At 45.7% G+C, this 282,332-nt stretch overlaps 11 protein-coding genes across 16 annotated transcripts in view; 4 read left to right on the top strand and 7 right to left on the bottom strand.

Annotated features, from left to right (window-relative positions):
- The window catches only part of ENG (endoglin), a 46,644-nt gene extending 41,972 nt beyond the window's left edge, over window positions 1-4,672 (top strand). The window contains exon 15 of the mRNA XM_087704626.1: window positions 2,777-4,672. Within this exon, the coding sequence (XP_087560752.1) occupies window positions 2,777-2,895 (119 nt within the window). The 3' untranslated portion in view covers window positions 2,896-4,672. The remainder of the gene's footprint in view (window positions 1-2,776) is intronic.
- Window positions 4,673-5,054: 382 nt separating this feature from the next.
- FPGS (folylpolyglutamate synthase) lies at window positions 5,055-43,177 on the bottom strand. Of its 3 annotated transcripts, none has more exons than XM_087704628.1 (15): window positions 42,165-43,177; window positions 26,221-26,349; window positions 24,233-24,286; window positions 22,928-22,992; window positions 20,372-20,486; window positions 19,160-19,237; window positions 18,104-18,165; window positions 16,641-16,743; window positions 14,252-14,329; window positions 13,446-13,593; window positions 13,137-13,238; window positions 10,332-10,482; window positions 8,996-9,071; window positions 8,799-8,865; window positions 5,055-7,435 (listed from the first exon to the last, which is right to left on the bottom strand). In XM_087704628.1, the coding sequence occupies exons 1-15, from the start codon at window positions 42,195-42,197 to the stop codon at window positions 7,008-7,010; spliced, it is 1,689 nt and encodes a 562-aa protein (XP_087560754.1). In that variant the 5' UTR covers window positions 42,198-43,177; the 3' UTR covers window positions 5,055-7,007. The 3 variants fall into 3 exon arrangements, with proteins under 3 accessions (XP_087560754.1, XP_087560753.1, XP_087560755.1); XM_087704627.1 differs by lacking the exon at window positions 42,165-43,177 and adding an exon at window positions 38,725-38,868; XM_087704629.1 differs by lacking the exon at window positions 42,165-43,177 and adding an exon at window positions 26,497-26,730.
- Window positions 43,178-45,548: 2,371 nt separating this feature from the next.
- Window positions 45,549-61,269, bottom strand: CDK9 (cyclin dependent kinase 9). Its single transcript, XM_087704625.1, has 7 exons — window positions 61,054-61,269; window positions 59,341-59,422; window positions 55,117-55,207; window positions 53,161-53,327; window positions 50,727-50,898; window positions 49,601-49,749; window positions 45,549-46,911 (listed from the first exon to the last, which is right to left on the bottom strand). Exons 1-7 carry the CDS (start codon window positions 61,248-61,250, stop codon window positions 46,546-46,548), a joined length of 1,224 nt encoding a protein of 407 aa, XP_087560751.1. The 5' UTR covers window positions 61,251-61,269; the 3' UTR covers window positions 45,549-46,545.
- A 10,499-nt stretch (window positions 61,270-71,768) lies between these two features.
- SH2D3C (SH2 domain containing 3C) lies at window positions 71,769-115,125 on the top strand. 2 transcript variants are annotated; one of them, XM_087704619.1, is made up of 11 exons: window positions 71,769-71,891; window positions 83,981-84,020; window positions 99,273-99,401; window positions 100,867-101,315; window positions 102,227-102,351; window positions 104,221-104,786; window positions 108,562-108,677; window positions 108,903-109,074; window positions 109,645-109,756; window positions 110,632-110,838; window positions 113,895-115,125. In XM_087704619.1, the coding sequence occupies exons 1-11, from the start codon at window positions 71,848-71,850 to the stop codon at window positions 114,068-114,070; spliced, it is 2,136 nt and encodes a 711-aa protein (XP_087560745.1). In that variant the 5' UTR covers window positions 71,769-71,847; the 3' UTR covers window positions 114,071-115,125. The 2 variants fall into 2 exon arrangements, with proteins under 2 accessions (XP_087560745.1, XP_087560744.1); XM_087704618.1 differs by lacking the exons at window positions 71,769-71,891; window positions 83,981-84,020 and adding an exon at window positions 89,001-89,125.
- Window positions 115,126-116,832: 1,707 nt separating this feature from the next.
- TOR2A (torsin family 2 member A) lies at window positions 116,833-124,582 on the top strand. Its single transcript, XM_087704624.1, has 5 exons — window positions 116,833-117,123; window positions 117,402-117,667; window positions 119,212-119,387; window positions 122,132-122,259; window positions 124,338-124,582. Exons 1-5 carry the CDS (start codon window positions 116,955-116,957, stop codon window positions 124,580-124,582), a joined length of 984 nt encoding a protein of 327 aa, XP_087560750.1. The 5' UTR covers window positions 116,833-116,954.
- A 376-nt stretch (window positions 124,583-124,958) lies between these two features.
- Window positions 124,959-154,256, bottom strand: TTC16 (tetratricopeptide repeat domain 16). 3 transcript variants are annotated; one of them, XM_087704622.1, is made up of 14 exons: window positions 152,352-154,256; window positions 149,571-149,755; window positions 147,207-147,297; window positions 145,835-145,975; window positions 144,620-144,720; window positions 143,344-143,473; window positions 140,714-140,928; window positions 137,406-137,653; window positions 136,578-136,719; window positions 131,973-132,138; window positions 130,477-130,610; window positions 129,196-129,349; window positions 127,419-127,560; window positions 124,959-125,094 (listed from the first exon to the last, which is right to left on the bottom strand). In XM_087704622.1, exons 1-13 carry the CDS (start codon window positions 152,394-152,396, stop codon window positions 127,429-127,431), a joined length of 1,884 nt encoding a protein of 627 aa, XP_087560748.1. In that variant the 5' UTR covers window positions 152,397-154,256; the 3' UTR covers window positions 124,959-125,094; window positions 127,419-127,428. The 3 variants fall into 3 exon arrangements, with proteins under 3 accessions (XP_087560748.1, XP_087560747.1, XP_087560746.1); XM_087704621.1 differs by lacking the exon at window positions 124,959-125,094 and adding an exon at window positions 126,891-127,138; XM_087704620.1 differs by lacking the exon at window positions 124,959-125,094 and having other exon boundaries at window positions 126,891-127,560.
- Window positions 154,227-160,466, top strand: PTRH1 (peptidyl-tRNA hydrolase 1 homolog). Its single transcript, XM_014062248.2, has 5 exons — window positions 154,227-154,411; window positions 156,138-156,357; window positions 158,119-158,218; window positions 159,486-159,531; window positions 159,945-160,466. The coding sequence occupies exons 1-5, from the start codon at window positions 154,322-154,324 to the stop codon at window positions 160,179-160,181; spliced, it is 693 nt and encodes a 230-aa protein (XP_013917723.2). The 5' UTR covers window positions 154,227-154,321; the 3' UTR covers window positions 160,182-160,466.
- Window positions 160,467-161,231: 765 nt separating this feature from the next.
- Window positions 161,232-175,625, bottom strand: CFAP157 (cilia and flagella associated protein 157). Its single transcript, XM_087704617.1, has 9 exons — window positions 175,031-175,625; window positions 172,298-172,569; window positions 169,733-169,886; window positions 168,182-168,449; window positions 166,839-166,969; window positions 165,164-165,314; window positions 163,213-163,397; window positions 162,174-162,330; window positions 161,232-161,404 (listed from the first exon to the last, which is right to left on the bottom strand). Exons 1-9 carry the CDS (start codon window positions 175,162-175,164, stop codon window positions 161,246-161,248), a joined length of 1,611 nt encoding a protein of 536 aa, XP_087560743.1. The 5' UTR covers window positions 175,165-175,625; the 3' UTR covers window positions 161,232-161,245.
- A 511-nt stretch (window positions 175,626-176,136) lies between these two features.
- Window positions 176,137-200,356, bottom strand: CERCAM (cerebral endothelial cell adhesion molecule). The gene is made up of 13 exons (XM_087704616.1): window positions 200,091-200,356; window positions 192,020-192,130; window positions 190,928-191,045; window positions 190,254-190,388; window positions 188,717-188,921; window positions 187,105-187,224; window positions 186,187-186,263; window positions 185,968-186,074; window positions 185,533-185,665; window positions 183,690-183,817; window positions 182,141-182,344; window positions 177,557-177,819; window positions 176,137-176,451 (listed from the first exon to the last, which is right to left on the bottom strand). The coding sequence occupies exons 1-12, from the start codon at window positions 200,330-200,332 to the stop codon at window positions 177,567-177,569; spliced, it is 1,833 nt and encodes a 610-aa protein (XP_087560742.1). The 5' UTR covers window positions 200,333-200,356; the 3' UTR covers window positions 176,137-176,451; window positions 177,557-177,566.
- Window positions 200,357-244,924: 44,568 nt separating this feature from the next.
- Window positions 244,925-262,145, bottom strand: URM1 (ubiquitin related modifier 1). The gene is made up of 5 exons (XM_087704615.1): window positions 262,080-262,145; window positions 257,945-258,015; window positions 247,949-248,030; window positions 246,397-246,445; window positions 244,925-245,679 (listed from the first exon to the last, which is right to left on the bottom strand). The coding sequence occupies exons 1-5, from the start codon at window positions 262,139-262,141 to the stop codon at window positions 245,611-245,613; spliced, it is 333 nt and encodes a 110-aa protein (XP_087560741.1). The 5' UTR covers window positions 262,142-262,145; the 3' UTR covers window positions 244,925-245,610.
- A 7,063-nt stretch (window positions 262,146-269,208) lies between these two features.
- SLC27A4 (solute carrier family 27 member 4) overlaps window positions 269,209-282,332 on the bottom strand; it is a 29,010-nt gene continuing 15,886 nt past the window's right edge. The window contains exons 5-14 of the mRNA XM_087704614.1: window positions 281,362-281,520; window positions 280,241-280,310; window positions 280,003-280,094; window positions 279,224-279,333; window positions 275,889-276,098; window positions 274,217-274,343; window positions 273,875-274,012; window positions 272,231-272,395; window positions 271,018-271,164; window positions 269,209-269,547 (exon numbers count right to left, since the gene is read on the bottom strand). Coding sequence (XP_087560740.1) covers window positions 269,390-269,547; window positions 271,018-271,164; window positions 272,231-272,395; window positions 273,875-274,012; window positions 274,217-274,343; window positions 275,889-276,098; window positions 279,224-279,333; window positions 280,003-280,094; window positions 280,241-280,310; window positions 281,362-281,520 — 1,376 coding nt within the window. The 3' untranslated portion in view covers window positions 269,209-269,389. The remainder of the gene's footprint in view (window positions 269,548-271,017; window positions 271,165-272,230; window positions 272,396-273,874; window positions 274,013-274,216; window positions 274,344-275,888; window positions 276,099-279,223; window positions 279,334-280,002; window positions 280,095-280,240; window positions 280,311-281,361; window positions 281,521-282,332) is intronic.

Here is a 282,332-nt window from a genome sequence, read left to right as displayed (position 1 = left end):
AGCCCCTGAGATACTGGAAGACTGCTATCATGCCTCCCCTGGTCCTTCTTTTCATTAAACTAGACATACCCAGTTCCTGCAATCGTTCTTTATAGGTTTTAGCCTCCAGTCCCTTAATCCTCCTTCTTGCTCTTCTCTGCACTCTTTCTGGAGTCTCCACATCTTTTTTACATCGTGGCAACCAAAACTGAATGCCGTATTGCAAGGGTGGCATTATTACCAAGGCCTTATAAAGTGGCATTAACTCTTCACATGATCTTGAGTCTATCCCTCTGTTGATGCAGCCTAGAACTGTGCTGGCTTTTTTGGCAGCTGCTGCACACAGCTGGCTCCTATTTAAACAGTTGTCCACTAGGACTCCAAGATCCCTCTCCCAGTTGCTACTGTACCACCTCTGCTGTACCTGTATAATATAAGATGACCAAGAAGGGCAGGAGGGTTAGAGTAGCCATCTTTCCTGGCCTCACTGTTAGGAAATTTCTCCTTGATTCCAGGTTGCGTCTCTCCTTGATTAGTTTCCATCCGTTGCTTCTCATCCTGCCTTCTGGTGCTTTGCAGAATAGGATGGCCTCCTCTTTTTTTATGGCAGCCCCTTAGATATTGGAACACTTAACAGATCCATGCAGATTCCCACTGACTACCGAGGGCTTTCATGTCGCCCCCAGTCCTTCTTTTGACCAGGTCTTGTTAATGATATCTAGATGGGTCGTGACATATCTCCTAACCAGCAACTCAACCCAGAGAGCACCAAGGATGCTGTCAGCCTCTTCTTCGCTTGCTTGCTATCGGCTGCCATAGAAACGGGGAGGGGGGGGGGCTTGAGGTATTTGGAATGGGAAACTTATGGTGCTGGAGGAGTTATCAGAAGGGAGTTTGGTTCTCATCATCTTCTGCCCACGCCTGTATTTGGACTTGGTCAAGGTCAACCGTCTCTGCATACCAACCGAATGAGGGTTTTGAAGATGCACCCCACATGACGCCTTTGGGAGTTGCAGATTGGCCATTGGGTTGGGGTGATTAGGGGGGGGTGGAGGATGCTGGGTAAACATTTGATATGTACTTGTTTGCTCCTTTTTGGCTCAGATCTTGCTTTCCTTTCGCTGCTTTTTTTTCAATTATTTTTATTTTTAAACATTAAAAAAAAAATTCTCATCCATTACATATAGCATGTCGTTTGATTACCAGTATTTTTGCATCCATATTCTCAATTACATTTACAATCACAGATTTTCCATCTAATATAACTAAATACCTCACTTTCATTGTACAACGTATATTCAATTACAATTAATATTTTTTTTCTTTTCAATAAAACTAATTCCCTTACATTCTTGATTGTCTGTTTAATAACAATATACCTTTATATAATCACTTATCCATTCTGAATATTTTTACAATATAAAAAGGATTTACCACCTATTTATATTTGTGTATCACTGTTTTCAATTGCTGTATAATTCCACCAATCAACCATCGAGTATGCTTATGTTCATTATTGTCCTTGTACATCATACATTCAAACTAAGATGTTATTCCTTCATTTTTCAACAAGGTATTCTAAATAGTCACTTCATATATATACCAATTTTTTAATTACTTCCTTATTAAAATTATTTATCAACAAGAAGATATCTTTATAATATATACTTAGTGTTATGCATTATATCACCAATCCTCTATCAAGTATACATAAATTCATTGTTATCCTTATCCATTTTAAAACAAAAAGTTATACATTATTCAATTCATATCTATATCAGTCTTTCATTGTATCGTTATTAATCTATTTTACAGCATAATTGTATTATCACTTAACTCCTTCAATTAAAACATAAGTAAAACATTTTTCATTTCCAGTTTCTTTTTCCCAGCCACTGATAAAAAAAGTCCCATATCTTATAAAATTGCTCGTCTTCTCGTTCTCTAATTTCAAATGTCAATTTACTCATTTCATCGCTGCTATCTTTTCATGGCCAGTAAAAGTATCTTTAATTCAACAAACAATGAAGCTGGGAGGTTTCTTTCTTGGTTATTGAAGGAGGCACGCATGACAGGCGCTACAATTCTCCCCACCTGGTCCTTCTCCTAACAGCCCACCAGGGGTGGGTTCCTGCCAGTTCTAACCTCTTCTATAGAAGAGGTTCCACAAATCTACAGTGCTGTTTAGAACCGGTTCCAGCTCCCTCCCCCCGCCCGTCCGCACATCATCAAGATGAAGAGCGAGAGGAGGGATTCTGGGAGTTGAAGTCCACAAGTCTTAAAGCTGTCAAGTTTGAACACCCCTGGGTTTTTTTTTTCTAAAGGGTTAGGGGTGCAAGCGTCTTGTAACTTGACAGCTTTAAGACTTGCGTAATTCAATGCCAGAGTTCCTGAGCCAACATGACTGGAGGAAGAATTCTGGGAGTTGAAGTCCACAAGTCTTAAAGCTGTCAAGTTTGAACACCCCTGGGTTTTTTTTTCTAAAGGGTTAGGGGTGCAAGGGTCTTGTAACTTGACAGCTTTAAGACTTGCGTGCTTCGAATGCCAGAGTTTCTGAGCCAACATTTTGGTTGCTAAGCAAGAGCGTTGTTAAGTGAGTTTCACCATATTTTACAAGTTGGCCACGCCCACCCAGTTACATGACTGGCAAGCCACTCCCACACAGTCACATGGCTGGCAAGCCACTCCCACAAAGCAGGTCACACCTACAGAAGAGGTTCTAAAAAAAATTTGAAACCCACCACTGCAGCCCACTCATTATTATTATTTTTTTGGTGTGACTTCTAACCCATTCCAGGTCCCATCACCAAGACCCAGCCGGCCTCGGCGAACCCGCCTGCGTCGGAGAGCAGCAGCACCAACCACAGTTTGGGAAGCACCCAAAGCACCCCCTGTTCCACCAGCAGCATGGCATAGCGCCCTGAAAACGGGGAAGCCGCAGGGACTTCTCGGAGGGAAAGCGTCAGGACGGCAAAGCAGTTGAGTTCCAAGGTTGGCGAGGAAGGATTCAGCTCCAAGACAGCGGGACTTCAGTTCCTTCCTCTTCCTACATCAGCAAAGTTGGGTCTTTCCAGCCAGCCCCTTCAAAAGCTACTTCTCGGAAACTACTGGGACAGGTTGAGGGGCACAGGGGTCCCACCCTCTTACTCTGGGACTAGCAAATGTGTCCACTGGTGGCCGAGGCCTTCAAGATTGGACTGTTGGATTAGACTCTTCTCGTGTTTAGGTATCAGGTGGTGAGTGGGAGACGCTAATGGACTTTTGCTAATTTGTTAATCAGCGCGGTAGCTAACCCCGCTTCCAAAAGAAACCAGGGTGAGCTAGGTTTCAGGAGGTTTATTTTGTCCCCAGGCTAATTGTTCTGAACCGAGGCTTCCCGAGAGCATGAAGCAAAGTCCTTGTCCGGACCAAAAAAAACCCGTTCTATTAATTTCCTGTGCATTCTGGTCATTGACCTCTAGCAAAGTCTTTCCAGGGAGGATTTATGGCCACAGACCTTATCTGGCTTGGAGAGCTGCCAGGCGGATCTCTGCAGAACTTGGCAAGGAGTCTCGGAAAGTCACGAACCAATCAAGCGAATTAATGGTCTCCCGCAAACCCCACTCCCCTTTTGCTCCTCTTTTATGCCCTCTGGGAAAGGCCATTCATTGTCCACCTGTGGCCTTATTCCCAAGTCAACCCCTGTTCTTTAGCTGTTCCCTTCGTCTGGCAGCTCTGTGCATGTGCACACTGGGAACAGGCTCCAGCTGTTCTTCTGCCTCACTGATCTCCGACTCCGAAGGCAGCTGATAACTGGCATACGGCCCTGGTCCCCTCTCTGCCTCCAACACAGAGCCCTCATCAGAGCCTTCCCCAGACTCCAAGACTGGCCCATCTTCCTCCCCATCCTTCTCACTGTCCGAGTCTGTTGCCAGCTCTGTTGGTGGGCCACAACACTAATAACCCTGGAGACAAAAGTATTGTCTGAATCAGGAATCCCCGTAAGATTGAAAAGAGTTACCTTCTCATGGATCTTTTCTCCAGCTCTCAAGGTCCCACTTTGATGGTCGGGTGGTGGGCCAGGATTTTGGGCCATCAGCTGCAGAGGTCTTCCGTGGGCCACCAGACCCAGATAACACCAGGAATTTCCTTCCCCTTTTCTGTTGGATTTGAAGTTGGCCTTCGAGAGGGATGCTCCCGGTTGCCCCCAACTCCAATTCCCATCAACTGTCAAGACCGCTGGGCATCGTGGGAATGGTTGGCCACCTGAAAAATATCCACTTGTATCCCTCGCCACAACTTTTCAAGTTTTAGAAGAAGCCAGAGTTGAGAGCAGAGGGCTAGACTAGAAGGCCTCCAAGGCCCCTTCCAACTCCGTTATGCTGTTAAGTCAAAAGAGTTAATTTAACTCACATCTTTCAGCCCCCTCCCCCCCCCCCAAGATAATGGAAAATCACATCCCTGTATTTTTGGCACTTCCGCACCCCCATAGGTTGGGATTATACAGCATTGGCCACCCGAGAATTAATCCAAATTATACATACTTCAGCCAGTGTGAAAAGAGCTAAGAGGTTTTAGCATTCCTCCTCGTTGTAAAAGGACTCCGGGCCACCTCTGTTCTCAAAGACGTATAATTGTACGTATATAAATAACTACACATAGAATATATTTTGTAAACTGTATACAGGGAAATAATACTGCGCCTTACTCACCATTGTCGGTTCTCGTTGTTGTTATTTCAAACTCCTCGGAGGGGCTAAAACAGGATCCCAGAAGTCATTAAACTGGGGGTGGGGAGATCACAGGGGAAACTGGGTCCCGTCTGCCAACGTCCTGCCAGATGCCTATTTCCGATCAACACCAGGAGCTGCTCCAGCTGCAAATACAGATGCTGGAAAGCAGGGGAAACTTGCCTGGGTTTGATTGACAGATGCAAATAAGGGCACCTTTTTTTTGCAGCCAGCAGACCTATTTTGCATACAGCAGCCTTTTGTCGCCCCCTGTTGGACGCTTTTAAAATTGCACGTCAGAAGAAGCAGCTCAACGGGTCAATTCCCGTTAAAGTATGAAACACATATGAACAGATGAGCCAAGAATTCCAATTTGTCAGGTTTAATTTATTCATTTGGAGCATTTTATTCACTTGGAATCTGAGTCTTTGTCAGTTTCTCCCCCACACCCTTTCTCCCCGTTATTCTAAAATTTATTCTTAGTCAGTTTTTTTTTTTTTTACAAAGAACACTCAAAGGAGAACAAATTAAGACTTTTAAAAATTGTAAACAATGTAAAACAAAACCACCATTTTCTTCGATAAATTACTTTTATAAATTCAGCATGATCTACGCTTCCTGCTGCTTGGCTGGGGGAGTGGGAGGAAGGGGGACAGGAAGAAGGAGACCCTCGGACATTAAGGAAGCAGGAAAATTATTATTATTATTTTTAAAATAACAGTCGCCATCTGTTCAGTGTGCTGAGGAAGTCACAAGATCATCCCACCCACCCACCCAGGGGGGAAAAAAACAACAACCCAAAATTGCATCAGTGCAAGACACGTTTCCAGTTAAAGGGCTTGCAAATTCCAGAGGGAGTTAAAACAGGCAGTTTGCATGCTCCATTTGCAAGATGTTTGGAGAATGTTAAGCCCAGCAATCACCTGCTTCGATACGAGGCTTGTTTGCATATCTTGAAATCCTGGAAAAGAAATTTAAAACCACCCTAGAAGGGGGAGGCCAAGGGGCTGGGGGCAGGGGGGGAATTTAATCCCCACCTTTATGCAATTTGGAAAGGCAGGCAGCTGCTTAAAGAGGATTTCATCCAAGCTTAGCATCCTTCTTTCGGAGGGGGGGGGGATTCACTAGATTTGAAGCAAAATCCTAAAGAGAAATACAAATGAAGCAGGGCAGGTTCCCTGCAAGAATGGAAAATAGAAAGAAAGAGAGGGAGAGAGGGAGAGGGAGAAGGGAGGGAGGGAAAGAGAAAGGAGGGACAGAGGGAAAAAGAGGGGGGTGAGTGAGTGAGTTAGAAAAGGAAGGAGAGCAGAGGAAAAAGGAAGCTGCGCTAGGAGGAGACTCTATGGTGGGGGGAACTGGACTTCTGGACTTCAGCAGAGGGAAAAGGACGCTGAGCTAGGAGGAGACTCTATAGTGGGGGGACTGGATTTCTGTCGGCTCCAGAATTGAACGGAGAGCTTCCGGTTGCGGCTCTTAGAGTGTTTAAAGTTGCCAACCGCTACCCAAGTTATTGAGATATCAAAGAGAGCTTTGGCAGCTCATTGGAAGAACACAGTGATTATTTCTCTCCCCCCCCCCCCCAAAAAGGCACTTAGATCTCAAGGGGGAATCAGCCCACCCTCAAAGCCTGTCTATGCCCTACTGTGGGTGGGGCTGAGCCTGCTCTTCTGGACTCCAGTCTGTGGCAGGCATCAAGCATGCAGAAGCATCGTACCCTATATGACTGGTCCCTTTGGATGTCCACCACCCCAAAACGAGGTCCAGAAGTAGAGACGGGGAGCTCAAAGAGGGGACCGTTTGTGACAAGTGAATAGCAGCATCCTGCAAAAGGTAGCCCAACGGATCAAGGCAGCGAGTGATAAAAACGGGGATGGAAAATGGAGAGGGACGTCGACGGGATGCGGCGAATGAGGGAGATGAGAAGGCACGTGGGAGTCTCGGAGGCGTGGTGGCTTGTATCGTGCCTCAATTGTGCTGAGGAACATCAGGTGTGGAAGCACCCTGTCCATTGCTCGAGGCTGGAGGAGATGGTTGATCCCAACAAGGAGGTCCCCACTTGGTTACGAGAAGAAGGACCATGTCTCCAAGCTTGTGGAGCAGCCGGCCTCAAGTGGTTCAACCATCAACGTTCAACCATCATGCAGATGGCCACCAACCACAGTTGTCCGGAGAACCGTTTGCTTCGGTCGAGGATTCAACCCGGATCTCCCAGGAATGGTGTGGCTGGACATGCCTTGTGGTGCCAAGCCACGAATAGGAGCGAGACGTCTAAGTCTCTGCCGTCCTATCCACGTTGGCAGAAGGTGGCGTCCCATGGGCCTACTGAGAAAGGTTAGGGTCCAGCAGCTTCAAGACGCCCCCGACCAGGTGCAGACTGCCCGTCACGAGGACACGAATGGCCACGGCTTCCTTGAGCAGAACGGCCCCACTGCTGGCCACGGGGTGCTGGTGGAGTCCCTGGGGTACCAGCGCCGACAAATTTGGGTCCCGGCCTTGGGTGATCCATTGCAAAGCATGCGAGATGCACGGGAAAACCAAGGAGTTGGAATTGAGTGGGCGGGCGGAGGAGGCAGCGAAGATCGGGGGGCTGTGAAGCAGGGGTTGCTTCAGCCAGCCCCCCACCTCGGGCAAGACGGGGAACCAAGGGTCCTGCGTCAACTTGGCCTCCATCAGCCGATTCCAGTGGTTCTGGTTCTGAAGGCAGCGGGTCAGGACGTTCTCCAAGGTGACGTTGAAATTCTGCTGATCTGCAGAAGATTCCGGGGGGAGGGGGGAACAGGGAAGGCAAGAAGTCAGAACAAGGCCCCCTCCTCACTTCTCCCAGCCCGAGTATTTTGCAAATAATGTCAGGAAGGCCACAGACCAAGGGTGTCAAACTCACAGCCCGGGGACTGCATCCGGCACACAGGGTGCTTAGATCTGGCCTGCGGGGCTGACCTGGGAACAGCAAAGGACTGGCCCGTGATGCCTCTGCCAATGAAAATGGGGTTCGGGAGGGCTGTGTACGCCCTTCTCGTGCTCCATTTTTGCTGGCAGAGGATTGCAGGATGCCGTCGCAGCTGAAAACAGAGCTCGGGAGCTCATTTTCGCTGGCAGAGCACTTGGGCCACCAGAGGCGCCCCCAACACGAGTGACGTCGAGCTGGCCATGCCCACATCGTCCCCCTGAGTTTAAACACAACCCTGATGCGGCCCTCAATGAAATACACCCGTATCATAGACCGAGGGCCCGTTCAGTCCTGACTTAGAATAACTTTTATCACGTTGAATGTACACTAAACGGCACTCATTAAAATGAAATTTCCTTGCCTACAGTGCCCAAAGGGTCACCACCTCGCAACACACACTGCATAAATGTCAGGGGCGGGTTGCTGCCGGCATTACTGCCGGTATGGCACGCAAAAAACTTTGCGCGAGTGAGCAAAGCTTCGCACACGTGCGCATTTGCATCTAAAAAGGTCTGTGGATGTGCACCTTAGAAAAGAAAAATTAAATTTCTGCAATGAAGATTGCTCTGCGCATACAACCAATTCAGGGGCGTGGCAGCCTAAGTTACTACCTACTCAGCTGAACCGGTAGGAACCCACTTCTGGTAAACATTGACAAAGTAAATACTGTATTTTTTGGAGTATAAAACACACCTTTTTCCCTAAAAAAAAAGAGGCTGAAAATCTGGGGGTGTTTTATACACTGAATACAGCATTTTTTGCCTTCTGAAACCCCGCCTCCTTCACCAAAATGGCCGTGCAGAGCCTTTAGGAGGCTTTCAGAGTGTTCCTGGGGGCTGGGAAGGGCAGAAATGAGCAAAAAAGGGCCATTTTTTTGTTCAATATTGCCCCCAGGAGCACTCTGTAAGCCTCCTAAAGGCAATGCATGCCCTTTTTTTGGGGGGGGGAAAACAGGCCTGTTTTCGTGAAAAACGGGCCATTTTTGGGAGGTTTGTAGAGTGCAAAACCTTTTTTTAAAAAAATTTGCCTCTTCAAAATCATGGTGCGTCTTATACTCCGGTGCGTCTTATACTCTGAAAAATACGGTAAATAAATCCAAAACCAGGCATCTAGCCACATACGATACATTATATGATGGGAAGAAAGCTCCCCTCAACACCCACCTGCATTTCCCACCGTCGACACCTCGGTGTAGTTGGGGCAGAAAACCGCGTAGTCAAAATGGCAGGGCTGCAAAAGAAGAAAGGGCAGAGAAGAGGAGGAAACCAGGTTTAGGGTGGTTGTCCCGTCTGGTGAGCCATCCTTAAGGAATCAACGTGCAACCTTGGAGGGACGGGGAGGTTGAGGAAAATCCGCTCACCAGCAAAAGTTTCAGCAAAGCCGCCGTATCCCGATCCCCGGTTACGTTGAAGAGCAGCACTCGGACTTCGGAGCCGCTGTAAGTGCAGGGAAGAAATGGTTACTTTATCAGCCCTTCTCTGCATTTCTTCCTTTCTTATCTCTTCCTTCACTACTTCCTTCCTTTCCCAACTTTCCTTCCCTCCCTCCCTCCTTCCTTCTTTGACCCGTTCCCTCCCTCACTCCTTCCTTTCCTTCCATTTTCCTCCTTCCTTCCTTGCCTTTCTTCCTTCCCTCAACTCCTTCTCCTTTCCTCCCTTTCTTTCCTTCCTTTCCCAACTTCTTCCTTAACTCTTTCCTTCCCTCCCTCCCTCTCCTTTTTTCCCTCCCTCATTCCTTCCCTTGCTCTTTCCTTCTTTAACTCCTTCCTTCCTTCCCTTCCTTTACTCCTTCCCTCCCTCTCATCTTTTATTCCTTTCTTAACTCCTTCCTTCCCTCCTTAACTCCTTCTCCCTTCGTCCCTTTCTTTCCTTCCTTTCCCAACTTCTCCTTAACTCTTTCCTTTCCTCCCTCCCTCTCCTTCCTTCCCTTCTTTTTCCTTCAACTCCCTCTTTCCTTCCTTCCTTCTCTTTTTTCTTCTTCCTTTCTCTCTTTCCCTCCATCTCCTTCCCTCTTTCCTTCCACCTTTTTTCTTCCTTAACTCTCTCTTTCCTTCCTTCCCCCTTCCTTAACTCCTTCATTCCTTCCCCCTTTCCTTCCTTCCTTAACTCTTTCCTTCCTTTCCCAATTTCTTCCTTAACACTTTCCCTCCCTCTTCTTCCTTCCCTCCTTCCTTCCACCCTTTTCCTTCCTTAACTCCCTTTCCTGTCTTCCCTCCTTTTCTTTCCTTCTCTCCCTTTTCCTTCTTTCCTTCATTCTTTCCCTCCCACCTTCTCCTTTCTTCCCTCTTTTCTTCCACCCCTTTTTTCCTTCCTTAACTCTCTCTTTCCTTTCTTCCCTCCCTTCCTTTCCTTCCCTCCCTTCCCTCCTTTTTTCCTTCCTTCCTTCTTTCCCTCCCTTCCTCTCCTTCCTTCCCTCTTTCCTTCCACCCCTCTTTTTCTTTCCTTAACTCCCTCTTTCCTTCCTTCCTTCCCTCCCTCCTCCTTCACCACGAAAAAGTCCTGCTGTAATGCAAAACTACAGCCCAGAAATGCAACCAACTAGGATACCCCGATCCGTTTTGCAAAGTTATTTCCGTAGCTGAGGATTTTCGTCTCTCTTCCCTCCTTAAACCAGCTTCAGAACAGAGGTTTTACACACACACACACACACATACACACATACACACACACACACACACACACACCACCCCTGCTTACTCTGTAGGTTTGTCTTCATTCAGGGCTGCTTGGCGAAACCAGCGGACGCAGGCCTGCATACTGCTGGTGGTGTGGGCCCCGTCGATATACCACGTTACCGGACCGTGGTGAAGCACCTGATTGCGCCCGAGCCACACGGCTGCTTGCAGGCCTGGGAAGCAAAGCAAAAAAAAAAACCTCTGCTGAGAACTTTGCAAGCTTCCTGATCAGGAGCTAAGTTCCTAGCCCTCATGATTCTGGAGGGAATCTGCTAACGAGATGGGGGACGGAATCTGTTTTTTTTTAAAAAGAGGGTTTTCTTTGGCGTAAAAATGAAACAAATATTGAAAGTCTTTTATGTTGTGGTCCTTTTGTCTCCTGCAAAGTTTTTGTGTTGTTAACCAACATCACGCTAAGCTATGAATGGTGGTTCTTTTTTGTTTGTAAAAAGTTTTTTTACGTTTCCTTTCAAATTCATTTTTAGATATACCTTCTTATAAATTGTTATTGGTACCAATTTCTATTCTATTCCTTTCCAATTTGTATTCCAATTTGTATTCTATTCTATTATTATTCTATTCTATTCCAATCCATTCCAATTTCTATTCTATTCTATTATTATTTTATTCTATTTTATTTTATTCTATTCCAATCCATTCCAATTTGTATTCCAATTTCTATTCTATTATTATTCTATTCTAGTTTATTCTATTCTATTCCAACCCATTCCAATTTGTATTCCAATTTCTATTCTATTCTATTATTATTCTATTCTATTTTATTCTATTCTATTCCAACCCATTCCGATTTGTATTCCAATTTCTATTCTATTATTCTATTCTAGTTTATTCTATTCTATTCCAATCCATTCCAATTTGTATTCCAATTTCTATTCTGTTCTATTATTATTCTATTCTATTATTATTCTATTCTATTCCAATCCATTCCAATTTCTATTCCAATTTCTATTCTATTCTATTATTATTCTATTCTATTTTGCTCTATTCTATTCCAATCCATTCCAATTTGTATTCCAATTTCTATTGTATTCTATTATTATTCTATTCTATTCCAATCCATTCCAATTTCTATTGTATTCTATTATTATTCTATTCTATATTATTCTATTCTATTCCAACTCATTCCAATTTGTATTCCAATTTCTATTCTATTATTATTCTATTTTATTCTATTCTATTCCAATCCATTCCCATTTGTATTCCAATTTCTATTCTATTCTATTCTATTATTATTGTATTCTATTCTATTCCAATCCATTCCAATTTCTATTGTATTCTATTATTATTCTATTCTATTCTATTCCAATCCATTCCAATTTGTATTCCAATTTGTATTGCACTGCATTGCATTCTATTCTATTCATACTTTAAGCTCACCCAAACCCTTGATGATACAGCTTTGAACAAGCTATTAAAAATCACTTTATTAAAAGTTTGGGAAAGGCCAGACTGTCACGTCTCTCCCCCATGATTTTAAGCCGCATAATTTGAGTCTTTCCGTTCCTACTCCCTCACGCCACTCTGCATCCCTCAACGGATGTCCTTGGTGGGGCCGAGCCAAAAGAAGACTCAACACTGTTGCTTTGTTTCACCAGGAAACGGTCCTTCTGCCTGGGCTGAATTGATGAATTAATAAAAGTCAAGGACAGGGAGGGAGGGAGGGGCAGGAAATAGGTCAGGAGGAATAGGTCAGGGGGCAGCTTTGGGGTGGAGGGAGGGAGGAATGGGGAGAGGAGGAGGAGAAGGAGGAGGAGAAGGTAGATAATCATGAGAAGGAGGAAGAGGTAGATAATAGAGAGGAGGAGGAGAAGGAAGAGGAGAAGGTAGATATAGTGAAGAGAAAGAGGAGGAGGTAGATAATAGTGAGGAGGAGAAGGAGGAGAAGGTAGATAATAGTGAGTAGGAGAAGAGCGAAGAGGAGAAGGTAGATAATAGTGAGGAGGAGGTGAAGGAGAAGGAGGAGGAGGTAGATAATCATGAGAAGGAGGAGGAGGTAGATAGAGAGGAGGAGAAGGAAGAGGAGAAGGTAGATAATAGTGAGGAGGAGGAGAAGGAAGAGGAGAAGGTAGATATAGTGAGGAGGAGGAGGAGGTAGATAATAGAGAGGAGGAGAAGGAGAAGGAAGAGGAGAAGGTAGATAATCATAAGAAGGAGGAGGAGGTAGATAGGAGAAGGAAGAGGAGAAGGTAGATAATAGTGAGGAGGAGGTGAAGGAGAAGGAGGAGGTAGATAATAGAGAGGAGGAGAAGGAGAAGGAAGAGGAGAAGGTAGATATAGTGAGGTGGAGGAGGAGGAGGGGGAGGAGGAGGAGGTAGATAATAATGAGGAGGAGGTGAAAGAGAAGGAGGAGAAGGTAGATAATCATGAGAAGGAGGAGGTAGATAGAGAGAAGGAGAAGGAAAAGGAGAAGGTAGATAATAGTGAGGAGGAGGGAATATATAACAAGAAAGAGAAGACAGATGAGGAGAAGACAAATGATAAAAAACATCAGGTAGATAAGAAGATAGATGATGATGATGAGGAAATATATAACAAGAAAGAGAAGAGAGATGAGGAGGAGGAAAAGACAGATAATAAGAAACATAAGGTAGAGGAGGAAGGAGGAGGAAATATATTAGAAGGCAGAGAAGAGAGATGAGAAGGGGGAGACAGATAAGAAGAAAGATAAGGTAGATAAGAAGAAGAAGATAGAGGAGGAAGAGGAAATATATCACCAGAAAGAGAAGGCAGATAAGAAGGAGAAGAAAGACAAAAGAAACCAAAGGAAGAGAAGGAGAAGATAGATCACAAGAAGGAGGCCCCATACCTTGTACCATGGGCTGGTCCAGCTTAAAAGCAGGAGCCAAGCTGGGAACCCTCTTTGATGGAGCTTCAGAGGTTCGCCACGGGTCCTTCAGCTCACCGGCATCTGAAAAAGGGAACTATGAATCTAAATAAACCAGGGATCTCCTTTGTGCCTGCCTCCATCAAGATGCTATGGGTATTTTCTCTCCGTGGGGTATCAGCTTTCTCTCCCCATCTCCAGCCCAACTTGGAGAAACCGGGATGACGATCGAGAAGGGTGGGCAGGAGGACACCTTGCCAAGAACAAGCGTCCGTGTATGTCTCTCCTTACCCAGATACCCACAACGGCCCAGCCACGAGCGGGACAGCTGAAGGGCTAACGCTGCGTTGGATCGCTGATGGTCGCCGGCTAAACCGAGTTGAAGGAGCTTGCCGTCGTCTTCGAAGGCATCCAGGTCAGGGCAGAGAAAAAGGGGGCACTGCGGAAGAGAAAGGGGGACCCAGGAATGATTTCGCTCCATAGAAGAAGCTCAGGCTAGGCTGTAAGTTGAAATTAAAAGATGTTTATTGAAATGAAGTGATAAATACCGTCAACATAAAATGGAGCCCGCTCAGAGGCCGAAAGACACCGTGTAAACGAGATGAAGAATGTGGAAGAGAGGAGGGAGGTAAGGGGAAGAAGAGAGGGGTTAGGAGAGAGGGCAGAGGAAGAGGAGGAGAGAAAAAAGGAGTGGAAAGAGGAGAGGAGAAGGGGAAGTAGAGAAGAGAAGGACAGAGGGAAGAAAGGAGGTAGGGAGGAGGAGGGGCCATTCACCGTCCACTTGTGCCTTTACTCCCGAGTGGGCGCTTTTTCCTTAGCTGTTCCCTTCTCCTGGCCACTCTCCGCATGCGCACACTGGGAACAGGCTCCAGCTGTTCTTCTGCCTCACTGATGTCTGACTCCGAAGGCAGCTGATAACAGGCATACGGCCCTGGTCCTCTCTCTACCTCCGACACAGAGCCCTCATCCGAGCTTTCCCCAGACTCCTGGACTGGCCCATGCTCCTCCCCAACCCTCCTCACTGTCCGAATCCGCTGCCAGCTCTGCTGGCAAGGCCACAACATATAAGAACATTGATAGGCACAAGGCATCCTTACCTGGCATTCTTCAGCTCTCTGTTTCAAGACTTCTAACGGCCTCTCCGGTTGCGGTACTGTGAATGCTGGCACACCGGGCTGAAAAGCAGAGCAGGACATTTAGAGAAGTGTTTTACGAGGCCGAAGAGGAAGATTTTTCTGCTCCCGTAACAGGTAAGAGGACTCCTGATCACCTGGGGTTTGGACTACTGCAATGCACACCCCTTGGGGCTGCCCTAGAAAACTGGACTCTTTTGAGTATCCTATTGTCTGTGGGACGCCCAAAGACTTTTTGATGGAGGCGGTTTTGACATTTTGTAAGCAAATGGATAAAATATTAGCTTCTTCTTCGTTTTTTTTTTAGAGTGCACCGTAGCTAATGCAAATTGTGGTGTTTTTCTTACGGTACAAACTTTAAAAGGGCACTTAATGTAATTAAAGATAAAAGCTCCTCTCGCACATATATGCTAGTCGTTCCTGACTCTAGGGGGCAGTGCTCATCTCCGTTTCAAAGCCGAAGAGCCAGCGCTGTATGAAGACGTCTCCGTGGTCATGTGACCGGCATGACTCAACACCAAAGGTGCACGGAACACTGTTCCCTTCCCAACAAATGTGGTCCCCATTTTTCTACTTTCATCTTTACGTGCTTTCGAACTGCTAGGTTGGCAGAAGCTGGGACAAGTCACGGGAGCTCACTCCATTATGCGGCGCTAGGGATTCGAACCGCCGAACTGCCGACCTTTCTGATAAACAAGCTCAGCATGTCAATTCCCCCCCGTTGTCATGGTAGAAAGGAGAGGGAGTACGTTCCATAAACCCTGTCAGCTGAAGTTGCATCTCAGGGTTACTGCAGCCAGTTTGGGAGGGATGCATCTTATAGGGTAATGTGATTTATGACACAAGACAAGCTTAGCCAGTGAGCCACCCTCTTTAATATAATTAGGTGCCTTCAAATTGCTTCCTTGAAATTGAAAATTGCAGTCACATCTTTCTAATTATGTAATACAGTAGCTAAAGTAACAATTTATTATCCGTGTGTCAGGCCTGCAGTTATATTCCTTTTCAGGATCTTTAGCCTGCCACACTCTCTATTATTTCATTATGCTATTTCATTAGTGTAGTAATTGGGAGGGGAGAATAGAAAGGAGTAGAATGGTGGAATGTGTTGTTGTTATTCCTTTCTAGAAGCCCAAGGTCATCTTTTGTCTCCGCACCTCTGCACCTGACCGGAACTAGATGGGTGAAACGCCAGCGTGGCTGAAGAAGATTGGACCATGTGATGGATTTATGGGTGTGGGGATAAGATCATGAACTTTAAACTGGGTGAAATCCCAGGAAGCTTTTAGATTTGGGATTTCCACAGATGTGCCAAAATGTCTGTCTTATTAAATTGGAACTTTAAGGATAGCTCTGCCTTGGACTCTGATTTAATTCTGGATGATATTTGGAAGGCTGACAGTGTGTTTCTGCACACCCATATCTCCACCCAATGCAAACTCCAGCCATAAATATATATTTTTTCACCCAGGCTGTGCAGCAATACCAAATATTAAGGATCTTGTTCTACTTATGTTCTATTTTACAGGCAGCCTCGACTTACGACTGCGATGGGGCCTACAATCGATGCCGCTAAGCGAGGCATTTTAGTGAATTTTGCCCCCATTTTATGGCCTGAAGTCGTTAAGTAAATCGTTGCCGTTGTTAAAGTTAGTCACACAGTTGTTAAGTGAATCTGGCTTCCCCTTTTGGTCACAAAAAGGGACAATGCAACTGTCATAAACACAAGTACAGTTGCCGACCGTCTGAATTGCGATCAGTCACATGGACCATGGGCATTCTGTGACGGCCATAAGTGTGAAAAATGGCCATAGGGCACTTTTGTTCTGTGCTGTTGTAACTTCAAACAGTGACTCAATGAACTGTAGTAACTAAAGGTATCATCATCCTCTTCTTTTAACGACCCTATAATCTCTTGTGAGATGGAGTCGGGGCAACTGAATGGAGCTGAGTGTTTCCTGGCCAGATGCCTTTCTTGTTGCCGATGAGTAGTTTTGTTCGGCAGATAAATTCTCCTTGTGCCGAGAGAGAGAAATATCTGCCTCTAACCTAGGATTGAACTCACAGCCTCCTGAGGGTGAGGCGAGAGCTCCCCCTCTAGGCCACTCCAAGGACTACGTGTACATTATTCATAGTTTATAGTCCATGAGCACAAAACATGCAAATGAGGTAGAGAAAACTTCTGGATCTTTTGAAGAAATTTAAGCCAGGGTCAAAACTGCTTATTCGATTTAGAAGGATTTTCTAGAGTCATCGGAGAGCCAAGAAGTGTCTTGTCCTGCTGCTCACGCCCATCTTAATAACACGAAGGCAGAGGGAAGAAGATTCCTCCCTCCCCCCTCAAGGATCTTACCTTGAAAATGCCGCCTTTCTGCCAAGCTATCTTCTCGATGGTGTCTCCCAAGATGCTGGTGTGATCAATGCCCAAGGAGGAGACCCCACACACTATTGGCTTCCTACAACAAAGACAAAGAAAAAACGGGGGGGGGAGATCTAGAAGACTCAATCAATCAATCAATCAGAATCAATCAGGTCAAAAGGGCCCAGCAGAGATGATACGACCTCGGGAAACAACTACTGAAGGGGAAACTGCTGGTGACCTTCTACCGCTGCACCATAGAGAGTATTTTAACTTACTGCGCCTGTGTCTGGTTGGCCAATTGCACAGGGGCAGATAGGATGCGCTCCAGAGGGTCAACGTCATTGCCCAGAGGATCATGGGCGGCCCTCTCCCCTCTTTGGAAGAGCTTCAGAGCTCCCGCTGCCTTAAGATAGTTCATAACATCCTTAAAGATCCATCTCATCCTGGGCACCCTTTTTTTTTTTTTGAACTATTACCTTTTTTTTTTGAACTATTACCACCTGGCAGCCGGTACCGGATAATAAAAACCAGAACAAATAGGCTGAAAAACAGCTTCTATCCCAGGCCAGTAACTATGTTGAATTCTACGGTATAGTGAAATATGAATGCGATATCAGGGGTTTTCAATTTCATTTATATAGAGTGTGAAGGATGCGTGTTTGTGCTTTTATTTTTATAGTTATAATGTACGCTGAAGACGGCATTTAATTCCTTGTACGATGTGCAATGACAATAAAGTAAATTTAAGCTAAAGTAAACTGGAGCTGGAAGGGACCTTGGAGGTCTTCTACTCCAACCCCCTACCCAAGCAGGGGACCCTATCCCATTTCAGACAGGTGGCTGTGCAGCGTCTTCTTATAAAACCTCCAGTGATGAAGCACCCATAAACTTCTGGTGGCAAGCTGTTCCACTGATTAATTGTCCTCGCTGCTAGGAAATTTCTCCTTAATCCCAGGTTGCTTCTCTCCTTGATTAGTTTCCACCCATTGTTTCTTGTCCTGCCCTCTGGGGCTTTGGAAAATAAGTCGACCTCCCTCTTCTTTCTGGTAGCTCCTCAAATACTGAGATACTGCTATCATGTCCCCACTGGCCCTTCTTCTCTCTAGACTGGGCAAGCCCAATTCCATGCAATACATATTCTTCATATGTATTGGTCTCCAGGACCTTAATCATCCTAGTTGCTCTTCTCTGCACTCTTTCTAGAGTCTCAACATCCCTTTTTGTGATGCGGTGACCAAAATTGGACGCGGTATTCCAGGTGCGGCTTTACTGAGGTTTTATAAAGGGGTACTAATACTTTCAGTCTCCGAGGAGGGAAAGTGAGATTCTTGACATGGTCCTAGAAAGCCTTGCAGATGTCCACCAAGCACCAATCCTCTTTTGAATAGAGAGGGAAACCCACCCCTTTGAGGGCTAGCGATGAAGCCCTCCCCCCAGACGTCCAACCTCCATACCTGACAATGTTTGTGCAATCGTAGGCGCCCCCGATGCCAACTTCTATAACCGCCAAGTCAACCTGGGAAGAAGATACAAAATAGGTCATGGTCTCATTGGCTAAGAGAGGTTTGGGTCCTCTAGATTGTAGATTGTAGTTACTTCGCTGGGTGAGGATATGGGAATTGCACCCTGTCATATTTTGGTCTTCAATAATGAGCTAATTTATTGAAACCCAACTAGGATCAGTGTTGTGGCGAGCTGACAGAAAAGTCGGACAGTGAGGAGGCTGTGGAGGAACATGGGCCAGTCCTGGAGGCTGAGGAAAGCTCAGACGGGGGCTCTGTATCAGAGGCAGAGAGGGAGCCAGACAGCAGTGAGGCAGAAAAACAGCTGGAGCATGTTCCCCATGTGCGCATGTGCAGAGCTGCCAGAGGACAAGAACAACTAAGAAAGCAGGGTCGACTTGGGAGTAAAGCCTTGGAGGTGATTGGCCCCTCCCATAGGAAACAAAAGAGGGACGAACGGGGAGGGGGCTTTTGCAGGAAACCGTTCGTGTCAAGAGTGGAAATTTCTATTTGTAATTATAAGAGATTTTCTGCCAAGTTGGCTGTGTTTGGAAACTAATGATCTGTCAGCCCTCCAAGCGAGATAAGGTTCGTGTGGATAAACACTCCTTTGAAAGACTGTTTGCTAAAGCCTGGCTGACTGTGAATGAAAGGAATTCACAGTCGTGTAAATAAAAGGGGTTTAGCCGGGACCAAGATTCCGCTTCGTGCTTTCTAAGGAAGCCTCAGTCAGAACAATCACTTCAGAGAGAGCCAGAAGTGAGATTTTATAGGGTTGACTTCTAAAGGGATGGTCCAAACGGCTTCTCTATCAAGAGAACGACATGGAAGCATCAAGTTTGGGTTCAACTCAATTGGAGGGTTGAGAGTGTCCAGGGTGGGTTCCTTGAGAATCTCCAGAGGTTGGACTCTGCAGATCGTCAACCTCTGAACAATCACGATGACCCCTTACTCAAACACATCTATCTTTCCCAATTTTATAAAAGGGACTTTTGAAGTCCAACATACCTTCTCCTGCAGGAAGACATGGAAAGCCATGATCGTAAGGAACCGGAAGTAGGCAGGCATGGAAGCATGATGGGAGTCCTGAGAAGACCACAAAGGGGGTTAGGAGGATTGGCGTCAGGCCGGCAGTTATATATAATAAACTGATTATTTATTATGCGTGTGTCAGGCCTGGAGTTATATTCCATTTTAGGATTTTTGGCCTGCCACACTCTCTATTATTTTCCTATGCTGTTTCATTAGTGTAGTAGTTGGGAGGGGCGAATAGAAAGGAGTAGAACTGTGGAATGTGTTGTTGTCATTCTTTTCTAGAAGCCCAAGGCCATCTTTTCTCTCTGCACCTCTGCACCTGACTGGAACTAGATGGGTGGAAATGTCAGCGTGGCTGAAGAAGATTGGACCATGTGATGGATTTATGGGTGTGGGGATAAGATCATGAACTTTCAACTGGGTGGAATCCCAGGAAGCTTTTAGATTTGGGATTTCCACAGATGTGCCAACATGCCTGTCTTATTAAATTGGAACTTTAAGGATAGCTTTGCCTTGGACTCTGATTTAATTCTGCATGATATCTGGAACGCTGACAATCGGAATTGGAGCAATGGACTATCAAGACCTCAAACCAGGGGTGAAATCCAGCAGGTTCTGACAGGTTCTGGAGAACCGGTAGTGGAACTTTTGAGTAGTTCAGAGAACTGGCAAATACCACTTCTGTCTGGCCCCAGAGTGGGGAGGGAAGGGGGGGATTTTGCAGCATCCTTCCCCTGGAGTGGGGAGGGAATGGGGGATTTTGCAGTATCCTTCCCCTGCCATGCCCACCATGGCACACCCACAGAACCAGTAGTAAAAAAAAATTGAATTTCATCATTGCCTCAAACCCACCTCCCGTTGGTCACTATCAAAATCTAGGCTCAGTCTAAATGAACCTCTTTTGATTTCTGGAATGTGCTCACCTCAAAGATTTACAAATAGTTGAGCTTCTCCTAATTCCTAAGCTAGATCTGGGGGACGGAGATGGTGATATTCTTTTTATCCACCAAGACAGAAAGCTCAGGAAAACATTGGAAAAACTGGAGTGGGGGGTGGCTTTCTCCATTGTGCTCGTCCCTTCCTTGTCCCTTCCATTTCTTCGTCCCAACCCCGCCATCTCATCCCGACCACCTGTGCTTGTTGGCTTCTTCGATGGGATTCCTCATCAGGTGACCCCAAACATACCTTGGTCTCCTCCAAGCGGTTATACACCTGCCAGAAGTATTTGCTAAAAAGCTCTTGGCTGATTGGCTGACCGTTAATCCGAATCCTCTCGCGGACTTGAACCAGATGAGGTGAACTTTGGGGCGGGGGGGAGAGAGAAAGAAATCAGAGAAACAGGATTACTTAGATCAAGTTTTGAACGACTCTCACGCCAGGATCGGAAGCAGAAATCCCGGAGCGATGAAGGTATTTTGTACAATGTAATGAAGTCAGGAAAAACTCCATCTGTACTGAGCTAGGCTTCCCCAAAAAACAGGAGGCAGATTCCTGGTCCCAACAAAACCCCTTTTATTAAACAAATGTGAATTCCTCTCATTCAGCCAAGGCCTGGCAAAGAGTCTTTCAAAGGAGTATGACCACAGACCTTATCTGCCTTGAAAAGCTGCCATGTAAATATTTGCCAATTGAGGTGCTGTGCAAGGAAAGGCTGGGCACAGAGTCCCTGAGATTCACGGACAGATCTTCACACTCCTGAAACAAATCTAATAACCGAAAGAACAAATTGTTTCCTGCAAAAGCCCCCTCCCCCTTTGCTCCTCTTTTATTCCCTCTGGGAGGGGCCATTCACCTTCCACCTGTGGCTTTACTCCTAACCCCGATTTCTCCACTGTTCTTTTCTTCTGGCAGCTCTGCGCATGCGCACACTGGGAACAGTGTGACTCCGAAGGCAGCTGATAACTGGGCATACGGCTCTGGCCCCCTCTCTGCCTCCAATGCAGAGCCCTTGTCCAAGCCTTCCCCAGACTCCAGGACTGGTCCATCTTCCTCCCCAACCTTCTCACTGTCCGACTCTGCCGGCCACTGGCAGGCCACACCACCACCAACCCATCGCTCAGCCAGTTTTGAAAGCAGGATTTTATAATACACTGAATTCTGTTTATCTTCCGGAAATCAAATGAGGATTAATAACAATTCAAGGTACAATTAATGCAGTTTGAACTTTGATTTCAAAAGGAAGCAGAGCTTTTGAAGTACTGTAGCCCTGTGTGTGCATTTTATTTCTTTTTTCAGAGAGATTGTGCCAGCTGAGACCAAAGGCCTGCTTAGTTGGGCACCCTGTTCACCAGCTGGAAAAAAATCAAGAATGCCAGGAAACCGAAAAAAGTTTCCAGAGACGTAACTGCAACAACTGTGCAGAATAGTTTTTCCTTTTCCAATGTAATACTATCAAAAATGCTTGTTATGTTTCCATCAGTTGGATAATTGGGAAGTTTTAAAAATGGAATGAACAAAAAAAAGGGTGTGTGTGTGTGAGGAGATGAAAAGGGGAAGGAGAAAGAGGAGAGAAAGAAAATAGATGAAAAGAAAATAGAAGAGAAGAGGAGGAGAGGGAGAAGAGGAGGAGGAGAAGCAGCAGGAGGAGAATGAGAATGAAGAAAAGAAGGAGAAAGAGAAGGAGGAGGAGCTGGTGGTGAAAGAGGAGGAGAAGAAGAGAAGGAGGAGGAAGAGAATGAAGAAAAGGAGGAGGAAGAGGAGGAGGAGGAGGAAGAAGAGGAGGAGCTGGTGGTGAAAGAGGAGAATAAGAATAGGAGGAGGAAGTAGAGAAGGAAGAGAAGGAAGAAGAAGAGGAGGAGGAGAAGCAGGAGGAGAATGAAGAGAAGGAGGAGAAAGAAGAAGAGGAGGAGCCGGTCGTGAAAGAGGAGGAGAATAAGAATAGGAGGAGGAGGAAGAGAAGGAGGAGGAGAAAGAAGAAAAGGAGGAGGAAGAGAAGGACAAGGAAGAAGAAGAAGAGGAAGAACTGGTGGTGAAAGAGGAGGAGAATAAGAATAGGAGGAGGAAGTAGAGAAGGAAGAAGAAGAGGAAGATGAGAACAGGAGGAGGAGAATGAAGAAAAGGAGGAGGAAGAGAAGGAGGAGAAAGAAGAGGAGGAAGAGGAGCTGGTGGTGAAAGAGGAGGAGAATAAGAATGAGGAGGAGGAAGAAGAGGAGGAGGCGGAGAAAGAAGAAAAGGAGGAGGAAGATAAGGAAGAGGAAGAAGAAGATGAGGAGGAGCTGGTGGTGAAAGAGGAGGAGAATAAGAATAGGAGGAAGAAGAAGGGAAGGAGGATGAAGAGAAGGAAGAAGAAGAGGAGGAGGAGCTGGTGGTGAAGGGGGAGAATAAGAATAGGAGGAGAAAGAAGAAGAGGAGGAAGAAGAGGAGGAGGAGCTGGTGGTGAAGGAGGAGGAGAATAAGAAGAGGAGGAGGAGAAAGAAGAAGAGGAGGAGGAGAAAGAAGAAGAGGAGGAGGAGAAAGAAGAAGAGGAGGAGGGAGAGAAGGAAGAAGAGGAGGAGGGAGAGAAGGAAGAAGAGGAGGAGGTGCTGATGATGAAGGAGGAGGAGAATAGGAATAGGAGGAGGAGGAGAGGTAGAGGAGAAGGAGAAGAATAAAGAGGAGGACGGAGAAAGACCTGCAAATAGAAGGAGAATGACTGTGGCAAAAGAAAGCAAAGATAAACCCAAAACACTGAATTTCTAGCTAATTTTCCAGTTGGCACGGAAGATAATTTAAGTCCCCCAAGCAGCCCACAAGGACATTTACCTGTAAAAGCCGGTCTTCAAATTGTAGTTGCGCAGAATGCGTTCCGTGAAGGCGCAGGCCGAACCCTGATGGGTTAAAAAAAAGGGGGGGAGAAGAAATATCAGGCCCCCCCACTCAAACCAGGAAGGAATTCAAGCTGCCCACCATCTGGGCCAGCCTGGTTCCCCCTGAACAGCTGAATCAAACATCGCAAACCAGGATTCTGAAAATTGGGCCAAGGGAGGGGGGGCTTGAAGGGGCCACGAGGGCCGTAAGGTTGCCGACCCCTTCACTTCATACCCTGAATTAGTTTCTAAAACTAGTTTCGTGGTCGATTGCCAATCGTCTTCTCTCGGGTTCTCTGCCAGATGTTGTCCCTTCCAGATATTTTACGTGGATGGAAAAGTGGGCAAACTTTGGTGCCAAGGAAGGGATTGGGGAATTATTCTCAATCAGTTTGGAAAATGTCTTTTGATGCTAAAAACGGCTCACTGGAGCAATGTTGTTTCCAAACTGTAAGGACTGAATGGTCCTTCCTTCTTTCCTTCCCTCCCTCCCTTCTTTCTTCCCCTTTTCCCTCTCCTTATTCCCTTCCGTTCCCTTCTCCTTTTTTCTCCCTTCCTTTCTTCCTCCTCTCCTTCTTCTCTTCCTCTTCCTTCTCCTTCCTTCCTTCCCTTTGTCCCTCTTCTGCTTTCCTTTCTTCTTCCTCCTTCCCCGTTTCCCACCCTTCCTTTCCTTTCCCGTTTCCTTTCTTCTTTCCTTTTCTTTTATCCTTTCCTTCCTTCATTTTTTCCCTTTCCTTCTTTCCTTTCCCTTCTCCTTCCTTCTTTCTTTTCCTCATTTCCTTTCCTTTTTCCTTTCCTTCCTTTCCTTTCCCATCCTTCTTTCTTTTCATTTCCTTTCTTTCCCTTCCCTTTCCTTTCTTTCCTTTTCCTTTCCCTTCCTTCTTTCCTTTCCTTTTCCTTTTTTCCTTTCCTTTTCTTCCTTTCCTTTCCCTTCCTTTCTTTTCCTTGTTTTCTTTCTTTTCCTTCCCTTCTTTCCTTCCCTTCTTTTCCCTTCCCTTCTTTCTTTTCCTTCTTTCCTTTTCCTTTCCTTCCTTTCCCTTCCTTCTTTCCTTTCCTTTTCCTTTCTTCCTTTCCTTTCCCTTTCCTTCTTTCCTTTCTTTCTTTCCTAACCTATCCTATCTTATCTCCTTCCCTTGATATATTTATTTGAAACACTGCAATGCCCACAATCCCGTGCTGGGATTATCACAGACGTCATATTTGTTGTTACTCATCGCTGATAAAAATTTAAAAAGTCTTCAACCCTCTCCCCTCCTCTTACCTTGCCCTTTGTCCCAGTAACATGAATGACGTTGAGTTGATCCAGGTCTTCAACCTGCCGGACAAAACCCCTGTTTAGTTTTTGCTTTCGGCATCCTTACCCCGTCGTACCAGGAATCCAGGGTGAGTAGCCCTCACCCTGCCTCCGCTCCTCGTTTCTCCCCCCCCCTCAAAAGCACGAGACCCTCAAAAAAGTGGGTTTTGAGAATGCTTCCGGAATGTTCACCAGCATGCTGGAAATGTAACCAACCACACGGAATGCATTATCATAAGTGACGGATGCGGACATCTGCAAAAAAAATACTGGGCGAAAGAAAAAGACTGGCTCGGAGAGATTACTATGCACCAAATAGAACTAAAACCGGAACTATTTTTATTAGGAATAATTAAGAGGAAGTATGAGGAAAAAAATGTAATGAAAAAAATTAAGCACCTAATTCTACGTGTACCGTATTTTTCGGAGTATAAGACGCACCTTTTTCTCTCAAAAAAAGAGGCTGAAAATCTGGGTGCGTCTTATACACCAAATACAGCTATTTGTTTGCCTCCCAAAACCCCTTCACCAAAATGGCCGTGCAGAGCCTCTAGGAGGCTTTCAGAGAGCTCTTAAGGGCTGGGGAGGGCAGAAATGAGCAAAAAACGAACCGTTTTTTGCCCTCCTCCAGCCCCCAGCAGCACTCTATAAGCCTCCATAAGGCTATGCACGCAATTTTTTTGACAAAAAACAGGCCGGTTTTTGCTCGTTTTTGCCCCCCCCCCGGAACACTCTGCAAGTCCCCCCAAGGCTATCCCTGCCTTTTTTTTAAAAAAAAACGGGCCCGTTTTTGCGAAAAACGGGCTGTTTTTGGGAGGTTTGCTAAGTGCAAAAACTTTTTCCCCCCTTTTGGAAAGCTCTTCAACAGATTGATGAGAATTATGTTGATCAAGTGCTGTGCCAGCAGAAACGAAGTCTTAGGTGCTGCAGATTGCCAGCGATTTTCTTCTCCAGCACATGGATAAATACACCTGGAAACATCTACCTACCTACCTACTCTCTCTCTCCCTACCTATATACTGTATTTTTCTCTCTCTCCAGCTCTTTCTATTTCTCTCTCTCCCTCCCTCTACCTACCTACCTACCTACCAAACTCTCTCTCTCTCTCCCTACCTATCTACTGTATTTCTCTATTTCTCTCTATCCCTCTACCTACCTATCTACCTACACTCTCTCTCTACCTACCTACCTACTGTATTTCTCTCTCTCTATCCCTCTACCTACCTACCTACCTACCTACCTACTCTCTCTCTCTCCCTACCTACCTACTGCATTTTTCTCTCTTTCTGTCCTGTCTATTCCTCTAATTTGCTTCTTCAAAACCTTGGTGTGTCTTATATTCTGGTACGTCTTATACTCTGAAAAATACGGTAATTACGGCAAGAATCACATACGGACAAAATTGGAAAAATAAACATAAGCCAACAGAAGAAAACGTGATTAAAAAAAATATCGGAATGCGCTGAAATGGACAGACTCACAAAAGAGCTAAAAGATGAAGAAGAATCCGAATACTACTTAGTATGGGAATTGGCTAGAGGAAAGCGGGGAAAAATAGGAAAGCGATAAAGGGAAGAAAAAAGATCAAGAGACCATAAAATAAATACAAAACCGCAGAATTAACAAGAGGGAAAAAATATAAGATCGACTCTGTATAAAAATAGTACAAAATAAGAAATATAAGGCAATCAAAGGTATATAAAAGATGTAATGCATGGAATTGATGAGATAAAAGTTATATAAAAATACAGTATGTATAGATAGAGACAGACAGACAGACAGACATAAGACATATATGTATAGATAAAAGAAATGCAATGGATATGTAAAGGATGTAGAAATGTTGCAAAGATGATATAAGTGTATAAATAAAATTAAATAAAAATGTGGGTTTTGCCCACCCCAGGAACAAGGAAAGCCCCCGCCCCAAATTAAAAAAAATAAAGCTAATTTACCTTCAAGCCGGTCCGTTCCAAAAACCCAGCCATGGCCTGCAACTGGAGCTGGGGGTCTCCCCGCTCTCGCTTCACCTGTTCCAGGTAGCTGGCATTGGTCTGGAGGGTATTCAGAGTCCGAATAGCATCCTAGAATTGCAAACAGGCAGACATGAGGGTTTTTTTCCCCCCCCGCCGGTCCTTCCGTTGGAGAAAGGAAGCAAAGCTCCTCTTGAGAATCTCTCAAACCTTCCCTAATCACCGCCTCCTCCATCCCCCCCACCCAAAAAAAGACACCTGAAATAGGAAGAAATCGGCTTGGAATTCCCGTTTAGTTGTGCACACAACCGTCTTTTCAGAAGGCGGCAAAGCGTTGGGAGAAAAATTCTGCTTATTGCAAGATCCTCCCTGGCAGATTTTGGGGGACTCCATGGCTAGAGTGCGAGCTGCCTGCGAGCCAGCCCCGCTGGACATTACTAGCCGACAGAGTCCGTCCATCGTCCTGTCTCTGTGAAGGTTGTAACCCCAGAGGGGGGGGGGAGAGAGGGAGATAGCTTTCCTTCCCCCTCTGAGCAAACACAACCCTTGACAAACATCTAAGAGGAAAGGCAGCAGGGTTCCCGAACGCCCAGGAAATGGGCCATGTGATAAACCTTGAAATTTATTTGAATTGGGTTTTACGGAGGTTGAGCTGAAAAAATGGAGAAAGTCATAGTGTGTGCAAGATTAATGCATGCACCAAGATGGGAAGGGAAGGGAAGAGGAGAGGAGAGGAGAGAAGAGGAGAGGAGAGGGGAAGGGAAGAGAATTACAAAATAGTAGAGCAGTGTTATTCGCTGGCTGGGGAATTCTGGGAGTTGAAGTCCGGACATCTTCAAGTTGCCAAGGTTGAGAAACACTGTAGTAGAGGATAGAATAGGATAGGATAAAAAAATAATTACAGAATAGAATACAATAGGATAGAAAATAATTATAGAATAGAATAGAATAGAAAATAATTACAGAATAGAATAAAAAAGAAAATAATTAAAGAATAGGATAGGATAAGATAGCATAACATAACATAGCATAGGATAGGATATAAAATAATTACAGAATAGAAGAGGATAGGATAGAATAGAAAATAATTACAAAATAAAATACAATAGGATAGAAAATAATTACAGACCAGAATAGAAAATAATTACAGAATAGAATAAAAAAGAAAATAATTAAAGAATAGGATAGGATAAGATAGCATAACATAACATAGCATAGAATAGGATATAAAATAATTACAGAATAGAAGAGGATAGGATAGAGTAGAAAATAATTACAGAATAGAATACAATAGGATAGAAAATAATTACAGACCAGAATAGAAAATAATTACAGAATAGAATAAAAAAGAAAATAAATACAGAATAGGATAGGATAAGATAGCATAACATAACATAGCATAGGATATAAAATAATTACAGAATAGAAGAGGATAGGATAGAATAGAGTAGAAAATAATTACAGAATAGAATACAATAGGATAGAAAATAATTACAGACCAGAATAGAAAATAATTACAGAATAGAATAAAAAAGAAAATAATTACAGAATAGGATAGGATAAGATAGCATAACATAACATAGACTAGGATAGGATATAAAATAATTACAGAATAGAATAGAGTAGAATAGAATAACAGAGTTGGAAGGGACCTTGGTGGTCTTCTAGTCCAACCCCCTGCTCAGGCAGGAAACCCTACACCACTCCAGACAAATGGTTTCCCAACATCTTCTTCAAAACTCCCAGTGTTGGAGCATTCAAAACTTCTGGAGGCAGGTCGTTCCACTGGTTAAATGTTCTCACTGTCAGGAAATTTCTCCTTAGTTCTAGATTGCTTCTCTCCTTGATTAGTTTTCACCCATTGCTTCTTGTTCTACCCTCAGGTGCCTTGGAGAATAGCTTGACTCTCTCTTCTTTGGGGCAGCCCCAGAGATATTGGATGACTTCTATCATGTCTCTCCTAGTTCTTTTCATCAAACTAGACATACCCAGTCCCTGCAACTCTTCTTCATGTGTTTTAGTCTCCAGTCCCCTCATCCTCTTTGTTGCTCTTCTCTGCACTCTTTCTAGAGTCTCCACATCTTTTTTACATCGTGGTAACCGTATTCTGTGATGCCGTATTTCAAGTGTGGCCTTCCTAAGGCATTATAAAGCGGTATTAACATTTCACGTGATCTTGATTCTCTCCCTCTGTTGATGCAGCCTAGAACTGTGTTGGCTTTTTTGGCAGCTGCTGCACACAGCTGGCTCCTATTTAAATGGTTTTCCACTAGGACTCCAAGATGCCTCTCCCAGTTATTACTATTGAGCGAGGTGCCACCTATACTGTACCTGTGGATTTCGTTTTTCTTGCCTAAATGTAGAACCTTCCGTTTTTCGCCATTGAATTTCATTTTCAATGGTGTGACTGGGAGAATCGTGAAATAGCCAGAGGAGAAGATGGGGTCGCAAAATCGATAGGGCTTTGTGGTAATAGCGACGCTGACCAGTTGGATCAGGAGGAAAATGATGAAGATGTGTGTGAAAAGGTAGAAACTTTATTTGGGCATTTTGTGGAAAGACGGAAAGAGGGAAGGGGAGATGTGGGGATTAGAAAGGGTGGAAGAGGAAGGAGAAAGAGATGGATGGCAATGAATTGATGGAAGGAAGGGTGGAAGTTATAAGTCTGTTTTTTTCTTTTATTTACCGTATGCTGTTTTTTTCTTAATCTTTTTTTTAATCCTGTATACTTTTGTGTACTTTTATGCACTGAGGAAGGAAGGAAGGAAGGAAGGAAGGAAGGAAGGAAGGAAGGAAGGAAGGAAGGAAGGAGATTGATGGATGGATGGATGGATGGATGGAGAAAAGATAAGAGGGAGGGGTGGAAGGAGAGAGGGAGGGGGAAGATGAGAGAAAGGAAGGAAGGGGAAAGAGATGGATTGATAGATGGAAGCAAGGAGGGATGGAGGGATGGAGGGGAAAGATGAGACGAAGAAGGGAGGGAGGTGGGGAGGAAGGAAGGGGAAAAATATGGATGGATAGATGGAGGGAGGGGAAAGATGAGAGGATGGAAAGAAGGAGGGAGGAGGGAAGGAGGGGAAAGAGATGGATGGATAGATAAATGGATGGAAAGAGGGAAGGAGGCAAAAGATGAGAGGAAGGAAGGAAGAGGAAGGAAAGAGGAAAGAGACTGATTGATGGATGGAGAAAAGAAATAGGGATGGAAGGAGGGAGAGAGGGGAAAGATGAGTGGAAGGAAGGAAGGAGAAAGAGACAGATGAATAGATGGATGGATGGAAGTGGGGGGGAATATGAGAAGAAGAAGGGAAGGAGGGAGGGAGGGGAAAGAGATGAATGAAGGGATAGATGGAGGGAGGGGAAAGAGATGGAGGGATAGATGGAGGGAGGGAGGGTAAAGAGATGGATGGATGGAGGGAGGGAGGGAGGGAGGGAGGGAGGGGAAAGATGAGTGTAAGGAAGGAAGGGGGAAAAGATAGATGAATGGATGGATGGATGGATGGATGGATGGAAAGAAGAAGGGAGGCAGGGGGAAAATGAGAGGAAGGAGGAGAGAGGTGAAACGGATGGATGGATAGATGGATGGAAGTAGGGGGGAGGGAGGCAAAAGTTGGAAGGAAGGAAGGAAGGAAGGAAGGAAGGAAGGAAGGAAGGAAGGAAGGAAGGAAGGAAGGACAGATGAAGGAGAGTTTCCCTCAAAGTACTCTTACCACACAGGGGAGCTAAAATGAGAATTTCCTGACTGAAATGCCGGAGCTAAACCTCAGGAATAAAACACAATCCGTGTAAACACCACACTTTTGCGAGGACTCGCATCTCACAGCAGAAAAGAGCTCAGAGTTGTGCAGACCAAGAATCTGGACTTTTCCCAAAGAGATTATCAGCCGGGTAAATGTTACATCCTCACATACAGGCTCTACGCTGAAAGCCAAGAAGGGAAAACCTTGGGGGGGGGGGGGGGACAATAAAATTTGATAACGGGACTCGAGACTCAAAATTCCTCCCACCTTCTCCTTGGACAAAGGGGCTGAGTGCTAAGCAACCTGTTTTTTTTTTTTTTTTCTGAAACGATTGCCATAATCCTTCCTGGATTTCATCTTCCCAAAAACCTTGGCGGATCAGGAGACGGAATCGTGAAAATATGCCCTTGGCACGAACCACCAAGGTGTAATTTTCCCAGGTAGGGCCGGATTCCTTGCTCCACGCTCCCAACAGAAGGACCGAAAAACATTTCTGGGAATTTTGTCGGTGCGAAGAAAGTTTATGCTTTGGAAACAATCAAAATCCAGACTCTAACAAAAGGGCCAGGAAAATATTGACAAAGGTGTTGCAAAAGTGGCTGGTTTTTGACAGCAGAGCTGGTTCATTTAGGGACACGGTACTATGCCTGAAAAGTTTCTGGTTGTGGCCCGCCAGCGGCCAGCAGAGATGGTGGCACATTCGGACAATGAGGAAGTTGGGGAGGAACCTGGGCCAGTCCTGGAGTTTGGGGAAGGCTGTGACGAGGGCTCTGTGTCGGAGGCAGAGAGGGGGCCAGGGCCGTCTGACAGTTATCAGCTGCCTTCAGAGTCAGACATCAGTGAGGCAGAAGAACAGCTGGAGCTTGTTCCCAGTGGGCGCATGTGCAGAGATGCCAGACAAAGGGAACAGCTAAAGAACAGGGGTCGACTTGGGAGTAAAGCCACAAGGGGACAATGAATGGCCCCTCCCAGAGGAAATAAAAGAGGAGCGAAAGGGGAGTGGAGTTTGCAGGAGACAATTTGTTCACTTAATTGGTTCGTAAATCTCCAAGACTCCTTGCCAGGTTCTGCAGATATCAGCCTGGCAGCTCTCCAAGCCAGATAAGGTCTGTGACTGTAAATCCTCCCTGGAAAGACTTTGCTGGATGTGAACAAGGGCCGACTTGGGAGTAAAGCCACAGGTGGATGATGAATGGCCCCTCCCAGAGGAAATAAAAGAGGAACGAAAGGGGAGTGGAGTTTGCAGGAGACAATCAGTTCAATTCATTCGGGTGAAGATCTGCTCCTGACTTCTTGCCAAGGAATTGCTGCTACAGCGTGGAGTTTGGGAAGATATCAGCCTGGCAGCTTTCCAAGCCTGATAAGGTCTGTGGTTGTCAATTCACCCTTGAAAGGCTGTTGGCTGGGACTTTGCTGGATGTGAACGAGAGGAATTCACAGGAGCGTCATAAAAAGGGGCTTGGTTGGGACAAGGGAGTCTTTTTCGCGATTTGGGTTAGCCTACGTCAGGACATTTCTGATGCCTGCACGCGCAAAAGTCCTTTGCACCATTTGTGCGTTGTGAAATGTGCACAAACAGCTGGAGGCGATCCACGGGCGCCTCCCACAAGGTGTACAAAGTGTCCTTTCACAACCGAGACCGCAATCCAGTTGTTTTCCCAGAGCCGGATCTGCCTGTTTGGATTCGTATCCAGAGCTAATTTGATCTTCCCTTCGTGTTTAGCAGTGTTGCAATCTGTTCGAGCGCCAACAGGATTTGTATTGATTTTCAGCCAGGCAAACCGGGAACGCAGGGGTTGGGGAGTGGTTTGGCTTTCCAAGTTACTAGTCCTCAATTTATGAACCCAATTCCACCCTTAAATTTCTGCGTTTCTAAGAGAAACGCTGGCTAAGTGGATTTTGCCCCATATTACGACGGTTCTTGCCACTTTTTTTGTTAAGTTAGTAACACAGTTGTTAAGTGAATCTATTTTGCTTTATTATTATTATTATTACTTTGATATTATGATGATGATAATATCAAAGTAATAATAATAATAAAGCAAAGTATAATTCATATGATGATGATTACTCTGTTGCATTCCACGTAGGCTGAGACTATACACTGGAGGGAAATTCCTTGTGTGACTTATCACACTCGGACAAATAGAACACAGGTAGTCCTCGACTCACAACAACTGAGCCCAAAATTTAGGTTGCTAAGTGAGATCTAGTCTGGTTTTAGAGCAGCTATTTGCAAACATTTTAAAGATTTTTCCCTTGGAATGCAGACCGGTGGCTCTACAACCCAATACAGGGAGTCCTCGACTTCCGACCACACAATTGAGCCCCAAATGCCTGATGTTAAGTGAGACATTCGTTAGGTCTCGCCCCATTTTACAACTTCTCTTGCCGCAGTTGTTAAGTGAATCATTGCCGTTGTTAAAATTAGTAACACGGTTGTTAAGTGAATCCCGCTTCCCCGCGGACTTGCCTTGCCAGAAGGTCGCCCAAGGGGAAATCACGTGACACACACACCCCGCGGTACACTGCAACCGTCATAAATACGAGCCAGTTGCCAAGCGCCTGGATTTTGATCCGTCATAAGGGTGAAAAAGCGGCCACACGCCACTTTTTTTCACTGCCGCCGTAACTTCCAAATGGACGCTAAATGAACTGTTGTAAGTTGAGGACTATCTATACACCAAGAAGTGGGTGCTTTGCATCTTGAAGTCACAACCACGACCCCTCCCCAAACACACAGGAAGACACTAACCGAATCCCACTTCGACACAATATTTTTGCAAACGTCTCTAAGCTTCATGTTGTCCCTTCCTTCTGGAGACCAAAGGCAGCTACTAGTGAATTTCTCTTCGTTTGATGCCCACAATAATACCATAAGATTGATGAGGCCAGAATTATTTCTACTAGGGATCCCAAAAGAAAAACATGGCAAAGGTGGACTATATTTACTCAAGAGTAGTAACTGGGAGAGGGATCTTGGAGTCCTAGTGGACAACCATTTAAATAGGAGCCAGCCGTGTGTAGCAGCTGCCAAAAAAGCCAACACAGTTCTAGGCTGCATCAACAGAGGGAGAGAATCAAGATCACATGAAGGGTTAATACCACTTTATAAGGCCTTGGTAATAATGCCACACTTGGAATACGGCATCCAGTTTTGGTCACCACGATGTAGAAAAGATATGGAGACTCTAGAAAGAATGCAGAGAAGATAAACAAAGAGGATTAGGGGACTGGAGGCTAAAACATATAAAGAAGGATTGCAGGAACTGGGTATGCCTGGTTTAATGAAAAGAAGGACCAGGGGAGACATGATAGCAGTCTTCCAATATCTCAGGAGCTGCCAAAAAGAAGAGGGAGTCAAACTATTCTCCAAGGCACCTGAGGACAGAACAAGAAGCAATCGGTGGAAACTAACCAAGGAGAGAAGCAACTTAGAACTAAGGAGAAATTTCCTGACAGTTAGAACACTTAATCAGTGGAACAATTTGCCTCCAGAAGTTGTGAATGCCTCAACACTGGAAGTCTTTAAGAAGATGTTGGATAGCCATTTGTCTGAAACAGTACAGCCTAGGCGGACTCCAGGGGATGGTAGAGGACAGGAAGGAGGAGGAGGAGAAGGAGAAGGGGAGGAGGAGGAGGAGGAGGAGGGGGGGAGGAGGAGGAGGAGGAGGAGGAGGAGGAGGAGGAGGAGGAGGAGGAGGAGGAGGTGGTGATTGGATGGAGTTACCAAAGCAGCCAGCAAGAGCTTCAATGAACTCCAGAGGATGGGAGAGGACAGGAAGGCCTGGGGGAATGTTGTCCATGAGTCAGACACAACTTCGCAACTAACAACAAGTAGGCTGGCAGAACACAAATGCAGATAAAAGATAAATGCAGATTTATAATAATCTACTCCAGCCAGCTGGCCCTTGCAGATTTTGGGCAGAGAAGGGGCTTAACTAGACAGGATTTGAGGGGTGGGCCTGAGCTAAAAATAAGCCGGATGGAGAGGGCAGTGAGCGTGCAACAGGATGTTCCATTTCTAAAACACGGAAGCACTTCCATTCAAGACGCACATGGGTTATTACACTGTTTTTGCGTGCAAAATTGTGTCAATACTGTATTTTGCAGGGCTGCCATTCCTGCACCTATCTCTTGGGCCAATCCTTAATGTTTAATTTTAACATTTGGGATCCAGGGCTGCACAACTGCTGCTGGGTAAGACCCTCACTTAAACCCCCCAGATCTCCGAGGCAACTATGGGTTTTAAACAACGCACATCCTTTATTCCCCGTGTCTTCCCGAAGTGCAAAGCTATGGAAAGAGATTGGAAGGATGCAGACTTTAGGAAAGGGAAGAGGGGAAAAAATGCCTTTGGGTTTTTTCTTATTGCCTCTGGGAAAAAAACAAAAACAAGCAAATATTTTTGGAATGCCGTTTCAAAAATTCTCCTGCAGGGGAGAAAGCTATTCACAAAACTGCCAAACTCTGCTCGATGTAAATAGAAAAGAAAGCCTCTCACCTCCATTTTTCCGGCTTGTCTACTTAAAAAATAAAAAATAACAGCATGAGGCCTGAAGGGGAAGGATTCTTTGCACCAAAAGAAACAAGAAAAGAAAAAAACCTGCTCGGAAATCAGCCCTGCTCTCTTGCACACGCTTGCATGGATGCCCTGGGGGCCTGTACATTTTTTCACACGTGGTTGGATAGTATTTCCTGGAAAAGCAGCTTAGTGGGCTGGAGGCGGGAGAATGACTGAGCCAGTCATTTCACGCTCAAAGTTGCTCAAAGTTGCTTAATCGCAAAAAGGAGCAAAGGAGGAGGAAGAGAAGAAGACAACGAGAAAAGAGGAGGAGGAGGAAGAGGGGGAGGAGGAGGAGGAGAAAAAGAAGAGAATGAGAAAAGAAGAAGAAGAGGAAGAGAGGGAGGAGGAAGAGGAGAAGGGGAGGAGAAGAGGAGGAAAATGAGAAAAGAAGAGGAAGAAGGAGAGGAGGGGGAAGGAGGAGGAGGAAGAGAACGAGAAAAGAAGAAGAGGAAGAAGAAGAGGAGGAGGGGGAGGAGAGAAGGAAGAGAACGAGAAAAGAAGAGGAGGAGGGGGAAGGAGGAGGAGAGAAGGAGGAAGAGAAGGAGAAAGGAAGAAGAGGAAGACGGGGAGGAGGAGGAGGAGGAGGAGGAGGAGGAAGAGAATGAGAAAAGAAGAGGAAGAAGAGGAGGGAGGGGAGGAGGAGAGGAGGAGGAGGAGAAGGAAGAGAATGACAAAAGAAGGAGATGAAGATGAAGAAGAAACAACAACTTGGGAAAACTTTAATCTTCTTCCAAACGGCATCAGGAAGAGCCAGGAAGGGGAATAAACAGATTATGCAAGATGAAAGAGATTGAAGATTTTAAAAGATGTCAACATTTGGGAGGAGAGGAAAACCAGAGGCGTTGGGGTAAGGTGAGGACAACTTTCCAGGTTTGGGGGGGGGCGGGGGGGGGGCAGGAAACGGCTCCATATTTCTGCAGGCAGGAATTTTAAAAGCTCTGAGGATGGGTGGTTTCTCAATTTGATAAGCTAATAAAATAAATAAAAACCGTGGTAATAGAAATTCCTTTGAACACAGGCCTGCACTGATAGGCCTTTTATTTTTATTTATTTATTTGCATCTTGCCTTTATTATGTATGCAAACATAAAGAACACGTCCTTCTCCTATTTTCACCATCACCACAACAACCCTATGAGGTGGGTTGAGCCAGAGGAACTTGCCCAAAGGAGCTGCCTTTCATGCCTAAGGCCAGACTAGAACTCCGAGTCTCCTGGTGACTGGCCCAAAGTCACCCACCTAGCTTTCATCTCTAAGGCCAGACTAGACTGGCCCAAAGTCACCCAGCTGGCTTTCATCTCTAAGGCCAAACTAGAACTTCCAGTCTCCCGATGACTGGCCCAAAGTCACCCACCTGGCTTTCATGCCTAAGGCCAGACTAGAACTCACAGTCTCCCGGTGACTGGCCCAAAGTCACCCAGCTGCCTTTCATCTCTAAGACCAAACTAGAACTTCCAGTCTCCCGGTGACTGGCCCAAAGTCACCCACTTGGCTTTCATCTCTAAGGCCAAACTAGAACTCCAAGTCTCCCGGTGACTGGCCCAAAGTCACCCAACCTGGCTTTCATGCCTAAGGCCAAACTAGAACTTCCAGTCTCCCAGTGACTGGCCCAAAGTCACCCACCTGGCTTTCATCTCTAAGGCCAGACTAGAACTTCCAGTCTCCCGATGACTGGCCCAAAGTCACCCACCTGGCTTTCATGCCTAAGGCCAGACTAGAACTCACAGTCTCCCGGTGACTGGCCCAAAGTCACCCAGTTGCCTTTCATCTCTAAGACCAAACTAGAACTTCCAGTCTCCCGGTGACTGGCCCAAAGTCACCCACTTGGCTTTCATCTCTAAGGCCAAACTAGAACTCCAAGTCTCCCGGTGACTGGCCCAAAGTCACCCAACCTGGCTTTCATGCCTAAGGCCAAACTAGAACTTCCAGTCTCCCAGTGACTGGCCCAAAGTCACCCAACCTGGCTTTCATGCCTAAGGCCAAACTAGAACTTCCAGTCCCCTGGTGACTGGCCCAAAGTCACCCACCTGGCTTTCATCTCTAAGGCCAGACTAGAACTTCCAGTCTCCCGGTGACTGGACCAAAGTCACCCAGCTGGCTTTCATCTCTAAGGCCAAACTAGAACTTCCAGTCTCCCGGTGACTGGCCCAAAGTCACCCAGCTAACTTTCATGCCTAAGGTGGAACTAAAAACCCCAATCTCCTTGACTTGGTTTGGAGGTTCTAGCAGGGGAGCGCAGCTATCATATACCCTTGACCGAAAATTGGTATACTCCTTCTATCTGGGATGGTCGTCCTCTTCCACCGAGCACACAGCTTCGGCACATGGAGCGGTGAGGGAGGAAGGACACCCGCCTAGCCAGCCAGATCAGCCGAATCAACCGTGGCGATCAATGGGGTGACAGATGTCGCAGCCAGATCGGCTTCACATCCACCCCCAGTCTCCTGGTGACTGGCCCAAAATCACTCAGCTGCCTTTCATCTCTAAGGCCAGACTAGAACTCCCAGTCTCCTGAGGGCAGAGATAAACCTCCAAGTGCTTCAAAGACACCCCCGCTAAGAGAAAGAAAAATTTCAGAGCACGGCCCCCAGAGATGGAAGACTACCAGTTGTTCCCATTCCATCACCATCAGCGGTGCATTTTTAACTCTGGAAATCCATCCCTACTCCCACCCCATTCCCAGGGTGTCCATCCCCAATTGCATGGCTAAAAGTCTCTCCAGATTCTCAGCCCTCCAGGTCAAAAATCCAAGAAAGAACAAGGAGAAAAACCAAGGAAATCCAGTTGCCTCCTGAAAAAAAGCCCCTTTGGGACAACCATGGCCTGGAGGGCTGAGAATCTCTACAGATTTTTAGCTACACAATTTGGGATGGAGACCCTTGGAATGGGGTGGGAGGAGGAACGGATTTCCAGAGGGAAAAAAATTGCAGACTTACAGGAACCATTTGCACCACTCAGGTGACCCTGAAGACACAGAGAAAACTCCAGGTGGCCTCAAGGACTCTTTCTAGAGCAGTGTTTCTCAACCTTGTCAACTTGAAGATGTCTGGACTTCAACTCCCAGAATCCCCCAGCCAGCATTCGCTGGCTGGGGGATTCTGGGAGTTGAAGTCCAGACATCTTCAAGTTGACAAGGTTGAGAAACACTGCTCTAGAAGGATGCAAAGGACCAGCTGTCTGCAAGGAGCATCAATCCTTCCAATCCCCACAGTCATCCAGTCAGAGCTGAAGAAGCTTCTTGGATGAGAAGCGAAATGTTTTCAAAAGAAAACCAAGGAAGTCCATTTGCCTCCTGAAAAAGCACCTTTGGGACAACCATGACCTAGAGGATTGAGAATCTCTACAGACCTTTAGCTACACAATTTGGGATGGAGACCCTTGGAATGGGGTGGGAGGAGGAATGGATCTCCAGAGGGAAAAATTGCAGACTACAGGAATCTTTTGCACCACTCAGGTGACCCTGAGGACACAGAGAAACCTCCAAGTGGCCTCAACGGCCCTCTAAAAGGATGCAAAGGACCAGCTGTCTGCAAGGAGCATCAATCCTTCCACTCCCCGCCATCATTCGATCAGAGCTGAAGAAGCTTCTTGGAGGAGAAGCGAAATGTCTTCAAAAGGAAAACAAACCAGTTGCCTCCTGAAAAAGCATCTTTGGGACCGCCACAACCTTGGATGACGGAGAATCTCTACAGACCATCCCTGGAGGGTTTTAAAAAAATAAGACTGGACAACCATTCGACGGGGATGGTGCGAGGTCTCCTGCCTTGAGCAGGAAGGAGGGCTGGGGTGGACTAGAAGACCTCTGAGGTCCCCTCCAGCCCCAAGGTTGTAAACTAACACTGAGCCCATTCAGCTTTTGCCAGGGAAGGAAAAGTAAACAGTAGAAAGAGAAACAGGATAAGAAAAACGCTACTCGTTGCAATTTTGTTACTCATTAATGAGAGGGAGGGCTACTCCTGCTTTGCAACAGGGAGGAGGAGGAGGAGGAGGCTCTACAGCGCAGCGGAGATTTATTTATTTTTTTGCATGCGTGCATTTCTCCCAGCCACGCACCCCCCCTCCCGCCCTGTCCTAGGCGAAGGCGCAGGGTCTGCGCGCGATCCTAACACGTGCGCCGGCTGACGCAACCCCGGCGGAGGGTTTCTTTCCTCCGCCTGGCTTTATAAGCATCTCCGCAGCTCACCTGATACTCCATCCTGGGCGCCCGGGCCGGACGGGCACTGAGCCACCGCCGCCAAGCCCGGGAAGCGGCTGGCCGAGCTGCTGCGGGCGCCGGTTGCAGAACGAGCGCCAGGCACCAAGCCCGGAGCCGGCGTGAGCCCATGGCCAGCTGAGTGACGTTAGCGCCGGCCCCGCCCACCCCGAGGAGGAGGAGGCGGTGGCTGCACCGCCGGCCACGCCCCCGTCTCGCCGCCTTCTTTTGTGCGCAGGCGCCTGTAGGTAGAGGTGGGGAAAAGGGACGCCCTCGCGGCCATCTTTGGCAAGGGCAAATTCCCTCTCTCTATATACAATGCCAGCTGGGTCCGGTAGAGATAAAAAGAAGAAGCAAGAGGGATTCGCAGCTTGTGGGCTCACTTGACAAAATAAGAGTTGGGACTAGAATAGAATAGAGAACAGAATAGAGAAGAAAATAGAATAGGAATAGAATAGAATAGAATATAGAACAGAGTAGAATAGAAAATAGAATAGGAATAAGAATAGTATAGAATAGAAGAATAGAATAGAATAGGAACAGAATAGAAAATAGAATAGGAACAGAATAGAAAATAGAATAGGAATAAGAATAGAAAATAGTATAGAATAGAATAAGAATAGGGATTAGAATAGAATAGAGAACAGAATAGAATAGAAAATAGAATAGGAATAAGAATAGAAAATAGTATAGAATAGAATAAGAATAGGGATTAGAATAGAATAGAATAGAGAACAGAATAGAATAGAAAATAGAATAGGAATAAGAATAGTATAGAATAGAAGAATAGAATAGAATAGGAACAGAATAGAAAATAGAATAGGAATAAGAATAGAATAGAATATAGAACAGAATAGAATAAGAATAGGGATTAGAATAGAATAGAATAGAGAACAGAATAGAGAAGAAAATAGAATAGGAATAGAATAGAATATAGAACAGAGTAGAATAGAAAATAGAATAGGAATAAGAATAGTATAGAATAGAAGAATAGAATAGAATAGGAACAGAATAGAAAATAGAATAGGAACAGAATAGAAAATAGAATAGGAATAAGAATAGAAAATAGTATAGAATAGAATAAGAATAGGGATTAGAATAGAATAGAATAGAGAACAGAATAGAATAGAAAATAGAATAGGAATAAGAATAGAAAATAGTATAGAATAGAATAAGAATAGGGATTAGAATAGAATAGAGAATAGAATAGAAAATAGAATAGGAATAAGAATAGTATAGAATAGAAGAATAGAATAGAATAGGAACAGAATAGAAAATAGAATAGGAATAAGAATAGAATAGAATATAGAACAGAATAGAATAAGAATAGGGATTAGAATAGAATAGAATAGGAATTGAGAAGAGAATAGTTTAGAGTGGAATGGAATAGAATTCTTTATTGGCCAAGTATGATTGGACACACAAGAAATTTGTCTTTGGTGCAGAGGCTCTCAGTGTACACAAAAAGACAAGATACATTCCTCACGAATTGCAAGATACATTTAATGATAGTCATAGGAATAGAGTAGAGTAGAATAAGAATAGGGAATAGAATAGAATGGAATGGAATGGAATAGAATGGAATGGAATTGTTTATTGTCCAAGTGTGATTGGACACACAAGGAATTTGTCTTTGGTGCAGAAGCTCTCAGTGTACATACACCTTCACTTAATGTACAACACTTAATGATAGTCATCGGGCACAACAATAAGTAATCAAATCATCAATCAATCAATATAAATCATAAGGATGCAGGCAACAAAGTTACAGCCCAGTCATAAGTGGGGGGGAGATGGGTGAAAGGAACAATGAGAAGACTATTAGTAGTAGTGATCTTAGAGGTCATCTAATCCAACCCCTGACCCGAGCAGGAGATTGTATGCCATTCTGGCCAAATAGTTTGTCCAGTCTCTTCTTTTCATCAGATGCAGACTTTGCCAAATCTGATGCTGAACTACAACTCCCAGCCTCCCTATGGGCTGGCTGTGGAATTCTGGGAGTTGAAGTCCACAGGTTGCCAAATTTGAAGATTTGCCCTGCCTCCTTCTGCCAATTACTTCCCTGCGACCTATAAGATCCCATAGACTAGGCCTCCTCCGCATTCCATCGGCCAGCCAGTGTCGGCTGGCAACTACAAGGAGGAGGGCCTTCTCAGCAGTAGCCCCGACCCTTTGGAACGAGCTCCCCGTGGAGATTCGTACCCTCTCCACCGTCCAAGCCTTCCGCATAGCCTTGAAGAACTGGCTCGCCCGTCAGGCCTGGGGATAAGGATCGTTACCCCGCCCGAATGATGAATGTATGTTGTCTATTATTTTATTATATGTTGTTATCTTAATGTTGTATTCCCCCCTTCCTGGTTTTGTGTGAGCCGCCCTGAGTCCCCTCAGGGAAAAGGGCGGCCTACAAATGCTAATAAAACCTAAAACCTAACTTGTTAAAAATTAGCTCCTCTCACCTAAGAGGGCAGGGTACACAATGTGAAACACAACAGGAGTACAAAAAGAGATCACAATTTGCAGCCCGAGGCACAGAGATCGACTTGAGTTCAAAACCCGTATTTTCCAGTTAAGTCCACCCTGCAAAGCAAGGACACACAAACCTATGCCCCCCCACCCCGCCCACCTATACACACTGTCCCCACCCCCCAAGATACTTGGATCAGCCAGTTCTTCATTCTGCTTTTTTTGTTTTGCTTCTAGTGGCGAGACAAAATTTAATTTTTTTTTTAATTAAAAGTTTTAAAGTGTTTTACAATTATATACCTTCCCTCTCTCCCCCCTAACCCATATTCCCTCCCACCCTCCCCCCACGACCTCCCAGAGCAAATACAGGGTGTAAATATTTAGCAACCATATACTAAGATAAACTAACTTTAGCATCGTCCCTCGCTTGTACTTTAACTCCCCTTTGGTAAACTTTAGATAAGTTGTAACATTCCTTGCTCGTTCATTCATAAGCTATCTGGAGTTTCTTAGTCCCATATTTATTTTGAATGTAATCAATCCATCTTCTCCATTCCAGCTTGTATTTCTCATCTGAATAATCTTTGAGATATGCTGCTATTTTAGCCATCTCTGCTAAGTTTGTTACTTTTAAAGTCCATTCTTGAATAGTAGGCAATTCTTCCTTCTTCCAGTACTGCGCCACCAACAGTCTTGCTGCCGTTGTTAAGTTCAGAATCAAATTAGTCTCTATAACTGTACAGTCTGTAATTATACCTAGCAAGAATAACTGAGGAGTAAACTTTATCCTCTTTTTTTGAGAATATTTTGCATAATCCACCATATTTTTATCCAAAATGCTTTAACCTTTTTACAAGTCCACCATATATGATAATACGTAGCATCAGCACAATTTAATTTCTAATTTCACTTTATTGCACAGGAGGCCCTTTACTGATCTAGGAGGTAGGAAGAGAAATATCCCATACCTGCAGGGAGGGTTGGATTTTTCTGCTTTCCATTATGGAGTTGCAAGAAGAACGTTTCGACTTCACTCACTTGGCCCAGCCGCTTTCCCGGGGTGGTCTTTGGTCGAAATTAAACATTAACAGCCCAGCGAGTTGTGTGGCTGCCCTGCACCTCACATCCCAGAAATAAATACTTTCAACGTCTACCTTCAAAATGATGTTATAAGGAGATATAAAGGGGGAGGGGGTAAACATAACTAGGGTAGACTAGCAAAGATAAGGGAATTAAAAAAATGATACTAAATTATATTTGGGTTGGCGGAAATACCATCCCAAGGAAACATAAACTGAGTTTTGAAATATACACCAACAATAATAGAAAAGGAAAGGGAGAGAGGAGGAGAGAATGAAAGGAAGACAGGGGAAAGAAGAAAGAGGTAAGGAGAGGAGGATGGAAGGGAGAGAAAGAAAAGGAGGGTAGGAAGGGAAAGAGGAAGAGTAGGAGTAGGGGAGAGGTAAGGAAAGAAGGAAGGGGAAGGAGAGGAGGGTGGAAGGGAGAGAAAGAGAAGGAGAGCGGGTAGGAAGGGGAAGAGGAAGAGCAGGAGTAGGAGAAAGGTAAGGGAAGAAGGAAGAGGAAGGAGAGGAAGGTGGAAGGGAGAGAAAGAAAAGGAGGGTAGGAAGGGAAAGAGGAAGAGTAGGAGTAGGGGAGAGGTAAGGGAGGAAGGTGAAGGAGAGAAGGGTGAAGGGAGAAAAAGAAGGAGAGAGGGTAGGAAGGGGAAGAGTAGTAGGAGAAAGGGTAGGGAAGAAGGAAGGGGAAGGAGAGGAAGGAAGGAAGTAGAGAAGGGAGGGAGGGAGGGAGAAAAGAAAGGGAAAAGAAGGTGGTGTTACAACAGGTGGAAGGGATGGCAAATAAAGCAACCCAAACTGTATATTATAACCTATTAAATGAAATAATAAATGTGTAAGAATGATAAATGTAAAGAAGAACAATCATGTGAATGTATACTTAAAATGGTATGTAAAAAAAAATCTCTTTTAAAAAAATCATATGACATTATAGAACAATGCATTCCAGAACAACTAGGCACAAAGGCAGTCCCCCCCACCATGGCATCTCTCTGCTAAACAACTAATTCACACCACACCGCCAAACTATTTACTAAGACTGTTACTATTATTTCTCTCATCCTTCCTAGTACCAATCTCCTCCCACTTATGACTATAACCTCATTGCTTGCATCGTTAAGATTTATATTGTTTTACTTAGCTTCCTAGTATGATTTTGGTTGCTTAGCCTGTTTCCCCAAAAATAAGACCTCCCCGGATAATAAGGCCGATCGGGGGTTTTGAGCGCATGCACTAAAATAAGCCCTCCCCGGAAATATTGCAAACACAGCAGCAGCCTAGAGGTGACCATGCTCGCCACCTCCTGCACATCAAAAGTAATAAGACCTCCCTGAAAATAAGGCCAAGCGCTTATTTCGGGGGTCAACATGGTATGTACACAGAGAGCTTATGCAGCGAAGACAAATTCCTTGTATGTCCAATCACACTTGGCCAATAAAGAATTCTACTCTACTCTATTCTATTCTTCTTTGTTCCAATATCTATTCTATTCTATTGCTTTTCATTTAGACACACACACATTTTATAATTTTAAATACAAATAGAACAAACAGTACATATAAATCTAAATACACACACGGAAACCTTTTTTCCCCTTATATTTCTTCTTCTATAACAATTATTCCAATTGTTCCAACTAAGATATACAATATATTCCAATTGTTCCAACTAAAAGATATACAATATATTCCAATTGTATCCTCCAAAACAACATATATTCTTGAGTAGGTTTATTCCCTTTACCTTCCACCGACACTGATTTTATAAAAACAAAAAAACCTGTATGTCATTATAATTGTTTGCTTTAATCATCCCTTTTCTAAATTTAATTTCCGTTAATTTACCATTTGTTGCCATGCTCCAAATTTCATTATACCGCTCATTTCTTTGAATATCCCCGTGTCTGTCCACAATATTTAGCCATCACTAATCTAGTTGCCGTTATCAAATGTACAATCAATTTCATTTTTGTTTCATTTATATCCTCTTTTTCCACCTTATTTTGTTGTTCTATTCTATTGTTCTGTTGTTGACAAAAAGAAAATAAAAAAGTAGATGTTGTAATATAGTTCCTTGTGTAGGTGTGTGTCCTCCATGGCCTAGTTCATACTAGGGCATGCAGAGCCACGCTGAATCACACAGGAGAAAACAAACTCCTAGAACGCCATAACATCCTGATAGGGCATAACATAACATTCTGAAATGTGCCCTACCATTGACGTCCAGGATTTGACCATATATAGACTGAGCAGATTAGAAATTGTACTTTTACAGGCTGTTTTTATTCACATGCTATTGCTCCTCCTGCCTTTGTCCTATCTCAATAAAAGGGGCTCTCAGACCCCAATCTGGGTCGCTCCATCTCGAGAAAGTTCGTGTCCTGTCTTTTCTCAACATTGGTCTCATGGGCGAACCACGGGAACGTTACATTCTATTCCTTATTCTATTCTACTGTTCTGTTCATTCAATTCTAATTCTACTCTATTCCTTATTCTATTCTGTTCTATTGTTGTTCCATTCAATTCTAATTCTACTCTATTCTAATTCTACTCTATTCTAATTCTACTCTATTTCTTATTCTATTCTATTCTTATTCCATTCCTTATTCTATTCTATTCTTATTCCTACTCCATTATTCTATTCTATTCTTATTCCTATTCCATTCCTTATTCTATTCTCATTCCTATTCCATTCCTTATTCTATTCTCATTCCTATTCCATTCCCTATTCATATCATTCTAATTCTATTATTCTATTTTAACCAGGGTTTAAAAGCGACTTTACTTTTCACCCACTTTGGGGAAGCCACGTTGAGCCCTGCAAGAAAACTTCCTAGAAGCTCCGAGAAAAATCAAAACCGCGCCCGCCCATTTAAAAGAAAAAAAGCCTGTGTGTTTTGTTTGTAAACGTGTGTATTTTCCAGCCAGTTTTGTGAATGGCCAATAATAACCACGCCGGGATTCCCAGCCTTGTGTGTCGATATTTATCTTTTGCACACTGCGTTGAAAGAAACTCACAAACAAGCCATTGTAAACAGAAAGAATTAATGGAGTTAATCATTGGCTTGGCAGTTTCTCTGGATATTGGATTTTTTTACAACGGAACAAAATAAAGCCACTCATGATTGTTTTGGTTTTTTTCATAGCTTTAATTTTATTATATATATATATATATATATATATATATATATATATATATATATATATATATATATATATATATATATATATATATATATATATATATATGCACACACACACATACAATATATATATATAATTTTTTTTGCAGTTCTTCCAGCTTCATTTATTACTTTCTCCTTTTCTCCCGGGGCTAATTCACATTAAATGATCCGTAGGTACTAACTCCGAGGCTTTGCAGTGGGGGTTGCGATCCCCCCCAAGCAGGTAATAAATGCGTCCATTCGCATGCAATTCATTTTGAGGAAGATTTCGTCCCAGTGTCGAAAAGAGGCAAACATGATAAAAAAACGGTTCGATCCGCAGAATCAAGAGTCAGAGGAACTTGAAATGGGGAAGGAAAGGAAGGAAGCCAGCAAACTTCGAAGGACCGCCGATGGTTATTATTATTATTATTATTATTTTCTTCTTCCTTTCTTTTTTAAATCAGCCTCCTGCAAGAGAGCTAAGTTTCCGTTAGGGGGCGGGAAGCACGTCAAGGATTTTACTATCCCCGGAAAAAGGGGTCTTTCTTTTTTCTTTTAAAAAAAAGGGGGGGAAACAATTGCAAAATGAAAGCGAGAGGTAGGGAAGAAAAAGAAAAAAATAAAGCAGAGTCTCTCCATGTTGCAAAGAAACAGGCCTTAAGCGAACACCAGGATCATTTCAATGGTCACCGATGTCCAGCTAAATTCTCTGGCCCGAGAGGGCGGGCGGGATCTTGGCCGGAAGACTAGGAATGGGAAGGAAGCACCTATTTTTATCGGATTCCCTGCCCTTCTTCTGCCACGTCTCGTCTCCCTGCAGAGAAATACGAAATTGATTCGGGCCAGCCTGCCTCCCTGGGAGTAGAATGGCGAGCCACACTCTCTCTGCCACAGCTCTGAGTCCAGGGTAGGTCCTTGCAGAGTCTTCCCGTAAACTGCAATTTTCAGAGACCCGGAAATCGTCCGAATCCGACTATTCCCATTGTTCTGTCGCCCCTCCACTCACTCCCCCCAAAAAAGAAAGAAAGGGGGACAAAAATCATATTTAAAAAAAAAAAATCTAAGAAACCACAATGCGTTAAAATCTCCATCTCTCGACACAATTCGGATTCAGAAGACCCGGTCGAATTCCGTCTGATTGGTCGCGGCGGGGTTCCTGCCCTGATTGGCCGGCTGCTGGGGCATGTGCCCGCCTCTCCTCCTGGGCGGGGCCAAGTACTCGAACATGGACTGGTTGTGGGTGGAGAGCATGTTCTTGAGATCGGAGGGCATGGGGTCCGACCAGAAGAAGTCGTGGTTCAGGGCGTCGTCGCTGTCGATCCGCTGGGCAGGATCCAGCACCAGTAGCTTGTCAATGAGATCCAGGGCGTAAGGATCTTTGACGTAGGCCTTCAGCCGCTCCTTCACTTTGCGCTTCTGTCCCTTGGGGAGGTCCAGCTTCTGGTAGAGCTCGTATTTGTCCACGTTGGGCCAGACCTGGAAGAAGACGTGGAATTAAGAGATGGCCAGCATGTAGCGAAAAAAGGACAAGGGGGAGACACGATGCCAAGTTTCCAAAAGATGCCCTAATTGAGTCATGAGCCTCAAGCCAAGTTTCAAAAGAAAGCCAGTCATTTATTATTTATTATTATAAAACCAAATGCACAGGTACAGTATAGGTGGTACCTTGCTCAATAGGAGCAACTGTGAGAGGGATCTTGGAGTCCTAGTGGATAACCACTTAAATAGGAGCCAGCCGTGTGCAGCAGCTGCCAAAAAAGCCAACACAGTTCTAGGCTGCATCAACAGAGGGATGGAATCAAGATCACGTGAAGGGTTAATACTACTTTATAAGGCCTTGGTAAGACCACCCTTGGAAAACGGCATCCAGTTTTGGTCGCCACGATGTAAAAAAGATGTGGAGACTCTGGAAAGAGTGCAGAGAAGAGCAACAAAGAGGATTAGGGGACTGGAGGCTAAAACATATGAAGAACGGTTGCAGGAACTGGGTATGTCTAGTTTAATGAAAAGATGGACTAGGGGAGACATGATGGAAGTCTTCCAATATCTCAGGGGTTGCCACAAAGAAGAGGGAGTCAAACTATTATCCAGGGCACCTGAGTGTAGAACAAGAAGCAATGGGTGGAAACTAATTAAGGAGAGAAGCAACTTAGAACTGAGGAGAAACTTCATAATTTGTTGGCAGCTGCCAAAAAAGCCAACACAGATCTAGGCTGCATAAACAGAGGGATGGAATCAAGATCACGTGAAGGGTTAATACCATTTTATAAGGCCTTGGTAAGGCCACACTTGGAATTCTGCATCCAGTTTTGGTCACCATGATGTAAAAAAGATGTTGAGACTCTAGAAAGAGTTCAGAGAAGAGCAACAAAGAGGATGACGGGACTGAAGACTAAAACATATGAAGCAATGCTGTTGCCCCAGTCCAGCTCCATCACATTTCTTCCACAGAAGGGAGAGAGAGAGGGAGGGGGAAAAGAGAGAGTAAGAGAGAGAAAGAGAGAGTGGGAGGGAGAGCGAGAAAGAGGGAAAGGAAGAGAGGGAGAAAGAGAGAGGGAGGGGACAAGAGAGAAAAATAGCAATAGCAGTTAAAAGAAAGAGTGTGGAAGTGAAAGAGAGAAAGAGAGGGAGGAGAAAGAGAGAGGGGGAGGAAAAGAGAGAAATGATATTACAAAAGTTTTTCTTTTTTATTATTGCTAAACGTAATTTCAAAAGCAGGGGGGAAAATGAAGGGGCATAAAAGTGCATTTATCAAATTTTTCTTAGAACAATTAGCTGAACTCTGTCTTGTTTATCATTATTTTAGGTAGTAAAACCTCATTATTCCCGATTAAATTGCCCTGTTGGCACTTTACAATAAATAAGTGGGTTTTGGGTTGCAGTTTGGACACTCGGACTCTTAAAAGGTTTGCGATCACTGATATGAAGAATGGTTGCAGGAACAGGGTATGTCTAGTGTGATGAAAAGAAGGACTAGGAGAGACATGATAGCAGTCTTCCAATATCAAAGGGGCTTCCCCAAAGAAGAGGGAGTCAAGCTATTCTCCAAAGCACCCGAAGGAACAAGGAACAATGGATGGAAACTGAACAAGGAGAGATTCAACCTACAAATAAGGGGGAATTTTCGGACCGTGAGAACAGTCAACAGAAGTTGCCTTCAGAAGTTGTGGGAGCTTCATCCCTGGAGGCTTTCAAGAAGACACTGGACTGCCATTTGTCGGAAATGGTGTAAGGTCTTCTGCTTGGGCAGGGAGTTGGACTAGATGACCTACAAGGTCCCTTCCAGCTCTATTCTGATTGATTGATTGGTCAACCGGGGAAATAAGGAATTTTCTGACAGGGAGAACCATCAACCAAAGGAACAGAAGTTGCCTTCAGAAGTTGTGGGAGCTTCATCCCTGGAAGCTTTGAAGAAGAGACTAGACTACCATCTGTCAGAAATGGTGTAGAGTCTCCCTTTCAAGTCTGTTTAATCTATTTATCTAAATTGCTTGAAGAAGCACCCAAAGGCAAGACAAGGAGCAACAGATGGAAACTAATCAAAGAGAGAAGCAATCTGGAATTAAGGAGAAACTTCCTAACAGTGAGGACAATAAACCAGTGGAACTGTTTGCCACCAGACGTTGTGGGTGCTTCATCAATGGAGGTTTTTAAAAAGAGACTGGGCAGTCATTGATCTGGAATAGGATAGGGTCTCCTGCTTGAGCAGGGGGCTGGACTAGAAGACCTCCAAGGTCCCTTCCAGCTCTGTTATTCTGCTCAGCTCAACTTCCAAGATTCAGTTGGAAATCACAAAAAGAGGTATGGGCACAGCCCCTGACGTTGCTAACCGAGACATTTGTTAAATAAATGTCCCATTTTACGTCCTTTCTCGCCACAGCTGTTTAAGCGAATTGCTGCAGTTGTTCAGTTACTAACATGGTCGTTAAGTGGCTCCCCCACTGACTTGGCTCCTGGGAAGGTCGTGACCGTGGGGACAGAGCAACCGTCATAAATACGAGTCAGTGGCCAGGCACCTGGATTTTGACCATCGGGATGCTGCAATGATCATAAATGTGAAACTTAAACCCGAAGTCCTTTTTCCCCAGGGCCATTACTTCGAACGGCCACTAAACGGATTGTAAGTTGTAAGCCAAGGACCGCCGGGAGTTTTGTCGGTTCTCACCTCGGGGGTGATGGAGCCGCACAGCTGGCTGATCAGCGTGAGCTGGTGCTGTTCCGTGTTGCCTTGCATGATGGGGCTCCGTGTCCACATCTCCGCCATGATGCAGCCGCCACCCCAGAGATCGATGGGGGGCCCATAATCGCGTTCTCCTTAAAAAAACGAATGCCAAGTTAATTTTCCTCAAGGGAGACGCCAAAAAGCTACCGTATTTTTCGGAGTATAAGACACACCCTTTTCCCTCAAAAAAAAAAGAGACTGAAAATCTGGGTGCGTCTTATACACGAAATACAGCATTTTTTTGCCTCCCGAAACCCCTTCATCAAAATGGCCGTGCAGTCTCTCTAGGTGGCTTCCAGAGTGCTCCTGGGGGCTGGGGAGGGCAGAAATGAGCGAAAAATGGCCCATTCCCCACCCCCAGCAGCACTTTATAAGCTTCCTAAAGGCTATCCATGCCCTTTTTGTGACAAGAAACAGGCCATTTTTTGCTAGTTTTTTGGGGGGGGACCCCCCAGGAGCACTCTACAAGCCTCCTAAAGGCTATCCATGCATTTCATTTCATTTTATTATATTTATATGCTGCCCTTTTCCCCCGAAGGGGACTCATGCCATTTCTTTCACACAAAAAATTCCAGAAGACCAATACGCCATCAGTCAAAGGCCCATAACTGATGAGCCAGCCCAGCCACATGGGAACTGAAGTCTCACATGGCGCTCCAGAAGGCTTGATACTCCATCAGTCCAAGGTCCGTAACTCATGGCCCAGGCCAGCCATATGGGAACTGAAGTCTTACACGGAGCTCCAGAAGATAGATACGCCATCAGTCCAAGGCCGGTAACTCATGAGCCAGCCCAGCCACATGGGAACCGAAGTCTCACATGGAGCTCCAGAAGACCAATATTTCATCAGTCCTAGGCCCATAACTCATGAGCCAGCCCAGCCACATGGGAACTGAAGTCTCACACGGAGCTCCAGAAGACAGATACGCCATCAGCCCAAGGCCCGTAACTCATGAGCCAGCCCAGCCACATGGGAACTGATGTTTCACACGGAGCTCCAGAAGACTTGATACTCCATCTGTCCACAGGCAGAGGAGAAGAGCCCAAAAGTTGACCGACTCCTTCTTACCGAGCAGCAGTTCTGGTGGACGGTACCACAAAGTCACCACCCGGTTCGTATAGCGGTTCGGCTGGCTGTTCTTGGCCAAGCTGAACGCTCGGGCCAAGCCAAAATCGGCCAACTTCAAGACGCCGTCCCGTGTGATGAGCACATTGGCGGCTTTCATGTCTCTGTGAAGGATCTGAGAGGGGGAAAAAGATGGGAGAGTTTAGTTTAGTTTATTGTTACTGCATACAAGAAGCTTAAATGCCGTCTTCAGTGTACATGATAACTATAAAAATAAAACACAAAACACACCTCCTTCACATTCTACACAACTGAATTGAAAACCCCTGATATTGCATTCATATTGCACTATACCGAAGTTACTGCCCTGGGATAAGAATCTGTTTTTCAGCCTATTTGCCCTTGTTTTTATTGTCCTGTACCGGCTGCCAGATGGTAATAGTTAAAAAAAAAAAAAAAAGGGTGCCCAGGATGAGATGGATCTTTAAGGATGCTTTGAACTTTCTTAAGGCAGCGGGAGCTCTAAAACTCTTCCAAAGAGGGGAGAGGGCCACCCATGATCCTCTGGGCAATGACGTTGACCCTCTGGAGCGCATCCTATCTGCCCCTGTGCAATTGGCCAACCAGACACAGGTGCAGTAAGTTAAAATACTCTCTACGGTGCAGCGGTAGAAGGTCACCAGGAGTTTTCCATCCAGTTGTTGTTTCCCAAGAAGTCTCAGATCGTATCATCTCTGCTGGGCCCTTTTTGACCAGGGCTGCAATGCGAGTATCCCCAGATCAGGTCCCCTTTTTATGACAACACGCAGAAACTTAAAACAGGCCACTTGCTCCACTCGGTCTCCATTGCTAAACAAGGGCTGGGTGTCTGATCTATTCCTTCTGTAGTCCGCTATAAACGTTCCTTGGTCTTATTGGGGTTAAGGACCACATTATGTTGTCCACACCATGAAAGCAACTGATCCACCTCATCTCAATAGGCAGACTCATCCCCAACATCCCCCGGAGGTGAGTCCCACCATTGTTGTAAGGTAAAGGTCAAGGTTCCCCTCGCACATCTGTGCTAGTCATTCCCAACTCTAGGGGCGGTGCTTATCTCTGTTTCAAAGCTGAAGAGCCAGCGCTATCCGATGACATCTCCGTGGTCATGTGGCGGGCATAACTAAACGCCGAAGATGCACGGAACGCTGTTCCCTTCTCACCAAAGGTGGCTCCTATTTTTCTACTTGCATTTTTGACGTGCTTTCGAACTGCTAGGTTGGCAGAAGCTGGGACAAGTCTCGGGAGCTCACTCCATTACGCGGCGCTAGGGATTCGAACCGCTGAACTGCCGACCTTTCTGATCGACAAGCTCAGCGTGTCAACTCCCCTACATTGTCATGGTAGAAAGGAGAGGGAGTACATTCCATGCACACTGTTGGCTGAAGTTGCATCTCAGGGTTACTGCAGCCAGTTTGGGAGGGCTGCATCTTATAGGGTAATGTGATTTATGACTCAGACTGAGGGGAGGGAGGGAACAGGGGTAAAGTTCAGAAGAAAATCAAACAAAGCACAGGCTTGACTGCGAACAGATCTTGCCTAATGAATACCTAATAAAACACTGGTTTTACACTAAAACCTTGACTCGATAATGATGATGAAATGATGCTCGTTTTTGCCCCCCCCCCCCGATTACTCTACAAGCCTCCTAAGGGCTATTCATGCCCTTTTTTGGGGGGGGGGAAACGGGCCCAGTTTTGGCGAAAAACTGGTTGTTTTGGGGAGGTTTACAGAGTGCAAAAACTTTTTTTTTTAATTTGCCTTTTCAAAACCTTGGTGCGTCTTATACTCTGAAAAATATGGTAATTAGGGCATCCTTAGGAAATTTGACACAGCGTCTCAGCCACTGAGCCACCACCAACGTCCCTTTTACCACTGTTGTATCGTCTGCAGGGTTCCACCACAAAATCGTGCTCGACGAAAGCGCGCATTTGACGTCATCACAGTGCGGCGAAAACATCGCGCTGTGATTGAAAAATGTAAAAATAAAGCTAAAACCTTACCCTAACCCCCCCAAACCTAACCCTAAACCTAACCATTAACGTAACGCTAAACCTAACGCTAACCCTTAACCTAACGCTAAACGTAACCCTAACGCTCTAAACCTAACCCTAACCCTTAACCTAACCCTAACCCTTACCTTTATGTGAATCGGCTTGCTTTAATTTTAATTTTATTTCAATTTTTAATTTTTTTCGTCGCGCTGTGATGACGTCACATGCGCGCTTTCGGCGAGCGCGATTTTGTCCTCCGCGGTTTTGACGGGTCACGCGTCTGCAGATTTAGTAGTAGCTATTACTACTAACAGAATTGGTTGTTGTTTTGTTCAAGGAAAGACCAGGCCAGATTTCTGGGGTCTAAGAAGTCTGAAAAGACACACACACACACACACCCTCACCTTATTCCGGTGGATATAATAGAGGCCATTCAAAAGCATCTGCATCACTTTCTTGATCTCGGAGAGCGTGAACTTGACGTGAGCGTTGCTGAGCAGGCCAGCTAGGTCGTGCTCGCAGAAGTCGAAAACCAGGTAGATGCTACCTTTGCAACGATTGTAGGGAGAGGCTGCAGGGATGAAGAGAAAAACCATTTTAGATTTTATCCGTTGTTCCAGTGGCTGGGGAAAAAAAACCTGGAAATGAAAATGTTTTACTTGTCTTCTAATTGAAGGAGTTAAGCAATAATACAATTATGTTGTTAAATAGATTAGTAACGATACAATGAAAGACAGATATATCTATGAATTGAATAATTTAGAATTGTGAAAAAGCACCTTGGGACAACCATGAGCAGGATGGGGGAGAATCTCGACAGACCAGGGGGTGTCCAAACTTGGGAACTTTAAGACTTGTGGACTTCAACTCCCAGAATTCTCCCAGAATGAGATGAAGAGTGTGGAAGGGAGGAGAGAGGTAAGGGGAAGAAGAGAGGGGTTAGGAGAGAGGGCATGGGGGGAGGGGGAAGAGGAGGAGTGGAAAGGGGAGAAAGGAAAAGGAGAGAGTGTGGAAGAGAGGAGGTAAAGGGAAGAAGAGAGGAATAAGCATGGGGGAAAGAGGAGGAGAGAAAGAAGGAGTGAAGAGAGGAGAGAGTGTGGAAGAGAGGAGAGAGGTAGGGGAAGAAGAGAGGGATAGGAGAGAGGGCATGGGGGAAGAGGAGGAGGGAAAGGAGGAGTGGAGAGAGGAGAGAGTGTGGAAGAAGAGAGAGGTTAGGAGAGGGGGAGAGGAAGAGGAGGAGAGAAAGAAGGAATGGAGAGAGTGTGGAAGAGAGGGGAGAGGTAAGGGAAGAAGAGAGGTATAGGAGAGAGGGCATGGGGGAAGAGGAGGAGGGAAAGAAGGAGTGGAGAGAGGAGAGTGTGGAAGAAGAGAGAGAGATTAGGAGAGGGGGAGAGGAAGAGGAGGAGAGAAAGAAGGAATGGAGAGAGTGTGGAAGAGAGGGGAGAGGTAAGGGGAAGAAGAGAGGGATAGGAGGGCATGGGGGAAGAGGAGGAGAGAAAGGAGGAGTGGAAAGGGGAGAGAGGAGAAGGAGAGAGGAAGGGGAAGTAGAAACAAGAAGGATGAAAGAGGGAAGAAAGGAGGTGTGGAGGAGGAGGAGAGAGGGAGAAGATAGTGGAAAGGGGAGATAGGAGAAGGAGTGAGGAAGGAGAAGTAGAGAAGAGAAGGATGAAAGAGGGAAGAAAGGAGGTGGGGAGGAGGAGGAGAGAGGGAGAAGAAAGTGGAAAGAGGAGATAGGAGAAGGAGTGAGGAAGGAGAAGTAGAGAAGAGAAGGATGAAAGAGGGAAGAAAGGAGGTGGGGAGGAGGAGGGGGGAGGGAGAAGAAAATGATGGAGAAGGTACAAATACGACGTGTGGAAAACAGAGGAGCCAATAATTTTTTTTGTGGGGGGGGTCGGTGGTAAGATGAATTGATGTTAATATTTAATAATACAAAATAAGTTGGGTATGTAAGAGTATACATGTAGTTATGTGTTATGAAAATGAAAAAATAAAAAAAAACTAGCTGGGGAATTCTGGGAGTTAAAGTCCATACATCTTTAAAAGTTTTCAAGGTTGAAAAATGCTATATCATTTCGGCACTGAATACCCAAAACGGAACGAGCACATATGAGCACATGACGTGCGCCAGAGTGCTGGAAACCCGAAAACCAGATGGCTGGCATGCGCATGCCTATTTTTGGGCATTTTTTCAGGCCATTTTTAGGCACCATGAAGCCAATTAAATCCGATTCGGATTTAACAAAAGTTTGATTGGAACACGCAGTTCTCTTCCCTTGCGAACCCTCTGTTCAACGGACACTGGACTCTTTTAATTATGTTGGCAGATAAAATTAAGCCCTAGCAAGTTTGGAGAAAATTACCTTTTGTCCGGCAAATTTCGATGAGGTTGACGACATTTTCGTGTTTCAGCAGCTGCAGGATTTTAATCTCCCGTAAAGCCGTGATTGGAAACTAGGAGAGAAGAAAGAGATGGATCATATTTGCACGCAAAGCAGGGTCGGAAGAAATTTCCATCGGGGTTCAGTTCCAAGTGGGGGAGGCGGGGGGGGGGGAGACACTGGAAATATGGAGGCTGCTTGGAAAGATGGTGTAAGGGTGATCGGGATCATGTGGCTTGAGCTCCTGAACAGAAAAGATTGAGAGATTTGTTTTATTTATATGCCGCCCTATTCCCAGGGGGACTCAGGGCAGCGAACAACTCAAAAGGGAAAGGGAACACAAAAGTACAATACAAGTAGTTAAAATAGCCAAGAGTCACACAGCCACACAAGTCGAGAGGGGGAGGGAACTCATCAACCCCAGGCCTGCCAGCACAGCCAGGTTTTAACAGCTTTTCGAAAAGGTGATACATGCTTCAATGTTGGTGGAGAAGAAGGACCGACTGAGATGGGTCTCATCCTCCCCTCCCAGAGCCCATCATCCCCTACGATCCCATCTCCCCATCCCAGAGCCCATCATCCCCTACGATCCCATCCTCCCCTCCCCTTGCAGGGAGCAGCAGAGCCTTCTCCCTTCGGCGTCACGTGGATCCCAGCGGGGCGGGGCTCCGAACTACGCCTCCCAGGCTGCCCCTGGGTTTTGAACCTCATGGGGCACAGGAAGAATATCCTGATTGGTTGCTCTCAGAGGTCATTGCTAGCTTTGGTTGAAACTTGGTGGGTGGTGCAATGAAGGGCAATGAAATGGGGTCGTTCTTTGTTATGTAGAATAGATTGGCTCAGGCCTTAATGGTCCATTGACAAAGGGGGGGGGCTACCAAGAGTGAATCTGTTTCCTGCCTTTCTCCATTTCTTTTTTTAAAGTTTTTTTTATTTTTAATTTTCAAAACAAACACAACACATAAAATCTTCCTTTTTTACATACTGTAGAAAGTGCATCAGTTGGTTACAAAAGACTTTCGTGCATCTCTTCCACAGTCATCAAGCATAATTCATATTAACTCAAGTATTTTAACTCCGATATTTATACATGTTACCGTCATCATATCTCCAGTTTCATTTGACTATAGTTTAAACGTCCTTCATCGTAAAATATACCAAAATTCAATACATAACCACATACTGGCATTTCATTTACTATTTCTAAAATCCTCCAATGACACTAAATCCTTATGTCCTATTCTAGCTAAACATCCATAATATTTAATAACAAAGTTTTCTATCCTTCTTTCCAAATCACTGTTTACAATTTACATCTCATTTCCTTATATTGTACCTATACATACATACATACATACATACATACATACATACATACATGTACCTTATTATCATTATCCCTCCTTTATTTGACTGTATCCTGCATCATATTAATTTTTGCCCCTAGTAATCAAGACTTAACTGAATCTAACTTAATTCTTTTTTAAAAATTATTATTAACTGTTTCCTGCCTTTCTCCATTTCTCATCCAGGTAAATACAATATTCTACCTTTTAAATATTTCTTAGGATATTTCATTTTTCTAGGACAGGGAAGGGGGAGTTTATTATTATTATTTTATTTATTATTTATAGGCCGCCCTTTTCCCTAAGGGGACTCACTAACTTCCTTCAGCAGGAAGGGGGGATCCTATAGCTAGAGTTTTAGGCTGAATCATAACTGGGGGGACAGACCTCACCATCATTTCAAGCTGGGGAAAGAAGTCTTTCAAAAGAGAGGATTCAAAAGGAAGCAAAAATGCCTCCAAGGGCAGCTAAATCATCCCACAGATAAGCAGGGATTGACCCAGAGCAACCATTTGGTAAACAATACCCCAATCAAGGAAATTCAGACAATGGAAGGGTAAAGAAAAGCCTTATCAAGAAACGAACCAACACTGATAGGGCAAAGCCACCAGTAGATAAACAAGAGAACAAACACACACACACAAACACAAACACACACACACACACACAAACACGTTTCTAAGGTAGCACTGATGATTTTGTCTAGTTAGGCAACAATAAAAAATTGTAAGACAATCCCACTGGACTCTCTTAGTTTTTCCTTGAAGACATTTCGCTTCTCCCTCCAAGAAGCTTCTTCAGTTTTGACCGAATGGTGGAGAACGGAAGGATTTAGACGAACCGAAGAAGCTTCTTGGATGAGGAGTGAAAGATCTTCAAAGAATTAACAGGAAAGCCCAATTGCCTCTTGAAAAAGCACCTTTGGGGACCTGGATGACTCCGTAGACATCTGCAAGAAAACGACCAAGGGCCCCACAATGCTTGCTCACTCCAAAGGAACTATTTAAAATGGAATCAATTCTATTTCTCCTCTACTTAAAGCTCGCAAAAAAACCATAATGGCAAGTCCCCCTAAATCCCAGTTGATTTGGTCACTCAGAGGAGGAAATGAACAGGGCAGCTACAAACACATACCATATTTTTTAAGAGTATAAGACGCACCTTTTCCTCCCCCCAAAAGAGGGTGAAAATCTGGGTGTGTCTTATACACGGAATACAGCATTTTTGGGGGGCCCTAAACCTCACCCCCTTTGCAAAAATGGACGTGCAGAGGGTTTGGGAGGCCTGGAAAGTGCTCCTGGGGGCTGGGGAGGGCAAAAACGAGCGAAAAAAGGGCCATTTTTCCCTTCGTTTTTGTCCCCTGCAGCTCCTGGGAGCAGTCTACAAGCCTATGCATGCCCTGGTTTTTTTTTTTGCAAAAAATGGGCCATTTTTTGCTCGTCCCCCCCCCCAAGCCACTAGAAGCACTTAGCAGGCTTCTCAAACTCTCTGCATGTCCCGTTTTTCACAAAAAATGAGGCGTGTAGCGGGTTTGGAAGGCCTGCAGAGTGCAAAACCTTAAAAAAAAAAAAACCTCTTCAAAATCTTGGTGCGTCTTTTACTCTGAAAAAATACAGTAATCAGCTGCGTCCTCAAAGGTTGGGAAGAAAGGAAACCAGACTTGCAATCCGAGATAGTACATCGGCTGGCCAGGTTTACGCATTTTCCTGGTATGTTATTAAATCCGCACACTACACTAACCCCTATCCTTTCTGATCAATGAAACGCTCCGTCAAAGAATCCATTGCAAAACAGGGGTTGATTTAGGCAGGTTTAAGGGGTTTAATCAGGTTTTAGGCGTGGCAAAATTAAAAAGGATAAGATCTGCTAAGTGGCACAAGCCAGATCAAAGTAACAGAGCTGGGTGGGGGTTTTTTTGAAGACGTTTCATTACCAAACTAGGTGTTGCATCAATTGGGCTGGAAGAGTGGAGTTTGTGGAGAGAAGGATGGAAGAGAAAAGAGAAGGAGGAAGGGCTAGAGGAGGAAAAAGATGGAAGAGGAGAAGGAAGAAGAGGAAGAAAAGGGCTGTGAGGTTGATGGTTTTCTTGAAGACATTTCATTACCAAACTAGGTTATATCATCTGGGCTAGAGGAGTGGGGTTTGTGGAGAGAAGGATGGAAGAGAAGAGAGGAGGAGGAAGGAAAGAGCTAGAAGAGAAGAATGGAAGATGAGAAGGAAGAAGAAAAGGAAGAAAAGCGTTTTGACCTTGGTGGTTTTCCTGTAGACATTTCATTGCCAAAATAGGGTTACATCATCTGGGCTAGAAGAGTGGGGTTTGTGGAGAGGAGAAGGATGGAAGAGAAAAGAGAAGGAGGAAGGGCTAGAGGAGGAAAAAGATGGAAGAGGAGAAGGAGGAAAAAGAGGAAGAAAAGGGCTGTGAGCTTGGTGGTTTCCTTGCAGGCGTTTCATTACCAAACTAGCTAACATCATCCGGGGTTTGTGGGGAGGAAAAAAGGATGGAAGAGAAGAGAGGAGAAAGAAAAGGGCTAAAAGAGCGGGGTTTGTGGAGAGGAGAAGAAGGATGGAAGAGAAAAGAGGAGGAAGAAAAAGGGCTAGAAGAGGAGAAGGGAGAAAAGAAAGGGCTGTGAGCTTGGTGGCTTTCCGGTAGACATCTCATTACCAAACTAGGTTACAGCATCAGCGCCAACAGTTTTTTTTTTCAGATTCCCTGAAAGCTTCTGCCCTTAAATCTGCCACTCTGCCCCCTTTCTCGGAAGAAGCACCCCAGTTTTCCCTTCACAGTTTCTCTCATTGCTTATTCCACCCAGATTTGGCAGGGGGGCACGGAGTGTGTCTGAACCCCGAGACTCTCACTCACCCCCTCTTTTTCATTCTCCATCAGCACTTTCTTCAGCGCCACCTTCTTGCCCGTCTGCCGATGTTTGGCTTTGAAGACTTCCCTGCAGAGAAAGCCGAGGAGGGAAGGAGTTAAGAGGGGAAGCCGGTTAGGGCCAGGGATTGGCAACCGGCGGCTCTGGAGCCGCATGTGGCTCTTTCGTCCCTCTGCTGCGGCTCCCTGCTGCTCAAATATATGCGACACAACCGCCAATGTGCGACAATCACTGGCACGAGATTTATTGAGCTTTTCGACACCCCGGGAAGGCCAACCGTGGTTAAATCCAAGAAAATAAAAGTTCCAGAAGAAAACAGAACTTTTAATTCAACTATAGATGCCAGTTTAGTGGCCGCTCAGGAAATAGTCAGCTTCTGTGGCTCCCGGTGTTTTCTTTGGTGTGGGAAACGGGTTCCAATGGCTCTTGGAGTGTTTAAGGTTGCCGACCCCTGGGTTAGGCAAAGGGGGCGGGTGGGGGGTGGAACTGGAGGGTGCCCTTGCCATGCCCCGATGGCCGGGAGTCGCCGGGAACGATAGGTTGGTGGGACACGGGAGGGTGGAGAAGAGCCACCGGGTTCCATCAGCCTCTGCTCTGGAATCTCCGTTGCTGGGAGACCAGCAACGATGGCAAAGCCTGGGGGCTGCTGGGCCCACAAGCAGGAGGACAGGACAGAGGACCGGCTGGCGGAGCTCGTGAAGTCCCTCTCCGTCCATGCCAAGATTTAGGAGCTCGAGGTGGGGTGAAAAATGGGAAGGGGAGGGGCAGATCGAAGGGCAGCTCAGATCAGAAAGGTCAGCAGTTTGGCGGTTCAATCCCTAGTACAGGTCTCCTGCGGGAGCAGGGGGCTGGACTAGATGATCTCCAAAGTCCCTTCTGACTCTGTTACTGTTTGCTGTTTACAGGCCATGCCAGGAGGCGGCATTTAAGGTCTGTAACCCAGGGTTGTGTGTTTGTGTCTGTATTTGTGTCTCTCTGTATTTGTGTCTCTGTGTGTGTTTGTGTCTCTGTGTGTGTTTGTGTCTCTATGTGTGTTTGTGTCTCTATGTGTGTTTGTGTCTCTGTGTGTTTGTGTCTCTCTGTGTATTTGTGTCTCTGGGTGTGTTTGTGTCACTGTGTGAGTTTGTGTCTCTGTGTTGTTTGTGTCTGTGTGTATTTGTATCTGTGTATGTTATGTTTGTGTCTCTGTGTGTGTGTGTGTTGGGGGAGGATTAAAAGGAGGAAAAGGATGGCCAGAGTGCCAAACCACAGGGGGAGAAAATGGGCAAAGGGCGACTAAATTCCCCCCCCCATTCATTTCAGCTTCCTGTACTACAACCCCCATCATCCTGAGCCGGGACGTTTTTCCCACCCCCCCAAAAGACGGCGGGAAGGGGCTCCCCAAGGCGGATGGGGGGGAAGGGAGGGAGCCCATGCTCCAAGTGGGAAGGGCGCTCCTGGCCGGCCGGGAGCGATGGGTCTCCATTCCTGCCCCATGCAGGAGAGCCCCCACGGGGCGGCTGTGCCCCATGGGACTTGGGGTGCGCCTCCCCCCCTCTTCCCCGCGAAGCCGAGCAGGCGGCGCCGGGCAGAAGGTGGTGGTGGGGAGTCTGCAGTCCGGCCGGGGAGGAGGGGGCCGGTAGTCCAAGAGGGGCCCAGCGGGAGGGGTCGATGGGCTGTGTAGTCCCCCCAGCCAGCCACGTGGGAGGGCGAGGCCTTACCCGAAGGTGCCCTGCCCGATCTTGGCCAGCTTCTCGTACTTGGAGACCTCGTCGCAGTAGGGGCACTCGGCCGCGTCGTACTGCTTGGCCATGGCGCTCCCCGGAGCCGCCCCAAAGCCCGACGCCCCCCGGCAGCCGCCTCCTTCCCCCGAGCGCGGAGGGGCGCTTCCGGCTGCGCTTCCGCCCGGCCGCTCCATCCCTCAGCCACTTCCGGAGCCGCGGAGAGGGGGGAAAGGGCGGGGCCGCCGCGGGGCAGTCTGGGATGCGTAGTTCGGAGCCCCGCCCCGCCGGGCTCCACGTGACCTCGAGGGGAGGAGGCTCCGCTGCTCCCTGTGAGGGGAGGGGACGGGAGGATGAGCTCTGGGAGGGGGAGGATGGGATCGTAGGGGATGATGGGCTCTGGGAGGGGAGGATGGGATCGTAGGGGATGATGGGCTCTGGGAGGGGAGGATGAGATCATAGGGGATGATGGGCTCTGGGAGAGGTGGATGAGATGGGAGGGGAAGATGGCTCTGGTAGGGGATGATGGGCTCTGGGAGGGGAAGATGGGCACTGGGAGGGGAGGATGGGGATTGTAGGGAAGGATGGGCTCTGAGAGGGAAGGATGGGATTGTAGGGGATGATGGGCTCTGGGAGGGGAGGATGGGATCGTAGGGGATGATGGGCTCTGGGAGGGGAGGATGGGATCGTAGGGGATGATGGGCTCTGGGAGGGGAGGATGGGATCGTAGGGGATGATGGGCTCTGGGAGAGGAGGATGGACTCTGGGAGTGGAGGACGAGCTCTGGGAGGATGAAATGGGAGCGGGAGGTTGGCTCTGGTAGGGGAGGATGGGCTTGTAGGGGATGATGGGTTCTGGGAGAGGAGGATGGGCTCTGGGAGGGGAGGATGAGATCGTAGGGGATGATGGCCTTTGGGAGGGGAGGATGGGATTGTAGGGGACGATGGGCTCTGGGTGATGATATCATAGGGGATGATGGGCTCTGGGAGGGAGGGTGGGTTTGGGGAGGGGATGGGCTTTGGGGGCTTGGGATGGGATGATGGCTTCCAAGGAGGAGGATGGGCTCTGGGGTGGAGGCTTGACCCTCCCTCCTCCTTTTTGCAAGGAAATAAGCCTGAAACAAAAATTTCCTCAGCTCTCCAAGGATGGATTCTTGCAAAGGTTCCTGCCCTTGGGGGGTGGGAGGGGGATTGGAAAAGTTCTCATCCAAAGTTGCCCACAAACTGGCTTTTTTTTGTATACCTAAATCTAAGAAGGATTAAATTTACGGTCTTTCATTTAACATTGCTGAAAAATCCTTTTCTTTCTTTCTTTTTTCTTTCTTTTTTTCTTTCTTTCTTCCTCCCTCCCTCCCTTCCTTTTCTCTCTCTCTCTCTCTTTATCTGTTTCTGTCTTCATTTTTCTTCTTTCTCTTTCTTTTACTTTTCTTTCTCTCTCTCTCTCTCTTTCTTTCTCCTAACCCGACTCCTTGTCTCTTGAAACATGGTTGCAAAAAATAATAATAACAATAAAAAAAACTTACACCCGATTCCTGCTTGGGAAATAACAACCATAAATTCAGGCTGCTACTCTAAAAATAACAGTGGATGGGGAAACGAGGGAAAGCAGTAGAAAAAACACTGACTCTTTTTCCTAAAAATAAATAAATAAAACCTCTCTTGTTAAGTTGTTTCCTCTTATGAACCCAATGAGGAACAGAAACATGTGCAATGCGGCTTCTCCTTTTGAGTCCGTTTTGTTAAATTTTAGCCCTGGCACGAGGCTGATTTTTTCTCGGGCCGTTTTGTGTCTCCTGCGCTGGGAAAGGGGAGAGTTTGTTCTCCACCGAAGATTAAGGGATTGGGTATGCTGGAGAATTCCAGAATTCAACCTCCCTCCCCTGCAAATTCAAAGGCATTTGGTTTTGTTCCACTCTGATTTCCATTTTTTTTAAAAGAAAAGCCTTTCGAAAATCAAGAGGGGGAAATAAAAAAGAAGTATGAGAGATTGGCCGGGTGTATCTTCTTTTTTTTTTTAAATATAAAAAGTATTTTATTTTTCAACATATAAACATTGCATCTTTTGTTAAACCCTGGGTCGCCTGGGTACAAATATCTGGACCACAGCTTTCAGCATTTACAACATCATTCAAATTAATTCTCTAATTTTAAAATTAAAAAGGGACGTGGTGGCCCAGTGGCTAAGACGCTGAGCTTGTCGATCAGAAAGGTCGGCAGTTCGAATTCCTAGCGCCACGTAACGGAGTGAGCTCCCATGACTTGTCCCAGCTTCTGCCAACCTCGCCTTTCGAAAGCACGTAAAAATGCAAGGAGAAAAATAGGGACCACCTTTGGTGAGAAGGTAACAACGTTCCATGCGCCATCGGCATTGAGTCATGCCGGCCACATGACCACAGAGACGTCTTCGGACAGCGCTGGCTCTTCGGCTTTGAAAGGGAGATGAGCACCGCCCCCTAGAGTCAGGAATGACTAGCACAGATGTGCGAAGGGAACATATAGCTTTAATCTTAAAATTGAAGTATATTAAACATTATTAGCCTATTCATATTCCTCTTAACATATCTTCTAATAAAAATGCAATCATAACATAATGCTAAATTATCATCTTGTTTATACCTCTATCTTAACATATTTTCTACTCTTCTCTAGTCTTCTTCCCTTATTTTCAATTTTCCTTTCCCCCCCCCTCAAAGGTAAAGGTTCCCCTCGCACATCTGTGCTAGTTGTTCCTGACTCTAGGGGACGGTGCTCATCTCCGTTTCAAAGCAGAAGAGCCAGCGCTGTCCGAAGACGTCTCCGTGGTCATGTGGCCGGCATGACTCAACGCCAAAGGCGCACGGAACACTGTTCCCTTCCCACCAAAGGTGGTTCCTATTTTTCTACTTGCATTTTTACCTGCTTTCGAACTGCTAGGTGGTCAGAAGCTGAGACAAGTGACGGGAGCTCACTCCGTTACGTGGCGCTAGGGATTCGAACTGCCTAACTTACTGATCAACAAGCGTCTTAGCCACTCAGCCACCGCGTCCCACTATTTCTCCAACCATCGATCGAATACTTCCCATATCGTATAATCATTCAGTTTGCTCTTTCCTCTTTAATTATTAGCGTTCATCTATTCGTTTCTGCACATTCTCATATCTTCCTGACGTGCAGCCCCATATCTTGTGCAAATGGGGAGGAAACCCAGCACTAGAGCAAGCGAGGGAGGCGTCGGTGGGTGGGTTGGGTGAGTTGTGGGGAGAGGAAGGGAGGCAGGACAACTGATGACACAATCATTTGCAAAACGTCTCCTGGCCGGGGAGGAAGGAAAAAAAATGGCTGAGAGCCAGAAGAAGAGATGTTTTAAAAGTAAGTGTGGGGGGAAGAAGGCAAGCAGGTTTGGGGGCTGAGTCATCTGGGGGCAGGAAATACCCAGGGAAACCAGGTGGCCCATGTGCACAAGTAGCTTGCACAGATGCTGGTTGGAGGGACACAATTAGGATACCTGCATTTCCCACACACACACACGCACACAGCAAAACTCCTAGATATCAATTAATCGGCCAACTTTCCCCCCCCTATTGTGTGAATGTCCAAGACAGGGGAAAAAAGAGAAGAGAAGGAGAGTTAGAGAGGGAAACCCCCTCCCTCATTTTTGCAACTTTGGGGATAATGCAAAGGACTTGGGTGGGCTGGGCTGCAGCTGGAATTTTCCCTGAAATTTGGTAGCTGGATTGCCAGCCGCTGCTTTGATGGAGCGAGAGAATCAATCCAGATTTAATCGTGCTGCATTTAGGTCGGTTCAAGTGTTTTAAGATCGGCTAGCCAAGCCGTTTAGCGGGGGTGAGTGAGCCACAGTCAGGATGTTAGGAGGTAAGTTTCTAGCACTCATGATTCTCGGGAGGAGCTGTCAGGTTTGGGGCTGGGCTGCTGGGAAGGGGGGGGAAAATCAGAATAAATTCAGCTCTAAGATGAATAGTTATCTAGGCAGCAGTGCAGAAAGGATTTACGATTGGGTCCAGTATTTACAGTTTCCAGTTGTTTTTTTAAACTTTATTTCACAGCCTGGGTCCCGTGTGTGTGTGTGTGTGTGTGTGTGTGTGTGTGTGTGTGTGTGTGAGAGAGAGAGAGAGAGAGAGAGAGAGAGAGAGAGAGAGAAAGAAAAGAGAGAGAAGAAAGAGAGAAGAGAGGGAGGGAGAGAGAGAGAGAGCTACAGCAGTATTTCTCAATCTTGTCCACTTCATGATATCCTGGACTTCAACTCCCAGAATTCCTGCCATCAGCAGGGGAATTCTGGGAGGTACATTCGTACCATATTACTGCCAGATCGCTCCTGTGCCGCTGCGCGCAATGATGCAGTGCAATAAAAATTATTCTGCGCTGAAGCGAAAAACAATGCCAGGCTGGCCACGCCACCCGGAGAACCAGTTCAGGGGCGTGGCCAGCCAGGGGCGCAGACGGTTCCAGCCACCCACGGCGCTAAACCACTACCGCTTCCGCAGAAATGCTCCAAACCGGTTGGAACCCACCACTGATCCATACACCTTCAAGTGGATGAGGTTGAGAAAATGCCCAGATAGTCCACATTGTTCCGACGAGGAGTTGAGTTGAATGGAGAACCTAGAAAGGACCTGCCTATGGTTGTCCCAAAGAGGCTTTTTTATTTTCAAGAGGCACCTGGACTTTCTTGGTTATCCTTTGAAGGTGCTTTGCTTCTCATCCAAGAAGCTTCTTCAAGAGCTGAAGAAGCTTCTCGGATGGGAAGTGAAACCTCTTCAAAGAAGAACCAAGAAAGTCCAGGTGCCTCTTGAAAAATAAAGCACCTTTGGGATGAGAAAGAATCTCTCTTCCATCGAATCTGATGCGTGGCTGATCTTTAGCCCGATAACGATGACCTTGTAGTAGCTACAACAGGGCGGAGGCCTTGCACTTACTGAAAGCAGGTGTCAGCTGAAGGAAGCGTGAAACGGGAAACTCACCCCCCCCCCACGCAGGAAGTGGGCAGAAATTTATCTTCACAGCATGCGCCTCGCACGCTATTCGTGCCCCACAATCTCTAGGCACTCTATAACCCCAAAACAGTGGCTTCCTGTTGTGTTGAACAAACACCCACCCACCCAATCCTCCACAGCTCACTGGGGTTATGGAGTTTAACTCCCAGGGAGGATGATGGCCTCAATCTGGGATGAGCTGGTCAGATCTTATGCTCATCATATGAAGCTCAGAAGTGTTGCAATGTTCTTTATTCAGCCAGCTGAGCTTGGCAGGATTCATAACAATGATTTCAGAGGGTTTTAAAAATTAGAATAGAATAACAGGGGTGGAAGGGACCTTGGAGATCTTCTAGTCCAACCCCCTGCTTAGGCAGGAAACCCTATACCATTTCAGACAAATGGCTATCCAACATCTTCTTAAAGACTTCCAGTGTTGAGGGATTCACAACTTCTGGAGGCAACTTCTGTTCCAGTGATTAATTGTTCTCACTGTCAGGAAGTTTCTCCTTAGTTCTAGGTTGCTTCTCTCCTTGGTTAGTTTCCACCCATTGCTTCTTGTCCTGCCCTCAGGTGCCTTGGAGAGTAGCTTGACTCCCTCTTCTTTGTGGCACCCCCTGAGATATTGGAAGACTGCTATCATGTCTCCCTTCTTTTCATTAAATTAGACATACCCAATTCCTGCAACCGTTCTTCATATGTTTTAGCCTCCAGTCCCCTAATCCTCTTTGTTGCTCTTCTCTGCACTCTTTCTAGAGCACATCTTTTTTGACATTGGGGTGACCAAAACTGAATACACGCCAAAAAACTACATTTCTCCCCTTGGGATTTGATAGATAAAAAAGTTGGGAAAACAAAGCATGAAAACAAAGCAAGGTTATTGCGTGCATCAAGATCGAAAGATTTCTCAATACGTTCGAGAGAGGGATCATTGGTGAAGATAATTGTACTGGCTAAAGTGATTAGATTAACCTTTCATTAGGAAAAAAAAAAAGACATTATCTACATTTATTGGTGGCTGGAAAACCCCATACGGAATTTTTGCGGGGGGGGGGGGAAATGAACTCACAATCTCTGGTTTTGATGATTCTATAAGATAAATTATAGAAAGAAGAAGAGTCACAATGTCACTTTAGATGTAAGTTGGCCATTCTTCCCATAATGCTGTAAAGATAGAAAAAAACATCTAAAGAAGGAACTTTCTTTTCTATTTTTCCTTATTTATTGATTTCATTTGTTTCATTTGTTTCATGTTTCATTTGTTTCATTTGTTTCATTTGTTTCATTTATTTATTTATTTATTTATTTATTTATTTTATTTTATTTATTTTAATTATTTTAATTATTTTATTATTTATTTTATTATTTATTTATTTATTTATTTTTTATTTTATTTATTTATTTATATTTATTTATATTTATTTATATTTATGTTATTTATGTTATTTATGTTATTTATGTTATTTATGTTATTTATTGTTTATTTTATTTTATTTATTTATTTTATTTATTTTATTTATTTATTTATTTATTTTATTTTATTTATTTATTTTATTTATTTTATTTATTTTATTTATTTTATTTATTTTATTTATTTTATTTATTTTATTTATTTATTTATTTATTTTATTTATTTATTTTATTTATTTATTTTATTTATTTTATTTATTTTATTTATTTTATTTATTTTATTTATTTTATTCATTTTATTCATTTTATTCATTTTATTCATTTTATTCATTTTATTCATTTTATTTATTTTGTTTTACCAAGCATGTATGAGAAAACAAGTATAAGTATGAATATAACATATATACATATAGAAAGAGTGCAGAGAAGAGTAACAAAGAGGATGAGGGGACTGGAGGCTAAAACATACGAAGAACGGTTGCAGGAACTGGGTATGTCTAGTTTAATGAAAAGAAGGACTAAGGGAGACATGATAGCAGTCTTCCAATATCTCAGGGGCTGCCCCAAAGAAGACGAAGTCAAGCTATTTTCCAAGGCACCTGAGGGCAGGACAAGAAGCAATGGGTGGAAACTAATCAAGGACAGAAGCAACTTAGAACGAAGGAGAAATTTCCTGACAGTGAGAACAATTAACCAGTGGAACCACTCGCCTCCAGAAGTTGTGAAAGTTGTGAAGATTTGAGGAGGTAACAACGGAGTCGGGTAGAGCATTCCACTCTGTTGCTGAAGTTGTATTTTCTGCAATCGAGTTTGGAGCAGTTGACCTTGAGTTTGTATCAATTGTTTGCCCGTGTGTTATTGCAGTTGCAGCTGACGTAGACAGGTAGGACATTGTAGAGGATAATTTTGTGTACTAAGTTCAGGTCAAACCGTAGGCCTGGTTGCCCAAGTCCAAAATTTCAAGCCTCCTCCTTTAGAAAGAAAGAAAGAAAGAAAGAAAGAAAGAAAGAAAGAAAGAAAGAAAGAAAGAAAGAAAGAAAGAAAGAAAGAAAGAAATTCTTCCTTTAGCCAATTTGCTCCTGATTTTTACTCTTCAACTTTCAACAAAACTCTTATTCAAAAAAAAAAAAAAAAAAAAAAAAACCAGGCTAATTTTCTGCATCCTGTTCAGCAGAATTTTTTTTAAAAAATCACGGTAGGAAAAAGAGAGCTGAATCTTTGGGAGGGAGGAAAAAATTACCCCGACAATGTGCAGCTTGTTCCCGATAATGAAGAATAATAGAAATAGGTTCGGGGAAGCTTGGGAAAACACACACACAGACATATCTTGCAAATATCAGCGGGGGTCGTTCCTGGGAAGTCAATGACCCCCTTTCTTGTTTTGATTTCAGAATTTCTGAAGCTCAAAGGGTTTGGGAGCCTGAGTAGCATTCCTCGCAGCTTCGGCTTCCGCAAAGGCTCCGTAGCCCCCCGACTCGCCGAGACCCACGCAGGGGGGTCGCTCTCCTCCAAGGGCTTCCTGACCTTCAGCTTCGAGATTACCCAAGACGACTTGGGGGCTGGGCCCAAAAGCCCGTCACATTATGCCTGCTCCAGCCACATGTTCACCCACATGGGCACCATGCCCAGGGGCAGCACAAGGCAGAAGGTTGAGAGCCGTGGGGCAGAGAAGGCCTCGGGGCCAACGTTGCCGAAGGCCACGGAACTTGGAGACGTGGCAAGGGTACTTACTCCGCAGGCAGGTTCTCCAGGAGAAGGAGCAGAACCCAACAAGAAAGAGAGATCGTCTTCTATAGTCAACGTTGGTCCAGAAGTGATGGTCCAAGCTGAGAAGTCCTACCAGCGTTGCCTTGAACCTGGAGAGATCTCCAGCCCAGGAACAAAGGAGAAACCAAAGCAGGTAGAACGGAAGTGTCTTCAAGGAACAAGTAGACCCCTTGAAAGGGCTCAGGATGACCTAGAAGTCTTCCCCCTAAGTCCCTCTCACTATGCCCAGTCTTGTGACGCTTACAGCCACCTGGGCACCATGCCGAGGGCCCGTGCTGGGCAGTCCAAGAAGTCCACCAAAGAAAAGCAGCCTCAACAAGACCCCCAGAGAGATCTGGCCACGGAAGCAATCCTGCCCCACGAGGAAACAGCCACGGAGGCCACAGACCAAGGGACTGAAGAGACAACCTTAGAAGAGGACCAAGAGCAAAGGTGAGATAGGAGTAACCTTGTTGGAAACCAAGGGGTTGGGTGAATGGTCCATCCCTCATTGGTTGTGTTTGTGTAGATGTGGATCTAGCTTCCGTTTCAAAAATCCCTTGCTCTGCCCGCCCCGCCCCCGCCCCCCCCCCCCCGCGCAAATTATGGCCAGGAAAGTCCTCTAAATCAGTGTTTTTCAACCTTGGCAACTTGAAGATGTCCGGACTTCAACTCCCAGAATTCCCCAGCCAGGAATTCTGGGAGTTGAAGTCCGGACATCTTCAAGTTGCCAAGGTTGAGAAACACTGCTCTAAATGATAGTGTATCTTTGTTCTGATCGAGGCTTACCAAGAGCCTGACGCAAACTTCTTGTCCAGGCAAAAAAACGTATTATTAATTTGCTGTGAATTTTGCTCATTCACATCCAGCAAAGTCTTTCGAGGGAGGATTTACGGTCACAGACCTTATCTGGCTTGGAGATCTGCCATGCCGAGATCTGCAGAACTTGGCAAGGAGTCTCGGAGAGTCACGAACCAATGAAGCGAACTAATTGTCCCCTGCAAACTCCACTCTCCTTTCGCTCCTCTTTTATTTCCTCTGGGAGGGGCCATTCATTTTCCCCCTGTGGCCTTACTCCCAAGTCGACCCCTGTTCTTCAGCTCTTCCCTTCATTTGGCAACTGTGCATTGTGCACACTGGGAACAGGCTCCAGCTGTTCTTCTGCCTCACTGATGTCTGACTCCGAATGCAGCTGATAACTGGCATAGGGCTCTGGCGCCCTCTGCCTCCGACGCAGAGCCCTCATCTGAGCCTTCTCCAGACTCCAGGACTGGCCCATCTTCCTCCCCAACCTCTCACTGTCCGAATCTGCCGCCAGCTCCCCATGGCCACTGGCGGGCCACAACACTAGCTTCCATTTCAAAAATCCCGCACTCCCCCCCCCCCCAAATTATGGCCAGGGAGGTCCTCTAAAGATAGCGATATCTCAACCTCAGCAACAGGTGAGGACTTCTCTGCCTGGGGAATGCTGGGAGTTGAAGTCCACTTCCTCTTGAAGTTGCTCAATTCTAGGTAGCCGTTTGCCTGCTTACTGAACTCATCGGCCGCCAAAAGAAACCAGCCCTCCTTCTCCGAAAATAAAACCTCCCCAGCTAATTAGCCCCAAAGGGGCTTTTGAGCTCATGGGCTCAAATAAGCCCTCCCCAAAAATATTACAACACAGCAACAGCCATGAGGTGACCATGCTCACAGCCTCTTGCACCCCAAAAATATTAAGACCTCCCCAAAAATAAGGCCAAGTGTTTATTTTTTTTTTTGTGGGGAGGGTGTTTCAAAAGAAAATAAGACCCAGAAGGAGGCCATTATGTCAGGCAGATGACGGCGGGCGGGCGGGAGACATTGCAATGAGTTGAGAGAAACTCAAGGGACAGAACCCAACCCTTTTGAGCCGAGGTGGCGCAGTGGTTAGAGTGCTGTACTGCAGGCTACTTCAGCTGACTGCAGTTCTGCAGTTCGGCTGTTCAAATCTCACCGGCTCACGGTTGACTCAGCCTTCCATCCTTCCGAGGTGGGTAAAATGAGGACCCGGATTGTTGTTGGGGGCAATATGCTGACTCTGTAAACCGCTTAGAGAGGGCTGAAAGCCCTATGAAGCGGTATATAAGTCTAACTGCTATTGCTATTGCTATTTTGGGTGATGGAGAAAAGAGGGTCAAGGAACTGGGCAGGAGATTTTTTTGTCAAAAGTTGCACACACAAAAACGAACTTGTCCTCAGCTGCCCCAGTGTAGCTGGTGCTTCCACGCTCCAATTCCGTGATCTGCGGGGTCTTCTCTTGCCCTCCTCTGACTCCAGAGATGGACTATCCAGCCTGCTGAGAAACTGTCTCACATACAGAAAGGAGGTGGGGGGTTGTGTAATCTCAGGAGAGTGGGATCCGAGAGGGTTCCAGATCCAAGCGGGACTAGGAGTAGGAATATCCTCTCAGCTCCCAAACTCCGCTGGGCTGCGCATTCCAGAGGAAGAGGGAGGGCCGGGGATTTTGGGAGGAGGAGAAACTGAGGCCCGGAGGGAGGAAGGGAGGGAGGGGCATGGATGGCCAAGGCTGGCAGTGCAAGAGGAGACGCAGCAGCTGGACGGAGGGGGGCAGCCGGTTTGGCAGAGTGTGGAGAAGATCCCCACCTCCTCCTCCTTCCCTCTGGGGTGCAACCAGGCAAGGAGAGAAGGTGATGGCTGAAGTGGGGATGCAATGCCCCAACCTGGACTCCACCAGGTAAGGCCGGCGGGATTCGTTTGGCCAGGATTTTGCGTTGGTTCACAATCTCAGGGCTGGGTTCGCTTCTTCAGGTGTTGTTCTGGAATCCCAAGTTAGGTAGACGCAGACTCACAACATCATAAGCAGAGGCCTGGCACGATTTGCAATTGTTGCGATGGTACGACAGCAATCCTGGTTTTGCCCATTGAGCTAAACTGTGTGCTGCTGCTGCTGCTTCTTCTTCCTCTTCTTCTTCTTCTTCTTCTTCTTCTTCTTCTTCTTCTTCTTCTTCTTCTTCGTCTTCTTCTTCTCCTCCTCCTCCTTCTCCTTCCTTCTTCAACATAACTCTTCTCCTCCTCCTCCTCCTCCTACCCCTTCTCCTTCCTCCTCCTCCTCCTTCTTCTTCATCTTCTTCTTCTCCTCCTCCTCTTCCCACTTCTCCTTCCTCCTCCTCCTTCTTCTCCTACCCCTTCTCCTTCAACATAACCCTTCTCCTCCTCCTCCTCCTTCCTTCTTCAACATAACTCTTCTCCTCCTCCTCCCCCTTCTCCTTCCTCCTCCTCCTCCTTCTTCTTCTGCATCTTCGTCTTCTTCTCCTCCTCCTCCTACCCCTTCTCCTTCCTCCTCCTCCTCCTTCTTCTCCTACCCCTTCTCCTTCCTTCTTCAACACAACTCTTCTTCTCCTCCTCCTCCTCCTTCTCCTCCTCCTCCCCTTCTCCTTCCTTCTTCAACATAACTCTTCTTCTTCTCCTCCTCCTCCTACCCCTTCTCCTTTCTTCCTTCCTTCCTCTTCCTCCTCCTCCTCCTTCTAACTATGGGGTGTCAAGTAAGTGACATTAGCCAGATTGTAAACCAAGGTTTGCAAGCTACAAGAGCTAGGTTCTCACCGGTTATGTTTTTTCAGGACCAAAACGGCTGGGTTTGCAGATCATGCTAACGAAGCCAGTAATCGTGGTTTACGAACCACAGGAACCAGGGTTACATGCCAGGTTCGAAATGAAAGCAAGCAAAGATTTAAAATGTTGTGGTCTCTTTTTCAGCATTTAGCTTTCCAACTTTTCAGATGCTTTTCCGCTTTTCAAATATTCAGAAAGTTTCTTGACGTCTTGGTTTTATCTCTTTAGGCCGCTGTTTTTTTTAATTATTATTATTATTTCTTTTTTTAAAAAACATGTAATTCTTCTTTTCTTTTTTTCACCCTCCTTTTTGCGTGCGTGCGTGCATGCGTATGTGTGTGTGTATACAGAGTTTAATCAAAGGACCCAATTGATTGCTTTGGGAAGAGAAACTAAGTACTCTCAAAACCGTTTGGGGTTTTCCCGTCGGCACAGAGAAAAAAGCTGTGAGGGTTTTTTTTTTCTAGAATATAAAAATAAATAGAAAAAAGTGGTGAGTTTAAAAAAAAAACACAGCCATTGAAAGAAAGAGGCAGTTGTTTTGATGGTCAAGACACAGAGCAAGGAAATTGGAAGGACCCAGTATTTTTCATCCTAATAACGATGTGTTTGAATCAAATGGATTCCTCCATAACAGCTTGCTTAGAATGCTATAGTACCTTATTTTTAACAGTGGCTAATAAAAATCGATGGCTCAGGGGCGAAGACACTGAGCTTGTCGATCAAAGCCAGCAGTTTGGCGGTTCGAATCCCTAGCACCGCGTAACGGAGTGAGCCCCCGTGACTCGTCCCAGCTTCTGCCAACCTCGCCTTTCGAAAGCACGTAAATAAATGCAAGTTGAAAAACAGGAACCACCTTTGGTGGGAAGGGAACAGTGTTCCCCGCGCCTTCGGGAGTTGAGTCATGGCGTCCACATGACCACGGAGACGTCTTCGTACAGCACTGGCTCTTCGGCTTTGAAACGGAGATGAGCACCACCCTCTAGAGTAGGGAACGACTGGCACAGATGTGCGAGGGGAACCTTGACCTCTTTGATAACATTGCAGCTGTTTCTATGACTGAAAATAGCCGAGAGATGCAGGAAATATGGCATCTTACCTTGCTCTTACTCTTGGCACTGTCTTGCAAGGTATACCTTCAAAACAACCCTGTGAGGGAGACCAGGCTCCCCCCCCCCATTGCGGGATTATAACCCTGTTTTTTTCCCCCTGTTTGAGCTCAACCCATTAACTCTCTCTCTCTCTTTTCTCTGACCTTTCCTAATATTTGGTTAGCTCTGTGTCTCAATCTGACATCCCTAAGCAGTGGGAAAATTGCAAAAATCCTAGTTCAGTCCCATTGCTTTGGGGTAGAATTCCAGCCTCGCCTCGCTGGGGACGATGGGAGGTGTATTCCAGTAGTAAGAGCTGGGAGTATACTCCTTGGGAGTCCAGTTGGGATAATTCTTCAATACTTTTATTTTCGTTCGTTCAGATAAGTTTAAAGACAAGTCGACTCCTATAAAATCAGCCTCTGGGGTTTGCAGGACAGATTTAGGCCTTCTGGCGGGGGGGGGGGGTACACAAGCCCACCCTGGTGGTCTTTTGAGCCAAAAAAGAGGATATTTTAAGAGGATATTTTAGCATCGACACATAATATTGTGCCCTAAAACAAAATGGATTGTATTTTGAAGGGCAACGTTTCAAGATTGTAAGGAAGTATCTTGGCTTAGCAGCCACGCTTGGGCTGACCCCTCCCCGGAGGGCCCATAAAATCCCCCTGCCCTTTGACCGGCCAGGAAAAAATAGTCATCTTCCTTCAAAAATTCCCACCATCCTTTCTTTGCCGAATTACCCGAGCTGGCTTTGGCGTGGGAATCCGACGCTGGCTGAAGACATCTGCAAGCAGTTAGAAAGCCATACACACACACACACACACACACACACACACACACACACACACAGACATATATATATATATATATATATATGTTCATGTATATATGAACTGCCTAATATGTAAAAACAGCCCAGGTTCAAATCCCAGTAAGGGTATGGCTAGCTGATGAGAGCTAAATAGCTTGAAATAGATCTATACTAGTCTCCCTTTATTTATTTATCAGCACAAATGCAACACACACAAACATCTTTTGGGATAGAATCAAGATCACATGAAGGTTTAATACCACTTTATAAGGCCTTGGTAAGGCCACACTTGGAATACGGCATCCAGTTTTGGTCGCCACGATGTAGAAAAGATGTGGAGACTCTAGAAAGAGTGCAGAGAAGAGCAACAAAGAGGATTAGGGGACTGGAGACTAAAACATATGAAGAACGGTTGCAGGAACTGGGTATGTCTAGTTTAATGAAAAGATGGACTAGGGGAGACATGATAGCAGCCTTCCAATATCTCAGGGGTTGCCACAAAGAAGAGGGAGTCAAGCTATTCTCCAAAGCACCTGAAAGGCAGAACAAGAAGCAATGGGTGGAAACTAATCAAGGAGAGAAACAACTTAGAACTGAGGAGAAATTTCCTGACAGTGAGAACAATTAATCAGTGGAACAACTTGCCTCCGGAAGTTGTGAATGCTCCATCACTGGGAGTCTTTAAGAAGATGTTGCATAGCCATTTGTCTGAAGTGGTGTAGGGTTTCCTGCCTAGGCAGGGGGTTGGACTGGAAGATCTCCAAGGTCCCTTCCAACTCTGCTGTCGTATTGTATTATATTAACAAATGCGGCAAGAAAAGTTGTAAACTTGCTTAACAAATGTTTCACTTAGCAGCATCCATTTTGGGACACAACTGCGGTCCTAACTTGAAGGCTGTCTGTCTATGTATTTAATGTAAAGGTTAAAAAAAACATAGATTATTTGGAACTTTAATTCTTTATCTTTTCCTTGCATGGGAGTCTGGGGATGGAAGATTTGAGGAAGGGTTGGTTCAGCAAGACTTAAGATGAGAAGTTAGGAAGGAGGTTGGGGGGTCTTAAGGGATCTGCAGCTGGGAGATTTCTGCTTTTTTTAGATTTAGTCCCCGGTTGCTCTCAAAATTCTTGGTTTCCTGCCCAGAATCCCCTCACCCTCCCGCCAGATTTGCAACCCTGAAAGAATTTTTCTCACGGTCCCCTCTCCCCCTCACCCCATCCGCCGACCCTTCGGCTCCCAAGCCCGTCTTCGTTTGATACTCTGGGCTGGGTGGAAAACTTTACGGGCAACTGGGGTGGGGTAGAGGCTCCAAAAAAGGCCCATCGAGCTCGGGATGAGGTGATAGCGGCAAACAAAATTGAGGGGTGTGGGTGAGAAAAAGAGCCCTTAGGGGTTTTTTTTGGGGGGGGGCGAGATCACGAAGGTCTCCCTTGTGCTTTGCAGATCGGTTCCCACGCTTCCGATGTTCTTTGGCAGCTGCAAACGTTTTGCAACCTGCTTCAACTCTTATCCACCAAACTCAACAGGGCATTTTGAAATGCTTAGCATGCAAAGCGAATCTGGCCTTTCGTGACAGGAAGAGAGGGGGGGGGGATAAACCATGGTTAGCGAAAAACCAGGATATCGTTGTCTACAAACTGGCGCTTCCCTCCGGCTCCCCCCTCCCTTCCCCCTGTGGTTGGGCTGGCAGAAGAGGCTCTCATAATTTAAGCATTTCGCCTCTGAATGAGTCACCGTTTTGGGTCTCCTGCAAAGGCTCAGCAAAGAGGCATATAAAATCTGAAAAAGGCCCTTGGGCAAGGAGAAGAAGACAGGTCTTTGTGGATGGTGGCCTCCCCTTCCCTCCAGGGCAGATTCGATTAACAGAGTTGGAAGGGACCTTGTAGGTCATCTAGTCCAACCCCCTGCTCAAGCAGGAGACTCTACACCATTTCTGACAGATGGTAGTCCAGTCTCTTCTGAAAGCCTCCAGTGAGGAAGCTCCGTGAAGCGGAATATAAGTCTAAGCGCTATGGCTGTGGCTGTCAATGCACAGGCTGTATCGAGGGTAGGCACAAATGCCCATTTCAGCAAACCATGGCTTAAGTATGATGAATGGCCTCCATTGAAAGACCTCTGGTAGCTCTTAAGATACATTTTGGTATGTATCCATCAATGAATATTTCCTCTTGTTTTGAGCTGCCTTGCTTTCTAGTTAAGAATACATGGAAAGTTTTTTCAGCAAAGTTTTTTTCCCCCTTGTGCCTTGAAAAACTAAACAATGACATCATCACATTAACAGAGTCCTGGTGGGATATTTTGCTCATAATTATGTATCACCGATTGTGCTATTTTCAAGCCTCGGCATTCATCTCTTCCTATGGAGAATTCCGAGCATGAATCTGCTTAACAGAGTTGGAAGGGACCTTTTAGGTCATCTAGTCCAACCCCACACCCCGCCCAAGCAGGAAACCCTACACAAAATGCCTCGCTTAACAACAGAAAGTTTGGACTCGATTGTGGTTGTCAGTCGACGACTTATCTGTATTGTTCCAAAAATAATATGAATCTCTCCTGGGCGTTATTTCATTCATATGGCTTGAATGCAGTGATTATATAGAAGCAAAATTGGTCTGTTCTTGTTTTTGAGGCAATTCTAAAAAAAACAAAAAACGATACGGACATAGATTAAGAGATTAACAAAGTTGGAAGGGACCTTGGAGGTCATTTAGTCCAACCCCCTTCACTCAAGCAGGAGAACCTACACCATTTCTGACAAACGGCAATCCAGTCTCTTCTTGGAAGCCTCCAGGGATGAAGTTCCCACAACTTCTGAAGGCAACTTCTGTTCCATGGGTTGATTGTTCTCACTGTCAGGAAATTCCTCCTTATTTCTACATTGAATCTCTCCTTGTTCAGTTTCCATCCATTATTTCTACTCTGGTCTTTGGGTGCCTTGGAAAATAGCTCGACCCCCTCCTCTCTGTGGCAGCCCCTCAGATATTGGAAGATGCTATCATGTCTCCCCCTGGTCCTTCTCTAGACTAGCCATGCCCAGTTCCTGCAACCATTCATCATGTGTTTTAGCCTCCAATCCCCTCATGGTTGCTCTTCTCTGCATTCTTTCTAGAGTCTCAGCTTCCTTTTTTTATAGTGTGGTGACCGAAACTGGATGCCGTACTCTAGGTGTGGTCTTAGATAGACTGCCTCTGAATGTGGAGGCTCTAAAGGAGCTAATGGCTGGCGTGAGCTAGCAGCCGCAGGGTTAGGATAGTTGGGTTCATCTTCACCATTGTTCTAAAACATTTTGCTATTATTATTTTCTTGCTATTTTACTATCGATCCGTGTATTTTTAGCGAGAACGATGGGGACACAGAGCAGAAAAATACACGTCCTTTCCTAAGAGGAATTATTGCTATAGTAATCATTAAAATAACATGGGCTGAGATCATTCCTCCAATGAAGGTGGTGTGCTGAATATTTAAACAGCTGGTGCATTGCCAGCCTTCCAATTCGAACCAGTCTCCCAATTTATCTCCCGCATCCACAAGGTTAGGTTGCCTAACTTTGGACTCAGTTTACCACTCTGGCCAAAACCAGATGAAGGAAGATCCTTAAGGTTTGGGGGGGGGGGGTTTCCTTCACTTATTAGAAGAAAAAGGATGTCAAATGTTCCTTTGCTGGAACTGCAATTCTCTTCTCCCCCCCCCCCCTTTCCTTCTTCGTTTATAGCCTGACGAATTGAGTTGCAAAAGTCATTTGCTGGATTGTATTCAAGAGGGCAGAAGGGATGGCTGGTCGGTTTCAGACAGAGAGACTGGGAGCAAAGAATATAAATTAGCTGATAAGCTGAGGATAGAAGGGAGAGGTTAAGGGAAGATTAGAATAGACTAGGCTAGATTAGGCTAGATTAGATTATAGATTGGATTAGGACTATGGACATAGAATAGAATAAAATAGGATAGGATAGAAAATGGAATGGAATGGAAAGAATGGAATGGAATAGAATAGAATAAGAATGGAGTGGAGTGGAATGGAATTAGAATAGAATAGAGAATAGAAATCAGAATGGAATAGAATATAGAATGGAATGGAATAGAATAGAATATAGAATGGAATAGAATAGAATAAAAAATAGAATGGAATGGGATGGAAGATAGAAATGGAATGGAATCGAATATAATAGAATGGAATTAGAATAGAATGCAGAATGGAATGGAGTGGAATAGAATAGAATATAGAATGGAAGAATAGAATATAGAGTGGGATGGGATGGGATGGAATAGAATAGAATATAGAATGGAATGGGATGGAATAGAATAGAATATAGAATGGGATAGAATAGAAAATAGGATGGGATGGGACGGAAGATAGAAAATGGAGTGGAATGGAATAGAGTAGAATAGAATAAGAATAGAGAATAGAAATCAGAATGGAATAGAATATAGAATGGAATGGAATTGAATAGAATGGAATTAGAATAGAATGTAGAATGGAATGGAGTGGAATAGAATAGAATATAGAATGGAATAGAAAATAGAATGGGATGGAATAGAATAGTATAGAATATAAAATGGGATGGGATGGAAGATAGAAAATGGAATGGAATAGAGTAGAGTAGAATAGAATAGAAGAAGAATAGAAGAAGAATAGAATAAAATGGAATGGAATGGAATATAGAATGGAATGGGATGGGATGGAAGATAGAAAATGGAATGGAATAGAGTAGAGTAGAATAGAATAAGAATAGAAAATAGAAATCAGAATAGAATATAAAATGGAATGGAATAGAATAGAATATAGAATGGAATGGGATGGAAGATAGAAAATGGAATGGAATTGAATCGAATACAGAATACAGAAAAGAATACAGAAGAGAAATCAGAAGAGAAGAAGAGGTAGTCCTTGACTTACAACAGTTCATTAAGTGACCATTCAAAGTTACAACATCAATGAAAAACGTTCCTGATGACCCCTTTTCACACTCGTGACTGTTCCACCCTCCCCATGCTTGCGTGATCAAAATTCAGACTGTTGTAAACTGTCTCATGTTTACAACGGTCACAGTGTGCCAGGATCATGTGGTCCCCTTTTGTGACTTCCTTTCACAACAGTCAATGGATAAATGTGATTCAGAGACAGATTAACTGAGTTGGAAGGGACCTTGTAGGTCATCTAGTCTAACCCCCCTCGCCCAAGTAAGAGACCCTGCACCATTTCTGACAGTGGGCAGTCCAGTCTCTTCTTGAAAGCCTCCAGGGATGAAGCTCCCACAACGTCTGAAGGCAACTTCTCTTCCTTTGAATGTAGAATAACAGAGTTGGAAGGGACCTTGTAGGTCATCTAGTCCAACCCCCAGCCCAAGCAGGTGACCCAACACCATTTCTGACTGAAGGCAGCCCAGCCGCTTCTTGAAAGCCTCCAGTGATGAAGCTCCCACAACTTCTGAAAGCAACTTCTGTTCCACGAGTTGATTGTTCTCATTGTCAGAAAGATTTCTCCTTGTTTCTAAGTTGAATTTCTCCTTGTTTAGTTGGTGACTGCTTTGTTTTGGTAGCTGTCCCGATTCATTTAACAACTGTGTTACTAGCTTATCAGCTGAAATGAATCACTTAACAACTGTGGCAGGAAAGTGGCAAAACTCATTTAACCAACATAATTTTTCTCGTTTAACAACGTATATTTTGTGGTCGTAAGTCAAGGTCTACGTGTATTTTATTTGGCCAAATGTGATAGACACACAAGGAATTTTGTCTCCAGTGCCATCAGCTCTCATTGTACATGCAGAGTATTAATAATTATTATACCAAAACAATAATAATAACAATAATGATAGTGATAATAGGAGGCAGTGGAACAGATGAGAAGGACAAAAGTAATACCATCATACTACATGGACAAAGAGACATATGGATAAATAAATGTAAATATATTTCAATTTATGTTTCAACATACTTAGAGAAGGGGAGACATTTACAAGCAGAAAGAAGAATGTTGAACTCAGATGGGAGGCTGAGTGGAGCCGACAGAGAAGGGCCACGGATAAAAGAAAATTAGTTAGGCTGTAAAAAGTTTCCTGCCCCAGAAAAAAATCTAACCTGCACTGTGGGCAGGAAAAATATGCCCTAATATTTAGCCACATCCTACTTCTTGATGGAGAAATCAGCCTAAAGGGGAAGAGGATGAAGACTAACCATTTCCAGCACAGGAAGCCCGCCTGGCTGCTGACCCCGAGACCCTCCCGGCTATTTTCGTCCCTCTTCTCCAGCCCCACCATTTCCGTCCTTGCAAGATGGGCCTTGGTGTTCCTGCCGTGCGTGGGGGAAACAGATGGGGCGGGGAAGCAGCGAGGAAATGGGTGGGTGCGCCCATCGATGTAATCCTCGTTTCCTCTCCGGTCCTGGGGGACAGGCAAGGGAAACAAACACGTGTTGAATCAAAGCAAAAAAGACACACACCCCCTCACACATACACACCATTGTCATGGCCAAACAGCACAGCACAGCTGTTTACAAAGATTTTAAAGGCGCCCGCAGCCAAAAAAATAAAAGCCAACACAATCCTAAATTGCGTTAACAGAGGGAGACAATCAAGATCATGGGAGGTACTAATCCTACTCTATAAAGCCTTAGTAAGGCCACACCTAGGATACTACATCTAGTTTTGGTCACCACACAATAAAAAAGAGGTTGAAACTCTAGAAAGAGTGCAGAGAAGAGCAACCAGGATGATGAAAGGACTGGAGGCTCAAACATATGAAGAACAGTTGCAGGAACTGGGCATGGATCCTCTAGGGAAGAGAAGGACCAGGGGAGACAGCATCTTCCAATATTTGAGGGGCTGCCACAGAGAGGGGGGGGTTGAGCTATTCTCCAAAGCACCCGAAGGACAGACGAGGAATAATGGATGGAAACTGACCAAGGAGAGATTCAACCTGGAAATAAGGAGGTATTTCCTGACAGTGAGAACAATCAACCCATGGAACAGAAGTTGCCTTCAGAAGTTGTGGGAGCTTCATCCCTGGAGGCTTCCAAGAAGAGACTGGACAGCCATTTGTCAGAAATGGTGTAGGTTCTCCTGCTTGAGTGGAGGGGGTTGGACTAAATGACCTCCAAGGTCCCTTCCAGCTCTGTTAATCTCTTAATCTATGTCCGTATCGTTTTTTTGTTTTTGTTTTAGAATTGTCTCAAAAACAAGAACCAACTTTGCTTCTATATAATCACTGCATTCAAGCCATATGGATGAAATAACGCCCGGGAGAGGTTCATATTATTTTTGGAACAATACAGACAAGTCCTCAACTTACAACCACAATCAAGTCCAAACTTTAAGTTGTTAAGCGAGGCATTTTGTGTAGGGTTTCCTGCTTGGGTGTGTGGGGGGGGGTTGGACTAGATGACCTACAAGGTCCCTTCCAACTCTGTTAAGCAGATTAATGCTTGGAATTCTCCATAGGAATAGATGAATGCCGAGGCTTGAAAATAGCACAATCGGTGATACATAATTATGAGCAAAATATCCCACCAGGACTCTGTTAATGTGATGATGTCATTGTTTAGTTTTTCAAGGCACAAAGGGGGGAAAAACTTTGCTGAAAAAACTTTCCATGTATTCTTAACTAGAAAGCAAGGCAGCTCAAAACAAGAGGAAATATTCATTGATGGATACATACCAAAATGTATCTAAGAGCTATCAGAGGTCATTCAAAGGAGGCCATTCATCATGCTTAAGCCATGGTTTGCTGAAATGTACATTTGTGCCTACCCTCGATTCAGCCTGTGCATTGGCAGCCACAGCCATAGCGCTTAGACGTATATCCCGCTTCACGGCGCTTTACATCCCTCTCTAAGCGGTTTACAGAGTCAGCATTTTGCCCCCAACAATTTGGGTCCTCATTTGACCGACCTCAGATGGACGGAAAGTGAGTCAACCTGGTGCCGGTCAGGATCGAACTGCTGGCATTGGGCAGAGTTAGCCTGCAATACTGCATTCTAACCACTGCGCCAACACAGCTGATAGATAGATAGATAGATAGATAGATAGATAGATAGATAGATAGATAGATAGATAGATAGATGATAAATATACAGTAGATAGATAAATAGAGAGAGAGAGAGAGATTGATTGATATAGATGGATGGATGGATGGATGGATGGATGGATGGATGGATGGATGGATGGATGGATGGATGGATGGATGGATGGATGGACGGACGGACAGATAGGCAGACAGACAGACAGACAGACAGACAGACAGACAGATAATGGATAGATAGAGATAGATAGATAGAGATAAATAGAGAGAGAGAGATAAATAGATAGATAGATGATAGATAGATAGATAGATAGATAGATAGATAGATAGATAGATAGATAGAGATAGAGATAAATGGATGGATAGAGAGAGAGAGATAAATAGATAGATAGATAGATAGATAGATAGATAGATAGATAGATAGATAGATAGATGGATAGATAAATGGATAGATAGACAGACAGACAGACAGACAGATAGATATAAATAGAGATAGAGAGATAGAGATAGAGATAGATAAATGGATAGATAAATGGATAGATAGATAGAGATGAACAGAGATAGATAGATAGATAGATAGATAGATAGATAGATAGATAGATAGATAGATAGATAGATAGATAGATGGAGATAGATAGATAGATAGATAGATAGATAGATAGATGATAGATAGATAGATAGATAGATAGATAGATAGATAGATAGATAGATAGATAGATAGATAGATAGATGATAGATGGAGATAGATAGATAGATAGATAGATAGATAGATAGATAGATAGATAGATAGATAGATAGATAGATAGATAGATAGATAGATAGATAGATAGATAGATGATAGATAGATAGATATGGATGGATGGATGGATGGATGGATGGATGGATGGATGGATGGATGGATGATACCATAGATAAACAGACAGACAGAGACAGACACACCCTGGTTTAGACACCATGGCACTAAACCAGGTCAGTCTAGAAAGCTCTGAGGACCCCTTTCAAAGGAACAGGTGCAGGTAGCCAGTGATGAGCTTTCAAAGAGAGGTGGTGATGAGGCAGGTGGCATATAATTTTAATAAGTAACATAAATAAAGTGTTGTCTAAACAAGATTTTTCAATATTCAAAAGCAGGTAAGTGTCACAGTCACACATTTTGTCTCCTGCAAACTGTAGCCTGTCAGTTTCCAGTGGGCTTATTTTAGCAATATTTCTAATCCTTCGCCGAAGCTTCTGCTAAATTGCTGGTATTTTGACTGATTTCTGCCCTTTTCTAACAATGCTTTCTATTTGTAGGCATCCTGATGGATTAGGATCTTCGAGCGAATACGTTAAGGTAGGGAAACCATCTCTCTTTCCTTTCTCCTCTTTTGGTTACCCTCCGATTATAAGGGATATGAATCTTATTGAGGCCCCCAAAATGTGTTCCTTGCAAGAATTGAGCCTTAGATGCTCGCACCTCATTTCTTCAGCTTAAAAATATTTTGCGTTTTAAGACCCACTTGGGAGATTTTAACCCGTCACGATAGACAGCAAGATGTGCCCTCATGCACTATTTGGCTGAATAGATGTGTCCTGACCTAGGCTTCCCTCAAAAGCCCGAAGCAGATTCCTGGTCCCGATAAAACCCCTTTTGTTAAAACGAATGTGAATTCCTCTCGTTCCCATTCAGCAAAGGCCTGGTAAACAGTCTTTCAAAGGAGTATTTATGACCACAGATCTTATCTAGCTTGGAAAGCTGCCATGTAAATATTTTCCAAACGCAGTGCAGTGCAAGGAAAGGCTGGGCACAGAGTCTCCGAGATTCACGGACAGATCTTCACACTCCTGAAACGAATCTAACAGCCAACCGAACAAATTGTTTCCTGCAAAAGCCCCCTCCCCTTTTGCTCCTCTTTTATTTCCTATGGGAGGGGCTATTCATCGTCCACCTGTGGCTTTACTCCCAAGTTGACCCCTGTTCTTTAGCTGTTACTCTACTGTGAATTCTGCTCATTCACATCCAGCAAAGTCTTTTGAGGGAGGATTTACAGTCACAGACCTTATCTGGCTTGGAGAGCTGCCAGGCCGATATCTGCAAAAGTTGGCAAGGAGTCTCGGAGAGTCACGAACCAATGAAGCAAACTAATTGCCTCCTGCAAACTCCACTCCCCTTTCACTCTTCTTTTGTTTCCTCTGGGAGGGGCCATTCATCGTCCACCTGTGGCCTTCCTCCCAAGTCAACCCCTGTTCTTTATCTATTCCCTCCGTCTGGCAATTCTGCGCATGCGCACACTGGGAACAGGCTCCAGCTGTTCTTCTGCCTCACTGATGTCTGACTCTGAAGGCAGCTGATAACTGGCATACGGCCCTGGCCTCCTCTCTGCCTTATCAGAGCCTTCCCCAGGCTCCAGGACTGGCCCAGGTTCCTCCCCAACCTCCTCACTGTCCGAATCTGCCGCCAGCTCTGTTGGCAGGCCACAACAATATGTTTGCTGATTCTGTGAGGGTCACAATAACCACAACAATTCAGGCCACAGAGCCACAATCCTGACTGAAGGATGACAGAGGAGCCATATATTTTTCAGAAGGAAACAAGGGCAGGGTGGGAATGAGGATGGCAGATAGGAAATGCTGATTATTGCAAAGAGAGGAACCGAAAACCGGGCAAATCTGTGCGGAGATAAAATGGATGCAACCTAGCCGAAAGCCAGTTTCTTTTGCAGCTGGTTCCTACAAAGGGCACCAAAATAAATTTTCAGCGGGCATAGACGGCTTCTGCCTCTGGATAGGAAGGCGCCATGCTCGGAGGCTGCCAAGCGTCAAGCAGAAGGTGAGAATTCCTCTCAAACCACTTGAGTCCCTGCCAAACATTCTTGCTGACTGACATTGCCTTCCAACGCAGCTGCCACCTGGGTCCCCCCAAATGAGATGCTAAAAAGCATCTCTGCTTTTTAGCAAGGGAGAAGCAAAGTGTTGTGTCCCGCTGGCAGCCAGTGGGGCTGGAAACGGAGTCGGACAGTGAGGAGGTTGGGGAGGAACATGGGCCAGTCCTCGGGGCTGGGGAATGCTCTGACAAGGGCTCTGCGTCGGAGGCAGAGAGGGAGCTGGACAGCAGTGAGGCAGAGGAACAGCTGGAGCCTGCTCCCAGTGTGCACATGCACAGAGCTGCCAGAAAACAAGAAGAACTAAGAAAGCAGGGTTGACTTAAGAGTAGAGTCAAACCTTGGAGGTGATTGGCCCCTCCCAGAGGAAACAAAAGAGGAGCGAATGGGGAGGGGGCTTTTGCAGGAAACAATTCGTTCCTTCGGTCGTTTCAAGAGTGGAAAGTTCTGTTTGGGCCTATAAGAGACTATGTGCCAAGTTTTGCCTTGCCCTGCGTTTGCAAACTTAGTGATTTGGCAGCTCTCCAAGCGAGATAAGGTTCGTGTGGATAAATATTCCTTTGAAAGACTGTTTGCTAAAGCCTTGCTGACTGGGAATGAGAGGAATTCACAGTTGTATAAATAAAAGGGGTTTTGCCGGGAACCAAGACTCCACTTTTTAAGGAAGCCTGGGTCAAAAGGGCTGAGGGAACATGGCCGTTGCCCTGAGGAGCAGAGGGTCACTCTGCAGAGTTAAAAAAAAATGCCAAAAAGCTTGGAAGGGGATGATGGATGGCTCAGGCTGAGCCTACCCCCTAATGGGACACAGATGGCCCTGGGATATTAGGCAAGGAAATTTACAATTTCAATTTAAATGGGAAGGATAGCCAGCCATTTGCAAGCCGGACATTGGGAACGAAACCCCCAAAGCAACGGAGGGAAATGGCGGTGCTTAAAGAAGCTAAGTTATGCATAGCATTTTTTCCAGCCATGGTGCTGGAGAAGACTCCTGCAAGTCCCTTGGACTGCAAGGCCATTCAACCGGTCAGTCCTAGAGGAGGTCAACCCTGACTGTTCTCTAGAACAGTGTTTCTCAACCTTGGTAACTTGAAGATGTCCGGACTTCAACTCCCAGAATTCCCCAGCCAGCAAATGCCAGCACTGCTCTAGAAGGCCAGATCCTGAAGAGGAAACTCAAAGACTTTGGCCACCTAAGGAGAAGGAAGAAAGACTCCCTGGGGAAGAGCCTCATGCTGGGAACGATAGAGGGCAAAAGAAGAAGGGGACGGCAGAGAAGGAGGTGGATGGATGGAGTCCGGAGGATGGTAGAGGACAGGAAGGCCTGGAGGAAGGTTGTCCATGGGGTCGCGATGGGTTGGACATGCAACTAACAACAAAAGAAATAATCCTCAGGATTCATGAGAAGTAATTCCAAATATTTTGTGCGGCCCAAGGAGGAAGACAGCCACAAAAGTCCCACGCCTTTGGAAGTGGCAGGTGGATAAAAGGGTTTTCCGTCTTGTTGGCTGGAACAAGCCATAGATTAAACAGAGGTTGTTCCACTCTTTGTAGCCCACCTCCCTCCCCTTCCCCAAAATATGAGTTTTACTGAATTTTGTACACAGAGGTTAAACTTCCGTGGTGGCAGTTTAGACACTAAGCAGGGCAGAAACAGGATTTTATCATCCACCCATCAGCCAGCTGATAAAAGCTGTGTGAAAACATAAAGGTAATGGTGCCCCTCACACATTTGTACTCGCCATTCCCGACTCTAGGGGGCGCTGCTAATTTTCCTTTCAAAGCCTAAGAGCCAGCGCTGCCCGAAGAGGTCTCTGTGGTCATGTAGCCGGCATGACTCACCGCCGAAGGCGCACGGAACGCGTTTCCCTTCCCACCAAAGGTGGTTCCTATTTTTCTACTTGCATTTTAAAGGTGCTTTCGAACGGCTAGGTTGGCAGAAGCTGGGACAAGTCACGGGAGCTCATTCCGTTAGGCGGCGCTAGGGATTCGAACCACCAAACTGCTGACCTTTTCTGATCGACAAGCTCAGCATCTTCAGCCTTTTAGATGCTGAAGTTTTGGGGATGGGAGTAATAAAAAAATATTCTGATTTTAAATTGGGCTCTGATCCCATAATCCTGATTTCTGTCCTGTTTCAAATGCTCATCATCCGTTCCCCCCAAAAGAACCATGAAGAGTCGTTGAACTGCGGTGCGCCCATCGCTGCATCTGGCTGAGGATGATGGGTATTAACAGCCCCCACCCGGCTTCAGAAAACTTGGAAAGAAAGACGCACGCCTATGCATAGCTTGTCCAGTTGGGCCACAAGCCCTAATTGAACATTGGGGCAGAATGTGCCAGAGGCTGGAAATACTAAAAAAACCCTGCTTGGAGAGATTAAAAATTATCTTTAATGCACCATTGTCCAGAATCAGCCAAGGTCAAACCTAGGATAAATTCAGCATTAAGTTAAATGCCTGGCAGTAGGTGAAGGATTTAAAGATTGCAGTCGCCGTTGCCAAAGCCCTAGCCAGTTCTGCAGCCGCTCCAAATCGGGCGCGACTCACTTAACAACCACACTGCTTAGCAATGGAAATCTGGGCCCCGATTTGTGGTCATAAGTCAAGGATTACCCACAGTGTTGACAAATTACTTGTCCCAGCTTCTGCCAACCTAGCAGTTCAAAAGCAGGTAAAAAATGTAAGTAGAAAAATAGGGGCCACCTTTGGTGGGAAGGGAACAGCATTCCGTGCACCTTCGGCGTTGAGTCATGCCGGCCACATGACCACAGAGACGTCTTTGGACAGCGCTGGCTCTTCGGCTTTGAAACGGGGATGAGCACCGCCCCCTAGAGTCGGGAACGACTAGCATGTATGAGCGAGAGGAACCTTTAAAGACAAATTTATGGAGGTAAGAAGTTGCTTTATATCCACATGGATGCTTTCTGGAGCCCGCAGCCAGATTTAATCCCCAACCAGGACTGCCTTTTAGACACCGGTGGTGGGTTTTGGCCACGGCGAGATCTTGCCCCAGCACCAACCTTCCCGTGACCAAGCTTCTCCAATCCAAGTTTCTCCGGCTGCAAATATCTGGTTTAAGAGCAGGGAGGTTGTGTGAATGCATTTGAGTCTGGGAGAGGCAGAGGGAGGTCAACCCTCTGATGGGCACCAGGGGGGGTCAAGGGCAGGTGGGAAACAACCCCCCCCCAAAAGTGGGGGATGTGACTGAGGTAGGGTTTTATTTATTTTTTTTGGGGGGGGGAGATGCAAGACAAGAAGCAGCAGGGATAACGAGCCCAGTTTGGGCTCCAGGTGAAGGGATGCTGGGGTGGGGTGGGGTGGGGGTAGGGGACCCCCGGCTGCCCGCCACCACCCCCGGCGCCCCCCTCCCCATCCTTAGGCTCCGCCCCCGCCCCGCCCCCGCCGAAGGATGAGGTAATGTGGGAAGCAGCTGAAGTGAAAGCGCCGCGGCTGCAGAAGCGGCATCTCCAGCCGGGGTGCCCGCGCCGGACGGAGCCATGACCGACCGCTGCAGCCTTTGGAGCGCCTTGTCGGCCGCCGCTTGCTGCTTCTACCGCGGCTCCTTCATGCAAGTGCAGGTGAGGCGGGGAAGGGGCAGGCGTGGGGGAACCCCCCCCCCACTGCCCGGCGCAGGGCAATCCAAGGGCTGGAAGGTGGCTTTCTTGCGCGCGCCCCCACCCCTCCCCGCTTGCCTTGGCACAGAATTGGGGAAGGGGCTGCTGCTGCTGCGGATGAATGGATGGATGGGGAAGAGAGGGGCGGGGGTCGCGGGAGCATGCCGCCCTCCTCCAAAGGTCCGCCGGGGCTCGCTTTCTCTTTGTGTTCCTGCAGGAGCCGGCAGCCCCGGAATCCGGAGGAGCCTGGGTGGGGAGGGGGCGTCGCGCCGGAGCCGCTGGGTAGGTGGGTGGGCGGCCGGGCGGAGACTTCCATCCCGCGGAGGGGGATTCCCCGCTTCCCAGGCGAGCTGGAAAGGCAGAGAGTAATTTGGGGAAGGGGAGCGGAGTGGAGAAATCGCATCTCCCACCCGTGTTTGGGATCCAGGTGGAAGCAGCGCACCTTGGGGAGGGTGGGGGGTGTCTCTCCTTTGGGAGGTAGGGAGGGGGGGCTTTTATTTCTGGATGGGGTGGGGTGGGTTCATTCTTGGAAGGAAGAGGGGAGGGCGCTGAGTCCCTGCCCCTTGGTCAGCATCTTTCGGCATGTGGAAAAAACCCACCCACCCACTGGGTAAAAACCGGCTGCCTTCAGTCATCTCCAGCCTGAAGGGCCCAGACTACATCCCCCATCCTCCCCAGCCAGCAGAGAGGTAATGCTGGAAGAAGGTGGGGTTTCCCCCCCCCCCTAACCTCAGCCACCTGCTTGGCCTTCCAGAAGGCGAGGGAGTGAAAAAAAAGTGAGAAGGGGAAAAAGGGGGAGGGTGATTTGGGTTACAGAAGCAGGTAGGAGGGAAACACATACATATATACCAAAGTGTACACACACACACACACACACACACCCCGCTCCTCTTACTTCTGTGCAGAAATATGAGGTGGGTGGGGCAGTCCCCCCCCCTCCTGTCATCCTGTCTATGGCGGAAGTGTCATCTCTCTCTCTCTTTCTCTCTCTCTCTCTCTTTCTCTCTCTCTCTCTCTCTGGACAAGGTCTGGTTGCAGAGATCAAAGGTCAGGACTCCAATCTCCCCCACCCCAGGGCAGCCGAGATTGATGCTTACCCCATACACACCCACACCAGCCCCCAGCCCCTTTCTTTCTCCTGGCTGCAGGGGAAGAGGAGAAATTCGCCCTCTGGAAGGATTTACAAGCAGGGACAAGAATCATAAAGGGACAGAAAGAAAAGAGGGGATAGATAGGTGGGACTACAGTTCCCATGCTCACTCAGCGATGGGAGTTGTGGGCCTTGCGTCTTCGGAAGGACCTGAAGCCTGCAAGCTATGAAAGAGAAATCCATTCCTCCATCCATTCTATCTATCCCACTTATCCATTCTATCATACAGAGATTTGGCGCATGAGCCCCTTAAAAGAGGGGGGGAAAGAATTAAGGCAGTAGACCGATTGGGAAGAACAGAAAAGATTGTGTGAGTTCAACACAGAGGAAACCCCTGTGTGTGTGTGTGTGTGTGTGTGTGTGTGTGTGTGTCCCAATCCATCATTTGCCTATGATGTCATTGCCAATGCAGGACTCCGAAATTTGCATCTTGCCATCACTCAGCTGGGCTGCAGTTCATCCTCCGTTGAATGATAGCTGTCTCTTTCTCCTTTTAACGCCCTGGTTTTCCGTTTTGTGTCCCTTCTTTCCTCGGGGGGGGGGGTCTAGAAGGGGATTTCGGCTCCCAACGGCACTCCCCACTATTGCACACCCATATGTCCCTCTCCTTCAAAGGGGGGGCTCCGGTTCAGGTAGAACCTCCCCTGCAAGGGAAGAGATGCTTGAAAGAAAGAAAGAAAGAAAGAAAGAAAGAAAGAAAGAAAGAAAGAAAGAAAGAAAGAAAGAAAGAAAGAAAGAAAGAAAGAAAGAAAGAATCATCATTTAAGGTTGCAATCAACAGCAAGGAGGGAAATGATTTTCTACACCCACTTCTTTCCTGACTTTGGCGTTTTCTTAGTCATGCTAGGCCAATGTGTGAAAGTAGCCGAGTGGGAATTAGCCGGCATGATACCATCCAGATTTTTAAAAAGGGGAGATTACTGAAAGGAGCAAATAAACCTGGTTTAACTAGGAGGGGCCGTCAAAAGCAGGATGGGGGCAGTTGAAGGGAGCCCATCGGAACTGTCCGTGGTGCTTAAATGTGTTTTATAAAACCAGCTAAGTTGGGAAATTAAAAGAGTTTGCTGGAGATTTGGAGGACTTGAAGAAGATGGTTTGGCTCAACCTCCGTGGAGTTTCCACTGAGTTAAGGGTTTGCATGGATGCATCTCCTTGGAAATAGTTATGGAAACCTCTTCTTCTGGGTTTGTTTCCCCCCCCCGCCCCCCAGTTCTAAGGTTTGGGAATTTTGTTTGTCAATCTCCCCTTGAAGTATTAAAAGGTAAAGGTTCCCCTCGCACATATGTGCTAGCCGTTCCCAGCTCTAGGGGGCGGTGCTCATCTCTGTTTCAAAGGCAAAGAGTCAGCGCTGTCCGAAGACGTCTCCGTGGTCATGTGGCCGGCATGACTCAATGCTTGAAGGCGCATGGAACGCTGTTCCCTTCCCACCAAAGATGGTTCCTATTTTTCTACTTGCATTTTTTAATGTGTTTTCGAACTGCTAGGCTGGCAGAAGCCGGGACAAGTCATGGGAGCTCACTCTGTTTACATGGCACTAGAGATTTGAACCGCCGAACTGCCAACCTTTCTGATGGACAAGCTCAGAAAAGAAGGAATCGATGAAGGTGTGGCAGGGAAGAGAGAAATAAAATTTCTCCTGGATTATTCTTTTGCTGACAGTGGAAAGGAACTGGGCTACCACCTATAATATTTTCATTATTTTGCTACTTTTTTGGCTTCTTGGCTTAGAATCTCAGCAGGAGAAGGTTGGAATCTCAGCAGGAGAAGGTTTCACAACCTACAAATCTGGTTGATGTTTTATTTAGGAGAATAGGTACAATCTCAGGTATTCACGCAAACCGTCTTTGAGGTTAGAGAAATAGGAGATAATAGGTTTTTGGCTGCTTCTCTTCACGCAGGCATTCGTCATGCCGTGGTGAAGGATTCTGGGTTCAGATTCAGCCCCCGTTTTCTTCCATTCTTGGCATTTCTCTCTGGGAAGCTTATAGCCATCCCACGTTGATCACATCGGAAAATAGGCTGTTCCCGCTCATCTGCTCCACATCTAACCATCCGCTGTCCTTGAAGTCAATCCAGATTCGATCTTGGGAGCCCCTTGATTTCTTCCATTTTATTCATCAGGCAATTCAGATGCTGATTTGCTTGGGAAGAATTTTATTCCGACTTTTTATGTCCTCCTGAAAGGTGGACGGTTTGATATTTACCAGGTTTAAAACTGGATATTTGCCATTTCCCCCACCCATCCCCCTTCTTTAACAAGCCACTTTCCAACTCGGCTTGTCGGAAGCCAGTTGGGAAAGTCGCAAATGACACCGACACAAGTACATGTCGAACGCCCAAAATGTCAGTCATGTAAGCTGTGGGGTGTGATGCTGGGATGGCCATAAGCGCGAGGACCTGCTGCAAGTCGCTTTTAGCTTGCAACTGTTCATTTAGTGACCGTTGTAAGTCGAGGATTAAGTGTAGAGCTCCCATTAGAACAACGTATCCCTCTTCTTTATTTTATTTTTTGCATCCTCTCGCTTTCCTCTCTGCAGTCAGAGATTGGGGTCTCAGAGCCCCACCCACATAATTGCAGGATGGGGGGTCCCGTTTTAAACATTGGGACCTCTGGGATCAGCTGGGATCCCTCTGTGTGCCGATACCTCCAACAGTCGTGGGTGATGTGGATTACGAATAGATTGGTCGAAGCTTTATTTCCCAAACTGGATTCTCACAGACATGGGCCGCACCTATCCGGAGCGACACGCCGGGGACATGCCCCCCCCCCAACTCCTCGGCTCTCCACCTGTTCTTGGAGTGGGGGTGGGGACAGAGCTATCTTCTTTGCACACATCAAATGTGTCTGGTCGCCCGCCTTGATGAACTCTGCGTGAATGAGACTTGGTGTGTATGGGTGTGTTTTAGCTAACAGCAGCATCCTTGCCTCTCTCCACCAATGGCAGCGCAGCCGGTCTTTGAAACAATTACATCATTGGCAGCCAATGGGAAGCCAGGGACGGGATGCAGCATTTAAGAGCAGGGGAAGGGATGGAGAAAGAGAGAAAGAGGGAGAGGGAGAGAGAGAGAGAGAGAGAGAAAGAGAGAGAGGGAGATACACATGTTTGGGACACATTAAAAAGCAAGCCCTCTTTCTCTAGCTGAACTTCCATGGGAGTCATTTAATCAAAGGGATTTTGAACCCCTGGCCTGGGTCAAAGGCAGTTGGGCCCCGTGGAGCTGAGACATGACATCATTGCCTCCCCCCCCCCCCGCAACCAGGAGAGGCTGGGGAGAAATGGAGAGGGTGGGATTGTATGCTTAAGGCTCAGGTGTTGACCAGCTAGGCAAAACTCATCATTATGCAGAAAGGTTTCCTATCTAAATCTGTCCTCATTATTCATTACCCCAGCGGGCTTTGCCCACAGAGGGGATTTAACCCTTTGTGGAAGGCAGCCAGTTTGTTGAAAGCTTTCTCCCTCCACGACTCCAAGAAAGCTGGACCTGACATTTCTTCCTCTCGTTTTGCTCCCCATAACCACTCCCCATGGGGGAAGGGATGGCACAACCTCCGCCCTCCCCCGATTAAATCCGTCCTTTCCAGGTTGGCACCCGGCATACGAAAGCAGTGGCGTTATTATCACTTGAAGTGTTGGCGCTGCTTTATAATACCCTGGAGAAGACCACACACCCAGTTTTTGGCTGCCAGGATAGATAGATAGATAGATAGATAGATAGATAGATAGATAGATAGATAGATAGATAGATAGATAGATAGATAGATAGATAGATAGATAGATAGATATATATATATATAGAGAGAGAGAGAGAGAGAGAGAGAGAGAGGGAGGGATAAAGATAGATAGATATAGATAGATAGAGATAGAGATAGAGATAGAGAGAGACACAGACAGACTCTGGAAAGAGTGCAGAGAAGAGCAACCAGGATGATTACAGGGGAAACATAGGAAGGACAGTAGCGGGTTTGTTTAGTAGTTTAACTAGGCAAGTCAGGGGATGCGGTAACTCAGTGGCTAAGATGCTAATCGTCGATCGGAAAAGTTGGCAGTTTGAATCCCTAGCACCACATAATGGAGTGAGCTCCCGTGACTTGTCCCAGCTTTTGCCAACCTAGCAGTTCGAAAGCACATAAAAAATGCAAGTGGAAAAATAGGAGCCACCTTTGGTGGAAAGGGAACAGCGTTCCGTGCGCCTTCGGTGTTGAGTCATGCCGGCCACATGATCACGGAGATGTCTTCGAACAGCGCTGGCTCTTCAGCTTTGAAGCGGAGATGAGCACCGCCCCCTAGAGTCGGGAACGACTAGCACATATGTGCAAGGGGAACTTTTACCTTTAGTAGTTTAACTCAATTAACTCAGCCTTTGACATAAGTGACATCAAGTTGGCCATGTCCATCCAATCACATGACCACCAAGCCACGCCCACCCAGCCAATGGTTAGGCAATCCATATTAGTGGTCTGCAGGATTTAAAACTATGAATTTAGTGGTCCCTGAGGAGATTAAAAAGGTTGGGGACCCCCGGTTTAGAGTTTTGCTGCTTGAGCAGTGGGGTTGGACTGGAAGACCTCCAAGGTCCCTTCCAGCTCTATTCTGATTGATTGAGCTTGCACTGCCAATGTCACAAGATGCCCATATTTTCATCCGCAGAGATTAGGACTGGGTGTAGCGTCTGTCAAGTAGCTTGGACAGTGACAATAATTGCTCCAAAGCCTTCCAGAATCCGGGGTGAGTTTAAATTGGCTTGGCTTGGTCCAGCATCTTAAAGCTTCCCCACAGGGATTGGAGTAGTAGGAAAAAATAGAAGGGGAAGAACTTTGCGTGTGCTCAGCATTCTCTCTCTCTCTCTCTTTCTCTCTGTCTTTTTCTTTTTTTCTCTTCCTTCCTTTCTTTCTTTCTCTCTCCCTGTCTCCCTTTCTCTCTCTCTGTCTTTCTTTTTCTTTCTCCCTCTGTCTTTCTCACTCTCTCTGTCTCTTTCTCTGTCTCTTTCTCTCTGTCTCTCTTTCTCTCTCTATGTCTCTGTCTCTTTTTTCATTTTTTCTGTTTTTCTCTCTCTCCCTGTCTCTCTGTCTCCCTCCCTCTCTTTTTTCTTTTCTTTTTTTCTTCTTTTCTCTCTCCCTCTCTCTCCCTCCCTCTCTCTTTCTCTCTCTCTCTCTCTCTGTCTCCTCTCTCTGTCTCTCTCTCTGTCTCTTTTTCTTTCTCTTTCTTTCTCTCCCTCTTTCCCTCTCTGTCTCTTTCTTTTTTCTTTTTCTTTCTTTCTCTCCCTCTCCCTCTCCCTGTCTCCCTCCCTCTCTCTTTCTCTCTCTCTCTCTGTCTCTCTCTCTGTCTCTTTTTCTTTCTCTTTCTTTCTCTCTTTCCCTCTCTGTCTCTTTTTTTTCTTTTTCTTTTTCTTTCTTTCTCTCTCTCCCTGTCTCTCTGTCTCCCTCCCTCTCTCTTTCTCTCTCTCTCTCTCTGTCTCTCTCTGTGTCTCTTTTTCTTTCTCTTTCTTTCTCTCCCTCTTTCCCTCTCTGTCTCTTTCTTTTTTCTTTCTTTCTCTCTCTCCCTGTCTCTCTGTCTCCCTCCCTCTCTCTTTCTCTCTCTCTCTCTCTGTCTCTGTCTCTTTTTCTTTCTCTTTCTTTCTCTCCCTCTTTCCCTCTCTGTCTCTTTCTTTTTTCTTTTTCTTTTTCTTTCTTTCTCTCCCTCTCCGTCTCTCTGTCTCCCTCCCTCTCTCTTTTCTTTTTTTCTTTCTTTCTCTTTCTCTCTCCCTGTCTGTCTCTGTCTGTCTCTGTCTGTCTCTTTCTCTCTCTCTTTCTCTGTCTCTTTTTTTTCTCTCTCTCTGTCTGTCTCTCTCTTTCTCTCTGTCTTTTGGCTGAGAGGCTCATCTTCATGGGGGATTTTTCAGCTGAATGCACTCAATTGACTAGCTAATCGCAGCACTGAGACTCGGAAGGCACTCGGCGGTACCTGCCTTCCCCCTCACGCCGTCGGGATGGTGTTAATTTCCCACGTCTTTGTAAATGTATCCTCATGCCTGTGAAAGAAGCATTTGCACACACAAACCCCTGGCCCAGTTCTTGGCAAACAGGGTGGGATCCGTTCTGCGAGCCACGCAAAGACCGTCTGCCCAGTTTGTTTCAGCCCTGTTGGCTGGTTGTAGGAAGATTGTGAGCCAGGAAACGGTTTTGTCGCCAAAGGTGAGAGAAACCAGAGCCGGGCGGCAAACAATGAAAAAGAATTTCTTGGAGTGATGTCATCCCCCACCAATTCTCTCCTTTTAAATCAGGTGGAAGTTGGGGCTGTTGAATTGTTGTTGCTCTGTGGAGGTATCGCCTTAGAAATGACCTTCCCAAAGTTGTGGGTTTGGGTTTGAGCAGCTCTTCTTTGAGCCAAATATCAGTTTGGCTTATTACAACGCTAGTTGGAATACGGGGCTCCACTATGCTCGGTCTTGATAAATTGACACTTATAGCTTTAAAATTAATGAGTAGCTTCTCCTCTCCCCTTCTCTCCCTCAGGCTGGCCCCACAGAGGCCTCTCCTATCTTATCCCCTTCTCTCCCTCAGTCTAACTCCTTAGCATCAGAGCATTTTTCAAGTGGGGGGGGGAGTAGAATATCTAAACTGGCAGCCCTCAGGCCAGATGAGTCACGCAATGCCCACACCCAAGTGGCAGTTGGAACAGAGTTCTTTTCAGGTGGGGTGGGGGAGTAGAACATGTAACTCCTTAGCATTAGAGCATTTTTTCAGGTGGGGAGAGGGAGTAGAATATCTAAACTGGAAGCCTGCAGGCCGAATGAGTCACACACCGCCCACGCCCAAGTGGCAGTTGGAACAGAGTTCTTTTCAGGTGGGGTAGGGGAGTAGAAGTAACCCCTTAGCATCAGAGCATGTTAATAATAATAATATAAGAAATACTAATGATCTGATGGTCATTTCGAAAAATCCTTTCTTAGTGTGAACACCTAGAAGCCAAGAGGAACATACGTGCCAAATTTCAAGTTTGTACACTTTAAGATTCTGGAGATTTCATGATGATGCATGAGTGGTATTTCTCTCACACACATATTGCTAACACACACACACACACACCACATTCACAACGTAGGGTGGCACCCATCTCTAAATCCATGCACAGTAAACGACATATGGTTGCGAGGAAAATTCAATTGCATTAACATTTTTTTAAAGAAACCTCCTACAAATTCAGAAAAGGAATTTGTAAAAAACACAGAGGCTGTTTAGAAAAAGACCCCCAGATAGCAGCCGGGGGGAGGAGGGAATTTAAAGGCAGAAAATGGTGGATATATATTTTTTGGGAGGAGCAAAGCAGGAATAAGCTTTAAAAACTTCGCCATCAAGATTGTCAATCAATCAGGAGCCCTCCTGAGATAGGAGCCGAGTCCCGCTTTCTTCTCTATACTGGGAGGGTTTGCCCCTAGCTCTCCGCGATCAGGAGAGCAGGGGAGGGAAGCAGCTGCTGCAATAATTGGTCAAGCGAGGTGGAGGGTACGTGTGTGGTAACCTGCTGGGTTTGCCTGCCGGCAAAACGTTGGCTATCCTCCATCTCTCTGGAGATGCTCGGACTGCATCGCTGTCTCCCCAAATAACCGACTCTGTGCTCGGAGAAGCAGAAGGACGGATTGTGTCGTCCTGCGGGAGGGTTACCACGGAGGCAAGGGTGACAGCAGCCTTCAGAAAGAGATGCGTCCTAGGCTTCAGCTGCCAGCCACAGGGCTCCCAATGAGCACCAGCCGTGCCCTGGACAACCGAGCAGATCTCCGCCGCTGACCGCCTGCTGCCAACCGGCCCTTCGCCGCCCTCGAAAGCACTTCAACAACTCATGTTAGCTGATGGGCCCGTTTCCCTTTGGCTGCCTTCCCAGTTCGCAGGGAAGCACGGCTGCCACGCAGGCACGATTCAGGCATTGCCTCTGTTTGTGCTGAACCGAAGGGCTGGGAGAAGTGGCACCGTTGGTCTGCTGTTTGTTGGCAGCTTCCAATGAGTTTGCGCCAGGGGTGAAATCCAGCATGTTCTGACAGGTTCTGGAGAACCAGTAGTGGAAATTTTGAGTAGTTCGGAGAACCGGCAAATGCCACCTCTGGCTAGGCCCAGACTGGGAATGGAGATTTTGCAGTATCCTTCCCCTGAAGTGGGGAGGGAATGGAGATTTTGCAGTATCCTTCCCCTGGAGTGGGGAGGGAATGGAGATTTTGCAGTATCCTTCCCCTGGAGTGGGGAGGGAATGGGGATTTTGCAGTATCCTTCCCCTGGAGTGGGGAGGGAATGGGGATTTTGCAGTATCCTTCCCCTGGGGTGGGGAGGAAATGGGGATTTTGCAGTATCCTTCCCCTGGGGTGGGGAGGGAATGGGGATTTTGCAGTATCCTTCCCCTGGAGTGGGGAGGGAATGGGGATTTTGCAGTATCCTTCCTCTGGAGTGGGGAGGGAATTGGGATTTTGCAGTATCCTTTCCCTGGAGAGGGGAGGGAATGGAGATTTTGCAGTATCCTTCCCCTGGAGGGAATGGAGATTTTGCAGTATCCTTCCCCTGCCACAGCCACCAAGCCACGCCCATAGAACTGGTAGTAAAAAGAATTGAATTTCAATACTGGTTTGCGCGGCCTTCTTGTCTTAAAAGTGCCATGAAAGAGCTCAACACAACCTGGTTTTAAGTCAAAAACATGGTTTGCAGCCAAGTTAAGATTGCACAGCGTTCCCCGAGCAAAGCAAGTTACTTGTTACTCCGGTTTTCCTTTAAAAAACAAACTCTGCTCTCTGATCAGGCTAACTTTGAGGAATCAATCTACTCGTTCCTTTTCTCCTACTATGCCTTTTCAGTTAAAAAATCAATCCATTTTTCTTCAAAAGCTTCTATTTGGAGATGCCACAAAGCTATCACTTCAGGGTGGCTCAAATTCACAGCTCTCCCCTTTCATTTGGGGCGGCTGATTGAAAAGTCCCTTTTCTTCTTCTTTTTCCCTGCAGTTCTCCAAGGAGAAGTACATCCTCGACTCCTCACCGGAGAAGCTTCACAAGGAGTTGGAAGAGGAGTTGAAACTCAGCAGTTCCGACCTCAGGAGTCACGCCTGGTATCATGGCCGTATCCCCCGGGAGGTGAGAGCTTCTGGCTGAGAAAAACCTCTGGCCAACATGGGATCAGAAGTTGGGTAGATCAAGAGAAGGGAGAGGAACCACTACCCCTGGGGGTTACACCGGTGTCCCTCAACTTGGGTGCCTTAGATGGGTGGTACAAATGGAAGAACGTGTAGTTGAATCACTCCAGGTTAGGAAGGCTGAAAGTATGTAAGCAAACGACTGCATCCCATTTTTATTTATTGTGCGGAGAAAATAATTGTGTGAGGAATGCAAGGTGAGCTAAAAACGCTTTGGAGATGAGAGGGTCACTGCTGGCTCATAGATGGGGCCTCAGAGGGACCCTCTATATTCTTGGGGTAACCTAGGATGCACCTCAATATTGGAGGCAGATACCCAGGGAGAGGCCCTTTTCCATGTTTCCAAAACCGAAGCAATGTACCAAATGCCTCTTTTCCCACTTTCTCTCCAGCGTTAAACAGTAAAGTTTTCCCCACACATGCATGCTCGTCGTTCCCGGCTCTAGGGGGCGGTGCTCATCTCTATTTCTAAGCCAAAGAGCCAGCGCTGTCCGAAGAGGCCTCCGTGGTCATGTGGCTGGCATGACTCAACGCCGAAGGCGCACGGAAGGCTGTTCCCTTCCCACCAAAGCTGGTCCCTATTTTTCTACTTGCATTTTTACGTGCTTTTGAACTGCTAGGCTGGCAGAAATAATGGGAGCTAACTCCGTTACGCGGCGCTAGGGATTCAAACCGCCGAACTGCCGACCTTTCTGATTGACAATCTCAGCGCCTTAGCCCCTGAACCACCCTGTTCGCCAGCATTAGGGCCAGGTTTATATTCTCTGCAGATGCTCAGATGCCCTGCTGCAATCTTTGCAGCCATGCCCTGGCACTCAGAAGACTAAATAGGGCTAGCTAGGTTCCTCGGATAAAACCCGAACACTGGATTATTATTTTTTTAAATTTACTCATTCATTTGTATTTATACTTATTAATCAAGTTGTGACCCGTGTCACCAAAGCGATTCTGAGCAAGTAGGGCAGTTTTCCAAGCAGGACACTCACTTCTTCATACCTCCCTCTGGATTGATTTATTCTTTATATATTCATTTTTTAAAAATTGCCCAATGCTGGAAACAAAATAATACCCTCTCGGATGAATTAGTGATTAAAAAAAACCTTTGGATTGTGCAGAGACGGACAAATTAACACTGAAATTAAAAGATAAAGAAGACTCGGAATATTATGAAATTTGGAACAATTGGTACAAATGGCTGCAAAACAAGAATAAAATTAATTAATCCATTATATATAAATATATATAGAATTGTGTATAAAGGTGTGTAAATACAGAAGCAAAATATTATATACATGTACAGTTATGATGACATAACAATTTTGATGTAATGACTGTAAGGTGTTGTAGAAGGGGAAAAATAATTTAAAAATCTGCTAAAAAATAAAAAAATAAAAATTCCCCCCCAGGTTTCAGAAAGCTTGGTGCAAAGGAACGGGGATTTTTTAATCCGTGACTCGCTCACCAGCCTGGGTGATTATGTGTTGACTTGCCGCTGGCGGAACGAACCCCTCCACTTCAAGATCAACAAAGTGATGGTGAAATCGGGCGAAGGGCGCACCCACATCCAGTACCTCTTCGAGCAGGAGAGTTTCGACAATGTCCCGGCCTTGGTGCGCTTCTACGTAGGGAACCGTAAGCCCATCTCGGAACAGAGCAATGCCATCTTCTACTGCCCCATCAACCGCACCTTCCCGCTGCGCTATCTGGAGGCCAGCTACGGACTCTCCAACGGGAAGCACAGCGGCTCCCACAGCCACTCGGGCCACAAAGGTGGGCACATCAAAAGGAGGAGCATCACCATGACGGACGGGCTGACCGCCGACAAGATCACAAGGAGCGACGGATGTCCCACCAGGTATCAAAATCTCGGGAAAAACTCCAACTACATCTCAGAAGGGGGGGGCTTGGCAAATTGTACGGGCGGATCTTAAGTTTTGCAATGGGTTTTTTTATGCCAGTACCAACTTGTTGTGGCCCGCGGAGCCGGTGGCAGACTCAGAAAGTGAGGAGGTTGGGGAGGGACATGGGCCAGTCCTGGAGTCTGGGGAAGGGTCTGATGAGGGCTCTGTGTCGGAGGCAGAGAGGTGGCCAGAGCTGTATGCCAGTTACCAGCTGCCTTCAGAGTCAGACATCAGTGAGGCAGAAGAACAGCTGGAGCCTGTTCCCAGTGTGTGCATGCGCAGAGTTGCCAGACGAAGGAAATAGCTAAAGAACAGGGGTCAACTTGGGAGTAAGGCCATAGGTGGACGATGAATCCTCCCAGAGGAAATAAAAGAGGAGCAAAAGGGGAGTGGAGTTTGCAGGAGACAATTAGTTTGCTTAATCAGTTCATGACTCTCCGAGACTCCTTGCCAAGTTCTGCCGAGATCGGCCTGGCAGCTCTCCAAGCCAGATAAGGTCTGTGACTATAAATCCTCCCTTGAAAGACTTTGCTGGATGTGAATGAGCAGAATTCTCTGTGAATTAATAAAAGGGGATTTTTGTGGGGAAAAGGAGTTTGCTTCATGCTCTTGGGAAGCCTCGGTCAGAACACAATTGAGGAGGTTAAGCTGGAGAAAGAACCCTTTGTTAATTTAACTCAACCAGATTGGAATTTCTGCTTTTCAAGGAAATGGAGTTTTCTAGGTTTCGAAGTAGTTTTTCATTTCCCCCCCCCCTGAAGCTACCCATGAAAGCTGGGTTTCGTGCAGCAGGCCCTATGTGATAACTCTGCTCAATTCTTTGGGGTGGGAGATTTTCATCCATTTTAATCTCTTTCGCATTTAGTGTCTCCTTGCCGCATCACCGGGACATCATTCGGAACTGCGCCGTCAGCGTGGATCAAATACAAGACCTCCACTCTCCGATGTCGCCCATCGCCGAGACCCCAGCCACTCCAGCTTATAGCACTGGTAGGCAGGGCATTGTCCGAAGCGGGGAAAAAACAATGGGTTGTGTGAATTTATTTAAACCCTGTGTATAGGTTTTAAAAGGGACTGCTTGTAAGTTAATTTAATAGGGGGCGCAGTGGCTCAGTGGCTAAGACGCTGAGGCTGTCGATCAGAAAGGTCGGCAGTTTGACGGTTTGAATCCCTAGCGCCGCGTAACGAAGTGAGCTCCCATGACTTGTCCCAGCTTCTGCCAACCTAGCCGTTTGAAAGCACGTAAATAAATGCAAGTAGAAAAATAGGGACCACCTTTGGTGGGAAGGGAACAGTGTTCCGTGCGCCTTCGGGCGTTGAGTCATGCCGGCCACATGACCACGGAGACGTCTTCGGGCAGCGCTGGCTCTTCGGCTTTGCAAACGGAGATGAGCACCGCCCCCTACAGTCGGGAACGACTAGCGCATATGTGCGAGGGGAACCTTTCCCTTTATATGTTTTAAACAATATAAAATAGAGGCTTCAAAGATTCAGATCAAAATGCAGTGGCTGCGACTGCATAATATCCCTTCATCCGATTCCTGAATTTTCTAGCTTTGTGTCATACATCCAACTGCGGGAATCCTCCTTTAACTACAGTGGCAAAATATGTGTGTTGTGGGCAAGCAAGACACAACTTCAACCCTTTTGTGATCTCGCAGGGAAGAATTTTGTGGCCTCCGATGTTTCAACACCCATTTTGTTATTTTCCTTTTCGTTGCGGAAAGCGTCTGTCTTGACCACAAACACAGCTGGGGGCTTACAGGATGCTGAACCACAAAGGTTCTAGCTAAAGTTCAGGGTTTTGTTTTTTTAAAGCTTGTGAGAATGTGGCCTCCAGGTTTCCTCTGACCCAGATAAACCCCTTGTTTTAAAGATGCAGGCAAAGTATTCCCTCCCAGGGGAGCAGGTTGTGATGAAATAAATTGTAATCATCGAAAGGTAACTTGTGAGACGTCATTCTGTTCTTCAGAGGCTTTAATTTTAAAATGCGACTTAGACCAGCCAGCCTTTTCCATTGGATATTCTTGAGAAAAAGAACAGATATCATGCAGGAAATGTGATTATCTTAAAAATTAAGATTTGAATGCTCCAGTTCTGTGTCTTTAAGCATGCCCTCCTTAGCTCCTCGGCCATCTGCATTTATGAAGATATAACATTCATAACTTTACTAGCTGAACTGACTCCTCCATTCATTTTCGTGTTTTCTTTTATTTACATAACATAAAAAAATTAAATTTCCATCAAACAGTGTGTGATCTGGGTACAGTTGTTCTTAAGCAGGCATAATCCAAATGCTTTGCTGTGGTATTCATGACTTCAACATATATATTTAATAATAATATTTAACATTATCTTCTTTAAAAGCTCTCGATTTTAACATTTCCTCTTTTTAATGTCTAACTTCTGTTTCTGTTGTATAACCATCGATAAAATATATCCCACGTCAAAAAAAATGTTCAGTTTCTTCTTCTTTATCCTTCATAGTAAGCGTTAGTCTATCCATTTCTGCGCATTCTAATATTTTCTTAATTACACACTCATCTGACGGGACCTCATCATTCTTCCATTGCTGCGCAAATGCAATTCTGGCTGCATTTAATAAATCTTTTTGAAGATTTTTGAAGAGTCCTAATTCTCAGAACTACTTAATGCACTCAGCTAGTAGCAACACCACTTTTAAGCTGACGTCTCAGGCACAAAGGCTCCCCTTCCCCGGTGCAAAATATGTGTTTCGATTTCACATGCACACACTCTTTTCCAAAAACTTGCGCGCTGAGCCGTTCCTGCAAGGTTGAGGGCTTGCAAATCTTCAACTTGTGGGACAAACAAGCTTTTCTGCTTCTTTATTTTTTGCAGTTACTCGTCTCAAGCCACAAGGTGGCAACGGTGCCGCCCCGTCGTCCCCGGTCATCCGACGCTCCAGCGAGCCGCAGCTCTGCCAGGGGAACGGCAGTAAGAGTGAGCTGTCCGACAGCCCCCACTCAACCCCTTCCCACGGATGCTCCAGGGCCTCCCCTTCTCCGTCTGCCAGCAGCTACAGCGACCCAGATTCAGGACATTATTGCCAGCTTCACCCGCCATCCCCGGTCCATTGGGACAGGCCGACGGCCGACAACAACAAGGGGATGCCTACCAAAAGCTACGTGGAGAGGCTAAAGGGGGACGAATGCCAGCGAGGGTTTGTCCTGAACGGCTCTGAAGGAGAAGCAGGGTGCAGAAAGAGGCTGGAGCAGGACATGATGGGTTTTGTGGTCCCGGTGGTGGAAAGGACATCCACGTTCAACCCCGCCTTGTTCCACTCCTTGCTTATTCCGGGAGAAAACAAGCCTCTGGAAATGATGGTGCTGAAGAAGATCAAGGAATTGCTGGCCGAAGGGGATGCCAGGACTCTCGCCAAGCATATCACCCACGTGGATTGCCTGGTACGGGAATGCGAGAGCAGAGGGAGGGTGTTAAGGTTGCTCGATAGGAATGGGGATGTGTCAGGGTTCCAAATAGCATCCAAAAGTAAATCAGAGTCCAAGGCAACGTATTGCTCAAAGTTCCAATTTATTAAGAGAGCCACGTTGGCACATCTGGGAAAACCCGGATCTGAAAGCTTCCCAATTTTCCCCACCAAGTTGAAAGTTCAAGATCCTGCCCCCACACCCACAAGTCCATCCCATGGTCCAACCTTACACTGCCATGCTGGCAGCTTCCACCCATCCAATTCCGGTCAGGTGCAGAGACAAAAGATGACCTTGGCTTTCTAGAAAGAATGTTGTTATGGCTACATATCATCTAACTCTGTACAATCCCACCTCCCATTTTTCCCACAATAGAAAATGCATAATAGAAAGTATGGCAGGCCAAAGACCCAAAAGAAAACATGGCTGCAGGCCTGACAGGATGTTCAGGTCTGGTTCTTTTCACAGCCAATCTAACTGTGTCAGACAATCCGCTTGGTCGCCTCTCAGTGGGGAGAGTTCCAATTCAGTCCTGCTCAGAAAGACATCGGGCGAGGAAAAAACCCACGAGATTCCTAGAGAGAAAGGATTGCACGAACCCAGCAAGGAAGAAGGGAGCAAATCTAGGCCAGATAAGAAATACCGTATTTTTGGAGTATAAGACGCATCTTCCCCCCCCTAAAAAAGAGGGTAAAATTCTGGGTGCGTCTTATGCACTGAACACAGCATTTTTGGCCTTCCGAAACCCCACCCCCTTTGCAAAAATGGATGTGCAGAGGGTTTGGGAGGTCTGCAAAGTGCTCCTGGGGGCTGGGGAGGGCAAAAACAAGCCAAAAAAACGGGGTTTTTTGCTCGTTTTTGCCCTCCCCGGCCCCCAGGACCATTTCCAGAGGGGAAAAAAACGGGCCTTTTTTGCTCGTTTTTGCCCTCCCCAGCCCCCAGACCTCCCAAAGTCTATGCATGCCCTGTTTTTTTTTTTTTTTGTTTTTTTTTTTGCAAAAAATGGGCCCGTTTTTTGCTAATTTCCCCCCCCCCCCAGCCCCCAGGAGCACTTTGCAGGCCTCTCAAAAAATGAGGCGTGCAGAGGGTTTTGGAACCCTCTGGCCGGCAAGATTCAACGCCGAAGGCGCACGGAACGCTGTTTCTTTCCACCAAAGGTGGTTCCTATTTTTCTAGTTGCATTTTTACATGCTTTCAAACTGCTAGGTTGGCAGAAGCTTGGACAAGTAACGGGAGCTGACTCCATTACGTGACGCTAGGGATTTGAACAGCTGAACTGCCAACCTTTCTGATCTTAGCCACTGAGCCCCTCCCTGAATCAGAAGGGATGATAAATCTCCGATAAAGCCAATTGTAACGTCCTTCTCCTTTCTCAATCTTCCTGTTACCGGCTAACAAGAGATATGAAGGGAGGTCGGAGGGAGGTTCATTTAACATAATCCTTATTGTCCCCTGGGGTTCTCTCCTTCCCTTGTGATTTTGCAGTGCTAGTGATGTCATCTTTTCACTTAGTGACGTCATGCTGTGTGTTCTTCCAAGGTGAGAGGATGAGACCACGTTTGTAACTGAACCGAGAATGTGAGTCACTCGGAGTTGTGTATGATTGGAGAGAGGTGTAAACGGGTTTCCCGATGGAGGAAGACATCCCAAATAAAGGGTGTCATTGTCAGGATTGCAAAGAGAAAAAGGAAGCAGACATTTTTTTTTCCCCAGCCTGTCTCATCCATGATTTGTGGCCTGCAAATTTACTTTTTAGCACTCAGAAAGACAAAGCAGGGGCAGGAGAAGAGGCAATCAACTTCAAGAAGGATCACAGTCATCCTTCTGTCCTCCCTTTCTTCTTTTGCCCTCCATCGTTCCCAGCATTAGGCTCTTCTCTACTGAGTCCTCCCTTCTCCTTCTCCAGGCCTTCCTGTCCTCTACCATCCTCTGGTGTCCATTTAAGCTCACGCCGGCTGCTTCGGTGACTCCATCCAGCCATCTCATTCTCTGTCATTGTCTTCTTCTTCTTCCTTCTTCCTTCTTCCTTCTTCTTCTTCTTCTTCTTTTCTTCTCCTTTTCCTCCTCTTCTTCTCTTTTCTCCTCTTCTCCACTATTCCTTCTCCCTCTCTTTCTCTCTTCACATTCCTTGATTGTTGTTGTTGTTAGTTGTGAAGTTGTGTCTGACCCATTGCGATCCCATGGAAAACATTCCTCCAGGCCTTCCTGTCCTCTACCATCCTCTGGTGTCCATTTAAGCTCACGCCGACTGCATCGGTGACTCCATCCAGCCACCTCCTTCTCTGCTGTCCCCTTCTTCTTCTGCCTTCCATCTTTCCCAGCATGAGGCTCTTCTCCAGGGAGTCCTTCTTCCTTCTCATCTGGTGGCCAAAGTCTTTGAGTTTCCTCTTCAGGATCTGGCCTTCTAAAGAGCAGTCAGGGTTGATCTCCTCTAGGACTGACCGGTTGGATCGTGGCACGACAAAACCGCGCTACGCAAAATAGCGGAGATTAAATCGCGTCACTAAAGTCGCGACGTCATCACCGCGCGTCATCACCGCGGGGACAACAGCGCGGTGACAGAAGGGCGTTCTACATGCTTCGTTCTTTGCCTCCAAAGGTAGCCCTCCTCCTCCAGCTGACAGCGGCAGTGGGCACGGGGCAAAGTGGGCTGCCCAGCAGCAGCAGCCTGCGGGAAGGGTCCAGCACAGCCACGGGGGGCAGCAGGAAGCCCGCGGGGGCCCTGAGCAGGGCCGCCGACGCTGGCGGCGGAGGAGGACGCAGCAGCGGCGGCGGCTGAGGCTCTCCCGGGGCCGGCGAAGCGGGCTTGCCCGGCAGAGGCAGGCCGCCCTCTTCTTCCTCAACAACATCTCCTTGGATGGGTGGCCGCCGCCACCGGGCAACCCGCTTCGCCGGCCCCGGGAGAGCCTCAGCCGCCGCCGCCGCCCGCCCTGACTCTTCCTCTGGGGGAGCCGCCGCCGGCGGAGGCCGCCCGTCCAAGGAGATGTTGTTGAGGAAGAAGAGGGCAGCCTGCCTCCGCCGGGCAAGCCCGCTTCGCCGGCCCGGGAGAGCCTCAGCCGCCGCCGCTGCCGCGTCCTCCTCCGCTTCCTGCTGCCCCCCGTGGCTGTGCTGGACCCTTCCCGCGGGCTGCTGCTGCTGGGCAGCCCGCTTTGCCCCGTGCCCGCTGCCGCTGTCAGCTGGAGGAGGAGGGCTACCTTTGGAGGCAAAGAACGAAGCATGTAGAACGCCCTTCTGTCACCGCGCTGTTGTCGCGGCGGTAGGGTCGTTTTTTTCTTAGCGCTTCGGACGCCGCGGATTTGCCTCCGCACTTATGTCGGTGCGGATAAGGGCATCACGGTTTTGTGGTGGAACCGGTTGGATGGCCTTGCAGTCCAAGGGACTCGCAGGAGTCTTCTTCTCCAGCACCAGAGTTCAAAGGCCTCCATTCTTCGGCATCCCCATCTGCAGTGATCTTGGAGCCCAGGAAAGTAAAGTCCCTTCAAGGGGCATAGAGACTCTTGATCTGGGTCAATAGAACAGAGCAGGAAGGAACTTTGGTTCCCTTTTGCTGAAGCAATTTTTTTCTCGCTACGATTTGACTTGAGAGCCCTCCTGGCAGTATGAAAGCATGGAAAGGCGAGATAGGAAAGGGAATTTATTGCAGTCATTAAGGATTCCTGTTTTTTTCCATTATTCTTTGCGGAGGCTTTCCCCTCTCTCCATCCAAGGACCAGGGTGTGGAGATTAAACCCCTCTGTCCTCTTTGTTGCAGGTTGCTAGGATACTGGGGGTTACCAAGGAGATGCAGAGGCTCATGGGAGTCAGCTCAGGGATGGAGCTGCTCACCCTGCCCCACGGACATCAGCTTCGACTGGATTTGTTGGAAAGGTAAGCGTTGACGAAGCAAAAAGAGGCAAGAAGTGATGGAGAAAGTGGGGGGGGGGGAACAGATCTGCAAAGTGCATTGCCATCTTCTTAGATGAAGACTTTGGCGATTCGAACGGAGCTTGCTTGCAAGTTTCTAGTCCTCGATACCCAAAAGCACTTGAAAACATCTCGCCGCACGGGATCCAGCCAGGACTACAAAACCTGATGGCTGCTTCTTCCCGTTAGGTTCCACACAATGACCATCATGATCGCGGTGGATATTTTGGGGTGCACAGGAAGCATGGAGGAGCGGGCCTCTCTTCTCCACAAGACCATTCAGCTGGCCGCCGAGCTGAAGAGCACCATGGGCAACATGTACAGTTTTGCCGCTGTGATGAATGCGTTAGAAATGACCCAGGTAATTGTCAGCGCCCGCCAGGGAGGAAAGCTTCCCAAGAATGTGGAAATCTGATGGGGACCCAGAGTAAAAATCCTGGAACATCTTAGAGGAGCTCTGCCTAATCTTCACCTAAGTCACCATCATCTTTTAATGACACCATAATTCCTTGCAAGGTGGAGTCCAGGCAACTGAATGGAGCAGAGTGTTTACTGGCTGGATGCTTTTCTTGTTGCCAGGGTGGAGTTTTGTTCAGCAGATATATTCTCAGTGTGCCGAGAGAAATATCTGCCTCTACCTAGGATTGAACTCACAGCCTCCTGATTGTGAGGGAAGAGCTCCACCTCTAGGGCCACCACACCACTCTAGTCTTCACTTGTGTCACTCCAAATTCTTATTTTTCTCCCCCCACCTCCCAATGGCGAGCTTATTCTTGAATGGGCCTCTGAGGACAAGACCCTGACACCCTCCTCAAATGCTATCTGCTGGGTTGTGCTTTGGGGCCCCCAGACCAGAGGCATCATTACACCTTGCCAGGTTAGTGTCGTTGACCCACAACTGGCTATTTCCCCTTATTTCTTTGTCCTTCAGATCTCCCGCCTGGAGCAAACCTGGATGGTTTTACGCCAGCGTTACACAGAAGGCGCCATTCTGTACGAGAAGACGCTGAAGCCATTTTTAAAGAGCCTCAACGAAGGAAAAGGTGAGCCAGCAGCTTTGTGTGTACAGATTTTTGCACACAAGCTTGATGAGCGAACTCCATTCTTCAAGGAGTTCAAAGAATACATTTGCAAGGAGCAGAAGTTTTACATTTCTTCACCGTGCCTCTTAATTATGCACATGCACGCACATTCCCCTCTTTTAATTGTCAATTAGAGCATATAGATATATATATATATAAAATAAGGGTAGCCCTTAATTCACTGGAGAAAGCAGGGTAGAAATGCAATCAAGGTATTTCTTAGTTGAAATGAAATTATGGAACAGTCCCTTTCTTGTCTAGTAACCAGTGGATTTAGGAGTCACTAACGTAGACCTTAAGTTATAAATTTTGGGAAATGTTGCAACTGGGAACAATTTAGAGGGGAAAAATATACATTTGTATCTGAAGAGGTGAATTTGTAGCCACTTAGATCAATAAGTCAATAGAAGTATTAAGAAGATCTCATTCCCCATCCTGTCCATCTCTTAGTTCTGGTTTCAGTATAGTTTTAAAATCTTCAATCGGTGTCGTTTTAATAGTTCCATTTATTTTTCTACTTGTTTTGCAAGGCGCCTAGAATCCCCAGTACAGGGAAGATGGGTGGCATAAAAATTTAATAAATAGAGGCAGAATGTGCCTCTCTTCCCCCAAATCTTTCTTCAAATGTTGCCTCCCAAGCCAGTGTTACAGATGAAGCCTGACCAGAAGGAGACAATCTAAAGGCAGTTAGCATACCGTACCTCCAGTTATTTTATATCTAGAAAGCCCCAAAGACCATCTAAAATTTCGAGAAGCAGAAGCTCCCATGGAGGGAAGCTGAGCCTGTAGAATAGCTGTATGACTTGGACAACCCTCCATCTCTTTTCTCCTCCCAGAAGGACCATCCTTATCAAACACCACCTTCCCTCACATCGTGCCTCTCATCACTCTTCTGGAAAGAGACACGGCGCTGCCAGACCACCCTGAGCCCTGGGAGAACCTGGACAATAGTGTGGAGGTGGTTATGGCCCATCTGGACGCAGCGCGCATGGTGGCTCACCACGGGGGACTCTACCACACCAACGCGGAGGTGAAGCTGCAAGGTATGCCATACGGGCGGAAGCCCAAATGTGGGGGATTTTGCAGTATCCTTCCCCTGGAGTGGGGAGGGAATGGAGATTTTGCAGTATCCTTCCCCTGGAGTGGGGAGGGAATGGGGATTTTACAGTATCCTTCCCTTGGAGGGAGGAGGGAATGGGGATTTTACAGTATCCTTCCCCTGGAGTGGGGAGGGAATGGGGATTTTACAGTATCCTTCCCCTGGAGTGGGATGGGAATGGAGTTTTTACAGTGTCCTTCCCCTGGAGTGTAGAGAGAATGGAGATTTTACAGTATCCTTCCCTGGAGTAGGGAAGGAATGGAGATTTTACAGTATCCTTCCCCTGGAGTGGGGAGGGAATGGGGATTTTGCAGTATCCTTCCCTGGAGTGGGGAGGGAATGGAGATTTTGCAGCATCCTTCCCCCTGCCATGCTTACCAAGCCATACCCACCAAGCCACATCAACAGAACTGGTAGTAAAAAAATTTGAATCCCACCATTGGACTGCAATGCACAAAGGAACAAAACACCGATGGTGGAGGGAGAGAAAGGAAGGAGGGGAGAAGTCCTAGAGGAGGTAGCTGGGCATTTCCGAACAGCTAGAGATAATATAAAGCCTGCTCATTGGTAAGAGAAAAAGCAAAATTATGGGGCGTTTTGGAGTATTGCAGGAAAGGTTTGGCTGTAAGAAAACGTCTCAAACTGTAATCAGTTTGATAGGATTTCACAATCGCTAACTTTAATGTGATTTTATATATTTATGGCCCGGAGTCATCTTGCGGCAAAGATGGGTGGCGAACAAATTTAATAAACAACTTCAATTTTGTAGCTCAGCCTAAACAAAAGTTCATCCAAGAAAGAAGAGGGGCATCACTGCATACAGACCCCCAGAGGAAGCAGTAAAGCAGAAATGCTTGCGGCAGAGAAAATATTTATAAAAAGTTTGAAAAGGAGAGAAATGTTTGGAAGAGATGCCTTGTTAGCCGCTAGGGGGCATTCGTTTGCCAGGATCCAGATAGAAGTGTGCAAATCCTTTCATAGGAGTTTGATGCTGCTTCCGCACACCTAAAACTACAAAATGGTTTGTTTGTGAACCAGTTGTGGCATACAAACTATAGTTAATGGGTAGGTATGTGTCAGCAGTGGCAGTTGAGTCAGGGGATTGTGTTGTGAGGACACACAGCCGATCAGCTTAATTAGTGGCGTAAGCTCTATTTACAGCAATTAGTTGATTAGCCCATAGGCCAAATAAGAATAGAGTTCTAGACACAAATTATTAATAAAATCCTACTCCGAGTTGCTGATATTCCTTTGAATAGGGACAGGTAGCGTATCAGACGAGACATGCGGAACTTTCTTTCCCAAACTTTTACACTGCAAGGATATATTCTAATGAACTAACACTGATTTTTTGGCTCCCCAGCAAACATGCTTGTAAAAGATTATTGTTAACCTTTGAGCCTATTATTTCTTTCATCGCTTGAAAAACCTTTCTAAAGAAATATTGTATTCGGCCAATATGGGTGTTTTATACTACCCAAATGCAGCTTGTGCTAAAATCTGGGCAGAGAGCCAAGACAGCAAGGGAGGCCGATTCCAACTTTGGGATTGCTAAACCATTAACAGCCAAATAAATATTTCCCCGATTAGCAAGGATGATAGTAAAAGAGAGAATTCAGATTTACTTAACACAAAGTTCTAATTTATGGAAGATGGGGAAGAATTAATCCATGAGTTGCCACCCTTTTTTGCCCAGGAGATCAACAGCTGATTTTAAAGAAAATCGGAATAAATAGTTCAATGTTGAAATTGGTAACTAATGCAATAGAAAGTTTGAATACTCTGCTCCCCTCTAGCTGCTCTATTGTTGTCTGCTATTATCAAGGTCGGCATTTGAAAGCAAATCCCCAATGAATAAAAAGAGAAGGCGTGTTACTCCAAAACAAAACAAAAAAAAGATACACAGTGGGATATAACAGTACAAGTCCAAATTAACCATCCAGTACAACGAGATAATAATGATTAATGAGTCCTAAGTCTTAGATGAAAATACAGGGGAATACTAGCAATCAAGATAAAGACCAACAATTACAACTGGTGAGGAGGAATATTGAACTTTACAATAATTGTGCTTACACAGGAAGTATAGTCAATATTGATTCAGCTCCAAAAATAAGGCGGCCTTCAATAGCTTTATTTATTCCCTAGTCAGAATATCCCTAGTGAGAATATTTATTCCCAAATCAGAATATCTTGCTTTCAGGAGTCCTACGCAAATTGTGACTTGGAACATAACTGACTGGAAGGAAGGGGTTGAAAGTGGACTATATAGTGAGTTTCTTATCTAAATTTGATGCAATAGCCATCCAGGAAACCCAGCTAACTGAAGAGGACGAATCAGTACAACTTCTGGGGCTTTCGGGGATGGGCTTTGCCCACCAAAAAACAAAGGATAAAGGGCAACTTTCTGGTGGGTTATGTGTTTCTATCCAACAAGAATTGCAATGCCAGGGAGAGAAACTATATAATGAAGCTCAGTTTTCGTATTTTTTTCTTAGCTGTGAAATTTAGATACGAGGAATTTGGAGTAATATAAATGCATACATTCCTCCAAACACATCCCTGACTATTGGACATGTTTAGAAGTAATACAAGATATATCCATACTGTATCCTCAAATCCATAATTATATTGCTTGGAGATTTTAATGCTAAATTAGGTCCACCTTTGCATGGGTTTGCTCAAAAGAAAGGATTCCCAAAGGAATTTCTTGATAATCAGAAGCTAATTGGTGGCTTTCTGGAGACAACAAAAATAATGCTGTTGGTCTGCTCCTATAATTTTCAAAGGTAATCTTCAAATTTTGGGAAGCAAGGATAATAACAATATATACCCTTATATATGCCACTCAGCCCACTCAAGGAGAGTGCTAGATCTCTTCTGTGTGGAGATAAAGTTGACCTCAGTTACCCATACATTTAAGGTGATGAACGTGAACCAAGAATCTAAAAATGTAAACTTCTCCAGCAGGATTTTAATTGTATTCTTGTCTCCCTGCAGGGTTCCAACCACAAGCAGAGCTTTTGGAGGTCTTCAGCACCGAATTTCAGCTCCGTCTCTTATGGGGAAGTCGGGGGGCCGAAAGCAGCCAGAGCGAGCGCTACGAGAAATTTAACAAGGTCCTCACCGCCCTGTCCCACAAATTGGAGCCAGCAGTGCGTTCGAGCGAGCTGTAGCTGGACAACAGCTTTCTGGCAACGGGGAGGGGGGGGATCTCAAGCGATGGGACTGTTTGACCGAAAGGGAAGCGGCTGAGCCCACCCACCCCCAAAAGGGCCTTTCCAGCATGAAATACTGATAACAATCACCAGGTTGACTTTGTTCCTGCAAAACTTGATAACGACTGAGTAACTCCAGGAGACCATGGCTGATCGTGCAAACCAGGGAAGACAATGCACTGGCCAAGCATGCTAGATAGCAGCCATGCAGATTCGTATTGAAGATCTGCAGTGTGGTTCACGAAAGAGGCAAAGCTTCAGAGTTAAAATTCACGACTGGTTCATAGCCAAGTTTCCTGCCCGGGTTTGATGCCTCACAGTGGGGTTTGAAATCAAAAGTGCAGGAATCTTCTCCCTGCTCCTTCCATTATGTTGAGATCCCCCTGTTCTCCGTCACCATGAATTGGAATAGAGCGATTTCCAACCAGCTTTGAGGGGTCCAGTGGGGCTGATCAGGGTTTGTTTAATTCCCCAAAACCTCAGAAGGACTTGGGTGACAAGGCACACCCGCAGGCAGCAAGACAACTCCCAAATTTAACTTTCCTATTTTCATGGGCATCTCTGATCATCACCAACATTCATTCTACACCCAACTTAATCCATCAACTATAAGCCGCCCAGCGTAGACCCATGACAAGATAGATAGTAAATAAATTTAATAATACATTTTAAACAATCAGGTAAAGTTTGGCCACTGCCATCTTTCTTTCCAGATATCCAAAGCCTCCAATTCCAGTCCTTTCATTGATGCCAAGTAACATTCCTTTATTTTCTTAAAGCCTCTTTTTTTTAACTTCCTTTCATGTTAATGCAGGGAATGAGGGTTGTTTTGTAAATCTTTAAAAAATCCATATGGGGTGTACATGTACGTATAAATATATATACATATGTATTCAGGTCTCATGTGTAAATAATTGACATTGTTCTTTTGGGTCTTGTAAATGAATGTACAGATACAATGGAGTGTGTTTCCTCAATTCTTGCATACAATAAACTTTTATGCTTTTTTTCTTCAGAAAGGGTTTATGGTGGAGTTAAACACACTTTCTGACTGCTGCATTTGTCTTTTTGAAATGAGCTATAAAATTATTTTGGGAAGAATGGAACAGTGCACTTTTTAAATAAGAACACATTGGAAAATGCAATTTAGGCACATGGAAATAATTGTATCCAATAAGATCGAGGATAGGTTGTTTTAGGACTGTATGCCCTGCCTTTTCGGATATCAAACCCCTTTTTATGTCCTAAAAACAAAACAAAAAATGCTTATCTTTCTTCCCAAGCTTGAGCTTAAAAAGAGTAGCTTTCTTTAAACACAATGGAGCTGACTTTTGAGTAAAACTACATAGGATGAAACTGGAAAAATGCAAATTTATTGTCTAAAACCTAGATTTCCATTTTTAAATTAGCAATATAGCTCAAGAATGGCCATTGTTTCTTTAAAAAAAAGTGCTTCCAAATTATTGAAGAATACCACAGAAAGAAATGTGAAGATGGGTCAATATTAAGAAAAGCTTATTTTACACAAGTAGATCTGCTTAAAATTGGCAAAACAAAAACAAAAAAACCAGCAAGCATAAAATTTTGTTTTCCTCCCCAGAGTGAAATTAACCAGAAAAATCCAAGCAAGCCTGAAAGTGACTAGAAAGTGAAATAAACTCCCCAGAAATTGACTAATCAAAATGGAAATTAACTACTTTCCACTTGAAAATTAATTTCTAATGCTAAATTCTACTAATTTCTGAACCAAAATCAGAGATGGGTTTTGCTGGGCATTTTGCATTTGATTTGGCATTTCTTAGGGTTTCTCTTGGTTAGTTTTGATCCTGGCTTGTTTTTGGTTCAAACATCCCCTTTTTCCTCCCCATTTTCACCCCATTTTCTCCCTTTAGCTTATTTTTCTTCTTTCATTTGTATCTGAATTGCACTTTCAAGCTGATTTTTCATCCATTTCCCCACCAATTTCTCCTCCATTTCTAAATAAATACCACATTTGTCTACATTTTTTAACCAATTCCTCTCCACCCTTCTTTTGAAGCCATTTTTCCTTTTAAAATTCATTTCTTTTCTCCTCACTGCCTCCTTTCAAATTCCTGCCTCTTCTATATTTCAATATTTTCCCAAACATCTCGTAAATATCTTGGGGTTTTTTTCTCTCTCCCCCCACCCCCATTTCCCTTGAGATATTTTTCCCCATTTCCCTTCCTCATAACTTTATTTTTCACGCCAAACCCATTTTTTCTCATCTATTGCCCTTGCCTAAAATAAATTTAAATTAAATTTTAACTTCCCAGCCACCCAAACTCATTTCCCCCCCCCATTTTTCTTTCAAGCTCCTTTCCCTTCCTCTTTGCTTTAAACATTGCTTTGCATGTTTTTTATTTTATTTTAATTGCTTTTCCCTCCTTCAAATTTCAGTTCTCCATTGGCTTCCTGCCGCGATAATATTTTATTTATATATAAATGTATATATTTATTTTTAATATATATTTATTTCCAATTTCCCCCCTCAAACTATATTAAACTATATTAAATATATATACATTTATTTTTAATATATATTAATTTCCAATTTTCCCCCTCAAACTATTTTATTCCCGCCCATTTTTTGAAAGAAAAAAAAACCCGGGAACGGTTGGGGAGGCGGAGCCTATAAATACCTCCCCATAGGAAGCCCCGCCCCTGAAGCCCCGCCCCCTCGCTCAGTGGCGGAAGCGGGGAATTTTATTTGCTCTCCGCCTGCGAGCACGAGCCGGGCCGCGGGGCAGGCCGGGAATAAGGCCGCCGCACGCGGGGACGCGGGAGCGCGCTTCCCGACCCTCTTCGCGGGCGGAGAGCCAGCATGGAGAGGGGCGGGGGCGCTTTCGCGGGAAGGCGGCTACCGCTCTTGCTGTTGCTGCTTCTGCTGCCTCTGCCCGGGTTGGTGCTCTCGGGCTCCCCCTGGTGGCCGGGCGCCTGGCATTGCAGCCTCTCGGCGTCCTGCGAATGCGACTTCTTGCCGGATTTAACGGGTGAGGCTACAAGCGGATGTTGTAGTGGTGGGAGCGTCCGCTGGGGGGCGCAGAGAGGCGAGTTCCCATATATCTCAAGTTTGAAGCTTCTAACCATTCCAATTGCACCTGTCCTACCTCGTAGGGTTGTTGTGAGATCCAAAGTGGTTCGATTTATGGGTTCTCTTTTGGGGGGTGAGGATCAGTCCTAATTTTAAAGCCCGGAAAGGGGGCATTAGGGACACAGAAATAGGAAGCTTGGCATTTTCTCAAGCCTTTCTTTGTCTTCCTCCTTCCAGGTCTCGAGTGCGAATTAGCCCTGCGCCTTGTAGGGCAGCCTCTGGCCAGGCAGCTGCTCCTCCAAGGCCTGAAGAACTTCGTGCAGGACCCTGAGCCCGCCAAGCCCTTGGTCCTCTCCTTTCACGGGGCGACAGGCACCGGAAAAACCTACCTCAGCTCCCTGCTGGCCCGGCACCTCTTCCGGACAGGTCTCCGGACTCCTTACGTCCACCGCTTCTCCCCGCAGGTTCATTTCCCCCATGCTGACCGTCTCCAGCAATACAAGGTAACAGAGGTTGGGGGGAGTCCATTTCCCCCTGCCCCAAATCGCATGCGAACCCTTTCCTTTTTTTTTTTTTGCTTCTGTGGACACAACAGCCTTGCGAGGCGGTACTTCAGCAAACTCTGGTCTCTGCCGTGGTATGTTTTGCGGCCGGTTAGCCAAAAAAGATGGCTCAGTGTGTTGAGCCTGTGGATCGGAAAGGTCGGCAGTTCAGCAGTTCGAAACCCCAGCACCGCGTAACGGAGTGAGCTCCCTTGACTCGTCCCAGCTTCTGCCAACCTAGCAGTTCGAAAGCAGGTAAAAAGTGCAAGTAGAAAAATAGAAACCACCTTTGGTGGGAAGGGAACAGTGTTCCGTGCACCTTCGGCATTGAGTCATACCGGCCACATGACCACAGAGACGTCTTCGGACAGCGCTGGGTCTTCGGCTTTGAAACGGAAATGAGCATCGCCCCCTAGAGTCGGGAACGACTAGCACCTATGTGCGAGGGGAACTTTTACATTTACGAAACCAGTAGTCCTCAACATCTGACTGCAATTGGAACTAGATTTCCATGGCGAAGCAAGGCGTAAGAGTGGCCCAGTGTCGGACACGACTGAATGGATAACGTCATCAACAAACAAGGCAGTTTTTAAAGGAGTCGCATCTGATTTTACGATCTTCCTTGCCGGGGTTCTTAAGCGTGGCCCTTGCCATCGTTGAGTGAATCACATGGTTGTTAAGCGAATCTGGCTTTGTCCCCTCCTTGATTTTGCTTGCCAGAAGCCAGCTGGGGAGATTCAAAACGCAGTTGTCATACATGCCAATTGCCAAGCAAGTAAATGTTTGATCGTGGAGAATCTGTGGGGATTGCTGTGACCGTTGTAAATGCGAGGGCTTTAAATCACATTCTTCGGTGCTGCTGTAAATGTGAATCCAGGTACTTCTTGACTTATCACGATTGAGCCCCCAAATTATGGTGGCTAAGTGAGACAGTGGTTAGGTGACTTTTGCGATCGTTTTACAATCTTTCTCGCCTCCGTCGTTAAATCAGTCGTGCTCCAGTCGATAAGTGAATAACCCGGTTGTTAAGTGAATCTGAATCCCCCCCACTGAGTTTGCTGGTAGATGGTTGCAAAAGGGGATCGCGGTCATAAATATGAATCACTTGCCAAGCGTGGGAATGTTGATCACATGATCCAAAGTCGTAAGTGTGAAAAACGGTTGCAAGTCACTTCTTTCCGTGCCGTTGCATCTTTAAACGGACACTAAATGAACTGGGTTGTAAGTTAAGGACTTACCTGTAATTGCGAAAAGTTGGTCCGACGAGGTTCTGCTTAATAGATCTGCCAAGAATTTTTAAGACGGGACTGAAAGGGGGAAACCTATCACTGTAGGGCGGCTTCCCCTGGGCGTGGATGATGGGATCTGGAGTCCCCCCGCTTTGCTTATATCCTGATGGGGCGGTTTGCGAGCGCGTGAGCGCCTTTCTGTTTTTGCTATCCTTTTCCAATGTCGGTTCTTCTTCATTTTTGTCCTTCATTTCCCCCACCCCTCTTCTGCCTAAGGGCGATCTCCGAAGTTGGATCCAGGGAAATATCACCCAGTGTAGCCGGTCCCTTTTCCTCTTCGACGAGATGGACGATCTGCAGCCGGGCTTGATCGACGTGGTGGCCCCCTTCCTGGGATCCTCCTGGGTGGTCTTCGGAACCAACTACCGGAAAGCTATCTTCGTTTTTATCAGGTAATGGGGGGGGGGTTAGACACAAGGCTGGGGAATATGGGAGAGGTAGTCAGTCGATCAGTTATTCAGTCAATCAGGATAGAGCTGGAAGGGACCTGGGAGGTTATTTAACAGAGTAACAGAGTCGGAAGGGGCCTTATAGGTCATCTAGTCCAACCCCCCCCCCCCACCCGAGCAGGAGACCTTACACCATTTCTGGCAGAGGGCAGTCCAGTCTCTTCTTGAAAGCCTCATTGATGGAGCTCCCACAACTTCTGAAGGCAACTTCTCTTCCTTTGAATATAGAATGCCAGAGTTGGAAGGGGCCTTGGAGGTCATCTAGTCCAACCCCCCCACCCCACCCAAGCAGGAGACCCTACATCATTTCTGACAGAGGGCAGTCCAGTCTCTTCTTGAAAGCCTCCGATGATGAAGCTCCCACAACTTCTGTTCCATGAGTTGATTATTCTCACTGTCGTGAAATTCCTCCTTATTTCCAGGTTGAATCTCTCCTGGATCCGTTTCCATCCATTATTCCTTCTCTGGCCTTTGGGTGCTTTGGAAAATAGCTTGATCCGCTTCCTCCTCTCTGGGGCAGCCCCTCAAATATTGGAAGATGCTCTCCTGTCTCCCCTGGTCCTTGTCTTCACAAGACTAGCCATGCCCAGTTCCTGCAATCGTTCATCCTGTGTTTGAGCCTCCAGTCCCTTCATCATCCTGGTTGCTCTTCTCTGCACTCTTCCCAGAGCCTCAACCTCTTTTTTATAGTGTAGTGACCAAAACTGGATGCGGTACTCTAGGTGTAGCCTTACTAGATCTTCTACTCCAACCCCCTGCTCAGGCCCCTCTTATCACGTCAGACAAGTGGCTGTCTAGATTCTTCTTAAAGATCCCCAGTGATGGAGCACCCTCAACTTCTGGTGGCAACTTCTGTTCCACTGGTTAATTGTCCTCCCGGTTAGGCAGTTTCTCCTTAATTCCAGGTGGCTTCTCTCCTTGATTAGTTCCCATCCATTGTTTCTTGTTTTGCCTTCTGGTGCTTTGGAAAATAAATGGACCTCCTCCTCTTTGTGGCAGCTGGAATTCTTCTTCCCTATTCCTGCAGCCGTTCTTGGTATGTTTTAGTCTCTTTAATCCTCTTAGTTGCTCTTCTCTGCCCTTTTTCCAAAGCCTGAACATCTTTTTCGGTAACGTGGGGACCAAAACTGGATGCAGCCTTCCAGGGGTGGCCTAAGGCTTTAATAATTTAAGAATAATAATTTAACCAATCTGGTTGTATTTATTTTGTACAATGGCAGTAAAGACTATACTACTAATAAAGCGGTACTAATACTTTCACGCGATTTTGATTCTATGCCTCTGTTTATACGAGGCACGCGGTGGCTCAGGGGCTAAGATGGCTGAGCATGTCGATCAGAAAGGTCGGCAGTTCGAATCCTGAGCGCCGCGTAACGGAGTGAGCTCCCATGACTTGTCCCAGCTTCTGCCAACCTAGCAGTTCGAAAGCAGGTAAAAAGTGCAAGTAGAAAAATAGGGACCACCTTTGGTGGGAAGAGAACAACATTCGATGTGCCTTCGGGAGTTGAGTCATGCCGGCCACATGCCCACCGAGATGTCTTCGGACAGCGCTGGCTCTTCGGCTTTGAAACAGAGATGAGTACCACCACCCCTAGAGTTGGGAACGACTAGCACATATGTGCGAGGGGAACCTTGACCTTGCAAAAATCATCAATTGATAACTAACTTCTGAAGGGCTGGGTTTAGTCCCCTTAGTCCTTCTTTTCTCTCGACTAGCAAAAACCCAAATCCTGCAACTGTTCTTCCTATGTTTCAATCTCCAGGCTTTTAATCCTCTTAGTTGCTCTTCTCTGAACTTTTTCCAAAGTCTCAACATCTTGTTCGGTAACGTGGGGATCAAAACTGGATGCAGCCTTCCAGGGATGGCCTTACTAAGGCTTTATAAAGTGGTACTAACACTTCGTGTGATTTTGATTCTGTGCCTCTGTTTATATCACCAAAGATTGCGTTAGCATTTTTGGCTGCGGCCGCACATGGCTGGTTCATGTTTAAGGGATCGTCCCCTGGGACTCCAAAGTCCATCCCCAAATGTTCTGACTCCCCTTCGTCCTACACCAAAGCACGCAGAGGCAAAGATACTTCAAGGATTTATTAACACACAGACAGGACTTTGGCAGCAATCTAGCACAGACTGACCTTGGCAGCAATCCAGCCTGCCAAGCTAGCCATGAGAGTTCTCCAACTTTAGTGAATACGTTGACACCTGCAAAGGGGCGTGTGCAAAATCATTCCTTTTATAGTCTTGAGAGGAGCCTAATTACCACCAGCTGAGTGCAATTATCTCCTGTAACTGCGTAATTGCTCCTTACGCCTATTAGCTCTTCGCTGCCGGGCATCCAGGAACAACTTCCTTGGCTCCTCCCCACTGCTCCAATGCATGACGTCAGGATCACACTCCCTTGGCTCCTCCCCTCTGGTCCAAGGCTCAGGCTCCTCCTGGTGGCCAACCAGCCTCTCTGTGCCCTGCTTGGAGTCGGAACCTTGTCCAGGGTCATCCTCCAGAGCCGACTCATAGGGCCCCTCGCTGTCGGAGTCTGGTGGCAGGTCCAACGGCTCCTGCTGGGCCACAACACCCAAGTGACTGTTTTTTGAGCCAGGTGTCGCCTAATCTGTACTTGTACCTTTGGTTTTTTCCTGCCCAGGAAAAAATCCACTGGGCTTCAGCTGTTCTCCTCTGACCATTTTAGCAATATAGGAGCAGAACACATTAACCAGATGGCTTTGGAGCTCTGGCGAGACCGAAAAGACCGCGAGGAGGTCAGTCACCAGGACTTGGAAGCGTCCATTTCGGAGGCCATTTCTAAAGACTCCCGAAGTGAGTATCTTGGGACGGGGGGGGACTTCCAGTCTTGGTGGGTCGACTGGGATCTTAAAAAAACTTCCCCAGGCAGAAGGCAGGGAGAGAAAAAAACTCCGATCCATTCTGAATAGAGGTAGTCCTCGGATGTACGACCATGATGGACCCTGCCCATGAGGGCGGTCACAAAACGGTGACTAGGACAATATTAGAATGTGCAGAAATGAACAGATTGACTTTGTCAATTGAAGAGAAAGAACCAACCGATTATTATACAATTTGGGAATCTTTTCACTGGTGGTTAGAGAATAGGCATAAGAATTAATAACAAAAGAAGTATAGAAAAAATGTATTAATAGTCAATATAACTAATGAGAGTTAAATAAATTACAGTGGGATTGTTATAATATTCAATACTTTTTTTTGAAAAGTTTCTTTTATTTTAATTGGACAAAAACACAAAAAAAGAATCATCCTTCGTTACATCTTGTAGAAAGCGTGTCGATTGGTTACAGATAACTTTCGTGCATTTCTTCCACAGTCATTACTTATAGTTCATATTTTTTTTTGGGGGGGGGGTGTCCGACGAGAGGAGATGGGACATAAACAGTAAATGATTTTTAGCCAATTATAATAACAACAAGGAAATGTCAATGGACATTGTTTAACAATATATACATGCTATGGTATTGGCTAAAGTGACTTGGATATAAATTCTAAACAGTGAATGGGGGGAGGGAAGGGGGGGAGGTTTAGAAACTTTATTAATTGACTTTTACTTAAAAGATGTCATAAAGGTGTAATGTTATTGGAAGATTTTTTGAAATAGCTAATGAATGCCATTATGTGGTTGTGTCTTACAGATCTGAGGTAAAAACATGTTCAAATAATTTTAGTCAAATGAGAATTGTGGTACATTGATAGTAAAACATAGCAAAGGTTTTTGATTTAAAGGGTGTAATCTAATATGAACTATAAGTAATGACTGTGGAAGAAATATTCGATGCTTAAGGTGTTGGAAATTAAGCTAAAATGGGATTAAATGATGATTAAGATTGTATATTTTAATGTTGGCACAAAATATTTATACCCAGACGACACACTGGTTAACGGAAAATGCAAAAGCCCTGCACCCCTACGCATATGCGCCCCCCCCACGCATGTGTGACTTACCTGCGCTCCCTCATGCATGCGCGTGCAACCCCACCGTGCCCCATTTTGGGCTTAATAGGCAGTCTCCTGGGACCAAAAATCATCCGGGGGGCCGCGCCATTTTCCCCACAATACCCCCTGTGCATACATGTGACACCCCCATCTCCCCCGCACATGCACGCACATTTCCCGCATGCTCCGCCCCGTGGCAGAGACCCCAAAATCAGCTGGGTGGCGGGAGGTGGCATGCATGCGCGGTGGAGCTCAGCTGGGGCGACACATGTGCCAAGGTTCCCCATCGCAGCTCTACACCAATGTTATGGTTTAAAACCTGAATGAAGCCTTGAGAGTCCCTCAAAAGGTACTTAAAGGAGATCTGTAGATTAACAGCGTTGGAAGGGACCTCGCAGATCATCTAGCCCAATCCCCTGCCCAAGCAGGAGACCCTACTCGTCAATGATACGATTTAAATCTTGAATGAAGCCTTGGAAGTCTTTAGATCGAACAAAGCAGAGGCTTGACTGTCTGTCAGTCTTCCTAAAAATGCCCTCATTGATTCATAAGCATCATCGAGTCAAGTTTCTAATACAAAACCAGCCATTTATTAGGAGCTCCCTTAGGCAAGATCTGTTCGCAGTCAAGCCTCTGCTTTGTTTGATTTATCTCTGAACTTTACCCCTGTTCCTTCCCTCCCCTCAGTCTGTGTCATAAATCACATTACCCTATAAGATGCACTCCTCCCAAACCGGCTGCCGTAATCTGAGATCCGACTCCAGCTGACATGCGTGGAATGCACTCCCCGCCCCCCCTTCTGTCCCCATGACAACACTGAGAGTTGACACCGTAATCTAAGGACCCCCGAATCAAACACAGATAGAAATTTGGGGTCCCCCATGCCCGTTCAGTACCGTTTCACCCTTCGTCCTTCTTCACGTCTCTTTCAGATGGATTCCGGGGATCCAGGATCCTTGAGCAAAACCTGATCGACGTCTTCGTGCCCTTCCTCCCTCTGCGACGGCACCACGTGAAGCAGTGTGTGGTCAGCGAGATGTCCAGCCAGGGTCTCCCCCCTCGCCCGGAAGTAGTGGAAAGCGTGGCCGACAGCTTTTCCTACTTCCCCGAAGAGGAAAAAATCTTCTCGTCCACCGGGTGCAAAACGGTGTCTTCCCGCATCCCGTTTTTCCTATGACCCCCCCGTTGGGTCAGGCGTTTTCGGTCCAGAATGGAGCTTACGGTTTTCTTGTAAGCGAAAACCCCTTTGTGGGTCACGGAAAACAGCCGTTGGACTGAAGGACTTAAAGACGGGGCCTTTCGGAAAAGCAAAGAATGATGCTTTGGATCAAACGTTTTCCTCTCCTTACAAACGACTCAGAATCTGGATTTTTTTAACTCAAAAAAAAAGAGAGAGAGAGAGAGAGAGAAGATTGTGTGATGCATTTTACATGGGGAATCTCCTCTGCTTTTAAAACATGGTTTCTTGGGAGGTTTTACAGGTTTAGTGCAGTTGAATGAATTCGTTTTTCTGTGGAGTCTTAAAATCCTACCTCTCAAGTCAAGGATTATTCTGTGATTTTATTTTGTTTTTATCCAATAAGCTGTATGTTAGGATTCTTAATTCAGGGATGGGGTGTTGTTATTTTATTGCAGGGGAATTCCTCGGTGGTGTCAACCAGAACGTGATGGAGGCTGAGATGCAGGTTGCTGTTAAAAAGTTACACAAAACACAGCTGCTTTTAAAAGATGTCACATCAACAACAGGATTGTTATTCTTTTAGGTTCAAGAACACACCAGCTAGAGAGATAATCTTTCTTTCTTTCTTTCCCTTTCTTTCTTTTTCTTTCTTTCTTTCCTTTCTCTCTTTCTTTTCTTTCTTCTCTTTTCTTTCTCTCTCTCTTTCTCTCTTTATGTCTGTCTTTTTTCTTCTTTCCTTTTTCTTTCCTTTCTCTCTCTCTCTGTTTCTTTTTTCTCTTTCTTCTCTTTCCTTTCTCTCTCTTTGTCTCTTTATGTCTGTCTTTCTTTTTTCTTTCTTTTCTTCCTTTTTCTTTTTCCTTTCTCTTTCTCTCTTTCTGTCTGTCTTTCTTTTTTCTCTTTCTTCTCTTTTCTTTCTCTTTCTGTCTTTCTTTCCTTTCTCTCTCTCTCTCTCTCTCTCTCTCTCTCTCTCTCTCTCTCTCTCTCTCTCTCTCTCTTTCTTTTCCCTTTTGGTGCAGAGAGCAGAATGGCCAACTTGAATAGTTAAAAGAGTCAGAATAATATATTGAAATCCACTCTTTCTTGAATGCAGTTACTGTCAGGGTTCCAAAATAAAATAAGAATCCGAGGCAAGAGATTCCTCAAAGTTCCAATTTAGAGAGCCATGTTGGCACATCTGGAAAACCGGAATATGAAAGCTTCTCGATTTTCCCCCACCCAGTTGAAAGCTCAAGATCTTGGCCCCCACATCCACAAGTCCATCCCATGGTCCAATCTCCCACTGCCACAGATTCCTCCCATCCAGTTCCAGCTAGGTTCAGAGACAAAGTCGACCTTGACTTTCAGAGAAGAATGTTGTTATGGCTACATATCACCCAACTCCACATGATCCCCCTCCCAGTTTCCCACGATAGAAAGTGTGGCAGGCCTTGAAGTCCAACAAGAAAAGATGGCTTGCAAGTTTGACAGCTACCCTGTTTCCCCAAAAATAAGAACTTACTGAAAAATAAACCCTAGCATGATTCTTCAGGATGCTCATAATATAAGCCCCCCCAAAATAAGCCCCAATTAAGGTCAACCAGACAGATGCATTTAGTGCCATATTTCCTCGAATATAAGACCTAACCAGAAAATAAACCCTAATGCATCTTTTGGAGCAAAAATTAATATAACATCCAGTCTTATTTTTGGGGAAACACAGTAGTTTTAAAAGGCAGGGAAGGTGAGAAGTAGCGATTTATTTTACTTTTTAATCATGGAAATGTATGGTGGCTGAGCGAAACTAGGCCATTGCGAGGCGTGTCGTCCAGATTCGAATCCACGGCCCACAAAAATTTGGGACCCATTTTAGAGAAAGATGGGAGGGCAGATCTCAAAAGAATCTCTCAACTAAAGGTAAAAGGTCAAGGTTCCCCTTGCATATCTGTGCTAGTCATTCCCGACTCTAGGGGGTGGTGCTCATCTCCGTTTCAAAGCCGAAGAGCCAGCGCTGTCCGAAGACATCTCCGGGGTCATGTAGCCGGCATGACTCAACTCCGAAGGCTCACGGAGCGCTGTTCCCTTCCCACCAAAGGTGGTTCCTATTTTTCTACTTGCATTTTTTACGTGCTTTCGAACTGCTAGGTTGACAGAAGCTGGGACAAGTCACGGGAGCTCACTCCATTAAGTGGCACTAGGGATTCGAACCGCTGACCTTTCTGATCGACAAGCTCAGCATCTGAGCCACCGCGTCCCCAAGCTCCTCCTTATTCTGGTTTAGCACTGGACTGAACGAAAGCACAATAAATGTGAAAAACCTGGACATACCTTAAGGTCTTCGAAAAGTTTGCTTTATTGAAACAAAAAGCAGGGAAAGCACAACTTTATATACCAAGCCTTTCCCAGAGTCTAAATATATATATAATGCAACAGAAGTTAGTTGCATTTTTCCCGCTTGCAGTTTTCCAATATTCCAAGCAATTATTAGGGGGAAAAGATTTATTCCGGTGGTAACTTGCTTCATCCCGCTGGGTAGACTTTTCCCTGGAGGTGTGTGAGCCACAAGTCACTCAGGGCCTTGAAAGGAAGGAGGGATGGCATCACACTCCCTTTCCAAGATTTCGGGCTCTTGGTTACAAAAAAACGAAATCTCTTAGCCGAGCAAAATCAGGCCAAGGGATCCTAAATCTTTTCGTGGTGAATCCAGATTGTTTGGGTGGTGTTAAGCCAACAAGGCATTTGACTAGAGAAACCTGTTCGCTTGATTCCCTAGAAATTCAGGATATTTTTGGGAGAAAAAGCAAGGGGGGGGGGAGTTCGATCCCCAGGCAATGCTTTGGACAGGCCTAAAACTGACCGACGCCTTCTTAGGATTTCCTCCAGCAGTACGGTTCCTTGGGGCACTCCTTGGGAGGCGGACGAGAGCAGGGCTCTACCCAGATGGTTTTGGATTCCAGAGTTGGCTTGTTTTGACGGGTTTCGTTCAGCTCTTCGTTTGCCTGCGAGACACACGGGACAAGTTCGACTCAAACTGGAGGCAGCCGGCAGGCAGCAGAAGTAGCCTGCAGTACTGCACTCTAACCACAGTGCCACCACAATAGATAAGAGAGAGACAGAGAAACAGCAATAGCCCTTCAATTTATATATTGCTTTACAGTGCTTTACAGCCCTCTCTAAGCGGTTTACAGAGTCAGCCTTCTGCCCCCCAACAATCTGGGTCCTCATCTTACCCACCTTGGATGGATGGAAGGCTGAGTCAACCTTGAGCCGGTGAGAATAGAACTGCTGGCAATGGGCAGAATTAGGCAGCAATGCTGCATTTTAAACACGGTGCTACCATGGCTCTTAGATTAGATGGATGGATAGACATATATGCCACTTTACAGTGTTTTACAGCCCTCTCTAAGTAGTCTACAGAATCGGCCTCTTGCCCCCAACAATCTAGGGTCCTCATTTTACCCACATCAGAAGATGGAAGGCTGAAACAACCCTGAGCCAGTGAAAATCAAACTGCTGGCAGTGGGGATTAGGCAGCAATGCAACATTTTAAACACTGCCACCAAGGCTCTTAGATTGGATGGATGGATGGATGGATGGATGGATAGATAAGTAGGCAGGCAGACAGACATAGATAGCAATAGCAGACTTATATACCACTTCACAGTGCTTTCCAGCCCTCTCTAAGCGGTTTACAGAATCAGCCTCTGGCCCCCAACAATCCAGGTCCTCGTTTTATTGACCTCGGAAGGACAGAAGGGACTGAGTCAATCTTGAGCCAGGGAGGTTCGACCTGCTGGCAGTGGGCATAATTAGCCTGCAATGCTGCATTCTAACCACTGGGCCACCACAGCTCATGTGTTAGAATTGTTGGCCTCTTGGCTTTTGAACTGGGCAGGGGTGAGACCTCACAGCCTCCAGGCAGAGCTAAACTCCGCTGGCCACACCCTTTCTTCTGTGACTCATAGGGTTGGAAGGGAGCTTGCTGACCATCTAGTCCAACCCCCAGCCTTATACCATTCCCGGGCAAAAACTTTTCCGAAGGGGTGGAAAGTTAATCTTTTGTGGATGTTTTCAGCTGCAAACAACTGGATGAAAAGATACAAGAGTAAATGCTGATCCAGTTTTTGTAGTAGCTGGATCGGCGACCCTCTGCAACACGGGGATGGTTCTCAGAGAGCTATGAAAAGCCCCCAAGTCAACTTCCAGGAACCACCTTATGGGAAAGATGGACGGCATAAGCTTTTAATAAGTAAATGAATAAAATGTCTCTCACGAGATCGGCACACTTTCTCTCCTGCTCTTTCTTCCATACTGAAGCTGTCTCCGACTTCAGCAGCTTTGATGGCTGCCTTGCAGCCGCCGGAAAAAAAGGCTTCTACTGGATCAACCAGGGACTTTGCAATGTCCCTGGGATCAGCAGAATGTGCCTTTCTCTGTCACCGTCTCTACGGGACGATTTAGGTCCAAAAGGACCGTCCAGCGGCAGAGATATTGACGGTGATCTTGGAGTTGCAAGATCATGCGTCGTACCACCGCAACGTCAGCCCCACCTTCCCCTCTCCAGTCTCCCGGCATAAGCTTTTAATAAGTAAATGAATAAAATGTCTTGTTTTCCTTCCAAGGGGTTGAGATACCTGGTGTGAGCTTTGCTGACATTCAGCCAGTCTCTTTTGCAGCTTTTTTTCTTCACAAACCTCCTCCTCCTTGGCCACTGACGTCTCGGCCTGCTGGTTCACAATCTGAACATACTCATTGGTTGGGGGTTCGGATCCTGCGGATTTCAGAGGCCTGGGAGGTGGTGGAAAAGCAGAGAGAGAGAGAGAGAGAGAACAAGAGGGAAGAACGTGAGAGGGGAGAGAGGAAGATGAGAGGGGGGACAGAATGAGAGAAGAAAAAAGAAAGAGGAGAGAGAATGAGGGGAGAGAAGGAATGAGAGGAGAAAAGAGAGAGAGACAACAAGAGAGAGGAAAGAAAAAGAGGAAAAAAGAGAAAGAGGAGACAGAACCGAGAGAGAAGAGAGAATGGGAGAGAGGAAAGAACGAGAAAGAAAAGAGAAAAAGGGGAGAGAAAGAACAAGGAGAACAAGAGAGAGGAAAGAGAGAAAGGAAAAAAGAGAAAAAGGAGACAGAACAAGAGAGGAGAGAGAAGGAGAGAGAGGAAAATATGAGAGGAGAGACAAAGGAGAGAGAATAAGGGAAGAAAGAAAGAGGAAACAAAACAAGAGAGAACGGGAGAGACAGAAGAGAGAGAGGAAAGAATGGGAGAGAAAGTATGAGAGGAGAGACAAAGTGGAGAGAGAATAAAGGAGAGGAAACAGAACAAGAGAGGAGAAAGGGAGAGAGAGGGGAGAGAGAAGAGGGAGAATAAGAGGGGAGAGAGAAAGAGGAAAGAAAAGAAAAAATGAGAGAGAGGGGAGACAGGAGAAGAAAAAGAATGGGAGACAGGAGAGAACGAGAGAGAGACAGACATGTCTCCATGGAAGCACCATGGATGCTTCTAGAAAAACGTCTCGCAGGAGATTGGCGGGGCAGACTCTGCCAAACACGCTTAAAATTATCCTCGTTCTGTATCAACTGGGTGTTATTAATTGGGCTGGCCTTAATTAAGGGACAGTGGGACTGAAAAGGAATGCAAGGCACCCACAGGGACCGAGGCAACGCAGAGATAAACAGGGCTCGTGCGCGGGGGAATCTCCCGGCTTCCAGACTATAACTCCCATCTGCTCCGGCAGGGTTGCAGCTTGTACTGGCCCGAAAGAAGGAAAGAGTTCCGTTCTCCCAACTGAACGAGAAGTTCCCGGGTGCCAATAAGAGAAGGGGAAAATGAGATGAGGGAGACCCCCCACCCCTCCAAAAACCCCATGTTTGGGTCTCCAGAAAATAATATAAACCTCCCCAGGGATTTCGATTCAATACCTCTGCAAGGCTTCCCCCCCGGGAAAAGACTTCAGTTTTCGATCCAGGAGTGTTTTGGTAAGATCCCCAACTTTGCTGCCGAGGAGGGATTCTGCGCTCTCTCCAGGAAAGAGGCTGGCCATCAAGCTCCGAACCTGGAATTAATGTATATGTATATTTAAGTGTTATGTCAAAGTACCTGGTATGCTCAAATATGGGAGGGAGCATACTGCTTCCCTTTTACCTTTCAGCTCCACCCTAGGAGCCTTCCAGGCAGGGAACCATTTTTGTGTTGCATTTTTGCTGATAAATAAATAAAGGGAGACTAGTATAGATCTATTTCAAGCTATTTATCTCTCATCAGCTAGCCATATCCTTGCTGGGATTCGAACCTGGGCTGTTTTTACATGTTAGGCAGTTGTATAAGCCTCTAAGCCACAAGCTTTCCTCCCCTATCAGCTGAGCCAAGGAAATAACACTTAATTATTTGACATACACTTAATTATTTGACATAACACTTACTTATTTCCTTGGCTCAGCTGATAAAGTGGGGGAGAGCTTGTGGCTTAGAGGCTAATACAACTGCCTAACATGTAAAAACAGCCCAGGTTCGAATCCCAGTAAGGGTATGGCTGGCTGATGAGAGCTAAATAGCTTGAAATAGATCTATACTACTCTCCCTTTATTTATTTATCAGCACAAATGCAACACACACACACACACACACACACACACACACACACGTATGTTCCTCTTGGATTCTAGGCGCTCGCTAAGAAAGGATTTTTCGAAATGACCGTCAGATCATTAATATTTCCGATATTATTATTAACACACTCTGTCTTTTAGTTCTATTGTCATTTTGTCCATCTCTGCACATTCGAGTACTTTTCTAATTATTTAAAGATTAAAACATTCAATAAAAACTATTTTTAAAAAATATATTAACACACTGATGCTAAGGAGATAGACATTCTACTCCCTCTCCCCACCTGAAAGGAACTGTTCCAACTGCCACTTGGGTGTGGGCGTGGCCAGTGTGTGACTCATCCAGCCTGCGGGCTGGGAGTTTAGACATTCTACTCCCATCTGAAAGGGAGAGAAGGGGATGGGAGAGGCTCAATGGGCCAGCCCATTGAGGGAGAGGAAGGGGGATAAGAAAGGAGAAACTTCTGTCTCTCCTTTAGGACCGGTTTTTCACACTTATGACCGCTGCCACGTCCCCGGTGGCCATGGGATCAGATTCAGCCGCTTGGCAACTGACTCCTATTTATGACAATCGCGGTGTCCTGGGTGGCAGTGTCACACAATCCCCTTTTGCGACCTTCTGACAGGCGAAGGAAGCCAGATCCACTTAATGGCCGCGTCACTCATTTAGCAACTGTGCAGTGATTCCCTTTGACAACCATGGCAAGGAAGGTTGCAAAACGGGGGAAATCCACTTAGCACGCTTCTCGCCGAGCAAGGAAAATTGGGGGCACGATTGTGGCCGTAAGTGGGAGACGGCCTCGACCCACCTCTTCCTTGTTGGGGTTCAGCAAGAGGGCGCTGATCATATCTTCTTTAGCTCCCAGGAACTCCTGCAGAAACACGCGAGTCTTGGCCCTGTTCAGATAATACTTCACTTCCCATGGATCGTTGTCCACAGCAGAAGAGAAATGCGTTTCAGCCAGCAAGAATTGCCTGGAAACACACCCAAAGAGACAGAGGCCAATGGAGGGTTTCTTTACAAGATATGCTATGAACAACAAGTTACCAAGAGAAACCCATATAAGATTTATTAAGAAAGCAATTAGCGCACAAATACTACAAATGGCAAGAGAGATAAGATTGCACCAGTGGTGGGATTCAAATAATTTAACAACCGGTTCTTTGTCCTAATGATCAGGTGGGTAGGCGGGGCTTAGTGGTCATGCGACCGTGTGGGCGTGGCCAACTCAACATTACTCAGGTCAATGGGCGCTTTGCCTTAGCTGTTACAATTTAATAAGGGTTAACCGGAGAGGCAGTTTCTGTAAGCAGGGCAATAAAGATTAAGCTAGAAAGAACACCAGAATGTTTCCTTCCTGCCTTCCTTACAGGATTAGCCCTGGAAAGCAGGGAAAAAAACAAAAGAAGATTTCTTCCAACAACCGGTTCTCTGAACCTCTTAGAAAGTTAAGAACCGGTTCTCCCGAATAGGTGCGAACTGGCTGAATCCCATCACTGGATTGCACTATTCCTGGAAGGATACAGGTTGATGCAATGAAATGGCACAATAAAAATTAAGTTAAATTTAGAGTATTATGTATAAAATAAAAGTAATAATAGTTATAGTCAAATAAATGATTAACGATGATAACAATGCATATATATTATGGGAGGAAGCTAATCCCAGTAAGGGTATGGCTTACTGATGAGAGCTTAATAGCTTGAAATAGATCTATACTAGTCTCCCTTTATTTATTTATCAGCACAATTAAAACACAAATATAACAAAGGCAACAGTAAAAATATTGGGTTTCTGTCATGATGGACTCTTGTGACGAGTCGATTGACAGATGATGGAAGCAGTTAGCTTCCTCCCATAATTGGGGCTTACCAGGGGTTGTGACACTAAATATATACCTTCTTCCCTGGCTTCAGCTGATAAGGAGGAGACCTGTGGCTTAATGGCTAAGACGTTTGCCTAAGATGCAATAAAGCACAGGTTCGAATCCCAGTAAGGGTACGGCTAGCTGATGAGAGCTAAATAGCTTGAAATAGATCTATACTAGTCTCCCCTTTATTTATTTATCAGCACAAATACAACAAAATGTAACAAAAAGGCAACAGTAAAAATATTGGGTTTCTGCCTAGATGGTCTCTTGTGACGAGCCGAAGGACAGAGAATGGAAGTAGTGATCTTCCTCCCATATTTGGGAATACCGGGGGTTGTAAAAGAAATCTAATAGATACCTTTCACCCTGGCTTCGCTGATAACGGATAAGAGCCTGTGGCCTAATGGCTAAGAGGTCCGCCTAGTATGTAATATAGCCCAGGTTCAAATCCCAGTAAGGGTATGGCTAGCTGATGAGAGCTAAATAGCTTGAAATAGATTTATACTAGTCTCCCTTTATTTATTTATCAGCACAAATACAACAATATATATATATATATATACACACACACACAAGATTGATATGAAATTTTATACTAACTGTGAGGACTATGGAGAGGATGCTTAAAAGCTTTGTTATTAAAGATATACAATTTTCTATAGAATATAATATAAAGATGTAATATTATTGGATGATTTCAGGATGATGTTCCTGATTTTTCCTGGCAGTTAGAACAATTAATCAGTGGAATAATTTGCCTCCAGAAGTCGTGAATGCCCCAACATTTTAAGAAGATGTTGGATAGCCATTTGTCTGGAATGGTATAGGGTTTCCTGCCTAGGCAGGGGGTTGGACTAGAAGACCTCTAAGGTCCTTTCCAACTCTGTTATTGTAGAGAATAGAAAATAGAATAGAATAATTAAATAGAATAAGAATAGAATAGTAGCATAGAATAAATATGGAATAGAAGATAGAAAATATAATAACAATAACAAAATAAAATAAAATAGAATAAAATAGTGGAACAGCTTGCCTCCAGAAGTTGTGAATGCCCCCAACACTGGAAGTCTTTAAGATGTTGGATAGCCATCTGTCTGAAACGGTATAGGGTTTCCTGCCTAGGCAGGGGGCTGGACTAGAAGACCTCCAAGGTCCCTTCCGACTCTGCTATTGTATTGTATTGCATTATATTGATGTAATGAAATGCCATAATATAAATTTATTTTAAATTTAGAATATTTTACATAAAAAGGATGTAATAATAGTTATAGTCATATGAATGTTTAATAATCATAATAATTGTATACATATATATTAGGTTGAGGATATGAGATTTTATGGAATTGCAAGACGATTGTGAGGAAGCACAAAAGCTTTGTAACCAATCAACCTACTGGAGGTAACTGGAGGATGGCTTTTGGGTTTTGTGTGTGTTTACGTTTGTTTATTTTATGTTTATTTAAAAATAAAAACGTTTATTTTTTTAAAAAAGAGAAAGACAGTGGCAGGTTAACAGAGTTGGAAGGGACCTTGGAGGTCATCTAGTCCAACCCCTCCATCCTGCCCAAGCAGAAGACACTACACCCGGGATGAGGAACCTGTGGCACGGAGAGCCCTCTCCGCAGGCATGTGAGCCGTCGCCCCAACTCAGCTCCATCGCGCGTGGGCACGCGCTTCCCACTGGTCAGCTGGTTTTCAGGTCGGGGGGGCGCATGCGGGAGTCACACACGCATGTGTGGGGGGGTGGGGCAAATATGCGGGGTTGCATGTGCATGCGTGGGGGCGCACATGCATTGCATTATGTATTATCTATATTAATATATTATCTATCTTATCTATCTATCTATCTATCAATATATCTATCAATGTATTTATATTAATATATTATCTATCCATCATCTATCCATCATCTATCTATCAATCAATCAATCAATCTATCTATCAATATCATCTATTAATGTATTATCTATATTAATATATTATCTATCATCTATCTAGCATCTATCTATCTATCTATCTATCTATCTATCTATCTATCATCTATCTATCAATATCATCTATCAATGTATTTATATTAATATATTATCTATCCATCATCTATCCATCATCTATCAATCAATCTATCTATCAATATCATCTATTAATGTATTATCTATATTAATATATTATCTATCATCTATCTATCTATCTATCTATCTATCTATCTATCTATCTATCTATCTATCTATCAATATCATCTATCAATGTATTTATATTAATATATTATCTATCCATCATCTATCCATCATCTATCTATCAATCAATCTATCAATCTATCTATTAATGTATTATCTATATTAATATATTATCTATCATCTATCTATCATCTATCTATCATCTATCTATCATCTATCTATCATCTATCTATCTATCTATCTATCTATCTATCTATCTATCTATCTATCTATCATCTATCTATATCATCTATCAATGTATTATCTATATTAATATATTATCTATCCATCATCTATCTATCAATCAATCTCATCTATTAATGTATTATCTATATTAATAATCATCTATCTATCAATATATTATCTATATTAATATATTATCTATCTATCAATATCATCTATCAATATATGATCTATATTAATATATCTATCCATCATCAATCAATCAATCTATCTATCTATCTATCTATCTATCTATCTATCTATCGATCGATCTATCTATCAATATCATCTATTACTGTATTATCTATATTAATAATTATCTATCTATCATCTATCTATCTATCTATCTATCTATCTATCTATCTATCAATATCATCTATCAATATCATCTATTAATGTATTATCTATATTAATAATCATCTATCTATCATCTATCTATCATCTATCTATCATCTATCTATCTATCTATCTATCTATCTCTCTATCTATCTATCTATCTATCTATCTATCTAATCTATCAATATATTATCTATATTAATATATTATCTATCTATCCATATCATCTATCAATATCTATATTAATATATTATCTATCATCTCTCTGCGGGGGCACACGTGCATTGCATTATGGGTGAGAGTGTGCGCACACGATCAGCACGCAGAGACGTAAAGAGCAGCCATCCCTGTTCTGCCCCATTCTTGACCGCTGGCTGTCCACTCTCTTCCTGAATCTCGGTCCCAGTTGTCTGTTTTGCAGGACTGTGGCGAAAAGCGACGAGGAAGAGGAGTGAAATTGGGCAGGACCAGGCTCTGAAGATGATCTACAGCAGTGTTTTTCAACCTTTTTTGTGCAAAGGCACACTTTTTTCATGAAAAAAATCACGAGGCACACCACCATTAGAAAATGTTAAATTTTTTTAACTCTGTGCCTATATTGACTATAGGCGGGTGTTTTCCCACGGCACACCTTATACTATGTCACGGCACACTAGTGTGCCGCGGCACAGTGGTTGAAAAACACTGATCTACAGACGGACCACCTTACGGGACAAGCGTTCCCCTCCGAGGAGATCTGGCCACCAGGCCTCCTGACATAATCCCGGCCTACTTTTCGCGGAAGTCTTGCAATCCGGTCTCGTTGGAGAGCCAAGCGATGCGATGCCGGAGTTTGGGGTCTAAAGGACACAGCTCTAAAGCTTGCTGGTAATCCGCCTTGGCAAAATTCAGCTGGCCCAGTTTCAGAAAACAGTCTGCGGGAGAGAAAGAGAGAGAAACATCATGCGTGCTAGAAGGGAGGGCAGGTGAGGAGGAAGAGGAGGAGGAGGAGGAGGAGTACGACGACTATGGGATCCTCATTCCTCCCTGAGCTTGGTGGTTTCTTGCAGACATTTCATGACCCAACTAGGGAACATCATCAGTACTAGAAGGGAGGAAGAGCAGGAGGAGGAGGAAGAGCAGGAGGAGGAGGAGGAAGAGGAGGAGGAGGAGGAAGAGGAAGAGAGGAGGAAGAGGAGGAGGAGGAGGAAGAGGAGGAGGAGGAAGGACTATGGGATCCTTGGCGCTCTCTGAGTTTGGTGGCTTTCTTGCAGACGTTTCACGACCCAACTAGGGAACATCATCAGTATTAGAAGGGAGTGGAGTTTGTGGTGAGGATGAGGAGGAAGAGGAGGAGGAATGTGTGGTCCTTGTTGTTGTTTTTAGCTTGGTGGGGTTTTTTGGCAGACATTTCATTACCCAAACTAGGTAACCCTGAGCACTGATGAGCTTACTAAGTTGGGCCATGAGATGTCCACAAGAAAATAAGCCATGCTCAGAGACCAACAACTCCTCCTCCTCCCCCCACTCTCTTCTAGCACTGATGACGTTACCTACCTGGGTCATGAAATGCCTGCAACAACAAGGGGGGGGGGGAAGCAGAGGCGTCTTCTCCACCTACCCCCTCGGTTGATGTAGAGGCCGAACTCGTTCTTCTCCCCTTTGATCGCCTTGTTGAGTAGCAACACCGCCTCCTCGTAGCAGCCCTTGAAGTAACAGTGGACAGCAAAATCATTGTAGCTCAGGAGCACCTGCTTCTCGGCCTCGCGACGCACCTCGCTGGCCTCATCGCCTGGGCACAGCTCGACGGCCTTCAGGTAGTCATCGATGGCTGCGCTGAAATCCTTCAGCCGGCGCAGGAGGGTGCCTCTTCCAGGGGTTGAAGGGGAAAGCAAACCAACAGAGGTGTGAATCCAGGGGCTTCGCAACGATTTCCGTGACCCGACAAATGCGCGCACGACAAAAGCGCACTGACAAAACTGCGGCGCGAAAACCGCGATGTCATACACGCGCCCACAACAACCCGCCGACAAAACCACGCCCACAAAAGCACGATTTCAGTTAAGGTAAGGGTTAGGTTCAGGGTTAGGTTCAGGGTTAGGTTTAGGGTTAGGTTTAGAACTCGCGGTTATTATTTGTTTGTTGAAGGCGCGCTTTTGTCGGCACACTGTTGTCGGCGCGCTTCTGCGCTCATTCGTTGGCGCGATTTAGAACTCGTGGTTTTCTCGCCACGGTTTCATCGGCGCGCTTTTGTCGAGCGCGCATTTCTCAGTGAACCATGATTTCTACTTCAAGGGAAAATTTCAACACAGCCCCGCCAGAAGCAATTAGCTTCCTTAAAGGTAAAGGTTCCCCTTGATAGTCATTCCCGACTCTAGGGGGCGCTGCTCATCTCCCTTTCTTTTCTTTTGGAATTTTTTTTATTGTTTTAGTTAAACAAAAACACCCACAAAAAAAAGAATCATCCTTCATTACATCTTGTAGAAAGCGTATCAATTGGTTACAAATACATTCGGTGCGTTTCTTCCACAATCCTTACATTTGTATTTGTATTTGTATTTGTATTTATTGGACATTTATAGGCCGCCCTTTTCCCTGAGGGGACTCAGGGCGGCTTACAATCAAAAAGGAAAGGGAGTGTAGGACAATACAAAAGAAATGTGAACAAAAATAAATTAAACAGTAAAACTCAACATGTAAAACTTACATATACTTCATTCAAATTGAGTTGCATATTTTAAATCAAAAAAGAAAATTTATGTGTTTTACTATCCTTGTACCATAATTCTCATTTAATTACAATTATTTAAACATGTTTTTATCTAGAATCATTTGTATTTAAAGACACAACCACCTACTGGCATTCATTTGCAGTTTCAATAAACCTCCAATAACATTACACCTTTATGACATATTCTAAAACAAATTCAATTAAGTAAGATATCTAAGCATCCCCTCCCATAACACACCTGTATGTATCATTAAATATTATCCATTAATATTTCTTTGTTATTATTGTAGTTGACTAAGAATTATTTACTGTTTATCTCACCTCTCCTCTCCACAGGCCCACACGAGATTATACCTTTATAACCATCTTTATTTATTAATAAGATTTATAGATCTTTTTCCTCAGTCCCAAATTGGTTAGTTACGTGTTAACAAGATAGACATTAAAATCTAAAACAATCTAAGAGTGTTCATCTCCGTTTCAAAGCCGAAGAGCCAACGCTGTCCGAAGACGTCTCCGTGGTCATGTGGCCAGCATGACTCAACGCCAAAGGTGCATGGAACACTGTTCCCTTCCCACCAAAGGTGGTTCCTATTTTTCTACTTGCATTTTTTACCTGCTTTTGAACTGCTAGGTTGGCAGAAGCTGGGAGAAGTCACGGGAGCTCACTCCGTTTTGCGGCATTGGGGATTCGAACCGCCGAACTGCCGACCTTTCTGATCGACAAGCTCAGCGTCTTAGCCCCTGAGCCCACCGCATCACTTTAGCTTCCTTACATATCGAATTATAACATCTTCCCCCCCACCCCCCACTTATAATGATCTTGTAATCCCTTGCATCAGGGTGGAGTCGGGGCGACTGAATGGAGCTGAACATTTACCGGCCAGATGGCCTTCCTGACGCCTAGGTGGAGTTCACAGCAGATATTTCCTCTTTGTGCCCTGAGAGAGAAATATCTGCCGCTGCCTAGCATTGAACTCACAGCCTCCTGATGGTGAGGTGAAAGCTCCACCTCCAGGCCACCACGCAACTTAATAATTGAATTGGAACATCTGTGGAATTCTATCGCTCTTTATTATGGCTATTTTATTTGGTTTTCTATAAATTTAATATTTTATCTCCTGTATTGTTCACATATATGAGAACAAGACAATATAGTATATGTATGTACATAAGTATGTGTGTGTAAATCTATCTATCTATCAATCATTTATTAATCTATTATCTAGTAATCGATCCTCTATTTATATCTAGCTAGCTATCTGTATCTATCTATCATCTATTATCTATATTAGTCTATTATCTATCTATCATCTATTATCTATATCTCTGTCTATCATCTATATCTATCATCTAATCTATTAATCTATCATTATATCTATCATTTAATATATTATCTATCATATATTATGTATATCTATCTATTAATCTATTATCTATATTAATATACTTTGTATCATCTATTATCTATCTATCTATCTATCTATCTATCTATCTATCTATCTATCATCTACCTACCTACCTATATCATCAATTTATCATCTATTAATCTATTATCTATATTAATATATTATCCATCATATATTATGTATATCTATCTATCTATTAATCTATTATCTATATTAATATACTATGTATCATCTATTATCTACCTACCTACCTACCTACCTACCTACTTACCTACCTATCTATGGTATCATCTATCTATCTATCTATCTATCTATCTATCTATCTATCATCTATCTATCTATTATCTATCATCTACCTACCTACCTACCTACCTACCTACCTACCTACCTACCTACCTACCTACCTATATCATCAATTTATCATCTATTAATCTATTATCTATATTAATCTATTATCTATCATATATTATGTATATCTATCTATCTATTAATCTATTATCTATATTAATATATTAAATGCTTTTTTTAAACTACTTATTCACCCGAACCGGTAGTTTAAAAATGCTTTAAAAAGTTTTTTTTTTAAAAAAGTTCCAACAATCAGCTGTGCAACAATCAGCTGTGCCGCACGATCATCGAAATTTATTTTTTTTTACTTCTTTTCGCATCTTTTAACTACCAGTTAGGGCAAACTGGTAGTATTTTTTACTACCAATTTGGGCGGACCGGCCTGAATCGGTAGCATATCACCCCTGTGAAGGGGATCGGGCTAGATCGGCCCCCAGGTACCTGAAGAGGAAGTACTTTTCATCCAAGGGGTTGTAGTTGATGGCTCGGTTGATCTTCAGCAAGGCTCCCTTCAGGTTGCCTTTGATGGCCAAGGCGACGGCGGAGTCTTTGGACCTCTCCGCCTCCTTGGTCATCTTCTTCAAGAGAAGCCGGGCTTCCACGTGGTCTGGATCCAACGCCAGGGCCTCCTGGATGTTGCAGAAACAGCAGCTGGCCTTGGGAGGAAGCAAAGCAGACGCTGTTGTGGGCCGCTGGCAGCAGATTCGGACAGTGAGGAGGTTGGGGAGGAACATGGGCCAGTCCTGGAGTCTGGGGAAGGCTCTGGTGAGAGCTCTGTGTCGGAGGCAGAGAGGGGGCCAGGGCCGTCTGACAGTTATCAGCTGCCTTCAGAGTCAGACATCAGTGAGGCAGAGGAAAAGCTGGAGCCTGTTCCCAGAGAGTTGCCAGGCAAAGGGAACAGCTAAAGAACAGGGGTTGACTTGGGAGTAAAGCCACAGATGGACGGTGAATGGCCCCTCCCAGAGGAAATAAAAGAGGAGCAAAAGGGGAGGGGAGTTTGCAGGAGACCGTTAGTTCAATTCATTCGGGCGAAGATCTGTTCCTGACTTCTTGCCAAGTAATTGCTGCATGGCATTTAGAAGATATCGGCCTGTTCCCAGTGTGCGCATGCGCAGAGCTGCCAAGAGAAGGGAACAGCTAACGAACAAGAGCCGACTCGGGAGTAAAGCCACAGGTGGACAGTGAATGGCCCCTCCAATAGGGAATAAAAGAGGAGTGAAAGGGGAGTGGGCTTTTGCAGGAAACAATTCGTTCGGTCGTTAGCTTCGTTTCAGGAGTGTGAAGATCTGTCCGTGAATCTCAGGGACTCTGTGCCCAGCCTTTCCTTGCACAGCACCTCATTGGGAAAATATTTACATGGCAGCTTTCCAAGCTAGATAAGGTCTGTGGTCATAAATACTCCTTTGAAAGACTGCTTGCCAGGCCTTGGCTGAGTGTGAATGAGAGGAATTCACATTCATTTAATAAAAGGGGTTTTGTTGGGACCAGGAATTGGTCTCCTGCTTTTTGGGGAAGCCTAGATCAGGAGAGACGCTGCCATTCTTAGGGGAATCACCAGGTAGGTGGTTAAAGGGATTCAAATCCCCACCCCACCCCCGAAATGTCTTGTAGGAGGACACCGCTTGGGAAGGTTGCACGTGGTGACCACATGACCCCGGGACAATACACACCAGGTGCCAACACACCTGAACTTTGGCAGTAAAGGAGCATCTTTGTAGCTCAGGGTAGACATGAGAGGTCCTTGTTGATCTCTTGAGCTGGGTGGTTTTCTTGCAGGCGTTTCATGACCCAGCTAGGGAACATCATCAATGCTAGAAGGGAGTGGGGTTTGCTCAGAGGAGAAAGGAGAGGAGGAGGAGGAGAAAGAAGAGGAGGAGGATTGTGGGGTCCTTGGTGCTCTCTGAGCTTGGTGGTTTTCTTGCAGGTGTTTCATGAGCCAACGTTATCAGTGTAAGCATCACTAGCGCTGATGATGTTCCCTAGTTGGGTAATGAAATGTCTGCAAGAAAACCACCAAGCTCAGAGATCATCAAGGACCCCATAGTCCTCCTCCTCCTCTTCCTCTTTCTCCTCCACCTCCTCCTCTTCTTTCTCTTCTCCTCCCCTCTTCCTCTTTCTCCTCCTCCACCTCCTCTTTCTCCTTCCTCCTCATAGCAAACCCCACTCCCTTCTAGCACTGATGATGTTCCCCAGTTGGGTAATGAAATGTCTGCAAGAAAACCACCAAGCTCAGAGATCATCAAGGACCCCATAGTCCTCCTCCTCCTCCTCCTCTTTCTCCTCCACCTCCTCCTCTTCTTTCTCTTCTCCTCCCCTCTTCCTCTTTCTCCTCCACCACCTCCTCTTTCTCCTTCCTCCTCACAGCAAACCACACTCCCTTCCAGCACTGATGATGTTCCCTAGTTGGGTAACGAAACATCTACAAAAGAAAACGACTCAACTCAGAGAGCATCAAGGACCCCACAGTCCTCCTCCCCGTTTCCTTTCTTCTCCTTCTCCTCTTCCTCCTCCTCCTCCCGACAAACCCTATTCCCTACTGACACTGGTGATGTTCCCTAGTTGGGTCACGAAAGGTCTTGCAAGAAAACCACCCAGCTCAGAGAGCACCAAGGACCCCACAGTCCTCCTCCTCCTCCCTTTTTTTCCTTCCTCCTCCTCCTCCCAATACCCCACTCTCTTTTAGCACTGAGGATGTTACGTAGTTAGGTAATGAAACATCTCCAAAAACCCCACCAAGCTCAGAAAGCCCCAAGAATCCCACAGTCTTCCTTCTCCTCTTCCCCACATCCTCCACCCTTCTAGCACGGGTGATGTTACCTATCGGGTCACGAAACGTCTCCAAGAAACCCCCTCCCCAGCTCAGAGTGCACCAAGAACCTCCTCCCCTGGACTTTGATCCCAAACTGGAAGGGGGGGATGCCACAATGGCCTCAAAGTTGTAAGTCACTTTTTCCAATGTGATTTTGCATTGTCAGTAAGCGAACGGTCGTAAGTTCAAGGACGACCTGCGTGTCACTAACGGTGCGGCGGAGAGAACGATTCCCAGAGGAGAATGGGGGCGTTTTTTTCACCTTCCCAAAGTGTTCAAAGAGACGAGCCCTCAGGACGAAGAGGTCGGCGTTCTCCTTCTCCATTTCCACCTCCTGGTTGACCATCTGAAGGCAATCGTTGAATCGCGTCATCGCAGCCAGGCAGGCGATGCTGACGGATGAAAAAAAAGAGGAGACTTTTAAGGTTTGACTGACGTTTGGAAAAGATTCGCTGAGGATTCAAGGATGACTCAGCCTTCCGTCCTTCCAAAGTCATTAAAATGAGGTCCCAGATTGTTGGGGGCAAGAGGCTGACTCTGTAAACCGCTTAGAGAGGGCTGGAAAGCACTGTGAAGCGGTATATAAGTCTAAGGGCTATTGTTATCTTCCTTCCTTCCCATAACTCTGCCCACTGCCAGCAGTTCGATTCTGACTGGCTCAAGGTTGATTCAGCCTTCCATCCTTCCCAGGTGCATAAAATGAGGACCCAGGTTGTTGGGGGCAAGAGGCCGACTCTGTAAACCGCTTAGAGGGGGCTGGAAAGCACTGTGAAGCGGTATATAAGTCTCCTTCCTTCCTTCCCTCCATGAGCCGTGGTGGCGCAGTGGTTAGAATGCAGTGTTGCAGGCTAGTTCTGCCCACTGCCAGCAGTTCGAATCTCACCAGGCTCAAGGTAGAGTTAGCCTTCCATCCTTCCAAGGTGGGCAAAATGAGGATCCAAGTGGCATATAAATCTAAGTGCTATTGCTATTGCCCTTCCTTCCTTCCTTCCTTCCTTCCTTCCTTCCTTCCCTCCCTCCCTCCCTCCCTCCCTCCATGAGTCATGGTGGTGCAGTGGTTAGAATGCAGTACTGCCGGCTGCTTATGCTGACTGACTGCAATTTGGCAGTTCGAGTCTCACCAGGCTCAAGGTGGACTCAGCCTTCCGTCCTTCCGAGGTGGGTAAAATGAGGACCCAGATTGTTGGGGGCAAGAGGCTGACTCTGTAAACCGCTTAGAGAGGGCTGTGAAGTACTATGAAGTGGTATATAAGTCTAAGTGCTATTGCTATTCATACAGGTGGAGTTGAGGATATTCTTGGAAAGGCCCCGGTTCCTCCCCAACCTCCCCACTGTCCGAATCTGCTGAAAGCTCCAATGGCCACTGTTGGGCCAGAAGAGGGGCTTCTCACATCAGTCGTGCTTTGATAGAATGGCATTTTAGAATTCCCATTCTTTTTTAAGAATATTAATTGCCTGGTTGATCATCCTGTTCTTAGAACTTTGGGAAACAAATTCGAGGTGTTTTTTTTTCCAATGCCCCTAAGCCCCTTGGTTACCTCCTCATGCGGTAGAGCGTGTTCTGAGGCTGGAGCTCGCAGGCGTGAGTGAAGGAGTCGAGGGCATCGAGGTAAACCTTCTGCTCATACAGAGACTGGCCCTGGTGGGGGAAGGGATGATGGGCGTCGTAAGGAGGCGGCTGCAGAAAACAGCCCTCCTTTCTTTTCTTCCATCCACATGGAAATCTCAACGCCTTTATTATTACGCCAGATAATAATAATAAAGTAGCATTGACTTTATAAATATGAGATAGTATGAACTGTGTAGCCTGAAAAGGCGAGGCATGAGGGTAAGGAAGGGAGAGAGGAAAGGGAAGGGGGTAGGAAGGAAGGAGGGAAGGAAGGAGGGAAGATGGAGGCAGGAGGGAAAGGAAGAGAAGAAGGAAGATAAAGGAAAGAGGGAGGGAGGAAGGAGGTGAGAATGAGAGGAAGGAAGGAAAGGAGGGAGGGAGGGGAAGGCAGGGAGAAAGGGAGGGAGGAAGGAAGGAGATGGGAATGAGAGAACGGTAGGAAGGTAGGTAGGTTGGTAGGTAGGTAGAAAGGAAGCAAGGAAGGAAGGAGATTGAAATGAGAGGGAGGGAAGGGAAGGGAAGGGAAGGAGGGAGGGAGAGGAAGGGAGGAAGGATGGAAAGAAGGAAGGAAGGAAGGAAGGAAGGAAGGAAGGAAGGAAGGAAGGAAGGAAGGAGTTGAAAATGAGAGGAAGGAAGGAAGGAGGGAAGGAGATGAGAATGAGAGGAAGGAAGGAAGGAGGGAAGGAGTTGCGAATGAGAGGAAGGAAGGAGGGAAGGAGATTGAAATGAGAGGGAGGGAAGGGAAGGGAAGGGAAGGGAAGGAGGGAGGGAGAGGAAGGGAGGAAGGATGGAAAGAAGGAAGGAAGGAAGGAGTTGAGAATGAGAGGAAGGAAGGAAGGAGGGAAGGAGATGAGAATGAGAGGAAGGAAGGAAGGAAGGAGGGAAGGAGTTGCGAATGAGAGGAAGGAAGGAAGAAGATGGGAATGACAGGTTGGGAAGGAAGGAAGGAAGGAAGGAAGGAAGGAAGGAAGGAAGGAAGGAAGGAAGGAAGGAGATGGGAATGAGAGGGAGGGCGGGAGGAGGGAGGAGGAAGGAAGGAAGGAAGGAAGGAAGGAAGGAAGGAAGGAAGGAAGGAAGGAAGGAAGGAAGGAAGGAAGGAAGGAAGGAAGGAAGGAAGTCTTTCCAAGAATATCTTCAACTCCACCTGTATGAATACAATGAAGGCCAGGTGTTCTCGGATCTCCTCCTTCGGCGCCATACGGTAGACCTTCCGAAGGTGCATGGCAGCAGACTGGAAGTCGCAAAGCTGGAGAAAGGCTTCCGCTTTCTTCTCGTAAAGTTCTCCCTGGGGAGAAGAAGAACCCACGATGGGCCTTCGGAAGCTCCTTGGCTTTTGGTGCTCCAGCCTGGGGAATTGTGGGAGTTGAAGTCCACCCCTCTTAAAGTTGCCAAGGTTGAGAAACAGTGGCCTAGCGCCTCCACTTCTAACCTGGCTCATGAATACTCAGAATAGACGGGTAATCCCATCCCAATAGTAGAACTAGAATAGAATAGAATAGAATGGAATGAAATGGAATGGAAAGGAATAGAAATGAATAGAAATAGAAAAATAGAAATAGAATAGAATGGAATGGAACGGAATAGAAAAGAAATAGAACAGAAATAGAAAAGAATAGAAATAGAAAAATAGAAATATAATAGAATGGAATGGAATGGAAAAGAAATAGAAAAAGAATAGAAATAGAAATAGAAATAGAAAAGAAATAGGAATAGGAATAGAATAGCAGAATGGAATGGAATGGAATGGAATAGAAAAGAAATAGAAAAGAAATAAAAATAGAAATGAATAGAAATAGAAATAGAAAAGAAATAGGAATAGGAATGGAGTAGAACAGAATAGAATAGAAATAGAAAAGAAATGAATAGAAATAGAAATGAATAGAAATAGAATAGAATGGAATCAAATAGAAAAGAAATAGAAATAGAAATAGGAATAGGTATAGGTATAGAATAGCAGAATGGAATGGAATGGAATTGAATAGAAAAGAAATAGAAATGAATAGAAATAGAAATGAATAGAAATAGAATGGAATGGAATGGAATGGAATAGAAAAGAAATAGAAATAGAAATAGAAATAGAAATAGAAATAGAAATAGAAATAATAGAAATAGAAATAGAAATAGAAATAGAAATAGAAATAGAAATAATAGAAATAGAAATAGAAATAGAATAGCAGAATGGAATGGAATGGAATAGAATTCTTTATTGGCCAAGTGTGATTGGACACACAAGGAATTTGTCTTTGGTGCAGATGCTCTCAGTGTACATAAGGAGAATAAAAGATTAATAACATTAATCAAGAATAAAAAGGTACAACACTTAGTGATACAAAAACAATATAAATTGAAAGATACAAGCAACGTGGCCATAGTCATAAGTTGGAAGAGCTAAATACCAGGAAGGAAAAGAAGATACCTGACCCCGGCCGCACAGCACCACCAACGGTGGATCATTATCATTATTTATTTATTTTATTTTTTTGGCTGAGGTTGCCAATCTCCATCCCCACATCTACCTTGTTGGGATCCAGATTCAGAGCCTTGGTGTAGCAAGTGATGGCTTTCTCCCATTCCCCTTGGGAGAAGTAGAGATGACCTTCTTGGCAACTGTAAAAGAAAAATATCCAAAAGGAAATCACAGGGGTTGAGACCGGAGGCCCATCCATCTCTTGCCAACCCGAAGCATCTTTAAACATTGGGAAGAAGAATTAAAGACCAACCATTTGCCTATCTAGACAGAAGCATTCAGTTCACATGGAGTAAGCCATGTTTTGCTCAGCAAGCCATAAAAGCCATTGGAATGGAATGAAGTGCAGTAGAATGGAGTGGGGTGGGGTAGGAAGAGAAGAAAAGAGAAGAGAGGAGAGGAGAGAAGAAATCAGAATAGAATAGAATATGAATTAGGAATGGAGTGGAGTGGAATGGAGTGGAATAGAATGGGGTGGGGTAGGAGGAGAAGAGAGGAGAAATCAGAATAGAATAGAATAGATTAGAACAGAATAGAATAGAATAGACTATGAATAAGGAATAGAGTGGAGTGGAGTGGAGTGGAGTGGAATGGGGTGGGGTGGGGTAGGAAGAGAAGAGAACAGAGGAGAAGAGAAATCAGAATAGAATAGAATAGAATATGAATATGAATTAGGAATGGAGTGGAGTGGAGTGGAGTGGAATGGGGTGGGGTGGGGTAGGAAGAGAAGAGAAGAGAGGAGAAGAGAAATCAGAATAGAATAGAATATAGAAAGTGGAATAGAGTGGAATGGAATAGAATAGAATATAGAAAGTGGAATAGAATAGAGTGGAATGGAATGGAATGGAATGGAATAGAATAGAATAGAATAGAATATAGAAAGTGGAATGGAATGGAGTGGAATAGAGTGGGGTGGGGTAGGAGGAGAAGAGAGGAGAGGAGAAATCAGAATAGAATAGAATAGAATATGAATTAGGAATGGAGTGGAATGGAGTGGTGTGGGGTAGGAAGAGAAGAGAGGAGAAATCAGAATAGAATAGAATATAGAAAGTGGAATAGAATAGAGTGGAATGGAATAGAATAGAATGGGGAATGGAATGGAATATGGAAGGGACCTTGAAGGTTTTCTAGTCCAGCCCCCTGGCATCCAAAACGGGCTGTGTGGAGACTCCTGGGAGGGGAGTGGGTAGGCAGGGTGAGCCAATCCTTGCAACTATTGGTTTGGCGAACCAGAGGTAAAATTAGCCTCCGGTTAGCGTCAGAACCGGCTGAATCCCACTGCTGAAATTACAGATTGTGAGAATGATGAAATATAGCCTATTGATCTCTTATTAGATTGAATAAATCTTATGGATGATAGAAGGCCTCCAGGAGAAAGAGACACGAACCAAAATTTTCAGCTAGGATGATTTCAAAATTTAGCAGAAATATTTGTAATCCTGCTAAGTGTGAAATATGTTTGGGTTTTGTTTTTTTGCAAAATATGCACTTGTATCAAAATGGCAGGCTGAACCAAGGTAGGCCTCAAGCCTCAACCAAACTAGGGTTTCATGATATTAAGCCTTAACTGCTCATATATAGAAATTGCAAAGTCTGCTTTTAAAACATGGTGTGGTTGACACGGGTTAGAAGGAAGTCTGCACATGAAATCTGCTGAAGCAAAGTCTCCATTTTAATCTATCTGCTGGCTTGACTGTAAATCTGTCTGGAAGACACATTTAAGTTCCTCAAAATGTATGCTATGGTTGACCGTTGGCTGACTATGTATTAACTTCCTATAGACATAATATTGCTGTAACTCAAGGGCAAATCTTGAGGGGTGTTTCCAAAACTAACAGATGGCTTTAGCTGAAAGTGATAAACTATATAAGGAAGTTCCTGAATTTCATTCAATGTTGAGGCCAATTATTCTTTGCTATGAACCTGCGCAAATAAACTATTCCTTCCCTGAAGAGCTGGCTTGCGTGTCCTGTTTTTTCCTACAACAGTATGGATTCGTGTAAAGCACCAAGAATGAAAACTGCTGGAAATGAGGGATTGAAAGTAACGTTACACAGATGTTCACGGAAAGTGAGAGCTAGTGAACTGGTGAACAACGTATGTGGTTAGAAGAACAGTATAAAGGATATTCAAGATCAGCTCGGGGCTCTTCGATTTATAGCAGTCCTCGTAGGGCTTGCTATATCTCATTGGCCCTCTGCATTAATTTGTTAATGCAGTGTATTACTGCTATTATATCTTTTATATCTATTCATTTCTAATGTTCCGAATTATTAGAAACAATAAACCTCTGATCTTAAAAAGTAAGAATTTTTGCGTGTGCGTTGTTGCCTTTGTCTCCAATTGGGATTTTCTTATGGCAGGATTATTCACTGATCCGTGTTTTAGGGATGGGGAGGAAACGAACACGTACTGCTCATCAATTTTCCTGTTCAGGATGCTTTCATAATCTCCCGCTCGCTGGGGGTTTTTAACCTTCAGCAAAGTCTTCGCGGGGCCAAAAATCCGAGTGATGGCTTTTTCCTTGGATTCCTGTAGCTTTTCTTCAGTGACGGCCGTCGGGAAGAGCGTCATAACGATGGTCGACATCTTCACCTCCTGCAGGATAGGAAGGATGGGGAAAAAAAGTCAGGGCGTCCTCTGGACATATGCAGAGTGTTTCCCCCTCCCATTGGCCGAGGGGAGCCACTTGGTTTTGTTAGGAAAACAGAAGGATATCCAACCTATTTGAGTAACTAACACAAAAGTGCCTCTTTAAAAGCAAATATCTACCCCAGGACTCCTCTGAAAAAAAAAAAAAAAAAAGCTAGTTTGGTCAACATCATCATCATCATCCTCTTTTATTTTTTATTTCATTTTCAATTTATACAATCACTTATATACTGTGCAATTAAAGAAACAATAAACACAACTCTTCTTATATTCCAAAATACAAAACCAACATAACACTTCAACCCTCCATACACCCTTTCTTTCTCCCCCTCCAACTTTCATTTCTCCCCTTCCGCAATCCCCTCCTCTACTTCCCCTCCCCCTCTAACGTTCCTTTCTCCCCCTCCCTCCATCTCACCCTCCTACCATTCCCCTCTCACTCCCTCTCTACTCCTCCCTCTTCTTTCCCCCTACTCCTCACTTCGGTGTATTTCTGCTATTCATTAGTATATTCGATTTGTATTTTATACTAAAATTGAGAGAAAGGAAAAAAAAAAGAAAAGAAAAGAAAAGAAAAAAGCAACAGTATACAAGTGCATTCTTGTTGTTTTGAAAATTGAAACTATGTTTCCCCCCTCCCTCCACCCCCCTCCCCCCTATGATCCCCCCTCCCTACCCCTCTTCAGACTTCCCAGATCCCATACCCGGCTTAACTTTTTATCAAACACAGTCTAGAGTATATTAAAACCAAGTACATTGAAAATTAAAAGATAAAAAAAAGAAAAAAAAGGGAAAAAAGAAGGAAATAATAAAATGAAAAAAAAAGAGGAAAAAATCAATAAACTCTTATGTGGAGCTCAGCTTCCCATCATTATTAAGACTTGAACAATGTACGTCATTCCTAATCTCAGTTAGTTAATTGCTTGCAGGATTTCAAGCTGTATTGAAACCAAATAAGTTAACAAGATAGAATTCTTCTCTAGCTAGGGGCCTTATTTCTTTATCTAAATATCTGTCTGATTCCAAACCTTTAATTTGTCCCTTTTGTAAACACATCTCAAATTCTTCTCTCGGTTTCCTTTTCCAATTCTTCTCGTCCTGCCTCTATCCGTGTCCATATACATACATATACACATATATATGTATATACACACACATATACATACACATACATATATTTTATTTTCATCCGTACTCCTCTCATATATGCTCCCCCTTCCTACAGACTCCCTGGGTGTATCCTTCCAGGCATTATAATCAAATAACAATTTATACAAAAATCAATTTACTTTCTATCTCAAAATAAGCTCTAATTCAACCTCCACTACCCTCCCATCTACATCACACCTCCCAACTCCCTCCAACCTGAACCACGATCCAAAAACACCAAGCTCTCCGCCCTCCTCACCCTGGAAAATAATTCATTAATAATTTATATAAAAGTTCAGAATTATCCATCAAGTCTTTTTTTTCCCCCCAAGGAGATCAGCATCAGTTCTTTCAGCATTAATGTCTCTTCATCTGTATACAACTATACCATTTTATGCAAAACAAAGTCACAGAGTATTGTTCAAGTTGAGAATTAAGCCAATATTTTAAATCAGTTAATTTAGTATAATTTCCTTGCAAAGAAGTCATATCATTTTAAGGCTATTTAATATAGCAAGATGTTTATAAAGGTTTCATGAATATCTCCTTAATCAATGGCTGATGTTCATAGATGTTGCTACAATCCACTTTATTTTCAATTCGTCTGGGAGCACGGCTAGATCCTTGTTCTCTGGTCTTCTGCTTTTCCGGAAGGGGAAAGCGATACTTCCTGTCTTGTAATTGTGTATTTTGTTGTTTCTCTTCTCCTTCTCTTTGTCTTTCTCCAAGTCCAGGTGATTCAAGGTGTCCCGCCTTTAGGGTCTCATAATAAAAATCTCGGGCTTCCCAAACAGAGTTAAGACGATATTTTTGGTCATCAAATGTAACTATAATACCAAATGGCACATCCCATCTATACTGTATCTGACGGTTTCTGAGTTCTTTAGTTAGAAAAGCATAGTCTCTCCTAGCTCTTAACATTTGGAGTGGTATTTCTTTGAAAACATCATCATCCTCTTTTAATGACCCCCAACAATCTCTTGCGGGGTGGAGTCTGGGCAACTGAATGGAGGTGAGTATTTACTGGCCAGATGCCCTTCCTGTCACCAGGGCGGGAGTTTAGTTCAGCAGATATATTCTCAGTGTGCCCAGAGAGAGAAATATCTGCCTCTCCCTAGGATCAAACTCACAGCCTCGTAATTGTGAGCCACCTCTAGGCCACCCCACCAACTCCCAAAGCTGGTTTGGTATTTCTGCAAAATTGCTACGGAAAGAACTGCAGGCTATGGGGCAGATTTCCCCCAAGGATTCCCATAATTTTGAGAGGAAGATTTTGCTTGTAACATTACTACACGATAGCAGTTACTATTCTCTCCTACTCCGTCCAAATTACTATTCTCTCCTACTCCATCCAAGTCACTTGTTCTTGGCCGGGGTGCAACCTTCTCCTCACCTTCACCTTTGCTTTAGATTCTTCAACCTCTTCTTCATCCTCCATTGCTCCCCCAGCCGCTCTGTGATTTACGTTTCTATGTCAACCGCCCGGCGGGCTCAATCTTCCCGGTGGCTGCTGGAGAGGAAAAAACAGAGGAATTTTAAAAAGGTTTCCTTCTCAGATTTCCAAGTCTTTAGAGCACAGAAAGATTGCAGGGAAGAGACTTAAGTTTAGTTTTCATATTCTCCAAAGCTTGCGTTCCTTATTGCCCTGACTTAGAGGAAAAACCTGTTTCAGCTCTTCCCTAAAAGGATTTTCAAAGCAACTTCCAGAATTAAAACCTACCAAAGGGCTATAGAAAATAAAAAAATAAAAAAAGGCAACACACACTGCCTCAGTTGCAACATTAAAGTGTCCGTCTTTCCAGGATTTTATGCTGGTCTGTGAGATGCCAACTTTCTTTCTCAAGTACAGGCGGTCCTTGTTTAACAAGTGTCTCATTTAGCAACGGTTTGCAGTTACGATAGTGATCAAAAAGTAACTTTAGGGCCAAATTGCATTTACCACCTCTGCAAGTCTGTAAAGCAAAGGAAAGCTTAAGTAAGATTGCAAGCACCGTCATATTTTCATTTAGAGACTTCTATCATGAACAAAGGGGTGGCTCAGTGGTTAAGATGCTGAGCTTGCCGATCAGAAAGGTCGGCAGTTTGGCGGTTTGAATCCCTAGCGTTGTGTAATGGAGTGAGCTCCTGTTACTTGTTCCAGCTTCTGCCAACTTGGCAGTTCGAAAACACATTAAAAAATGCAAGTAGAAAAATAGGAACCACCATTGGTGGGAAGGTAACAGCGTTCCATAAGCCTTTGGTGTTTAGTCATGTTGGCCACACGACCAAAGAGGCGTCTTCGGACAGCGCTGGCTCTTCGGCTTTGAAACAGAGATGAGCACCGCCCCCTAGAGTCGGGAACGACTAGCAGATATGTGTGAGGGGGTGAACCTTTACCTTATGCTGAACAACCAAGTTGCTGGTCCCAATTGTAGTTGCTAGACAAGGACTTATCTGCACTTAACAAAATGGTTAACATCTTTATATGCTCTTTGTTCTGGGAGGTCACCTTGGTTTTCGGTAAAGAATGTTTTCTAAAACGTTTTTCATCTGGGAAAAAAATTCCTTCTGCTAGAACGGAGGTCCTATAATTTGTAAGGATGCCATATAGGAATAAGCTGACCATCTGCCTCCGAGCCGTTTTTTTTTTCCATTAAGGAATCCCATGTTTTCAATTATGACCCCCATTCATGTTATTTTTATTCTTATTTATTTCGTACACTTGTCATTCACTTATAGTGCAAATTTAGTAACTATAAAACATAATTAATATTTTTATTATTATAGTTGACTGCACAGTGGGACTGGATTTGGCACTTTTATTAAGCAATCAAGTCCACCCCAAGGTGATATTATTATTGTTGTTGTTGTTGTTGTTGTTATTATTAAATCTTTGGTGTGATTCACAGCCTTTGGGGCAGGTTGGTAGCTCAACAGCTGCTTATTATTATCATTATTATAGTTTTATTGTTATTCATCAATAACAATGGGTTTGGCATTTTTGTATTATTTACTATTATTATTATTGTTACTATTATTAGTATTATATTATTGCAGCCTAAAGGCTTTGACTTTAATTTCTAACTTTCAAGCAGCAAGTTACATATTTGCATATTTTAAGGGTTTTTATTCTACTATTATTCCATTGCTGAAATATGAGCTTCACTTGAAGAAGTCTCGAGCTTCCGCCCCTGAGAAAGATGGTGCTGGAAACCTTCCTGCCAGGCCTCTCGCGATAGGACACCAGCCTGATGACGTCACACTAACTGAGCCGGGAGGCAAAGGCAGCGACGCAGAGCTCGGCCTTCCCCCCCCCTTTTTTTTTTTTAATCTTTACGGCCGGCCCCGGAAGTGGGCCTTTGGGAAGGGGGTGGGGAAGAGGCCATGATGCGTCCTCAGCCCCTCGGACAACTCCTGCGCTGGGCTTTGGGTCACCGCAGCGACGAGCTACAAACCGCTCAGAAACGGGTGATGGTAAGTAAGTAAGGCCGCCGCTGGCAAGCGAACGCCATTACGGCCAGGCTCCTTCCGGTGTGGAGACGATCGCTTCCGGGTTGGGAGGGTCAATTCCACCGGGCAGCCCAAAGAGGTAAAGCAGGCATGGCTATCCCATTAGACTTCCGGTTCTTTGTAACGGAAGCCTTCCATATGCGGGCCAGGAAGGGAGAAGACATTTAAATAAAGATAGAGCAGCGTGCCAGCTGTTCCTTCCAGGTGTTTTGGGCTAGAGGCTTGCATCAATAACCAGGTTAGATCTCAGTTTGGTCTCCATTAGAAGAGTTGCAGCTGTTGTCCCCCGGTTTCCACCTCTCGCAAGGCAATGTTCCACCCTTCTGTAAACATCTGGATGGATTGCAAGCAAGGAAAATCTGGATTTAAAGGGAACGAAATTATGTGATTTGGGAAGCATTTTGCTAATGGAGAATAAAAAAAAGAGTTTGGAAATGAAGAAGGCTACAAAATAAGTAGAAAATATATTAAGATAGAGATATAAATAAGATTAATCAGTGGAACAGAAGTTGCCTCCAGAAGTTGTGAATGCCCCAACACTGCAAGTCTTTAAGAAGATGTTGGATAGCCATTTATCTGAAACGGTATAGGGTTTCCTGCCTAGGCAGGGGGTTGGACTAGAAGACCTCCAAGGTCCCTTCCAACTCTGCTATTGTATTATTGTAAGGTGAAAACTGTTAGTACATGTATGATGAGAATAATGATCTACTAGGTATCATCACTAGTAGATATTAAGAAGAAAAACGGAGAGTTTTATAATGTTTAAACATTTAATATAATATTAAGCTTAGGGAAATAATGTTAATATGAATGTGAAAGATGTGGCAAATGAGGAACGATGTTGTACAGAGATGGTTGCACCTAGATGACACGCTGCGTAAGGAAAGATGGAATGTTTATTTTTGTAATTGCAAAATAATAAAATTCTTTATTTTTAAAAAAAGAAATAAATAAATTAGGGAATCTTGACTGGTTTGGCCTCCAGGAACTGTTCTTGGGGACGATGTGATCTGTAGACCATTTCCAGAACATCTGGAGAGGGATAGAATAGAATAGAATAGAATAACGGAAGGGATCTTGGAGGTCTCCTAGACCAACCCCCTGCCTAGGCAGGAAACCATCCACCACTTCAAACAAATGGTTGTCCAATCTCTTCCTAAAAACTTCCAGTGTTGGGGCATTCACAACTTCTGGAGGCAAGCTGTTCCACTGATTAATTGTTCTAACTGTCAGGAAATTTCTCCTTAGTTCTAAGTTGCTTCTCTCCTTGATTAGTTTCCACCTATTGCTTCTTCTCCTGCCCTCAGGTGCTTTGGAGAATAGCTTGACTCCCTCTTCTTTGGGGCATCCCCTGAGGTATTGGAAGACTGCTATCATATCACCCTTAGTCCTTCTTTTCATTAAACTAGACCTACCCTAGACCTATCCAGTCCCTGCAACCATTCTTCATATGTTTTAGTCTCCAGTCCCCTAATCCTCTTTGTTGCTCTTCTCTGCCCTCTTTCTAGAGAGTCTCCACATCTTTTTTACATCGTGGCGACCAAAACTGGATGCAAATATTCCAAGGGTGGCCTTCCCAAGGCCTTGTAAACTGGTATTAACCCTTCACCTGATCTTGATTCCATCCCTAGAGTAAAAGGCCAGCAATGCAAATCTATTCCCTTTGGACCATTCTCCTCTTCCTTTGCAGGTGGCCGGTCTGGGCAACCACACCTTCCCTGGTACCCGGCACAGCGTGGGTATGGCGGTGCTGAACCACCTGGCCTCCAAGCTGGACGTGGCTGACCAGTGGAAGAGAGACAAGCAGTGCTGCGCGGATGTGGCGATGGCCCGCTTAGGAGAGGCTGAGCTTTTGCTGATGAAACCCCGCAAGTTCATGAACCTCAATGGGATCTCGGTGGTCACGGCGGGTATGATAGCCACTCCTTCGCCCTCCCCACTCACTAAGGGATGGCCGCTTCCCTTTGTGAGGTCCACATCGCGATGGAAGGCTAAGCCACTGGTTGTTTTCCATTGAGGGTTTGTTGAGTACATTGCCCTTGATGGGATTGTGGCTTAGTTTTTGTGCATACAGGCAGTTAAGATAGGAATGATGGGTTTTTTTACCCCAACATTGTTTAAACAAATCATACAGCAATGTATGAATATGGAGGGACGGAGGGAGATGGAAATGACAGGGAGGGAGAGACGAAGGGAAGGAGATGAAAATGGAAGGGGGGAGGGAGAGAAAGAGGGAAGAAGGGAGGAAGAGAAGGAGGGAGGGAGATGAAGGGAATGAAGAAGAGAGGGAGGGAGGAGATGGAAAGAGGGAGGGAGAGAAAGAGGGAAGAAGGGAGGGAGAGAAGGAGGGAGATGGAAATGAAGGGAATGGACAATAGATGGAGGGAGGGAGGAGATGGAAATGGAAGGGAGGGAGGGAGAAGAGAGGGAGGGAGGAGATGGAAATGGGAGGGAGGGAAGGGGGGAAGAAGAGATCGAGATGAAGGGAAGGGAGACGAGAGGAAAGGAGGGAGGAGATGGAAATGGAAGAGAGGGAGGGAGAGAAGGAGGGAGGGAGGAAGATGAAGGGAAAGGAGAAGAGAGGGAGGGAGGAGATGGAAATGGGAAGGAGAGAAGGAGGGAGGGAGTTGAAGGGAGAAGAGAGGGAGGAGATGGAAATGGGAGGGAAAGGAGGGAGGGATATGAAGGGAAAGCAGAAGGGAGGGGGGAGATGGAAATAGGGAGCGAGAGAAAGACGGAAGGAAGAGAAGGGAGATGGAAATGAAGAGAATGGACAAGAGAGGGAGGGAGGAGATGGAAATGGAAGGGAGGGAGAGAAGGGGGGAAGAAGGGAGATGGAGATGAAGGGAAGGGAGACGAGAGGAAAGGAGGGAGGAGATGGAAATGGAAGAGAGGGAGGGAGAGAAGGAGGGAGGGAGGAAGATGAAGGGAAAGGAGAAGAGAGGAAGGGAGGAGATGGAAATGGGAAGGAGAGAAGGAGGGAGGGAGTTGAAGGGAGAAGAGAGGGAGGAGATAGAAATGGAAGAGAGGGAGGGAGAGAAGGAGGGAGGGAGGAAGATGAAGGGAGAAGAGAGGGAGGGAGGAGATGGAAATGGGAGGGAAAGAAGGAGGGAGGGAGATGAAGGGAAAGCAGAAGAGAGGGAGGAAGGAAGGAGTTGAAGATGGGAGGGGAGGAGGAAGGGAGAGAGGGATGGAGATAGAAATGAGAGGGAGGGAAGGAGGAAGATGATGGAAATGGGAGAGGAAAATGGAAGAGAGGAAAGGGGGAGATGGAAATAAGGAAGAAGGGAGGAACATGGAAATGACAGGGAGGGAGGGAGGAAGAAGATGGAAACGGAAGGGAAGGAGATGGGAGGAAAGAAGAGGGGTGAAAATAAGGAAGGAAGAGAGGAGATGGAAATGGGTTAGAGGAAGGAAGGATCCCACAGTAATGAGTTTCTCACACTGATGGCATTTCCCAATTCTTGTCCTATCTAGTATCTAAACATCTAGGATTGCCTCTTGTCTTCCCTCCATAAACCTGATTTTTCCCCGTGTTTGGAGAACTTGGGGTGGGGATCCTTTCCCTGCAACCGACATTACCAAAAAATAAATAAAATCAAGCATGCCCCATTCGACCAGTTGGTCTCCCACTAGATTGCAACTCTAACCATCTCTTCTTGTTTCGTCAGCGGAAAGATACAACCTGGACATCGAAGAGATCTACCTGGTCCACGATGATCTGGATCGGCCTCTGGGGAAGCTCTCCCTAAAACTTGGTGGCAGTGCAAGGTATTTAGTTGACAGGCCCCCGCAGACGCCTTACTCCACGTTTAAGAGCCGTAGAGAGTTTTTCGTTTTAAGAGAGGGAGGAAAACAAATCCATCGCGGGGGGGGGGGGGAAACGGGCCATAGTTCTTACTACAGGCTCAGCAATGGGGAGGGACCCGATTACGATAGCAATGGATGCACCACTTAAAAATTGAAGGTATTTCATGCTGGACAAAACCTAGATCTTTGCGGTGGATTTGTTTTCATTACCCAAAAGTAGGTAACCTCATTGGTGCAATGACAGGGGAAGCTACCGGAAGATAAATTGAAAGCAAGCCCACTCTTTACCAGCACTGATGAGGTTACCTAGTTGGGCCATGAAATGTCTGCAAGAAAATAATTGAGCTCGGAGGGCACCAAGGAGTCCACAGTCTTCCTCCTCCTCTTCCTCCTCTTCTTTCTCCTCCTCCCAGCAAACCACCAAGCTCAGAGGGCACCAAAGAGGCCTCCTCTTCCTCCCCTTCCCTTTCTCCTCCTCCTCCATTCTGCAAACCCCACTCCCTTCTAGCACTGATGATGGTCCCTAGTTGGGTAACGAAACGTCTACAAAAGAAAACACTCAGCTCAGAGAGCATCAAGGACCCCACAGTCCTCCTCCCCCCGTTTCCTTTCTTCTCCTCCTCCTCTTCCTCCCGACAAACCCTATTCCCTACTGACACTGGTGATGTTCCCTAGTTGGGTCACGAAAGGTCTTGCAAGAAAACCACCCAGCTCAGAGAGCACCAAGGACCCCACAGTCCTCCTCCTCCTCCCTCTTTTTCCTTCCTCCTTCCTCCTCCTCCCAATACCCCACTCTCTTTTAGCACTGATGATGTTACGTAGTTAGGTAGTGAAACGTCTCCAAAAACCCCACCAAGCTCAGAAAGCCCCAAGAATCCCACAGTCTTCCTCACTTCAAACCTGAGCTACAAGAAATCTCCTTTATTAAAACTTGGATGACTTGATCCCACTTAATCAGGCAACCCTGGTTCAACCCACTCAGCAGGACTGTAACAATTCCACATTCCATCCTTTTTGTGCAGTTCTCAGGGTCCTTGTTGGTGTTGTGTTGTTTCCAGTCCAACTCTCTTAATCATACCTCTAAAGTGACTGGCTCGTTCTCGGCTTAAGTTAGCCAGGTCTTATTGTTAGCCACAATTAAGTCTAATTGTTAGCCACAATTAAGCTAGGTTTGGACTGAAACAAACCCATTGTGAAGGCTCTCTCACAGGCCTCGTTTATCTTTCAGGGGCCACAACGGAGTCCGTTCCTGCATCAGCTCCCTGCGCTCCGACGTAGGTCTTAACTTTGCTTTCCCATCCCTTCCTTGCACCCTCGTGTTGACGTCAGAACAGGAAATCTTTGGCTGAAATCCTGCATCAGAGCAGCCGGGCCTATCTCGGCTGATCCCGGACAATCCCCCTTTGCACACCTGCCGGGGTTCGGCTTCTTGCCTGGCCCAAGAGCCGGTGTAGAGCTTGGTTAAACACGACACAGGGGTAAAACGCCTGCTTAAAAAGCTGTGCCATGAGTAGTTAGAACTGCCTGCCTGCGCCCAAGTTCTAGTCAGTTTCCCTCTGCTGAGTGGGGAGGCAAATTCGGGCAGGGCCCTATTCAGAAGGGGGTCCACTGATCTAATGATGCTCGAGAGGGTTGGAATCTGTCCCGTCCCACAACTGAAGATCCTTCATGCCTTTTTTCTTCGCAGCGCATGGTCCGGCTGAGGGTCGGCATTGGCCGCCCGACAGAAAAGGCGTCCGTAGAGGACTACGTCCTAAGCCGGTTCACCGACGCGGAGCAAGAGGTGTTGCCGCCCGTTTTGGAGAGGGCAGCCACTATGCTGCTGCAGCATATCCAACAGAACTGCGGCGAACGGGAACTCCCGGGTTCCTGCGACGGCCGCGTGAGCCCCCCTCCCAAGACAGAAGGCCGGGGGCCCTCTTGAACCCCACCCTATAAGACTGGCCAAGTGTAAAGCAGCCGAGTGACTTGGTGTGTGTCTTTTGATGGAGCAGAGTTGTGTGAACTGAGGCTGTCTCCCAGTGGCGGCTTCACACAATGGACAAAACTTTACGGCAAGCAATGAGGGTGAGGGTCTTTTAAGGGCTGGGATCGAGGATTAAATAACAGACAGACAGACACAGACACACACACACACAGTGATCCTTCGTTCTTTGGTGCCCTCAAAATTACAGTTTCAGGACAAACGGAAAGTCGTGCTTCTAGTTCTTATGAAGTCCTCCCCTTGGGATGTTTGTGGGTGGGGAGAAAAATGTCATTTTGGGCTTCCTGCTGCCCTCAAATTGGAGGTGGGGTGGAAAAAAGACGATTCGTGCCACGGCAGGAGGAATGGCATGGCTAGTCCTTGACTTATGGCCCATAAGGGAGCCTTGCCGCGAGGCACCCTCGTGATGGCCCCTGTTGGTATCCTGGCTCTCTGGCGGGAAGGCTGCCATCGCGCCGCCGCAGGGGGCACTGCAACGGGGATGAGCTTCGGGCACTGTCCTTTGGAAAAGGTTGCTGAACGGACGGTCGCAAGTCGGGGCGTCCGTCCTTCCCCACCCCAGGAGGGGCGAACCGCTTCCCCTCCCCGCCCTCTTTCGAAAGGAAGACTTTGGTGAGATCTGAGATGCGGAGGGTATTGTCCAGTTTTAATGTGGCTACAAGATTTTAAAAAATGCAGCAACAGCAGCCGATCGGGGCGAATGGCTGGAGGGGACTCCCTGCACGGCCTGTAGCAACCCCCCCTCCCGCCTCGGTTCGGTTTCCCCCGCGGTTGGCACTGTTCTTGTTTCTCCCTCCTGGCTGTGAGACCTTCTCGTTCTCCTTTTTCGTTTTTATCCGGGTTTGTGCAGGTCATTCCATAAATATTATATATTTATATATATATATATATATAATATTATATATATATATATAAAAGACTAAAGCCATTTGAGCGAGCCATTTTGCCCCCCCCCTTCCAGGAGAAATAGCATCAGCCCCTCCACCCCAATCTCCTCTTCCGCCCTACTTGCTGAGCAGTTCTTGCTTGGCGAGATGAACCACTATTTCCGGCAACTCTTCGCGGATGATCATCTCCTCCGACGTCTGCACCTCTTCCTGGCTCGCATTCCTGTCTGGCAGGTTGCTTTTACCGTTATTCTCGGCTCTCCATGACAGTAAAGACTGCGGGGAAAGCAAGGGGATGGGGGTGGATTGAAGGTGGGGGTACTGTTTTCATGAGGACTAGCAGCCCTGTTTCATGAGGACTAGAATCCCATTTCATGAAGACTTAAAAACTCTAGTTTCATGAGGTCTAGAATCCCATCTCCCGGAGACTAAAACACTCTGTTTCAGGAGGACTAGAATCCCATTTCACGATGACTAAAAACTCTGTTTCATGAGGATTAGATGCCCTGTTTTAGGAGGACTAGAATCCTATTTCATGACTAAATGTCCTCTGTTTCATGAGGACTAGATGCTCTCTGTTTCATGAGGACTAGAATCCTCTCTGTTTCATGAGGACTAGAATCCTATTTCACTAGGGCTAAAAACTCTGTTTCATGAGGACTAAATGTCCTCTGTTTCATGAGAACTAGAATCCCATTTCACGAGGACTGGATGCTGTGTTTCACAAGGACTAGATGCTCTCTGTTTCATGAGGACTAGAATCCTATTTACGAGGACTAAAAACTCTTTCATGAGGACAAGATGCCCTGTTTTAGGAGGATTAAAATCCTATTTCATAACTAGATGCTCTCTGTTTCATGAGGACTAGAATCCCATTTCATGAGGACTAGAAACCCTCTTGTTTCAACAGGGACTAAAAGTGACGGAAAAAAGCTACAGGACAGCAAGCCACTCATCCCGTTCCCCCCCCATTTCGCTACGAAGCAAGGGTCCCTTCTTTGTCCCCCCTCCCAAGACCCATCCTCCCCTTCCCAACCCCACCCACCTCGCTGGCGCTGCCATACGGACGAAGCCGGATCAGCTGCGTGGATGACACGGATACGGATTCAAGGGACGGCAGGCTGTGCGCCGGCCTGGGCATCTTTAACAGGTTGCAGTGGGAGGTGGTGCGCGAGGCCTTCGTGTGCCATTCGCTGGAGACGCTATGGAGGGAAGCGGCAGCTGAGCCTTGGGCACGTGTGTGTGTATGTGTGTGTGTTTGCCTGGGTGTGGGTGTGTATTTGTGTGTGTGAGAGAGAGAGAGTGCCTCCTTCCCCATCCTCCCTTCGACAGCCCGCTCACTCAGGCCGCACACCTCGGTTTCCCGCCAACCCGTTTCTCAACGGCTGCGTGTGCTTTTCTCCCCCCACCCCGCGGCGGGCAGGAAACACGATGCCTTGCAAAAAGTTCATTTAGCAAGGAGTGACGCGGGGCCCGTCTTTGACACAAGCGCTGCAGCAACCCCCTGGGGTCACAAACATGATCCAAATTCAGAGGCTTGGCAACCGACTCATAATTACGATGGTTATTACCAGGGGTGAGTTTCTCGCCCCGTTCCAACCGGTTTGGTTGGAACGGGGCCAGCGGCGTCTTCGTGTATGCGTGCGGTGAACGCATGCGTACTAGCGTCTGTGCAATGCTCCAGCTGCTCCTGGAGGATCGCGCAGGCGCTGTATGCATCCTGCGCATGCGTGGAAGCGCAGAACTCGTCAAAACCGGGTAAGGAGCGCAGGCGGGTGGGTGGGCCCTTCGCCGTTCCCGGAAGTTACTTACTTCCGGGTTCGCCGACCAAACGGTTCGCAGGGACCGCCGCGAACCGGTTGAAACCCACCCCTGGTTATTACCTTAACAACTGCATCGACTAGCACAACTGTGGCCGGAAGGGTTGTAAAACAGGGGGCGGGGAACTCCCCCAACAAAGGTTCCCGCTTCAGGACACAAAACGCTGAGCTCGACTTCCCCACAAGCTCCCTGATGGGAAACGTTGGGCTCCCGCCTCTCCGCGCCCACATTTTTCCCTTCTCCTCCCTGCCTCGGGCGCACACCTTCTGGACAGGTTGGTGACTTTGACCACCTTGCTGTCGATTGTAACGGGGTGGGGGCCCGGCTGAGCCTCCAGTCGGGCGACACTCCTCTGGACGAAGCGTAGGATGCCGTGCAGGGCGTTTTTACGCCGCAGCTGGAACACCACGTCAAAGTCGCCGTCTTCCTCCTCCGCCAGTGGCCGTTCCTGTCGGGAGAGGGAGAAGATGATGATTTATTTCGCATATTGTCTATGTGGACATTGGCGGCCATCCAGATCATAGTTGTTCCAAAGGGTCTTTTTTTTTCCAGGAGGCAACTGATTTTCTTTTGAAGACATTTTGCTTCTCATCCAAGAAGCTTCCTCAGCTCTGACTGGATGACGGTGGGGAGTGGAAGGATTGATGCTCCTTGCAGACAGCTGGTCCTTTGCATCCTTTTAGAGGGTCATTGAGGCCACTTGGAGGTTTCTCTGTGTCCTCAGAGTCACCTGAGTGGTGCAAATGGTTCCTGGACTCTGCAATTTTTCCCCTCTGGAAATCCATTCCTCCTCCCACCCTGTTCAAAGGGTCTCCATCCCAAATTGCCTGTACAGATTTTCAGTCACTCAGGTCAGTTCAGGCAGACTCAAGTGACCCTGAGATAAACCTCCAAGTGGCCTCAACCACCCTCTAAAAGGATGCAAAGGACCAGCTGTCTGCAAGGAGCATCAATCCTTCCATTCCCCACCATCACCCAGTCGGAGCTGAGGAAGCTTCTTGGGTGAGAAGAAAAACGTCTTCAGAAGAAAAAAGACAAGAAAGGCCAGTTGCCTCCTGAAAACACAAAAAAAAAGGCACCTTTGGGACAACCACAAGCTTAGATGACTGAAAATCTCTAACGACGTTTAGCTACACAATTTGGGATGAAAACCCTTTGAACAGGGTGGGAGGAGGAATGGATCTCCAGAGGGGAAAAACTGCAGACTTACAGGAACCATTTGCACCACTCAGGTGACCCTGAGATAAACCTCCAAGTGGCCTCAATGACCTTCTAAAAGGATGCAAAAGACCAGCTGTCTGCAAGGAGCATCAATCCTTCCATTCCCCACCACCATCCAGTCAGAGCTGAAAAAGCTTCTTGGATGAGAAGCAAAACGTCTTCAAAAGAAAAAAACAAGAAAGTCCAGTTGCCTCCTGAAAAAGCACCTTTGGGACAACCATGGCCTGGAGGACTGAGAATGTCTACAGACTTTTAGCTACACAATTTGGGATGGAGACCCTTGGAATGGGGTGGGAGGAGGAATGGATTTCCAGAGAGAACATTGCAGACTCCAGGAACCATTTGCATCACTCAGGTGACCCTGAGGACACAGAGAAACCTCCAAGTGGCCTCAAGGACCCTTTAAAAGGATGCAAAGGACCAGCTGTCTGCAAGGAGCATCAATCCTTCCATTCCCCACCACCATCCAGTCAGAGCTGAAGAAGCTTCTTGGATGAGAAGCAAAACGTCTTCAAAAGAAAAAAACAAGAAAGTCCAGTTGCCTCCTGAAAAAGCCCCTTTGGGACAACCATGGCCTGGAGGACTGAGAATCTCTACAGACTTTTAGCTACACAATTTGGGATGGAGACCCTTTGAACAGGGTGGGAGGAGGAATGGATTTCCAGAGGGGAAAAATTGCAGAGTCCAGGAACCATTTGCACCACTCAGGTGACCCTGAGATAAACCTCCAAGTGGCCTCAAGGACCCTTTAAAAGGATGCAAAGGACCAGCTGTCTGCAAGGAGCATCAATCCTTCCACTCCCCACCATCATCCGGTCAGAGCTGAGGAAGCTCCTTGGATGAGAAAAGAAACGTCTTCAAAAGAAAAAAAAAACCAAGGAAGTCCAGTTGGCTCCTGAAAAAAAAAGCACCTTTGGGACTCTTTTGCCGTGTGGCGCATCTTATATGGGCTCGGCACCTGGGATCCAGGTGAGTCCACAGGTAAATGCTCACCTTCAGCACGTCCTTCAGGCCCTGAGCTGTGTACTTCAGGAGCCTCTCCGCGTTCACCCTGCGCTGCTGTTCGCTCTGCAGCAACTTTATCTGGTCGTGCTCCTTGGCTAGCTTTTGGCTCAGGTCTTCCTTCAATATGCTCAGTTCGTCTCTGCGGGAGGGAGGGAAAAGGAAGAGAGAGAGAGAGAGAAACAGAAGGAAGGAAGAAAAAAAGGAAAGAAGACAAAAAGGAAGGCAAACAGGAAGAGGGGAGGGAAAAGGAAGGGGGAGAAAGACAAAGAGGAGGGAAGGAGGAAGGAAGGAAGAAAAAAGGAAGACAAAGAGGTAGAGGGATGGAAAGAGGGAGGGAAAGGAGGGAGGGAGGGAAAAGGAAGAGGGAGAGGGAGAGAGAAACAGAAGGAGGGAGGAAGAAAAAAAGGAAGGAAGACAAAGAGGAAGAGGGGAGGGAAAAGAAAGAGGGAGAAAGACAAAGAGGAGGGAAGGAGGAAGGAAGAAAAAAGGAAGAGGAAGAGGGATGGGAAGAGGGAGGGAAAGGAGGGAGGGAAAAGGAAGAGGGAGAGAGACAAAGAGAAGGAGGAAGGAAGAAAAAGAAAGGAAGACAAAGAGGAAAAAGGATGGAAAGAGGAGGAAAAATAGGGAGGGAGGGAAAAGGAAGAGAGAGAGAGATAGAAACAGAAGGAGGAAGGAAGACAAAAGGAAGACAAGGAGGAAGAGGAGAGGGAAAAGGAAGAGGGAGAAAGACAAAGTGGAAGGAAGTAGGAAGGAAGAAAAAAGGAAGACAAAGAGGAAGAAGGATGGAAAGAGGAGGAAAAATAGGGACGGAGGGAAGAGGGAGAAAGACAAAGGGGAGGAGGAAGGAAGAAAAAGAAGGAAGGAAGACAGGAAGAGGGATGGAAAGAGGGAGGGAGGAAAAGGAAGAGGGACAGAGAAAGAAAAAGAGGGAGGAAAAAGAGACAAGAGAGAGAGGAAGGAAAAAAGGAGGAAGGAAGAGGAAAATCAAAGGGACAGAGAGAGGGAGGAAAAAAGAGACAAATGAGGGAGGGAGGAAAAGCAAGAAAGAGGAAAAAGAGACGAGACAGAGAGGGAGGAAAAAAGGAGGAAGGGAGGAACAAAAAGAAGAAAAAGGATGGAGAGAGGGTGGAAAAGAGACAAACAGGGAGGGAAGAAAAGGAAGAGAGAGAGACACACACAAAGGAGAGAAGGAAGGAAAAAAGGAAAGAAGGAAGAGAAAGGAAAACGAAAGGGACGGGGAGAGGGACGAGAAAAGAGGCAGAGAGAAGGAGGAAAAGGAAGAGAAGGACACAGAGGGGAAGGAAGGAAAAGAAAAAGGAGAGGAAGAAGGAGAGAGGGACAGAAAAAAGAAAGATGAGGGATGAAAGGAGGGAAGAGAGGAAAGAAAGAAGGAAAGGAAAAGAGAAAGAAAGAAAGGTAGAAAGCAGGGAGGAAAGGAAGGGAAAAAGAAGGAAGGAATAATGTAGTTTTCATCATCTTCCCCATCTTCCTTTCCTGCTGTATCTTTTCTGACAGGACACCCCAGGAGCAGCTGGCGGTTACAGAAACAATCCCAATTTATGACCAGAGGCCCCAGTTGGGACGGATCCTGCCTGCCGCCCTGGTCTAGCGAGCGGGAAAAGGAAAGTGCTTGTGTGTTTGTGTTTGTGTGTGTAAGATTTACCGGAGGACAAAATTCTCCTGGAAGAGGCCTTCGCTTGACTTCTGCACTTTGGCCAGGAGGCTCTTCGTTTTTAGATGATCGTCCAGCTGACTTTGAAGCTCTTTGCATTTTTCCGTCAACATCCAGATGATCTGCACAAGAATTTTAGGATTTTTTAAAATATGATATATATATTTTGGGGGATGGGGGGAGTTTTCAAAGAACCAGTCACTGTTAGCAGGTGTTGGGGGCCGCCAATCTGGCAGCAGATTCGGACAGTGAGGAGGTTGGGGAGGAACCTGGGCCAGTCCTGAAGTCTGGGGAAGGCTCGGACGAGGGCTCTGTTTGGGGTCTTCGGCCTGCCAGACTTCCTATTACCCTACTAGGCATTTTCTAATGTGGGAAAATGGGATTGTACGGAGTTAGACGCTATGTAGCCATAACAATATTCCTTTCTAGAAAGCCAAGGTCATCCTTTGTCTCTGCACCTCTGCACCTGACCGGAACTGGATGGGTGGAAGCTGCCAGCATGGCAGTGGAAGATTGGACCATGGGATGGACTTATGGGTGTGGAGGGCAGGATCTTGAACTTTCAACTGGGTGGGGAAAACTGGGAAGCTTTCAGATTTGGGTTTCCCCAGATGTTCCAACATGGCCCTCTTGATAAATTGGAACTTTGAGCAATATTTTGCCTCGGACTCTTGATTTACTTTTGGATGCTGTTTGGAACCCTGACAGGCTCTGTGTCGGAGACAGAGAAGGGGCCAGGGCCATCTGACAGTTATCAGCTACCTTCGGAGTCAGACATCAGTGAGGCAGAAGAACAGCTGGAGCCTGCTCCCAAAGAGTTGCCGGACGAAGGGAACAACTAAAGAACAGGGGTTGACTTGGGAGTAAGGCCGCAGGTGGACGATGAATGGCCCCTCCCAGAGGGAATAAAAGAAGAGCGAAAGGGGAGTGGAGTTTGCAGGAGGAAATTAGTTCGCTTCATTGGTTCGTGACTCTCCGAGACTCCTGGCCAAGTTTTGCAGGTATCGGCCTGGCAGCTCTCCAAGCCAGATAAGATCTGTGACTGTAAATCCTCCCTTGAAAGACTTTGCTGGACATGAATGAACAGAATTCATTAAATTAATAAAAGAGGGTTTTGTCGGGACCAAGAGTTTCTCTCTCCTCTCTCTCTCTCTGTTTCTCTCTCTTCTCTCTCTCTGTTTTTTTCTCTCTCTCTGTTTCTCTCCTCTCCTTCTGCCTCCCTCTCTCTCCCTCTGTGTCTGTTTCTTTCTCTGTTTGTGTGTGTGTGTGTGAGAGAGAGAGAGAGAGAGAGAGGGAGGGAGGGAGGGAGAGGGAGAGGGAGAGAGATGACCTGCCTTCTGGTGGCTGAGGCTGTTGGTGACCATTCTCTTCTCGTTCTGCTCCAGCAGCTGGAGCTGCTTGATGGCCTCGGCGCGGCTCTCCTTCAGGCGCTCGTTCTCCTGGATCAGCTGCAGGCTTTGCTCCGTCACCTTGGTCAGCTGCAGGCTGATGGCCACGTTCTCCCGGATGGTGCGCTTGGTGGTCTCCGCCATCTGGTTGTTGGCCACTTTGCGGAACTCGGCCGCCACGGCGTTCACCCGGTGAAGCATGTCCTTCTTCATTCTGGGGGGGGGGGCAGGGAACGAGGAGGACGAGCAGGGACGTTATTCATCAATGACCCAACATGGGAAACATTATCCGACACGCCTTCCTCCTATTTGCCCCCCCCCCCAGCAACAGCCCTATGAGGTGGTTCTGGGTTGAGAAGGAGGGAGAGGCCCAAAGTCACACAGCTGGCTTTCATGGCTAAAGCAGGACTAGAAGTCACCGTCACCTAGTGAGAGGCCCAAAGTCACCCAGCTGGCTTTCGTGGCTAAAGCAGGACTAGAAGTCACCGTCACCTGGTGACAGGCCGAAAGTCACCTAGCTGGCTTTCGTGGCTAAAGCTGGACTAGAACTCACCTTCACCTGGTGACAGGCCCAAAGTCACCCAGCTGGCTTTTGTGGCTAAAGCTGGACTAGAACTCACCATCACCTGGTGACAGGCCCAAAGTCAAACAGCTGGCTTTCATGGCTAAAGCAGGACTAGAACTCACCGTCACCTGGTGACAGGCCCAAAGTCACCCAGCTGGCTTTCGTGGCTAAAGCAGGACTAGAACTCACCGTCACCTGGTGACAGGCCCAAAGTCACCCAGCTGGCTTTCATGGCTAAAGCTGGACTAGAACTCACCTTCACCTGGTGACAGGCCCAAAGTCACCCAGCTGGCTTTCGTGGCTAAGGCGGGACTAGAACTCACCATCACCTGGTGACAGGCCCAAAGTCACCCAGCTGGCTTTCACACCTAAGGCAGGACTAGAACTCACTGCCACCTGGTGATTGCCTCAAAGTCAACCAGCTGGCTTTCATGGCTAAGGCAGAACTGGAACTCACTGGTTATTGCCTCAGAGTTACCCATCTGATTTTCATGGCTAAGGCAGAACTGGAACTCACTGGTTATTGCCTCAGAGTTATCCATCTGATTTTCATGGCCAAGGCAGGACTAGAACTCACTGTCACCTGGTGATTGCCTCAAAGTAACTCACTGTCACCTGGTGATTGCCTCAAAGTCAACCAGCTGGCTTTCATGGCTAAGGCAGAACTGGAACTCACTGGTTATTGCCTCAGAGTTATCCATCTGATTTTCATGGCCAAGGCAGGACTAGAACTCACTGTCACCTGGTGATTGCCTCAAAGTAACCCAGCCGGCTCCCACACCTAAGGCAGGACTAGAATTCACAATCTCCCATTTTCTAGTCTGGTGCCTTAACCGCTAATCCAAAGGAATCGAAAGGATGAAGAAGCAAATAATTCAGCAGGCAAAAAATACATTAAAAAAGAAAATGCCGATTTAGGAGGGGTCGCCGACCTCTCTTTATCAATCACCGCCTTCCGTTCGAGGTTATAGATGATGTCCTTGTGTTGCTCCTCTTCCTTTCTCAGCTGATTTTCCCGCTCGGCAAATTTGGCCAAAATCTCGTCTTTTTGCAGCCGAAATTCCTCCAGCGCAGCCAACTTCCCACCTGCGCAAGGGGGAAACCCCCCCCCCCACAATTTTATCCTAAAAAACTTAAATTACTCCTCACAAGGCACTTCATTTTATACAGGGTTGTCCTCAACTAATGACCTCCCAATTGAGCCCCCAAAGTTATGTTGCTAAGTGAAGCATTGGCTACGTGAACTTTGCTGCGTTTTACGAATTTTTCTGCCACGGTTGTTAAGTGAATCACTGTGGTGGATGGATTAATAACCTGGTTGTTAAGTGAATCATTGTGGCGGATGGATCAATAAACTGGTTGTTAAGTGAATCACTGCGGTGGATGGATCAATAACCTGGTTGTTAAGTGAATCACTGCGGTGGATGGATCAATAACCTGGTTGTTAAGTGAATCACTGCAGTGGATGGATTAATAACCCAGTTGTTAAGTGAATCACTGCGGTGGATGGATCAATAACCTGGTTGTTAAGTGATCACTGCAGTGGATGGATCAATAACCTGGTTGTTAAGTGAATCACTGCGGTGGATGGATCAATAACCTGGTTGTTAAGTGAATCACTGCGGTGGATGGATCAATAACCTGGTTGTTAAGTGAATCACTGCAGTGGATGGATCAATAACCTGGTTGTTAAGTGAATCGGGCTTCCCCCTTGACTTTGCTGGTCAGGTGGTCGCAAAAGGGGAACACATTGTCATGGATGCTGCAGCTGGTCATAAATATGTATTGCCGAGTGTCTTAATTTTGACCAAGTGACCGTGGAGATGCTACAATGGTCGTAAGTATGAAAAACGGTCATAAGTCACTTTTTTCAGTGCTGTTCTTTCTTTGAACTGTCACTAAATGAACTGTTGTGAGTGAAGGACTAACTGTATTTTTCTACAATGCAAATTATTATTATGATTATGATGAGCCAAGGTGGCACAGTGGTCAGAATGCAGTACTGCAGGCTGACTCTGCCCACTGCCAGCAGTTCGATCCTGACCGGCTCAAGGTTGACTCAGCCTTCTGTGGGTAAAACAAGGACCGAGATTGTTGGGAGGCAAAAGGCTGACTCTGTAAACTGCTTAGAGAGGGCTGAAAGTAAGCCCTCTCTAAAGTAAGTCTAAGTGCTAGAACTAGTGGTGTATCATCTGTCTGTCTGTCTGTCTGTCTATCTATCATCTATCTATCTATCATCTATCTATTCTATATCTATTTATCTATCTATCTCTATCTATCTATCTATCTATCTATCTATCTATCTATCTATCTATCTATCTATCTATCTATCATCTACCTACCTACCTACCTACCATCCATCCATCCATCCATCCATCCATCCATCCATCCATCCATCCATCTATCTATCTATCATCTATCTATTCTATATCTATTTATCTATGTATCTATCTCTATCTATCTATCTATCTATCTATCTATCTATCTATCTATCTATCTATCTATCTATCTATCTATCTATCTATCTATCTATCTCTACCTACCTACCTACCTACCTACCTAATCTATATCTAATATATCTACCTACCTACCTAATATCTATCCATCCATCCATCCATCCATCCATCCATCCATCCATCCATCCATCTATCCTATATATTTATCTAATTTCTATCTACCTACCCACCTACCTACCTACCTACCTATCTATCTATCTATCTATCTATCTATCTATCTATCTATCTATCTATCTATCTATCTATCTAATCTATAGCTATTTATCTAATCTATATCTATCTATCAATCAATCCATCCATCCATCCATCCATCCATCCATCTGTTGTGGTGTCACAGTGGTTGGAATGCAGCATTGCAGGCTAACACTGCCCACAGCCTAGAGTTCGATCCTGACCAGCTCAAGGTTGACTCAGCCTTCCTTCCTTCCTTCCTTCCAAGGTCGGTCAGTAACAGGGGGCAATAGGCTGACTCCGTAAACCGCTTAGAGTAAAGTGCTGTGAAGGGGTATAAAAGTCTAAGGGCTATGGCTATTATTATGATTATTTCTTTTATTCATTGAACATGAAACTCAGCCAACTGAACATTTAAAAATGCATCACAAATACCATTGACTGGTGCTAATGGTTGATACGGTTTGCTGCCAGCGTCCTAGGTATCAACCAAGGACCTTCTTAAAATAGTCGATGTTGTGAGTAGCGCAGTATTTTGCAGTTCCGCTGGTGTTATTGCAGGAAGCTGCAATTTGTTGATGTATCTTGTAAAATTCTTGGACATGGTGCCAAGTGCCTATTATTATTATGTGGTTAATCTTTGGTGAGATTCACAGCCTTTGGGGCTGGCTGGTAACTCAACAGCTCAAGTCCTAACCAAGGACCTAGGAACTGTTAAGGTAACGTCGGAGGATATAAACTGTTCCAAGTAGGGTGGTTTTTTAAAAATTATTATTATTATTATCAAAGAATTTCACCGGTTTGGCTTACTCAGCAGCATATTCTCCGCGGTCAGCTGGTCTTTGGTTTCCTGGAATTCGTGCCTCAGTTGGACCAGCTGTGTTTCAAAGGCGTCCTTCTCAAAGTCTTTGGCCTGTTGGAGATTCTGCAACTGGACGGTCAACTCCGCGATCTCGTCCACCCGCTGGTTGAGCGTCTTCTTCAGGAACGCCACAATCTCCTTGTTGTCGGTCAGCATTTTTTCGTACTCGCTCCGGAAAAGTTCTTCGCTTACCTGTAGCTGGTCCCATTTCTGCTGGTACCTGTAGCAAAGCGTCATCGGCCCCGCACCCCCCCCCCAATCGATCAGTCCTCGAGTTATGCCCACAATTTGAGCCCCCAAATTTCTGTTGCTCAGCGAGACAGGGCAACATTTTAAGACCTTTCTTGCCACAGTCATTAAGTGAATCAGTTGTGGTGGTTAAGCTTCAACTTGGACTTTTTAATGACCTTTCATGCCACAGTCATTAAGTGAATCAGTTGCAGCGGTTAAGCTTCAACTTGGACTTTTTATGACCTTTCTGCCACAGTCATTAAGTGAATCAATGGTGGCGGTTAAGCTTCAACTTGGACTTTTGCTGGTCGTAAAAGTAGATCAAGCCACCCTGGGCCATTGCAACCGTCATAAATATGAGTCGGTGGCTAATCGCCTCAATTTTGATCAAGTGACCAGTAACGGTCATAAGTACGGGTCATTCTCAACTTACATTTTGTTTAGTAACCATTTGAAGTTGGAACAGCGCTAAAAGGAGTGATGTATGGCCATTTTTCACACTTACGATCGTCGCAACATTCCCCTGGTGTCACGTGATCAAAATTCAGGCCCTTGGCAGTCGACTCCTATTTACGACGGTTTGAGCACTTCTCACCCACAGAGAGAATAGGGGAGCCAGATTTATTTAACAGCCACATCAACGGCAGTAATTCACTCAAGGACTATGGCAAGAAAGGTCGTAAAACAGACCACTTAACCAACATCTCATTAGCAGAAGGCGTTTTGCGTTCAATGGTGGCCGTTAAGTCAAGGACTATATAAAAAAAGTCACAAGTCCTTTTTTTTTCACTGCTTCGAATGGTCACTATACAAACATTTGCAAGTTGAGGACTACCTGTTTTAAAACAGCCTGGAATCTACCCCACCCCACCCCACCCACCCACACCCACCAGAAGTCCTTCCGTAGGCATAGAATCTCTACTCTAAGAATTCTCCAGCCGTCCCCGGCATTGCGGAGAATTCTGGGAGTAGATTTAGAATAGAATAACAGAGTTGGAAGGGACCTTGGAGGTCTTCTAGTCCAACTCCCTGCCCAGGCAGGAAAACCTACACCACCTTAGACAAATGGTTATCCAACATCTTCTTAAAGACTTCCAGTGTTGGAGCATTCACAACTTCTGGAGGCAAGTTGTTCCACTGGTTAATTGTTCTCACTGTCAGGAAATTTCTCCTTAGTTCTAAGTTGCTTCTCTCCCTGATTAGTTTCCACCCATTGCTTCTTGTCCTGCCTTCAGTGCTTTGGAGAATAGCTTGACTCCCTCTTCTTTACAGTTTTATGGAATTGACCATATTATGGAATTGACCATATTATGGAATTGACCATATTATGGAATTGACCGTTTTATGGAATTGCAATTTAAAAGGGAAATCCTCAATAGTGTGATTCATTTAGCTGCTCCTAATGAAGATTAAAATCTCTGATTTTGCACCAATGGTGGAGCATAACTGTTAGCATTTTTGAATGGGTACAAAACGTAAGAATTTCAACTTACCCGGGGACAAATTTCGGCCAGAAACCATACATTTGTGAGAACGAACCCCCAAATGCTGCCAAACTCTCACTGGGACAGCCGTCTGTCTGAAACGTGGTTCCCTGCCTGAGCGTGGATGGGTGGGTTGGACTAGAAGACCTCCAAGGTCCCTTTCCAACTTGGTTACTCTATTCCAGGGATGGCTAATCTTGTTGTCGTTGTGTGCTGAAAGCCATAAAGCAATACATGCACGCGCCCCCTGCGTGCTCCCCACCCACCATGCATGCGTGCGCACCCCCCTACGCTCCCCCACCCTGCGCATACACACACAACCCCCCCCGTTGACCCCTGCCCTGCGCATCCGTGCTTGATGCTGGTACATGCATTCTGCCCCCCCCCCATCCATGCCAGGGGTGCCTTCTGGCTGCTGCTACTGCCCGTTTGTTCATGCTTGCTGTGCGTGCATGCTCGGTACTAAAAAAAATGCTTCTGCGCATGCGCAGAAGCCAGAAACCAGATGGCGGTGACTATGGCGCTACTGAGAGAATTGGTTCGAGGGCATGGCAGACCCAGACCGCCAAGTTACTACCTATTCGGCCGAACCGGTAGAAACACACGTATGCGCAGCAGAGACTCAAAAAACAGCTGGCCAGCAGGAGGTACGGGCGCATGAACAGCGGTGCACCGGTGCAGGTTCCCCCAGAGAGGGCTTTTGCATGCCCCATGTGCCAAAGGGTTGCCATCACAGTTCTTTCCATTCCTCTATCTGGCCCAAGGTGGGATGACTAGCTATAAAATCCCGATTTTGGATTCCCTTCCGAATTTAACCCCATTCCTCTTTTTCAACCAGAAAAAGACCTGGGGAGCTAAGCCAAGCCCAGGCCTGTTGCAGATCCGAAATAAAAATAAAAAAAGTAAAAACCTGTTGGGGTCCACGGCCTTCCAAGCCTGCCCGCCATTCCCCCCCTCCCGACTCACCGGGCCAGGCGCCCTTCCAAATCTCGGATCTGGATCAGGTAAAACTCTCGGCTGTGTTCTGGCACAATATTTACATCGACCTCTGGCTCTTTGGGGGCTTCCTCTTTCTTGCGCCCCCTTTTTTTGGGCGCCATGGCTGACTTTTCAGTGAAGAGCCTGCCCTTCGGGGGAGTAGGAGGAGGAGGGGAGGAAAAGGAACTGGAACAGGGGCACTTTAAAAGGCAGAATGCCTGGCCGGTTGCTAGGCGAAGGAGATGTACACAGCAACAGAGCTGTGGAATCTAAGAGAGGCCAGGCATCCGTTCGAGAACCAACTCTCTGTCTCCGGCACGGAAGGATTCCACTCTTAGCCCGGCTTTTCAGGGGACTTCCAACAGGTCTGGACTACAGGTCCCCTCATTCCCAGCCAGAGGGGCCTGCGTTGAGGGGTGAGGTCTTGGAGAGAAGGAAAGATGGGAAGGGAAGGTTGGGAAATGGAAAGGAAGGAGTAAAGAATGAAAAAAGTAAAAGGAAGGAAGGGGAAATGAAAGGAAGGAAAAACAGGGAAGGAAGGAAGGGTTGGAGAAAAGGAAGGAGTGAAAAATGAATAAAAGGAAGAAAGGGGAAAGGAAAGGAAAAGGAGAAAAGGAAGAAAGGAAAGGAAGGGTTGGAGAAAAGGAAGGAGTGAAAAATGAATAAAAGGAAGAAAGGGGAAAGGAAAGGAAAAGGAGAAAAGGAAGAAAGGAAAGGAAGGGTTGGAGAAAAGGAAGGAAGAATGAAAAGAAGGAATGGAAAGGAAGGAAAGGAAGGGAAAGGAAAGGGTGGGACGGAAAGGAAAGGAAAAAGAGAAAAGAAAGGAAAGGAAGGGCTTGAGAAAAGGAAGGAAGAATGAAAAGAAGGAATGGAAAAGGAAAGGAAAATGAGGAGAGGGAGGTTTGGAGAAAAGGAAGAAGTAAAAAAATGAATAAAAGGAAGAAAGGAAATGAAAGGAAAAGGAGAAAAAGAAAATGAGGAAAAGGAAGAAAAGAAAGGAAAGGAAAACAGGGAAGGAAGTGTTGCAGAAAAGGAAGGGAGAATGAAAAAAGGAAGGAGTGGAGAAGGAAAGGAAAATGAGGAAGGAAGGAAGGAAGGAAGGAAGGAAGGGTATCGGAGAAAGGGAGGGAGGCGGTCCCATTTTTTCTGTGCGAAAGTCTTTATTGCATCAATAAAAAATTGGTTCAGGACTGTTCGATGGAGACCCTTGTCTTTGCACAGCGCCATCTCTAGCGGATGGGTGAGCCCCAACCCATCTCCAGTCTTTGCCCGGCCCACCATCCCTCTTTATCCAAACGGTTGAAGCAACGCGCGGGCCCCCCAATCCGTGTCTGGTGCAGAGGGGGAAATGGAGCTTCCGTTCACAAATCTGCCTTTTCTCTCCCACGATACGAAGACAGAAGGCGCACCTGGAAGAGAAAAAAGCACCGACGAGTCTCCCAAATCCCATGGATTGACAACACCGATCAGAGCAAATACGGCTCTCACCGAATCCTCCGCTCGGCCTCTGGAAAAAAGGCCCCTTAGAAACCTAACAAATTAAAAGGGAAATTTCAAAAAATTCCCTGGAAAAATTGAGTGTGACAGCTCCCAGAGGGTTTTCTCCCTTCTCCTTCATCATTTTTCCTTTCCTTCTCTTCCATTTCTTTCCTTTCTTTTCCTTTTGTGTTCCCTCCTTTTTTCCTTTCCTTTCTTTTCCTTTCCCCTTCCCTTCTTTTCATTTTCCTTTCATTCTTTCTTTCTCCTTCCCTTCCTTTCCTACTTACTTCTTTCTCTCTCTCCTTTGTTCCTTCCTTCCTTCTTCATTTTCCTTTCATTTCTCCTTCCTTCCTTTTTCTTTGTTTCATTCTTTACTTCTTCCTTTCCTTCCCTTTTTTTCCTTTTTCCTTCCCTTCCTTTTTCCTTTCTTTCCTTTTCCTTTCCTTTCTTTCCCTTTCTCTTCCTTTTCCCTTCCCTTTCTTTCATTTTTCCATTATTTTTCCTTTCCTTTTCCTTCCTTTCATTTTCATTTCTGTTCCTTTCCTCTTTCCTTCCCTTTTTATTTTCATTTTTCTTTCATCCTTCCTTTCTCCTTCCCTTCCTTTTCTACTTCCTTCTTTCCCTCCCTCCGTTGTTCCTTCCTTCCTTCATTTTCCTTTCATTTCTCCTTCCTTCCTTTTTTCTTTTTTTCATTCTTTACTTCTTCCTTTCCTTCCCTTTTTCCTTTTTCCTTCCCTTCCTTTTTCCTTTCTTTCCTTTTCCTTTCCTTTCTTTCCCTTTCTCTTCCTTTTCCCTTCCCTTTCTTTCATTTTTCCATTATTTTTCATTTCCTTTTCCTTTCTTTCATTTTCCCTTCTTTTCCTTTCCTTTCTCCTTCCCTTCCTTTTCTACTTCCTTCTTTCCCTCCCTCCGTTGTTCGTTCCTTCCTTCATTTTCCTTTCATTTATCCTTCATTCCTTTTTCTTTTTTCATTCTTTACTCCTTCCTTCCCTTCCCTTCCCTTCCCTTTCCTTTCCTCCTTCCTCCTTTTCTTACCTGCCAGATTTTACAGTTCATCCCGAGGTGCTGTGGGGAAGGAATAGCTGATGGGGCCTCCGTGGCTGCTGCTTCGGACATCCTTCATTGTCTTCTGCGATCCGCTCCAAGTGGTTTTCCTAGAATCGTCATCCCAGATGGTGGAAAACTCTGTATCGCTCATCCATTCGGCATCTCCGGCATAATGGGAAGGATAAGCCACATAGGGCCGGATGGAAAAGGCCCGCAAATCCCGGTTGCTGAAATATTTTTTGAAATCCTCACTGCGGGAGAGAGGGAAAAAAGGTGGATTATGTAGGGTTCACTGTAAAAGTATTTAAAAGTTGGGCATGATTCGTAGCCAGCAATACCTTTCAATATAAAGACCAATAATGTATCCCTCAAAACACATACAGAATCTTTTCTTCATTCTATTCTATTCTCTATTCCATTCCATTCTTCAATTCTATTCTACTCTAATTCATTCTATTCTACTTTATTTCATTCTATTCTATTATTCTATTCTATTCTATTCTATTATTCTACTCTAATTCATTCTATTATATTTTATTCTAATTCATTCTATTATATTCTACTCTAATTCATTCTATTCTATTCTATTTTATTCTAATTCATTCTATTCTACTCTAATTCATTCTATTCTATTCTATTCTATTCTATTCTATTCTATTCTATTCTATTATTCTATTCTATTATTCTACTCTAATCCATTATATAATATTCTACTCTAATTCATATTATATTCTACTCTATTCTACTCTAATTCATTCTATTCTTTCATTATATTATATTATATTCTACTCTAATTCATTCTATTCTATTCTATTTATTCTATTCTATTCTAATTCATTCTATTCTATTCTTTCATTATATTATCTACTCTACTCTAATTCATTCTATTCTACTCTAATTCATTCTATCCTATTCTATTTATTCTATTCTAATTCATTCTATTCTACTCTATTCTACTCTATTCTACTTACTCTATACTTAACTCTAATTCATTCCATTCTAATCTAGTCTATTCTAATTCATTCTATTCTATTCTACGAAAAAAGCAAAGAGTTGCCTCTTGCAAAAGCCCCTTTGGGACTTCCAGGTCAAAAGTTTCCTACAATGTCGGCTGTGGAGAAGACACTGTTTTTCTCTGCTCTTCTGCGCTCAGGGACAGGAACATTAATATGTCCAAGAGGAACAGAAGGATTTCTAAATTAGAAGCTGCCTTCCTCCACGGCGTGTATTTGACCCTGTCATGATCTAAAATCAGTTCATTCGGCTGAAGCATGTCAGCGGACTCCCAAAAAACTTCTACAATGCCTCATGGGTGGCCGTTTGTCAGAAGCCGCCTTCTCCTCCCCAACCAGCTACGAAGATCAAACTTATCCTCAAAGGTGGTTCCCCTCGCACATCTGTGCCAGTCGTTCCCGACTCTAGGGGACGGTGCTCATCTCCATTTCAAAGCCGAAGAGCCAGCGCTGTCCGAAGACGTCTCCATGGTCATGTGGCTGGCATGACTCAACGCCAAAGGTGCACAGGATGCTGTTTCCTTCCCACCAAAGATGGTTCCTATTTTCCTACTTGCTTTTTTTACATGCTTTCGAGCTGCTAGGTTGGCAGAAGCTGGGACAAGGAACAGGGGCTCCCTCCGTTATGCGGCGCTAGGAATTCGAACCGCCAGACTACCAACGTTTCTGATTGACAAGCTCAGGGTCTTTAGCCACTGAGCCACCATGTCCCTTTTTAGAATATCTAAGGAAGAAGAAATTGACAAGGTGCAAACCAAAATGAACCCCCAAAGAACCGGGGGGGGGGGGAGAGAGAAATCTGCAGGTGCCAAAAAGCAGGAGATGGAAGGGAGTGCCCCATAAGAGGGCTCGGCTGACTGGCTGGCATGCTATATGTTCTTTTCCTTTCTTTGCCAACATTTTCACTGGGAATGTTCCCTTTTAAGCTGGGTTCCGTTCATTTTGGGTGAGGAGGGGGGGGACTAATCCTTACTTGGGACGTTTGTCGTTCGTAACAGACAGGAATTCATCCATGGGCAGGATTTTAGAGAGGGGGCCATGCCTCGATCAGCTCCCCCCCCCCCGTCGCAAGAGAACGTAGGCCAACGTCCAGTAGGAATATTCGGGCACCACCACATTGGGGATTTCGGAGATTATGGAGCTCACTCCGTTACGCAGCGCTAGGGATTCAAACTGCGGACCTTTCTGATCAACAAGCTCAGCGTCTTAGCCACTGAGCCACCCTGGTATCGTCAAAGAGACTCCACAAAACCTATGCTCTGAGGCCGGCCAGATTTTTAGCAATTCCTCTCTTGCTTCATTCCACACATCCTGCTTTTTTTTTTTCCCCTTTGGAAAGACATAATTGAGGTTGAGCAAACCCAGAATTGAACAAGCGAGCCAGATGAAGATTGGCTAGAGAGCACCAGCCAAGCCTGGATGGAAAAAAACCCAGAATATAAGCCAAGAGGCTGGGCTCTGTTTTAGCTCGCGCTACACACACAAATGGCTTTTGCATGCAGCCTGGAAGGGAAAGCCAAATGGCTTGGCTGGGAGCCTTACAAGCTGGAAACTCCAAAGAGTTTTCCCTGGTCAAGTGTTACTTGCTCCAGCAGCCAGGAGCCTTGTTTGGCGAGGTCTTCTCTTGCAAATTTGGAGACGAGATGATCGGCCCTCATTTTGGATTCTGGGGTGGAGATGGGTAAAGGTTCCCCTCGCACGTATGTGTTAGTTGTTCCCGACACTAGGGGGCAGTGCTCATCTCCATTTCAAAGCTGAAGGGCATTGCAAGCAGAATCATAACAATGAAAGCTATCCCAAGTCGTCTGTTCTTTATCTTATCCTATCCTGTCCCTTATTCTGTTCCAATTCTGTTCTATTCTATTCCTTATTCTATTCTGTTCTGTTGTGTTGTGTTCTGTTCTGTTCTATTCCCTATTCTATTATCTTCTCTTCCTATCTCTTATTCTATTCTTATTCTCTTCTCTTCCTTATCCTATGCTATGCTATGCTATCCTATCCCTTATTCTTTTCTAATTCTATTCTATTTTATTTTATTCTACTCTATTCTCTTCTATTCCTTACTCTATTCTATTCTATTGTGTTTTGTTCCATTCTAGTCCCTCTTTTCTTCTCTTCTATTCCTATCATTCTGTTATTCTCTTCTCTTCTATTCCTTATCCTATCCTATTTTATTCTATCCTATCCTATGCTATCCCTTATTCTTTTCTAATTCTATTCTATTTTATTCCTTATGCTATGCTACGCTATCCCTTATTCTTTTCTAACTCTATTCTATTCCTTATGCTATGCTATCCCTTATTCTTTTCTAATTCTATTCTATTCTGTTCTATTCCTTACTCTATTCTATTCTGTTCTGTTTTGTTCTGTTCTATTCCTTCTTCTCTTCCTGTCTCTTATTCTGTTATTATTCTCTTCTCTTCTATTCCTTATCCTATCCTAGCCTATTTTATCCTATCCTATCCTAAAGAAACAGAGCAGAAACCTGGCCAGCCAAAGAAACAGCCCGAGCCAAACATTCGCAAATGACATCAGCGCTCAGAAATGAGGCTGCTCGTGAAGGAAAGCCAGTCCGATTTTGCAACACTCAACATCTGTCCTCCAGATGACTCAGGACTGAGAGAGCTCCCAAAAATCCACCCCTCACTTTCTCTGTCTTTATTTAACCTCCTGCCGCCATAAGCGACATTAACAGGATTTGCTTAGGTCATTTTCTGACACAATGTTTTGCTAAAATAACTTCGTTAAAGAAATAGTTGGACCGACTGCTGCATTACTGACCATTTGTAGGGAAGAAGGTGTGAAAACTAAGAGGGGGAAAATAAGGATTGTTATAAAGTGCTGGGGTTTGATTTGGCTCGACGGGGCACTTTGGATTCACGAAATGAATTCCTAATCAATGCAAAGAGGGATAAGAATCCCTCTCTTGAAGATTTTTTTTTTAAAGCAGAATATTTAGGGAATATCTAGGTAAAGGTTGCCCTCACACATGTGTGCCAGTCATTCCGAGCTCTAGGGGGCGCTGCTCATCTCCTTTTCAAAGCTGAAGAGCCAGCACTGTCCAGAGACGTCTCCGTGGTCATGTGGCCGGCATGACTCAACCCTGAAAGCACACAAACCTCTGTTCCCTTCTCACCAAAGGTGTTTCCTATTTTTCTACTTGCATATTTGATGTGCTTTCAAACTTTTCGGTTGGCAGAAGCTGGGACAAGTCATGGGAGCTCACTCCGTTACGCAGCACTAGGGTTTTGAACCATCAAACTGCCGACCTTTCCGATCGACAAGCTCAGCATCTTAGCTACTGAGCCACCTTTTAAAATATCTAAGGAAGAAGAAATTGACAAGGTGCAAACCAAAATGAACCCCCAAAGGACGGGGGAAGAAATCTGCAGGTGCCAAAAAGCAGGAGATGGAAGGGAGCGCCCCATAAGTGGGCTGGGTAGACTGGCTGGCACGCCATGTTATTTTCCTTTCTTTGCCAACACATTTTCACTGGGAATGTTCCCTTTTAAGGTGGATTTTGTCCATTTCGGGTGAGGGGGGGGGGGCTAATTCTTACTTGGGATGTTTATCATACATAACAGGCAGGAATTCATCCACAGGCAGGATTTTAGAGAGGGGCTGCGCCTCGATCAGCTTCTGAGCTCCCCGTCGCGATAGCACATAGGCCAACGTCCAGTAGGAATATTCGGGCACCACCAGATTGGGGATTTCTGCCACCTCTTCCTCTTCATCGGAGTGGACTTGTTTCCTGCCCAAGTAGCTGAAAAGAGAGAATAACAGAATGGCTATGTTGGAAGGAACCAACAGTCTTCTGGTCCAGCCCCCTGCTCAAGCAGGAGACCCTACACCATTTCAAACAGTTGTCCAGTCTCTTCTTGAAAATCTCCAGTGTTAACTGGAGGCAATTTGTTAACTGTTCTCTCTGTCAGGAAATTTCTCCTTAGTTCTAAATTGCTTCTCTCCTTGATTGGTTTCCACCCATTGCTTCTTGTCCTGCCTTCAGGTGCTTTGGAGAATAGCTTGACCACCTCAGCTTTGAGCTGTGGGGTAACTCGGTGGTTAAGACCCTGGGCTTGTCGATAGGTAGTTAGGTAGGTAGGTAGGTAGGTAGGTAGGTAGGTAGGTAGGTAGGTAGGTAGATAGATAGATAGATAGATAGATAGATAGATAGATAGATAGATAGATAGATAGATAGATAATAGATAGATAATAGATAGATATTAGATAGGTAGGTAGGTAGGTAGGTAGGTAGATAGATGATAGATAGATGATAGATAGATAGATAGATAGATAGATAGATAGATAGATAGATAGATAGATAGATAGATAGATAGATAGATAGATAGATAATGTAGGTAGGTAGATAGATAGATATGGATTGATGAGATAGATAGATAGATAGATAGATAGATAGATAGATAGATAGATAGATAGATAGATAGATAGATAGATAATGTAGGTAGGTAGATAGATAGATATGGATTGATGAGATAGATAGATAGATAGATAGATAGACAGACAGACAGACAGACAGATATGGATGCTAGATTAGATAGAGAGAGAGAGAGAGAGAGAGAGAGAGAGAGAGACAGAGACAGAGAGACAGAGACAGACAGACAGACAGACAGACAGACAGAGCGAGCACTTAGACCTATATGCTACTTCACAGTGCTTTCCAGCCCTCTCTTAGCAGTTTATAGAGTCAGCCTCTTGCCCCCCACAATCCAAGTCCTCATTTGACTCACCTCGGAAGGACAGAAGGCTGAGTCGAGTAGATAAATAGATACCACTTCCGTGGGGAAGTAAAAGCGCTCCATGACATCATGCTGGCCACAGGACTGCAGAAGTCGGCAGGGAGTAGCGGAGTAAAATCCGCAGGGACTCCTTTCCCTTTTAACCTCTTCTTTGCTGCAGCCCCTCAAATATGGGAAGGCCGCTATTGTTCCACCCTCCCCTAGTCCTTCTTTTTGTTAAACCAAGAGATACCCAACAGGTAGGTTCCCATCACCTTCCTCGACACACAGCCCAGGCAAAATCACCACCACCACCACCACCACCACCACCACCACCATCATCACCATCATCATCATCACAACGGGACGTACATCAGCTCCCAATCGAATTGCGTCTGCTCCAATTCGTCCATCAGCTTCAAAAGGCGCCTCTTGAAATAAGCCTCGAACCGAATGTCGTCTTCCAAGACGAGGGATTTCTCCAGCCCTCTCTCGACGATCTGGAAGACACATACAGGCATCTCTTGTTTCAAGGGTCTCCTGCTTGGACAGGGGGGGGGGTTGGACTAGATGACCTCCAGGGTCCCTTCCAACTCTGCTGATCTCCTTACATCAGTGGAGGGGTCTGTCACAACATTTCCTCTGCCCTCCGCAGCCTCCTTCCCTTCTCTCTGCTTGAAGAGCGAAATCTTGGTATTCCTCGACTTTCATTTACAGCCGTTAATGAACGGCGACTTACAGCCGTTTTTTTGCACTTACAACCATTTAAACATCCCTACAGTCACTCAAACTCACACCTGTGGCCACTGACTCATATTTATGACGGTTGCCGTTTTGCAACCTTCTGACCAGCAAGGTCAAAGGGGGGGGGAGCCAGATTCACTTAACGACTGTGAGACTAATTTAACAACTGCGGGGCCTCACTTCATAGATGTGGCGAGGTAGGTCGTAACAATGAGGCAAAACTCACTAGGCGCCTCCTTTACGACCTAAATCTTGGGCTCAATTGTGGTCGTAACTCGAGGACTAACTGTAAATAGGGTTTAAAGGTTGAGGTAAGTTTTTGGAGCCCTGCCAAGAGTGAAAGCCGAATTGTCACATTTAATGCTTAAATATCTGGAGGGAAAAATGATGAAAAAATGAAGTCAACAATTCAGGAATAATCTTATTAGCCACCATTTTCCCCCCCTCAAATTAAACATACCGTATTTTTCGGAGTATAAGACGCACCTAGCTTTTAGGGGGGAAAACAAGGGGGGGAAATCTGCTTCTGCCTCCCAGCAATTTGCCTCCTTGCAACAAACAGCAAACAGCACAGACAAGATACACATTTATTTTAAAAAGCTTCTTCATTTTGTTAAGCTGCCTAGAACAATAATAAAGCAGTCTTTAAAAAAATAAGTCTAATCATTTGAATATTTGATAGGCATTTATAGTTATTGACTTACCTCCTTGCAGTCAACAGCAAACAGCCTGATTAGCACAAGAAAAAAAATCTGCCTCAGCAATTTGCCTCCTTGCAACAAACAGCAAACAGTACAGACAATATACGCTGTTTGTAGTGTTACATTTGAGACTATACTTGTATAGATGCTGTTAAAATTGATGTGGCTTTCTGGAAGTATAGTTATTCTCTGCTATTTAAAAGAAGATACAATAGCACTGGGCCTCTTCAGATCAAGCATTTATTTTAAAAAGCTTCTTCATTTTGTTAAGCTGCCTAGAACAATGATAAAGCAGTCTTAAACAAAATAAGTCTAATGATTTGAACATTCGATAGGCATTTATAGTTATTGACTTACCTCCTTGCAGCCAACAGCAAACAGCCTGATTAGCACAAAAACAACAAAAACCTGCTTCTGCCTCCCAGCAATTTGCCTCCTGGAGCAAACAGCAAGTTTCACTTTTCAATTTCAGTATCGATCATCAGCTGTTTCAGGCTGCAGCCTTCGCAAGCCCCATTTTCCCTGTTGGCTGCAAGGAGGCAAATTGCTGGGAGGCAGAGGCGAAAGGGTGGGGGACGGCGGGTGGGTAAGACGCACCCAAATTTCACCCTCTTTTAGGGGACGAAAAGGTGCGTCTTATACTCTGAAAAATACGGTGCTTTGAAATTAAGTCACGTTTAATTCTGCTTTCTTCGTCCTCCTGGTCATTGGAATGGCGTGATGGGAAAAGACAAAAGGAAAGACAAACTAGGTTTAAACCTGGATCGTACCTCTTTCCAGACATGGTGGTGGCTGAGGAAACAGCCCACCTCCCCTTTGGTGAGGGTCCTCCCCGAAAAGGGATCATAATATCCGGGCAATAAATCGATGCCGAGTTTCTTGATGCTGCTGCTATTGAGGGCCCTGAGAGAGAAAAACAAAATCAAAATATTGTAGTAAGAATTGAGGGAAAGGGATCCAGATTTAGCCCAAATCAGAGACGATTGTGCCCTTTCGTGAGATTTGGAGGTTGCTGGGATGGCATCTGCGCCCCGAGCCACTCTTAAGGGTAGACTGCTACTGAAAGGGGAGGCTTTGTGGTGGACAAAGGCTTTGGACAAAGCTTGTGATCTTTCTCTTGATCAATGCCCTAAAGGGGGCCCCTTGGAAAGTCAAAGTCCGGGACCCTTTCCACGTTGAAAAAGACTACACAACCCATCAGCCACCTTCCGTCTACCGCGTCAACCATCAAAGGGTCTATTTCCAGCTCAAAGAGAGCCTCCCGCATGCGTTGCCGCCGGCCGGGGCGTCGGGCCAGGTTGATGAGAAACACCTGGGAGAGAAAAGGGGGATGATGAGGGACCTAACGGGTCTTTAGAGGGCATCTAGTCCAGCCCACCCACTGCCCAGTGCAGAACAAATCCACTTGGCATTCTTTCCCTCACCTCGTCAAACCCGATCTTGGTGGGATGTTTTGGGGGGACGTAGAGGTGCCTGGAGCGGGCCATGGGAGGCCCATCGACTGCAAGGGAGAGGAACAGACCGAGAGGGAATTGTTACACCCTTTCAAAGTTTAAATGTTGTTTTCCTTTTTTTTTTCCTTTAGAAAGCTTGTAGAGAAAGAGAGAGAGAGAAAGAGGGAGGGACAGAGGAAGGAATGAGAAGGGAAGAAAAGGAAAGACAGAGGAAGGAAAAAGGAAGGGAAGGGGGAGGGAAGAGAGAAGGAAAGAAGGGAGTGAGAGATAAGTAGAAAAAAAGAAAGAAGGAGAAATAGGAAGAGAGAGAGAAAGAAAGAGGGAGGGGAAAAAGAAAGAAGAGGGGAGGGAAGGAGAAATAGAAAGAAAGAGAGAGAGAGAAAGAAGGGAGGGATAAATAGAAAAAAGGAGAGAGGGAAGGAGAAATAGAAAGAAAGAAAGAAAGAAAGAAAGAAAGGAAGGAAGGAAGGAAGGAAGGAAGGAGTGATAAATAGAAAAAGAAAGAAAGGAGGAGGAGGGAGAAATAGAAAGAGAGAAAGAAAAAGAAAGAAAAAGAGAAAGAAAGAAAGAAAGAAAGAAAGAAAGAAAGAAAGAAAGGAGGGAGGGATAAATAAAAAAGAAAGAAAGAAAAAATGAGGGACTTCCACTTTTTTCAGTGTGCTAAGGCACAAAAACGAAACAAAGCGAAACGAAAACACAGCCTGGGTGTTTCGCTTTACGCTTCCCACCAATTCAAGCCCTTTCCAAAACTGCGACCCCATTCCCATCCTCAAGACCTAAAGTCCCACCTAGAGCCCCCCACCTCTCTCATCCCCCCCACCCCCAAAGCAAGCATTGATCCTTCCCAGGAGGCTCTCTGGGAAAGCTGGGGGGGGGTGTGATACCCACCGATAGCCTCCAGGACGAGATGCACAAACTGGACCTCTTCCTCTTCCAGCGTCTGGTGGGAGCCCATCGGCACGTTGATGTACCCGAACCTCTCCTGGTTGCACAGAAACATCTCCGCTCCTAGGTGGAGAAAAATGGTTCTGACCCAGCTTCCCCCAAACACCAGAAAGCTCCTGACGGGAACTCAAAAGGAACGTTGGAGGCCTCGGTAAAAAAGTTTATCTCTCGCCGCAGGCTAGCAAGTCCGGCCGGCCGGGAGAGGAATAGTTGTTTGCCATATCTATCCATCTCCGCCTCCTGCCTTTGACCCCCAGAGCTAGGATGGGGCTTTGCTAGCAGCGGTGGCTCTTCCGTCCTGAGGACCGGCTCATAGATTTCCACTGTTCTCCTCTCCTCTGATTTTTGTGCATCCAAGCGTCAGGCACTGGACCCAGCTGTTCCTCCTCTTCCTCATCAGCCACCTCCAGAGTCTCCATTTGAGGACTGATGGGCGGTGCAGGCTCCGTCTCTCTCTCTCTCTCTCTCTCTCTCTCTCTCTCTCTCTCATTCTCTCTCGTTCTCTCTCTCTCCCTCCCTCCCTCCCTCCCTCTCTCTCTCTCTGTTTGCAGCTCCATTCCCTCTTCTCCCCTCAGAGATCTCAGGTTGCCCTGATGCTGACCCTGACTCCCACACTTCCTCCTCTTCTCCTTCTCCTACTCTTCCTCCTTCTCCTTCTCCTCTGCCTCTTCCTCCTCCTCCTCTTCTCCTTTGTGGTCGGACCCCTTTTTACAATAGACTAGACAGCCATTTGTCTGAACCGAGATAGGGTCTCCTGCTTGAACAGGGGGTTGGACTAGAAGACCTCCAAGCTCCCTTCCACCTCTGTTATTTTCTTCCGATAAAACTACCCAACAGTTATAGATAAAAAGATAACAATTTATTTCTTGAAACAAACACATGGATCCCAAAAAGATTTAAAGACTTAATTGAATGTCACTTGATTATAAAACAGATTTTTGTAGAAATTGAATTGGCTTAAAGGTAAAGGTTCCCCTTACACATACTGTATGTGCCAGTCGTTCCTCATCTCCGTTTCAAAGCCAGAGAGCCAGCGCTGTCCGAAGACGTCTCCGTGACCATGTGGCCGGCATGACTCAATGCCGAAGGTGCATGGAGCGCTGTGACCTTCCCACCAAAGGTGGTTCCTATTTTTCTACTTGTATTTTTTCCCCTGCTTTCAAACTGGTAGGTTGGCAGAAGCTGGGAGAAGTCACGGGAGCTCACTCTGTTAGGCGGCGCTGGGGATTCGAACCGCCGAACTGCCGACCTTTGTGATCGACAAGCTCAGCGTCTTAGCCCCTGAGCCACTGCGTCTCCTTGAAATGGCTAGTGGCATGCTATTATGTAAAAGTAAAAACTTGAGGTTTGATATTCGTGTTTTATTTTACTGGAGTCGAAAAGTCAAAATCTTTTTTTATTCTTTTTTTTTCTACACTTCTCCCTTCTCCCCTTTCCTCTCCTATTTTTCCTACTCTCGGCTTTTCTATTTTTGCATGTTACATCAGCAACAAATAACAACTGTAAAATCCCCTTCCCTCCCAAAAGCAGATTATTTTCGACTGCCTCCCCTTACCTGTCACTTGGCAAGAATAGGCAAAGACGCTGATGTCATCGAAGGGCCAGGAGTAGGTGGGGTGAGGCGGGTAGAAGGCCAGGCCGAGGGTGTCCTCCTTTTGCAAATCGATCAAAAAGGTTCCGAAGACCATCGGCACAGCGAAACACCCGAGGCGCTGGCGGTTCTTGGTAGGGAAATAGTCCGCGGTGCGTCGGTAATAACCCTGGCGGGAATAAGTTCCTTTATGTCCAAGTCTCTGGGGCATAATTTGTCCACCCAATGCCAACGAATAAAATATATTCACCAAGTTAAACTCAGTTGTTTTACCCTTCTGATCAGAAAGAGGTAGTGCTCGACTTACGACCATGAGGCAAAAATATTTGTTGTGAGATGGCTGTCGTAAGGAAGGAAGGAAGGAAGGACGGAGGGAGGGAGGAGATGGAAATGACAGGGAAGGAGGGAGGGAGGGAAGGAAGGAAGGTGATGAGATTGAGAGGAAGGAAGGAAAGGAAAGGAAAAAAGGAAAGGAGGGAGGGAGGGTGGGAGGAAGGAAGGAGATGAGATTGAGGAAGGAAGGAAGGAAGGAAGGAAGGAAGGAAGGAAGGAGAGGAGATTGAGGAAGGAAGAAGATGAGATTGAGAGGAAGGAAGGAAGGAAGGAAGGAAGGAAGGAAGGAAGGAAGGAAGGAGATGAGATTGAGGAAGGAAGAAGATGAGATTGAGAGGAAGGAAGGAAAGGAAAGAAAAAAAGGAAAGGAGGGTGGGAGAAAGGAAGGAAGGAAAAGAAGGAAGGAAGGAAGATGAGATTGAGTGGAAAGGAGGAAGGGGGAGGGAAGAGATAGGATTGAGAGGAAGGAAGGAAAGAAGGAAGATAGGAACGAAGGAAGGAAAGAAGGGAGGGAGATGAGATTGAGGAAGGAAGGAAGGAAAGGAGGGAGGGAGGAGATGAGATTGAGAGAAAGGAAGGAAGGAAGAAAGGAAAGGAAAGAAGGAAGGAGATGATATTAAGTGGAAAGAAGGAAGAGAGGGAGGGAGGAGATAAGATTGAGAGGAACGAAGGAAGGAAGGAAGGAAGGAAAGAAGGAAGGAAGGAAAGGAGGAAGGACGGAAAGAAGGGAGGGAGATGAGATTGAGGAAGGAAGGAAGGAAAGGAGGGAGGGAGGAGATGGGATTGAGAGGAAGGAAGGAAGGAAAGGAGGGAGGAGATGAGATTGAAAGGAAGGAAGGAAGGAAGGAAAGGAGGGAGAGAGGAAGGAAGTTGAATACAATTTTGTCCCATTTTACAACCTTGCTTGCCACAGTTGTTAAGGGATAAGTTAGCAACACAGTTGTTAAGTGAGTCTGGTTTTCCCAGGGCCTCCACCTGAGCCCAGGACATCACAACCGTCATAAATATGAGCCAGTTCCAAGAAGCCTCTGAGTTTTGATCCGGTGACCCTGAGGATGCGGCAACAGTCAGAGGTGGGAAAAACGATCCTGTCACTTTCTTCCTTGAAGGGCCACTAAATGAACTGTCGTAAGTCGAGGACTATCGGGGTTCAAACCTGCCTGCTTACCTGCGGGGTGATCCCACACCAGAAATTAGAATAATACGTCTGGGAATCCATCATGGGGGCGATGACTGACTTGTTTTGTGCGATGAGGAATTTCAGGGTTTGGTTGTTGGTCAGGATGCTGTCTGTGTCGGCAAACTAGGAGCAAAAGACACACACCACCTCAGTCAGGGGGAAGGAGGAGGAGGAGGGGGAGAGGAGGAGGAGGAGGAGGAGGAAGAGGAGGAGGAGGAGGAGGAGGGGGAGGAGGAGGAAGAGACGACGATTACTGTGGGGTCCTTTGGTTGTCTCTGAACTTGCTTGTTTTCTTGCAGACATTTCATGACCCAACTAGATAACATCATCAGTTCCAGAAGGGAGAGAAAGCAAATCCCACCTCTTTGTAGCACTGATGATGTTCCATTGATGGGTCATGAAACGCCTGCAAGGAAACAGCCCAGCTCAGAGAGCACCAGGGACCCCACAGAGAAATGCACAAAAACGCATAAAATCCTTTGCTTCAAATTCCCTCCATGTTCTTTTTCCCTGCGACATGTGGGACACCCCCCCCCAAAAAAAATATTAACCAAATCGTGGTTTAACGGGATGGGAAGATTCAGCCAGTGGGCTATAAACCAAGGCCTGGGGCCTTTGCAACACTCAGTCTTTGGCTGAATTTAGCCCCTGGTCAGATTTACCAAAATGTAACCGGCTTCTTGAGATCGAGCGAAAGTCAGGGCTTCCTCCTTCAGTCTCATCATCTGTTCAAAGCGCGGCTCCGTCCAATGTTTGGGTCCCAGTTCGTTGGGATAAGATCTAAAAATAAAGCGAAAACAAGGACGAAAGAGTCAGGTGTTGTTCCCCGCCAGTGGCCAACAAAGCTGGCAGCAGATTCGGACAGTGAGGAGGTTGGGGAGGAAGATGGGCAGTCCTGGAGTCTGGGGAAGGCTCGGATGAGGGCTCTGTGTCAGAGACAGAGAGGAGGCCAGAACCGTCTGACAGCTATCAGCTGCCTTCAGAGTCAGACATCAGTGAGGCAGAAGAACAGCTGGAGCCTGTTCCAAGTGTGCGCATGCGCAGAGTTGCCAGACTAAGGGAACAGCTAAGGAACAAGGGCTGACTCAGGAGTAAAGCCACAAGTGGACAGTGAATGTTCCCTCCCATGGGGAATAAAAGAGGAGCAACTGGGGAGTGGAGTTTGCAGGAGACAATTAGTTCAATTCATTCCGGTGAAGATCTGTTCCTAACTTCTTGCCAAGGAATTGCTGCTACAGCATGGAGCTTGGAAGATATCAGCCTGGCAGCTCTCCAAGCCTGAGAAAGGCCTGTAGTTGTGAAATCTCTTGAAAGACTGTTGGCCGGGAATTTACTGGAGAGGAATTCCCTTTAAACTAAATAAAAAGAGATTTTATCTATCTATCTATAAATGGCTATGTATCTGTGTGTGTTTATTCCAGCATAACTCTGGAACGCCTTGAGCAATTTCAACAAAACTTGGTACACAGATGACTTACTCTCTGGAAACAAATACTGTGGGGGTAAGACACCCCTAACACCCCTCGGTGTGTGTGTTCTGTTAAGATACGCGCTGTTGTGCCCTAAAATGGCCTCTACTGTACTGGCGTAAAATGGCTTCTCCTGTGCAGCGCAGTGGTGTTGCCATGGGAACGGTTTCACAGTACTCCACAAGGGGACTAAAGGGAAAGTTTAGAAAGAGGCACTCGGTTCGAGGGAAGGGTAGACTGCCTCTGTTCAGAAAGGCTCTATTGGAAGGCCTCAGACAAACGCACCTGGGCTCTTCCACAGATCTCCATACGATGGACCGGTAATGTTTTTCCACCGCGCCGAGCCATTCCTGCAGCATTTGCGTGGTGTTGTCTACATTGTGATCCGTGGCGCACCTGGGAAAGGGAGGGGAGGAGGGCAAAATAGATTCCAGTTGCTGCCCAAAGCTGTGGGTCTGAAGCTCTGTGTTCAAATCCACCCGTTTGCTATTTAAAAATTTTAAAAAATTGAGCAGCTTCGGGTCAAAAGAAGCACAAAACAGCCCAATGTATTGAAGATGCTGGAGATTTCAAAAGAAACAACATTGTGAGAACCATTGTGGGTGATCAGAGTTCTGCCTCCTCTTTCACACCCCAGAAGCTTTGGACTCCAAGGCACATAAATCCACTGTCTGGGGATTATGGGAGCTGTCCAGCACATGCCAGGAGCGGTCTCCCCCATATAGTCTTAGGGGAAGCCAGTTCTTCCCCATGGCAACATTCCCCCTAGTTCTCTTTCGGCATGATCAGACCCAGGAGTGCCCCCATGCAAAATGGAAAGGTCACCACTAAGAGTAGACATCACCATCAGGGGTAGGTTCCTACCTGCGTTGGTACCGCTTCGCTTCACGCGCACTTTGCAGTTTGCTGCAAATTGTTCTGCGCGGGCGCAAAGACCACGAAAAACTAAATTTAAAAAACCATGCCAGCAATGGCAGTGGAGAACCGGTTCGGGGGCGTGGCCAGCCTGAATCGCTGCTGGTGCTGTGACCCAGGCCAAATTAGCACTACCGGTTCGCCTAGAAACCCACCTCTGATCACAGTGCTAGGACCCCAATCCACAACTTTTCAACAAGTGCACTGTGGCTCCCTCAAAACATTCTTAAAGATCCATCCCATCCTGGCAACCCCATTTTTTTTTTAACTATTACCATCTGTCAGCCGGTACAGGACAATAAAAACCAGGACAAATAGGCTGAAAAAATAGCTTCTATCCCAGGGCAGTAACTATATTGAATTCTACGGTATATAGTGCAATATTAATGCCAGATCAGGGGGTTTCTATTTCAATTATATAGAATGTGAAGGAGGTGTGTTTGTGTTTTTATTTTTATAGTTTTCTTATGTATGACTAGCCGGATACCCATGATCTGCTACGAAATTATGTCATTGGGCTTACTAAACGGATACTTACAGCTTGAAAATTAATGAGCAGTTACGATCAGCCTCTCCTCTCCCCTTCTCTCCCTCAGGCTGGCCCCATTGATCCTCTCCTCTCCGCTTCTCTCCCTCAGGCTGGCCCCATTGATCCTCTCCTATCCCCTTCTCTCCCTCAGTCTTGCCCCACAGAGGCCTCTCCTATCTTGTCCCCTTCTCTCCCTCAGTCTTGCCCCACAGAGGCCTCTCCTATCTTGTTCCTTTCTCTCCCTCAGTCTAATTCCTTAGCATCAGAGCATTTTTCAGGTGAGGAGAGGGAGTAGAATGTCTGAATTCCCAGCCCACAGAGCGAATGAGTCATATGCTGGCCACGCCCACGCCTCAGTGGCAGTTGGAACAGAGTTCTTTTCAGGTGGGGAGGGGGAGTAGAACATCTAACTCCTTAGCGTCAGAGTATGTTAATCATAATGTAAGAAATACTAATGACCTGATGGTCACTTCGAAAAATCCTTTCTTAGCGAGCACTTAGAACCCCAGAGGAACATGCATGCCAAATTTTCAAGTTTGGAGGCTTTATGGTTTTGGAGATCTCGTGATGATGCATGAGTGGTATTTCGCTTATATATAGAGAGAGATAGATGTATACTGAAGATGGCATTTAATTTCGTTGTACAAGGTGGAATGACAATAAAGTAACTAACTACGGTAACTCACTGGAGCCACAAACCAAATTGACGTCAGCAATCAAGAATTTTCAGAGTTGGTTGTTGTTGTTCTTCCTCTTCTTCTCCTTCTCCTTCTTTTCAACCAAATTCCTTACCATTGGAATTGTGCACCTCCGAATTATCCTTGTTTTTCTTCTGTCTGCACTGGCTAGAAAACCAGAAGGCCTGTTCTGTCACAAGCCAAGATGTTCCTTGGCTCAGCCGTTTCCTTGAAATTACATGTTTACTTTCCAAGTGCCTCTCAAGCTGCGTTCGGTTATGCCAACACATCAACTCCGAACATATTCCTAGCGCGTGGCATGTCTGTTCAGTTGGGATCTGTGCTTTGTTGCTTAGTCAACTGGCCACCCTTGAACGAAACAGAGTTCAAAGCCAAGTCAAATACGCTCTAATTGCAGGATAATTGGGATTATGAAGTGAGAGGGAAATGGGAAGGAGAGGAAATTTAAGAATCCCCGTCGTTGTAAGAGGATGGATGGGCCAAAGAGAGGGAGTTGGGGGTGGGCGGATAATGGGAGTTGTAAGTGGGTTTGCTGCTAACGTACCTGCCTCCCAACTGCGTTGCAGCATCCCTCCCCTCGCTCCTCGAGTCAGTAGCCGAGCTGGCAGTTGAGTTCCCCAGGCTTATAGTTCTGGGGGATTTCAACTTGCCATCGCTCGGTGAACGCTCTGATGGGGCGCAGGAGTTCATGGCCTCCATGACGGCCATGGGCTTGACCCAAGTAATTCGGGGCCCAACCCATGCAGCGGGTCACATGCTCGACCTCGTATTCCTCTCGGAGCAGTGGATGTGTGATCTTGGTCTGAGGGGTAATGAGATCATACCCCTGTCGTGGTCAGACCATTGCCTACTGAGGCTTGACTTCCGGAGGCCAAACCCCCACCGTAGGGAGGAGGAACCGACCAGGTGGTTCCGCCCCAGGCGACTTATGGACCCTTTGAGGTTCCAGACGGAGCTTGGGGTTATTCCTGATACCCTCGCCCACAGTTCGGCGGAGACTCTGGCTGCCGCCTGGTACTCGGCGGCGTCGGAGTCTCTCGACCGGATTGCGCCACTACGGCCCCTCCGGGTCAGTGGATCCCGGAGAGCTCCCTGGTTTACCGAGGAACTCCGGGAGAAGAAACGCCGGAGGAGATGCCTAGAGCACCAGTGGAGGTCCGATAGGTCCGAGGTAAACCGAGCACTCTTAACTACCTGCACCAAGGACTATGTCCGAGCATTAAGAACTGCAAAAAGATCATATATTTCTTCCTTGGTTGCGTCCGCCGAGTCACGCCCAGCCGCCCTGTTCAGGATAACCCGCTCCCTCCTTAATAGGAGGGATGCGGGAGACCCCTTGCAGGGTAGGGCTGAGGATTATGCTCAATTCTTGGCGGACAAAGTAGCTCGGTTGCGATCGGACTTGGACTCCACCGCAGTAGATCCAGCTGAGACACAGGAGGATCATTTGCCACATCAGTTCTGGGTTGAGTTCCAGGAAGTTGCCTCTGGGGATGTGGACAAGGCCATCCGAGCTGTAAGTGCCTCCACTTGTATTCTGGACCCGTGTCCCTCCTGGCTGGTGGCTAACAGCAGGGAGGTGACACATGGCTGGATCCAGGCGGTTGTCACCGCCTCTCTTCGGGAGGGGCACTTCCCCGCCGTACTCAAAACGGCGGTGGTGAGACCCCTCCTAAAGAAACCATCGTTAGATCCAGCCATCTTAAACAACTTTCGTCCTGTCTCCAACCTTCCCTTTATCGGGAAGGTTGTTGAGAAAGTGGTGGCCTTTCAGCTTCGACGGGCCTTGGAGGAAGCTAGCTATCTTGACCCCTTCCAGTCCGGCTTCAGACCTGGTTACAGCACAGAAACCGCTTTGGTCGCATTGACCGATGATCTCTGGAGGGCCAGAGATGGAGGCTATGCGTCCATCCTGGTTCTCCTTGACCTCTCAGCGGCTTTCGATACCATCGACCATGGTATCCTTCTGCGACGACTGCGGGAGGTGGGAGTGGGAGGCACTGTTTTGCGGTGGTTCTCCTCTTACCTCTCGGACAGGTCGCAGTCGGTGTTAGTGGGGGGGCAGAGATCGTCCCTGAGGCCCCTAACATGTGGAGTACCTCAGGGTTCGGTCCTATCCCCCCTACTATTTAACATATACATGAAACCGCTGGGCGAGATCATTCGGAGGCACGGGATAAAATACCATCAATATGCGGACGATACACAATTGTATCTGTCTGCCCCGTGCCAACTCAATGAAGCGGTGGACGTGATGAACCGGGGTCTGGAGGCCGTTAAGGACTGGATGAGTGCTAACAAACTGGTGCTCAACCCGGATAAGACCGAGTGGCTGTTGTGTTTCCCCCCCAATAATTTGGCTAATACACCAACGCTTAGGCTGGGGGGTCAAATTTTATACCCCTCAGATAGGGTCCGCAACTTAGGAGTCCTCCTGGATCCACAGCTGACTTTTGACCACCAGCTGTCAGCTGTGACCAGGGGGGCATTTGCCCAGGTTCGCCTGGTCCGCCAGTTGCGGCCCTACCTAGATCGGGGGGCCCTCACAACAGTCACTCGAGCCCTTGTGATCTCTAGACTGGAATACTGCAATGGGCTCTACATGGGGTTGCCCCTGAAGTGCATCCGGCGACTACAGCTAGTCCAAAATGCAGCCGCGCGAGTGATAGTGGGCGCACCTCGGTTCGCCCACGTTACACCTGTCCTCCGCGAGCTGCACTGGCTGCCTGTTGGTCTCCGGGTGCGCTTCAGGATAATGATGACCATCTTTAAAGCACTCCATGGTAGTGGATCTAGGTACTTGAGAGACCGCCTTCTGCCGATTACCTCCCTAAATCGACCAATCAGATCGCACAGACTGGGCCTCCTCCGAATTCCATCTGCCAGTCAATGTCGACTGGCGACCACACGGAGGAGAGCCTTTTCTGTTGCTGCCCCGACCCTATGGAACGAGCTCCCCATGGAGATCCGCACCCTCACCACGACCCAGACCTTCCGCGCAGCCCTCAAGATCTGGCTCTCCCAGCAGGCCTGGGGATAGGCTTCCAATTACCCGCCCGAGTGTTTGATTGCTGAATGAAAGCTGTGTTTTATTATTTTTCTTTTGTTCACAAAGTGTTTGTTTTGACCTTGCACTTCCCCTCCCCTGTGGTTGTAAGCCGCCCTGAGTCCCCTCAGGGAAAAGGGCGGCATATAAATCCCAATAAACCTAAACCTAAACCCGTAATCCATGCCCTCCGGAGGCGGCTGGATGGGGAGATGGGCCCTCTGCAGAAAAGTAGTAGAGAAATTGCCTTGTGAACAGGCCAAGAGAAAGCGAGGCCCAGAAGTGGAAACAGAATAAAAAGAGCGCGGAAGGAAGGAGAGGGAGAAAGAGAAGAAAAGAAGGAAGGAAGAATGGATGGGATGGATGGATGGATGGAAGGAAATTGCTTTGTAAACAGGGCAAGAGAAAGCGAGGCCCAGATGTTGAAAGAAGAGGAAACAGAATAAAAAGAGGGAGGGAGGAGGGGGAGAAAGAGAAGAAAAGAAGGAAGGAAATTGTCTTGTAAACAGGGCAAGAGAAACTGAGGCCCAGATGTTGAAGGAAGAAGAGGAAACAGAATAAAAAGAGGGAGGAGAGGGAGAAAGAGAAGGAAGGAGGAAGGAAGGAAGGCAGAAAATGAGAATGAGTGGAAGGAAGGAAGGAAGGAAGGAGAGGGAGAAAGAGAAAGAAAGAAGGCAGGAAGGCAGAAAATGAGAATGAGAGGAAGGAAGGAGAGGGAGAAAGAGATGGAAGGAAGAAAGGAAATGAGAATGAGAGGAAGGAAGGAAGGAAATAAATTGAGGAAGGGAGGGAGGGATGAAGGAAGGAAGGGGAAAGGGAAGAGGAGGAGAAAAGGAAGGAAGGAAAGAAAGAGAAAGAAAGAGAAAGAAAAAGAAAGAAAGAAAGAGAAAAAAACAAAAAAAATAGAAATTACTGTACAACAATCTCTAGAACTTGGATCCTGATTTTCTGGAACTGCCCGGCGACATCCTAAAATCGCCTCCATCACTTTAACAGATCCCACAGATGGGGAAAAGCTCATCTTGTCCTTTATAGAAAAACCACCCACCATTCTTATGACATTGCTGGATTGCTTGGTATTCCACAAGTTCCTTAAAAAAGAACCACAAACTGCTGTTTTGTTTTGTTTTTGGCCAGGGAAAAGCTTTGAAACACAGCAAAGAGGGGAACCTTTGCCAGCAGCCCAGGTGGAGGTGGGGAGACAGGTGAGCCATACCTGCTGGGCTGGGAAAGATAGTTCTTTGAGGGACAGGCCAGGTCACAGGTGACATGAGGGGGATGGCAGATCAATGACTCTTGGGGGGAAAAATGAATTTATTTGCAGCCTCTGGTTCCTCAGGGGCCTTAGGGATCTTCTAAACCAGCAGGGGACCACTGGTAGTCCATGAGAAAAGTTTGGTGGTCCTCAGAAAACCTATTTGCATTGTTTATATTGCACTAAATCAGGGGTCCTCAAACTACGGCCCCTGGGAGGGATACATGCAATGGACGCTTGTGTTGCTGCAGAGAGTCTCCCCCTTCGGGGTCTTTTTGTGGGGGTCGGAGGGGAACAGAAATTCCCACTTGTGGTCTGCTTCAAACTTCCTGGTGGGGGACTTTGGGCGAAGGCTGGAGGGAAGAGCCGCTGGTGGGGAAGAGCCGGAGGGCCTCGTTCCAGTGGGACGGCATCATGGCCTGGAACTGGCCGACCATCTCAGCCCGCTGTGTCTCCAGGCGCCAGCACCTGGCCTTGCACTCCCGCAGGTCTTCCCTTTGTTTGGAAAGCCTATGCTCCTAGTCCTCAGTGAGGTGCTTCTGCTGAGCCTCCTTCTCGGTCAGATCCAATTTGAACGGAGCTCTTTTGCCAACTCTTTCTCCTGGGGGCTGCTCAGCTCCAGCAACTGCTTCCTGTTGGGGCCCTAAAGAGCCCGGGTGGGCAGGCAAGGAGTTGCTAGTAGGGGAGGGATGAGTAGAAGCTGTCGAGGTGCCTGTTGATGTGAGTGACATCGAGTTGGCCACGCCCACCCAGTCACATGACCACCTAGCTACGCCCACCCAGCCGGTCATTAGGCAGATCCTATTAATGGTCCGCGGGATTTAAAAGTATGAATTTAGTGGCCCCTGAGGTCCGAAAGGTTGGGGACCCCTGTTCTAAACCACATACTGTAGCATAAAACACGGTGTGACATTCAGTTTTGTTAGAAAAAATATAGATCTATATCTATATATCTATATTTATATCTATACCCACCCACCCGCCCATCCATCCATCTAATATATCCCTCTCTCCTATCTATCTATCTATCTATCTATCTATCTATCTATCTATCTATCTATCTATCTATCTATATCCCTCTCTTCTATCTAATATATCCCTCTCTTCTTTCTTTCTTTCTTTCTTTCTTTTTCTTTCTTTCTATCTATGTATCTATCTATGTATCTATGTATCTATCTATGTATCTATCTATCTATCTAATATATCCCTCTCTCCTCGCACAATAGGGGCCACAATCCACATCCTGATATTGTTTTGAGGTCTTGCACTATAACTCCCATCATGCTGGGATGAGGGAGATGGGAGTTGCAGTCTGTGGCATCTGCAGGGCAGGGGAGTGGAGAACTGATTTCAGCTACGCTGAGGCCAAACTCCAAAAGGAAGAGCACAGATCGAAGAAAAACAACAGAGGAAGAAAAATAAATCCCGTGGAAAAGCCACAACAGGGCAAACAACAGCCAAAGACACCCCAGCACCCCAAAAGCTGAATTCTGCACCCCCAACTAGCATCCGTTAACACTCGGGGAGGGGGAGAGAAATATGTTCCCAATCGGTTTTGCAAATCTAATGGAGACACAAACACCCCAAAACCACTGTCCTTAAGTGGGTGCCCTCTGGATGCCTCGCACTGCATTCCCCCTCACAAAGTCCCAGTCAGGAAGACACCCCCAAAAATGGACAGGGAGGGTCTTCCAAGCACCCCAAATCTTTCCCCAGCCAGCCTCACCGATGCGAAGAACTTCTTGCAAAGGAATGTCCAAGCAGACCCCCCAACGCAGTCCCGGAGACCCCAAATCCAACTCTGGAGAGAGGAGAGGCCCCCTCCCCTTCCAGCAGGCAGCTGTTCCAGCTAGGGGGGGGGAGTGTCGGCGCTTTGCAAGGAAACCCACCTCCCCAAAAACACAAGCGCTCACCAAATGAAGATGCGCTCCGCGGGGTAATCCAGGCGGTCCAGGGCCCCCAGGTAGTGGGGCAGAGAGTGCTGGGCATTGCGGGCCAGGATGGCGACCACCACGGTGGGCAGCTCGTCCTCTTCCTCCTCCCCCTCCCTGGTCGGGGGTCCCCCTCCTCCTTCCTCCGTGGTGGGAGAGGGGACCCCCAGGCCCAGGAGGAGAAGCGCAAAAGCGCAGCGGAGCAAAGCGACGGGCGGAGGCATCGCTGAGGCCACGGAGGAGGAGGAAGAGGAGGGGGCGTAGGGGGGGCAGAGGAGGGAGCAGAGGCGGGGGCGGAGCCAAGGGGAGGGGTGGGGCCAGAAAAAGGGGGGTGGGCCTGAATCTGTTCCCCGGAATCGAAGCTGCTTCGCCCGCACCGGTGTCCTGCTCACCTCCCCTCATCTTTCCCCAGCCTAGACCTGTGAACGCGAGGTCTACTCTCTTTCCCATCCCAGGTGAGGATGATGGGCCTTGCAGTCCGCTGCCCAACTTTAGAGCCACGCCTTTGTTTCAGTTGAAGGATCCCGGGGCGGAGAATCGGTCCACCAAAGCGCTAGTCCTCATGGCGTTAGATTTAACAGAGCTGGAAGGGACCTTGTAGGTCATCTAGTCCAACCCCCTGCCCAAGCAGGAAACCCTACACCATTTCGGACAGAGGGCAGCCCAGTCTCTTCTTGAAAGTTTGCGAGTGGGTGGGGAAAGGAACTGTTCCTTATTTCAGACCGTCCCTCTCTCCCGACGGGGGTCCCCCACTGGCTTATTTTGCCAGGGTCAGCCCTGCACCCCCACCCCCATCCCGAAAGTGGAAATCAAACAGAAGCGCAGTTTTACAAGACCCAGCGGCCGAACTACACCTTACACACAGCCCAAACATGACACTGAGATACAGATCACGGGAAGGAGATTCGTCCACCACTAAAAGGATAAACTGGGAAGACGCTGCCATCTGTTGGGTTAGAAAAAGACCCTTTTAATCCGATATTTTAATACCGCCTCTTGAATTGAACTCTGTTTGGTGGGGGGGGGGGAGAAAATCCCTGCCATTTGTCAGAAATGGTGTAAGGTCTCCTGCTTGGAGGGTGGGTGGACTAGATCAGTGTTTCTCAACCTTGTCAACTTGAAGATGTCTGGACTTCAACTCCCAGAATTCCCCAGCCAGCGAATGCTGGCTGGGGAATTCTGGGAATTGAAGTCCAGACATCTTCAAGTTGACAAGGTTGAGAAACACTGGACTAGATGACCCAGAAGGTCCCAACGCTTTAAAAAAAGTGTTCCTGAAAACAGCTTTAAAACTGGATCAGTTTGCGCATTGCACGTCTACGCATCCATAAAGGTAAAAAAGGTTCCTCTCGCACATATGTGCTAGTCATTCCCGACTCTAGGGGGCACTGCTCATCTCCGTTCCAAAGCCGAAGAGTAAACGCTGTCCGAAGACATTTCCGTGGTCATGTGGCCGTCATGACTCAACGCCGAAGGCGCACGGAACGCTGTTACCTTCCCACCAAAGGTGGTCCCTATTTTTCTATTTGCATTTTTTAGGTGCTTTCAAACTGCTAGGTTGGCAGAAGCTGGGACAAGTCACAGGAGCTCCCTCCGTTATGCAGTGCTAGGGGTTCGAACTGCCGACCTAGATCGACAAGTTCTAAAAGCAAATCTTGACTCCAAGCAAAGTTTTGCTGCTTTAAAATTCTCCGTCCCTCCCTCCTTGTTTGCTAAGCTGTGACTTCCAAGACCCAGTCCCTGAGCTACACATTACACACAGCCCAAAAATGGTACTGAGATACAGATTACAGGAAGGAGATTTGTCTCAGTTTCCACCGAAGGGATAAACTGTGAAGATGCTGCCATCTGTTGGGTTAGAAAAATATCTGATTTAGTCTGATTGTTCGGCATATCTTCCAAAGCTGTACAGACGAAGCTCTCTCACTTCATTTAGTGTCTGTTGGAAGTGATCACGGCGCTAAATAAAACCAATTTCGGGATTAATTCTCCAGGACGAGTGGGAATGTTAGATTTGGCTGACTCTTACGCACCGTAAAACCCTAGGTTGATTGTCCATTCACCATCACCACCTCAGTCATCTCTCTTTGCAACGACACGGTGGCTCCGTGGCTAAGACGCTGAGCTTGTCGATCAGAAAGGTCGGCAGTTCGGCGGTTCAAATCCCTAGCGCCACGTAACAGAGGGAGCTCCTGTTACTTGTCCCAGCTTCTGCCAATCTAGCAGTTTGAAAGCACATAAAAATACAAGTAGAAAAATAGGGACCAGCTTTGGTGGGAAAGGAACAGTGTTCCGTGCGCCTTCGGCATTGAGTCATGCCGGCCACATGACCATGGAGACATCTTCGGACAGCGCTGGCTCTTCGGCTTTGAAACAGAGATGAGCACTGCCCACTAGAGCCGGGAACGACTAGCACATATGTGCGAGGGGAACCTTTTACCTTTACCATCTTTAATATTTTAGTTACCCTAAAAAATTGTGGCTCCATCCCTAAGAGAGAATCTTTTGGTCTCCATGGAGCCATTTATATATGTATTTGTTTTTTGTCAAACAGGTATAAGATAACAAGTATAAGTATGGGCATAAACATGAAGAAATGAAGTAAATACAGGTAAATGGAGTAAGACAAGGATGGTAGGCGCGCTGGTGCACTTATGCACGCCCCCTTTATGGACCTCTTAGGAATGAGGTGAGGTTGACAGTAGACAGTTTGAGGTTGAAGCTGTGGGATGTAACAACGGAGTCAGGTAGAGCATTCCAGGTGTTGACCACTCTGTGGCTGAAGTCGTATTTTCTGCAATCGAGTTTGGAGCGGTTTCCCTTGAGTTTGTATCTATTGTTTGCCCGTGTGTTATTGCGGTTGAAGCTGAAGTAGTCGTTGACAGGTAGGACGTTGTAGCAGATAATTTTGTGTCCTATGCTTAGGTCAGATAATAGGTAGCGTAGTTCCAGCTTGTTGAAGCCCCAAATTTCGAGCCTGGTGGCATAAGGGATCCTATTGTCAGCAGAGGAGTGGAGGATTCTTCTCGTGAAACACCTCTGGACTCGCTCAATTGTGTTAATGTACGATAATCAGTGTGGATTCCAGGCGGACGAGCTGTATTCGAGGATTGGTCTGGCAAAGCCATCCCAGCTAAGTCCCTGTCCATGATCCTTGCCAACCCAACTGTCCACGAAGATCTTTAGAAAGAGATCTCAATTTTCAGATTTAAAGATGGACAGCTGGTCCTTCACATATATAGGTCCCAACTGCGTATCTTCAGCTGGTATTTACCCCCTTTAGAAGAAATAATAATACCAAGAAGAGGTAAAGAGCGGAGGGGTTATGGCCCCATTCTCTTGAGACTACACTGAGAAAATGTATTAACAGATTAACAGGGTTGGAAGGGACCTTATAGGTCATCTAGTCCAACCCCCTGCCCAAGCAGGAGACCCTACACCATTTCTGACAGATGGCAGTCCATTCTCTTCTTGGAAGCCTCCAGGGATAAAGCTCCCACAACTTCCGAAGGCAACTTTTGTGCCATGGGTTGATTGTTCTCACTGTCATGAAATCCCTCCTTATTTCCAGGTTGAATCTCTCCTTGTTCAGTTTTCATCCATTGTTCCTTGTCTGGCTTTTGTGTGCTTTGGAAAAAGCTTGACCCCCTCCTCTCTGTGGCAGCCCCTCAAATATTGGAACATGCTATCATGCCCCCCCCCCCCGGTCCTTCTCTTCACTATTATTTCACACCAAGAAAAATGTCTGTCTCTTTATGATTCCTGCATTTTTTTATGCAGCTTTGCACATTCTTGAGAAAGTTAACTATATCGCTGCTCCAGAAAAAGAGAAAAAAATAAAGGAAGGAAGGAAGGAAGGAAGGAAGGAAGGAAGGAAGGAAGGAAGGAAGGGGGGGAGGAAGGAAAGTTAATTAGGCTGTCCTTTAAAAAAAAATCATAATTCCTGCATGTGTTTCAGTGTGACTGCAGAGGGCAACACCGCACCAAAACTGCCAGATAAAAATGTAGCTTTATTACTGAAGGGCTGTTAAAAACAGCCAACGAAGTGAGAAAACCCATCATCCTGAATCAAATTTATGGAGAAATTTTGCCTAGGGATTCAGCCCAGCACTTCATCTATCGATGTTGAGTGAAATTCTCCCCTATTAAGATACAATTCACACATGCAATTCTCCTCTGAATTAAGGATCCAGCTACAAAATGTTGGTTAAGGTAGCCTTAGCCTTGCTCCTGGAGAGGAAAGCTATGGCAAATCTAGACAGCAGACTACAAAGTGGAGACATCACCCTGCCAACACAAGGCTGTGGTTTTCCCAGTTGCAATGGATGGCTATGAAGGTTGGGCCATAAGAAAGGCTGAGCACCAAAGAATGGAGGCCTTTGAACTCTGGTGCTGGAGAAGACTCCTGCATTGAGTCCCTTGGACTGCAAGGCCATCCAACCGGTCAGTCCTAGAGGAGATCAACCCTGACTGCTCTCTAGAAGGCCAGATCCTGAACAAGAAACTCAAAGACTTTGGCCACATAATGAGATCCCTGGAGAAGAGCCTCATGCTGGGAAAGATGGAGGGCAAAAGAAGAAGGGGACGACAGAGAAGGAGGTGGCTGGATGGAGTCACCGAAGCAGCCGGTGTGAGCATAAATGGACTCCAGGGGATGGTAGAGGACAGGAAGGCCTGGAGGAACGTTGTCCATGGGGTCGCGATGGGTAAGACATGACTTCACAACTAACAACAACAGGATAGCCTTTCCCCAATCTGACGTCATCTACATTTGTGGGACTGCAGCTCCCAGCACCCGCAACCACCCTCGTGGGAGTTGTAGTCCAACCTTTCTTAAAGATGCTGCCATGGAAAAGCATTTTCAGGCCATTTTCTTGGCCATTTCTGGGCCATTTTCTGGGCTGGTTTTCAGGCCATTTTAGGGCTGGTTTTCAGGTCGTTTTCAGGCCGTTTTCTTGGCCATTTCTGAGCTGGTTTTCAGGTCATTTTTCAGGTCATTTTTCAGGCCATTTTACTGGCCATTTTCTGGGCTGTTTTCAGGCTATTTTCTTGGGCATTTTCTGGACTGTTTTTGAGCCGGTTTTTCAGACCATTTTCAGACCATTTTCTTGGCCATTTCTGGGCCATTTTCTGGGCTGTTTTTTCAGGCCATTTTCAAGTTCAAAATGACCTGAAAATGACCCCAAAAAGGCCTAAAATTGCCAAAAAACAGGCTCGTCTTTTGGTTTCCAGTGCTCCGGCATGTGTATGGGCTTTCCAGTTTGGGCACTTGGTGCCAAAAAGGTTTGCCATCACTGTCCTGAGGCATCCTTGGAAAGCTGCAGCCCCAAAAAAGCTTTCAGCCTCTTCTCCTCCGCTTCTTCTTGCTATTCACAGAGGGATCCAAGCATCCAGATTGAAAATATCCTCCAAGTTTCTGCTAAACTCATCTGAGGCCTGACTCAACCATTTGCAGTTTTTGGAAAAAGCCAAGCGCTATTTTGGCCATGTCACAATGAGGCTATTTTTAGGTAGAAGGTTTTTTATTCTCTCTCTCTTTTAAATGCATGACTTGCCTTCTTGTATTCCTCGTTATTCATAAATCCTTCAACATTATAATGTTTTTTTTCTCTCTCTCTCCAGGTACGACTGGCAAAGTTTCATGTGGTGGTGTGTGTATATATATATATGTGTGTGTGTGTGTGTGTGTCTATGTATATGTATGTATGTATGTATGTATGTATGTATATATGTATATGTGTGTGTGTGTATGTATGTATGTATGTATATATATATATATATATTTGTGTTTTTTTTTATTTGTGCTGATAAATAAATAAAGGAAGACTAGTATAGATCTATTTCAAGCTATTTAGCTCTCATCAGCTAGCCATATCCTTACTGGGATTCGAACCTGTGCTCTATTGCCTTCCCAGGCAGGGAGTTAACACTTGGGCATACCAGGGGTTGTGACTTTAAGTATATATATATATATATATATATATATATATATATATATATATATATATATATATATATATATATATATATATATATATATATATATATATATATATATATATATATATATATATATATATATATATATATATATATATATATATATATACACACACACATATATACATATATACATATATACATACATACATACATACATACATACATACATACATACATACATACATACATATATTTAGTGTCACAACCCCTGGTAAGCCCCAATTATGGGAGGAAGCTAACAGCTTCCATTATCTGTCAATCGGCTCGTCACAAGAGTCCATCACGACAGAAACCAAATATTTTTACTGTTGCCTTTGTTACACATTTTGTGTTATATTTGTGCTGATAAATAAATAAAGGGAGACTAGTATAGATGTCTTTCAAGCTATTTAGCTCTCATCAGCTAGCCATACCCAGTAAGGTGTGTGTGTATATGTATGTATGTGTGTATATGTGTATGTGTATGTGTATGTGTATGTATGTATGTGTGTGTGTGTATATATATATATATATGTTTTTATTTGTGCTGATAAATAAATAAAGGAAGACTAGTATAGATCTATTTCAAGCTATTTAGCTCTCATCAGCTAGCCATATCCTTACTGGGGTTCGAACCTGTGCTTATATCGAAGCCCTTATATCGAACCCCAGTAAGGATATGGCTAGCTGATGAGAGCTAAATAGCTTGAAATAGATCTATACTAGTCTTCCTTTATTTATTTATCAGCACAAATAAAAACACAAATATAACAAAGGCAACAGTAAAAATATTGGGTTTCTGTCTGGATGGACTCTTGTGACGAGCCTAATGACAGAGAGTGGAAGTGTGACCTTCCTCCCACACTTGGGCATACCAGGGGTTGTGACTTTAAGTATATATATATATATATATATATATATATATATATATATATATATATATATATATATATATATATATATATATATATATATATATATATATATATATATATATATATATATATATATATACATACACACACACACACACACATACATACATACATACACACACATATACATACATACATATGCAGTAAGAAAAAAAAAACTTCCTCCCTTTTCCAGCACCTTAAAGCTACAGGACATGAAATTAATTTTGAAGGAACCAGGCTAATCTCCAAAACCGAACACTTCAACAGGAGAATAATTATGGAAGCTATGGAAATGGAGAAACACCCCCCCCCCACAACATGAATAAACGTGACGATACCTCCCGCCTATCAGACGGGCCTATCAGAAACCAGCCCTAGTCAACAAATGAGCCCCACCCACCACCCAGGCCGTTACAACATGAAACAACAACGGACACACAGCCAGCACCAATCTACCAATCACGATACAGCCACACAACCAATCATTCCACTTACTGAAACAAAGCCAGCACTCCACACACCAAGATTTATAGAAAGACGGCAGCTCCGGCCACGCTTTAAGCCAAAAACACCAGCCTGAGGATGGCGAATGAGACTTCGCTGAAACGTTGCCAAGACAATCTCAATCTTACACGGGAAAAGACCCGAATACAACAAGACCAGAATATATATCCATTCCTATTTGACCCCTGACAAACTGCCTTTCTGATCTTTTTCCCCTTTGAGGAAGAAAGAGAAAATGTAAGTACAGAGAAAGCCCAGTAAGACAGAGAAAATGTCAACAAGGATGCGGGAGCTCAGTGGCTAAAACGCTGTGCTTGTCGATTGAAAGGTCAGCAGTTCAGCGGTTCGAATCCCTAGCACCGTATAGCAGAGGGAGCCCCTGTGACTTGTCCCAGCTTCTGCCAACCTAGCAGTTCGAAAGCACGTAAAAATGCAAGTAGAAAAATAGGAACCACCTTTGGTGGGAAGGGAACAGCGTTCCGTGCGCCTTCGGCTTTGAGTCATGCTGGCCACATGACCACGGAGACATCTTCGGACAGCGCTGGCTCTTCGGCTTTGAAACGGAGATGAGCAGCGCCTCCTAGAGTTGGGGATGACTAGTACATACGTGCGAGGGGAATCTTTACCATTACCTTTAATCGTCAACTTGGAACAGTTCATTTAAAGCTACAACGGGCCTGGAAAATAAGTGACTTAGGACTGTGTTTCACAGTTGCGACCTACGCAGCCTCCCTGTGGTCACGTGACCAAAATTCAGACGCTTGACAACGGACTCGCATTTATGACTGTCGCAGCATCCCAGGGTCACATCACACACACACACCCCTTTTGCGACCTTCTGAGGAGCAAACTCAGTGGGGATTCACTTAACAACTGGATGACTAACTTATCCACTGTAGCGATTCCCTTAACAACTGGTGCAAGAAGGGTCGTGAAATGGGGCAGAACAAATGTCTCGCTTAACAACAAGACATGTTGGGCTCGGTTATGTTCCTTAAATGGAGGAGTGCTTGCATTCCCCGGTTATTTTCCCCGGCAGAATGCTTGCGTTGAATCCCGGAGCAAAAGCTTCTTCTTCACTGAAGTTTTTTTTTTTTTTTAAAGACACATTTTCTCTCCTTTCCATTTCGTTCCCCTCTCTGTCAATTCCTTCCCTTTAAAAAAAAGAAGAAGGAACAAAAAAACATTGGGCCGTGAAGGGAAAGGCGCTGAAAACGCTTCGTCTGGGCTGTCTGAAGTTTGAGTGGAAACCCATTTCGGTCTGGAAGGTGTGGGAAAAAAAAGAAGGGCCTTCTCGGAAGCACTGACCCATACAAACTGCCCCCTCCCACCCTCCCCCTCCTCTCCTCCTTTCTCTCCCACCCACCAAGGCCCTACGGTCAGTTCCAGCCCAAACCGGGCAGCTGTGATGGAAAACAAAGCTATTCCCCCACACAATGGCCTTCTGTCCGTTGCCAGATGCTGACCGGTACGGTGGACAGAGGCCTGGCCGGAGCCATTCAAGGACCGTGCCAGGGTCCTGCTGGCGAGAGACAATCTCCGCCGGTGATGGAGAGTCGATATTTCAAAAGGTTTTGTTGTCAGATGACCCAAAGAGATGGGGCTGACCCTTGTGGGGGGGGGGGCTCTCCCTGCCCCGCCACCCTGCCAATGGCAACCGGGCGCATTCCTGACCTCGGGAGGGAGGAAAGTTTAAAAACTCCAGCAGGACAAACAATAACCGTGTCATGGAGCTGATTTAGGGGACCACTTTCCATCACAAAAGGCAGACAAAGGAACTCAGAGGTAGGGAAGGAACGGAGAGAGAGAGAGAAAAGAGAGAGGGAAAACCAGGGAAAGAATCAAAATAGAGAGAAACACACACGTGTGTGTGTGTGTGTGTGTGTGTGTGTATGTGTGTTGCATTTGTGCTGATAAATACATAAATAAAGGGAAACTAGTATAGATCTATTTCAAGCTATTTCAAGCTATATCTATTTCCTTGGCTCCGCTGATAAGGGAGGAGAGCTTGTGGCTTAGAGGCTAATACAACTGCCTAACATGTAAAAACAGCCCAGGTTTGAATCCCAGGAAGGGTATGGCTAGCTGAAGAGAACTAAAGAGCTTGAAATAGATCTATCCTAGTCTCCCTTCATTTATTTATTATCACAAATGCAACACAAAAATGGTTTCCTGCCTGGAAGGCTCCTAGGGTGGAGCTGAAAGGCAAAAGGGAAGCAGTATGCTCCTATATACATTGTACAATCTTACACGGGAAAAGCCCCGAATACAACAAGACTAGCATACCTGAACCCGTGAAAATCTACGAATATATATATGTATGTACATGTGTATATGTGTGTGTGTGTATGTATATATGTGTATGTGTGTGTATGTATATGTGTGTGTGTGTATATATATATATATATATATTATATATATATATATATATATATGTGTGTGTGTGTGTGTGTGTGTGTGTGTGTGTGTGTGTGTGTGTGTGTTTTTATTTGTGCTGATAAGGGAATATCTAGTTTGATATATCAAATGATATATATCATTTATCATATATCTTTATATATTTATCATTTATATCACATATATTTATATTTATCATATATTTATCATATATCACAAATCATAGTATAGTATAGTATAGATCTATTTCAAGCTATTTAGCTCTCATCAGCTAGCCATACCCTTATTGGGAATCGAACCTGGGCTGTATTACATATTAGGCAGTTATATTAGCCACTAAGCCACAGGCTCTCCTCCTTTATCAGCATATTTGGGCATACCAGGGGTTGTGACACTCTATATCTATATCTAATCTCTATCTATCTATCTATCTATCTATCTATCTATCTATCTATCTATCTATCTATCTATCTATCTATCTATACACACACACACACACACACACACACACACACACACACACACACACAAATACTTAATCTGTCCTCCATCTCAGCCTGGCCTTTCCACCTACATTCATTTATTCCCCTCTATACATTTCAATCTACTAGTCCAATCTCCAGGTTCCTTAACTCTTCTCTTTTTGGGTTGTTGGAAAGGCGTTGGCCTTTACCCCCCCCCCTCCTTGGCTAAAAGGCTAATCCTTTCTTTCCCAATGCAGTGCTGGGTCTCTTCCCCCAGCTGCTCCCCACCCCTTCCCCAAATAAACCCAATTTGCTTCTTTACAGGCACAGGATCAGTTGGAAGGGACCTTGGAGGTCTTCTAGTCCAGCCCCCTGCTCAAGCGGGAGACCCTGTACCATTCCAGACAAATGGCTGTCCAGTATCTTCTTTAAAAAAAAAGAAACCTCCAGCGATGAAGCACCCACAACTTCCAGAGGCAAGCTGTTCCACTGGTTAATTGTTTTCGCTGTCAGGAAATTTCTCCTTAGTTCAGGAGAGAGAGAGAGAGAGGAGAGGAGAGAGAGAGAGAAGCAGAAGGGAGGAAAAGAGAAGGAGAGAGGGAAGGTGTGGAAAGAGGGGAGAGAAGAGAGAGAGAGGAAGGGGAAGTAGAGAGGAGAGAGATGGCAGAGGGAAGAAAGGAGGTAGGGAGGAGGAAGAGATGGAATAGGAGAGAGGGAAATAGAAGGGAGAGGAGAGTAGGAGAGAAAGAAGAAGTGGAAAGAGGAGAGAGGAGAAGGAGATAGGAAGGGGAAGTAGAGAAGAGAGAGATGGCAGAGGGAAGAAAGGAGGTAGGGAGGAGGAGGAGATGGGATAGGAGAGAGGGAAATAGAAGGGAGAGGAGAGTAGGAGAGAAAGAAGGAGTGGAAAGAGGAGAGAGGAGAAGGAGAGAGGAAGGGGAAGTAGAGAAGAGAGAGATGGCAGAGGGAAGAAAGGAGGTAGGGAGGAGGAGGAGATGGGATAGGAGAGAGGGAAATAGAAGGGAGAGGAGAGTAGGAGAGAAAGAAGGAGTGGAAAGAGGAGAGAGGAGAAGGAGAGAGGAAGGGGAAGTAGAGAAGAGAGAGATGGCAGAGGGAAGAAAGGAGGTAGAGAGGAGAGAGGGAGAGGAGAGGTTGGAACAGACTATAATATGGTGTATGGAAAGCAGAAGAGCAAATGGAAGTTGATGTGGATTGATGGTAAAAGAAATTGATGTAATATGGAATATTTTTTTAAAAAAAATGCTTGTTAAGATGTAATGGACTTTGGATTATCTCCATGTATGTTAAAAAATAAAAAAATAAAAACTTTTTTTAAAAAGGAAATTTCTCCTTAGTTGCTTCTCTCCTTGATTAGTTTCCATCCATTGCTTCTTGTCCTGCCCTCAGTGCTTTGGAGAATAGCTTGACTCCCTCTTCTTTGGGGCAGCCCCTGAGATATTGGAAGGAAGGAAGGCAGGAAGGAAGGAGAGGAGGGAGGGAGGGAGGGAGGGAGGAAGGAATGAGAGAAGGAAGGAAGCAAGGAGGGAAGGAATGAGAAAAGGATGGGGGAGAGAAGGATGGGAGGGTGGAAGGAAGGAGAGAAGGAAGCAAGGAGAGGAAGGAAGGAGAGAAAGAAGGATTTCTCCTTGATTAGTTTCCATCCATTGCTTCTTGTCCTGCCCTCAGGTGCTTTGGAGAATAGCTTGACCCACTCTTCCTTATGGCAGCCCCCTCAACTCATGTTTGTGGGTCATATTCAGGCAGACATATTGAAAATTCTAAAAGGTTCGAAACTATGGATTGTATGTGTGTTCCTGGATCCATATGCAACTCATCCAGTTTCTGCCCTGCAGGGTGGTGTCTATTTCACACCGTCAAAGGTGGGCTTCTGCCGGTTCGCCCCAGATTGGGCAAACCGGTAATGGTGGTGGTGGGAGGCTACTGCACCACGTTGTATATATTGGCTTTCTGTACTCATTGAAAAGCAATAAGCAAGACTTCTGTCATGAGGGAAAAGTTGAAATTTAAACATATTTACTTCCAAGGAGGTCCCGACAAATAGCACGCAACAAAATCGATATATATAAATGGCTGTGTATCTGTGTGCGTGTTTATTCCAGCATAACTCTGGAACGCTTGGAGCAATTTCAACCAAACTTGGTACACAGATGACTTACTCTCTGGAAACAAATACTGTGAGGGTAAGACACCCCTAAAGCCTCTCGGGGTGTGAGTACTGTTAAGATACGGCCTGTTGTGCCTTAAAATGGCTTCGGTTGTACAGCTGTAAAATGGCTTCTACTGTACAGCCGTAAAATGGCTTCTACTGCACAGCGCAGTGGAGTTGTCATGGTAACAGCATCACAGTACTCCACAAGGGGCTCTCCCTCTGGTAAGGAGGAAAATCCAACATTAGAAATTACGTTTGGCCCGGACATTCCCCCCCCCCAATAAATAAATACCCGGTCAACGCCGGTTGATCGGCTAGTTATAAATAAATAAGTGTAGGACTCACGGGACTTTTGAGAAGGGAAACTAGCAGGTGAGTAAGTATGTTTTGTCATTTGAAGGTGGAAACCGGTGAAATATTTGGGAGGTGTCATGGAAAGCTTCACCAAATGGATCTGTTAAGAAGAATAGTTTGTATAGTTTGTCACCCCAATACAAAAAAGAGGTAAGACTTTAGGAAGAGTGCAGAGGAGAGCAAGAAAGATGATTAGGGGACTGGAGGCTAAAACCTACGATGAACGGTAGCAGGAACTGGGTATGTCTAGTTTAATGAAAAGAAGGAAAAGGGGAGACATGAGAGCAGCCTTCCAATATCTTAGAGGCTGCCACAAAGAAGCAGGAGTCAAGCTATTCTCCAAAGCACCTGGAAGGTAGGACAAGAAGCAATGGGTGGAAACTAATCAAGAAGAAATCCTTCTTTCTCTCCTTCCTTCCTTCCTTCCATCCATCCTTCTCTCTAACATCCTTCTCTCCTCCCTTCCCTCCTTGCTTCCTTCCTCCCTCCTCCTCTCCTTCCTTCCCACCCCCCTTCCTTCCAATATCTCAGGGGCTGCCCCAAAGAAGAGGGAGTCAAACTATTCTCCAAAGCACCTGAAGGCAGGACAAGAAGCAATGGGTGGAAACTAATCAAGGAGAGAAGCAACCTGGAATTAAGGAGAAACTTCTAACGGTGAGAACCATCCACCCATGGAACAAATTGCCTTTGGAAATTGGGGAATGACCCAACACTGAGCTTTTTAAGAAAAGAAGCCATCTATCAGAAATAGCATAGGCTTAAAGTTTAAAGTTTAATAACATTTGTATGCCGCCCAATCCCGTAGGACTCCAGGCGGCTAACAATACAAATAAATCAAAAAGAAGAGAAGAAAAGAAAAGATAGATTTAAAAACACACCATGCACTCCGTTCTACGTGGGGCTGGACCGTATTTTGGGGTCAACAGCCCCAGGCCTGCCGGAACAGCCAGGTTTTAGTGGCTTTACGGAAGGCCGAGAGAGTGGGAAGGGTCCGGATCTCTGCGGGAAGATCATTCCACAGGGCCGGGGCAGCTACAGAGAAAGACCTCCCCCGAGTAGTCGCCAACCGGCATTGCCCGGTCGACGGTACCCGAAGGAGGCCCAATCTGTGAGATCTTATAGGTCGTTGGGAGGTATGTGGCAGGAGGCGGTCCCGTAGGTATCCAGGTCCCAAGCCATGTAGGGCTTTAAAGGTAACGACCAGCACCTTGAATCGCGTTTGGAGACCGATGGGAAGCCAGTGCAGCTCACGGAGGATAGGTGTAACATGGGTGTACCTAGGTACACTCGATATCGCTCGCACGGCCACATTCTGGACCAATTGTAGTCTCCGAACACTCTTCAGGGGCAGCCCCAAGTAAAGCGCATTACACAGTAATCAAGCCTAGAGGTGACGAGAGCATGAGTGACCATTTGAAGTGCCTCCCGGTCCAGGTAGGGCCGCAACTGGTGCACCAGGCGAACCTGGGCAAAAGACCCCCTGGTCACAGACGACAGGTGGTATTCTAATGTCAGCTGAGGATCCAGGAGGACATCCAAGTTGCGGACCCTCTCTGAGGGGCGAAGGGTTTCACCCCCCAGGCTAAGAGATGAGATATCTGGTCCGTTCTTGGGGGGCAACATCAATAGCCACTCGGTCTTGTCTGGATTGAGTGCCAGCTTGTTTACTTCCATCCAGACCCTAACAGCCTCCAGGTACTGGCACATCACTTCTACCGCTTCGCTGAGTTGGCAAGGGGCGGACAGATACAACTGGGTATCGTCCGCGTATTGATGATATTTGATCCCGTGCCGACGAATGATCTCACCCAGCGGCTTCATGTAGATGTTAAATAGGAGGGGGGACAGGACCGAGCCCTGAGGCACTCCATATTTTAGGGTCCTAGGGGTTGACCTCTGTCCTCCAACCAACACTGACTGTGACCTATCCAAGAGCTAAGAGGAGAACCACCGTAACACGGTGCCTCCTACTCCCACCTCTCCCAGTCGTTGCAGAAGGATACCATGGTCGATGGTATCGAAGGCCGCTGAGAGGTCAAGAAGCACCAGGATAGAGGTATGTCCTCTATCCCTGGCCCGCCAGAGATCATCGGTCAGCGCGACCAAAGCAGTTTCGGTGGAGTAACCAGGCCTGAAACCCGACTGAAAGGGATCTAGATAATCAGCTTCATCCAAGGTCCATCGGAGCTGAAAGGCCATCACCTTCTCAACAACCTTCCCTACAAAAGGGAGGTTGGAGACTGGACGGTAGTTTTTAAGAATAGCTGGATCCAGAGAAGGCTTCTTAAGGAGGGGTCTTACCACCGCGTTCTTTAGGGGCAGCGGGAAAGATCCCTCCTGAAGAGAAGTATTAACAATCCTCTGGAGCCAGCCTCGTGTCACCTCCCTGCTGGTCGAAACCAGCCAGGAGGGACACGGGTTCAGTAAACAGGTGGAGGTACTCACAGCTCCCATGGCCTTGTCCACTTCCTCAGGAGTAACAGGCTGGAACTCGCTCCAAGAAATCCTATCAAGGCCCACTCTCGGCATCTCTATAGGTACTGTTCAAGTTGAGTCCAGGTCCGTCCAAACCTGAGTGATTTTGTCCGACAGAAACTGACCAAATTCCTCGGCTCTTCCCTGCAAGGGTTCACCCGCATCCCTCTCTTTCAGGAGGGAGCGGGTTATCCTAAACAGGGCGGCCGGGCGTGATTCTGAGGACGCAATGAGAACGGAGAAATGCGTACATTTAGCTGCCCGAATCGCCACTAGGTAAGTCCTAATAAAGGCTCTTAATTGTGTTCGGTCAGATTTGGATTTTCTGGCCCTCCAGCGTCGCTCTAGGCGTCTCCTTTGGCACTTCATCTCCCGGAGTTCCTCGGTGAACCAAGGGGCCCTCCTGGATCCACTGCCGCGGAGAAGCCGCAAAGGCGCACTCCGATCATAAGTCTCCTGCGAGAGCAGGGGGTTGGACTAGATGACCTTCAAGGTCCCTTCCAACTCTGTTACCATAGACAGAGGTGAGGATCATAAGTTTTGATCCAATAGGGAACTAACTCACCTTATCCCCTGCGCCGACGCATCGGTTCTGAGTCTTTGGAAGAAGAGACTGGAAACGGTATAAGCCAGTGTCTCCTGCTTGTACAGGGGGTTGGACTAGAAGACCTCCAAGGTCCCTTCCGGCTCTGTTTTGATTGATTGATTAATAGGAGAAATAGTGCTGGGTGCTTATGCAAACATCCTCCTGCATCTGGGAGAGGGGAAAAAAAACACAGTTTTGTTCCTTTTTTAAAAAGCATGTTCATTTCTAAAATTGAAGATAGATGCACTCCTGGACACCTGCGCCTTTACAAAACAGGCCAGGAAAATTAACCTTTTCTTCCTAATTCCCCAAAGACTGAGAACAGAGAGGGAGCCATGAATTTTGGGCTGACCGCAGCTGTCTTCCCCACCCCACCCCCCAGAACAAGGTAAAGGTCAAAAGCAGGGGGAAAATATTAGAAAACTGGAAGACCTCACAACTTCCATACCTATAACTTGGTTTTTGAAGAAGGGACAGGCAGGCAGGCAGGCAGAGAGAAAGAGAGAAGGAGAGAGAGGAGAGAGAGAAACACACAGAGAGAAACAGAGAAAAACAGAGAGAGAGAGAGTAGAGAGAGAAACAGAGAGAGAGAGAGAGAAGGAGAGAGAGAGAAGGAGAGAGAGAGAAGGAGAGAGAGAGAGGAGCAAAAAAAGAGAGAGAGACAGAAACAGAGAGGAGAGAGAGAAACACACAGAGAGGAGAGAGAAACAGAGAGAGAGAGAGAGAAGGAGAGGAGAGAGAGAAACACAGAGAGAAACACAGAGAGAAACACAGAGAGAAAGAGAGAGAAACAGAGAGAGAAGGAGAGGAGAGAGAGACACAGAGAGAGAGAAAGAGAGAGAGAAGGAGAGAGAGAGGAGCAAAAAAGAGAGACAAACAGAGAGAAGGAGAGAGAGAAACACAGAGAGAGAGAGAAGGAGAGAGAAACAGAGAGAGAGAGAAGGAGAGGAGATAGAGAAACAGAGAAGAGAAAGAGAGAGAGAGAAGAGAGAGAAACAGAGAGAGAAGGAGAGGAGAGAGAGAAAACAGAGAGAAGAAGAGAGAGAGAAGAGAGAGAAACAGAGAGAGAGAGAAGGAGAGGAGAGAGAGAAACACAGAGAGAGAGACAGAGAGAGAAGGAGAGAGAAACAGAGAGAGAGAAGGAGAGAGAGAGAAACACACAGAGAGAGACAGAGAGAGGTGGGAAGGAATATATCAGTGATGCTTAACCTTTTTCTCCTTGCATACCGAAAGCATGCACGCGTGAGAGACAGCGAGCAAGTGCCCACACCCATAATGCAGTGCGGCGTGATACACACACACACACTCTGTGCCCTCGCTACCTTCATATCCACGTGCAACCCCCCCCCCCCCGCACATGTACAGACAACCACCCCCCCGCCCCATTTTGGGCCTAGCAGGGCTCCCCTAAAGCCTCCCAGGACCACAAATGGTGTGCGGGGAGGCACACCACACCCCTCCACGCTCCCCCTGCCTCGCGCATGCGCACACCACCCCCCTGCATGCACAGCAGAGACCCCCAAATGAGCTGGAGGGGCGTGCACCTATGCAGTGGAGCTGAGCCATCCTGGGAATAGACACTTTAAACTAGCCAGCCACATATGACTGTGTATAATTTTATGACTGCCTTTGAAGGCTCCTCAAAAAAGCTCCAGAAATAGGATTTTTTAATTTTTTAAAAAAGTGGGGAAAAGCGTACATAAAACCCTCAACATGACATTCCTCTTTGTGCTTGATGTAAATAACATCTCCCTCCCCCCCCCCCCACTCTAATCATAGATCTGGACCTGGTACGAAGTTTTCCTCAAAGCGGGTGGGGAAAATAAATACGAACTTTTGGAGAAAGAAAAGTTTTGGAAACTTTTCTGGAACGGGAAGATCTCTGATCTAGAACCAGCGAGTCCTTTCCATCTTCTCCAAAGGGAAGAGAGAAGCATCTTCTCTCCCCAGGGGAGAAAAATGCCCCCGTTTTTTTTTTCTACGGCCAGGGTTCCCCACACCCTCCGGGGAAGAGAACGCTTCATTCATTGGCAAACCCTGGTCAAAAGGCCTTTGTGAAAACCTTCAGTCTTGGGTTTATCCTCCGAGACGTTCGTTCCCTGCGCCACCAGACACACGCCGGCGGAACATGGCTGGGCCCTTCCTGCCCATGGGTAGGGAGACAACAAGGACACAAAACCACATAAACTCTTTTGAAGCACAGGAGGATGCCATGTCCACCTGAGCCACAGAACGCGGATTGGACTCCTTTGCTGAATTGCTACCTATTAGAAGAGAAGAGAAGAGAAGAGAAGAGAAGAGAAGAGAAGAGAAGAGAAGAGAAGAGAAGAGAAGAGAAGAGAAGATAGAATTGAGAAGAGAAAAGAAAAGAGAGAAGAGAAAAGAAAAGAAAGAAGAGAAGAGAAAAGAAAAGAAGAGATGAAAAAATAGAAGAGAAAATAGAAGAGAGGAGAGAGGAGAAAAGAGAAGAGAAAAGAAAATAGAGAAGAGAAAATAGAAGAGAAAATAGAAGAGAGAAGGGAAGAGAAAATAGAAGAGAGAAGGGAAGAGAAAATAAAGAGAAAATAGAAGAGAGAAGAGAGAAAGAAAGAGAAAATAGAAGAGAAAAGAAAATAAAATAGAGAAGAGAAATAGAAGAGAAGAGAAAATAGAATAGAAAAGAAATTCTTCATTGGCCAAGTGTGGTTGGACACACAAGGAATTTGTCTTTGGTGCATAAGCTCTCAGTGTACATAAAAAGAAAAAACTACATTCATCATGAATCATAAGATACAACACTTAGTGAGGGTCATAGGATACTAAATAAGCAATCAAAACCATACTAGGAAACTAAACAAAACAATATAAATCATAAAGATGCAAGCAAAAAGTTATAGCCATAAAGTCCGAGGAAGGAGGAGAAGAAGAATAGTGATACAGTCTTAGTGAATAGTTTGACAGTGTGGTGGGAATTAGTTGTTTAGCAGAGGGATGGCATTGTGGGGAAAACTGTCCTTGTGTCTAGTTGTTCTGGTGTGCAGTGTCCTACAGCGTCATTTTGAGGGTAGGAATTGAAACAATTCATGGCCAGGATGTGAAGGGTCTGTAGATATTTTCACCACCCTCTTTATTGGGGAAGATGCTAAGAATATTTCTTTTGTGTCTTAACCTAAAAAGGTTCCATTAAACCTTAGAAACAAATTGTCTGCCGGGCCTTGTTTCCTTCTACCCTTACCTGGCTTTTTCCTCTTGTGTTGTGTTTTTTCAGCTTGTATTTCTAAAGGCTGCCTAAGTTCCAAAGAACAGGAATTCTTCCATTGCTGGGATAACCCATCAAATAAATAAATAAACAGGTGCCCCCAAAGTTGCAAAACTGCCTTCCTGTATCTTTTTATCCCTTTATTTAAGTACTAACTGGATACCCATGCTCCACTACGAAACCATGAAACTATTGGTCTTGATAAATTGACACTTACAGCTTGAAAGTTAATGAGTAGTTACGATTGGCCTCTCCTCTCCGCTTCTCTCCCTCAGGCTTACACCACAAAGGCCTCTCCTCTCCTCTCCCCTTCACTCCCTCAGGCTTTCCCCACAGAAGACTCTTCTCTCCTCTCTCCTTCACTCCATCAGGCTTTCCCCACAGAAGCCTCTCCTCTCCCCTTTTCTCCCTCAGGCTTTCCCCACAGAAGACTCTTCTCTCCCCTTCTCTCCCTCAAGCTTTCCCCACAGAAGCCTCTCCTCTCCTCTCCCCTTCTCTCCCTCAGGCTTTCCCCACAGAAGACTCTTCTCTCCTCTCTCCTTCACTCCATCAGGCTTTCCCCACAGAAGCCTCTCCTCTCCCCTTTTCTCCCTCAGGCTTTCCCCACAGAAGACTCTTCTCTCCCCTTCTCTCCCTCAGGCTTTCCCCACAGAAGACTCTCCTCTCTCCTTCACTCCCTCAGGCTTTCCCCACAGAAGACTCTTCTCTCCCCTTCTCTCCCTCAAGCTTTCCCCACAGAAGCCTCTCCTCTCCTCTCCCCTTCTCTCCCTCAGGCTTTCCCCACAGAAGACTCTCCTCTCTCCTTCACTCCCTCAGGCTTTCCCCACAGAAGCCTCTCCTCTCCCCTTTTCTCCCTCAGGCTTTCCCCACAGAAGACTCTTCTCTCCCCTTCTCTCCCTCAAGCTTTCCCCACAGAAGCCTCTCCTCTCCTCTCCTCTCCCCTTCTCTCCCTCAGGCTTTCCCCACAAAAGCCTCTCCTCTCCTCTTCACTCCCTCAGCCTTTCCCCATAGAAGCCTCTCCTCTCCCCTTTTCTCCCTCAGGCTTTCCCCACAGAAGACTCTTCTCTCCCCTTCTCTCCCTCAGGCTTTCCCCACAGAAGACTCTCCTCTCTCCTTCACTCCCTCAGGCTTTTCCCACAGAAGCCTCTCCTCTCCCCTTTTCTCCCTCAGGCTTTCCCCACAGAAGACTCTTCTCTCCCCTTCTCTCCCTCAAGCTTTCCCCACAGAAGCCTCTCCTCTCCTCTCCCCTTCTCTCCCTCAGGCTTTCCCCACAAAAGCCTCTCCTCTCCTCTTCACTCCCTCAGCCTTTCCCCATAGAAGACTCTTCTCTCCCCTTCTCTCCCTCAGGCTTTCCCCACAGAAGACTCTTCTCTCCCCTTCTCTCCCTCAGGCTTTCCCCACAAAAGCCTCTCCTCTCTCCTTCACTCCCTCAAGCTGGCCCCACAAAAGCCTCTCCTCTCTCCTTCACTCCCTCAGGCTTACACCACAAAGGCATCTCCTCTACTCTCCCCTAGGTGTACACCAGAGGCCTCTCCTCTCCCCTTCACTCCCTCAGGCTGGCCCCACAAAAGCCTCTCCTCTCTCTTGTTCACTCCCTCAGGCTGGCCCATTGATCTTCTCCTCTCCCCTTCTCTCCCTCAGGCTTACACCAGAGGCCTCTCCTCTCCCCTTCACTCCTTCATGATGGGCCCACAAAAGCCTCTCCTCTCCCCTTCACTCCCTCAGGCTTGCCCCACAGAGGCCTCTCCTATCACAGGCTGATCCCATTGATCCTCTCCTATCCCCTTCCCTCCCTCAGGCTTGCCCCACAGAGGCCTCTCCTATCTTATCCCCTTCTCTCCCTCAGTCTAACTCCTTAGCATCAGAGCAATTTTTCAGGCTGGATGAGTCACGCGCTGGCCACATCCATGCCCAAGTGGCAGTTGGAACAGAGTTCTTTTCAGGTGGGGAGAGGGAGTGGAATGTCTAACTCTTTAGCATTAGAGTGTGTTAATAATAATATAATACTAATGATCGGATGGTCATTTTGAAAAAATCCTTTCTTAGCAAGCACCTAGAAGCCAAGAGGAACATACGTGCCAAATTTCAAGTTTGTAGGATTTACGGTTCTAGAGATTTTTTGATGATGCGTGAGTGATATTTCGCTTTTACATAGAGAGATGTTACTTCCGGAATGCCTTTAAACTTGAGGGATTTCGTGATGTTTTAAATCCGGAATTTGCTGGGCTACACTCGTTTCTGCCCTGGTTTATACCTCCGGGGTATAAACATAAACAGATATGCAGACATTGAAAAAGACGGATAAGGAAGAGAATCTAAAGAAAATGCCAACTGAAGAGAATGTCCGGCCTTCCGATGTGAAGCAGTTCAGGCCTTCATTTTGAAGGCTTTGGGGATTTTTATTTCACTTCTGCTCTGCTTTTAAAGCAGGCAGTTCACTTTGTTCATTTTTATTTTATTTGAAAGAAGAAGCAGCAAGGGAAGGGGGAAAATATTGGAAATAATTTCAGAAGTGGTATTTCCCCCCCCTTCTCCCCATTCCACCTCTTTGTATTTATGAGAAGAAAGGCAACAGGAAAGAAAGAAGTGGGGGGGGGAATTGAACCGGGCAAATGTTAACCTTATTTATTTAGCTCAAAGAATCAGCATTTGCCATCTGGGGATTTTTTTAAAGAAGAGTTTGATCTTTTTTTTCTTCTTCTAATCCTTCTCTGAAAGGAGATCCACGGCAGAGGGGGAAAAAACCAACATTTTAGCCAATTCAGGCCAAAATTAAGATGCCCCTGAATAACAATATTTGGGTTATTGTTGGTTATTTTGACCATACCGGAAAAACATTGAAAATGTAGAAAAATGAGTTGCTAAACTGCTTTTGCCCCCATTTTTTTAAAAATGATCAGTCATCTTAAAACTTCTAATTTTTTTTAAAAATGCTAAAAATCTCAAACGTGGATCAATTTGGTAACAGAATGGAGACAGAGAGAAATAAAAGAACATGTTTTTCCAATGCAATTTTAAAAAAATATCTTTTAGAATTTTTTTTTTTTTAAAGAAACCAAGCGTTAAAGAATCAGCTCCAAATTTTAATCTTGCTTTCTGGCCTAAATGCTGAATACAGTAGCCTCGTTTATGCTTGAGCCACGAGGTGGGTGAATCCTTTCCCAGGACAGCAAGCATTGTGGGGAATTGCCAGGAAGCTGGCAAAGTCCTCAGCTGGAGGGAGCCCATCAATATTCGCCACCCAAGCCGAACGTGGATTGCCTCCTGAACTTGCCAATAACAGAAGAGCAGCCTTGGAAGGGACCTTGGAGGTCTTCTAGTCCAATCCCCTGCTCAAGCAGGAGACCCTATACTTGTGATGGCAAACAGTGATGGTTTGTCTCTGTGGCAGGGGTGGGTTTCAACTGGTTCGCGGCGGTCCCTGCGAACCGGTTGGTCGGCGAACCCGGAAGTAAGTAACTTCCAGGAACGGCGAAGGGCCGACCCGCCCGCCCGCGCTCCTTACCTGGTTTTGATGAGTTTTGTGCTTCCATGCATGCGCAGGACGCATACAGCGCCTGCGCGATCCTCCAGGAGCAGCTGGAGCATCGCACAAACACTAGTATGCATGCGTGTGCCGCGCGCATGCATGAGGACACCGAACCGGTTGGTACGGGGCGAGAAACCCACCCCTGCTCTGTGGGCACATGTACCATCGCCAGCTGCCCTTTCTGTTTATGGTGTGTGCATGCACGCATGCCAGTTGGTCTTCATGGATGTTGGAGTGCTGGAAAAGGGCCAAAAATCAGGCCGTTTTCCGGGACATTTTCAGTTGTCTTTCAGGCCATTTTAGGCTGTTTTCAGGACCATTTTTAGGGCCATTTTCAGCCCAAAAAACAGTCTGAAAATGGCCTGGAAAACAGCCTAAAAATGGCAAAGAATAGGCAAAAAACAGACACGCATGTGCCAGCCAGCTGGTATTCGGATTTCCAGCACTCCAGCAAACGCGCATGCATGCACATGCACCAGTTGTGGGATTCAAATAATTTAACAACCGGTTCTCTGCCCTAATGACCAGCTGTGGTAGGCGTGGCTTGGTGGTCATGTGACTGGGTGGTCATGGCCAACTCAACGTCACTCACGTTGATGGGCGCTTCGTCTTAGCTGTTAAAATGTAATAGGGTTAACTGGAAAAGCAGTTTCTGCAAGCGAGGACAATAAAGATGAGGCTAGAAACAACACCAGGATGTTTCCTTCCTGCCTTCCTTACAGGATTAGCTGTGTAAAGTGGGGGGAAAAACAAAACAAGATTTCTTCCAACAACCGGTTCTCCGAACTACTTGGAAAGTTAACAATCGGTTCTCCCGAGTAGGTGCGGACTGGCTGAATACCACCACTGACATGCACGCATGTTCTGGTTTGGGCACTCTGTGCCAAAAAGGTTCAGCCTCACTGGCATGAGTTGTTTCCGGATTTTCCCACAATCTTCTTGAGCTCCAGTTTTGGGGGGACAAACGGTTGTCCCATCTGTTCTTGAAAACCTCCAGGGATGGACCATCTACAACTTCTGGAGTGAAGCCATTCCCCCGATTAATACCTCTAATCTCCAACCACTTCTCTCGGCTCACTTCCTCGTTGCCTCCAGAAGTCGTGAACGCTCCAAAACAGGGGACAGGTGTTGAAGTTACAGCTGGAATCATGTTTAGTTGTATGTTTTTCTTTTTAGTACAAAGGTGCCTTGTTCCTTTTAAGCTGCGAAAAGGACAATGTCTATGGGGATTCTCAGTCTCCAGGTCGTGCTTGTCCCAAAAGTATTTTTTCAAGAGACTTTCTTGGTTTTTCTTTTGAAGCTAATTCGCTTCTCATCCAAGGAGCTTCTTCAGCTCTGACTGGATGATGGTGGGGAATGGAAGGATTGATGCTCCTTGCAGACAGCTGGTCCTTTGCATCCTTTAGAGGGTCGTTGAGGCCACTTGGAGGTTTCTCTGTGTCCTCAGGGTCACCTGAGTGGTGCAAATGGTTCCTGTAGTCTGCAATTTTTCCACTCTGGAAATCCATTCCTCCTCCCACACCATTCCAAGGGTCTCCATTCCAAATTGTATAGCTAAAAGTCTGTAGAGATTCTCAGTCCTCCAGGTCATGGTTGTCCCAAAGGTGCTTTTTTTTTTCAGGAGGCAACTGGACTTTCTTGTCTTTTTCTTTGAAGACGTTTCGCTTCTCATCCAAGAAGCTTCCTCAGCTCTGACTGGATGGTGGTCATTCCCTTCCCCACCATCCAGTCAGAACTGAAAAAGCTTCTTGGATGAGAAGCGAGATGTCTTCAAAGGAAAACCAGAAAGTCCAGTTGTCTCTTGAAAAACGCACATTTGGTCCAACATTGGAAGCTTTCAAGAAGAGATTGGACGACGATTTGTCTGAAATGGTATAGTTTTCTTGCCTGAGCAGTGGGTTGGACTAGAAGACCTCCAAGGTCCCTCCCAACACTATTGTATATTATTGTTGTTGTTATTAATTCTATGTCTGCTTGAACTCAAAACTGATCCAAAAAAAAGGCCTCTGTTCCCCCAAAACTGGAGCTCAAGAAGATTGTGGGAGAATCTTCAAACAACTCATGCCAGCAACCAGTTTATGATTAGATTAGATTATGAGAGTTGCAAGGGACCTTGGAGGTCACCTAGTCCAACCCCCTCCCCCAAACAGGAGCCCCTACACCATTTCTGACAGATGCCAGTCCAGTCTCTTCTTGAAAGCCTCCAGTGATGAAGCTCCCACAACTTCCAAAGGCGACTTCTGTTCCATGGGCTGATTGTTCTCATTGTCAGAGAATTCTTCCTTATTTCCAGGTTGAATCTCTCCTTGGTCACTTTCCACCCATTATTCCTTGTCTGGCCTTCGGGTGCTTTGGGAAATAGCTTGACCCCCTCCTCTCTGTGGCAGCCCCTCAAATATTGGAAGACTGCTATGATGACTCCCCTGGTCCTTCTCTTCCCTAGACTAGCCATGCCCAGTTCCTGCAACCATTCTTCAGGTGTTTTAGTCTCCAGGCCTTTGATCATCGTAATCAGATTCAGATTAATTGAATTGGAAGGGATGTTGGAGGTCATCTAGTCCAACCCCCCTCCAAGCAGGAGACCCTTCACCATTTCTGACAGATGCCAGTCCAGTCTCTTCTTGAAAGCCTCCAGTGATGAAGCTCCCACAACTTCCAAAGGGCACTTCTGTTCCATGGGCTGATTGTTCTTATTGTCAGAGAATTCTTCCTTATTTCCAGGTTGAATCTCTCCTTGGTCAGTTTCCATCCATTATTCCTTCTCTGGCCTTCAGGTGCTTTGGAAAATAGATAGATGAGTATAGATCAATTTTAGTTCTTGCACAGGCTAGAGAGGATCTTGAGAATATTTGAGCCATCAGCTTTTGGTTCTCCCAAGGCAACTTTCCCACTTTTTCCTGGACTGACTCTCTCTCTCTCTCTCTTTTTTCTTTCTTTCTTTCTTTCTTTCTTTCCTTTCTTTCTTTCTTTCTTTCTTTCTTTCTTTCCTTTCTTTCTTTCTTTCTCTCTCTCTCTCTCTCTCTCTCTCTCTCTCTCTCTCTCTCTCTCTCTCTCTCTCTCTCAAAGCTTCGGTCTCCATGCCAATAGCATTCTTTGCACTCCTGGTCATGTTCACTTCTGTCTTGGATTTCCTTGCTAGGCTGCCTGACCCACCTATGAATGCACAGGCAGCTCGTACCCTGATCTGGATTAAAACAGGGTGGGCTCTTCCTGCCCTCCTTCTTCGTGGCTAACTGAAATGATTTGTCTTTCATTCCCAAAGGTTTCCCAAATGCAACCTCACCCTGTTAATTTTGCAGAGCGGCTTGTCAGGATGCTACTTAAGTGCAGAGATCAAGCCCATCCTTTCAGCAGTGTGTGTGTGGGGAAAGTATTTTACTAATCCATATTTATTGGTGTAAGAAAGCAGGGGAGAGGGGGTTTAGCGAGGGCAAAAGACACGAGGAGCATCTGAAGAATGCTTTCTTACTACGGGGGTTACACAGGGCGCAAAACTTTGCCTTTGTCTTTGGATCAGTTACATTTTGTCCCCCCCTCCTTCTTTCTTTCTCTTCCTTCCTTTTTTTTTATTTTTTGGAAGGGGTTCCCTCCACCCATCAGAGGTTGCCAGGCAACAAGAGAAGACTAACCAAGATATTTTCTTTCTTACAAGTGGAGCAGAAAACATTACGGAGGGGACAGAAAGAAAGAAAGAAAGAAAGAAAGAAAGAAAGAAAGAAAGAAAGAAAGAAAGAAAGAAAGAAAGAAAGAAAGAAAGAAAGAAAAGAAAGGAAGAAGATAAGAAAGGAAAAGAAAGGAAGGAAGAAAGAAAGAAAAGGAAGAAAGAGAGGAAAAAGAGAGAAGGAGAGAGAAAGAAAGAAAGAAAAGAAAGGAAAAAGATAATAAAGGAAAAGAAAGAGAGAGAAAGAAAGAAAAGGAAGAGAGAAAAGAGAAAGAGAGAAGGAGAGAGAGAGAAAGAGAGAGAGTGAGAGAGAGAAAATGAGAGAGAGAAAGAGAGGCTTTAGGCCCAAGAGACAGAGCGAGAAGGACAAGGGAAGGAAAGAAAGAAAGAGAGAGAGAGAGGAAAAGAAAGAGAGAAAGAGAAAAGCCAGAGAAAAAAGAAAGGAGAAGAGAAAGAAAGAAAAAGAAAGAAAATATTGAAAGAAGATAAGAAAGAAAGAGAGAAAGAGGAAGAATGATCAGAAAGGGAGAGAGGAAGAAAGTTTAGTTTTGTACTCGTGGACGATAAACCAAATTAGCTTGATGAGTTTTGGGGAAAATAATTCTGTGTGCCTCACTTTTTTTGAGTCCCATCAACTGCCAAGAGCTCGCTGACTAAAAACTGTGGTTTGTGAAGTAGCAGCATTATAGGTGACTACACACCATAATATAAAAGATAACTATCAAATAGCATAAGCTGTTGCTTGGCTGGTGCGTTCGTGTACCAGCCAAAGTGCGGATGGTTGGGGATACAGCAATTGCTTCTTATATTTCTTGACCTGGGTTTAAAACCTGGGGATTCCTGTAAGTTGAGGCCTGTGTATTTCTGTAAGAAGTGACCTAAAGCCAGTTGCATATTTGGCACCTATCTCTGGGTAAACCCACTTTCAAAATAGAAAGATGCTTACAACAAACCAGCATTAACACCAGCGTGTAGTATCCAGCAACGCAACCAGGATTAACAGTTGAAATAGAATGGCGACTTTCTCTACTGTCCACGTTTGCGCCCTGAAGGAAGGCAGTTAGCTTTGATCAAACCTTAGATCTTGCAAACCATGGTTAGAAACCCCAAATGCTGGTGGTTGTTATTGTTTACAGAGCAGGCCACAAGCACAAGAAACCCGAATGTGTGGAGTGTGACCAAGGAGGCTGTGTTGAAAAGCATTGCTAACACACACGGGGTAAGAATCGGGAAATCGGGGCCAAGGGAAAGATGTGATGGGGGAGAAAAGATTTTTGCAAAACCAGAGTTCTTTCTCTCTGCAAACCATTGTGTGTCTGCCTATGTGTCCCTTCACACAATCTGTTTTCCTTCAAACCATCCTTGTCTGAAGAGGGACTTTCCCAGGGTGCTTTTAAAACGAGAGGTAGCCACCTACATCCCTCCTAAAATGTACTGTTAAAAAAACAACGGTATCCATAAAATCCGATGGGCACACCAAGGCATTTCTTGGCTCCATCCTGCCCGCGTGGCCAAGGCTAGCTTCCCTCCAGGCCAGGCCAGACTTGGGGAGGGGGGGTGGGAGAGCCTGTGTCTTTAAGAGACACCCCAGCCTGCAGCTGCTGAGTGAAAGGAGTGGAGATTCATGACCTCTTGAAAATACAATAGACATTTATCACCCTGTGGTGTTATTCACATCCAGTACCAATTGAATCTCATCACGATTCTCTCCTTCCCTGATCCACCGCAACACACGGCATTGTTGCCTGCCGCCAGTAAAAACCCTGGCCCTGGACAGAGGCTGCCTTCAGTTCGCTGGCGCTTCGGCGGGGGAGTGTGAGCGCGGTGCAGTGGTGCCCAGCGGAGAGCGAGGGAAGGCAGCGGCGGAGGGAAAGAGAAGAAGGAGAGAGAGGAAGAGAAGAAGAAGAGAGAAAGAGAAGAAGAGAGAGAAAGGGAAGAAGAGAGAGAGAGGCTTTAGGCCCAGGAGGAAAGAAAGAAAAGGAATAAGGAAAGAAGGAAGGAAAGAAAGAAGGAGCAGGAGGAAGGAAGGAAAGGAAAGGAAGGGACGAGGATGTTTTAACAGCTTCTGCGTGCCCATCCCTGCATCCCCGACAGCGAATGAGAAACGGCAAGGATGCTCGCTTAGTCTTGGAAAACTGCAGCAGGAGATGAAACCCGGGGAAACTGACCGGGGAAGCCCCCAGGAGCAACGAGGGGACCACCACCCCAAGCGCCAGGGACCCAGCAGCGCCGAAGGGCAGGGAGAAGAACCCGGGAACCAAGAGGAGAAGACTCAGAAGGCGGCGGAGGAAGGATGGATGGATGGAGAGGCAGGATTCAGAAGGGAAAAAGCAGCTTTTACCATCACCGCTTCAGCCGCATGGTTCTGGGGAGGGGGGTCTCTCTCTCTCTCTCTTCCTCTCCCCACTCAATCTTTCTTCCCCCCCTCTCTCTTTTCTTCCTCCCTTCACCTCCTCCCCAAATCCTGCCTGGATCTGGCAGGGGGGGCTACTGCAAAGCAGGTATTCCCCCAAATCCTTGCCTTGGAAGAAGGCTAGAAGCGGGTGGGGGGGGGGATGTCGTGAAACAGGTGTATTTGCTGTTGGGGAGAACCCCCAATCGATGGGGCAAAGCAGAGGGAGGGGGGAGAACCTCTTCTGCGTCCAGGGCTGAGGTTGGGGGGCTGGGAATGGCATGGCCACCACCATGCACCTTCACCTCTTCCTCCTCCTTCCTTCTTCTTCTCCTTATTATTGGTATTCTTTTTTTATTGCTTCTCTTTCCATGTTTTTTTAGCCTGGCCCTCTGAATGGCTTTCCTTTGCAAACCCTCCAGCTGACCCACTCCGAGCCCAGCTGGCCAGGGCATCCCAGGCTGGGAGGGGCCTTGAATTGGGTGGGTGGGTTTCCCCTTCAAAGGCTCTTTGGAGCCACGCACCGCCAGCCAAGCTTGCGCCAACCCGCGTGCCGGCAGATATGATATTTTGTCCCTCTTCTCTGGGGCTTTGGGGGGGGGGGAGAGGCGAGTGCCGAAGCTCGGCTCCTTAATTTGGGATTTTTTTACCCCCCCCCCAATAATCCCTTCCTTCTTCGCTTCTGCGTCTCTTTTCCAGCCCGTAGTTCCCTCTGGATATGACTTTCCCAAGCGGGAAGGGGAAATTTCATGCGTGCGCGCAGGTGGGGACGGGAAGATCTACGCGGTGTGTAAACCGTGCGTGCATACACTCACAGACACTTCTATACAGAGAGCTGGCAGTTTCCTGGGCACGCTTCCTTTCGCCTTTATGTAAGGGAGCGTCCAACCAGATCAACCCAAGCCTCTTCTTTTAAAGCAGAACCAAGTGGCTTCCTTACTGATCTCTGGATTTAAGCTTCCTTTTCATAGGGATTCCCTAGGATTGGGGGCAGGTGTCTCAAATTACCCATGGAGCTTCCATTTTTTGGGGTGGGGGGAATGGGAAGAGAAGATGGGCAGAGGGAGAAAGGGGAGGCTTGGAGGGGGGGGAAACAACCGATAAAGAAGGATCGCTGGAAGGCTGTTGCAAACCTGTTCTGGGAGTTCCTTCTAAGGGGTCAAGAAGCGAAGAGGATTTGATTGCGCGCTGGGGAAAGTTTTCAGGTTTTTAGGGAGCGGGTAAGATTCTCGTTCAAATTTTGTTGCCTAGCTGTGCCCCTCAGGCCAAAGGGAAAGGAGGAAGATGTGGATTAAGGGATGGATGGATGGATGGGTGGTTAGATGGAAGGAAGGGAAGGGAAATATCTTGGGTATTGAATTAGGAAGGGAAGGGAAGGGAAGGAAAATATCCTGGTGTGAATTAGGGAAGGAAGGAAAGAAAGAAGGGGAAATGAGAGGAAGGAAAGGAAAAATGTATTGGGTGTGAATTAGGGAGGGAAGGAAGGAAGGAAAGGAAAGGAAAAATATCCTGGTGTGAGTAAGGGAAGGAGGGAAGGAAGGAAAGAAGGGGAAATGAGAGGAAGGAAAGGAAAAATGTATTGGGTGTGAATTAGGGAAGGAAGGAAGGAAAGGAAAGGAAAAAATATCCTGGTGTGAGTAAGGGAAGGAGGGAAGGAAGGAAAGAAGGGGAAATGAGAGGAAGAAAAGGAAAAATATCCTGGTGTGAATTAGGGAAGGAAGGAAAGAAAGAAGGGGAAATGAAAGGAAGAAAAGTAAAAATATCCTGGTGTGAATTAGGGAAGCGGGGAAGGAGGAAGGAAAGAAGGAAGGAAGGGGAAATGAGAGGAAGGAAAGGAGAAATATCCTGGTGTGAATTAGGGAAGCGGGGAAGGAGGAAGGAAAGAAGGAAGGAAGGGGAAATGAGAGGAAGGTAAGGAAAAATATCCTGGTGTGAATTAGGGAAGGAAGGAAGGAAGGAAGGAAGGAAGGAAGGAAGGAAGGAAGGAAGGGGAAATAAGAGGAAGGAAAGGAAAAATATCCTGGGTGTGAATTAAGGAAGGAGGGAAGGAAGGAAGGAAATAAGAGGAAGGAAAGGAAAAATGTATTGGGTGTGAATTAGGGAAGGAAGGAAGGAAGCAATCCAGGAAATGGATAATTCCCCCCCCCCCCTCAGTTGGCCTTTGTAGATGGATCCATCTTCCCCAAAAGGGATTCCTTTCAAAACTGTTTAATCGCACCTTCCCTTCCACTACCCTCTTTTTTTTCTTTTTTGCAGTTGTGGGCCTCAGAGTTTGGAATAATTAAGAAAAGAAGATTTCCACCCCCACCAACCCCCTGCAGAACTCGATCTCCTCCTCAAAAGGAGACGTGGCTTTCAGGTTTTTTTTAAAAAAAAATTCTCTCCAACGAAAAAGTAGCAAATCCTTGTTGGAAGTGGGGTGGGGAGCCTCTGTGATGATGAACGCTTTGCCCACCCCCCCAAATACAGTGATGGCGAAGCCCTTTCGCCCCTCCCTCCTGTAAAAAAAAACACAAGGCCTTTTCATCTTTGAGGTAGCCTCTTCATTGGAAATTAAAACACACCCCGATAATTTCTTTTCTTGTCTTCAGCAGATTTTTTTTTGGGGGGGGGGAGGAAAAAAAAACATGTGTGCAACGAAGGCCCGATTTTTAAAATGTGGGATTTTTTTTTTAGCATTCTGATTAATTTAATTCGTTTGTTTTTTTAAAAAAAGAAGAATCTTATTTCCTTATTTTTCGGGCACCGGGGAAACAAAACAGGGTAGTGGAGGAATCAGAGGAATAAAAGGCAGGAGAAGTTGCTGCTGGATAGTTTGAAGAGGTGCCCGAGTGAAGAGCTTTCTAATTTTAATTTTTTTTAAAAAAATTCTCTCTCTCTCTCTCTCTTTATTTTTTATTTGTTTGCTTGCAAAGTCCGGCCAAGCCCAAAGCTGGAACCTTCGCTCCTGATTGTCCAAACGCAATTCTTGTGCAGAAAAAAATACGCAAACCAAGAATTGTGTCTGGACATCGGTGGCTAAGCCTTCAAAATCATCGGTGCCTGCCTGCAGATTCAAAGAAAAAAGAAAAATAAAAGAAACGGATTTCCTCCATCCACGGTGAATAGCCAGGTAAATCCCGCCTGTGTTTATCTCCTTTTTTTTTTTTTTTTTTTGGCTGGTGTGTTCATCTCTGTGTCTTCTCTAAGAATGACAATGTCTTAAAACTTGGGATTTCTGCTTTAACCCTAAACAGATAAAAACAATAACAGCAAATTCTTCTTTTGTTTTTTAAAGCACCCTAACATTTGTAAGGGTCAAATAACTATTGTCATTTACTGCAAGCTATTTTGCTTCCTGGCATCGAAAAGATAAAGATGCTTAAACGTTATAATTTTCTACTTCTAAGCTATTGTCTTACGGGTGCGTTTTTAACCTCCTATTAATTGGCCTTTGTGTCTCGTGCTTTTGATCAGCTTCATTCCCACTGAATTGTTTAACCTGCCTTGGTTTTTTTCCCCTCAAATGGGCTTTATTTTATTTCTTAATTTTGTTGGTTGGTTCAGTGAAGTCAGCGGAGTTTAGTTCTCCTTATCTGGGGGAATGGGGTAAAGAAAGGGAGAGGTGCCAAAGGAATAGAAATTCCTTTGCAAGAATCGATTGGAGAAATGTGAAAGATCTGGGCTTCCCATGAGAACTCCTTGCCTGGAATTAAAATGCCCTGATTTTAAGTGTATGTGAGATATTATATTTTTAAGCTTCAGGTTAGGAGGAGGGGGGAAATAAGGGAAGGAAACCTTTTGAGAAATACAGAGAGATAGATAGATAGATAGATAGATAGATAGATAGATAGATAGATAGATAGATAGATAGATAGACAGACAGACAGACAGACAGACAGACAGACAGACAGACGATTTAAGACAATAATAATAATTTTAAAAAATCACACAGTCAGCCAGATGTTCAGTCTGGATTTGGCATTTTGTCTCCCTATCGAGTCCCTTCTTTCTTTCTTTCTTTCTTTCTTTCTTTCTTTCTTTCTTTCTTTCTCTTTCTTTCCTTCCCTCCTTCTTTCTTCTCTTTTTATTTATTTTATTCATTAAACATGAAACTCAAGTCAACTGAACATTTAAATATCTGTCACAAATACCAGTGACTGGTGCTAATGGTTGATACGGGTTGCTGCCAGCATTCTAGGTATAATACACCAAGTGTATTATAATCATCATCATCTTTCTTTCTTTTTTTCTTTCTTCCTTCCTTCCTTCTTCTTGCTATTATTATTATTATTATTATTATTATTATTATTATTATTATTCAGATCTTCTCTTTCGTGTCTCCCCTTCTTTCTTTCTTCGTGGCAAGAGAAGAAATCTTTATTTTCTCTTTATTTTATCCCTCTCTGATCCCTTTGGAGTGCTTTTCCTTGGTAAAAAGGGGGTTAAGACTGCAATGCACAGAGAGATTGGGGGCGGCAGTGCGGGGGGGGGGAAGGGATTTTTTTTACTAGGAGCCAAAGTTGAGCTGCTCCATTTCAGGTAGGGGGGAAGAGAGATGATGAGATGCCCTGCCTGCTCCTCATCTCTCTTCTTTTTTTCCCCTCTCCCCATGATGTAATATCAGTGATGGAAGGAAGAGGGGAAAAAAATTGGGAGATTGTAGTCACCACGTGGTTATAAATACTCTATCAGAGGCCACGACAGAGGATGGGAGGGAGGGAAAAGCATTCCTTCTCTTCTCTCCCCCCCCCCCACAACCCGTTTGCAGAATTTCCCTATCTTCAAACCACTTTTTATGAGCTTCCCCTCACCTTTTAAACCCCTTCTTCTCCAATTCTGCCCCCCCAACAATTGTGTGTCCCCCCCCCATTTTCTATGGGTCGTTTATGGTTTAACTATGGATCTTTTTCTTCTTCTTTTCTCTCTCTCTCTCTCTCTTTCTTTTAAAGGCACCCCAAAAAATTGTATGTTCCCTCCTTTCTTTGGATCATTTATGGTTTAACTGTAGATCTTCTTCTTCCTCCTCCTCTTCCTCCTCCTCCTCCTCCTCCTCTTCTTCTTCCTTCTTTTCTCTCTTTCTTTTAAAGGCACCCCCCAAAATTGTGTGTTCCCTCCTTTCTTTGGATCATTTATGGTTTAACTGTAGATCATCATCATCATCTTCTTCTTCTTCTTCTTCTTCTTCTTCTTCTTCTTCTTCTTCTTCTTCTTCTCCTCCTCCTCCTCCTCCTCCTCCTTCTTCTTCTTCCTTATCCTCCTCTTCTTCTTCTCCTCCTCTTTCTCTTTTTTTGCAGCTCCCCCTGTAAACATCCACCTACCCACAAACAGACACACGCACACATACTTTAGACGCACATCTTAACAATAGCAATTGGGCTGTCTGGTCATCTGTCTGTCCATCCGTCCAACGGGGAAAACCCTGGGGGGGGGGGAAGGAAGCCAAGCTGAGTTAGGAAATTTAGAGGTTGGCTGAGTGAGGCGGGGGAGGGGGGAGAAGAAAACACAATGATGAAGGTCTGGTTTTTAGAATACAGAATACAGCCCCCCCCTCCCCACCTGTTATTCTTCAGACCTTCTCCTGCTGCAGTTTTGCACAAGGCTGCCTTCCTATTTTTCCGCTTGCTTTCCAGGAGACCCAAATCCAGCTTGGGGGGGGGGGATGGCTCATTTGTACATCTTCCCTACCCCCACCAAAAAAAGCTAATTCTCAACTGGTCTACTCTGGAGCAAATCCCCCTACTCAGTGCCCTTGATTGCTAGTCGCAAGGGTTGACTGGATGAAACTCACACTCTGGCGTTTTTTTAGGGACGTAACAAGCCTTTAAAAAACACCACGCTGCCAGCTCTCTTTCAGAGTTGAATTCCTCAACTCCGCTGAGGACTTAATCCCCTGGCCCAAATCTCCAAGCAAAGAAATGAAATCAATAGCAAAATAAAATAAAGTTCTAAGAAGTATCATGTCAGCCAGGGACCAGGATCGGGGGGGGGGGGGAGGAGGGGGGGAAGAAAAGAAAAACGAAACAATTCTGCACTCAGCAGAATAAGAAATAGAGAGAAAAAGGACAGGTTATTTCTGGAAGTCTTAAAAACCCCACGTATCCTTCTCAGGATGTATTTTATTATCTTCCAAACATCCCCAGGGCAACCCCCCCCCCAAAAAAAACCTCAGAATACCCATCTGTAAAATGGTCCTTTCCATGCTAAGAAGAGGGGGGGGCGGAAATAGGGAGCATTCCCACAGAGCTGTGTTTCCCCCTCTCTGCAAAATTCTTCTCTTTTTAGAGGGCCAGCCAAGGGGAGAAAAATGGGCCATCCAATTGGGATGGGAAGATGTCTTCCACACTCCCCGATCCCCGAAGAGAGAAATCTAGCTTGCGGGGGGGGGGGGGGGGAGAGAAACATAGCTCTCGGCTGCGTAAGGTGGTTGGATCCCCCTTTGCATTCTAGCTTCTAACGTCCCAACCAGGAGGAGAGGCACCATTCCTGCGTCCCCTAGGACAAAAAGAAGGGTGTGTGTGAGAGAGAGTCTTTAGGTGTGTGCCTTGTGTGGGAATCTGAAAACATAGAGAGGATTGTGCAGTAAGCTGGAGGTGTGCAGTCTTGCACGCACAGTTTGAGGCCACAAGAAGATATCACACAAGGTCTGTGTGAAGATCTCCTATCTCTATCGTCTTATATTAGCATTCTGGCTTTTTTTAAAAAAAATCATTCTTTTTAGGACTTGCTTCATCCAGATGGGCTGGACTTCAACTCCCACGATCCCCTGCCATCGTGGAATAGGGAACTATGGGAGATGAAGTCCAACCAAATCTGAAAGGTATTTCAGATTGGGGAGGGGAGGGAAATGGCTGTAGAGAGGTTATTTATTTAAGTAAAATGCATCGGAATCGTATTCTGCTTGCCAAGACCACGCTTTTCAATGCAGATATGTATGGAGCTGGCCTGTTTTGTGAAATTCTTTTAGGTGTTTTCTTAATGGAAATGCAAGGTTTTTCGTTTTTGGTGATTGTTCATTTGTTCCTTCATGATGTTTTTACTCTCTTTCCAAGCACTTTTAAAATGGTCAAAGGGGTTGAAACACAACGGCGATGCTTAATCCGCTATAGCTATTTTACACAATTAATGCAACAAATCTTTTGGCATTATCACTTGGTCCTTTCAGCATCTAATGGCTTTAGGCCTTCACAGTTTAAGGATTGCTATTATATTATAGATATAATATGCATATATTATATTATATTATATTTTACATTACATTACATTATATTTTACATTACATTATATTATTATATTATATATTACATTACATTACATTATATTATTATATTAATTATATTATATTCTTATATATTATATATTATATTATATTATATTATATTATATTATATTATATTATATTATATTATATTATATTATATTATATTATATTATATTATATTATATTATATTATATTATATTATATTATATTATATTATATTATATTATATTTATTATATATTATTATAATTTAGACAGCTTTGTGTTTTGTTGGTGTGCAACCAACCAATTAGATGCCGTTATGATTTTAATGTATGTTTTATTTGCTTTATTTATTACTTTATTCTAGAATTTTTAACTGGATATTCCTTGAGTGGTTTTTTTTGTTTAAATTGTTCTGGTTTTGACTGTAATAAACACTGGCTTGGCCTGACAAGGAGTTACTGTATGTTTAACTGGCACTAAGTCAAAACAACATACTGTTCCGAGATGTGCTACCTTTCTACATGCAGGGCAATTTTATTGGGATCTGTTTATCTGAATTATCTTTATTTGCAATTTAAATGCTACATAGGCAATCTAGTTAGCTCAGAGTTACAGGCAAAACTCTAAAATGGAGTAATTTGGTTTGAGGATCAGGATTTAGTGAGATTTGGGGATAGTGTGTGTTTGTGTGTGTGTGTGTTTGTGTGTTTTTGTGTGTGTGTGTTTGTGTGTATGAATATGACTGTATCCCCAAATTTCACTGAATCCTGATAATGATATATGATATATCATATAATATGATATAATAATATAAAACACCATGTTAGTGCAGCTATTCAGTAAATTGCTATCTCAAGATAAAATTCTCCTTCAAATCATACCCTTTTGCAGAAAAAGGAGTATTTTCCACTATTTGTTTAACTAAGACACAATTCCAAAGTGTTCAGAAATCAACAAATTGTGTTATAGGGTAGAAAATACTTATACGTACAAAGGTGTCTTAGAAGAGTAACACTAAGACAGTGTTTCTCAATCTTTTCACCACCACGCGCCCTTTTAAGAACCCTTTGTGGCCACGGAATATGTCCACGGACCTGCAAGACGTAACTCTTGAGATTGAAATCATGACATTTGTCCAAGACTTCACGGACTCCCCGTGGGATGACACCGCGCCTCCCCCCTCCCCCGAGGAGTCTACGGACCACAGGTTGAGAACCACTCACGGTAAGACATGATCGGAGAGAGAAGTGAAGGAAGGATGAATTGAACACACCTTAGCGGGGTGGGGGGGGGGAGATTGAGATTTGAGGTGGAAAAATGGCAAGAATCATGAAAGTAAATTGTTTTTAACAAGAGATTTTTTAACTGCTGTACAGAACAGTGAAGAGCCGGATGTAAGAAGCAACTTAAACATTGCAATGGATAAAGAACTAATCCGCCTTGTTTTGTTTGTTTAGTTTAGTAATATGAACCAGCTAAATTCAAAATGGACCAGGATTTATTTATTTATTTATTTTTAAAAAGAAAACAGGCCTGGTTTGAATGGCCTGGGGATTTCTGGAACTGTTTGAAGGGATTGTTTTCTCTTTACCTGAAGGACAAAAACTAGTTAACTGTTCATTGGGAAGCATGCCGTTGGAAAACCACATATCATTTGCACTGATTTGGCTTCGAAATATGAATGAGTTAATCACTGGCTTATCAGCACTGTCAGGAAGGAGCGAGTTTTGCAGTTTTTAAATTTAAAAAAGGATGTATGTTTTTTTAAAAATTTTTTGAAGAGCATGGCTTCCAGGAGCTAGAAGCTGGAAACCTGAGTCACACACAGTCTTTATATAGATCTGTATCTCGATTCATCCAGGATTCAGAACACGTTTAGCGCAATTTCCTTCTGTTAAAAGTCTAGATGCCTTACTAACCATCATGTGCTCAATGTATGGCTTAATTACACAAACCTGGTTCATCCCCCAAGCTAAGATTGGGAGGAATTTTGTTGGTTGCTGTGTTAAGAAACAAAAATCGAGAATTCAGAGTTTTTTTTAGCTTGCATCGATAACAATTTTGAAATTGAATCAAGTTTATTTGGCTGGCAACAATATTGCTAGGAATTAGATAAAGCTGTTCGTTTCCCCCCCAGCACTATTTGAACAAAAAAGCTACATGGTGATTTAGCAAAAATGGCAATCTTTTCCCCAAATAAGATACATAGAAACACAAAATGTACCTGTTTTGTAACTCATGGGAACCAATACCTCCTTCCAATGTTGAGAAAGGGGGTGTGGCTATTCAATGCCCCACCTGTTTTCCTGGGTCAACTTCCTGCAGACTTTTTTTTTTGTTTCTTATTTCCCAGGCAATGTTTCCCATGTAATCTTATTGAAAATTTATTTTATTAAAGGCATTTTGTATCAAACTGTTGTTTAATTGTTCTTCTGGCTTTGCGGACACCCGAATGAGAAAGTTGTGATTGCTGAAAGCTGTATGTGGAAAGTTTTCTTAAAAGTTTTTTTTTATTCTATTAAATTTTTTAAAATTCTATTCAAATTGTATTCTATTCTATTCCATTGTTCTGCAATTATATTCTATTTCATTCTGCTATTCTATTCCATTCCATTCCGCTATTCTATTCTTTTCTAATCTATCCCATTCCATTCTGCTATTCCATTCCATTCTTCTATTCCATTCTGCTATTGTATTCTATTCTATTCCATTCTGCTATTCTATTGTATTCTTTTCTATTCTATCCCATTCCATTCTGCTATTCCATTCCATTCCATTCTTCTATTCTATTCCATTCTATTCCATTCTGCTATTCTATTCCATTCTTCTATTCCATTCTGCTATTCTATTCTATTCCATTCTGCTATTCTATTGTATTCTTTTCTATTCTATCCCATTCCATTCTGCTATTCCATTCCATTCTTCTATTCTATTCCATTCTATTCCATTCTGCTATTTTATTCTTTTCTATTCCATTCCATTCTGCTATTCTATTCTTTTCTATTTCATTCTGCTATTCTATTCTATTCTATTCCATTCTTCTATTCTATTCCATTCTGCTATTCTATTCTATTCTTTTCTATTCTATCCCATTCCATTCTGCTATTCTATTCTATTCTTTTCTATTCTATCCCATTCCATTCTGCTATTCCATTCCATTCTTCTATTCTATTCCATTCTGCTATTCTATTCCATTCCATTCTGCTATTCTATTCTTTTCTATTCCATTCCATTCTGCTATTCTATTCCATTCCATTCTGCTATTCTATTCTTTCCTATTTCATTCTGCTATTCTATTCTATTCCATTCCATTCTTCTATTCTATTCCATTCTATTCCATTCTGCTATTCTATTCCATTCCATTCTGCTATTCTATTTTTTTCTATTTCATTATGCTATTCTATTCTATTCTATTCTATTCCATTCTTCTATTCTATTCCATTCCATTCCATTCTAGTCTAAAAAGGTTTTCTTCTCATTCTTTTTTCTTCTCATTTTTAATTTTTAATTCCGCTGTCCTGCCCAACATGGTTTCTTGGTTAAAAATGAAGTGATATTTATGGACCCACAACTTAGATATAGGCTAAGTTGTAGGTCCAGAAATATCACTTCATTTTTAACTGGCTTCCCAAGCCAGTGTGAGTGAGTTCCACTGTTCTGATGGAACCAGAGAGCAACATGCTTTAAAATTGCTGATGATTCATTCATTGCTTTATGCGTTTACTATTAAAAGAGCAAAAATAAAAAATAAAAAAAAATAGCCTGTTTGAAGACAGATAGAAAAGAGGAAAATCAGCAATGGATTCCACAGGGGGTTGCAATCAGCCCAGAAGATATGAGAAGACATTTTAAAACAGGGATTTGGGGCCATTGTTTTGTCTTTTCTAGATTTGCTAGAAAAGGAGATTATTTCGGAAGAGAATATTTTGTCCAGTAATTTTTCCCTTGTTCTTATTAATCTTTTAAATGGCTCTCCTAACTTTTTGTCTTGGGTCCAAAGTATTTTAAACATTTCAATTGTCTCTGGAGATTCTGTCATCCAGGTTATGATTGTCTCAAAGGTGCTTTTTTTCCCCAAGAGGCAACTGGACTTATGATTCTTTTGAAGACCTCTCCCTTCTCATCCAAGAAGCTTCTTCACCTCAAAAGAATAATAACAAGGAAGTCCAGTGGCCTCTTGAAAAAGGACCTTCTGGGGGATATCTCCTTACTCCAAGCAATTCTCTTAAAACAGGGGTTGAAATTTCACATCTGAAAAGGTTTCTTTAAGCATCAGAAAGAATCTGGTGGTATCTTTCCAGGCTAACATTTTTTAACTATTAGATAAAATAAAAATTCTCTCAAGCTGGAGGAAAACGTTGAAATCCATTCCTATATGACACATGTCCCTGGCAAACTGCCTTTCCAAGCATTTTCCCCTTTGAGGAAGACAAAGAAAATGTAAGTATAGGTAATAATCAACAGTGACGGTGGCTCAGTGGCTAAGACACTGAGCTTGTGGATCAGAAAGGTCGGCAGTTCGAATCCCTAGCGCCGCGTAACAGAGTGAGCTCCCGCTACTTGTCCCAGCTTCTGCCAACCGAAAAGTTCGAAAGCACGTTAAAAAATGCAAGTAGAAAAATAGGGACCACCTTTGGTGGGAAGGGAACAACGTTCCGTGCGCCTTCGGCATTGAGTCATGCCAGCCACATGACCACAGAGACGTCTTCAGACAGCACTGGCTCTTCGGCTTTGAAATGGAGATGAGCACCGCCCCCTAGAGTCAGGAACGATTAGCACGTATGTGCGAAGGGAACTTTAGACTAGTTCGCAAAAAATTATTCCGAATGGACCCCAAGACTTCGATCTTCGCCAGATCCTCGTCTCTGCAGGATTGTCTCTTTTCCAGGTTTTAACGGCGTTTGGATCATTCTCACCCACCCCACCAATTTTTTACATCTTTGCTAGATAAAAATATTCCAGCTCTTCAGATTTTACTAAGCTGATTAAACCGGACACGTTTAAATCTGCTGATTCATAGGATTGTTTTTCTTTTTTCTTTTTAAAAGGATTGACAGCCCTTTAATCATTTTGGGAGTTTCCTTCAGCATTTATACTAAAGAGCATGTATAATTTACACACCCAGAATTTGAACAGAGATATTTGCTGTTTTTTGGTTTTTTTTGGCAGACCCACTAAACACAAAGCCAATTTTTGCCTTCTGGATTTAGGATTTTGAACGACTTGAGAAAAACAGAAATGTGGCCAGTTCTTGAGTCTTCTTCCAAGTATCTTGAGGTTTAGATTCTGCCCCATAAAAGGCCATTAAGGCCCCATATGCTCAGTAAGTGATGCAGTGGCTCAGTGGCTAAGACGCTAAGTTTGTCGATCAGAAAGGTCAGCAGTTCGGCGGTTCGAATCCCTAGCGCCGCGTAACGGAGGGAGCTCCTGTGGGTTCCACCACAAAACTGCGGAGTACAAAATCGCGCTCGCCGAAAGCGCGCATTTGACGTCATCACAGTGCGACGAAAACATCGCGCTGTGATCGAAAAATGTAAAAATAAAGCGAAAACCTTACCCTAATCCCCCCAAACCTAACCCTAAACCTAACCTTAACCCTTAACCTAACCCTAAATCTAACCCTAAACCTAACCCTTAACCTAACGCTAAACGTAACGCTAACGCTCTAAACCTAACCCTAACCCTTAACCTAACCCTAACCCTAACCCTAACCCTAACCCTAACCCTTACCTTTATGTGAATCGGCTTGCTTTAATTTTAATTTTATTTCAATTTTTTTTTTCATCGTGCTGTGATGACGTCACATGCGCGCTTTCGTCGATCGTGATTTTGTCCTCCGCGGTTTTGACGGGTCACGGCTCCTGTGACCTGTCCCAGCTTCTGCCAACGGAAAAATTCAAAAGCACGTTCAAAAAATGCAAGTAGAAAAATAGGAACCACTTTTGGTGGGAAGGGAGCAGCGTTCCATGCGCCTTCGGCATTGAGTCATGCCGGCCACATGACCACGGAGACATCTTCGGACAGCGCTGGCTCTTCAGCTTTGAAATGGAGATGAGCACCGCCCCCTAGAGTCAGGAATGACTAGCACATATGTGCGAGGGGAACCTTGACCTTACAAAAATCACCAATTGATAACTAACTTCTGAAGGGCTGGGTTTAAATCTCTCTGTATCTCCCTTTAAGCAAGAGTTTCTTCAGCTTGGCCAGCTCACAGGAAACCTGCGGTAATTTGGGGGGCATTTTGATTTTCTTGCTCAACACAGGATCGCGTCTCTGCCCCACAAATCTTGAATGGAAATGCCAGAGCAAAGCATCGCTTTGAGATCTGCGCCATCGTATCTAAGAACGTGATTTGCAGTTTCGAGACAGAGTGCAGAAAATGAGCTTGTGGTCTCTGAGATATTTGTCATTATTTTTCCTTTCTCCCTTTAGTCAGTCGCTTGGGTGTATCTGATGTTTTAACAAATCGAAATAAAATAAAAAGAACCTCACTACGCACGCAGAGAGAGAAATTACAATTCCGCCTCTCACAATTGCAAACGTGCTCAGCTTTTCGGAGATGGTTTGCAAAGGTGAGGAGAGGTTTAGAATAACACAGTTGGAAGGGACCTTGGAGATCTTCTAGTCCAACCCCGTTTAGGTAGGTAATCCTACACCCCTTCAGACAAATTGTTATCCAACATCTTCTTAAAAACTTCTAGTGTTGGAGCATTCACAATCTCTGGAGGCAAGTTGTTCCACTGATTAACTGTCAGGAAATTTCTCCTTAATTCCAGGTTGCTTCTCTCCTTGATTAGTTTTCACCCATTGCTTCTTCACCTGCCCTCAGGTGCCTTGGAGAATAGCTTGACTCCCTCTTCTTTGTGGCAGCCCCTGAGATATTGGAAGGCTGCTATCATGTCTCCCCTAGTCCTTCTTTTCATTAAATTAGACCAAGAATATTCAGTTCTAGGTTGGATGGAATGAAGCTTTCAGTCATATAATCGAATGTTCTAAACGTTAGATTGCCTTTCTCCAACCTGATGCCCTCCAGACGACTCGATGTCCCGTTTCTAGAATAGCTAAAGCCTTCTGTTTGGGAAATTTGGAGGATTTGATGGACTAGCCACACAAGTCCGCCATTTTGCTGAGTTAGTTGGCTTACTTTATTGCCATTGCAGATGGTACAACAAAATTAAATGCCATCTTTTCCCCCCCCAAGCACGGCTCTCCAAAATGTTTAAAAATCTGACCCCAAATTGTTGGAAGTGTAAAAAAACACCAGGCACTTTTTATCATATGTGGTGGACGTGCAATGAGGCAAAAAAATATTGGAAAATGATTCAATCATGGTTAGAATAAATGGTGGGAGACCAAATCTTGTTTAAACCGGAAATTTTTCTCCTAGGTATAATACCGGAGGGGTTTAAGAAAGATACACTTTATTTAATTATACATGTACTAATGGCGGCGTGCATAACTTATGCACAATACTGGAAAAAAGAAAATACGCCATCAGAGCTAGATATAATCAGAAAAGTGTTGGCCTGTGCGGAAGCAGATAGGCTCACTCTTGAATTTAAAAATAAAGGGGAATCAGAATATTTTGAAGTCTGGAACAGATTTTACGACTGGTATAAGACAAGGTGACAAACTATATATTGTGATTGGACAGAAGGATAGACAATGTATTAAGTAGGCTAATTGTCAATGGTTGAGACTAGCTGTATATAATGTGAATGTATGGTCACTTCGACTTTGCAGTACGGCATTGTTTTAAATGTAAAAATAATAAAAATATATTGGGGAAAAAAATGCCATCTTCAGAGTACAGTATAACTGTAAAAACACAAACACACATCCTTTGCATTCTATATAATTGAAGCGGAAAGCCCCTGATACTGCTCTATACCGTAGAATTCAATATAGTTACTTGCCCTGGGATAGAAGCTGTTTTTCCGACTATTTGTCCTTGTTTTCATTATCCTGTACCGCCTGCCAGATGGTAATAGTTCAAAAAAAAAAAAGGAGTCCAGGATCTTTGAGAATGTTTTGAACTTTCTTAAGGCAGCGGGAGCTATAAAGTCTTCCAAAGAGGGGAGAGGGCAACCAATGATCCTCTGGGTAATGGTGTTAACAAAAAATGGAAACAAAAAATTACACACACACATACACACACCCAATGAAATGGTAATTAGGAAGATACTAAAATGTGCTGAAATGGACAGGATGACCATGGAGTTAAAAGAAAGAGAAGAGTTGGACTCCTACAAAATTTGGAGTAGACTGTACAAGTGGCTAGAGAATAGAAGCCAAAACAAGAAATAAAAGTTTTAAAAACGATTGATTATAATAAGAAGAAAAATGTATGTAAAATCTGATTCTATGTATTATACTATTCTATTACAATATAATTGTTGCATTAGTATTAGAATTGTTAAAATTTACGAGAAGGCAATAATTGAATCGTAAACCACAAAAGCAGAATATACATGCCGATACGGGAAGCTGTAAAATTATGTTCCTAGGTTGTTTATCTGTTTATATTTGTTTCTGTAATTTTTCTTGTTTTTCCCCCCTTTTTTCTTTTTACTTGTGGTCTTTTAAACTTGAAAATGTTCAATAAAGACTATTTCTAAAAAAAAACACCTCTCTATGGTGCTGTGGTAGAAGGTCAACACAGATCAGTTGTGGTTTCCTGAGAAATCTCAGGTTGTATCATCTCTGCTGGGGTCTTTCTGACCAGGGATGGAACTGGTCTGTTTCTAGGGCCCATCTTCATTTGTGGAAAGCATTAAAAGCAAGAATTATCTGCGGATAACACGGGAGCAGAGGGTAGCCGTTTTATTCGTTGCTAGAGAAGGTGGCAACAAGAGCGGGCCTTTGGCATCCTTAATGGAAGGGGCACATAAACCGTGGTTAGCGGGTGAGTTATTAGCACAGGAAGCTCCGCACAATATTTATTTAAAATATAGGTACAAGGAAGGCAAGCAAGGGAATAAGAATAACAAGAGTTGAGGGTCTCTTAGTCCAGCCCCTTGCACAAGCGGGAGGCCCTCAAACAGTCCAGAGTTTTGCACAACTTTGGTACACGCGTAACGCACACCCTAAATTCAAAGCAAGGATTTGTAGGTGAGCCGCGCAGGTTCTTTCTGGTTCAGCTAGCGCAATGCCGGTTGAAGGCCTATAGCAACGAATAAGGCCTGCGGATCAAAGAGAGGCAAGCCAAGGCAGAGACTGTGGTACTAAAGGCCTGGAAGGCTGGATCAGAGGCAGAGAAAGTTCCTGCCCTTGTCTCATCCCAGCCCTGAGATTGTCTTGTCGGGCTGCTAGGGAGGGGGAAAAAAAAGACGGGAATTTTTTGCTCGCTGCAAACCACAACAGGGCTCAGCTACAGCCCTGTGGTCCCCAAGTCATTTCGCGCAGTCGATGACGTCTCGGGGGCTCGCCTGGCCCACTGACCCGAGATAACATTCTCCAGAGTTACATTCTTCCCCTCCAAAGCTGGGATTCAACCCCGCAGGTAGGTCCAGGTGCTCCAAAAACGTTGGCTTTCTGACGAAGTTGGCTCAACCCAGGCGGTTTACTTTTGTCCTCCTTGCTGTTTTGGGGACAGCCCCTCCCTGGCGGGCCTAACCCCCGTGTAAGGTGGAGATGAAAACCACATGATCCCGATCTTGCAGTTGATAGTCCAGGTTGCCCTGAAGGAAGCAAGGAAGGAAAGAAGAAAGCAATGAAGGAGATGAGCAGACAGAGCTGGAAGGCGGAGTGAAATGCGCCATCAGTTTGGCATCCTTGTGTCGCCACGAGAGATCCAAGTCCAGTAACCACTGAATTCCCCTTATTTCTTTGCAAAATTTATTGGCCGCCCATCTTACCCAGGGTAACTCTTTCTGTTGACCCTTCTCTAGTGCTGACCGATAGTTGGCCGTATATCGGCTTAAGCAATAAATCTTTATGAATGACCATTCAACCGGTGGCCCTGATCCTTTGTGCCTCATGGTCAAGGGATGGTTTGGAAGGTGCTGAAGTCCACTTTGCTCCTCCTTAACCCAGGTGAAATGCCCCAAAATAGCCGAGGAGGACTGGAAACCCCAGTGGGTATCAAATAAAAGAAGGATCAGAGGTTGCATTCTACGTGTTTGGACCAGTTTGCCCGAACCAGTAGCGGAAATCGCGAGTGGTCCCGCCCCGCCTTTACGGCAGCCCATTTAGGCCCTTTTTTTCCCACCCAAAGCGCATGCGTTCCCCTTTGCGAACCGGTAGGGAAGGTAAGTGCATACCCCTGACAGGGATGGTTCATTTCAGTATCCAGAAAGGGAAGGGGATACCCCAAAAACTGACATCACAATCCCTTTGTCCTCCCTTCTGGCCACCAAGAAAGTAGACACCCTCCGCATAACCAAAATGAGACGTACCATCAGCTCCCAATCTGCATCATTAATAAGCACCAGGATTCCTGGGCGCCTACAGGGAAAACAGAGAAGCTGTTAAGAGAACAGGTTGTGGGTCTAGGAACCTGTTCGGCAGTGGCAGGATTTGTCTGGGAGCGCACTTAAACCATGTCCCATGGCTGATTTATTTCCGCCCTCCCAAAAATTTCTCCCAAGGTTCAGCCAAGATCTATTTCCCGTACGTGAATTAAATTAGGGTTTTAAGAACTCCTGTTGTCCTGCCAGGCCTTTTAAAATGTTGCCGTATGCTGGAACTATGACCCTTCCTGCTTTTAATCCTCTTCAAGGGAGAACGACCCCTGCAATTTTCACAGCTTCCTCGCAGCATTTATTCTGCCCTCTCTAACCAAGCGACATCCATCAAGGAGATCCATCGTTAACGGCGAGCTGCAAATTTAGCCTGGCCTCCTTAGCTTCTTACAGGCTGTGACAGTCGCTTGCAAATCCGCTTCCAACAACTGAAGTTCGCATCCGTTAAGGATTAAAGCGGGGTGGTGTTTCCCCCCCCCTTGCAGGTTTTCGGATTCGCCCACCTTAAAAAGGGTTTTGGGGTGGTCTCGTTTGGAAGGTCCTTGGAGACTAGTGCCCATAGGCTGAATGCCAGACGGCCTTGAGGCCGAGCAACCCTGGTTAGCATCGGGATAGGCTGTGACTGATTGAGAGATATCTGTCCTAAAATGCTCCGAGGCAACACGTCATCACCGGCTTGGTACAATCCTGTTCATGCCTGTAATTTAAATCTGCCCTGCGGACTGAGCATAGATGCGGTGAAAGAAAAAAAAGCGAAGTATCAGCTAAGATCCCACAGAAAGCCTGTGGGATCGTGATCGACAGGAATTCCCCCCCTCCCCCAAATCTATCTTCAGCTTCCTAGCTATTGTATTTCCCAGGGGTTGGAAAGAACTGGCGCCCCAAGCTGCCCTCCCACACCGAATGGAGGGGATGACAGGACGAATGCTAACCAGGCCATCCTGGTCTCACTGCAGAGGGGAAATTTAGGAAGGGGTGGGAGGGGAAAGGACTTGAAAAGGGGGAGGATTTCCACAAAGGCTGCGTGAAGTCGACCGTCTCCGTTCTTCCAGGATGGTAATGGCGGGAGGCGGATGGCGTGGAGACACCCTCGAAGACGTCAGCTACGGGAGAGCGAGGCGCTTCCACGGACAGGGGCAGTGTGGCGTGGAGGATTAGGAAGACAGGCCCAGCTGAGGGAGAGATCATTGTTTCTCATCTTCACTCAGGACTGAACGCGGAGGGTTAAGCCTCTACAATCGGAGGGCGGTTGGCTGGGAAGAGCCAGAGAAAAAACACCGTATCGTCAAATAGACACCGAATCGATGCAACCCCATCCTACGACAGGCACTAGCCGGGTTTCATTTCGAAAGGGGAGCAAAATGGCCCAAAATTGGGCCTTGCGAGGGAATTTCCTAGAAGGCGTGCCCTCGTTTGCAAACGATAAAAGCTGTGAGCCTCTCTGCTCGTGTGTGTGTGTGTGTGTGTGTGCGGACTGTGTACTCACACTGAGTCTCCTTGCACAAATAATTCAGGCCTCTCTTTCAGGAGGTTCTCTTTGATCCATGTCAGCAAATGTCGGAGCTTCCCTAAAAAAAAAGAAGTGAATAAATAAATTTTAAAAAGACCTCGCTGGGAGCATATCGCAAGCCGCAAGCTTGGCTTTTCTTTCCCCCATTCCTTAATTCAGCAAAATCTTCCATTTCTCGGTTTAGGAAAAGCTCCTACTTCCCTTCCTCCTGCAGGGAGACGTGTGGGGCGATATTCCCCCTTCCCCCTTTTTCTTGTTTTTAGTATCAATTTAACCGACAAAAGGCCGAAAATTCTTTCAGGGGGACGATAACATCGGCTCGTTTCTTCCTGGGGAGATGAGAAGAGGGCTGAGGTGGGAGGTGCAGAGGGAATTAATTGGTTAATAGGATCTTTTAAAAAGAAAGCAGGCTGGTTAATACTTCATGTGGGGGTTTTTCCCCCTCCCCCCCAGTGTTTCTGCTCTTTGTCTTTTCCGCAGAGCTTAATAGTTCTTAAAAATCACCCATCTGGACTACTCCAGTGTCTGCTAAGGACACTGCATCAACCCCTCTGCGTAAAGTAGGTGTTAATACTTAACGCCATTAAAATAATAAACATTTAGCCCCGGGGCTCCTATAATTCAGCCCGCTGCATCTTCAAATTATCTTGAAATCCTACTGCCAAACCGCACCCCCCCGCCCTTCTTACGATCAGACAGAAGCCTTTAATGTAATACGTGTCCCTTTTATACCGCAGGACAGGATAGTAGGACAGTGATTCAGATCAGTGTCCCTTAACAAGTATCTTCTTGATTTTATTCACCTTGGGAGGGGGGTGTTTCCCACCCCCCCACCCCAATCGTCAACAAAGGCGCTCCGTAGGTGTTTAGGAGAGAGTCCAGAGACTGAGGTAGTAAAGAAATAAAATATCCCCCCCCTTCTTCCCCCTCCCAGAGAAAAATGTAATCGCTGCGTCATTCCCAGGCAGAGATTCAGTTTCTAACCGTGATGCCTTTGGAGGAAACTTGAGGAAGGACCACCACCCCCTTTAATACGAGGGGTCCTGCCTTTACGGGGATGAGGAGAGGATTGGAAGAAGAGGGGCTTCCCCCACCCCTCATGCGCAGGGAGGTCATTAAAGCAATTGAGAAGTCAAACTTAGAACAGAAAGGAAGCCGAAAAGCAAGGCTTTACTCCGTGGGAGCCTCTGGAGCCATTCTCAGGACCTTGGGACCATCACTGGGGACCCAGATTGTTGGGGGGGGGGCGCAAAAGGCTGACTCTGCACACTGCTTAGAGAGGGCCGTAAAGCCCTGTGAAGCGGGATATAAATCTAAGTGCTATGGCTATCTATGCTGCTATCTCTTATCCTATTCTACTCCACTCCACTCCTCCCTCCCTCTCACTACCAACCTACCTACCTTTCACAATAGCACTTAAACTTATATACCTGAGTCTGGTGAGATTTGAACTGCTGAACTGCAGCTAGCAGTCAGCTGAAGTAGCCTACAGTATGGGACTCTAACCTTGGCTCGCTTGCTCATTCTGTCTGTCTGTCTGTCTGTCTGTCTGTCTATCTATCTATCTATCTATCTATCTATCTATCTATCTATCTATCTATCTATCTATCATCTATCTATCTATCTATCTATCATCTATCTATCATCTATCTATTTATCTATCTATCTATCATCCAATATTTTCTGTGTTCTATCTACTCCCTCTGTATCTCTCTCTCATCTATCTATCTAATCTCTTCTATCTAATCTCTCTCTCATCTAACATTTTCTATCTGTCTTTTAACTACTCCCTCTGTATCTCTCTCTCATCTAATATCTATCTAATCTCCCTCTGTCTGTCTGTCTCTATCTCTCTCCCTCTCATCCATCCATCCATCCATCCCTATCTATCTATCTATCTATCTATCTATCTATCTATCTATCTATCATCTATCTATCTATCTATCTATCTATCTATCTATCTATCTATCTATCTATCTATCTATCATCTATCTATCTATCTGCCAGGAGACGGGAACAAGTCAGAAATCAGGGTAGACCTGGGAGTAAGGCCACAGGTGGAAGGTGAATGGCCCCTCCCAGAGGAGATAAAAGAGGAGCGAAAGGGAAGTGGGCTTTTGCAGGAAACAATTCGTTCGTTCGGTCGTTAGATTCATTTCAGGAGTGTGAAGATCTGTCCGTGAATCTCAGAGACTCTGTATATAAAGTTTTTTTCATTTTTTCATTTTCATAACATATAATCACATGTATACTATTACATAGCCAACATAGCTAGGTCTACATCTCGGCCAAAATTAGGCTGGGAGGGTGGGGAGAGGGGAAGTTAAAAGCACAATGACTATATATGTGTACTTTTAAAAGAGGAAGATATATGTTAAAATTAAATATCTATATTGAAAAGGAATTATAAATACCATCAACATAAAATGGAGCTTGCTCAGAAGCTGAAATACACCAAGTAAATGAGATGAAGAGTGTGGAAGGGAGGAGAGAGGTAAGGGAAGAAGAGAGGGATAGGAGAGAGGGCAAAGAGGGGAAGAGGAGGAGAGAAAGACGGAGTGGAAAGGGGAGAGAGGAGAAGGGGAGAGGAAGAGGAAGTAGAGAAGAGAAGGACGTCAGAGGGAAGAAAGGAGGTAGGGAGGAGGAGCAGAGAGGGAGAAGAAAGTGATGGATAAGATACAAATATGTGGTATGGAGAGCAGAAGAGCCAATAATTGTTTTTGGGAGTTGATGGTAAAATGAATTGATGGAAACCTTTAATACTACAATACGATGTTGGCTATGTAATAGAATCTCAGGGACTCTGAGCCCAGCCTTTCCTTGAACAGCATCACATTTGGGAAAATATTTACATGGCCGCTTTCCAAGCTAGATCTTGAGAGACCGCCTCCTGCCAATTACCTCCCTGCGACCAATTAGATCACATAGATTAGGCCTCCTCCGAGTTCCATCTGCCAGTCAGTGCCGACTGGCAACTACACGGAGGAGAGCCTTTTCAGTAGTAGCTCCGACCCTTTGGAACGATCTCCCCGTGGAGATTCGTACCCTCACCACCGTCCAGACCTTCCGCACAGCCCTTAAGACCTGGCTAGCTCGTCAGGCCTGGGGACAAAGATAACTGTCCCCACCCGAATGATGAATGAATGTTGCTTACTATTTTACTTCTATGTATTGTTGTGTTTATTGTCTGCATCCCCCCCCCCTTATTTTATGTAAGCCGCCCTGAGTCCCCTCAGGGAAAAGGGCGGCCCATAAGCATTAATAAATACCTAAATACCTAGATAAGGTCGGTGGTCATAAATACTCCTTTGAAAGACTGCTTGCCAGGCCTTGCTGAGTGTGAATGAGAGGAATTCACATTTGTTTAATAAAAGGGATTGGGAGTAAAGCCACACCTCGGAGGTGATTGGCCCCTCCTATATGAAATAAAAGAAGAGCGAAAGGGGAGGGAGCTTTTGCAGGAAACAATGTGTTCCTTCGGTCGTTTCAGGAGTGTGAAGATCTGTCCGTGAATCTCAGGGACTCTGTGCCCAGCCTTTCCTTGCACAGCACCTCATTTAGAAAAATATTTACATGGCCGCTTTCCAAGCTAGATAAGGTCGGTGGTCGTAAATACTCCTTTCAAAGACTGTTTGCCAGGCTTTGGCTGAATGGGAATGAGAGGAATTCACCTTCGTTTAACAAAAGGGGTTTTGGGGGGAAGCCTCGGTCGGAACAGCTGTGTTTCACCTTGTCCACAACGCCCTGGGCACAAGGCGGAGGCCAGGAAGAAGACGTGAGATGTCCCACCAAGCCAGTCAACCAGGCATGGGGGGGGGGGCGTCAACGCTTCCATCAAGTCTTGAATGGGCTGCTCCGACGCTTCACTGAGGGAGGGGGGGTACAAGGACCCGGAGCCCTCCCCTAGGCCTTTCACCCCATCCCCCAGGAGAAGGGGGATCATTTATCACAGTGACCAGAGTCAAGCTTCAATTTGCTTCGAGGTCACTACCTCCAACCAATTGTCATCCCGTCGCCATGACAAAGCACGCCTGAACGAGGTAGCCCCTCTTTGGATTGATAGATGACTTATTCTTCACGTTTAAAAAACAATAACGAAGGGGGGGAGAGGAGGAGGAGGAGGGACCCACTCGGTCTGGGAGAAGCGAAATGTGGCATGGCTGAATGAAGAGGAGGGCAGAAGGACGGGCTCGGGGAAGGTCACAAGCTGAAATGAGGGAGCCTTGGGAGGGTCTTTCTCATTTGTATCACCCCCCCCCCGCTCCCAAAAACCTTAAATACATCATGCAGGGCTGGAGTGGGGGCGTAGGTAATGGGAAGAACCCACCCTAACGGATGTTTGATAGTGAGTTAGTCGGCATATAAATTTAACGCAGAAAACTTAAAAAAAAAAAACATCCATGGGGGGAGGAGGAGAAGAGGAGGAGGAGGAGAAAAAGAAGGAGAAAGGAGGAAGGAGGAGGAGGAGGAGAAGAAGAGGAGGGGGAGAAGAAGAAAAAGAGAGAGGAGGAGAAGAGAAGGAGGCAGAGAAAGAGGAGGAAGAAGAAGAGGAGAAAAGGAAGAAGAGGAGGAGGGGGAGAAGAAGAGGAGGAGGAGGAGAGGAGGAGAAAAAAGTAGGAAGAACAAGGAGGAGGAGGAGAAAGAGAGAGGAGGAAGGGAGGAGAGAGGAGGAGGAGGAGGAGGAATAAGAAGAGGAGAAAAGAACAAGAAAAGGAAGAAGAGGAGAAAAATAAAAAGAAGAGGAGGAGAAAAGAGGAACAAGGACAAGAAGAGGAGGAGGTAAAGAAGGGGAGAAAGAGAGAGAGGAAGGAGGAAGAGGAGGAGGAGGAGGAGAAAGAGGAAGAGGAGGAGAAAGAGGAGAAGAAGAGGTGGTGAAAAAGAAGGAAGAACAAGAAAAAGATGACGAGGAGGAGGAGGAGGTGAAGAAGGGGAGAAAGAGAAAGAGAGGAGGAAGGAGGAAGAGGAGAAGGAGGAGAAGGAGGAGGGAGAAAGAGGAAGAGAAAGAGGAGAAGAAGGTGAAAAAGAAGGAAGAACAAGAAAAAGACGAGGAAGAGAAGAAGAGGAGGAGGAGGGGAGAAGGAGGAGAAAGAGCAAGAGGAGGAAGAGAGAAGGAGAAAAGGAGGGGAGTCCAGGTGGGTGTTTCACCTCAAGAGGTCACCTTCCCTGAGTACGCATCACAAGGGACGAAAGAGAGCAAGAAAGCCATCCAGCCAGCCTCAGCTGCAGCCTGGTCTGGATTCAAATTCTCCCTGGGGAACAAAGTGAAATTTCGCTCCCTCGGCAAGCCAGCCAAGTTGAGCATCTGTTAACGTTTGTCCAGATATGCAAGCTATGGTAATTAGACGCAGCCCTCCGAGACAGGAGCGGGAGCAATTTCATATCGGCCTCTCTTTCCCTGCTCCTGCACTCGCTCTCCCCACACCGGAAGCCTCGAGGGGGTCTCCAGAACTCAGCCACAGCAGCAAAAAACGCTCCGCGCAATTCAAGTCAGGGAAACGGCTTCGCATCACGGGAGGTCTAGGAACCAAGGTCGACCCTGTGAACTGGATGGCTGCTCCTCTCAAAACTTCTATTTCCCATAACGGAAAATGGGAATAACGAATCCAGGATGTTTCTAGGGAGAGAGAAGACATCCTGATCTATCTTAGCCAACCTCTCCCCGCCTTTCCATCGTTAAAAAGCAAAAACCAACAAGCTTGAGGGACGTCTGTGCAAAAGAACCAGGAAGGGTGGGGTCCTTGGTACTCTCTGAACTTGGGTGTTTTCTCCCACTAGCGCTGATGATGTAAGCTAGTTGGGTAATGAAACGTCTGCAAGAAAACCACAAGGCTCAGGGAACACCGAGGACCTCACAGTCCTCCTCCTCCTCCCTTTTCTCCTTCCTCCTCCTCCTCTCTCCACAAACACCACTCCCTTCTAGCACTAAAGATGTTCCCTAGTTGGGTCATGAAACGTCTGCAAGAAAACCACCGAGTTCAGGAGGCATCAGGGGCCCCTCAGTTCCACCCTGAGTGACAAACGTTCTCAGAATCGGGAATGCTTTGGCTGGGGAAAGAAGAGACGGCAATCCAGCCAATTTAATCAAGGCTGATAAAACTTTTGAGTCATTTCATTCAAGAAATCTTAGTGTGTTGAGTAACTTAAAAAAGACTCGATGCAGTTGCATAGATGAATCAAAGAATGTGTGTGGGGGTGTTTGTCTGTATGTTTAGATCTCTCTATATCTACCTACCTACCTACTGGTCTGTCTGTCTATCTATCTATCTATCTATCTATCTCTATCCCTCTCTTTTATCTATTTCTATCTATATATCTCTATCTCCATCCATCCATCCATCCATCCATTTCTATCTATCCCTATCTCTATCCATCTCTCTCTCTATCAATCTATTCATCGATCTACCTATCTATATCTATCTATCCCCACACTCTCTTTCTATCTATATATCTCTAGCTCTCTCTCTCCATCCATCTATTGATTGACCTATCTCTATCTATCCCTCTATTTCTATCCCTATCTCTCTCTCCATCCATCCATCCCTCTCTAGCTCTATATCTCTCCACCCATCCATCTATTGATCGATCTACCTATCTATATCTATTTATCCCTCTCTCTATTCCTATCCCTATCTCTCTCTCCATCCATCCATCCATCCATTGATTGATCTATCTATATCTATCCCTCCCTATTTCTTTCTTTCTCTTTCTATCTATCTCCCTCTCTCTCTCCATCCATTATCTATATATTGATTGATCTACCTATCTATATCTATCTGTCTCTCTCCCTCCCCATCCATCCATCCATCCATCCATCCATCCATCCATCCACCTACCTGATCGATCTATCTCTCTCTTTCCCTCCCTCCATTGATCAATCTACTGATTTCTATCTATCCCTATCTTTATCTATCTCTCTACCTCTTTCTCTCTACCTATCTCTCTCTCTCTATTCCTCTATCTATCTATCTATCTATCTATCTATCTATCTATCTATCTATCTATCTATCTATCTATCTATCTATCTCCATCCATACATCTTCACCCTTGAGCCTTGTCTTTAAAGAGAGTCCTTTTCCCTAGAGGCATTAATGCAGCAATGTCTCTCCTGCTTCAGAGATCTAGCAGTGATGAGCGCCTTGAAAGAAGATTTAGGCTGATTAATCTAAGAGAGCACTCGGTCAATTCCAAACCCAAAGGAGCCCAGATTAAAGTCTCTCTTGATTTTTATCCAGTGGAGCAGGGAGGGAGGAAAGGGGGACGGGATTTTATGCTGTTCAGGAGAAGCCCCTGCAAAAACGCGCAATTCCGTCTCATCCCAGGTTTGCAAGGGGTCAAATTTAAACTCTGACCATCCCAGAGGTTTCTATCTCCCCCCCCCCGCTCTCTTTCACTCCTCCCCTCTGGCCCCATCTTCAAGAAAAGACAAACAGAGGGCCTTTAAGGCAAACAGCTCCAATCTCAAACTATTACCCCCCTCTCCCCAATTTTTTTTTTAAATCAGGACAATCTCACCCAGTTTCTCAGCCTTCATCTGAAAGGGGAGAGAAAGGCAAGGGAGAAGACTGGTGAAAGAGGAAAGGGGTGGGGGGTGGGTGGGAGAGAGATTTACAAATGAAAGGAATCAAGAATGGAGCAGTTTGTGGGATAAAGTTGGTGGGGATAAAGCAGCGGGGCCCTTTTTACAGATGTGTGGGGCAGGGGCGGCCCATTGTTTAATTAAGCAGAAAGTAGCTCTTTTCAAAAGCAATTTTGCACAGGACACACACACACAAACACAGACACCCACCCCCCCAGCTTCTGCAAACACAGCGCCTTGCAAGAGAGGGAGGGAGGGCTGCCAGAGGAGAAAAGAACAGCTGGCAGTGTGAACTGTGCAATGACTGCAGAGTTTAAGGGTCTGCAGATGCACCTCCTTCCCTCCCCACACTGTCACCTTTTTACTGGGGTGCAGATTGGGGAGGGGGGGGTCAAGGAAGAGGCTGGAGGGGTGGTGACAGAGGACTTTAATGGTTGGTTCCTTCTTTCTGCTTTGCGTTCTCCAAACAGACGCCGAATCTGTTTTCTTTTTCCTCTCTTAAGAGATGAGAATCCCTAAAAGGAACTTCCCAAGTTTGGGGTGTGGGTCTGTGTGTGTGTGTGGGGGGGGGTTCCTCCGTCCCCACCCCTTCCTCTCTTTTCCTGGACTCTGCTCCCCTCTCTACGCGGGACACCTGCCTCTTTCATTCGATACACCTCTGCTGCTGGGCAACTCCGGCAGGGCAGCCCAGCTTAAGAAAACCTGGCAGGAAAAGACTTGGGTTTAAAAAAAAGGGGGGGGGGAATGGATTAAAAAACAGGATCACAAAGGGGCGTAAATGATCTCATTCTCCGCCAGCTAACATGATACTTGACTGCTGCAAAACCGGGGTTTGCAACTCCCAGGCCTTTGCATGTTAAGGGGAAGGAGGAGGAGCGTCGGGGCCCAGGTTTCGATCAGCCTGGGAAAGCTGGATGGTTCTGAATTCCAAGCCGAAAACAATCCGAAATAAATCCGGTTTCATTTTTGCCAGCAAAGGGGGGGAAAGAGTGAAAACTATTCTCTAAATACGATGAGGAACAAATCTCTTTAGCTCAACTTTATTTCATCTCCCAGGGTTCCTCTGTGAAGAAGAAGAAAAAACCCCAAATATTCTCCCAGGAACTTCAAAATCATCTTTGGTCATCAGAGGAAGGTTTCTGTAGCATCTCAAGAATCCTTTGGGCATCTTAGAAATGTAGTATTTTTTTTAAAATCATTTTACTTTGTTAGGGATTGTCATTATGGACATGCAGCTCCTAAGGATGGTACCTCTTCTGACCTAGGCTTCACCAAGTCCCGACAAAACCCCTTTTTTATGAAGCGAAGGTGAATTCCGCTCATTCACATCCAGCAAAGTCCCGGCAAACAGCCTTTCAAGGGTGAATTGGCAACCACAGACCTTATCAGACTTGGAGAGCTGCCAGGCCGATATCATTCAAACGCCAAGCTGTAGCAGCAATTACTTGGCAAGGAGTCTCTGAAAGTCACGGACAAATCTTCACACTAATGAAGCGAACTAATGGTCTTCTGTAAATTCCACTCCCCTTTTGCTCCTCTTTATTCCCTATCATCCACCTGTGCCTTTACTCCCGAGTCGACCCTTGTTCCATAGCTGTTTCCTTCTCCTGGCAGCTCTGCGTATGCGCACATTGGGATCAGGCTCCAGCTGTTCTTCTGCCCCACTGATCTCCGACTCCGAAGGCAGCTGATAACTGTCAGACGGCCCTGGCCCCCTCTCTGCCTCCGACACAGAGCCCTCATCAGAGCCTTCCCCAGACTCCAGGACTGGCCCATGTCCCTCCCCAACCTCCTCACTGTCCGAGTCTTCCACCAGCTCCGCTGGCAGGCCACAACACTACCTTCCATGACGGTATCTGGGTGGTCTCTAAAGATTGAATTGAATTTTATTATTTGTATGCCGCCCTTCTCCGGGAGGGACTCAGGGCGGCGAACAACTCAAAAGGGGAAAAGGGGAACATAGAACAGAATACAAGTAATTAAAATAGGCAAGAATCACACAACCACACAAGTCGAGAGGGGAGGGGAACTCATCAACCCCAAGCCTGCCGGCAAAGCCAGGTTTTGACGGCTTTTCAGAAGGCCTGGAGAGAGGTGAGGATCCGAATCCCTGCGGGGAGTTCGTTCAAGAGGGCCGGAGCTGCCACAGAGAAGGCCCTCCCCCGGGTAGTAGCCAGGTGGCATTGGCTAGTAGACGGAACCCGGAGGAGGCCAACCCTGTGTGATCTAGTGGGTCTTTGGGAGGTGATTGGCAGCAGGCGGTCTCTCAAGATGGCTTTTGTGCTGCTTTTCCAAGAGGTTTGGCTTACGTTTATGTGTTAAGGCTGCCGAGAGAGGTTGTTATTTAAATAAAATAAGCACCTGCAAGGACTTGTTATCAGTCAGTCAATACTCACAAGGTTCAGACTGGTGGGGCAAATTCACCTGATGTTTTCGTACCCCATCAAACAGGAGTTCTGCTCCGCCTCTGAAATTCAAAGGAGGGAGGAGGAGGAGGAGAGAGAAACATTTTAAAGCTATAAGTACAGGAGGAAAAAAATAATTGCATGTAGGGAGTCTAGAAAGCTGAAAGGAGAATTCACTGAGGCCCAGAATATTTTGGTTAAATCCAGGGATGCGAAGGAAGAGTTTTGGTTATATATTTTTTTTTCTGAGAACACAGCACTTCCTTTGTAAGGCTATGGTTTCTGGGTAGTTGCTCTCCTCGAAGAAAGCTGTTGGCCCTGTCTGATTTTTCTCCCTCCACCCCCTCCCTCCCTCCCTCCCCAAATTGTTATCTGAAAACTGAAAATAGCAATTATTAAATGTTGGAGGGAGCTAGAAATTCATGCCAAAGGCGCAGCTTGAGCAGTGGCTGCTGGCTTGCCGTGAAAACAAGCTCACACTTTGTGCGTTCCCACAGACAGCGAGATGGCTGATAAGGTCCTTTCTGTAGCATGCTAGCGGGGAGCAGCTCAGCTGCAACACTTACACATAGAGAGGCCATTTAGGCGTTTCCAGGAAAGGAAGGGAGCGGGCGAGAATGACTACACACAGGCCATTCTGGAGGGTAAGAAGGGTATCAGTGTCTCCAGGGGGACGATGCAGGTGGGTCTATCTCAAAAGGGTTCCCTCTTCTCGGTCTTCCCTACCATCCTATGAGACTTAGGGCCTAAGGCATCTAGAGCAGTGGTTCCCAACCTTTCGGACCTCAGGGACTACTAAATTCATAATTTTAAATCCCGCGGACCACTAATAGGATCTGCCTAATGACCGGCTGGGTGGGCGTGGCAAGGTGGCTGTGTGACTGGATGGGTGTGGCCAAGCCGATGTCACTCACGTCAAAACCTGGGGGAGTGGCAAGGCCAGGTACCGGCGCCTGGAGGCTCAGCAGGCTGAGATGGTCAGCCAGTTCCAGGCCATGATGCTGTCCCATTGGAACGAGGCCCTCTGGCTCTTCGCCACCAGCGGAGCTTCCCTCCAACCTTCTCCCAAAGCCCCACACCAGGAGGCTGAAGCAGACCCCAAGTTGGAATTTCTGCCCCCCTCTGACCTGCACAAAAAGACCCCAAAGGGGGAAACTCTCTGCAGCAACACAAGTGTCCACTGCACGTATCCGTCCCAGGAGCCGTAATTTGAGGACCCCCTGATTTAGTGCAATATAAAAAATGCAAATAATTTTTTTGCGGACCACGAACATTTTCTCGCGGATCACCTGTCTAGAGCAGGGGTCCCCAACCCTGATCTGTGGACTGGCACCGATCCACAGAATGCCAGGAACTGGTCCACTCAAACAGCAAAGCCCCATCCGTGGGATGCAGGCAGCACGCAAAACCTCTCCTCCCCTCCAGTCCATGGAAAAAAACCTTTCTCCACGGAACCAATCCCTTTTGGGCACCACTGATTTAGAGTGCATAAGCCTAATATGAGACGAACATAGAAATGTCAGATTTCAACTCACACCGGATCTAGTTTGGCCCATAGGCAGGAATGATGGGACATGTAGTTCCACAGTCCCTTGAGGACTGCTTTTACAAAAGGGGAATCCGATTAACCCTACTTTATGACCCTAGATGAAAATTAACACTGAGAAGGTTAAACTCTTATCCAGAATTGCTTAAAAAAATCCATTCCACATTTATAAATACCATATATATATATATATATATATATATATATATATATATATATATATATATATATATATATATATATATATATATATATATATATATATATAAATATAAATATAAATATAAATATAAATATAAATATAAATATAAACACACACACAACATGCCCCTTTATACAATAATAGTTTAAGATGTGCACAGCCCGTATTTAATGAATTCTGTACAGTAGAAGCCGTACTGGCCAATTGGGTGATTTAGAAAGAGCATTAATAAGAGAAATGGTACCAAAAGGCTAATCCTGATATATACTGGCCTGTTTTATATGAGATAATTCTATATTATGTGGAAGTCTGAAGGTCTAAATCTTTTAAATTAGGCATTCTTCTTTAAATGCGTATAATACTTCTCATTACTGTCCATATATGTTTCAAATACATAAAATTCACATTGAATTTTTGTGCTTGTTGATGACTGCTATAAATTGCTGTTATTCTGAGAAAGCACTGCATCTCACAAAAACTCTTAGTCAAAAAATGTTTGATTCAATTCATTTGCAGTTTAACACAGTGGCTCTTTCTCTATTTAATATGAAGGAACCCCCCACCCCCCACCCCCCACTGTCTTCATAATGGAAAGATTGCTAAATACGAGTAGCAATTTTTAAGCTTAGTTTTTTAAAAATAAAAAGTATATCTATATCTCAGAGAAAAGAATTTCCAATGTGGGTCAACTACATATTGGCAATATGCACTATAGTGTTGGAATTTCTATTATTATATAAAAACTTTTGAATGTTAAACCACATATAAAGGAGCCAATTATATGAGAATAATGAGAAAACATCACTCTGCATGTTCATATTTATTCTTTATGGCTATTTCAAATTCAAACGTCCTACTACTCATTTAAAAAACCCTGAATTCTGGGGACATGGACTAACTCTCAAGACAGAAAGTAAATAAATACATATGATGGTCCATGTTTCTTAACAGTTTACCAGATTCTCCAAGACTGTAGGCAAAAATTCTTAGCTTATCAAACCTTCCAATAAAGACCGTAAAAAAATCTGACATTTCCAACCCACAGCCATTAATATATATATATATATATATATATATATATATATATATATATATATATATATATATATATATATATATATATATATATATATATATACACACACACACACACACACACACACACACACACACACACACACACACACACACACACACACACACCATTTGGCTCTGTTAACCTTGTCCTTGTTTTTTTTTTAAAGGCGTTTTATACATTATTTTATACATTATTTTATACAAAGCCTCTTTCCAAACTCAATTTAAATCTGAATGCAAATTAACCTCTCTTGCTCATTTTCCATTTTGCCTTCATCTTTAAAAGTTCTGTAGCTGGAAGGGAATCACTTCTCTAATGCCGAGGATGAAAAGTATAAAATGGCTTGCAATGGGAGTGCAGTGGGTGTTTTATTTTATTTTTTATTATTTTATTTTATTTATTTTTGCCTGGGTGGGACACAGGCGGAATAACCTTCATATCACAGATCCCCACCCGCCACCGGTCTTCTATATCTTATTGTTCCCCCCCAAAAGAAAGGCACCAAAAGGAAAAGTCGGCTCATCATCCCTCACCCACCCACAAACAGGACCCCTTTCTGATTATTCTGCAGGACTTGAAAGGAGGAAAACCCCCCACAAGATGCTTTAAATATGGTGGGGGGGAGGAACCCCCAGGAATATTGAGAGAACTAGAATTATTCCTGTAAATAAAAGAGCCGTAGTAACTCCATATTTAAACTGTATAACCTAACCATCTGTGAGACATTAAGATAAGGAGTTGTGTAAGAAACCTTTTTTTTGGGGGGGGGAAGGGGAACAAGGTTATAAATTGATTAGTACATTAATACATACATTTATTTTATTGACTATACCTCTACGCTAGAGTTCTATGGTATATAATAATAATAATAATAATAATAATAATAATAATAATAATAATAATTATTATTATTATTATTATTGCTATAACTTTATCACTTTTGAGTTTCACCCCCAATGAAAACGTTAGCCAGGCCTGTGGAGTTCTGGCTTGGCCTGGCTGGGGAGGATGGGAGTTGTAATCCAAGACAGTTAAGAGGCCTTGAAGAAGCCCAATTGTGGGGGAGGGGGGATTAAAGGGGGGTTATTTTATTTCAGGGGTCCCCCTCAATCCCCCCCTTTCCTGGGTAATAAGAGGCCCCCAACCTCACCCCCGCCCCTTTCCCAAGCCCCTCCCTCGCCCTCCAAGCCCCCCCTAACCAAGCCCCCCTTCTCAATCCTACGAGCGACCCCCCCCAAAATGCTCCCTCCCCACCCCAGTTGTTCTCTCCCCCCACCTCCCAGTCCGGGGCTTCCCTCACCCGAACTCCAGCTGGAGAGACAAGGGCGCCGCCATCTTGTCTCCGGGAGCCACGCTGCCCATACCGGAAACGTCCCTGCGCATCCGGGTTAAGGCGCTCGGTTGCCCGGCAACGCGGACGAGAACGCGTGGTGCGGGAAAAAAACCCATAGAGAGGCTAAGGCGGCGCTCCGTCTCTATGATCGACTCTCTCTCTCTCTCTCTCTCTCTCCCTCTCCCTCCCTCCCTCCCTCCCTCCCTCTCTCTCTCTCTCTCTCTCTCTCTCTCTCTCTCCCCGCCCGCCCTGGAGAGGTGGTGGATTACAGTTCCCATGTTGCTGGGCAGGTTGTGGGTGCATGATGGGGGTTGTAGTCCAGCGCTTCTGGAAGGGAGAAGAGTTTAAGTCGGCCAATGTGGTTTTTTTCCCCTCTTGCAAGTGTTTAATGAGAAAAACAGCAACTCACAATAACCCCGATGGTGTTAAACTGGGATACACAATACACAAATCTTTGATAAATGTGGCTAAACAATTAAAAATGCAGCACTTTTCACCTTGGTGTGTGTGGATTAAACTGATCTCCTGGTTTAGTTTCTGTACAGCCAAGGCTGGTGGCTCATTCTGGGTAAAAACCCAAGAAAGAGAAGGAGAGAGATGGAGCAGGGAAGGGAAGGAAGAAGAAAGAGGGAAGGAAGGAGCAGAAATGAAAGGAAGAAGAAAAAGGAGGAAAGGAAGAAAGGGAGCGAAGGAAGGAAGGAGGGGTGGGGAAAGGAAAGGAAAGGAAAAAGAAAAAGGAGGAAAGGAAGAAAGAGCGAAGGAAGGAAGGAGGGGTAAGGAAAGGAAGAAGAAAAAGGAGAAGGAAGGGAGGAGGGGAAAGGAAAGGGGAGAAAGAAGGGAAAGGGAAGGAAGAAGAAAAAGAATGAAAGAAAAGAAAGAGGGAAGGAAGGAGCGGAAACAAAAGGAAGAAGAAAAAGGAGGAAAGGAAGAAAGGGAACAAAGGAAGGAAGGAGGGGTGGGGAAACGAAAGGAAGAAGAAAAAGGAGAAGGAAGAGAGGAGGGGAAAGGAAAGGGAGGAGAAGAAAGAAGGGAAAGGGAAGGAAGGAGGGGAAAGGGAAGGAAGAAGAAAAAGAAGGAAAGGAAGAAGAAAGGGAAGGAAGGAGGGGAAAACAAAAGAAGAAAAAGGAAGAAAGGGAGGGAAGGAAGGAAGGAGGGGAGGGGAAGGAAAGGAAGAAAAAGGAGAAGGAAGAGGGAAGGAAAGGGAGGAGGAGAAAGAAGGGAAAGGAAGAAGAAAAAGGAGAAGGAAAGTAGAAAGAGGGAAGGAAGAAGGGGAAGGAGGAAAGGAAGAAGAAAAAGGAGAAGGAAGAGGGAAGGAAGGAAGGAAGGAAGGAGGGGAAAGGAAAGGGAGAAGGAGAAAGAAGGGAAAGGAAGGAAAAGGGGAAGGAAGGGGGGAAACGAACTGAAAAGAAGAGGGAAAAAAGAAGGAAAGAAAAGGGAAGGAAGTGAGAAAAAGCCAAGCCCAGAGTGTTGACAAGGAAGCCCCCTCAGAAAACACCCAATTAATTTCCAATCAAGCCTTGGGCGGGGGTGGGCGGGGGGCTCTGCCCACAGCTGCCAGGGCCCTTCACCCCGACAAGCCAGCCTGCCAAGCGCCATGGGGCAGGGGCGGGGAGGGGGGCTCCAGAGTCCTTGCAGGAGCAACCATGACAATGGGGGTTTCCTGGCCCAGGGCAGGGGCGGGAGGGGGGGGGGACGCTTTGTTTGCTTTCCCCAGCCTCAGTGGATCGGCACTCCCCTCTGCAGCCCAGAACAAGGGGTGAAGGGGGGGGGGAGAACCAGCCCAGCCGCTCCCCGCCCCCCCCCCCAGGAGAAAGGTCAGAGGGAGTGAAGCTTTCTTCTCCCCATTCATGTGGTAATGGGGTGTCACGCACAGATCAGGGAGGCTCGGAGCTGGGGTTAAACTGCCACCGAGAAAGAATGCAAGCTAAGAGACCCCTGTCTGTCACCCCTCTGGCTTGCTAAAAAACAAAAAACACCCAGCCCCTTCCAGCTGCATTGGAGCTCCCTTGGCCTGGAAGGAAAGGAGACCGCACTGCACACACACACACACACAGACACCAACACACACACACACTGGCAGCGTCCTCAGAAAGCCGTCAAACAAAGGGCAGAGGGTGTTCAAACAATGCCAGACCCCTGCCTCAGCCTTCAATAGGCCCCTCTAAGCAGGCGTTTAACCTTTGGAGTCCCTGAAAATGATCTTCAAAAGACGTTGGCCTCCCTCATTATCCGTCTCGGCAAAAGGCCATTTGGCTGGCTGCGAAGAACGCCCGAGGAAAACACGCCCCAGCGGCTCAAAAGCCACCTTCCCGATCTGAGGTTGCGTCTTGGCACCGCGAGCACTGGGAAATAACGAGGGTGTCAGGCCTGCAGCCATCTTTTCTTGGGGGGGCTCTTTGGCCTGCGGCACTTTCTATTACCCTACTAGGCATTTTCTAGAGTGGGAAAATGGGATTGTATAGAGTTAGATGATATGTAGCCATAACAACATTCTTTCTAGAAAGCCAAGGTCATCCTTTGTCTCTGCACCTGACCGGAACTGGATGGGTGGAAGCTGCCAGCATGGCAGTGGGAGATTGGACCATGTGATGGACTTGTGGGTGTGGGGGGCAAGCTCTTGAACTTTCAATTGGGTGGGGAGAACTGGGAAGCTTTCAGATTCGGGTTTCCCCAGATGTGCCAACATGGCTCTCTTAATAAATTGGAACTTTGAGGAATGCTTTGCCTCGGACTCTTGATCTACTTTTGGATGCTATTTGGAACCCCGGTAGAGGGAGAGTTCAAGCATTTTAGGGGTTCCCCTTCCCCCCAAAAACCAAAGCATCTATCAAAAAATCCTGATGGTGAGAAAAATTAACAACTGGGACGGCTTCCCTCCAGTTGTGAGTGCTCCATCAACTGGAGGTTTTGAAGAAGAGACTTTGTCTGAAATGGTGTGGGGTTGGACTAGAAGACCTCCAAGGTCCCTTCCAACTCTTTATTCTGTTCTGTTTATTTTCAAAGATTCCAGAGCTGGTTTGAAAAGGCCAGAGCCTTCATTAATGATCTTCCGAGGCAAAGAAGAGCAACAAAGATGATTAAGGGACTGGAGGCTAAAATAAATGAAGGATTGGCTGCAGGAATTGGGTACGTCCAGTCTAGTGAAAAGAAGGGCATGATAGCAGTTTTCCAATGTTTGAGGGCCTGCGAGAAAGAAGAGTGGGGTCAACCTGTTCTCCAAAGCACCCGAAGGCAAGACAAGAAGCAACGGGTGGAAACTCATCCAAGAGAGAAGCATCCTGGAATTGAGGAAAAATTCCCTTTCAGTGAGACCAATGAATCAGTGGGAGGGCTTGCCTTCAGAAGCGGTTCCACCACAAAACCACGGTAGACTAAAGCGCGCTCGACGAAAGCGCGTACGTGACGTCATCACAGTGCGACAAAAACAGCACGCTGTGAGCAGTAAATTTAAAATTAACGCAAAAACCTTACCCTAACCCCCCCAAACCTAACCCTAACCCTTAACCTAACCCTAACCCTTACCTTTATGTGAATCGGCTTGCTTTAATTTTATTTTAATTTTAATTTAATTTATTTTTAATTTTATTTGTCACGCTGCTGATGACGTCAGGTACGCGCTTTAATCGGGCGTGCTTTAGTGGACCGCGGTTTTGACGGGTCACGTCAGAAGCTGTGGGTGCTCCATCAACTGGAGTTTTTAAAATAAGAGACTGGTCCAGAATGGTATAAGGTTGAGAAGGGTGTTGGATTAGAAGACCTCCAAGGTCCCTTCTGTTGTGGTCCACCAGTGGTCACCGGAACTGGCAGCAGATTCGGACAGTGAGGAGGTTGGGGAGGAACATGGGCCAGTCCTGGAGTCTGGGGAAGGCTCTGATGGGGGCTCTGGGTCGGAGGCAGAGAGGGGGCCAGGGCCGTCTCACAGTTATCAGCTGCCTTCGGAGTCGGACATCAGTGAGGCAGAAGAACAGCTGGAGCCTGTTCCCAGCGTGCACATGTGCAGTTGCCAGACGAAGGGAACAGTTAAAGAACAGGGGTCGACTTTGGAGTAAGGCCACAGGTGGACGATGAAGAGGAAACAAAAGAGGAGCGAAAGGGGAGTGGAGTTTGCAGGAGACCATTAGTTCGCTTAATTGGTTCATGACTCTCCGAGACTCCTTGCCAAGTTTTACAGATATCGGCATGGCAGCTCTCCAAGCCAGATAAAGTCTGTGACTGTAAATCCTCCCTCGAAAGACTTTGCTGGAGGTGAAAGAGCAGAATTCACACTCAATTAATAAAAGGGTTTTTCTTCAGGACCAGGAGTTTGCTTCATGCTCTCGGGAAGCCTCGGTCAGAACATCTTCCGGCTCTGTTATTCTGCATTCTGTAGGGCTACAAATTCTTTTTTTCCTTTGCAGAATGCCACTGCGAGCTCGGTTGGTTCCTTCCTTGGTGCAAATGCTCAATTTTTCCTTTTTAGGATGATGTCAGACCATCTCTAAGCGAACTGCAGGCAGGGAGGCCCACGGGAGTTCTCCCAGTACATCTCAATCAGGGTGGGATGAGCTTGTGCCCGCCCGGGCGTCAGAAACGGGGGCATCCCTCTGTCCTTTCATCCTTCCAGAACTGCCCGTCCCGATTTATTCGCAGCTTCAGGAGCTGCGTTGAGCCAAGGCCACGATCCGCAACCGAGGTAAAACAGCACGAGACCCATCACAGAAGGAAGCGCTCGTGTTTATTAGACATTATCAGCCGGTGGAACGTTTCCCCACCCCTCTCAATTCTTCTGCAGATGCCCCAAATATTTTCAGCTCCAGGTTGTAATCCACACACCAAAAGGAGATAGACACACTCAAAACACAGGAAATAAAAGTTGGGGGGGGGGAGGAATTGTGCAGCAATGCATAGACATCAGGATCATGGAAAGTACATCTAAACGCCAGTTTGCCCCCCCTGCAAAATTGTCCCCCCCAAAAAAGCTGGGATAAATTGCAAGCGGGGCTCCTCTCTATAGTTGGGGGGGGATTTAACCCTTGAAGGACCCCCTTGGAGCAGTGCCAGCGAAAGCAGAATCAAAATCTTATTTTATTGGACAGGAAGATGCCACGGGATCTGCCGTTCCTTCCATGCAGAACAGAATGAAGATAAGTCTTGGAGGGGGGGGGGAGGTTGCAAGTGCCTCTTTTCCAGACACCTCCCTCCTTAGCCCCCCTCCCCTCGTTCCCTGAGTCGGTGCTGCACCAGCACCCATTAAAAAAAACAAGATTGATGTAGAAAGACCAATCAGGATCGTTGGCCCAAAGCCAGGCCCTCCAAAATCATTATTGCTTGGGGTTTATTTTTTTGGGGGGGGGGAGGGGGAGTGAGTGAGTTTGGAAATGACCCACGGTATCTTCAAAAAAGGGAGGGGGGGGTTCCCTGTGCATCGCCCAGCCCGCAAAGCTATCCTCATCATCCTTTCAAACCTCCCATCCTGTGCTAAGCATTGTGGGAAAAGGAAATTCAGTTGTTAGGATGCTTTGAAAGAAGCTGGGGAAGGATCTACACACCGGAAAACAAATTCCTTGCGCGTCTAATCACACTTGGCCAAGAAATAAGTCTTATCCTATTCTATTTGCAAGGTTCCTGCTGACCGAATACACACATTTCAAGGAAGACAGTAAGACGGTGTTAACACCCCATTCTGGAAACAGAACGCTGCCTGCATTAAAAACAAAACAAAACTATAGAATCCAGTTTGGCCAGTCTAATTCTCTCCGTTCCTGAAGCTGAGCGCATTGCAAAACATCAGGAGGGGTGCCTGTTTAGTGTCGGTTTCTCAGGGATTCCACTAGACACCCTGGGGTTGTTTCCTGGCGCATTGGAGATCTGTGGAGCGTGCTGTTCTCTGTCCATTTGCTGTGGCTCAGAGTCTCCCTCGTGTGAGCAAGAGAGAGATCTCATCACATTAAAAAAGAAATAATAATAATACGGCAGGATCCTATTCCAAAAGCTACTGGTCTCAAAAAGTTTTTGGAAACATCCGGTGGAATATAAGAACTTCCAGCTTGAGTTTTTATGGCATCCAAGGGGTGGGGTGGGGAAGCTAATTTGAGCAGGTTGTTTGAGAGCACTACGGATGATCAGATCATGGATTTCAAACTTCTGAAAACCAGCCAGGTCTAAATGCCCTCTAGGGACATTTCAAACAGGCAGGCAAGCAAATGCTCAGGGCACAATTAGCCTGTCACTGCATTTCGCTCCTGTTTTTTTTTTTTATTTCCTTTTTTTTTTTTTAAAGCCCTTTTGGTCCAAAAGAATAGAATAAATCTGGGGTGTGCGTTAGAAACAATCGAAAAGCCAACCGGATTTATGTATGCAGTTTTGGGTGTATTGCAGTGTTTCTCAACCTTGGAGACTTTAAGTCCTGTGGACTTCAACTCCCAGAATCCCCCAGCCAGCTATGCTGGCTGGGGAATTCTGGGAGTTGAAGTCCATAGGACTTAAAGTCGCCAAGGTTGAGAAACACTGGTGTATTGCATTAGTAGGCTGGGGGTGGGGGGGAAGCAATGTTTTCTGTTTGTTCTTTCAGCGAGACTCACCCCCCCACCCCCCAAGTGTGTGAAGGTCTGACTTTGGAAGGCAAAATCCCGCCACCATTTCGGAAAACACCTCCCCGAGTTGATTAAAAGATAGATAAAGCAAGTCCAAAATAATAATAATTATGATGATCCTGAAAAAAAGCCGAGTTGGGGTAGAATAAGCACCTTCCTTGTCCAGGCTGGCTCTTTTGTGCTTTGTAAAAAAAAAAAAAAAAAATTAAAAATAGAGTTTAAACTGCCCTTTAAAATAAATATAATGACTGATCAGCAGAGAAAGACAGTGCAATTTCGCCCCTTGGTGGTCATTCCCAACACTGCAGCTGTTGGTGGTTTACCCCAACCACCATCCTCCTTAAACAGGGAGGGTGGTGATGAGCTTTGGAGTCCCGGCTAAGGGACAAAGAAAGAGAGTCCTTGCGAGATCCACTAGAGATCCACCCTTCCCCAACAGGAGAAAAGAAAGCAGTAGGATCATCTGTGCTTTGGTAAAGCCAGCGCTACGTAAAATTATCCACGCTGCTGGAAATCACACGATTAAAGAAAAAATGAATGAATTTTTGCAGTGGCTTTTTCGGGAAACACTAATGGTGATTTCGACTTGGCTGTTTCCAGTTTTCCAACCCCATCGTAATCCCAGTCCTCGGACCAAAGGATGGGATGAGTTTTTGAGGAGGCGGGGAAAATGTCCTTTTGATTTCATACAGGCATCCCCTTTTTTTACAATTTGATCTGTCCCGACTGGATCTTTCCGAAGGCTTCTTCCTCCAATGGCTTATAGCGGCATTCGCGAGGGTCCAAGTAGAATAATTTATCTTTTACCACCGTAGGATCATATCCTTCTTTCCGCAGATCGACTTTCTGGAACTTGAAAGTGCCTGAGAGGAAAACGGCAGGGGAGGGAGGAGGGGGGGGGGAAAAGGAGCCACAGACATATTAAGGGATATCGTCCTTTTGGTAAGTTTCTCTCTGTTTTTGGCCATGCAGAGAAACTAAAGTGAATAATCTTTCCCCTGCTCATGGTATTATTTTTTTAAAGGAAATTTTGTGGCCCCACCAGTGGAGCTGGGCCAGTCCTGGAGTCTGGGGAAGGCTCGGATGAGGGCTCTGTGTCGGAGGCAGAGAGGGGGCCAGGGCTGTCCAACGGTTATCAGCTGCCTTCGGAGTCAGACATCAGTGAGGCAGAAGAACAGCTGGAGCCTCTTACTCTATACTTCTAATTCATTCCTATTCTATTCTATTCTGTTTTGTTCTATTCTACTCTTATTCTATTCTATTCTACTCTACTCTTATTTTATTCTATTCCTATTTCTATTATTTCTAATTCTATTATATTCTTTCTATTTCTTTTATTTTTAATTCTATTCCACTCTTATTCTATTCTATTCTACTCTTATTCTATTCTATTCTATTCTATTCCTATTCTTATTCTACTCTACTCTCTATTCTATTCCTATTTCTATTATTTCTTATTCTATTCTATTATTTCTATTTCTATTATTTCTAATTCTATTCTACTCCTATTCTATTCTATTCTATTCTATTCTTTCTATTTCTATTATTTTTAATTCTATTCTATTCTTTTCTATTTCTATTTCTATTATTACTTATTCTATTCTATTCTTATTCTACTCTACTATTATTCTATTCTATTCCTGTTTCTATTATTTCTAATTCTATTCTTTCTATTTCTATTATTTTTAATTCTATTCCACTCTTATTCTATTCTATTCTTATTCTACTCTTATTCTAGTCTATTCCTATTTCTATTATTTCTAATTCTATTCTATTATTTCTATTTCTATTATTTCTAATTCTATTCTACTCTTATTCTATTCTATTCTACTCTTATTCTATTCTTATTCTATTCTTTTCTATTTCTATTATTACTTATTCTATTCTATTCTTTTCTATTTCTATTTCTATTATTACTTATTTTATTCTGTTCTGTTCTGTTCTGCTCTACTCTTATTCTATTCTATTCTATTCTATTCTATTCTACTCTACTCTTCTCTTATTCTATTCCTATTTCTATTATTTCTTATTCTATTATATCCTTTTCTATTTCTATTATTTCTAATTATATTGTATCCTGTGCTATTCTATTCTTTATCCTATCCTATAAGAAGAGGTTGGACAACCTTTTGTCTGAAATGGTACAGGGTCTCCAGCTTGAGCCGGGGGGGGGGGGAGCTGGACTAGAGGACCTCCAAGGTCCCTTTCAACTCCACTATTCTGATGTTCTGGCCCTGAGGATGTAACTAACCCTCTCAAGGCTGCAATTTTCCAACTGTGTAACTCTGCGCAGGACGCAAAGCAACACGGAGCTTGTTTCAACAGGGACTCACTTGTCTGGTGCACTTCCTTCAGCAACCGCAGGAAGACGGGCCGGGCGTAGGCGGGTAGCGATTTCTTCATTTCTGCAGCAAATCTCTCCAAGTCGCACGAGTGCTCCTTATCTACCACGGCAGCCATGCCGGCTTTCCCTTCCGTGCCTAACAATAAAATAAAATAACACCCCAGGCAGTCAAAACTCCCTTTGATGGCAAACCTATGATGCAAACCTATGCCAGAGGTGGCACGCAGCGCACTCTCTGATGGCACGCAAGCCGTCGCCCCAGTTCAGCTCCGCCGCGCATGTGCCTGCGCCTCCTGCTGGCTAGTTGCTCTATGGGTCTCTACGCATGCGTGGGGGGGACATGCGAGGGGGCCGTGTGCGCATATGAGGGGGGAGGCACGTGGGGGGGGCTGTGTGCACATGTGTGGGGTGGGTGGGACATGTGCAGGAGGCACACGCGCATGCACGGGGGTTGGGGCGCATGCACTCATTGCATTTGGGGGTTCGGGCGTGCACCAATGGTGGGATTCACTTACAATAATAAATAAATAAAGTAAGTAAATAATAAGTAAATAAAGTAAGTAAATAAAGTAAATAATGAGTAAATAAAGTAAGTAAATAATGAGTAAATAAAGTAAGTAAATAATAAGTAAATAAAGTAAGTAATAAGTAAATAAATAAAGTAAATAATAAGTAAATAAATAAATTAAATAATAAGTAAATAAATAAAATAATAATAAGTAAATAAATAAAGTAAATAAGTAAATAAATAAAGTAAATAATTAAATAACTAAGTAAATGAATAAATGTTAAGTAAACAAATAAGCCAGCAAGTAAATAAGTAAATAGTGTAAGTAAATAATAAGTAAATAAATATGTAAATGATAAGTAAATAAATAAGTAAACAAATAAAGTAAATAATAAGTAGATAAAGTAAGTAAATAATAAATAAATAAAAGTAAATAATTAAATAACTAAATAAATGAATAAATGTTAAGGAAACAAATAAGCAAGCAAATAAATAGTGTAAATAAATAATAAGTAAATGATAAGTCAATAAATAAATAAGTCAATAAATAAATATAAATAAACAAGTAAATAAATAAGTAAATATTTGGGAGTTCTCTCCGTGAGGGAAGACCGATTTGTGAGGGGGGGGAGGAACCCCCATTCCCGACTTCCATCTTTGTTCCCCTCCCCCGCCCTCCGCCGTCCCCACTGACCTGGCACGGCCACGCCGTACACCACCACATCCGCCATGCTGAGGATGCGGCTGAGGGTGCCCTCCACCTCCGTGGTGGAGACGTTCTCGCCCTTCCAGCGGAAAGTGTCGCCGGTGCGGTCGCGGAAGTAGAGGTAGCCCAGTTCGTCCATCACCAGGACGTCCCCTGAGGGAGAAGAGCACGAGGGTCGCGTGGAAAGTTCACAGCAGGCCCCCCCTTTCTTTACGAACCGGGGGGGGGAGGAGGTCCTCAGCTTACGGCCACAACGGAGCCCGACTGTTGCTAAGTGGGCTGGTTGTGAAGTGAGTCTTGCCCCATTTTACGACCTTTTTTTGCCGCCATTGTTAAGCGAATCGCTGTAGTGGTTAAGTCAAGTTACTTGGTTGTTAAGTGAATCCGGCTTCCCTTACTGACTTTGCTTGTCAGAAGGTCGCAAAAGGGGATCACGTGACTCCCCTCTCCAGGACGCTGCGACCGTCATAAATATGAGTCAGTTGCCGAGCGTCTGAATTCTGATCGTGTGATACAAATGCCATAAGTATCAATATTCAATATTGATCAGTCAAAATATGAACGGTCAATATTTTTCAGGGCCGCTGTAAAGTTGAACAGTCACTAAATGAATCATTGGAAGACAATTACAAAATTCTGCTTCACCCCATCAAGAAGAAGAGACTACAAGACAGCCACTTGTCTGAGATGGTATAGGTTCTCCTGCTTGAGCAGGGGGCTGGACTAGAAGACCTTCAAGGTCCCTTCCAGCTTTGTTTTCCTTCCTTCCTTCTTTTCCTCCCTCCCATCTTCCTTCCTTCCCTTCTCCCATCTTCCTTCTTTACTTCCCTCCCATCTTCCTTTCTTCCTTCCTATCTTCTTTCCTTCTTTCCTTTCCTCCCTCCCATCTTCCTTCCTTCCTTCCTTCCTCCCTTCCTTCCCTCCCATCTTCCTTTCCTTCCTTTCTTCCCTCCCTCCCATCTTCCTTTCTTCTTTCCTATCTTCTTTCCTTCTTTCCTTTCCTCCCTCCCATCTTCCTTCCTTCCTTCCTTCCTTCCCTTCCCTTCCCTTCCCTTCCCCTTCCTTCCTTCCTTCCTTCCTTCCTTCCTTCCTTCCTTCCTTCCTTCCTTCCTTCCTTCCTGAAATGGTATAGGCTCTCCTGTTTGAGCAGGGGGTTGCACTAGAAGATTTCCAAGGTCCTTTCCAACTTCCTTCTTTCCTTCCTTCCCTCCTTCCTCCCATCTTCCTTCCTTCCTTCCTTCCTTCCTTCCTTCCTCCCTCCCTCCCTCCCTCCCTCCCTTCCTGAAATGGTATAGGATCTCCTGCTTCAGTAGGGGGTCGGACTAGAAGACCTTCAAGGTCACTTCCAACTTCCTTCCTTCCTTCCTTCCTTCCTTCCTTCCTTCCTTCCTTCCTTCCTTCCTTCCTTCCTTCCTTCCTTCCTTCCTTCCTTCCAGAAATGGTATAGGCTTTCCTGCTTGAGCAGAAGGTTGGACTAGAAGACCCCTAAAGTCTCTTCCAGCTTTATTTTATTCTATGATATATCCTAATTTTTCCACATTTTTCTAGCTCTGACTAAACAGCCTTTGGCCTTTTTTTTTTCTACAGGTGGGAATTATTATACCCCCAAAAGAAGACTGGAGGAAGGTTCACCTGAGAGGTAGGCAGAGTCGCCTTTGGTGAAGACATCTCGGGCGATCTTCTTGTTGTTGGCCTCGTGGTTGAGGTAGCCATCAAAACGCTGCAAGGGGTCACTTTGGACGATGCGCCCGACCAGTTGGCCCGGTTCTCCTGGGGGACAAAGAGGAAGGAAGAGGCTGGGTTTGAGATTTTTCAGGATCCAACCAGGTTCTCAAACGCTGAAGGTCTTCTGATGCCTTCAGCAGAACGTGGCTTGAAGGCATCTAAGGAGCTTCCTTCTGCTACCTTCTCTAGGGCCCATCCATTTGTGTCTCCACCTTCTCTCCACCCATCACCACCATGTCCTAGCCTCACCTGGCTCACACCTCATGCAGAGCCCATCTGGTCTCCGGATCAGCTCCATGGTGTCTTCGTTCACCCGGACGAGCTTGATGGGGTAAACGTGGGGGAAGATTCTGCTGTTGAAGCCACAGGCCCCCAGCTGGAAAAGGGGAGGAATTTTAGAGGACTGGGCTCAGAAGAAGAAGAAGAACAAGGAGGTCTCGTTTTGTTCCCCTCTGGACCTTGAGCTGGGTGGCTGACCCAACAAGGGAACACCAAATTCACCATCAAGGGCCATTGGATGCTTCTCCTTCCTTCTCCACTTCACAAACCCCACTCCCTTCTAGCAGTGATGATGTTCCCTAGTTGGGTCATGAAACATCTGCAGGAAAGCCACTAAGCTCAGAGAGTACCAGGACCCCACAGTCCTCATCCTCTTCCCCCTCCTCTTTCTCCCTCCTCCTCACAGCAAACCCCACTTCTTTCAAGCACTGATGATGTTCCCTAGTTGGGTCATGAAACGTCGGCAAGAAAACCACCCAGCTCAAGAGAGCATCAAGGACCCCAGTCGTCGTCTTCCTCCTCCTCCCCCTTTTCTCCTCCTCCTCCTCCCTTTCTCCTCCTGTTTCCTTTCTCCTCCTCCTCCGCTCTGCAAACCCAACTCCCTTCTAGCACTGATGATGTCCCCTAGTTGGGTCATGAAACGTTGGCAAGAAAACCATCAGGTTCAGAGAACATCAAGGACCCCACAATCATTCTCCTCCTCCTCCTCCTCCTCCTCCTCCTCCTCCCTTTCTCCTCCTCCTCCTCCTCCTCCCTTTCTCCTCCTCCTCCTCTCTGCAAACCCAACACCCTTCTAGCACTGATGATGTTCCCTAGTTCGGTAACGAAACATCTGCAAGAAAACTACCAAGTTCAGAAAACACCCAGGACCCCACGATCCTCCTCCTCCTCCTCCTCCTCCTTGTTCTGACCCAGGGTTCCTTAAAAAGCAAGAAGCAGATTCTTGGTCCCAACAAAACCCCTTTTGTTTACACGACTGTGAATTCCTTTCATTCACAGTCCACAAGGCTTGGCAAACAGTCTTTCCGAGGAATGTTTATCCACACAGACCTTATCTCGCTTGGAGAGCTGCCAGATAACTCGTTTCTAAACGCAGGGCAAGGCAAAACTTGGCACAGAGTCTCTTATAGTCACAAGCAGAACTTTCCACCCTTGAAATGAACGAAGGAACGAATTGTTTCCTGTAAAAGCCCCCTCCTCATTCACTCCTCTTTTGTTTCCTATGGGAGGGGCCGATGACCTCCAAGGTGTGGCTTTATTCCCAAGTCAACCCTGCTTTCTTAGCTGTTCTTGTCTTCTAGCAGCTCTGCGCATGCGCACACTGGGAACAGGCTCCAGCTGTTCCTCTGACTCACTGCTGTCTAGCTCCCTCTCTGCCTCCGACACAGAGCCCTCATCAGAGCTTTTCCCAGCCCCCAGGACTGGCCCATGTTCCTCCCCAACCTCCTCACTGTCCGACTCTGCTGCCAGCTCCACAGGCCGCCACACTCCTCTCTGCAAACCCCATTCCCTTCTAGCACTGATGACGTTACTCAGCCGGGTCACGAAACGTCTGTGAGAGAATAATTCAGTTCCGAGAGCCCACCAATTCGACCCTGAGCTCCAGAGGTTTTTTCCCTCCTCTTTCCTTCCTTCTGCCTACCTTGTTGTCAAAATTCCCGACGCTGCAATTGCACTCGGTGGAGCCGTAAAACTCGGCAATCTGAGGGATGCCAAAACGTTCGCTGAACTCCTTCCAGATGGAGGCCCGCAGGCCGTTCCCCAGCGCCATTCGAACCCGGTGCTGACGCTCCACCGCTTTCGAGGGCTGGTTCAGCAAGTACCGGCAGATCTCCCCGATGTACTGTACGATCTGAAAGCCACAAGAGGCAAAATAATAATAATAACAACAATAAATTGCATAAATAACAGTAATAATAACAATAAATTGCATAATAAGTAATCATAATAACAATAATAAATTGCATTAATAATAATAATATAAGAATAATAAATAATAATAACAAATTGCAGCTTCCTGCAATAACACCAGTGGAACTGCAAAAAACTGCACTACTCGGAAGATTGTATATTTTAAGAAGGTCCTTGGTTGATACCTAGGACACTGGCATCAATCCCTATCAACCATTAGTACCAGTCAATGGTATTTGTGACACATCTTTAAATGTTCTGTTAATTGAGTTTCATGTTTAATGAATAAAAGAAATAATAATAATATTAATAGGAGGAGGAGGAGGTGGAGATGGAGGAAAAGGAGAAGAAAAGGAGGAGGAGGAGGAGGAGGAGGAGGAGGAGGAGGAGGAAGAAGAAGAAGAAGAAGAAGAAGAAGAAGAAGAAGAAGAAGAAGATTATACATTTTAAGAAGGTCCTTGGTTGATACCTAGGACACTGGCAGCAACCCTTATCAACCATCAGCACCAGTCACTGGTATTTGTGACACATCTTTAAATGTTCAGTAGACTGGGTTTCATGTTTAACGAATAAAAGAAATAACAATAAGAGGAGGAGGAGGAGAGAGGAGGAGAAGGAGGAGGAGGAGAAGAAGAAAGGGAAGAAGAGGAGGAGGGAGAAGAGAAGGAGAAGGAGAAGAGAAGGAGAAGGAGAAGAGAAGGAGGCGGAGGAGGAGGAGGAAAAGATGATCATACATCTTAAGAAGGCACTTGGTTGATCCCTAGGATGCTGGCAGCAACCCGTATCAACCATCAGCACCAGTCAATGGTATTTGTGATGCATTTTTAAATGTTCAGTTGACTGGGTTTCATGTTTAACGAATAAAAGAAATAACAATAATATTAATAGGAGGAGGAGGAGGTGGAGATGGAGGAGGAGGACGAGAAGAAGATTATACATTTTAAGAAGATACTTGGTTTGATACCTAGGACGCTGGCAGCAAATTGTATCAACCATCAGGACCAGTCAATGGTATTTGTGATGCATTTTTAAATGTTCAGTTGGTTGAGTTTCATGTTCAATGAATAAAGTAGATAATAGACATTGACTAATATTGACTATTAATTTAATAGTTTAACATTAATTTAATATTGACCATTAAAATTGACTACTAATTGACTAATATTTAATTGATAATAATAATTGAAATAATAACAACAACAACAACAACAACATGCTATATCTTTTATAGCAAATATATCTTATATAGCAAAAAACTCCTTCATTTTTATTTTACTGAGTTTGAGTAAAATAAAATAAAAATGAAGGAGTTTTGGAGGGTTTTAGGGAAGAGAGACAGGGAATACATATAGTCCTCGCCTTACAATCCGCAATTGTGACCAGAATTGCCTATGACATAACACAGCTGGCACATCTGTAAATCCAACTGCTATGCACACAGTCCCGGACTTACAGCGATTCGCTTAACGGCCGTTCCTAGTTACAAAGGCCCTGAAAGAAAGCGACCATCCACCAGTCCTCGGACTTACAACGGTCACAAGAAAGGTCGTAGAATGGGGTTGAAACTCACTTAACAACGGTCTCGCTTAGCCACAGAAATGTTGTGGTTCAGTTGTGGTCGTATGTTAAGGACCTGCTGTGGTTTCTTTTCAGATTAGCCTAGAATGGCCTTGTTGAGGTACGCTGAATTATAATGTGCGTGTGTGTTTTTTTAATTAGAGATATTTGTCTTTTAAGATTGCGTGGCGATATATGGCTTAGGTTTGCGTTTAGAAACCACAAGCCACATCTGAACCTCTGCATAACATTTGGCAGATCAGACTTGGAGTCTCCCTTCAACTCATTTGAATCTTGCGTAAAGCAGATTAATTTTCCCCCCTCTGCCTCATTGGTTCTAGGAACCTCCATCTGCTCGGCTGCCAACATAAAAAACTTTTTAAAAGTCCAAGCTAGGTGAGAATTTCCCATGAATGAATGGTCTGAGGGGCCAATTCTACACTGGGCCGCTCTTCTTTCAGTTCCGTCTGCTTTTTATTAAAAAAGAAAAAAGACCAAAGGTAAAAAAGAAAAAAAAAAAACTTGGGCCGTTTATTAAATGTTTACCCTCCTTTGGGTGCGAACATCACGGGGATATTTTAAAAATCTGAACGGGAAGAGGATTAAGCTGGAAGGCAAACACGGGTCTAATGTGGCATTTGACGAGCTAAGCTGCTCTTTTATACGGCTATTAAACAGAATCTTTCTCTCTCCCCCCCCCTCTCTTTCTCCTCTCTCTGTTTTCTGTCTTTCTCTTTCTTTCCGCTCTCTCCCCCTCTCTTTCTCCTCTCTCTGTTTTCTGTCTTTCTCTTTCTTTCCGCTCTCTCCAACTCTCTTTCTCCTCTGTTATCTGTCTTTCTCTTTCTTTCCTCTCTCTCCCCCTCTCTTTCTCCTCTCTCTGTTATCTGTCTTTCTCTTTCTTTCCTCTCTCTCCAACTCTCTTTCTCCTCTGTTTTCTGTCTTTCTCTTTCTTTCCGCTCTCTCCCCCTCTCTTTCTCCTCTCTCTGTTATCTGTCTTTCTCTTTCTTTCCTCTCTCTCCAACTCTCTTTCTCCTCTGTTATCTGTCTTTCTCTTTCTTTCCTCTCTCTCCAACTCTCTTTCTCCTCTCTCTGTTATCTGTCTTTCTCTTTCTTTCCTCTCTCTCTCCGCCTTTTTCTCCTCTCTCTGTTTTCTGTCTTTCTCTCTTCTCTCTTCCTTCCTCCCTCTTTCTCTCCCTCTCTCTCTCCTGTTTCTCTTTCCTCTCTCTTCTCTCTCTCTCTTCTCTCTCCCTCCCTCTCTCCTCTCTCTTTCTCTCTCTTTCCTCTCTCTTCTCTCTCTCTCTTCTCTCTTTCTTTCTTTCCTCTCCCACTTTCTTCTCCCACTCTCTCCTTCTCCCCCTTCCTCCCTCTCTCTTTTCTCTCGCCCTCCCTCTCTCTCCTCTTTCTGTCTCTCTCTATCTCTCTCTCTTTTCTCTCTTCCTTCTCTCTTTCTAACAGACTTGTGACCCCTCTTCCCACCTTTTGCCGAGAGTCCCCTCCCCTTTGCCTCACCGTGCAGTTGTACTTGACACAATCGTCCCAAAAGTGAGAAGCTGAAAACTTCCTCCTGATCACAACCGTCATTCCATGTAGGAGACACTGCCCGACTCCGACAATATTCCCTAAGGGCGGCATGAAAGGGGATAAAAATAAATAGTAAGGGAAGGAGGAAGAAGGTAGGAAAGAAGGAAGGGAGGGAGGGAGGAAAGAGAAACAGGAAAAGGGAGGGAGGGAGAAAAGAGGGAGAAATGGGAAAAGGTAGGGAGGGAGGAAGGGAGAAGACAGAAGAAGAAGAAAAGGAAGGAAAGAGAAAGAGGGAAAGGGAGGAAAGAAGGAAGGGAGGGAGGGAGGGAGGAAGGAGAAATAGGAAAAGGGAGGGAGGGAGGAAAGAAGGAGAAATAGGAAAAGGAGGGAGGAAGGGAGGAGACAGAAGAGGAAGAAAAGGAAGGAAAGAGGAAGAGGGAAAGGGAGGAAAGAAGGAAGGGAGGGATGGAGGAAGGAGAAATAGGAAAAGGAAGAGAGGGAGGGAGGAGGAAAGAAGGAGAGATAGGAAAAGGGAGAGAGGAGACAGAAGAGGAAGAAAAGGAAGGAAAGAGAAAGAGGGAAAGGGAGGAAGGAAGGAAGGAAGGAAGGAGGGAAGGAAGGCAGGAAGGCAGACAGACTTTGGTCGACTTTCCTCTTCTTTGATACCTTACTTGGGGAGGACTATTTCAGGAAAAAGGGGAGCAAAGAGAAGAAGCGACCACAGGAAATGAAAAATAGGGCTGTGAAGCCCAGAGCGTGGGCATTACCTGCCGCGTGGTAGAGAGGGAGGCTGTCATAAATCACGTCGTCGGGCGTCATGCGGAAGCCCCCGTGGACCAGGGTCGCCATCCGGAAATACCTGCTCCGAGAGAAGAGAGAAGAAAGCCCCGAGTCAGTTTGGGTGGGTCAGCCCGTCGCAGAGGGGGCTCCGGAAGAAACGGAGAACAGCAGAAGAGATCTGAACCGCAGGAAAATCTCTCTCGCTCTCTCTCTCTTTTCACTGACCTGCTGTGGACGATGATGGCTGCCTTGGGCAAACCAGTCGTTCCAGACGTGTAAATGTAGAAGAGTTTATCTGGGGGGGAAAGAACGACACGGAGACTTTCAGGGAGATTGGCAAAGGACATGGAGAACTTCAGAAGTTCAGAAAGAACAATGGAGAACTTCTGGAGTTTGCAAAGAACATGGAGATCTTTAGGACATTGGCTAAAGGACACGGAGATTTTCAGGGGTTTGCAAAGGACGAGCTTCAGAAAGCTGCATTTTTGCATCCAGATCTCTCTCTGGAGCGCCAGCTCTCCATTGTCCCAACCCTTCCCTCTCCTGGGAAGATTTTCTCTGCAGCTTGAGCAGGATCTTGGCTCTTCACGGCTCCCACTTCTGTTCTGACCGAGGCTTCCCCAGCAGCCCGAAGCTGAGTCCTCGTCCCGATAAACCCCTTTTATTTAATTGATAGTGAATTCCTCTCCAGCAAAGTCTTTCCTCTCCTGCAGCCTTTCAAGAGAGTTCCCAATTACCGACCTTGATCAGGCTTGGAGAGTGGCCAGGCCGATATCTTTCAGACGCCGCCATACTTGGCAAGAATGCAGGAATGAACTGATTGCCTCCTGCAAGCTCCACTCCCCTTTCGTTCCTCTTTTATTTCTTCTGGGAGGGGCCGTTCATCGTCCACCTGTGGCCTTACTCCCAAGTGGACCCCTGTTCTTTAGCCGTTCCCTTCATCTGGCTGCTCTACGCATGAACACACTGGGAACAGGCTCCAGCTGTTCTTCTGCCTCACTGATGTCTGACTCCGAAGGCAGCTGATAACTGTCAGACGGCCCTGGCCCCCTCTCTGCCTCCGACACAGAGCCCTCATCAGAACCTTCTCAGACTCCAGGACTGGCCCATCTTCCTCCCCAACCTCCTCACTGTCCAAATCTGCTGCCAGCTCCGATGGCCACTGGCGGGCCACCCCCCCTTCATCCTCCTTTGGGGAGGGAGGACCGTGGGGGGGGGATCAACCACCTCTCCTCCCCCTGAAATCCAGGCTGAAGTGTGCCAACTAAGCCCTGGCAGCTGGACAGAGCCATCTGTGGGAGGTGGGCACAGAGAGGGACCACTTCTTTGTGGGTTTGAGCACGTACCGAGGAATCCCTTGTCTGGTGGGTTGGGGGGCTGGTGTTGGGCTTTCTCAACCAGAGAGTCAAGATCTTCCACCCCAGGCAGGGAGTTGGCGGTCTGCCAATCCCCGGAGCAGAAGAGACGGATGGATTTCTCCAGGGAGGGCTGGACATCCCGCAAGGCTAGGAGAAGAGAGGGAAAAGAAGAGAATTGTGGTCAGCTTGTGTGGTTACGTTCGGGAGCACGTGGGGGCGTCTCGGGAGGTTTCTTCTCCGAACAACGACCCTGTAAGGTGGGCTGGGGGAAGGAGGAGCAGCTGGCTCCAAGGAGCTGAGCCATTGCAGATCGCAAACCACCCTTGCCCTTTTAAACTGAATGTTTCTGTTCTTGTGACTGCGGTCATCCTAGTTAAGGAAACAGACTCCAGATAAAACAAACCACCAAGCTTAGTGCAAACCACCATCATTGCGGCTCCTTCAGGAGGCCTGGTTTGAAGACAACCATGACCGAGTCCTTGTAAAAGTTAAGAGTTGGAAGGGGCCTTGTAGTTCATCTAGTCCAACCCCCCGCCCAAGCAGGAGATCCTACATCATTTTTGACATATGGCAATGCAGTCTCTTCTTGAAAGCCTCCAGGGATGAAGCTCCCACAACCTCCTGTTCTGTTTCATGGGTTGATTGTTCTCACATCAGAAAATCCCTCCTTATTTCCAGGTTGAATCTCGCCTTGGTCAGTTTCCATCCATTATTCCTTGTCTGGCATTCAGGGGCTTTGGAGAATAGCTCGACCCCCTCCTCTCTGTGGCAGCCCCTCAAATATTGGAAGATGCTCTCCTGTCTCCCCTGGTCCTTCTCTTCACTCGACCAGCCATGCCCAGTTCCTGCCACCCTTCTTCATATGTTTTAGCCTCCAGTCCTCTAATCATCCTGGTTGCTCTTCTCTGCCCTCTTTCTAGAATCTCAATGTCCTTTACAAATTAACAGAGTTGGAAGGG

Source organism: Thamnophis sirtalis, unplaced genomic scaffold (assembly GCF_051295495.1).
Source record: "Thamnophis sirtalis isolate CommonGarterSnake01/CBP01778 unplaced genomic scaffold, rThaSir2_p1.2 scaffold_2, whole genome shotgun sequence".
NCBI classification, from domain to species: domain Eukaryota; kingdom Metazoa; phylum Chordata; class Lepidosauria; order Squamata; family Natricidae; genus Thamnophis; species Thamnophis sirtalis.
Note: the sequence above shows the minus strand (reverse complement) of the source record. Positions and strands in the feature narration are given on the sequence as shown.

Coding starts and splice junctions, on each gene's coding strand:
- FPGS (XM_087704629.1), bottom strand. CDS start 26,697: ATGGACGGACTCTGTCGGCTAGTAATGTCCAGCGGGGCTGGCTCGCAG. Junction 20,487..22,927: donor TTGAAGACCGGCTTTTACAG/GTAAATGTCCTT, acceptor CCCGCCCCAAAG/TTCACCTCATCTGGTTCAAG. Junction 18,166..19,159: donor ATGTCTTCCTGCAGGAGAAG/GTATGTTGGACT, acceptor TCTTCTTCCCAG/GTTGACTTGGCGGTTATAGA.
- CDK9 (XM_087704625.1), bottom strand. CDS start 61,250: ATGGAGCGGCCGGGCGGAAGCGCAGCCGGAAGCGCCCCTCCGCGCTCG. Junction 50,899..53,160: donor ATTATATCCACCGGAATAAG/GTGAGGGTGTGT, acceptor TCCCCCTCTCAG/ATCCTTCACAGAGACATGAA. Junction 46,912..49,600: donor GCGGCTCCATCACCCCCGAG/GTGAGAACCGAC, acceptor GTCTTCTTCCAG/GTCTGGCCCAACGTGGACAA.
- SH2D3C (XM_087704619.1), top strand. CDS start 71,848: ATGGCTGAAGTGGGGATGCAATGCCCCAACCTGGACTCCACCAG. Junction 101,316..102,226: donor AGCGACGGATGTCCCACCAG/GTATCAAAATCT, acceptor TTTCGCATTTAG/TGTCTCCTTGCCGCATCACC. Junction 104,787..108,561: donor TCACCCACGTGGATTGCCTG/GTACGGGAATGC, acceptor TCTTTGTTGCAG/GTTGCTAGGATACTGGGGGT.
- TOR2A (XM_087704624.1), top strand. CDS start 116,955: ATGGAGAGGGGCGGGGGCGCTTTCGCGGGAAGGCGGCTACCGCTCTTG. Junction 119,388..122,131: donor GCTATCTTCGTTTTTATCAG/GTAATGGGGGGG, acceptor TGACCATTTTAG/CAATATAGGAGCAGAACACA. Junction 122,260..124,337: donor CATTTCTAAAGACTCCCGAA/GTGAGTATCTTG, acceptor CGTCTCTTTCAG/ATGGATTCCGGGGATCCAGG.
- TTC16 (XM_087704622.1), bottom strand. CDS start 152,396: ATGGAGGATGAAGAAGAGGTTGAAGAATCTAAAGCAAAGGTGAAG. Junction 137,654..140,713: donor GAAAAGTACTTCCTCTTCAG/GTACCTGGGGGC, acceptor AACCCCTGGAAG/AGGCACCCTCCTGCGCCGGC. Junction 127,561..129,195: donor GTCAGCAAAGCTCACACCAG/GTATCTCAACCC, acceptor TGTGTCTCGCAG/GCAAACGAAGAGCTGAACGA.
- PTRH1 (XM_014062248.2), top strand. CDS start 154,322: ATGATGCGTCCTCAGCCCCTCGGACAACTCCTGCGCTGGGCTTTGGGT. Junction 156,358..158,118: donor GATCTCGGTGGTCACGGCGG/GTATGATAGCCA, acceptor TTGTTTCGTCAG/CGGAAAGATACAACCTGGAC. Junction 158,219..159,485: donor AAACTTGGTGGCAGTGCAAG/GTATTTAGTTGA, acceptor TTTATCTTTCAG/GGGCCACAACGGAGTCCGTT.
- CFAP157 (XM_087704617.1), bottom strand. CDS start 175,164: ATGGCGCCCAAAAAAAGGGGGCGCAAGAAAGAGGAAGCCCCCAAAGAG. Junction 169,887..172,297: donor CGCGGAGAATATGCTGCTGA/GTAAGCCAAACC, acceptor CCCCTTGCGCAG/GTGGGAAGTTGGCTGCGCTG. Junction 161,405..162,173: donor CGTATGGCAGCGCCAGCGAG/GTGGGTGGGGTT, acceptor CTTTCCCCGCAG/TCTTTACTGTCATGGAGAGC.
- CERCAM (XM_087704616.1), bottom strand. CDS start 200,332: ATGCCTCCGCCCGTCGCTTTGCTCCGCTGCGCTTTTGCGCTTCTCCTC. Junction 191,046..192,019: donor AGATCTGTGGAAGAGCCCAG/GTGCGTTTGTCT, acceptor CTTTATTTTTAG/ATCTTATCCCAACGAACTGG. Junction 186,264..187,104: donor TCTCGTCCTGGAGGCTATCG/GTGGGTATCACA, acceptor TCTCCCTTGCAG/TCGATGGGCCTCCCATGGCC.
- URM1 (XM_087704615.1), bottom strand. CDS start 262,141: ATGGGCAGCGTGGCTCCCGGAGACAAGATGGCGGCGCCCTTGTCTCTC. Junction 258,016..262,079: donor TCTCTCCAGCTGGAGTTCGG/GTGAGGGAAGCC, acceptor TTTGAATTTCAG/AGGCGGAGCAGAACTCCTGT. Junction 246,446..247,948: donor TTTGTGCAAGGAGACTCAGT/GTGAGTACACAG, acceptor TTTTCCCTGTAG/GCGCCCAGGAATCCTGGTGC.